The 207,075-nt window shown below is 38.6% G+C and overlaps 8 protein-coding genes across 11 annotated transcripts; 4 read left to right on the forward strand and 4 right to left on the reverse strand.

Moving 5' to 3' along the window:
• Window positions 1-26,594: 26,594 nt before the first annotated feature.
• LOC117984177 (protein croquemort-like) lies at window positions 26,595-42,014 on the forward strand. Of its 2 annotated transcripts, none has more exons than XM_034970791.2 (11): window positions 26,595-26,993; window positions 29,924-30,043; window positions 31,309-31,488; window positions 35,738-35,863; window positions 36,762-36,971; window positions 38,037-38,245; window positions 38,823-38,931; window positions 39,538-39,698; window positions 40,138-40,242; window positions 40,857-41,004; window positions 41,443-42,014. In XM_034970791.2, the coding sequence occupies exons 2-11, from the start codon at window positions 29,930-29,932 to the stop codon at window positions 41,560-41,562; spliced, it is 1,482 nt and encodes a 493-aa protein (XP_034826682.1). In that variant the 5' UTR covers window positions 26,595-26,993; window positions 29,924-29,929; the 3' UTR covers window positions 41,563-42,014. The 2 variants fall into 2 exon arrangements, with proteins under 2 accessions (XP_034826682.1, XP_069356591.1); XM_069500490.1 differs by having other exon boundaries at window positions 31,309-31,437.
• Window positions 42,015-42,814: 800 nt separating this feature from the next.
• LOC117984176 (protein croquemort-like) lies at window positions 42,815-69,108 on the reverse strand. Of its 3 annotated transcripts, none has more exons than XM_069500489.1 (12): window positions 68,882-69,108; window positions 66,029-66,196; window positions 64,649-64,781; window positions 64,136-64,315; window positions 61,450-61,575; window positions 59,668-59,877; window positions 53,306-53,514; window positions 51,580-51,688; window positions 50,822-50,982; window positions 49,758-49,862; window positions 48,083-48,230; window positions 42,815-47,104 (listed from the first exon to the last, which is right to left on the reverse strand). In XM_069500489.1, exons 3-12 carry the CDS (start codon window positions 64,763-64,765, stop codon window positions 46,970-46,972), a joined length of 1,500 nt encoding a protein of 499 aa, XP_069356590.1. In that variant the 5' UTR covers window positions 64,766-64,781; window positions 66,029-66,196; window positions 68,882-69,108; the 3' UTR covers window positions 42,815-46,969. The 3 variants fall into 3 exon arrangements, with proteins under 3 accessions (XP_069356590.1, XP_069356589.1, XP_034826681.1); XM_069500488.1 differs by having other exon boundaries at window positions 66,025-66,196; XM_034970790.2 differs by lacking the exon at window positions 66,029-66,196.
• Window positions 69,109-69,725: 617 nt separating this feature from the next.
• Window positions 69,726-79,549, reverse strand: Stip1 (Stress-induced phosphoprotein 1). Its single transcript, XM_034970789.2, has 7 exons — window positions 79,344-79,549; window positions 78,811-79,260; window positions 76,108-76,567; window positions 74,596-74,796; window positions 73,530-73,726; window positions 72,154-72,279; window positions 69,726-71,131 (listed from the first exon to the last, which is right to left on the reverse strand). The coding sequence occupies exons 1-7, from the start codon at window positions 79,350-79,352 to the stop codon at window positions 70,952-70,954; spliced, it is 1,623 nt and encodes a 540-aa protein (XP_034826680.1). The 5' UTR covers window positions 79,353-79,549; the 3' UTR covers window positions 69,726-70,951.
• Window positions 79,550-79,851: 302 nt separating this feature from the next.
• Mad (Mothers against dpp) lies at window positions 79,852-92,970 on the forward strand. Its single transcript, XM_034970792.2, has 3 exons — window positions 79,852-80,166; window positions 82,864-83,025; window positions 83,500-92,970. The coding sequence occupies exons 1-3, from the start codon at window positions 80,059-80,061 to the stop codon at window positions 84,496-84,498; spliced, it is 1,269 nt and encodes a 422-aa protein (XP_034826683.1). The 5' UTR covers window positions 79,852-80,058; the 3' UTR covers window positions 84,499-92,970.
• Window positions 92,971-104,290: 11,320 nt separating this feature from the next.
• Cpr97Eb (Cuticular protein 97Eb) lies at window positions 104,291-121,060 on the forward strand. Its single transcript, XM_034970988.2, has 3 exons — window positions 104,291-104,375; window positions 115,915-116,182; window positions 118,850-121,060. Exons 1-3 carry the CDS (start codon window positions 104,361-104,363, stop codon window positions 119,434-119,436), a joined length of 870 nt encoding a protein of 289 aa, XP_034826879.1. The 5' UTR covers window positions 104,291-104,360; the 3' UTR covers window positions 119,437-121,060.
• An 11,335-nt stretch (window positions 121,061-132,395) lies between these two features.
• On the forward strand, window positions 132,396-146,847 carry LOC117984253 (uncharacterized). The gene is made up of 6 exons (XM_034970877.2): window positions 132,396-132,437; window positions 141,625-141,749; window positions 142,468-142,591; window positions 143,499-143,621; window positions 145,226-145,459; window positions 146,448-146,847. Exons 1-6 carry the CDS (start codon window positions 132,417-132,419, stop codon window positions 146,778-146,780), a joined length of 960 nt encoding a protein of 319 aa, XP_034826768.1. The 5' UTR covers window positions 132,396-132,416; the 3' UTR covers window positions 146,781-146,847.
• A 3,650-nt stretch (window positions 146,848-150,497) lies between these two features.
• Window positions 150,498-152,474, reverse strand: LOC117984601 (uncharacterized). The gene has a single exon (XM_034971223.2). The coding sequence runs from the start codon at window positions 152,472-152,474 to the stop codon at window positions 150,498-150,500; it is 1,977 nt and encodes a 658-aa protein (XP_034827114.1).
• Window positions 152,475-158,789: 6,315 nt separating this feature from the next.
• On the reverse strand, window positions 158,790-206,270 carry LOC117984415 (uncharacterized). The gene is made up of 4 exons (XM_034971035.2): window positions 206,189-206,270; window positions 162,334-162,444; window positions 161,774-161,950; window positions 158,790-160,337 (listed from the first exon to the last, which is right to left on the reverse strand). Exons 1-4 carry the CDS (start codon window positions 206,204-206,206, stop codon window positions 159,123-159,125), a joined length of 1,521 nt encoding a protein of 506 aa, XP_034826926.1. The 5' UTR covers window positions 206,207-206,270; the 3' UTR covers window positions 158,790-159,122.
• Window positions 206,271-207,075: the final 805 nt, after the last annotated feature.

Raw genomic sequence — 207,075 nt, forward strand, 5'->3', positions numbered from 1 at the left:
TAGTTTTTGATTCATCGTGCAAAATGTTGATAAAATACGATTGTAGTACGGAACATTCAGTGCGCGAGTCTGACCCGCTTGGCCGGTTTTTTTAATAATATTTACATACCTAACTATTGAGATTTTTATCCAAATTAAGAAATACCTACGTACAAGGTTACTAAGGAACACAAAAAATATAATTAGTAAGTACATTTTTTGTGGATAGGTATAATTAATATACTTAGTGTAATATAATATTTATATTTTATATATTATATAAAATTATGTTATTATGTAAAATTATATTGTATGTATCGCTGTTGATTGCAAATAAACGAATAAAATAAAATAAAAAATAACTTTGTTTCGATAATATATTATTATATGATCGAAACTAAGTTATTTATAGTTAGTTTTAATTTTGGGACGCTGAAAATTTTAAAAAGTTCTCAGGAAAAAGAAGTTTTCTTCGGACTTTTGTGAAATTACACTTTTTTACATCTTCGAGGCTTTATTAATGTGGTGGCCCGGTTCGAATCCGGGCATTGATAAAGTATTATTTTTATAATTAATATCATAATAATTTTATAATTAAGGTAAGGTAAGGGTTTTAACTTTTTTGTTTCTAAAATGAAGCAAATTTTTTTTGAACAATTATTAGGGGACTCGTATTTAAATTCAGACAAGTTCATCTAGTGTCATCTATTGGAAACTCGTAAGTTTATTGACTCACTTTGGGTTCTTGTTAAAACATTTTCCTACGTAGTCTTATAATATTTACATAGGTGGCGCTGAGATAATAAATCAAGAAGAAAATTATTTTCGTCGTCCAACATGAAAACGAGCTGGTGGGAAAACGTTTGGCTAAAAAAAATCGGCCAAGCGCGAGTCAGTCTCGCAAACGAAGGGTTGCCTATGTATATTATGTATCTACTATTTGTGTACATGATATTACCAATGTATAATGGGTAGGTACTTACCGTGGACCAACAATGTTGGAACTGGCTGTAAACTAAATTGTTTATATTTAAACTAGCTTATGCTCGCGACTTCGTCCGCGTGGACTACACAAATTTCAAACCCCTATTTTACCCCCTTAGGGGTTGAATTTTCAAAAACCCTTTCTTAGCGGATGCCTACGCCATTATAGCTATCTGCATGCCAAATTTCAGCCCGATCCGTCCAGTAGTTTGAGCTGTGCGTTGATAGATCAGTCAGTCAGTCAGTCAGTCAATCAGTCAGTCAGTCAGTCAGTCACCTTTTACTTTTATATATTTAGATATGTTCTTATTCTTATTTTTTCTAAGAGTCTTTGTTTTACATTCGATGACATATTGGCTCACTTCAAATATATATCTCAAACAGGACGTCCAAGTTTTCCTTTTTACTGATATTTTTCCTATAAATTCTAAATATCCCAACAAACAATCATGAAATTTGGCAGGTAGGTAGGTACTTAAATAAACAGATTTTTACTTATTTTTACGCATAATACTATGTATTATTTTTGATTTAGCGTGCAAAATACGACTGTACTACGGAACCCTCGGCGCGCGAGTCTGAATCGCACTTGGCCGTTTTTTTATGAATTCAGAGAATATAATGCATCGGATCTTCCTGTTTCTTCGTAGATTTCATAATAATTTATACACACAATAATTATACGAGTGGGTACCTATGGATATATGTCAGCTTTGATAACAGACTAAAATAATGTAAATAACGATTTACATTATTGATTTATTATTACAAATTGCTTCTTCATTGTTTATTGGAATCATCAATACTTACTAATTAAAATAAGTAGGCAAGGTATAATTAATAGTTAACTCCTGCAGACAAAAACATTTAAAAAGTACCTACTTAGCTTATGTACGCGACTTCGTCCGCATTTTAAACTCCTATTTTACCCCCTTAGGGGTTGCATTTTCAAAAATCCTTGGCGGATGTCTACCTACGTCATCATAGCTATCTGCATGCCAAATTTGTCTAGTGGGAGGCCTCGGCCGTGGCTAGTTACCACCCTACCGGCAAAGCCGTGCCGCCAAGCGATTTAGCGTTCCGGTACGATGCCGTGTAGAAACCAAGGTGTATGGGTTTAATAAAAACTGCCATACTCCTTCCAGGTTAGCCCGCTCCCACCTTAGACTGCATCGTCACTTACCATCAGGTGAGATTGCAGTCAAGGGCTAACTTGTACCTGAATTAAAAAAAAAAAAAAAAAAAAAAAAAAAAGAAAGAGCCTGATCCGTCCAGTAGTTTGAGCTGTGCGTTGATAGATCCCCGCACACCCGCCCGTCACCCAGTCTCGCCCGCACTGGGTTAGCGCGGGGATTGTGCTGGTGTGCGGGGAATTTCCTCCCCGAAAACCAGCGCTGCAATCGACAAAATAGATATTTAAGCTAGATTTACGGTGTGGGTCATAAGAACCAAGGAGTATAAACTTTTTTTTTAAATAGAGATAGCGAGCAAATGAGCAGGCACCTGATGTTAAGTGATTACCGCCATCCATGAACATATGCAGCACCAGAGGAACCGCCGTTGCGTTGCCGGCCTTTTAGGAATCTATTGGTCCGCCCCTTGAATAACCCCATGTTGTAATCTAAAGGGAACACCGCCGAAGGGAGTTGGTTCCACAGTTTGGTCGGCTCCTTAATTCCCCGAGGACTAATGGTGCTTTATCCGTTTTGTATTTTTGTGTTGCTTTTGGCTGAATAAAGAAAATCTATGTAGTAGCTACTATTATTGTCAAAATCCCTACCATTATCGAATTAATGAGTAATCGTAGTTATAGTTTCCGGCAGTTAAAAAATAACCTACGATGTGAGTGTGAGCTCTCGCAGGTACTATTCCACGCGCTCGTGTACTGTGTACGGATGTAGCACTCACACTACTGCAGATGGCAAACGCGAGGTGCTACATGATCGCGGGCTGGTGTACTCCGCTCCCTTGTACGTAAGGCCCCATTGGCACCTAAAAAGTGCTATTGCGACACGTCAAAAACGACTAGGTATTTAGTTGGCGCGGACTGTAGGTACGACCTTTGACAAATTTTGACGACCTCCCTGGCGCAGTAGTGAGCGTTGTGGTCTTATTAGTGAGAGGTCCTGGGTTCAATTCCCGCCAGGAGCAATTTGAGAATTTATATTTTCTAACTTGTCTCTCGTCTGGTCTGATGGGAGACTACGGCCGTGGCTAGTTACCACCCTTCCGGCAAAGCCGTACCGCCAAAGCCGTACCGCCAAGCGATTGAGCGTTCCGGTACGATTCCGTGTGGAAACCAAAGCAGTAGGTATGGGTTTAATAAAAACTGCCATATCCCTTTCAGGTTAGGCTTCTTCCATCTTTTAACTTTCCATTCTTTTATCACCGACCGGTGAGGCTGCAGCATCGATGTACCTACATATAGTCAAGGGCTACTTGTAATCTAATTTAAAAAAAACCGGCCAAGTGCGAGTCAGGCTCGCGCAATGAGGGTTCCGTACTACAGTCGTATTTTTTCGACATTTTGCACGATAATTCAAAAACTATGTTGCATAAAAATAAATAAAAATCTGTTTTATAATGTACAGGTGAAGACCTTTCATATGATACCCCACTTGATATAGTCACTCACTTCGAAAGTTGAATATAATAATTATTAGTTCATGACCACAATTTAATTTTTTTTGTGTGATCTAACCCTAAATTCGCGGTTTTCAGATTTTTCCCCAAATGTCAGCTATAAGACCTACCTACCTGCCAAATTTCATGATTCTAGGTCAACGGGAAGTACCCTGTAGGTTTCTTGTCAGACAGACAGACAACAAAGTGATCCTATAAGGGTTCCGTTTTTCCTTTTGAGGTACGGAACCCTAAAAATACGATGCAGAGAGTCTTTTATAGAGTTTCCGCGTGATAAGGATAACTGCATAGCTAACTATAATTCTAGATACTTACCAAGTTATATGTAATTTATATTTTCTTGAATAGAATAGAATAGAATGTTTTTTTATTCATGTAAACTTTTTACAAGTGTTTATGAATAGTCAGGTAGTTTTAATTTACCGCTGGTTCGGAACGCCGTTCCCACCGAGAAGAACCAGCAAGAAACTCGGCGGTTGCTCTTTTTAATTTTTCAATTAAATTGAGCACTATATTATACTATATTAATTTCTTCTAATATCATTGATATTAATAACTTGAATTGAGCAATAACAAAATTGACCTTACTGATTAATCCTTTAATGGCGGTTGTTTAAAACTCATTAATGCTTGAAGTTTGGAGTTCGCCGAAACACGACCCTGGGAATATAAAGACTTGAACAGATCAGCAGGCAGGAACCGCAACGGTAACTAGATTTGCTAACTCAGTGGCTAGCACTGAATAATTGCCGCCGAGCTCATTTGACATAAATTTTTAAACCATTAAAGGGTTTCTACGAAAAAGTATTTTTGTATCACTCAGTGGAGCAGCAATGTAGAACCAACCAATGTCAAATGAGCTCTGTGGCTATCATTCAATGTTAAACACTGTAGGGCGATTGTCTAAAACCTGCATCAATCATTATTACAATCTCAATTGTTCTGATTGGCTGAATGTGTGCGATTCTTGTTGCAACAGTGCATAGTAGCCAATAGTGAGCGAACGTTAACCAATCAGAGATGGTTGTAGCTGTCCTCCCGCAATCGCGCAGCGATTGTTTGACGTTGGCGTTGTAATAATGATTGATGCAGGTTTTAGACAATCGGCCTACTGCGGTAGGGCCACTGACTTAGCGAATCACCCTGAGTTTGTGACGCAGGATAGCCACCGAGTTTAGTGGGTAAAAACCCCACGTATTTGACTTAACCCGATCTCTCACCAAAGAGATTGGATATATTCAAAAAAATCGTTCCCGTCGATAAAAAAACCGGCCAAGTACGAGTCAGACTCGCGCGCCGAGGGTTCTGTATTACAGTCGTATTTTTTCGTCATTTTTTACAAAATAACAAAAAAATATATACTTGGTATAAAAATAAATAAAAATCTGTTTTAGAATGGACAGGTAAAGCAAGGGCTTTATGAAAGGTCCTAATATTATGATACCCCACTTGGTATATTAATCTTACTTCGAAAGTTGAATATACTAATTATTTAACATTTTATTTTTTTAGGGTCCCGTACCAAAAAAAGGAAAAACGGAACCCTTATAGGATCACTTTGTTGTATGTGTCTGTCGGTCTGTCAAGAAACCTACAGGGTACTTCCCGTTGACCTAGAATCATGAAATTTGGCAGGTAGGTAGGTAGGTCTTATAGCAGACATGCGAGGGGAAAAATCTGAAAACAGTGTAGTATTTGTGGTTACATCACACAAAAAAAATTAAATTGTGGTCATGAACTAATAATTAGTATTTTCAACTTTCGAAGTGAGATATCACTATATCAAGTGGGGTATCATATGAAAGGCCATCACCTGTGCATTCTAAAACAGATTTTTATTTATTTTTATGCATCATAGTTTTTGAATTATCGTACAAAATGTCGAAAAAATACGACTGTAGTACCTACGGAACCCTCGGTGCGCGAGCCTGACTCGCACTTGGCCGGTTTTTGGGAGGTAACCGCAAATTCACGGTTTTCGGATTTTTCCCCTTTCGTGTGCTATAAGAACTACCTACCTGCCAAGTATCATGAAAGTATCAAGTACCCTATAGGTTTCTTGACAGACAGACAACAAAGTGATCCTATAAATAAGGGTTCCGCTGGGTGTCCTTTGAGTGTGCTGTGTGTTTTATTTTCAGTTGTGTGTTGTAAGGGTGGTAAATTGGGCGGAATAGAAATATACCCGGATACGGAATAATCTACCACCTTACAAAGATTAGAGGAAAAAAAAAATTTACTTTACTTGATCTATCTACCTAGTAAAGAATAGAAGCTAGCCGTCGACTCCCTTGTAATGTATATGAGGTGTTATAAATGAAATTTGCTAGATGTTAGGCAAAATTGTTTTTAATGTAACTTTTACCGGGGTCGCTTAATACATAGTGATGGCTAATAATGCTTAGTTATTCTAGCTTAATGCCAAGACTTAATTTAGATACATTAGAATGCCTTAGGTAGATAGTACATAAAATCTATGTGTTAAATTTAAGATGCCATTGGCATGGAATAGACAATGACACAGTAAAATTCATAAAATTGTTTCAAAATAAAAGCTCAGTAGTAAAGACAGGGTTCTTACTGTACACATACACTAAGAAGGTTCACTAAACTGTTCCAGGATACAAACATTTGCTTACTTGTAGGTGCGAAGACTGCAATGTAGCTGGACGGCATCGGCCAAGCTCCCAAAACTCGATTTAACTTGATTCTTCACAACCGAAATGCTTCATTACAAAGATTTTCACCAAGTCTTATCCATAGAATTAAGTTGCCAACGTGAATGTGCAAAAGAAATAAATACGGAAAACGGAAACTAAAAACGGAAACGCAAACGGAAACTAAAACGGAAACCCTGTAACAAAGAAAAACAAGATTATAATTTGTGCTGTGTGAAAATTTCGACACGTGGAATTTTCCCGATCAAACACAACTCACCTATTGAACTCCTGGCCACCAATGGTTTTCAGGAGTCCACCCACAACCCATTATCCTCATTTATTTGGGAAGGTAAAATAACTGGAACTGAAAGGGAAAATCATGAAATTAGGATTTTCTCTAACCAAACCGCCATTTTGTCGAATCCACATTACTTGATTTTTCACTCACCATAATTGATGAAACATTGAAATACGTTAGGATGACTAAATTTATAACTATTGTATTTTCCCAGGCGAAGCCATGGGCGAAAAGGAGTGAGATTTTCCTGGAACGAAAAAATTCGTCTTCACATGTTGACTCCAGAAAAATTCTAAATCTCACCAATCGGTGTTGCCAGACGCAACCCGAGTGTGGCCGCTCTCAGTTAGATTGATCATGAAGCCAATTCATTTTTGAATATTTGCGGAACCTAAGGATATATTATAAGAACCGTTTTGTTAATGACTTAACAATAAACAAATGATATTATGGTTTTATTTAATTATTTTGTTTTATTTTTTACAACAATTGACAACGAAGCAAACGCCATCTATTGTGGCTCGAATGAACTCTGAACATCGACCCACGCGTAGTTCTGCACCTTGATGCTAGGTGGCACCAACATACTTTGAACAAAATTGATTTTTATTAAAAGCGAAACGCTAGTTAGTAGTTCAAAATTTACAACGTCACAATACTTCCCCTCCTACGAAAAGGTTCAACAGGTTGAACCACGCTGCCCTCAGCGTCATCCAACAACTACTAACAATTTGCCTGAAACAAACAAAAAAAAACACAGAAGTTACGCGTGAACGCACATCTACTACTAACAAGGAAAATTGTCTAACAAAATAAATATACTGAAAACAGTGTAAGGTTTTATACATTATACTTAACTACACAACCCTAACTTCTAAAAAGAATATATACAAAAAAACTTCATGGTGTCTAAGACACTTGAGTGGAAACATCTTGGCATCATTCTTCAGCTGACTGATAGAATGCGTCTAGGCCTACGGTGGTTCACTCTTTTAAACTACCATCGTAATATTTGTTACTCAACAAATACGGAAAATCTGGTTGTGAACGGGTCCATCTGATATGGCAACCGTTCTCTATCCCATTCGGAAAAATAAAACCGAATCAAAATCGGAATATGAGAAAAAAAAACGAAATAACTCTCCTAGAAAATAGATCTCGGAACAGAATCGGAAAAATAACAGAAATGATCCATTATCTAGAAGGAAAACGAAAACAAAACACAAAACCCCCCCTTTTCGTTATCCCCAAAGTACGATATTTGCATTTTTACTTTCTCAACCGGTTGGTCTACCACAAGCATTCCAATCATCACATATTCATCCCTACATACATCCACTACATTCCTCCTCAACTGAACCATGGTAATGTAACTGTTAACTCAGAACATCACTACACTCATACAAATTCCTAATTGAATATTGATAACTTAAATATTCAAACAGTTTAGACCAAACTAAGTAATGGCAAATATCTACTTCTTAATATCCTTAATATGCCAAGTGCCTATTGGGTGGTTGTCAGCTACTCTAACTAGTTCGTAAACTAAAGGTGACAAAACCTTGACAACCCTGCACTTTTCATACTTAGGTGCCAGCTTAGCTGCGAAAAAATTTGTAGCGTCGCTTTGTGGATAGGTCTTTTTCCACACTATATCCCCAACAGAATAGCTTGCAGACCTACGCCTTAAGTTGTAATGCGTTGCATACTCTGCATGAGCCTGAAACAAATTTCTCCTAACCTGACCAAATATGTCCTCCAAAGATCCAAACTTTCCTGCGTATTCCTCCCTTGGAATTCCGGCCTCGTACTCCTTATCCGTGTCCTTATAGAAGGAACCATTTAAAACCGGTTCTCTAGCGTGGACAAGGAAGAACGGGGAGAATCCAGTGGATTCATTAACCGCACTGTTTATGGCGAACTGGACCTTGTACAGGTTTTCGTCCCAGGACCTGTGGTTATCTTTCACAAAAGCGGCTACAGCAGTCATAACAACCTTATTGTACCTCTCAACAAGGTTAACTTGCGGAGTGTACAGTGGTGTGTAGTGTAATTTCGGAATATTATAACGCTTAATGAGATTACGGAATTCAGATCCTGTAAATTGGGACCCATTGTCCACAATCACAGTCTCTGGAACACTATGGTTCAAAAATACAAAATTCTCTAGCGCTTTAACAACAGCGGCACCTGTGGCACGCCGTAACGGAAACAACATTGTATATTTCGAAAAACAACACGTCACCACAAAAAGAAATGTAAATCCTGATTTAGACCTAGGCAAAGGTCCGACTAAATCAGCCGAAATGACCTGAAAAGGTCTCTCGCAGACTTTAGGCTTCCCTAGCAGACCTGGAGTGGCTGATGTCGTGTGTTTATACGCAGAGCAAGTATCACAATTCTTAACGTACTCAACCACGTCCTTATACATACCACGCCAAAAATATCTGAGGGATAATCTGCGATGAGTTTTGAACACACCAAAATGACCTGCAGTTGCATCTGCATGGTTTTGTTGCATAATTCTAAGGATGTCGTTCTTGTGGACTACCTCTTTCCAGTCGAACTCACTGAGAAGCTGGTATTTACATTTACTGTAACGATATAGTTTATCGTTCAAAATACAAAAATTCGGAAAATTTGCTGGATTGATTTTACAGCCATTAAATGTTTTGTCATACCAGTCATCTACCAAAACTTGTTGACTAGAGTTATCATCACGATCACCAACTACATCTACGTGTATGAGTCTCGACAAGGTATCCGGAACTACATTATCACAACCCTTCCTATGTTCGATAACAAAATTATACTGTGATAATCTACAACCCCATCTGGCGAGTCGTCCTGAGGGATTTTCTAAATTTAAGAACCACTTTAGGGATGCATGGTCTGTGATAATTGTGACTGGCTTGGAACCAAAATAAGCCTGAAATTTCTCCACTGCAAAAATCACAGCTAGAGCCTCGCGTTCCGTCGCGCTGTAATTCCTTTCGTTTTTATTTAGGCTCCTACTGACATACGCAATGGGATGATCGCAACCATCGGTTTCTTGCGTTAGCATACCGCCAACACCATATGCAGAAGCATCACAATGTATTTTGAATGGTTTTTCAAAATTCGGTACCGCAAGAACAGGTGCGGTTACCAACGCATTCTTCAATGTATTAAATGCTACCTCTGCCTGTTCGCTCCACTCAAATTTAGGTGCGTTCTTTCCTTTACTCGTTAGTCTATTGAGTGGTGCAGCGATGGTTGAAAAATTCCTAATAAAGCGCCTGTACCAAGAACAAGTGCCTAGGAAAATCTTTACCTCCTGTGCAGTTTTTGGGGTCGGAAAGTTCAAAACTGCGGCAACTTTTCCAGGATCTGTGCGTAAACCAAATTCATCCACTATATACCCTAAATATTTCAAAGAGTTTCGAAAAAAATTACATTTATCAAAATTTATGGATAGTTGAGCCATTTTTAGTTTATCCAGAACTCTGTTTAATAAAATTAAATGGGTTTCAAAATCAGCAGAACAAATAACAATATCATCTATATAACAAAATACTATTCCATTTTCAATATCACTACAAAAATTTTGATTAAATAACTGGTCCATTAACCTCTGCTGTCGTGCTGGTGCACCGCATAGGCCAAACGGCATGACTTTAAATTTGAATAACCCTCTACCAGGAACTGTAAAACTGGTTTTTTCCTGAGAGTCGTTAGCTAACGGAATTTGCCAGAAACTTGAACTTAAATCAATCGATGATAAAAACCTTGCCTCTTTCAAGCTATCTAGAATTTGTGGAATGTACGGTATTGAGTATGAATCCCCCTTTGTCACTGAATTTAATTTCCTGCAATCTAGGCAAAATCTCCAGTCTCCATTTGCCTTTTTCACTAAAATTGCTGGGTTATTCCAAGGGCTTTCACTCGGAGTAACTACGTCCATTTCCAGCATCCTATCTAACTCTTTACTTAAAGCTTCCTTCTTTTCGGGAGAAAGTGGATATTGTTTTATTTTTATTGGCAAGGCATCACCGGTGTCAATAACATGTTCAATTAATTTTGTTCTACCCAATCCAATTTTCTCTGAAGAAATATCTAAAAATTTATTTACTACAGACTGGGCTAATTCTTTCTGTTGAGATGATAAGTTTTCAAAAGAAGTGATGGTATGAATTTGTTTATTATCAATCGCACAAATATTGTAAAATTGAGAAGGTGCCTTAATTAATTCTAAATTATCAAAAATGCCAGGGGCTAACTGAAATGTTTTCCAAAAGTCACAGCCAAAAATAACATCCGCTATTATAGAGGGTACTACAAAAAATTTTATTATGTGAGTTACGGAATTATAAGTAATCGGAATAAACATATAACCCATACAATCAAGTTTGTCTCCATTTGCCACTGAAAATGTGGTATCAATACTGCTATGCAATTTATAACCGAATCTCAAAAAAACCTTGTGCGCCTGGTTACCCAAAATTGACGCGCAAGCACCGGAATCTAGTAAACCTGTAATCTCAAAACCGTCAACAAAAACCTTTAAATGTGGCCTAAAGTCTCGTTTATCCACTGAATACAGAACTGTGTCAGGTAAAAGGGATGTTTTGTTGTTAATGACCAAGTTCTTTACTTGTGTCTCTGCACAGTTCTTACTAATTAGTTTTTTGAATTTTTGTCCGGAGCGGGTTTACTAATCGCCTTTTTACTACAACTTGGACATGTCTTTACTGTAAAGTTCTGACGTCCACACGAAAAACATCTAATAAATTTCGGAACTGTCCTGCAAAATTTAAAGGAATGGTTACCCTTGCCGCACTTGTAACATAGTTGTTTATTTGTTTTCGTAAAATCAGTGCCTTTACTTGTATCAACCTTAGGTGCAGGTGTGACTGAAAGTGTGTTTATCTGTTTTGTCACTTGTTTGTAAGCAAACTCTGAACTTAAAGTTGCCTTACTGTTAGTAGGCTCAGAAAATAAGGCGGAACGCTGCCTCGCAGCCTCTAGTTTGCGACACTTTTCCTTCAACATTGCGACAGACTTAATGTCAACAAGAGCTAATTGTTCTGAGTAAAAAGGGCGAATATTATGTAATAAAATTTGTAACTTTTGTTCTTCGGAAAGTGGTGTTGACAACCTTGAAAACATGCAAAACATTATAGCGAAATAGATAGACACAGGTTCTTCAGAGCCTTGTGTTCTTGCTCGAATTTCACCTAGCAACCTGTAGTCATAATCTACTGCATCAAATTCCTCTAAAAATAAAGTTTTCAATTCTGACCAAGACGAAACTTGACATTTGTTGCCTCTGTACCATAACAATGCTCGGCCTGTAAAAAGATGAAATGCAGAAACAAATAATTTTCCATCTGAAACGCCATAAGATCTTTTATATTCCTCAACGCGTTCGATGAAACTGCGCGGATCACCCTGTCCGTTGAAATGTAACTTCCACTTGGCAACATTTTTATCACCAGTGCAGTCAACGGCGGTACTCTCGGAATCCAGTGATTCGTCGTGAGACGACTCATTGTCAGCATCTAATCTGGAAATCAAACTCTGCAACTTTGTATGTAATTCACTCTTCCTACTTATTAAGCTGAGTTCGGAACACTGTATTCTCAAAATTCTAAAGTACAAATGTGAAGCTAAAGCTTTAGACCTACAGAGGGCATGTCTATCTTTAGTGTCAGAACACTTTTTTAATAAATCTTCTAAGTCTTGAAGTTTTTTAGTAATAACCCCTAACTCACTTTCAGAAGTGAAATCCGTCTCTAAAATTGATTCAGAAGGAATTTCCTGAATTAATTGTTTTAACTGTTTCTTTAAACCTAGCACTGTAGGTGCTGGAGTTTCGGAACGAATGGATACCTCATAACACAATTCGTCCTTCAAAAGTGAATGAAACTGGGCAAAAGTCTGTTCCATTGTGTTAAGTCAAAACACATTTAACAAAATATCGAGCTTGTGTAACTGTCTATGTTTAGCCTTATACAAATTGGTTAAACACAAACACAAAAAAAGTTATTTAAACTATTAAATATATACACAAGCAAAATACACAACAAAAACAATATTCTTAAGTCTATCCTAACCTATTTTATCAATTATGTTCCTATTCCAAAATATCGTTAATAATACAAGCACATATTATTACTAAAGTAAACAAAATATAACAAAATAAAACTTCCCAAAATTGAATAAATGATTGTAAGGTGCAGTATCACCTTTATGAGTACACAGTGTGTTACAACCTTTACAATTACAAAAGTAAACAGGCAACAAAGTTGCAATGAACTCTGAATAGCATATTATCTTTAAAAAAAACAAAGAGATTGTGCAATGGTTTGATGACTGTTACTTTACACTTTTAACACATAACCTAAAATACAACAAAATCTGTTTCTAAATGTCACTTTAAACTACCAGCATTCAATTAAACTTAACATGTTTTGTGTGTGAAGTAGCTTTTATCATAACCTTAACACAGCTCTAAACAAAATTTCAACAAAATAATGAAGTATCAAGTCACTGAAAAAAAATTGTTCATAACTTCATACTTGAACTTAATGTGATCTCTGAATATAGTTTATATATTTAGTTTCACAAGTTGTAACTCTTAGTATTTATAAATGTATGTGTGTAACTAGTTAACGGCACATAGCGTTTCAAAACTTTAATTATACTAAGTTACCGGAATTTTCAAACATAAGATGTACTTACTATTGAAAGCAATACCCAACAACAACTCAGTTAAGCAATGTTTATTACTAAACTGAAGGCAAACATTCACTTATACACCTCAAAGGTAAGTCAAATAACACAATTGAACGGCATAAGCACCATTTATAATGTGTTAATTAAATAAGAAAAAAAAAAACCAATGTTGGACTATACTCAGAAAATTACTTAAACTATCAAACAAAATTTCTAACTAATAGTTATTATTTAGTTAGTTAACCATAAAAAACAGCTTAGTGCTCTTTGCAATGTGTCACTACTTAGAAAATTGTACAATCAGCAGAGTACATTTCATAAAATTCACAAAATTTCTCAAAATATACTGAAATAACTATATAAAAAAACGTTCGGGCGCCATTTGTAAGGGTGGTAAATTGGGCGGAATAGAAATATACCCGGATACGGAATAATCTACCGCCTTACAAAGATTAGAGGAAAAAAAAAATTTACTTTACTTGATCTATCTACCTAGTAAAGAATAGAAGCTAGCCGTCGACTCCCTTGTAATGTATATGAGGTGTTATAAATGAAATTTGCTAGATGTTAGGCAAAATTGTTTTTAATGTAACTTTTACCGGGGTCGCTTAATACATAGTGATGGCTAATAATGCTTAGTTATTCTAGCTTAATGCCAAGACTTAATTTAGATACATTAGAATGCCTTAGGTAGATAGTACATAAAATCTATGTGTTAAATTTAAGATGCCATTGGCATGGAATAGACAATGACACAGTAAAATTCATAAAATTGTTTCAAAATAAAAGCTCAGTAGTAAAGACAGGGTTCTTACTGTACACATACACTAAGAAGGTTCACTAAACTGTTCCAGGATACAAACATTTGCTTACTTGTAGGTGCGAAGACTGCAATGTAGCTGGACGGCATCGGCCAAGCTCCCAAAACTCGATTTAACTTGATTCTTCACAACCGAAATGCTTCATTACAAAGATTTTCACCAAGTCTTATCCATAGAATTAAGTTGCCAACGTGAATGTGCAAAAGAAATAAATACGGAAAACGGAAACTAAAAACGGAAACGCAAACGGAAACTAAAACGGAAACCCTGTAACAAAGAAAAACAAGATTATAATTTGTGCTGTGTGAAAATTTCGACACGTGGAATTTTCCCGATCAAACACAACTCACCTATTGAACTCCTGGCCACCAATGGTTTTCAGGAGTCCACCCACAACCCATTATCCTCATTTATTTGGGAAGGTAAAATAACTGGAACTGAAAGGGAAAATCATGAAATTAGGATTTTCTCTAACCAAACCGCCATTTTGTCGAATCCACATTACTTGATTTTTCACTCACCATAATTGATGAAACATTGAAATACGTTAGGATGACTAAATTTATAACTATTGTATTTTCCCAGGCGAAGCCATGGGCGAAAAGGAGTGAGATTTTCCTGGAACGAAAAAATTCGTCTTCACATGTTGACTCCAGAAAAATTCTAAATCTCACCAATCGGTGTTGCCAGACGCAACCCGAGTGTGGCCGCTCTCAGTTAGATTGATCATGAAGCCAATTCATTTTTGAATATTTGCGGAACCTAAGGATATATTATAAGAACCGTTTTGTTAATGACTTAACAATAAACAAATGATATTATGGTTTTATTTAATTATTTTGTTTTATTTTTTACAACAATTGACAACGAAGCAAACGCCATCTATTGTGGCTCGAATGAACTCTGAACATCGACCCACGCGTAGTTCTGCACCTTGATGCTAGGTGGCACCAACATACTTTGAACAAAATTGATTTTTATTAAAAGCGAAACGCTAGTTAGTAGTTCAAAATTTACAACGTCACAGTAAGTAGGTAATTATACCAATTTCAAATGTATGTCAAGAAACAATAAGTTGAGTTTATTTTAGAGGAGTTTATTTGTAGCGCGCTCCAAACAAACGTTATTTATTTTGGTTGCCGTTTGATTACCGAGCAAACTCGATGAAATTTTGTTGACTACGACTATGAGGACCAAATTACGTTTGTATAGGAAATGCTGGGGAGCGTGCTAGGGAAACTTCTCTATGTTGTTATCAAAATTTTAATCTGATGCCACTCTCTCTATAGGTGTGCGCTGACCTTATAATACAGGGTGTAACCAGAACGCTAGCTGCTAGCAACAACTTAGCGTTATTGTTATTGTTATACTACCTAAACACAATCCAATATCAATAACCATTTGCCTCATTTTGTAGTTTCAGCGATTTAGTATTTTTCAAACCCGCAATGTATAGCGCGCAAAACTCGCGTAATGCCCCGCCTAGAACGCGGTGTTGACTCCGAGTGGCCTACTTACGCTAAGTTCGTTGACCTCTAGCGTCAATTAGATGTTTTATTTGCAAATCGTGAACTTTTACAAAATATAGGATTTTTTAAATATAGCTAAGGAGAACTGAAGCAGATTTTTTTATTCAGATACAAGTTAGCCCTGGACTGCAATCTCACCTGGTGGTAAGTGATGGTGCAATCTGAGATGGATGCGCGTTAACCTCGAAAGGGTGCGGCAGTTTTTATTAAACCCTTTGATTTCTACACGGCACCCGTACCGAAATACTAAATCGCTTGGCGCCACGGCCAAAGCCTCCCACCAGACAAAAATTACTAAGATTAAATTATAAACTACCTATAATTTTTGGACGCGTCTTACGTGTGTTCAGGTCTTAATAATTAAATTGTTAGTAGATAACCTAACCTACTTAATCAAAATAGATTAAAATCAATCGTGAGTCTTTATTCATTTTTTGCGATACGTGAATATTGAATGCCTACAGATGACAAATCGAATAAATATTTAGGGAGATATTTAAATACCTAGCTAGGGAGTTGTGTAAAAACTTTTTAATTTATTACGTAATTTTATAATGATTTAGGTTTCTTAGAAATCCCGGGGAAACTCTGATTTCCTGGGATAAAAATCCGTCCTAGCCTAGCCTAAGTGAGTTGCAAAGTTCCATGACGGAGCTTTAAAAATTAATAAAAAGTTTTTTTAAAGGTTTACAAGTTTGGATTAAATAGATAACAATTCTCTAAAATAAACTTACTTAAATCTAGATTAAAACTAAATTAAATATTAAATTGAAAACTAAAATAAATTAAATAAAATCTAGAATCTCATCGAGACAACCGCAGCGAGTTTTTAAATGGAATTTGACACCTACAGTTAAAATGGCGCGCGAGGAGTAAATTTTACCAGAAGATGACAAAATCGAACATAAAAACTGAAGTGGTGTGACATTAAATTTTTTATCAGCTTATCAAATTGACTTTAAACCATCGGCTCAGATAAAGTTTATTGGTTTTTGATTATGTTTATGTAACTAAACAGGAATGTGTCACCTCTACAGTTAGTTAACCTAGGTCAATTATTTTTTGCATGGGTATAGATAAAGACCTGGAGAGTGACATAGGCTCCTTTTTATCCCGGAAAATCAAAAGTTCCCACGGGATTTTATAAATCTAATTCCACGCGGACGAAGTCGCGGGCATCAGCTAGTAAATAATATTTTTACACAAATATAAAGACTGAAGTCGGTTGTTTAAAACTTTAAAACTTAAAACACATTTAAGTACTTAAATTATTATTGTTTGTAAACAATTGAAAACCAAAAAGGGTACAATAGTACCTAACTATATGACTTTTGACTTGACTTTCGACTTTGTTTCCAATGATGAGTAGGTATGGGTTTTATGATTTAACGGATAGGTATTTTAGGTACCTACACAAAAATTTCGGTGAACCTACACTCTACAGCAGGAGTCTCCAAACTTTGAAGCCTTAGGGCCATAATGATTTTGTCAGTATGTTCCAAGGGCCAAAAAAGTTTAAATTTTTGACGAAGTATTGGCACCGATTCCGTTGTCTTTCTCTAAACTGAGTATCTGCATCCTTTTCTTTTTAACAATACTAAAAAGGGGCAGAACATGAATTTTAACATTTAAAGACTCTAAATTTTAGTGCACGCTACAAATTTAAACAGTTGCCTTGCGACTGTGCGCTAAAATCACGGGTTTTACCATCTAAAAATTAAATTTAAAACTGTCAAACTGGGTCTGTCCTTTTCATATTACATTAGAAAGAAGAGGATGCGAATACTCTAAAATTAGGTTGTGCTCAGAATCAGTACTACTGTCGGTGGAAAATCACAATTACATAAATCTCATTAGTGTTTTACTTTGATTAGTGGGATTCATTTCGGTTATTTATTAGTTATATGTTTAAACTTAGACACTTCAGTTAAGTTTTCTGCGTCATCATTTCTGTGGTTAAATTTTACCTTGCAAGTAAATAAAACCGAGTAATTATCATTATTTCTTCTTCAACTTATCACAGCAATAATAACAATAAGAAATTGGCTGTTGCAAGCTAGATTGATGAGATTAGTTTTAAGCTGTCGCGGGCCAGATTGATGGCACTGGCGCGGGCGGGCCGAATTTGGCCCGCGGGCCGTAGTTTGGAGACCCCTGCTCTGCAGCTATGACAAGGCGCAAATATTATCTTATCAAGTTTTCAAATTCGTCATTATATTTCGGTAATATACAAAGGCGTGTTTCAATAAACAGTTTTACGGTCGGATGTAGGTATCTACATTTTAAAAAATCGGACCAGGTAGTGTACTTAGTATACCTAACTATCAGGTTAAAGAATTATTTATTTCTCTCAAAGAATTACCGATTAGGTAGTGTTAGTTATTTGAACTAACACCGAAGACCCGATAGGCAGATCTTCTAATTTTTAGGTTCGGAGAAGGAACAATGAAACAACGTACTTTTCAGCGGAGAGTGTGTGTATGTAACGGTTTATTTTGACAGTTCTTATATAGGTACAATTCTGACCATAGACTAATTTTAGGCATAATCTACATGATAGTTCCGATAGGCCGCGAACGCACTGTCAACTTAATAAGAAGCGTTGACATAAATTCCCCCCCTCTTAAACGTCGTTTAAGAGAAAACAAATTCGTCTGGAGAAGCAAGGTGCAAGCGGCATGAGATCTTCCACGCTCAGCCCTTTTCGTTTCGTGGGCCACGTAGTGTGCTGTAGAAGTTCGCTGATTCTTTGCCAGCCACGCCAGAACTGCTGGCGTATCTTCTCGAGCCCCGAGTAGCAGTCGAGGCTGCTGAAACTGAAGTCTTCGACATTCGTTGACGGCAGCGCAGCTAGAGGCCATCCAATCCGGAAGTGTCCTGGGGAACGAGGGAAAAGATAGTTAGGAGAGGAAGTCATGGGATATAAGGGGCGACTATTCAGTATAGCCTCCACTTGCGAAAAATGACTATTTAATTTCTCGAAAGCCAAATTATTATGAGCCAAATATCTTTTAATGAGAATGTTTTTGGCGGAATTGATCCCAACCTCTCCAATTTCTCTTGAATATAAAGACATAAAAGAAAATTTTATTTGTTCGTCTACTGCAAAGTCAAAAATGACGGGATTGGAATTTAAAAATTTAATTATTCCTTTAGCAGTAGCTAGGTTTCGGCCGTTATCAGATAAACATTCTGCCGGTTTCAGATTAGTAGGTACGTGACCACTAGCGGCGAGCTGCGCCGCGGACAACGCTAGTTGTGGAATCATCATAGGCTTCCCGGCCGGAGCTACCCACGACTTCGAGTACGATAAATGAACGCTCGACCTACCTAACGCGTCGATCGATTTTAAATTAATGCATTTCTCAAGGTCGCGGGTGGATCCTTGAGAAGTATATTTAACACGAAATCGACCTGATTTTAGGCGAGTAGTGTGAGTCTTAAAATTCTGCTCACATGCCTTCTCGCTATCGCTTGATAATAATTTTTGGGGCAACTCTTCTAGCTCCCAAAATTTGGCTATTTGATTAACCAAGCGATCGTCGAACGATTCGCTGGATGCAAAATTGCAATTAATTTGTTTAGGGTCACAATTTAATGAAATAGGACCGGAAATAACCCACCCAAATCGTGAGTTACACAGATATGGTTTTCCGTCACCTAATGATTTGACGGTGTTACCTATTACATCCCAGAATAGGTCGGCCTCTAAAAGCGCATCTACAGGCGCAGGGCTGCAAAAATTAGGGTCCGCGAGCTGAATGTTCTCGGGGAGACTAAATAGTTTGTAATCTATATTTATTTTTGGAATATTCGCCGTTAATTCTGGCATAATAAAACAAGACAAACTTGGATGATCGTCGCCTTGCAATGAGTTAAACCTAACCAAACACCTCTCGGTAACGTGATTATTTGAATTGTTACCTATACCTACGACGGTGAGATTAGTGGGTATCGCCTCTAAATTTAATTTTTCTTTAACGCGCTTCGTCAGAAAGCTAGACTGGCTTCCACAGTCTAGAAGCGCGCGAATGACTTCAGTCTTGGAGTTTAGAGGGTTCAGAACTTCTAACATCACGGTGGATAACATGACGTGAGAAGTTGCCTGCCTAGCTAGGTTCACACTAAGTTCATCGACTGAATTTTGAACTGTGGCCACAGCGGGCTCTTCAGTATTTTTGTACCCTGATTGAACAGCATACGAAAGATTATGTCTTGTATTTTTATTACTATTGCTCGCGATTGGCGCGGCAATAGGCGAAAAACGATTATTTTGAGTTTTATTTTGATTAAATGATTCCAAAACATCTGCACGCTCCTTTAAAAACTTATTAAATTGATTTAAAGTCGGCATATCACTTAGCGAGTTTCGATGCTCCTCCCATTTCATACTAGTATGGCTGTCTAATTTAGAACTAACCATATGTATTATTAAACTATCCCACTTATCAACGGGCTGGCCTAGACTCGCTAACGCACGTAAATTTTTATTTACATTATCTACTAATGAACGCAATGACTGTTCCGATTCGCGGGACAGTGTTTCGATATTGAATAAAGCGTTGAGGTGATTGCTAATTAGCTGCCTCTTGTTATCATAACGTTCACATAATAAACTCCAAGCCTTCTTGTAGTTCAATGCACAAACTTCGAGATTGGATATAACACGCGCGGCATCTCCCTCTAAATACGAGTTTAAATAATGAAACTTATAGATAGGTAGTATGTGCTCGTTATCATGAATGAGAGACCGGAAAGTATCTCGAAATTCTAACCATTTAAAAACTGTTCCATCAAATTTCGAGATTTGAATTAGAGGTAATTTGAACCCAATGCCTTGTGAGACGCCTCGTTCTTGCCCCGAAGAACTACTGTGCGCGTCTTCAAAGCACGGAACCTTCGAATTACGCGACAGAATGTCCTGAGCTAACGAAGTCACGCTGTCTAATTCGTTTTCGATCTCCTCGCGAATATCTAGTTCGGCATCTAATGTATCCCCGCTTAAAGATTCAATCTGACCTTGCACGTCACTAAACTCAGTAGCTAAGCACTCAATTTTACCTAATTTAAGTTTTAACTCGCCTAATTCCAATGAATCTAACACTGAAAGCTTATTAATCTTAGAAATATAGTTTTTAAATTTAGTAACGCGCCCTTTCACGCTGCTGCGTTTAATAATTAATTCTTTCAGAGACATATTGAAGCGTTATTATAACAGCTGTAGGTGAACAAAAACTGGTTTGTTATCGGTGGCCGCAAGATCGCTGCAAAATAATAAGTAAAACGTATATCTATCTATGACTAGGTACGTTACCTATGCACGTCGCTTGAAGTTGTCGTCCAACCGATGAACATGAACCGGTTTCCAGTCGTCCGCGCAGCTCCAATAAGTGCACGCGCCAGTTAAAAATCGTATGAATTATGATAATATGAAGTAATGAGTAGGTAGGTACGGCTAATGCGTAACGGATGAAGTGACGAATAACGTGCAAATTTTGAATTTTGTGATTGATTGTGCAAAGTGGTATGGCCCTTTGAATAGTGCGTGGTGTACGTGTGGTGTGCGTGTGCGTACGGATGATTATGGAGCAATGGATGTATGCATAAGGTAGCTGTGAAATGGATTTATGGATGTTTGGATGAATGTGTTGTGTTTTATGTGGGATAGGACACTTATCTGAAATATTGGTCCGGCCTCGTTGTTGCCGGCGTAGAAAAGTGCTCCCTCTGTCTGAGCCCAAATGCTGCGGGTCCGATCAGCGTCCCGGCGATGGCTTCAGACGTCTTCTTGAGTTGAGCCTGATGCTGCGGTACGATTGGCGTCCCGGCTGGCGTCAACGATGGTTGCTTGCGTTGTGCCTGATGCTGCGGTCCGATTGGCGTCCCGGCTGGCTACAACGATGGTGATTTGAGTTGAGCCTGATGCTGCGAAACGATTGGCGTCCCGGCTGGCGTCAACGACGATGATTTGCGTTGAACCTGATGCTGCGAAACGATTGGCGTCCCGGCTGGCGTCAACGACGATGATTCTCTCGCTGGATGGCTTGGCTTCTTCCTTCCCAGGTGTCCAGTTTACGGTCGCCACTATGTTAGTTATTTGAACTAACACCGAAGACCCGATAGGCAGATCTTCTAATTTTTAGGTTCGGAGAAGGAACAATGAAACAACGTACTTTTCAGCGGAGAGTGTGTGTATGTAACGGTTTATTTTGACAGTTCTTATATAGGTACAATTCTGACCATAGACTAATTTTAGGCATAATCTACATGATAGTTCCGATAGGCCGCGAACGCACTGTCAACTTAATAAGAAGCGTTGACAGGTAGTTGTAGGTATTTTAGCGTTTAAACTATCGTGAGTGATTTCCATTTCTTTTTTAGGGTTCCGTACCTCAAAAGGAAAAACGGAACCCTTATAGGATCACTTTGTTGTCTGTCTGTCTGTCTGTCAAGAAACCTACAGGGTACTTCCCGTTGACCTAGAATCATGAAATTTGGCAGGTAGGTAGATCTTATAGCTGACATTTGGGGAAAAATCTAAAAAACCGTGAATTTAGGGTTAGATCACACAAAAAAAAATTAAATTGTGGTCATGAACTTTTCGAAGTAAGATAACTATATCAAGTGGGGTATCATACATATTATGAAAGGTTTTCACCTGTACATTCTAAAACAGATTTTTATTTATTTTTATGCATCATAGTTTTTGAATTATCGTGCAAACTCGCGAAAAAATACGACTGTAGTACGGAACCCTCGTTGCGCGAGCCTGATGCGCACTTGGCCGGTTTTTATATGTTTACTTTGTGGTGTGCGCAATAAAGTAGGTATAAATAAAAATGATAATATAATAATACGTAAAACATCGCGCGACCTTCCACCTAGCCTAGCTAACATTGTCATTTACCAAGATACCTACCTAAAAATACCTTAGTGAAACAGACAGACAAACACACAGACAACAAAGTGATCCTATAAGGGTTCCGTTTCTTCCGTTCTTTTGAAGTGCGGAACCCTAAAAAACATACAAGGAACTTAATCTAATAGCTGTAGCTTGCAAAGGCGGCCTTATCGCTAAAGCGATCTCTTCCAGGCAACCGTTGACGAAAGGAATCACAAAAGCATGGGTTGGTACGGCAACCGAAAATGACCCTAGGTCCATATATTAATTAGACTACATACACAATACATACCAATAATACCGAGTCGATTGTTTTAATAAAAATAGAAAAGAGAAGAGGAGAAAAGACCCCACCCTGGGGGACACCTGCAGAGAGCGATGAGAGCGTGGAACACTTGCCATCGATATTGACACATTGTTATCGTCCGCTTAGGTACCAGTTAATAACTTCAGTGGATACATTCAGGGAACTTAATACCGCAAGAAGTAGGTCTAAGTCGACATTATTAAAAGCGTTGCTAAAATCAAGGGGAATGAAAACAGTGACTAACTTGTTATCCATATCTTTCCCTATGTTATCGCAGACTTTAATTAGCGCAGTGACTGTGTGGAATGGAGATAGGATGTTATTTTTAGTAAGAAAGAGACTCAGTTGTTTGTTGACAATGCGATCAAGGACCTTGGAGAGAAAAGGAAGGATAGAGATAGGTCGAAAATGTGTGGGAGGTGTCGGATTAGAGATTTTAAGTATTGGGATAACAAAGGCTTTCCATCACCCAGAAGGAAAAGTACACGAGGACAGATATACAATGAACAAAAACTTGATTTGCTATAATCCGCTGAAACAGTACGAATCTGTATGGTGCAACATGCAGCATGCGAAATACACCGCCCGCCCTCCCACTGCTAAAAATGTAGGAAAAAGCAGCCACCAGGCAAGCAATACGCACTCGCACCACTACGCAGCACCACACAAATTCCAAAACACACTCGACGCACGTTTCGCCCTGACACCGGAACATCCTCAGGAGATGTAGACCTTACAATGCACAATTGCAAAGAATAGGAGCAATGTTATCAAGGAGCAGTAGGATCGACATCCTCCGGCTGATTCCGTCATGCCCCATTGCATCCGACTTAATGGCCACAACGTGTTTCTTGATTTCATCCAGAGTTACGTGAGTTACCATCCGACTTAATGGCCACAACGTGTTTCTTGATTTCATCCAGAGTTACGTGAGTTACCATCCGACTTAATGGCCACAACGTGTTTCTTGATTTCATCCAGAGTTACGTGAGTTACCATCCGACTTAATGGCCACAACGTGTTTTTTCATTTCATCCAGAGTAACGTCGCTGAATTGGAAAGAAGGGTAATTAGGACGTTACTGAAATAGCGACAAAATGCATATCGCAAATTAAAAACACTACAGTTTATCTATGTATTAGAGATTGGAAATAATAATTAAGTAGACGATTGTGGTGATTGTATTGTTATGCGTGTGCGTGTGTTGTACCAGTTGATGTTGGAAGGCCACCCCCCTTTGTACAACAGTACGCGACAGGTTGAGATGACAATCGGGGTGTGAGGCGGGGCGGGGCTACCCCGCACCGGGTTAGCGCGGGTGTGCGGGGCATCCCCATCTCGATTAAGGATGTCAGTCTACCCATGTGCCCCAATTGCCATCTCGACCTGTCGCATACTATACATTTCAGTTACAGTGTCCAATCTTCATAGAGATAGTCTAAATAGTCTAAGAATGCGTTTAGTGCTTAAATGAAAAGGTTCATACCAGAACGCTAAATCGCTTATCACGCAGTTTTAATGGTCCAACCGTAACCTCCTACCAATCAAGATATTCTAAAACTTTTTGCAGTGTTGTGTACCTGAAAAGGAATAAGAAATCACTTCCTTGTCCGTCTGTCTATCTAACAGGAGCATTTCTCAGAAACTCGTGGAGATAGAACAATAAAAACCTCTCACCAAACCAACTCAAACTATTAAATTCCAAAATTGGCCCAGTCGGGAATCGAACCCGGGATCTCCTACATCAGTACCCCATATTATAATTGCGAAAGTGTGTTTGTTTGTTGGTTTGTTGGTTTGTCCTGCAATCACGTCATAACGGAGCAACCGATTGATGTGATTTTTGCATGGGTATAGGAGGCAACTTAATAAAGACGGAGAGTAACATAGGCTACTTTTTATCCCCGAAAATCAAATAGTTCCCACGGGATTTTTAAAAACCTAAATCCACGCGGACGAAGTCTCGTGCATCAGCTAGAAATAATATAAGTCCATTTTTTTATTATCCAATTAAACTTTTAGAAGTACCTACATACTTTTGAATCGTGAAATGCCTCGTACCACTAGTTTTTTTTTTTTAAGAATATTAGCCATGTTAAATGACTAATATTCCCCTTTCCCCTCCAACTAAGCGTAAAGCTTGTGCTAGGAGTAGGTACGACAATAGTGCAACGGGCGGGGTTTGAACCGTCGACCTTTCGGTTTTCAGTCCACTCCTTTACCTGTTGAGCTATTGAGGCTCGAAGGTTTGGAATGCCTTTCCTACCGAGAAGATTGAAGACCCAGCAAGAAACCAGTCAAAGCGCTTATCACTACGCAAGGGAGATCGCCAAAATGTTTCGATATAGGTACTTATAAAAACGAAAAAATCATAAAATAAGGGTTAGATACTAGATAGTAATCTTCATTATTGATATCTGATAAGCGGAGCTGTTGCCACATTAGTTCTGAAGCAGACTAACGACTGATTAATATTTTTTAATTTATAGACCGCGTGGATTTATGTTTTTTAAAAATCCCATGGGAACCAGTGGCGTGCAGGTCATAGAGGCATAAATGCACTGCTTTCCCTAGTTGTAATAGCTCAATGCATATTTTTCATTATGACCTGTCAGTAAACAGATTCCTACCTAACTAATGCTTACCCTGGCTTCAAACACTGTGCACGCCACTGATGGGAACTCTTTAATTTTCCGGGATAAAAGTAGCCTATGTCCAGTGGCGTGCAGCTCATAGAGGCATAAACGCACTGCTTACCCTCATTGTAATAAGTGAATGCTTATTTTTCATTTTAAATTGCCGTAAAATAAGTTCATACCTAAATGCATACCCTGGCTTGAACTCCTGTGCACGCCACTGCCTATGTCCTTCCCCGGGATGAGAGCTAACTCTGTACCAATTTCATCACAATCGGTTGAACTGTTGGGCCGTGAAAAGCTAGCAGACAGACAGACAGACACACTTTCGCATTTATAATATTAGTATGGAAGTATGGATAGGCGATTGGCTGCAATGAGACCTGGTGGCAAGTGATGACGCAGCCTAAGGTGTTAGCACGCTTGCCTAAACGATGCCTATTCACTCTTGACATGAAATCTACTCGTGTGTTGAAGGTTGAAAATAGCCTAGTGGTTAAGAGTTAAGACGTTCACCTCGTATTCAGCAGGTCGGCGGGTTCGATCCCAGGCACGCACCTCTAACTTTGCGGAGGTATGTGCGTTTTATTTAAGCAATCAAACGTCACTTGCTTTACTTGTGAAGGAAAACATCGTGGGGAAAACATCGTCTGAGAGTTTTCCATAATGTTCTCAAAGTTGTATGAAGTCTGCCAATCCGCACTTAGCCAGCGTGGTGGATTGTGGCCTAAAGTCTTCTCATTCTGAGGGGAGACCTATGCTCATTAATGGGCCGGCAATGGCTTAATGATGATGATGAAGCGAGGGCAAAACTGATTTAGGTATTCGTGGCGATGAAACTGTTTGAGTAGGTTAATAAATGTAGTTTTTTGAGTTAATTTTGTCAGTCATATCTTTCACGTAAATTCCTCTAGTCGCCATTCAGTATTAGGACACCAATACCTCTCTCTAAGCTGGGCAGTAGCATGATAACTATGTAGTTGTAAGTATATAAATATTCGATATAAAGTTTAATATCAAAAAGTCGTTAATGCAGTCTATCGATAACTGTCGAGTGGCGGGCGCGCCGTCATACCATATTTTTACTCGAGTAACATCATCAAAGAGAAAACAGTGAACCATCGCGCCAGTCGACTTCATGCATTTACAGTGAAATAAATCGTGAAAAAGACTGAAAAACATTTAACATTTATTTGGGCTTAATAAAGTTTATATAAAAAAAATTGCAAATCGGTCTGGAAACCACGAAAAATCGGTTTAAAGGAAAAATAAAAAAATAAGGGCCGAGTTGAGAACCACCTTCTTTGGAAGTCGGTTAAAAAGTTTAAGAGAAAATAAAAATCATAATAAAAGTTTAAGCAAAAGCTTCTGAAGCGGTCTAAAGTTTAAATTAGGTTTAAGATGTTTAAAAATAAGTTTGTATTAGATGTGAAATAGTATGAAAATGAATGTGAAACAAAACAATTAATGTGAAGTGTGAAATTAGTGAAACTTCGCAAAGGGATTATTTGCAAAAAGGTTAGTAAGTAGGTAAGTGAGTTCCTAGATAAAGTTATCTACTTCAAGTGAGTATGATATTTTTGGCAAAACAATCGGTTAAGTAGATAAATGAATGTCATCTCTCTAACGTACGTATTAAGTATTTTCATAGGCACATTTATTTATATACGACTAGGTAACTATCTCTTTTTCCGTAGTGAACAAGGAACCGTTATAGTTTCGCCATGTCCGTCCGTCGTCGGTTAATCTCAGAGACTATTAGTGCTAGAAATCTGTAATTTGGCATGGGTATAAATATTAATCACGCCAATAAACTGGTGAAATAAAATTGTGATAAATATTTTTTTTAGGGTAGCTCGGCAAGACAACAACCCGGGATCGAACCTCGGACATCCAAATAAGAGGCCAAATATCTTAACCACTAGGCTATCACCTTCCTCCGCTTAAAATAAATCTTAAAACATTATTAAGTTGGTAGGTACTAGATGATGCCCGCGATTTACTCAGGATTTAGGTTTTGCAAAAATCCCGTGGAAACTCTTTGATTTTCCGGGATTAAAAGTATCCTATGTACATCTCAAGAATGCAAGCTATCTGTAGCAACTACCAAATAATATGAAGCCCACGACTTCATCGACGTGGATTTAGGTTTTGAGAATCCCGCGGGAACTGTTTGATTTTCCGGGACAAAAAATAACCTATGTCCACTTCTGGGATGCAACTTGCAAACCTGTACCAAATTTCTGTAAAATCGGTAAAACAGCCGATGGGCCGTAAAAAGGTAGTAGACAGACAGTAAGACGTACTTTCGCATTTTATAATATTAACATTTTACAGCTTCATTGTGTAATTATTTTTTAGGGTTCCGTACCTCAATTGGAAAAACGGAACCGTTCTATGATCACTTTGTTGTCTCACTGTCTGTCTGTCCGTCTGTCTGTCAAGAAACCTACAGGGTACTTCCCGTTGAACTAGAATCATGGAATTTGGCAGGTAGGTAGATCTTAAAGCTGACATTTGAAATCACACAAAAAAAATTAAATTGTGGTCATGAACTAATAATTAGTATTTTCAATTTTCTAAGTAAGATAACTATATCAAGTGGGGTATCATATGAAAGGTCCTCACCTGTGCATTCTAAAACAGATTTTTATTTATTTTTATGTACTTATCACAGTTTTTGAATCATCCTGCAAAATGTCGAAAAAATACGACTGTAGTACGGAACCCTCATTGCGCGAGTCTGACTCGCACTTGACCGGTTTTTTTTGATAAGTAGGTAGTAAATATCGCTGGTACCTATACACCTAAGTAAAAGTATCGGCAGGCAAAACCTTGTAGAGTATTTTGAATTTTGATTTCTTAAAAATATTATGCAAGCTTATTAAAGTTTTGTGTCCATGTTCAATAATAAAATCATAATGATAATATTATGTGACCTTCGATTTTCCGGGATAAAAAGTAGCAGATGTCCGTCCCCGGGACGTAAGCTAATTGGTTAAACTGTTGGGCCGTGAAAAGCTAGCCTACAGACAGACAGACACACATCTGCAATACGGTATTTGACGACTAGTCAAATTAGTAACTTTTTATCAAACGTCAAAACGCGCGGTGCGCTTAGTATGCGAGATTCTATGAAATACCGGTGTGTGACGTCACAATCATTTGACGTGCTTTTTATATTATTGTTGTAGCCCGCGCATTACTGAAAATAATATAATGGAACGAGTTGCGACTTGCGATTCAAATCGACGCATTTTTATCATATTTTAAGTACGAATTAATTATCGATTTGTACAGATGTTTTTTCAGGAACATGCTTAATATATTATATTTAATTTTTTGTGCTTGTGTAAAGACTCGTGTATCGTTAAAATTATTGTCATCCCCACAAACTTTCAGACATTCTTAAAACGGAGCACAGAACCTACTTATTACGATTTCTAATTTGCCTATCGTGCAGATCATTATGAAAATAGATTGTCCAGTCTATTTTAGCGTTTAAACTGCCGTGACTATCGTAACTCCATTATAAAAATATAGAATCCGGCTGTACTCACGTTTTTGTCGACGTAAGCCCGACTAGTTTCGAACCCATCCGAGGTCCTTTTTCGCAGAGACTCAGCAGTTGCAACGGCGACGCGTTTGCGAGCTTATGAAAAAGGACCCCGGATGGGTTCGAAACTAGTCGACTTACGTCGACTAAACACGTGAGTACAGCCGGATTCTTTTATATCAATACTAGCACTAGCTTATGCCCGCGACTTCATCCGCGTGGACTACACAAATTTCGAACCCCTATTTTACCCCCTTGTGGGTTGAATTTTCAAAAATCCTTTCTTAGCGGATGTCTACGTCCTGAACAAATATTAAAAATTTTAAAACAATAAAACATACAGAAAAACTTATTACTAAAAAATTTATATTTACAAAAAATATACACCGTCCAAATGGTCAGTTATGGGCATTGTGCCCAAAACACTGGCGCTATTACCTCGCTGAACGGCAAGGCTCAACCGTTGAGCGAAATAAGCACCAGCTCTTGGGTCACCAGACGCGTGGATCAGCTTTTGGGAAACGACGCTAATAAAAGCTTTCGTGTCCGATGACCATGGGCCCAGAGTCTCAAACGCAAGCGCCGCAAATACATAGTCCTTACTAATGACTGAGTATTTACGGCGCTTAAGCTCTTGAGCTGACTCGGCTGCTGCAGCCGCTTTTTGGCACGTGCCCGATAAATGGGACGCTGCCAACGTGTCGACGCAGGTCGCATCCCACACCAGCGCACGCCCCATCGACCATGGTACTATAGTCATCATGTCTACGTTATATTAACTATCTGCATGCCAAATTTCAGCCCGATCCGTCTGGTAGTTTGAGCTGTGCGTTGATACATCAATCAATTAGTCAGTCACCTTTTTGTATAAAACATTTACATTGCTGTCTAGGTACAAATGGTGGTGAGCAAGAAAAGCGTGTGGCTGATAACATGCGGCCTGGCGTTCATCGCAGGCGGCGTGTTGCTCAGCGCGACGTGGCCGCGGATATTTCACGCGAAGATCCAACAAGTGAGTTAATATTGTTGTTCAGTAAAGATGGGCGTTATTGGCTATTTATGGCAACGGTTAATCAACAGTTATTTAGTTTCAATACCGATATTGATAACTGTTGCCGAATATCGGTATCAGAGTTGTGTTTCAACTAATTTAATATGCGCAACGCGCAGCGGTTTCCGTAGTAGTAACTAAGCTAGCTGCCGTATCAATACCGTCTGTATAGCTAGCGCGCGCATATTCACTAAAATAAAACCAATTTTACTTTCATGAATATCGTGAAGTAATCACAACCTTAAGTTCATAGCAGCAAAGTTTAATTTGATCATTGACATAGGTCAAACTATAGTGGACGCCTGCACGAATAGTTTGCCACAATCCAGTTAACCAAAACATTTCACGAAGATTGATAAACCAAAGAGGATCTTATCTCTATTACTCTAAGGCTAACTGTATTAAGATTGATAGATCAAAGTGTAATGGACAAGTACTTGTACAGTTAAGCCTTAGCGTAGTTCTTCGTTACTAAGCCGGTAGCCAATAACCGCTCCTTCTCAGCTTTCAGTGAAAGAAAGAAAGAGATGGCATAATTATTGTGTTTCTAGTTACCAAAAAACCAAACAATGCATTGTCAGTTGCCAGTTGGCAGTGTTGCGTTGTCAGGTGGTTCGTCATAGATGATAGATGGTAACCGTTGTAGCTACGACAATAACGCTACGGTACGCTATAGGCACGGCAGCGGTTTTCAGTAAAGTTAAGCTATAGCGGACACATGTCTATTGTTCAGTGATGGACGATGGTGAGCGACAGAGCGCGTGCCTATCTGCGCTCTCACTCTTCTCCTCTGCGCTCATTTCGTCTTCCTCCTCGTCTTCCTCTTCCACCACCGCTTCCGTACGTCTGAGCATCTCCATCTTCTATGCCACGCGCGGAACTTTCGCAGTCCTAGGTCTTCGCATCTAACGAGACCAGACGGGATGGTTAGACAGTAAGCAAGAGAGAAGAGGTGCTGATTAGGGAAGGCCTATCGTCAACAGTAGAAACCCACAGGCTGATAGAACGATGTTTATGATGAAAAAGCTGATGCCTGCGACTTCGTCCGTGTGGTTTTAGATTTTTAAAACCCCGTGGGAACTCTTAGATTAATAGTGGTCCTCCAGGTCTATATCTAAGCCCATGTAAATATCCACGTCGATCTGTTGCTCCGTTGCGACGTGATTGAAGGATGATCCAACAAACACACTTTCGCATTTATAATATGGGTAGTTATTTGTTCTCAGATGATGATCCTCAAGAACGGGTCCACATCGTTTGACATATGGAAGGCGCTGCCCATCCCCATATACATGGAATGTTTCCTGTTCAATATCACCAACGTGGACGACATCCTGGCGCGCAAGGACGTGCAGGTGGAAGTCAAGGAGATGGGGCCTTATGTGTTCCGAGAAATCAATCGGAAAGTAAATTAAACTCATCTGTTTAAAGGCATATCAGGCGGTTTATTCAGAGTGAATGTTTACTCTAGAGATTGTCTCATCTTGTTTGTCACTTTTGATTCATGTTGTGTACAAACGAGTAAATAGTGCCGAATGAAAGACAGAACAGAATAAAAATGAACCATCTGATATCACAATTAGTTTTTTTTTTTATAAAAATGGCGAGCAAACGAGCAGGCGGATCACCTTATGTTAAGTGATTACCGCCGCCCATGAACATATTATGCAGTAGGACCCAGAGGAACCACCCATGCGTTGCCGGCCTTTCAGGAATGTGTTAGTCTGCCGCTTTAATAATCATCATCATCATCAACTGATAGACGTCCACTGCTGGACTTAGGTCTCTTGTAAGGTCACACACGTCACGGTCTTGCGCCGCCTGAATTCAGCGGCTCCATGCGACTCGTCTGATGTCGTCGTCTATGATAATCAGCTTGGAAATATCCGTCATAGATTATGATAAGTGTCGTTTTACTATGATAAACAAAGAAATGCGACGTCTCGCCTGCGTCGATGATACAAGATCATCATGGCCACCCAAAAACTGTTTTTGGAGCAAATAAATAATTAATTACTTAAGTATGCCTACTTATCTTTTCAAGGTGTATCGTAATACGTTACTTGCTCTCCTCGGTGTATGGCGGTGCTCGACTGTTACTTGCATTTGGCTGGTTTTTTAGGGTTCCGTACCTCAAAAGGGTAAACGGAACCCTTATAGGATCACTTTCGTTGTCTATCTGTAAAGAGATTTGTGGTTGCATCACAAAAAAAATTTAAAATGTGTTCTTGAACAAATAATATAGTATTTTCAACTTTCAAAGTAAAATACTATACCAAGTGGGGTATCATAAAGGGCTTTACAGGGACATTCTAAAATAGATTTTTAATTATTTGTACTTATGCTAAATAGTAATTTTTGATTTATCGTACAAAATGTGGAAAAAATAAGAAACAATATAGAAATTATAAATTCCCAAATTTCCCCGGCTGCCTGTTATAAGACCACAGCGCTTGCCACTGCACCAGGGAGATCGTCAAGAACAAAATTCGGTACAATACTTATTAAGACTTACCTATTAGCAGTGGCGTGCACAAGGTTAGAAGCCAGGGTAGGCATTAGTTAGGTAGGAACCTGTTTACTGGCAGGTCATAATGAAAAATATGCATTGAGCTATTACAACTGGGGTAAGCAGTGCATTTATGCCTCTATGACCTGCACGCCTTATTAGGTACCTAATAGGCTATTAGGTACCTAATTTATACAGGATGTAACCAGAACGCTGGCAAAAACAAGGACAGGTGATAGTACTGATGATTACTGATAAACTGATACCACAAAAAACATGAAAAAATAAATAAAAACTCCTATATTTTGTAAAAAATTACGATATATTGCAAATAAAACATCTGACTGATGCCAGAGGTCATCGAACGTTACGTAAGTAGGTCACTCGTAGCCAATGACGTGTTGTAGGCGGGGCATTGACCCGAGTTTTGCACGCTATACATTGCTGGTTTGAAAAATACTAAATCACCAAAACTACAAAACGAGGCAAATGGTTATTGGTATTGGATTGTGTTTAGGTAGTACTAGCTTATGCGCGCGACTTCGTCTGCGTCGTCTACACAAATTTCAAACCCCTATTTCGTCCCCCTTAGGAACTGGTTTTTCGAAAATCCTTTCCTAGCGGATGCCTACGTCATAATAGCTATCTGCATGCAAAATTTTAGCCTGATCCATCCAGTAGTTTGAGCAGTTCGTTCATAGATCAGTCAGTCAGTCAGTCAGTCACCTTTTCCTTTTATATATTTAGACTAGCTTATGCCCGCGACTTCGTCCGCGTGGACTACACAAATTTTAAACCCCTATTTTACACCCTTAGGGTTGATCTTAAACTATGAGATTTTAACATATTATGAGCTTAATAAAATATGTATATATTGCTAATTGCAAAAATATTAACTACAAAACTTCTTTATAGACTCTTCAAAACTGAAAGAGTTTCATACAAACTTCAAACCCCTTTTACCCCTTCAGGGGCTGAATTTTGAAAAATTCTTTCTTAGCGGACGCCTACGTTATAATAGCTATCTGCATGCCGAATTTCAGCGTGATCCGTCCAGGTAGTTTGAGCTGTGCCTGTGCGTTGATAGATCAGTCAGTCAGTCAGTCAGTCAGTCACCTTTTCCTTTTATATATATACTTAGATAAAAGATAACACTAAGTTTTTGGTTTACACCCATGCAAAAAGTGAACTGAATACGAGTTCTTAGCGACATTTCATGTAAACACGTGAAACGCGTGCGCGGCGACGTGACGTGCTAAAGAGAAATATTAAAATTGACGTCTCAATTAACGGTCATCAATTAGGTATTTATTCGAAACGAAACAACTTTAATAAGATTTTAATTGTTGACCATGATTATTGAATGCCATATTCATTAATCGCTCAATAAATTGCACTATCGCAACGCCTACTCGTAATAATTAGGGTTCCGTACCCAAAGGGTGCTAACATCATCATCCGATAGACGTCCACGGCTGGACATAGGTCTCTTGTAGGGACTTCCACACGCCACGGTCAGCCATCCAGCGGCTCCCTGCGACTCGTCTGATGTCGTTCGTCTAACGTGCTGACGGGACCTTATTACTAAGCCTCCACCGTCCGTCCGTCTGTCTGTCTGGCTGTATCTCATGAACCGAATAATTAATTGGTAGGAAACTATAACAACAAATACTTATTTATATTGAAAATTTCAAAATGTTCACCATGAAATTTAAAAAATTGTGTATAAAAAGAGTATTGCACGGACCTACCGTGTAAGAGTGCGTGCCCAGGATCAATCATCAAACCCCTGTCTCCCCATTTTTGTCCGGGGGACGAAAATGTACAAAAATTAATTTATAGGTTACATCTAAATATATAAAACGAAAAGGTGACAGACTGACTGACTGACTGACTGACTGACTGACTGATTAGCTGATCTATCAACGCACAGCTCAAACTACTGGACGGATCAGGCTGTTTGGCATGCAAATAGCTATTAAGTATGACGTAAACATCCGCTGAGAAAGGATTTTTGAAAATTCAACCCCTAAGGGGGGGGGGGGGGGGGTATTTAGCTAGTACTTAATAAAAGTACCTAATTTGTATTAATTTTATAATACGCCGAGTTTCTTGCTGGTTCTTAAGACTCTGTAGGAATGGCATTTCGAATCAGTATCTAATAATTTCGCTTCACTATTCGAAAGCAGTTTGCAGAAGTTATATCGATAAAAAGCAATGCAATTACCATAAATACCTCTACATTGATTTCCCATGAAGCATGTACGTAGGTAGTCCCCATTGATGTTGGAATAGTCCCCAATGATTAATTTTCTACCTAAGTAATCATCTTCTATCGTCTATGATATTTTAAAGTAAGTAGTTTCATAAAATCAGAGCCTCAATAGCTCAACCGGTAAAGGAGTGGACTGAAAACCGAAAGGTCGACGGTTCAAACCCCGCCCGTGGCACTATTGTCGTACCTACTCCTAGCACAAGCTTGATGCTTAGTTGGAGAGGAAAGGGGAATATTAGTCAGTCAACATGGCTAATGGTCTTTTTTTTTTTTTTTAATATTATAGTCTGAAACTTTACCACACTTAGGTTGGCCTAGATAAAATCTTTAGGAATGCCAAGAGGTCAAGTGGTTAAGATCCAATCTTTTCAGAGTTAGAGCCATCTATTCAGAGGGTCCGGGGTTGAATCCCGGGCAAGCACCTCTAATTTTTTGGAACTATGTGCGTTTTGAGAAAAATGCAGATCTCAAAGGTGTGTGTGAAGTCGTCGAATCCATATTTGGCCAGCGTGGTGGACTATTGCCTAAACATTTCTTATTCGGAGAGAAGACGTTAGCGTTTTTAAATCGTCAGTGATTTCCATTATAAATATCTACTTAACATGCTTCCGGCTGTACTCACGTGGTTAATCGACGTAAACCCGACTAGTTTCGAACCCATCCGGGGTCCTTTTTCACACACGTTGCGAGTTGAGTTCCTGTAAAAAAGGTCCCCGGATGGGTTCGAAACTAGTCGGGCTTACGTCGATTATTAGCCACGTGAGTCCAGCCTGGAGATTTTATAAATAAGAGACCAATCCAATGGTCTAGCACTGGACGTCTATCGGTTGATGATGGTGATGATGATGACGATGATGTGTTTTGCCTTCAGGTGAACATAACTTGGAACGACAACAGCACGGTGACGTTCAGGAACCAGCGGTTCTGGTACTTCCAGCCGGAGATGTCGAGCGGGAGCCTCTCCGATAACATCACCACGATAAACCCTATAATTGCGGTAAGATTTTATTTTTATTAAATAAATAAATAAGCCTACCTCTAAATTTTTTTTGTTAAATATATTTTTATATATTAGGTATATACATAGGTACATTTTTTTTAAATTTTTTGCCATTATTAACTTTTTTTTAAATATTATTGCTTACTAGCTGACGCCCGCGACTTCGTACGCGTAGATTAAGGTTTTTAAAAATCCCCTGGAAACTCATCAATTATCCGGGATGAAAAGTAGCCTATGTTTAGTACTATTATATTATTCTGTGCCTATGTCCTTCCCCGGAATATAAGCTAACTCTGTACCAAATATCATCAAAATCGGTTGAACGGTTGGGCCGTGAAAAGCTAGCAGACAGACAGACAGACACACTATCGAATTTATAATATTAGTATGGATTAGGTATATCTAGCTCTAATAATTCATTTTTATTACTCAATATAAACTGCCAAAAAATTACGTGTAAACGTTTCCCTCGCGAGTTGCCCTTTTGAGACCTTATTGTTTTTTGTGTTGTGTACATTACTTAAATAATTATAACCACATTATTATCTTACAAATTCCACCAACGACAAACAAAATGTATACAATGGTACCGAATTAGAATACCTACCTATAAATGTTTTGAGTTTTACAATTTGATAAATCTAAATATATAAAAGGAAATGGTGATTGACTGATTGACTGACTGGCTGACTGATCTATCAACGTACAGCTCAAACTAATGGACGGATCGGGCTGAAATTTGGCATGCAGATAGCCATTATGACGAAGCCATCCGCTAAGAAAGGGTTTTTGAAAATTCAACCCCTAAGGGGGTGAAAAAGGGGTTTGAAATTTGAGTAGTCCACGCGGACGAAGTCGCGAGCATAAGCTAGTGAAACCTATTTTTTTCTTGTAGACCATAGCATACACTCTCCGCAACGATCGCATAATGCTCAAGATCTTCGTGGACATGGTGTTAAGGATGTACCACACTAACATGTTCGTGACAGCCAACGCGTCCTCGTGGCTGTTTGACGGCGTCCAAGACCCCGTGCTGGACCTCGTGGGCAAGATGCCTGCTCTACCCTATACCATACCTTTTGACAGATTTGGCTGGTTTTATAAGGTAAGGAAATACTTAGACAATTCTCTAAAAATATATAAACACTGGCTCACTACAAAGGACGGGGTCTCCTCTCAGAGTGAGAAGGGTTTTGGCCATAGTCTACCACGCTGGCCATGTGCGGATTGGTAGACTTCACACATCTTTGAGAACATTATGGAGAACTCTCAGGCATGCAGGTTTCCTCACGACGTTTTCCTTCACCGTTAAAGCAAGTGATATTTAATTACTTAAAACGCACATAACTCCGATAAGTTAGAAATGCGTGCCCGGGATCGAACTCCCGACCTCCGATTAGAAGGCGGACGTCCTAACCACTAGACTATCACAGCTTCGCATATGTAATTACTTACTTACATAAAATATGTAAAAGCCTGTTAATAAAAGATTTAAAAAAAAACATGTACTAGACGGTACTGTACTGGTCCTGGACCTTGGGGGCAAGATTATAAAATTTATTAATAGCCGAAGGTTCAGATTTGACGGAGTAACGGAGTGAAATCCCGAAATAAAGGTCCTACCCCTAGAGCAGAAACAAAGAGGAGTTGGCCTAAGCAACTGTGCACTGTGATTTTCAACTAGGTCCTGACGTCATCACTGTGGGCGGGGCCTTAGTTAGTATGCTGTCTGCGTTCGTCAGGTTCACATATATTGAGACTCGTATTATCGGTGTGTTTTCGCGTTTTTAAGAACAAAAGGATGAAGTGTTGTGTTTTATCGTGTCAAAGTTATTCAGACAGACGTTCTGATGCTATGAATGGTATCACATTTCATTTGTAAGTAATTTTATACGTAATTATTAAAATAGTTCTAGATTATTGACATCTAGTGTGAGATAGCTGAACTATGTAGTGACATCAATATATCGATGTTAGGTCGCTAAGCGAGTAGTTTTGCTACTAACCCGCAGATGGAAAATTGAGAAGTGGGCGGCGTTCCACAACCCCTCACCCCGCAAAATGTCACTCGATATTTCATAGGGAAATCTTAATACAACATCTCCTCTTTGTTTCTGCTCTATGGTCCTACCTAAAACAAAATCATCGAATTTTTGCTCACGTCTTCCAGAGAAATGGCTCAATAGATGCCGACGGTCTCTTCAACATCAACACGGGTGGTTCTGACTTCAGCAAGTTGGGCAAGATGGAGCGATGGCAGAACTCCAACAGGTCCATCTATCGGAAGCAGTGTGGTCACGTCCAGGGGTCAGCAGGAGAGCTGTGGCACTTGGAGACGGACCAGCAGGAGATTAGCATCTTTGCTGCTGATCTTTGCACGTGAGATTTCTTTCTTCAATCGATGTTTAACAGTTCAGCCGATTTTGTCAATCGATGTTTAAGGTGGTTTGATACATCCAGCCGCGAAAATTCAAATTTTAGTTAGTTTTTCGAAAATAGTACAATCATACATCGAAGGCTTATGGTAACGAGTTTTGCGGGAATAACATTTATGCATCTACATGTTTTTCCATAAAACTTTGGTCAAAAATACTCATTTACCTACTTCATATTTGTGCAAATCTGGGAAAATTCAGAAAATTATCTTTCAGGAACAAATATGAAGTAAATGAGTATTTTTTGACCAAATTTTTTATGGAAAAACATGTAGGTGCATAAATGTTATGCATGCAAAACTCATTACTATAAGCCTTCGATGTATGTGTAGTCTACTATTTTCGAAAAACTACCTACTTAAAATTTGAATTTTTGCGGCCGGATGTATCAAACCACCTTAACTTAACAGTTCAATGCATTATGCACTCACATAACATTGGTCGACGAATTCAGCCACCCCGACCGGATGTGAATGCGCCATAATTTGAATAGACTGTTCAGTATGATTACTTTATTGCAGGCATATGACACTACCTTACTCGGGGCCAGTTGTGAAACACGGCATAGAGGGAGTCGAGTTCACTGCCAACGATTCTCTCTTCGACAATGGACACAAATATCCTAATCAGGTTTGGCTACATTCAATAATTGTTCGATAGAAAAATATTCCTATGCATTTGACGATTCAAAAGTCCTTGTAAAAGTTTATTTGAATAAAAATTATTTCTTCTTCTTTGTCTTCAAAGGCTTTCTTACTAAGTATCGGTAGGTACGTGCTTTCTGTAGTCGACATAATTTTCCATGATTAGGTATACCTACAGGTTGTAACTAGAACGCTGGCAAAAACGAAGACAGGTGAAAGTACCTACCTACTTACTAATGATTACACATGATACCCAAAAAAAAAATATTAAAAAGTCCTATAATTTAGTAAAAGTTAACGATATATTCCAAATAAAACAGCTGATTGACGCTGGTAGTCAACAAACGTTGCGAAAGCAGGCCACTCGAAGTTTTACACGCTATACATTGCGGGTATGAAAATTACTAAATCACTAAAACTACAAAAAGAGGCAAAGGCTTATTGGTATTGGATTGTGTTTAGGTAAGTACTAGGTATAACAGTAGGTAACGCTAAGTTTTTGCTAGCGTTCTGGTTACACCCTGTATAGGTATTAGGATTTGGTTGTTGGTTTCACGTAAGCAGTCACAGCTAATTTGTTACATATATCCAGGCATGCTACTGTGACAAAAGTCAAGGGAACGACTGCATGCCAGCGGGTGCATTCAACGTATCCGCATGCAAATACGGCGCACCCGCGTTCGTCACTCTGCCGCACATGCTGGGCATGGGCCCCTACTACCCCAGCAAGATCAAAGGACTCAGACCAGTCGAGTGAGTGTTGTACTTATCTTCAGTAGCTTCAGTAAGGTCGTTAATTGGGTATTTGACTACTTATATCAAAAATAAATTATATCTCAGTGATTATTAACTAAATAAAGGGTCTTCCAAAATACGTAAAATCCACGTCCTTTGTTGTTTTAAGTGTAATAACCATTTTAATTATCGATTAAACCAAAAAAGTAAGCCATTATTTTACCAAACATCATAGTCATTTTTATTACCAAAACATTGATTTTTTGCATGGGTATACTTAGTAATACGGTATTTGACAAGTATGCGATATTCTATGAAATACTGGAATGTGACGTCACATTCCAGTATTTTATAGAATATCGCATACTTGTCAAATACCGTATTACTAAGTATACCCATGCAAAAAATCAATGTTTTGGTCCGCCCCTTGAATAACCCCATATTGCTTGTGTTCCAGGAGGCACAGGTTCAGGATGTCGATTGAGCCTGTGACCGGCATGCCGCTCGCTATCTCCGCTCAGCTGCAGGCCAATGCTCTCGTCAGGCACATACCTGGCATAAGGTATACAAACTTGAAATAGCTCAAATGATTTCCAAGGACAACCCTCCACCTCCCATGGCCCCACCAACCTCTCGGTTATATGGGCCAAATCCGTTCGGTACTTAAGCTCTTGGCGTTTTCCCGGTGCGCTTTCTTACTCCCTCTAAATTATTTTATATTTCCTCCTTGTTTGCGTGCGTGGCAGACCTTTTGAGACATTTTAGGAGGAGATCGGAGTTGATTGTGATGATGATGCAAATGAGACAAAATGTCTCAGTGACAGCTTATTTTTTATTCAGATACAAGTTTAGCCCTTGACTGCAATCTGACCTGGCGGTAAATGATGATGCGATCTAAGATGGAAGCGGGCTAGTCTGAAGGGTTCTGGCAGTTTTTATTAAAACCCATGGTACCAGAATTTCAAACTTTTCCACAGAATGCAAAAATAACGAATTTCACCCTAATTTGACTATGTATTTTATTTTAATTCACTAAACGCCGTACAAAGCACCAGAGCTTTGCTTAGAGCTCCTTCGCCCGCACATCTTTCGCTGAGAAACCAGCACCGCATACTTTTACCCACTGCGTCCTCTTACCCTGAATGACTATAATATAGGATATCGTTCTCATTCCAGTCTCAACAACCAGCTGCCGGATCCCGACACGCTGCTGCCGATGTTCTGGTTCCGCGAGGACATCGAGGTGGAGGGCGAGTACGTCGACTTCGCCAAGGCGGCGCTGGGCGTGCGCTACGGCCTGCCGTATGGACTGTATGCTTTTGTTGTGAGTTTCAACATTCATGTTATCTATAAGGTGTTAGATAATACCCTTTACATCTTCTTAATTATATATAACATCTGTCACCGGCTGTACTCACGTATTTAGTCGCTAGCCCGACTAGTTTCGAACCCATCCGGGGTCCTTTTTCAAGGGAGTGAGTTCGCGCACGCGTCGCGGTTGAGACTGCGAGCTGCGCGTGCCGCTGCCCGTAGAACCCGTTGTGAGGGTGGCAGAGGGGGGGGGGAGGGGGAGACAGCTGCAGATCGTCTCCCGACAGTTCTTGCTGATCTTCATCGCTGGAGCTGTCACCGTAACCCAGACAAGCGGAGCTAAGTGTCCTGGCCCACGAATTCTTAATTAGTACGGAACCCTCAGTATGTAAATCTGGCTCACACTTGACCGATTAATTTTATAGAAGTATTGGATTTTTGTGTGTTACAGATAATAGGCCTTGCTCTCATCGTGAGTGGAGTGTACAAAATTCGAAGATTCTCGATCATGCCACTCAAGCAGACCGACATTGATGCGTCCAAGAAGTTTTTAGGAACCCAAGCAAGATGATATGGCGCAAGTTCTTTATTTTCTACTGTGTAGCCTAAACAGCGTCCGAGACGGTCAACAACTGTACCCGGCAGAAAATATTGTACATCGACCTTTGGAAAGAGATAGTGGTTTCGTAGAGCGTTGTCTGTCGTTGAGATCGACAAAACGTCACATAGGTATGAGTAAAAGAGACAACCCTCTACAAAGCGGAAAACTCATTCTAAAGGTCTATATTTCTTGCCAACTACTTTGTTTTGGTTTGCTTGATCAAGCAAACGGCACTTTTCTCATATCTCGAAGTGTTCGAACGTCGCGTCGCGTCAAGCAAGAATAAGAATTAATCACATTAAGCAAGTAGATGCTTGTCTCAAGCATTGGTCAAAATGCTTGAGTCAAGCAAAATCTCGCTTAAAAGCTCTTAAGAGGGAGCGCGCTTGCCTTGAAGCCTGAAAGGTCTATAATGAAAAGTGGAGGGGAAAACTGAATCCGGAAAGGCATTTCATATCCGTTTCCAATTAGAAACGAGGAAGCAAATCGATTCGTGCGTATTCGTGTGTTGTAAGAGCGGTGATAGCCTAGTCGTTCAGACATCGGACTCCTTTCCAGGGGGTATAGAGGTTTTTTTTTTCGGAGTTACGTGCACTTAAAGGAGTTAGTCGATGACCTGAAGGTGGTGGGGAGCGGATGGATGAGGGAGGCGGAGGACCGTGTTTGGTGGCGCGCTCTTGGAAAGGCCTATGTCCAGCAGTGGACGCAAACAGGCTGATGGATTGGAAAGCAATTGAAGAGAAACATCGTGAGCAAACCTGCATGCCTGTAAGCCTTCAGGTTACATGCCCAAAGAGAGATCCGAATTAACTAAAATGTAAAATAAATTAAGTACAAGTCCCGCAAATTTGCTAATGTGCGTGACCGCCATTTTAGTGCCGTCAGCACTGGAATGAAGTTTCGAGCTGATGGTATATTTTTATCTCTATATTTTTATGACGTCATTTCGATGTTAATGAGACATGGTTCCAACGCAATAACAATTTGCGGGACTTATAGATAAGTAGTAAAAAAGCATATTGTGAAATATTTTTTTACAAAATCTGATAGGATTAAAATGTTTTTAATAAATACCTAATTAGAAGTTTTTTTTTATTATTTATTCAAAATAGGTAATAAATTACTCTTTTTGATGGTCAGATGTTGGATTTCTAAGATATAGTGGTGATAATTATTACTTATTTGGAAAAAATATCTTGTGTGATTAAATAAAAATGCGTACTTAAAAAAATATGATTTATTACAATGTAACAAATGTATTTGCATTTAATACTCATACAACATTATAAAAAGTTAATATCTCTGTACATGTACTACAAAATATCTTATAAATAGCTGCTCAAGCTTGAGGGTGAGTTTCCACTGAAGCGGAGCGCAGTGGAGTGGAGACATAATATGTTTCCGACCAATCCTATTATTGAGACATGATGAAATTAGGCTCCGTTTTAGTGGAAATGCACTCTTAGGCACACTGAAGGAAAGTCGGTGTCTTTTCTGAATACATAAATTGAACTTTATCTCCAATAATTTATAGGTCCGTACTTAATAAAGATATTTTGCTATTTTATTTATTTTCAGCAATAGTTTATAAAATCACACAAACTAATCAGGAGTATGGGGTTCATTAAAACTGTCACACCTTTCCAAGTTAGCCCATTTCCGTCTTTAGACTGACTTACCAGCAGTCCTGGACCCTGGTGAGATCGCAGTCAAGGGCTAGTTTGTATCGGGAAAAAAAAAATCAACGCTCGTCGACGCGCTCTTTCAATTTGCTTCACACAAATTTTTATATTACTTAGTGGAGTTAAGGTTCAATTTACGTTGAAACATTTGAGAATTGACACTGACTTTCCGCCAATGTGTCTTGAGCTTTAGAAATGCAATGCAAGCATCGAGTCTTCACACATAAAATAAGTACATAGCAATATTATAATAATATCAACATTTCATAAGATTTTCATAAAGATCTATTTTTAAATAAAATATGTTTTAAAATTACATAATGCACTTTCATCCCCATAGAATCCCCATCACATAGAATCCCGGAAAAAATATAGTATAGAAATATCGTAGGTAGGTGCATACATAGTTCACATTATATTAAAAAAAAAGAGTTCCGAAATCAGAACTTTGTAACACTGGACTAGACTTAAAAAATACTTATATGTACTTAATTGTTGATTCTAAATGCTGAACGCCTTTTGCTTGCGTTTTTGTACGAATTTAACTCGTACGGACGAATTGTTCGTACGTATCCGCACGACTCAAATTCGTGCAAAAACGCAACCAAAGTGCGCTCAGCTCATCACTACCCATATTATAAATGCGAAAGTGTGTTTGTTGGTTTGTCCTTCAATCACGCAAAATCGCAACGGAGCGTCGTGATTTTTGCAATAGACCTGGAAGATGACATAGGCTACTTTTTATTCCGCAAAATCAAACAGTTCCCTCGGGATTTTTAAAAACCAAAATGCACGCGGACGAAGTCGCGGACAAAGTTCCTTAATAAAAATAACACATAAATAAAAGGTCTGTTGGCAAGAAAAATCGCCTAAAGTTTTAGTAATCCTAAATAACGTCTTCATATATAAAACATAAAAAATGGTTTTACTTGTGACCATTATAGACGTTGAAAGCATTCAACCGAGGTGCCCCAAACCAGTTTCATTAGGAAGGTAATAATGCGAAGATCGTTTTAGACAAAAAAAAAACAATGCATAAGGCACTGTATTCTTTTTTTAGCGTAGTAGCAAACGCCGGGTATCCGCTAGTAAGTGTATATAAGACCGTATAAGTTTTAAAAAAATATGTGGGCCGTTTCGTCTCCCACATCTTGACATAGCAAGATACAAGCTACCAAATCTATCAAGTACATATAATTTTATACCTAGCTTTTATGTACTTACATAGGCATTTTGTATTATTTACAACCAACAGAAAAAACATAGCACCATTTCATTATTATTGACTTAGTTTACCTTAGTGACACGTGGTTAACACGCGTGTGTGCGTAAATCATCAAGAATAGTTAGTTGGTTGGTCGGCGATCACCAAATGACCAAACCATCGCTTGAAATTTTGTTGTACTCGACCGCTTTAAGGTTCGTACGCACCTGAGCGGCGCGGCGCGGCGCTTCAGTCCGACTGCAGAACGCGTCACCTCAGGCCGCTCGACGGTGCCTACCGCACTACAACTTTAGTACGCGGCACCTCGCGTCACTTGCGCGTCACTTTTATACCCGTTCGCGTACGAGCGCGAAGCGCCGTGCCGCGCCGCTGGGTATGTCGCACTAGCGTCACTGCACTGCGCGTCGCTTCGCTGCGCTTCAAAATATTCTCTCCAGCCGTGCCGCGCGGCAACGCGCGGTGAAGCGCTGTGCAGCGCCGCTCTAGTGCGATATGCGCCATACAAAATGAAAGAAATGATATTTTGACGCTCTGTGCCGCGACGTGCAGCTCGCTGAAGCGCCGCGCCGCGCCGCTCAGGTGCGTACGAACCTTTAACCACGACACGACAAGTCGACAATTGTGTATTTGACTCCAATTTTTTATTACTTTATTATAAACTAGCTTATGCCCGCGACTTCGTCCGCGTGGAGTAAACAAAATTTAAACCCCTATTTTAGACCCTTAGGGTTGATCTTTCACAATGAGATTTTAACATAAAATATATCATACTGCTAATTGCAAAAATATTAACTACAAAACTTCAAACTTCTAACTTCAAAACTGACTGACTTTCATACAAATTTCAAAACCCTATTTTACCCCTTTAGGGGTTGAATTTTGAAAAATTCTTTCTTAGCGGATGCCTATATCTGCATGCCGAATTTCAGCGCGATCCGTCCAGTAGTTTGAGCTGTGCGTTGATAGATCAGTTAGTCAGTCAGTCAGTCAACTTATCCTTTTATATATATAGACTAGGATAAAAATAATGACGTAAACTAAAAAACTAATTAAATCGATCAAATAATAAAAAAGTTAAAAGCATTTAAATATTTCTGATAAGACAGAGATAGTGATATAGAATTATGACGTCATTTTGACAAATGCCATAGTAGCCTCGTGCGGTTTTATACAAATTTGCGTTTTGCGGGAAAGGGATAGAAGACCCTCCCACTCCAAAATTATAATGCCTGTAACTTTGTTAATATTTGTTCGATTTTCATTTTTTTTTTCAGCGTACGTCATTATTTTTATCCTAGTTTATAATAAAGTAATATTTATCAAATTCAAAAGTAGTAAAATACCCAATTTGTGACTGTAAAACATCTCCTGTAATTCGTTAAAATGCTCCTTATATTGATTCCTAACTAAATCAAGACGTAATATCGTACATCACTGATTTTCAAAATATAACAATAATTATTAATATTATAATTAGTTCCTAACTACGGATACTGCTACTGATTCTGAGCAGAACTAAATTTTAGAGTATTCGCATCCTCTTCTTACTAATGTAATATGAAAAGGACATATTACAGTTTATACAAAAAAGCTGTGATAGCCTAGTGGTTAGGACGTCCGCCTTCTAATTGGAGGTCGGGGGTTCGATCTCGGGCGCGCACCTCTAACTTTTCGGAGTTATGTGCGTTTTGAGTAATTAAAATATCACTTGCTTTAACGGTGAAGGAAAACATCGTGAGGAAACCGGCAACCCTGAGAGTTCTCCATAATGTTCTCAAAGGTGTGTGAAGTCTACCAATCCGCACATGGCCAGCGTGGTAGACTATGGCCAAACCCCTTCTCTCAGAGGAGACCCGTGCTCTGTAGTGAGCCGGCGCGGCGATGGGTTGATCATGATGATGATATACAGTTTGACAGTTTTAAATTTAATTTAGAGCTTCGTGACTTTGGCAGCTATTAGTCGCGGGCCAGTTATTGTAGCGTGCACTAAATTTAGAGTCTATAAATGTAAAATTCATGTTCCGTCCTTTTTTAGCAGTATTAAAGAGAAAAAGATGCAGATACTGTAAATTTAGTTTAGAGAAAGACAACACAATCATTATCATTATCAGTTATAAATGCGAAAGTGTGTTTGTTCGTTGGTTTGTCCTTCAATCACGTTGCAACAGATTGACGTGATTTTTTGCATGGGTATATATAAAGACCCGGAGAGTGACATAGGCTATTTTTATCCCGGAAAATCAAAGAGTTTCCACGGGATTTTTAAAAAACCTAATTTCACGCGGACGAAGTCGCGGGCATTAGCTAGTCTCATCATATTAGTTGCTTCTTTCGTAATAGAATAGAATAGAATAGAATGTTTTTTTTATTCATGTAAACTTTTTAAAAGTGCTTATGAATAGTCAGGTTTAATTTACCACTGGTTCGTCCAATACCAATGAACTCGTCATATTAGTTGCTAACTACGTCATTATTTCGTCCTACTGTTGCTAGCTTCGTCATTTTCGTCCTGTTGGTTGGCCAGTATGGGCGGGTCTTCGGACGAGCGCAGCAGCATCCGTATCAAGATCACTATGCCTACTATGAGGAGTACCACTCCGATCACCTGTAACAAAAATCAACAATTTTAGAGCCTCATTGGAACTGATTTGAGCCTCGCGAGCCTGGAGAAGTGGTCGTCCATCATGACCTCTTGGCGGAACCAGAACATCAGCACCAGGATATCAGGGTTTGGCAGCTGGTACCAAAGATAATATATACAAGTAAGATCGCTAACGTCATACATTCATTTAAAGCTTGCGTAAAACTCCTTTAAGTCGCCGGTACCTTGTAGGTCAACTCCTTATAGTGTGATGGCATTATTGTGCAAGCTAAAATGTGAGTTATCGAATTTATTTAGTGCCATCTATCGAACAGCTGATGAAACTCAATTTTATTTAGAGCCAACTCAAATTTTACTCAAATAATAAACGAAATCCAAAATCACAGGCAATCATCAAAGGGTCCGCTATCAAGCGTAGGTCAGCAGTTTGGCATCATCAAAAATCCAGGAGCAAGCACAAGTAATCGGGTTAGCAGAATCTCGGAGTCCATATAGCAGAAACAATTCACAAACGAAATAGGGAAAAGAAATAAAAGCACTCAGAAAATTGTAACACACCGTCAAATTCAACCGTCACCAATCCAAAGGCAAAATAATAATTTTATTTTCAAGTACCAAGTCATTTTGTTACGCCATCTACTGGAATTTTGTAATACTACTTCAGCTATCCAAAGCAAAATGCTATGGATATCGTAAAGTTCAATGAGTCAATAATTAAAATTAAGAATTAACTTTTTCCGATGGTGATGTTGTGAAAATTTTGTATTTTGTTACTAATATAATAAATTTGATGAACCAGACAAGTAAAATATGATATTTCGTCAAATCCATAAAAAATATATTTCATACGAACCAAGTGACGCCATCTAGTAATAGTCTTGAACTAGTTACAATTTTAAATAGAGAGTTAGCGATCTGTACTTGTTTAATATATTATCTTTGCTGGTACATAGTCTATAGGTGTATAGTGCCGGTACATACCGTGAGCGCATAGAAGCCGTACGGCATTCCGCTCTTCAGGTTGAGCGCGAACCTCGCGAGCCTGGAGAAGTGGTCGTCCATCATGACCTCTTGGCGGAACCAGAACATCGGCACCAGGGTATCAGGGTCTGGCAGCTGGTTGTTTAGGCTGTAAGAACAAAAAATTGTTTACCACAGCGTAAATACATACAGTGAGACGACGTCCTTGACGTTTTCTGTCGTAACGATGTCCTCCTGACCGAATTTCGGCCACGGCAACCAATCTCTATAGAGATTAGTCAACTGTAAAGGAGATTCAGAACGAATTTTGCCGATGCGACTTAAAAAAAGTGGTAGTACTGTCATCATCATCAACCGATAGACGTCCACTGCTGGACTTAGGTCTAGGGACTTCCACACGCCACGGTTTTGCGCCGCCTGAATCCAGCGGCTCCCTGCGACTCGTCTGATGTCGTCCGTCTACCTAGTGGGGGGTCTTCCAACACTGCGTCTTCCGGTGCGAGGTCGCCATTCCAGCCCCTTGGGACCCCAACGTCTATCGGTTTTACGAACTATGTGCCCTGCACATTGCCACTTCAGCTTCGCAACCCGTTGAGCCACGTCGGTTACTCTAGTTCTCCTACGGATCTCCTCATGTCTGATTTGATCACGTAGAGAAACTCCGCACATAGCTCTCTCCATCGCCCGCTGAGTGACTCTGAGCTTTCTTATGAGGCCCATAGTTAGCGACCATGTCTCTAATGTATATAAACATAAAAGAAAAAAATGACTGACTGACTGACTAACTGATTGATTTATCAACGCACAGCAGAAAACTACTGGACGGATCCGGCTGAAATTTGGCATGCACAATGCAGATATTATAGTCCGTGACAGTTTGAGATAGCATATGAGGCGGGGGGGAGCCCCGTACACCCGCACGTCACCCGTGCTCGTTCGCACTGGGTTAGCGAGGCTGTGCGGGGCGTTACCTCCCCAATAGTATTTCCAACTAAGCCCTGCCGCACTGTTTTTGCGACGCACTCTTTCCTCAATCGCATCTGTCATCAATTTAATACGCTTCATCAGAAAGATCGACAGCTAAATATTTTTAATTCTACGACAACCTGCTTTCGTCGTAACGTCATTATCTCCATACGAAAGGGAGCTAATTAATCAGTTTGTAATGAGACTTAACCGATTTAACGTGCTAATTCCTTATTACATTTTGCTTTACTTTACTGCCTTTTAAAGTCATAACATCATTGTACCTAAATCTTTTGTACTAGCCAGTTGTTGGTTTATGCTATGTGTCCTTTAGTTATAAATCCTTTTGTATGTAAATACTTGTGTATGTGTAAATGTTGTTGGTTAGTCAAATAAAATAAAATAAATAAATAAATAGACATCTCGACGTGTCGCGTACTGTAGCTACTATGACGTAGACACTAGACATCCGCTAATAATAGAGAAACTCCAAGCATAGCTCTCTCCTTCGCTAGGTAGTACTGTCATCATCATCATTATCATCAGCCTGTGGACGTCCACTGTTGGACATAGGCCTTCCCTAAAGAGCGCCACCACACCCGGTCCTCAGCCTTCCTCATCCAGCCACTTCCCGCCAGCCTCTTTATATCGTCGGTCCATCGTGCTGGAGGGCGTCCCACAGGTAGTACTGTAATGTGACGTAACTCACGTAAAGGCTGTGACGTGTCTGACGAGTAGATTGATCTGCAGCTGCGCCGCCACCTGCAGCGGCATGCCGGTATACATTTCTAGAGAAAGCTTGAAGTTCATGTCCCTGGAGAAATGGTAAAGCATTAAGAACATCACAGGCAAAACTCCAACGAGGCTTAAAAATCTAATCTTAAATATATAAAAGGAAAAGGTGACTGACTGACTGACTGACTGACTGACTGACTGATCTATCAACGCACAGCTCAAACTACTGGAGCGATCGGGCTGAAATTTGACATGCAGATAGCTATTATGACGTAGGGATCCGCTAAGAAAGGATTTTTGAAAATTCAACCCCTAAGGGGGTAAAATAGGAGTTTGAAATTTGTGTAGTCCACGCGGACGAAGTCGCGAGCATAAGCTAGTATAAAAAAAATATATAAAAAATCTTTTTTATTCAAATAAACTTTTACAAGTACTTTCGAATCGTCGGATGCATCTACCACTGGTTCGGAATGCCTTTCCTACCGAGAAGAACCAGTAAGAAACTCGGCGGTTGCTCTTTTCAAATATTTGATATAGATACAAGATTATGCCATGTATAAAAAAGTATTTGCAGTCTTGTGCGTTGCTGGAACGAGCTGCAGGTCAAATACACGCTTTTTTTTTTAAAAGAATATTAGCCATGTTAAATGACTAATATTCCCCTTTCCTCTCCAACTAAGCGTCAAGCTTGTGCTAGGAGTAGGTACGTCAATAGTGCAACGGGCGGGGTTTGAACCGTCGACCTTTCGGTTTTCAGTCCACTCCTTTATCGGTTGAGCTATTGAGGCTCTAAACACATTGACATTTTGACATCAGCTCGAAACTTCAGTGTAGTGCTGACGTCACTAAAATAGCGGCCACGTACATAAGAAATTTGCGAGAGTTATACTGCAAGCTAATGATGAACTGCGCCATCTATATTTGATTTAGCAAATTTTTTTTTCGTGAACACATTTTTTTGTGATCTAATGTGATGCTTTAAGGGTTTCTTTTTTCCTTTTGAGGTACGGAATCCTGATAAATTTTAGAAAAACTCACTCAGTAGGCCTAAGTCCTTTGATCTTGTTCGCGTAATGCGGCTGCATGTTGTAAAAGTGCGGTTGCGACACGAAGGCCGGCGCGCCGAAGCGACACGCGGAAACGTTCAAAGCGCCCGCGGGCAGGCAGTTCTCGTCCCTCACTTCATCACAGTAACATGCCTGGAAAACACGTCTCAAAGTTCACTTTTAGGGTTCCGTACCTCAAAAAAAAGGAACCCTTATAGGATCACTTCGTTGTCTGTCTGTATGTCGTGTCTGTTAAGAAAACCTATAGGGTACTTCCCGTTGACCTTGAATCATGAAATTTGGCAGGTAAGTAAGACTTAGAGCATATGCAAGGGGAAAAATCCGAAAATCGTGAATTCGTTTAAATGAACACATTTTAATTATTTTTTGGGTCATGTACCAAAAAAAAAATTAAAATGTGTTCATAAACAAATATTAGTATTTTCAATTTTCAAAGTAAGATAACTATAGTAAGTGGGATATCATATGAAAGGGCTTTACCTGTACATTCTATAGTCGACGCATTTTAAACTGAGCCGTCGAGTTATCTGTGTTTCGCTCGCACTTACCTACGACCTGTAAGTGCGAGCGAAACAGACAACAGATTTTATTAATTTTTATGCATAATAGTTTTTGGTTTGTCGTGCAGAATGTCGATAAAATACGACTGTAGTACGGAACCCTTGGTACGCGAGTCTGACTTGCACTTGGCCGGTTTTTTGGAAAGTGTAAAAAAACATATATATTCACCATATGAGGGTAATTGTGTCCGTTGTCAAACAACGAGTCATTGGCTGCGTACTGCACTCCATCGATATCCTGTATCCTGACTGGTCCGCTCTTGGACAGCACCATGTATCTGTGGACGATAGCAAAATATACCTTATTCATATTATGCTAACAAGCGGGGTTTTACGTTGTGTTATAGTTCTTGCATTTCACGAGGGCGAGTGGCTCATGCTTGTGTTCAAATCGTATCGGTATAAGTAAGGTACAGTAAATGTGTGCGTTTGCGAGCGCTTGCTCGCGACTGATTGGTACGACATCCACGCACACTAACGCAATGCCCATGTAAACGACGTAAAGTTCACTCGCCTTCATGAATTGCAAGAACTGTACCAATATTATGACATTAATGCTGAGTGAAGTTAGCGGGAGATAAATGTTGTATAGAAGCAGGCGTTACTTTGCGGAAGTCCATGATATACAATGAGCCAAAAGCTTAATTTGCTATAATCCGATGAAACAGGTCGAATCTGTATGGTGCAACATGCAGCATGCGAAATGCACCGCCCGCCCTCCCACTGCTAACCATGCAGGAAAAGCAGCCACTCGGCAAGCAATACGCACCACCACCACGCAGCACCACACAAATCCCAAAACACACTCGACGCACGTTTCGCCCCGACACCAGAGCATCCTCAGGAGATGTAGACCTTACAGTGCTCAATTGTTGCACTGTCAACAATTGTGTCAACAATTGTGTCAACAACAACAACAATACAGATTCGACCTGTTTCAACTGATTACAGCAAATTAAGCTTTTGGTTCATTGTATAGCGAGAGATATGCAGCTACAGTGCGACAACGCTCTCTTGGCACTTGAATGACATTGACAGGGGGACGCTGTTGGAGAACAAAGGCTTAGAATATTCAAAAAAGAACAAATGGGACACTTGACGGCAACGTTAGATTCGATTTTCGCCACGCGCCAAGATAGCGTTGTCGCACTGTATACATCTGTGGGTCTGCTTACTTATTTACGGTTTTTGACGTTTGATACAGAGATAGCTTGGACACGCCTACTTTTTATTTCGGAAAAACTAAGCGCCCGCTATCCCACGCTATTTTTGAAAATCTTAGTCTTAACAAAAGTACCTACTAGGGAATCAAGAGTCACGTGCATCAGGAGCGAAGATCGTAACCTCGGGTTGCCCAAAGTCTGGGGCCCTTAGTTCTGCGTTAGATCCTCAAACTTCACCAAATTCGAGTCTGAAGCCTCAATTATTCAAGATAAAAGTACCAGGAAAGTATGACTCACGTGCAAATATCAGGAGCGAAGATCGTAACCTCGGGTTGCCCAAAGTCTGGGGCCCTTAGTTCTGCGTTAGATCCTCAAACTTCACCAAATTTGAGCCTGAACCCTCAATTATTCAAGATAAAAGTACCAGGAAAGTATGACTCACGTGCAAATATCAGGAGCGAAGATCGTAACCTCGGGTTGCCCAAAGTCTGGGGCCCTTAGTTCTGCGTTAGATCCTCAAACTTCACCAAATTTGAGCCTGAACCCTCAATTATTCAAGATAAAAGTACCAGGAAAGTATGACTCACGTGCAAATATCAGGAGCGAAGATCGTAACCTCGGGTTGCCCAAAGTCTGGGGCCCTTAGTTCTGCGTTAGATCCTCAAACTTCACCAAATTGGAGCCTGAACCCTCAATTATTCAAGATAAAAGTACCAGGAAAGTATGACTCACGTGCAAATATCAGGAGCGAAGATCGTGACCTCGGGTTGCCCAAGCTCTGGGGCCCACAGTTCCCCCGTAGACCCTCTCACTTCCCCGCATTCGTCCCGGAACACCGTTGTGTTGGAGTTCTTCCATTTCTCCACATTACCCAGCTGAGAGAAGTCACCTGCTCCCGTGTTCATGAGGAAAACGCCGTCGAACTCCAGGGAAAGGTTGCGCTGGAAGGAAATATCATGAATCAATGAAAAAACCGGCTAAGTGTACTTTACTGATCCGTACTTTGCGACAATACATACGGCAGAAAATAATGTACATGGACCTTAAAAATGAGATTTCGGCTTTCGGTCTAAACGACATAGACAATGCTCTACAAAACCGCTATCACTTTATAAAGGTCGATGTACATAATTTTCTGCCGCGTACTGTATCTAATCATTAAATTAATGCCTAAGCTTTTCGAATCAGTGGTAAATTGTTTTGACGATTCGAAATGCACTTGTAAAATTGTATATGAATGAAAATTTATTCTATTCTATTTTATTTTCTAAGTACCTATTTTTGATATTAATCTCAACTTGATACCTCTACGCATAATTGAGTAAAAGAGCCTCGACAAACTGGAGGGACGGACGGACCGATGAACTGACGGACCAATGAAGCGACGGACAAACGGATAGACGGACAGGGAGACAAGCTACCAAAGAAGTGATCCTTATAAGGGTTCCACTTTCCTTTTGAAGTAGGGAACCCTAAAAATAATGAAAAACAACATGACTGGGCAACATGTACTTATTAACAGTGTTTCAAGGTCGTTTAGAAAATCAAAGGTCTGTCATTTGATAATGAATCTAGCCAGGAAAACGAGTGAATCACGATAATACCTATAGCACTAGATAATGCGCGTAACTTCGTCCGTGTGGATTTACATAGGTTGTTTGAAAATTCCGGGATAAAGTTTGCTATGTCCGTTTGAGATGTTATCTCAGTAAAATTTCATTAAAATCGGTTTTTTAAATTCGCTTGACCACAATCACACCTGTGATGGAAAGTGATGATGTGGCCTAAGATGGGACGCGTTTACCTGGAAGATGCCTATTCACCCTTGTTTTAAAGATACCCGGGTTGTAATTTTTAGGAAACACATATCGTGGAAGAGCCAAACCTTAGCCATGCGTATGAGAAATGATGACGCAAAACGTTTCGTGCGTGTAGATGGGATGTCGACGACATAAGGATGGTAACTCGCCCGACGTCTTGCGTTTCGGTGATAAAATGGTGAAGGGGGGACAAGATAGAAAAGTTCCTGAGCATACTCCGAAATATATCCTATAAAATACCGATAAGCCGGTGACCTTGCGGCGTTTTAACCAACAAACCAATAAACCGACAAAGCAACAAACCAACAAACAAACACACTTTCGCATTTATAATATTTGTAGGGATTATAATATATAATTATAGATTTTTATGATATTGTTTATGATAGTGTTAAAATTTTTATGAATACCTAGTAAGTAGGTATGGGTTGAATAACATGCATCGCAACTGAGAATTATACAAGAAGCGAAAGTGATGCGTTCCGATCCAAAACGTATACAAGCTATTATATTGGTTTGGCGTAATGTCTTAGCGGTGAGCCTAGTGGTCTCCTATTCGGGGTCGGGAGTTCGATTCCGGGCACGGACCTTTATCTTTTTCTTTATTTTTAGGGTTTCGAACCTCAAAAGGAAAAAAGGAACCCTTATAGGATTACTTTGTTGTCTGTCTATCTGTCCGTCGCGTCTGTCAAGAAAACCTATAGGGTACTTCCCGTTGACCTGGCAGAAAGGTAGGTCTTATAGCAGACATTAGGGGAAAAATCTAAAAACCGTGAATTTGTGGTTACATCACAAGAAAAAAATTAAAATGTGTTTCATCAACAAATATTGCTATTTTCAACTTTCAAAGTAAGATTACTATACCAAGTGGTGTATCATATGAAAGGGCTTTCTTTCTTACCTGTACGTTCTAAACCAGATTGTTATATATATGGCATAATAATTTTTGATTTATCGTGCAAAATGTCGAACAAAATACCCGAGAACGGAACCCTCGGTGCGCGAGTCTGACTCGCACTTGGTCGTTTTTGTTTTTCGTCGGTCGGACACGACAGACGGACAGACAGTCAGATCCTATAAGGGTTCCTTTAGAGGAACAGAACCCTAAAAAATTGTGGATTTTATGTGCTTAATGTGCGGGCTGAAAAATATGCAATTGCAAACCGCAGTCGGGGGTTTTTTTTTTAAAAAAAAAATTTTTTTTCATGTACCAAAATTGTAGTTATGATAAATTAAGTTATTAAATTACTCGTCTGTTCTTAGAGAAGTAGTGGTCACTGACCTACAATAAAATTCATTTTTGTTGGATTGTAAGCAAAATTTGTTAACCAAATTACATAGTGATTGCAAACTTAATGCAATCATTATATTTACAACACACATATAGAATGTCTATGACGCGACTTCAAGGTCGCTTATTTACATAGCATGCCTATGTTTGGAGAGAAAAGTGAAGTTATTCTATAATCAGTAGGTACCCTTATTATAAATGAATCCCTGAATCCAACAGTAATCTTCGTCCACGAAAAAATAAACTTTTCGTGGTCCCACATCATCGCACTGTTGCTAGATCTATGTCACCTATACCCCGTTCATTAGCATCATTCAACGCGCTTTTGGACAATAATGCTCAATGGGACCCATTTAATGATGGGTCTATAATACTGGTTCGGGAGTTACTGAAGTACGCTGAGAGCATTGCATGAATATGTCATTCAATGTTCTCAGCGTACATATTCAAAATTCTTTGATCTTTTATCGTTTTGTATTTTATGTCTTTTTCTTGTACCTTTATTTGTATTTAAATTTATTATTAATCATCTAGTTAGTGTAAGTGGCACTGCCGTTCTAATTAGATATAAAATAAATAAAATAAATAAATAAATGCAAATGTGTGCTTCAATCACGTCGCAACGGTGCAACGGATTGACGTGATTTTTTGCATGGATATAGATAACGACCTGGAGAGTGGCATAGGCTATTTTTATCCCGGAAAATCAAAGAGTTCCCACGTTATAGAAACCGCACCGCGCGCCACCGTAAGCAACTTCACCCTCACCACCTAAGTGTCTGGTGCACTTCGGCCATCCGTTGTGCTAGATCTTTCTTTCCACGCACGTGGAAACTGTGGAATCAACTCCCATCGGCGGTGTTCCCACTAGATTACAACATGGGGTTATTCAAGGGGCGGACCAACAAATTCCTAAAAGGCCGGCAACGCATCTGCGGTTCCTCTGGTGCTGCAAATGTTCATTGGAGGCGGTAATCACTTAGCATCAGGTAACTAGCCTGCTCGTTTGCTTTAAAAAAAATTGTGACACATTTATTACGATAACTCGTCCGAGGATAAAGGTCAGAGTGCAAATAAATAAATGATAAAAATGATTCATCCGCGTTCCCAAATCATTTGTCGTTTACATTTTGCGACTTTGTACCATATCACTATCATTACGCTTTGTACCTAGGTAGTCATAGAAAGATTATAATATGTAACTACCTTATACCCGCGACTTCTTCCGCGTGGACTACACTTTCAAACCCCTATTTGTACCCCCTTAGGGGTTGTATTTTCAAAAATCCTTTCTTAGCGGATGTCTACATCATAATAGCTATCTGCATGCCAAATTTCAGATGTTTAGTAGGGCGATTGTCTAAAACCTGCATCAATCATTATTACAATCTCAATTGTTCTGATTGGCTGAATTTGTGCAATTCTTGTTGCAACAATGCATTGTAGCCACTAGTGAGCGAGCATTAACCAATCAGAGATGATTGCGATCGTGACATTGTAGCTGTCAAACAACCGCGGTAGGGCCACAGTAGTTTGAGCTGTGCGTTGATAGATCAGTCAGTCAGTCAGCTTTTCCATACACTTTTTGAATATAATGGCACCGATTCTAAGCACAACCTAATTTTAGAGTATTCGCACCCTCTTCTTACTATTGTAATATGAAAAGGACAGAAGCTGTGTGACATTTCTAAATTTAATTTTTAGATGGTAAAACCCGTGATTTTAGCACGCACTCGCGAACCTACTGTTTAAATTTGTATTGTGCAATAAAATTTAGAGTCTTTAAATGTGAAAGTCATGTTCCGTTCCTTTTTTAGCATAAGTAAAAAGAAAAGGATGCAGATACTCTAAATTTAGTTTAGAGAGAGACTAGAGAATCGGGGCCAATATCTGAATATGAATTTGTCGTTATTCATTTACCTACTTCAAAAATACAACCCTCTTAAACAATTTAGAATAGAAGATGCTCATTCACTCTTGATTTGAAATCCATTTCAAAAGTGAAGGGTAAAACTAATTGCCGGAAGAGCATTCCATATCCTAGCAGCTCGAATTAGAAACGAGGAGGCAAATCGCTTCATACGTGTCCGTGGAATTTCGACTACGTACGAATTACAAATGCGAAAGTGTGTCTGTCGGTCTGTCTGCTAGCGTTAGGCGGCCCAACAGTTTAACCGATTTTGATGAAATTTGGTACAGAGTTAGCTTACATCCCGGCAAAGGCAACTTTTTATCCCGAAAAATCAAAGAGTTCCCACGGGATTCTTAACGGCCCATCCGTCTAACCGATTTATATGAAATTTGGTTCAGAGGTAGCTTAAATCTCGAAGATTGATATAGGCAACTTTTTATCCCGGAAAATCAAAGAGTTCCCACGGGATTTATAAAACCCTGAATCCACGCGGACAAAGTCGCTGGCATCATCTAGTACAATGTAATATGTCAAGTTTTACATACGAGTAGATAGCTATGTCCGCAAGATTAGATATTTCTATATTTTGATCAATCAGTGCAAGTAGCGCAGTAGGTAACAATATAATGTAATTCTAATTAATTATGTGAATGATTGGAAATAACTTAGGATGACGTCATTTTTGTGATAAGGGAACTAAAATTGTCTGTACCTATACGAAACTTAAAATATGTAAATTATTTACGATATACAGGCAACCACTGGGCCAGGAAGGTCGTCAAAACGATTATTATATACAGGGTGTAACCAGAACGCTGGCAAAAACGAAGACAAGTGATGGTACTGATGATTACTGATATGATACCACGAAAAAAAACACGAAAAAAAACACGAAAAAAATATTTAAAAAAATCCTATATTTTTGTAAAAGTTTACGATATATTGCAAATGAAACATCTGACTGACGCTAGAGGTCAACGAAAGAGAGTCAATGCCACGTTGTAGGCGGGGCATTGACACGAGTTTTGCACGCTATACATTGCGGGTTTGAAAAATACTAAATCACTAAAACTGCAAAATAAGGCAAATGGTTATTGGTTGGATTGTGTTCAGGTAGTATAACAATGACGCTAAGTTTTTGCTAGCGTTCTATTTACACCCTGTATTAATCAGTTATAATTTGAAAAAACTGGTCAAGTGTAAGTCGGCCTTGCACACGAGGGTTCCCTACCACCCTACAAGATATCATTGAGACCGACAAAACGTCACGAGTGACGGAGACAACGCTCTACGAAGCCCTCTTTCTAAAACCGGCCAAGTGCGAATCAGACTCGCGCACTGAGGGTTCCGTACTACAATCATATTTTATCGTCATTTTGCACGATAAATCAAAAACTACTTACTAGATCTCGTTCAAACCAATTTTCGGTGGAAGTTTGCATGGTAATGTACATCAATTTTTTTTTTTGTTTTATCATTCTCTTATTTTAGAAGTTACAGGGGGGACACACAGTTTACCTCTCTCTCCCGCAAATTATTCAGTTTAGAAAAAAAATATATTAGATACCTCAATATCATTTTTGAAGACCTATCCATAGATACTCCACACGTTTGGGTTTGATGAAAAAAATACTGGGGCCAATTCTCTTGTATACAATCTCTAAACTAAACTAAATTAACAGGTCTAAATCTAGTGCTATCCTTTTCCGCAAGCAACATTATGAAAGGGATAGCAATAGATTTAGACTTATCATTTTAGTTTAGTTTAGAGATTGTGTACAAAGGAATTAGCCACATTGTTGAATTTCAGTTCTAAGTATGGGGAACTCCCAAAATTTATTGTTTTTTTTTTCTATTTTTGTGTAAAAATCTTAAATATGCGGCTCACAGAATACATCTACTTACCAAATTTCAACAGTATAGCTCTTATAGTTTGGGAAAAAAGTGGCTGTGACAGACAGACATGACGAATCTATAAGGGTTCCGTTTTTTGCCATTCGGCTACGGAACCCTAAAAATCACATCATTTATTACTACAGTCCAAGAACCTTTTATCGGTTAAGCATCTCACCGTATAGAACCATCCGAACTTGTCGAACGGTATATCGATGGGCAGGTCGGGGAAACGCTGCGCGAGGTCCAGTATGGGGTCGTCGATGCCGTCGAACAGCCACGACGACACGTTGGCCGTCAAGAACAAGTCCTCGTGGTACATTCGCATGAAGATGTCCACGGGCAGTCGGAGGTATTCGGGCTGATGACGCAAAACATAGGCCACCGTCTAAGGAACAGAAAATTGAGCTGCAATACACGATCAAATTCGCTTCATCATCATCAAACTAGAAACAAAAATAAGCTAGCTACTCCTGCGCTCCGCCTCTGGAAGGTGCGAAAGTCATTTGTGGGAATGAGTGTAATATTTTATAATAAAATTCCACAAGCAATTTTAGACTTGCCTTTACACAAGCTTAAAAAATGTGTTAAAAGTATGCTCCTAAAAAAAGCATATTATACAGTCGCAGACTATGTAAACGATAAAAAAGCTTGGATTTGACTCGCTCCAGCAATGCACGGGGCTGCAATGGCTTGTATAGTACGGTATAATAACATTGTAAATTGAAAAATTAAAAAGAGCAACCGCCGAGTTTCTTGCTGGTTCTTCTCGGTAGGAACGGCATTCCGGACCAGTGGTAAATTAAACCTGACTATTCATAAGCACTTTTAAAAAGTTTACATGAATAAAAAAACATTCTATTCTATTCTATTCTATTCTATTCATCATCATCATCATCATCAGCCTGTGGACGTCCACTGTTGGACATAGGCCTTCCCTAAAGAGCGCCACCACACCCGGTCCTCAGCCTTCCTCATCCAGCCACTTCCCGCCAGCCTCTTTATATCGTCGGTCCATCGTGCTGGAGGGCGTCCCACACTACGCAGTCTCCACTCAAGGAGTTTCCGGCTCCAACGGCCATCGCCTCTACGCCAGGCATGACCTGCCCACTGCCACGTCAGCTTGCTAATAGTTTGGGCTATGTCAGTGACCTTGGTTCTCCTGCGGATCTCCTCATTTCCAAATTCGCTTATTCAAGCGAAATTCTTGTGCCTTCAAGACCAAAGTCTTCGAACAGTGCGTGTTGCCAGTGATGACATATGGATCCGAGACATGGTCGCTAACTATGGGCCTCATCAGAAAGCTCAGTCACTCAGCGAGCGATGGAGAGAGAGCTATGATTGGAGTTATTTTACGTGATCAAATCAGAAATAAAGAGATCCGTAGGAGAGCCAGAGTTACCAACATAGCTCAGCGGGTGGCGAAGCTGAAGTGGCAATGGGTAGGGCACATAGTTCGAAAATACGATAGACGTTGGGGTCTGTCGGATCTTTTGCAATTCATAAAGTTAGCAATTCATTTGCTCGTAATTCCATACGTTTCTATAATAAGCGTCCAGAAGACATATTGGAGATGTCTCTCAACAAGTTCAAAGTTTTCATAAAACGTAAACTAATTGAAAAATCCTATTACAATGTAAAGGATTATTTAAATGATAAGCAAGCTTGGGAATGAGTTGCTTAACGACTTTGTGATAGTTCTAATAAGTTTCAATAATTTTGTAAAGTGGTGATAATAAAAAGAATACCCGGCTGAGTTTGTTGTGGGCTCTTCTCAGACCTGGGCGCGTTTGGAACCCTCGTAGCTTTAGTTTTAAGTTTGCGTCATAATTATCACCACTATATCTTACAAATCTAACACTATACCAGACAATCAATAAGAGTAATTTATTACCTATTTTGAATAAATCATTTGACTTTGACTTTGACTTTGACTTTGACTTTTGCCTATTCAGCTTACCGCGATGATGGGGTTGATGCTGGTGATGAGATCGGACAGGCTGCCGTTGGACATCTCTGGCTGGAAGATCCACGACCGCTTGTTGTAGAACGTCACTGTGTTGTTGCCGTTCCACGTTATGTTCTCCTGTGAACAAATCGGCGCTAAAAAAAGAATTCCTGCCCAAAAAAAAGTGTGGGTACCAGTGGCGTGCACAGGTTTGAAGCCAGGGTAGGCACTAGTTAGCTAGGAACCTGTTTATTGGCAGGTAAAAATGAAAAATATGCATTGAGCTATTACAACTGGGGTAAGCAGTGCATTCATGCCTCTATGGCCTGCACGCCCCTGGTGGGTACCTAATGTTTTAGGAAAGAAAGAAAGAAAAGACGTTTATTTATACAATTGTGCCCCACATCACAACTTAAAGCTAAGAGCTGGTTATTCCGGCGCTTCTTCCACCTGAGAACAAGCAAAAGAAGCTCATATAATGGTCAGATAAGGCTCATATAAGGCTCATATAAGGCTCATTTTAGGGTTCATATAATACGTGAGTTTCTACTTTCTTTATTCGACTATAACTTCTAAATACCTGAACAGATTTGGATGTATGGGGTATCGTTAAAATTCTCACATCCCCCCGAGCGTCACTGGATATATATTTTTTTGGGAAAAATCAATATGGTGGCTGGATGGTGCAATTTTCAAATGTGAAAAAAATTACATATTGGTTATTTTTTGGCAGTGTTTAAATCCTAGACTGTACAAGATTGAAATTTGGAAGTCCCTACAAAAGACCTATGTCCAACAGTGGACGTCTATCGGTTGTTGATGATGATGATGAACCCGAACGAATCTAGGACGTGGGAATCGGCTAGTAGATAATGTAAACTTGACTAGATTACCTAATTGATGTCTAATCCGAACAGGTAGGTAGCCTATAGATTATATTGTGTACGCGAAATCAATGACTAATATAAAAGGCGAATAAATAATTTCTGAAAGATAAAACGTTTTAGCCATAGCTTCTTATCTTTATAAAACTTGCTAGATTTTTCTAGCAAGATTTTTTGCTACTTAGACCCTATTTCCTTACTTAATAGTATAGAATGGTTAAGAGTAGACCAAAAGGTCATTAATAGTATGAATGGTTAAGATTAGATCAAAAGGTCATTAATAGTATGAATGGTTAAGATTAGATCAAAAGGTCATTAATAGTATAGAATTTAGAGCCTCAATAGCTCAACCGGTAAAGGAGTGGACTGAAAACCGAAAGGTCGACGGTTCAAATCCCGCCCGTTGCACTATTGTCGTACCTACTCCTAGCACAAGCCTGACGCTTAATTGGAGAGGAAAGGGGAATATTAGTCATTTAATATGGCTAATATTCTTTAAAAAAAAAAAAAAAAGAATGGTTAAGAGTAGATCAAAAGGCCATTAATAGTATAGAACATTTTATAATACGGGTAGTGATAGTGGCGTTTATTTTTGACGCCTGGTTATAGGGTTTGCTACTCTATGACAATATAATCAACTAGCTTATGCTCGCGACTTCGTCCGCGTGGACTACACAAATTTCAAATCCCTATTTCACCCCCTTAGGGGTTGGTTTTTCAAAAATCCTTTCTTAGCGGATGCCTACGTCATAATAGCTATCTGCATGCCAAATTTCAGCCCGATTCGTCCAGTAGTTTAAGCTGTGCGTTGATAGATCAGTCAGTCAGTCACCTTTTCCTTTTATATATATAGATTTATTTTGTGTGTCCTCTATTCTTTCCTCCGACATGGTGGTCGGAGACTTTTGATAGTTGACATGGCTTATTTTTTTAATTTTTTTTGCCTTGCTCTGTTGGACGAGAATGAGCCGCTATGTTTTTTTTTTAGCATTTCATTCATTATAAGAGTTTTTTATAATTATAATGTATGTATATGTATATATTATCTAATATAATAATATAGCTATACATATTTTCTTACAGCTATTTATTTTTACTTATGCATTTTATATATTATAGTGTGAATGTCCTCTGTTTGCAAAATATATACTATTTTTCTTCTTTTTATCAGTACCGGACATGTGCACAAGTACGTGTTATCTATTTGTGCAGGCGGGTTTATTGCAAACTACAATGAAATGTATAAATAACCGTTTATGTAGAGGCCTACTTTACAAGGCCTTTGAAATTTCGAGTCTATATAGACACTCCTATTGGGAGAACATCGTGAGGAAACCTGCATGCCTGAGAGTTATCACCACCCAAATTATGAATGTTGGTTTATATTGGTTTGTCCTTCAATCACGTCGCAACAGATTGACGTGATTTTTTGCATGGGTATAGTTAGATTTAAATTGCAAATAAAACATCTGACTGACGCTAGACGTCAACGAACGTTGCGTAAGTAGGCCATTCGGAGTCAATGCCGTGTCGTAGGCGGGATATTGACCCGAGTTTTGCACGCTATATGTACATCGCGGGTTTGAAAAATACTAAATCGCTAAAACTACAAAATGAGGCAAGTGGATATTAGTATTGGATTGTGTTTGGTAGTATAAGTCCCGCAAATTGCTATTGCGCTGGAACCATCTCTCATTAACATCGAAATGACGTCACTAAAATGACGGCCACGCGCATTAGCAATTTGCGGGACTTGTATAACAATAACGCTAAGTTTTTGTTAGCATTCTGGTTACACCCTGTATATAACTGACCTTTAAATGGAATTCTCTGTACACGTAGGGTCCAAATTGCTCCACCTCCAGCATCACGTCTTTCCCCGCCTTAATGTCGTCCACGTTGGTGATGTTGAACATGAAGCACTCCAGGTACATGGGGATCGGGACTTCCCGCCATATCCCGAACGATGTTGACGTCGGCGATAGAGTCATCATCTGAAAATATAAACCGGTCAAGTGCGAGTCGGAGGGAGTCACGAAGGGTTCCGCACCATCGTACAAGATATCTCAAACCAGTATGGGCAAGTTAAGGGACAGCGCCAAGACAGAGTGTGGTCCCAAGGTGCTGGAATGGCGACAAACGCAACGGAAAGCGCAGCGTTGGAAGACCCTCCACTAGGTGGACGGACGACATCAGGCAAGTGGCAGGGAGCCACTGGATAGGGGCGGCGCAAGACCGTGGGTGTAGAAGTCCCTACAAGAGAGCTAATGTCCAGCAGTGGACGTCTATCGGTTGATCATGATAATGGTAATGAATAACTGACTTACTCTTCTCAACTGTGCGAAGAATATGGACGGCCAAAAGACGGCCATGATAGCTCCTGTGACCACCATGAAGGAGCCGAAGCCCATCAGCAGCCCACTCTTCATCTGAGCCGACACCATTGTGTGTGTTTATCACCTGAAAACACGAAAACATTCAGTGGCCTGCACACAATTCGAAGCTAGGGTACTAATTAAGGTTGTGCCACACATGACATAGTTTATACCGGCACGGCGCTTCTTCTGCTTGAGGCCTTTTGGCTTTAATGTTTAAGTGTTAGGGCGCATTCAAATTTGCCTCAAATGTGTTTGATTCTGTATGATTTAAACACACAAATCAAAAGCAACAGCAAATTAAGCTTTTGGTTCATTGTATATCATAGACTTCCGCAAAGTAACGGCCTGTCGGCTGCATCTAGAGCGGATTCCGATTGGCAGAACTGCGGACACCGATGTTAAAGCATCTCATCTAGTGGGACATTTATATCGCTGGTTACCTCGGAAAATCGTTATCAGAAAATTAACTTTGACTTGCCTTTACTTTGTTATACCTAGAATGCACACCGTCACAGATAAAACACAACTTAAGTTAACTTAAGTAACCTACAGCACTGAATACATAATTGTACTAACTTATATCTGGTTTCTGAGGTACTTTTATCGACGGTTTATCTATTCAATAGCGCTTTCGGTCCGATAACTCGAGACAGTGCGTTTCTGAACAACGCAATGCAAGATAAACTCCGTTTAAACTTAAATAAGTCGGTTTGGAAACCCCCCTCTTAAAGGTGGTAAAATAGGAGATGAAAGTTTGTTAGGGAAAATTTCCTTTATTGCTAACTTAACATTTGGAAGGTAGGCTTTTTTAAGGGGTACGTATCTGCTAAAAAAAGATTTTCCGAAAATCCACTCCTAAGGTTATATGAAAATCCTAATGTTTTAAAGTTAGAGATATGAAAATTGTCATTTAGGTATTCTGGGTTCCATGCCTTAAGGTGAGTGAGTAGGTAAGTGAGACCTTTTGCAGCGGGAAAATTTCTGATCATAAGAAACCAGAAATTTTACGCGGACGAAGTCGCGGGCAACTGCTAGTCTTATACATAACTTTATTGAATTAACAGCTAATGAAACTGATGAGTTCAGAAACTGGGCATTAGATATCCACCTTAGTGCAGTGGGTAACTATTATCTACTCCGTGAGACTAGGTACTGAGCATTACATTTATCTGAAGATTAAATTATAATTAAGTAGTTACTTAATTAACAGTTATCTGAGATTTTTGTTCACTATCAACGGATTATTTTGGTTTATCGCATGCTTCCCTATTAAACCTACAGATAATTTTATTAATAGATCATAACAGATAATTAGGCAGACATACCTACTTGAACAAATTCAAATGACACTTTTTTAGGGTTCCGTACCCAAAGGGTACAACGGTACCCTATCACTATTAAGACTCCGCTGTCCGTCCGTCTGTCACCAGGCTGTATCTCATGAACCGTGACACGTAGACAATCGAAATTTTTACAGATGATGTATTTCTGTTGCCGCTATAACAACAAATAAGTACTAAAAAACAGAATAAAATAAATATTTAAGGCAATGACAATAATGGCGTCAAATTTTTTGAAATTATGGCGGCTAAGAGGGTGAAATAGGGGTTTGAAATTTGTGTAGTCCACGCGGACGAAGTCGCGAGCATAAGCTAGTTAGTATTAATTTAAAACCAGGAACAGATGGTGATGTAATAACAAACTAACAGCATCAGTAATGACTCGACTGTTGGTTATTACTCGTGCGTGTTTCCACTAAATTGTACTTTACATAACGTTAAAGGTCTGTACGCACCTGAGCTGCGCTGCGCTACACTGCAGGCCCCGTCACTTCAGACCGCTCGTCGGTACCTATCGCACTACAACTGCAGTAAGCGGCAGCTCGCGTCACTTGCGCGTCACTTCTATACCCGTTCGCGTACGAACTACAACTTTGCAACATGATAGAAATAATATTTTGACGCTCTGTGCCGCGAGGTGAAGCGCAGCTCATCAGGTGCGTACAGACCTTTAAGCTGTTTTGATTTAATGTTATAGAGAAACTCCAAGCATAGCTCTCTCTCCTCCATCTCTCTCTGGACTGTGGAGTAACTCTTTCTCTCTGGAGTAAGCTTTCTTATGAGGCCCGCGATTAGCGACCACAACTCGCATCCATATGTCATCACTGGCAACATGCACTGTTCCAAGACTTTAGTCTTCAAGCACTGAGGAATTTTTGTCAGAAATGAGGAGATTCGTATGAGAGCCAGAGTAACTGACATAGCTCAACGGGTTGCGAAGCGTGGCTAAGGGCAGGGCACATAGTGAGATAAACCGATAGCAGTTGAGATCTCAAGTATTCGACTTCCAACGCGGCGTTTTACGGTGCTAGGTCGCCATCACAGATGAGAGAAGTCGCCATTCTAGCACCTTAGAAACCAAACGTCTGTCGGTATTACATATTTCGATTTTCAACACAAATATTTCTAAAACATATTATATTTCTTTATTTTTCACTGAAAGCCCAAACGCCAATTTTCATATATATAATTCTATAAATAATAGAATAAAAAACCGGCCATGTGCGAGTCAGACTCGCGCACCGAGCGAGGGTTCCGTAAACGGTTTTCGGATTTATTCCTTTACTTGTGCTATAACCTACCTACCTATTTTCATGATTCTAGGTCAATAGGAAGTACCAGAACAGACACGACGGACAGACAGACAGACAACGAAGTGATCCTATAAACTTTATAAAGGTTCCTTTTTTCCTTTTGAGGTACAGAATCGTAAATTCAACACCTGTTTAATCCCTTTTGGGGTGGAATTTCCAAAAATCCTCTGAATTGATTGAGCCTCTAGGAATATAATTATGCATATATGTATATATGTTTATGTGCATATTATGTGCCATTATTATAGACTAGAATCTAAATGGTGCACACAACTTTGTCCAAGTGGATTTAGGTTTTCAAAATTCCAGTGGGAACCCTTTGATCTTCAAATCAAAAGTAGCCTATGTCCTAAATGTTCCAAAGTTATGGGATCATGTTACTAAATTATGTAAATTATTGTAATTAAAGTATGTGGTTCCATATAATGTACTTAATAAGTTAAGTACATAATAATAAATACTTATTCGACATTAGAAAAAAACTGTAATTTACATTTTAATCCATACTAATATTATAAATAATGCAAAAGTGTGTCTGTCTGCTAGCTTTTTACTGCCTAACAGTTCAACCGATTTTGATGAAATTTAGTACAGAGTTTGCTTACATCCCGGGGAAGGACATAGGCTACTTCTTATAAGGTTTGTTTTAATTTGGGTTTTATGATGGCAACTTTATGGAAATTCAAAATTCATTTAAGGAAAATTGTTTAAAAATGCATGAAGTAGGTACTTAGGTAGCTGTGTTAGAATGTGCTATTTTTTGCATTGTTCTGATTTTCCTTAAACAGAATATAACATAATATAATATTATAATGTACCTACAAATCCTAATTTTACATCAGTACCCTTATTATAAATGTGAAAGTGTGTTTGTTTGTTAGTTTGTTGGTTTGTCCTTCAGTCACGTCGCAACGGTGCAACGGATCGACGTGAGTTTTTGCATGGGTATAGATAAAGACCTGGAGAGTGACATAGGCTACTTCTTATCCCGGAAAATCAAAGAGTTCCCACGGGATTCTTAAAAACCCTAATTCCACGCGGATTCCACTATCCAGGTCTTTATCTATACCCATGCAAAAAATCACGTCAAACCGTTGCACAGTTGCGACGTGATTGAAGGACAAACCAACAAACAAACACACTTTCGCATTTATAAAAAGGGTACCTACTGATTACTCTAGCTGGTCTGCTCAGCTTTGTTCAGGTGAAATTTGATATACAATACCTATATATTTAAATATATAAATAAATAGGTATAAAGAGGAAATATTTTTTTGTTTGTTTGTAAACTCTGAAACTACTAACAGATTTTAATAGAAATTAGAGCCTCAAATAATAAAGTATTTAAAAGAAATAAAAATAAGTACATAGGTAAGTAGGTATATAGTCTATCGAAAACTTGTAGGTACCAAGTTATAAACTTAATATTTTAAGTATATTATATACATAGTTACTATGTTTGTATTGAATATTAAGTACAAAGAATATTTTCTCACTGTACAAGAATAGATACTTAGATAAAAACTTACGTTTGAATATTAATTTCTTGTATTTGTTTGTACTAAGTAGAGTGATAACTTTTCAGATTACGTTTATTCAAACATAATCGAAAATATTTGAATCCTCTATTGTTGTAATAAAATCATATTTTGTTCACTTTGTGCTGGAGATTACTCAGCAATCAACACTAACAAATAACAATACAATTTAATTTAAACAATTTTAACTAACTACTCGTCCTCTCACTTCCCCAAAACAAAATATTTGCGAATGTCAAAACCAATTATTACAAAAGTCAATTGACATCACATTGACATTTGGCATGACTTGTCATTGACAAATGACAAATTGGCATTAAAATCGTGTTGGCAGTTGGCAGGGTCCTTACGCGAAAGTTATTATTCCTTAGATGTTAGGGTTTATTATTGTCTGATTTGCAATGGTGCCAACATAATATCAAAACTCACGCCCACAGATATACGCCGCGCCGCACGCGTCAAGTAATTGTCAAGTACGGACAGCGTGACACTTCACAAGATGGCGGCGTTAGTTCCGATTTTCGCCACGCGCCAAAAGAGCCTTGTCGCACTGTACGATGAACCAACCATTCTACAAAGTGCGACAAGGCAAGGTGGGAACTCCTTGATTTTCCGGTATAAAAAAAGTTGCCTACGACTCTGTACCCAAAGAATTTGTATGTACTACTTGTCTGTACCCATCAAAATCCTGAAAAGCTAGTAGATAGACACCTTTTATACTAATAAAGTATGGATGTGACGTCTTCTAAGTGTCACTTGGTGATACAGGCGGTTCATTCATGGCACACGATTCATGGTCCATTAGGGTTTAAGGGTGCAAAATAAAATTCGAAAATTGGTGCCTACAATATTCGTTTATTGAATAAATTACAAAATCGCACATGCAGGCAGTAAGTATAATACGTACTCACATAGTTACATATCATTTCAAATAAAACATCGAGTAAATCCTAAAACAAACGTATAAAATAAGTTCCATATTTTACTACAGTTAGCCTTTTTAAAACATTGAAGCATACTTTGGAATGGTTTACAAGAAACTAGCGCAGGAAAAGCCTTTCGGACTTCCTTATTGTTAATTATTGTAAAAATATCAATTATAGTCCTAACAAACTAATACATCAAACATAGTACAATGGTATCTCTGATATAGGTTTTAAGTTATACCCATAATGTCCAACGTGGCTCCTAGAAATTGTTATACAAATAAGTGTGAGGGAGTTCACACTTTCACGCGCGTCTAAGAGACGTGAATCTTCAGACGTACTCTTATAGTCCTCGACTATTTAGGCTATTTATGGCCGCTTTGAGCTACGCCTCGAGTTAAACCGACCAATATAACGTCGTAGCTATGCTACATCAATAAATAATCGAGCTCGAACGTGCGTGTTATAATAAGAATCAAACTTCGTTGGTAGGGAGCGAACTCTGAAGATACTTTTCTTAGCATTGATACATTTCAGGGCGGTTTCAGACTAGCGTATTATACGCGCGTATAAACTCGTTTTTGGAAGCGCATGTAGGCGCGTATAGGCGCGCCTTTTGGCACACGCTCAACTCGTACGAGCGTTGACGCGCTTCTAAGCTCGTATAAGCGCGAGCCGCGAGAAACCACCACCCACCGGGCCACCGGTTCGAGCGTACTCGCCGTAATATGCCCGTATACGCGCGTCCGGTTTTTTGAAGCGCGTATGTAGCGCGCGTGTAAGCGCGTATGCTGAAACGACCGTATACGCGCAAAAAATACGCTAGTCTGAAACCGCCCTTACAATTTCATCAGTAAGGTACTTTATGGTATGTTTTGAGAAATTCATAATAATTGTAATATCTTGTATAGAAGCAGGTGTTGCTTTGCGGAAGTTCATGATACACAAGTAAAAATTAAAATTAAGCTTTTGGTTCCTTGAATTGTAACATCAATCTGACAACACTTTTCTTTTAATAACTAGCTATTCGGGTTTGGGTTCTAGCCCTTTCGAGCATTTGATATATTTCTTTTACTGGTCTTATGTGAGCTAAACCTAGACACGTGCCATTGCTGGGCCCGGAACTGGGAGATGGTTAATGGATGGCGATGAGGCCAGACTCCAGCAGCTTCTGTATCTTAGCAGCTATTTCAGGGTTCTTGAGATGGTCCTGTAAGGCTTGAGGGTCCTGCTGCATCTGTTCCAGGATGCAACGCATAGCGGGGTCACGCAGGATGGCCTGCACTTCTGGATCAGACATTGCGCGCTTGCGGACCTGGAATTTTGAATTACAACCTCTTTAAATATAAGTCTGAATAGAATAAGTTAAAAAACGTAAGGCTATACGCTTAAAAATCATTATCACAGTACAAAAGAAAAGAACCTGTTTCATGACAATCTAAAAAGAAAAAGGTAAAAAAATATGCTGTGTTAAGCTATACAAAGTCTCCGATAACCATGTCGGAGGATTGCCAGCGAAACATACATTAAAAAAAACCTCTTTAGGAAGTGAGAGTAATAGTGAGTAGAATCCGTGAAAGTACGTTCGGAAGTACATAGTAATAAAACTATTTGTATGGTAGTTTACGCACTAGCTCCGACTTCCGTCATCCGAGTTTTCTCCGTCACGGCGGTTACACACTCATCCGATTCGAGTCCGTGAAAATACGTTCCTTTTTGTTTTGTATGGGAGCTCATGACATATGTCGTAGATAATCGCTGGTATTCTCACGGATGACGGATAGAACTCGGATGACGGAAATGCAGTGCGTAATCGCCGTCATGCGTGAGAATATCTCGGACATCCGAGATATTCTCACGCATGACGCCTCGGATTCAATGTCGATTGCGGTAGAACAGTAGGGCGATTGTCTAAAACCTGCATCAATCATTATTACAATCTCAATTGTTCTGATTGGCTGAATTTGTGCGATTCTTGTTGCAACAATGCATTGTGGCCAATAGTAAGCGAGAATTAACCAATCAGAGATGATTGCGATCGTGACATTGTAGCTGTCAAACAACCGCGGTAGGGCCGCAGTTTAATCCCAGCTACAATGTCGATCATAATCACCTCTGATTGGTTGACGCTCACTCACTATTGGCTACAATGCATTGTTGCAATAAGAATCACACAAATTCAGCCAATCAGAACAATTGAGATTGTAATAATGATTGAAGCAGGTTTTACGAAATTGACTGGAGACTGAGAGCTACTTTTTATGCCAGAAAATCCCGTCAAATCAAATCCTAAACCCACGCAAAGTTGTAGAACAACACTAGTACTTTCATACATACCTCCTCGGGGTTGGAGTTGAGTTGTGTGGAGCATGCACGGTAGCCTTCCAGGGCTTCAGCGTTGCTGGGGTCAAGTTCTAGCGCCTTCTGGAATGCGTTCAGGGCTTTGCCTGGCTGCTGCATGCCCTGCAACAAATCATTATTAGAAGTACTTAGATACACATTCAGCTCTCTAAAAGTAAAATCTATATCTAAATATATAAAAGGAAAAGGTGATTGATTGACCGACTGACTGATCTATCAACGCACAGCTCAAAGTACTGGACGGATCGGGCTGAAATTCGGTATGCAGATAGCTATTTTGGCGTGGGCATCTGTTAAGAAAGGATTTTTGAAAATTCAATCCCTAAGGGCGTAAAACAGGGGTTTGAAATTTTTGTAAGGTCGCGAGCATAAGCTAGTAATATTATAAAATATAAAACCAAAATTTCATATTCCTAACTACATATTTTGGTTTTCGTAATAGCAACATCACAAAAATGTCCTAAAACTGGCAATTATTTCTTAGTTTTTTAAGACAAAAATAATCAGTACCCTTATTATACATGCGAAAGTGTGTTTGTTTGTTGGTTTGTCCTTCAATCGCGTCGCAACGGTGCAACGGATTGACGTGATATTTGTTATGGGTGAACTGGCGAGTGACATAGGCTACTTTTTATCCTGGAAAATCAAAGAGTTCCCACGGGATTTTTAAGAACCTAATTCCACGCGGACGAAGGCGCGGGGGCATCAGCTAGTAGAAAATATATTCGAACTCTACTCAGAGCTCTATACAATGATAGACCACATGCTAGGGTATGAATTTTTTTCTGGTGAGTATGAAAAAACCCCCTGAAAAATAATTTAATTCTAACGGCGGTTACGCACTCATCCGATCCGAGTCCGTTAAAATACATACATTTTTGTTTTGTATGGTAGCTTATGACATATGTCGTAGATAGTTTTTATATCCGTATTTTGACGGATTCGGATCGGATGAGTGTGTGATCGGTGTAATTAATTTTTTTTTTTGTTTTATAAAGAATATTAGCCATGTTAAATGACTTATATTCCCCTTTCTCCTCCAACTAAGCGTCAAGCTTGTGCTAGGAGTAGGTACGACAATAGTGCAACGGGCGGGGTTTGAACCGTCGACCTTTCGGTTTTCAGTCCACTCCTTTACCCGTTGAGCTATTGAGGCTCTTAAATATTCGGTTGTGGGTCAATGTTCTACACCAAATACCAAAATTTCAGGTTTGTATTTCGCCTACAAGCTAGAGACGCGTGGCATGCGGACAGACACAGACAGCAGAGTGACATTAATAGGGCTCCGTTTCACCCTTAGGGTACGGAACCCTAAGAATTAAAATCCAGCGCTTGGTTGGAGGTAAGGTTACCTGCAGAATCTTGCCCTTTCGGATCCAGCCCTTGATGAACTTGGGGTCGAGTTTGCAGCACTGGTCGCAGTCTCGCAGGCCCAGGTCAAAGGCCGCAAGTTTGGTGTAGCACGCCGCTCGGTTCGAGTACAGCTTGGGGTCGTCGGGGTTGCGCTTGATGGCCTCTGTGTAGTGCTTCACAGCCGTGCTGTAGTCACCTGGAAAGTTTTATACTTAAGTCAACATCTGGTGTTCCTTTGCCTGAAAACTTCAAGTTCTAGTTACATGTTATATAGTAGTAGTTAGTTGGTTTACATAGTTGTGAATAAGATAACGGGCGGTCACGATAATTTTTATTTTTTATTTTTATTTATTTGGATCAACAAACAGTAGCACGCAGTGCTTGGATAAAAAACAGTAATAATATAACATAGTATTAATATACGTGCTACCCACTACGTCAACCACATAGTTATTATTATTAATTAATATACTTACATGTATAAAAATATATAAATGTAGAATAAAATATAAAGTTACATGTATAAAATATAAATAAAGAATATATTAGTACCATACCATCTATCTAAATTCTAATTATCCTACAGGCTTAGTGTAATATAGCAATATTATTCCTAAGATAATTCATGACCAGCTTCTTGAAAGAGCCCACTCGAGAGGAAAAAATGACAATATTTCCGAAGCATGCATTGTATGACTGTGTCATTCTGTATAGTGGTGATCTCTCACCAGAATTTGTACGACATTTTGAAGTAGCAAAAAGTTTGTGTGTTAGAGTGCTGCGTACATGACTTCTGGCAGGAATTCTATAACAAAGTTTACGAGTCTGACGTTACGAGTTTACGATAATGACGGCGATGACGACAATGAAGACAATGACGGCGATGAAGACACGGAAAACGACGGCGATGACGATAATAACAGCGATGATGACAATTACGACGACGACGGCGATGACGACAATGACAACAATGATGACGACAACGACACTTAGCTCACCCTACCGCAGTACCAAGAACTATAGATTATAGCCATAGCCAGAGATTAAAAGAAGAAGAATACTCACCCTTCTTAAAGTACTCATTGCCCAACTCTTTCTCCTGCTCAGCTTTAACAGGGTCGATGTAGGCCTTGCGTTCCTCTACCGCAATGCGCTTCTCCACCTCACTAAGCAGAGTTTTGATCTCGGGCGTGCGGTGCTCAGACATCGACTTTTCGTAGTATGTCCTTGCTAGCTTCCATTGCTCCATCTTTTTGTATGCATTACCTGGTAAATTAAATTATTGTTATTATTATACATTCTTTAGTTTTATTAGACAACAGGTATTTTTCTTCATAAAAAATATTATGTGATTTCATTGTATAATCGATATTCTCACACATACATATATACAAGGTGTTAGATAATGTCCAGAGCATCCCAGCAATCTGAGTTAGGACTGATATGTACATCCACGTGACAAAAAAGTTATGAGCGTCGTAGTGTGATATCCATGAGATGAGGGCTTTTGATCTGCTTTAAATTAATTTTAAACATTAATTTAGAATCGTTATTACAAAAACGAAGCCCTGTTCATTTTCTTAATAACTATTGTGAATAGGCTACTTGACTCATATCTAATTTCATCCAATAAATGATTATTTATTATAGTATTTTGCTTAAGACAACGAAATATATCAATAACAATTATTAAAAACGCAGGATGGATATATAAATCTAATTTTAAAAAAGACAGTTTTTATTTTTATTTGAAACGCAGAAAACGCTGTCAGCCATGATGTGACGTCATTAAATATGTAAACAAAGAAATGTCATCCCTATGTCACGGAAGTTTATGCAGTAGGGCGATTGTCTAAAACCTGCATCAATCATTATTACAATCTCAATTGTTCTGATTGGCTGAATTTGTGCGATTCTTGTTGCAACAATGCGTTGTAGCCAATAGTGAGCGAGCGTCAACCAATCAGAGGTGATTGCGATCGTGACTTTGTAGCTGTCATTCTCCCGCAATCGCGCAGCTGTTGTTTACAAATGAATGACGTCAGAGCACAGATAATCAATAGGCCAAACATGGCCGACAGTGTTTTCAGCTGTCTATGAAAAATATATTTTTAAATTAAAGTTTTACGGTTTTTAGGGCGCAAAAAAATATAGTGTTAATTTTTTTGATCTAATAGGACAAATATTAACCATTTAAGACCTACTTAAAAAAAGTGTCAAGTAGCCTATTTTACGAATTTTAGAAGGAACTATTTACTTAATAATCATTTAGAAATAATTTATTTTTTATTTAAGCTTCATTGTTAAGCAAACTTGTTTTTGAGTAAAAAATATGGGTTTATTCATTTCCTGAGTTGTGTATGAGAATTTATTGAAAATCTTTACATGTGATGTGATTTTCATTTTATTAAAAAAAACAGATGCCATTTGATTTTTTACAGTAAAATATTAACTAAGCTAAAATACTTGCTTGTTTTCCCATATTCATACAAATAAGCTATTTCATTTCATAAAATGTATAATTCATCAACTACAAAACAACATCCAGCACTAAATAAAACATTTGATTGCACTCACCAATTCTCGTGAAAGCCTTTGCAATTAATTTGTAATCGGCTCTATTTTCTCTACCAATCTCAATCGCCTTCTCGCACTCCTTTATACATTTCTCATACTCTTTCTGTTCAAAGTACACGGCGGCCATATTTGTATAGAACGTGATATCCGCAGAGTCGTGTTCTATTGCCTTAGTATAATGTTTGAGAGCATTATCAAAGTCTTTCTTCTTATAACAATCATTGCCCAAATCCTTTTCTTTCAATGCTAATCTACGGTTTTCAGGTAAGTCTTCATATTGTGGTTTTTGGGGTTCTTCGGCTTTAGGTTTTGGAGCAGGTTTTGGTTCAGGGGAAGGTGGGTCTACGTCCATGGGGGATCCTAGATCTAAGCCGAGCATTACACTCAGCGTTGTGAGCATACGCTTGTCTTCCAATGTTCTGTTGGTATCTAACATCTGAATGTCGTATGGGTTGAGGTGCTGTAACAAAACACACATTAAACTATCCATTATTTCCATGATTTCCATTATACATATCTCACACCTGTGTTTACTCACTGTTTGGTCGACGTTAGCCCAACTAAACGTAGTGCGGGCAGCAGCGCGGGCGGCACGCAGTCTCAACCACGACGCGTGCGCGAATTGAGTCCCTTTGAAAAAGGACCCTGGATGGGTTCGAAACTAGTTGGGCTAACGACGACTCAACACGTGAGTAAAGCCGAGTATGCGATATGTAAAATAAACGTGTGGTCTCAAGACATTGTAGAAGTGGCTGGAAGAGATTGGATGTATGCTGCCAAAAACAGAAAAAAGTGGAAGGAAATCACCCAGACTTTGGGATCCATAAAGACTAAGACGTCACACTAACAAACTAACACTAACTTTTAATCTATTTACTAAAACGTCGTAACAAATAACTAATCACATAAAGTTTGTAAAAAAAATATATATATACAGTGTGTTTTTTTAACTTGGATAGTATGGGGAAACCCAAAACCATAGGAGGTACAGGAAAACTGTGTTAGGAACCATTTGCTCTTTTTTTGTGAAATCAATTTTGGTTTCCCCATAATGTCCTAGTTAAAAAAAAACACACTGTATACCTTCTGTTAAGGTAATTTAATGATGGAAATAAAAAGCTTAATTATTATTATTAAATAACTACCTATTTTAAATGATGAAGTAGTCATAGTTAGAACATAAGGTTAGATGAGGTAAGATGGTTAGAACATAAGGCCCCCTATTTGTTGGATCCAGGATTCAATCTCAGGCATGCAACTCAGTTGTTCAGTTTAAGCAATCACTTGCTTTAACTGAGGAGAAAAACATCTTGACAGAACCAAGTCTATAGTTAAGTTCGCAATAATGTTCAATCCATACTTGGCCAGCTAGGTGGACTTTGGCCTAAACTATTTTCACTCTGAGTGGAGACCTGTGTTCAGTAGTGGGCTGGCGATGGCTTGATCATGATTCATGTTGATGATCAAGCCATCAAAGCCATATTTTATTAAGCTTAAACTCAGATTGGTAATTTATTTATTGTTCTACTATTTTTACTTGCTGTGCTTTAGTATAAATTGTTTCTATAAAAATAAAACAGTAAGATTTTTAGGGTTCCGTACCTCAAAAGGAAAAACGGAACCCTTATAGGATCACTTTGTTGTCTGTCTGTCTGTCAAGAAACCTACAGGGTACTTCCCGTTGACCTAGAATCATGAAATTTGGCAGGTAGGTAGATCTTATAGCTGACATTTGTGGAAATATCTGAAAACCGTGAATTTAGGGTTAGATCACACAAAAAAAATTAAATTGTGGTCATGAACTAATAATTAGTATTTTCAACTTTCGAAGTGAGTGACTATATCAAGTGGGGTATCATATAAAAGGTCTTCACCTGTAGTTTCTAAAACAGATTTTTATTTATTTTTATGCATCATAGTTTTTGAATTATCCTGCTAAATGTCGAAAAAATACGACTGTAGTACGGAACCATCATTGTGCGAGCCTGACTCGCACTTGGCCGGTTTTTTTCTGGTAGTACAAGCCAGACTGATCAAGTTACTGGCTAAGAACATCAGCAAATAACTCTAAATTGCTGATACATGAAAAGCTACTAGAACTCAGATTTCAGCACATTATGACTGTTTGTACATAAAGATAAATATATGCAAAATTGTTCCTTATCATTCAATTTCTTTTTAACCGACTTCTTATCAGTTCTATTACAAATTTATTTTGACCACATTAGGATAGATAAGCTATTTTGTACACAAAAAATATTTGTGACGTGCAACAATAAGGTATGAGTCGCTGCAGCAATGTAGTGGAACATTGCAGCCTAGCTCGGAATGTAATGTCATATAAGCTTATAGAAGTTGTATGGGGACCAGTAGTGCCGCGACAGGACTGTGACAGCTGGTGACAGCACTGTGGCGACACCGCTGCTGCATGCAGCGTAGTTCCGAATCATACCTTTAGATTTCATACGAATAAATAAATGCTTTGAATGAGTAGACCTGTGTTTGCACAGACACTTTTAAACTTATCTCCCGTGTAGCTAGTTAGTCCCTGTTAAGATTAGCCACTGTGTCTGTTTTGTTAGCAGGACATAATTATTAATAAGAGATTCAATTTTGGATTCAAAAACAAAAAATTCAAGAGGTACATAGAAGAATGAACTGCATACAAAAATACTTAAATATTTGTGCATACTGAGTACTAACCTTAACCATTTCAACATATTCAGGGTCCTTTAACCACTCTCTAGTCTGTGGGTTAGCTTGCAACTTCTCAAATAATGCATCAGTTCTTAGCTTCACTTCTTCAGCTTGTTTTTTCACTTCTGCCAAGCCTGATGCCAGTTGTGCGTTACCAGGCTCGAGTTCTAAACCTTTCTCGTAGGCTGCAACGGCTTCCTCGTGCCTCCCCAAGTACGCTAGAGCACTGCCTTTTCTAGAATAACCTTTGCTCCATGTAGGGTTCAGTAGCACGGTTTTGTCAGCGTCTTCTAGCGCGGCAGTGTAGTTCCCAGCCTTTGCATGAGCGGCCGATCGGTTGCTATACAAAACGTGGTTTTTTGGATCCAATACTATCGCCATTGAATAACTTTTGATCGCTTCCCCATAGTTCCCTGAAGATAGGGCTGCGTTACCTTGCTCTTTTAACTGATTCACCTGCAAAATTAATGTGTTTTTATCTTTTTTTAGTCTAGTCATCGCACTAGTCTTCAAAACAGCTGAATTCGGCATAACCTTACCTGTTCCATGACGGAGATTAATGTTTTTATAGTAAATTGTAGCTAAATTACACTTCAATGATTATCACTTCACACTAGGAGTTCACAATGATAAAATGTGTCTCTTGCTTTGTTCAAATCGTTTCAAGAAATCTAGAAAATCACTGAATAAATTGCGAATGAATCGACACTGACACTTCGATTTCGAGAACAATTCGAGAATTTTCGGCACAGACTATAACGCGTCTACAATGGTAATTTAAAACAAATGTATTCTGTGTCTGTAGACAGAACGCTTCTGTACAGATAGAACCCAGAGCGAAAAAGACGAAAATAAATTTAAGAAGAAAGGATAATTAAGTTAAAATCTCAGAGCAGAATAATATCAGAATAACGAGAATTGCATAAAAACCTAAAAACTTCACAAGAAAATTATTTTCCAAAATAAGAAGATTTAATCAAAAAAAGCAAGAGTTCAGTGCCTTAATTTTTTTTTAAATTATCATAGATAAGAGACTGGGGAGAAATATATTTTTTTATTATCTGTTTCATGCTAATGTCACGCTAATCGCTATTTTGCATGGATTCGTGATTACAATTGGCGGACTGTGGGGAATACCAAGTGAATTAATGGTGATCGATGGCAAATTGACCGCTTCCGTGCTAGTAGCATTAACGGGTCGCGCATTCCCGTAACTCCTGGTGACTCATCGAGGCCCTACACGCACTTGTCACCATGGACACCGACGATGGTGAATCTTCGAGCAGTGGGCCTATGTCCAGCTTGAACAGCTTGTTTTCATTTACAAGCCCTGCCGTAAAGAAGCTATTAGGCTGGAAACAGGTACAACAACTTATAATTAGTGAAATGTAGCTCTAAGATCTAATTCAAAATCCTGTCGTAAAATTGCTATAGACGCCTGTTTTTAACAAAGAAGCCGCGTAGAAATAGATTTGCAGCTGATGTTAGCAATAAAACGCTTTGAATTCTCAGAAAGTAGGTGGTTATGACAACTAAAGTATAGTTTCTTCACTACCTACCTTCAGTTGGTTATCTGGTAAATTAAAATGAGCTTGGTTTTTCTAGTATAGCTTGGCTTAATCATCCAAAAGCAAAGTTATATTGTTAGAAATACAGAACTTATATAGTAACTTATGAAGGCAAGCAAGACTCACTTAATAATCTCCCAAGCCAGATCCAGAAATGCTGTGAACTATAATGCTTGGAAAAATTAATAGCACCTCCTTAATCCTTGCCCTATCCATATGCCAATTTCTTACATCTAAATATATAATAGGAAAAGTTGACTGACTGACTGACTGACTGAATCTATCAACGCACAGCTCAAACTACTGGACGGATCGGGCTGAAATTTGGCATGCAGATAGCTATTATGACGTAGGCATCCGCTAAGAAAGGATTTTTGAAAATTCAACCCCTAAGGGGGTGAAATAGGGGTTTGAAATTTTTGTAGTCCATGTGGACGAAGTCGCGAGCATAAGGTAGTCAATAATAAAGTTGTTAAAGGTACTAATTTGTTTACAAAATGCATTATTTATGTTATATAGTTCACAATCATTTTTTAGTATTTAGGGATCCGTACCCGAAGGGTGGCAATGGGACTGTATTACAGACAGATAGGCTGACAGCCTCCGCTGTCCATCTGTACATCTGTCTGTCTATGTAACTGTATTTAAATTTATTACCTACTTTTAATAAAAATAATATATTAAAAATCCAATTCCATACTAATGTTATAAATGCGAAAGTGTGTCTGTCTGTCTGCTAGCTTTTCACGGCCCAACCGTTCAATCGATTTAGATGAAATTTGGTACAGAGTTAGCTTATATCCCGTGGAAGGACATAGGCTACTTTTCATCCCGGAAAATTATGAGTACCCACGGGATTTTTAAAAACCTAAATCCACGCGTACGAAGTCGCGGGCATCAGCTAGTAGGTAATAAATTACACTTTTTGGTTGTCAGTTGTTGAATTTGTAAGATAATATAGTGGTGAAACTTAAAACTTAAGCTACGAGCTACGATTACATGCATTACTCACACACACACAGCTTGACACAGTAGGGCGATTGTCTAAAACCTGCATCAATCATTATTACAATCTCAATTGTTCTGATTGGCTGAATTTGTGCGATTCTTGTTGCAACAATGCATTGTGGCCAATAGTGAGCGAGCATTAACCAATCAGAGATGATTGCGATCGTGACATTGTAGCTGTCAAACAACCGCGGTAGGGCCACTGGTAATGGTGCTTCCAGCCGAGCTGACATTTGTTTTGTACTGTGTTTAGTCATATGCCTTGTGTTCAAATTGGATTTTAATTCAGTTTAGAAATTGGTACTGATTCAGAGCAAAACTAAATTTTAAAGTATTAGCATCCTCTTCTTACTAATGTAAAAGAAAAGGAGAGACAGTGATATAATATAGTTTGATAGTTTTATATTTAATTTAGAGCTATAAAACCTCATGACTTTATCTGCCAGTTATGAGCCTATTTTTAAATTTGTAGTATGCACCTAAAGTTTTGAGTCTCTAAATGTAAAATTCGTGTTATATCCTTTTTTAGCAATATGTATTAAAAAGAAAAAGATGCAGATGCTCTAAATTTAGTTTCAACAGAATTGGCGCCATTGTGTGCAACAGAATTAGACACATTTGACTATAAACACTTGTGTAATCTATGGTGCACCTATTTATGAGTCAGTCTTATTGACAACTGATCATTCTTAGAAAATATCTGACTCATTCTGTACTGGTTGTTATTTTATGAAGAACACAGTAATACACTATCTTTTACTCATTCTGATTTAGATACAGCTACAGTTCGCGGCAGAAAGTTACATCAGCCTTTAGAATGAAATTTTGGCTTTGTAGAGTGTTGTCTCTGTCACTCATACCTATATGTCGTTTTGTCTGTCTGAACGACAGAGACAATACTCTACATTTAAGAGCCTCAATAGCTCAACGGGTAGAGCCTCAATAGCTTAACGGGTAAAGGAGTGGACTGAAAACCAAAAGGTTGATGTCTATTGTCGTACCTACTCCTAGCACAAGCTTGACGCTTAGTTGGAGAGGAAAGGGGAATATTAGTCATTTAACTAATATTCTTTTTTGAGAAAAAAGAAATTGTAGAGAGTATGTTTGCCTTCTTAAGGTTGATGTACATTACTTCCTGCCGCATACTGTACTACATTATTTATGTTAACTCATTCATGTTTTGGTTTCACTGTTTAGGAATATTTCCTACAAGTTATTTATGCAGGTTTTACAGATTATGACTTATGCTTTTCAAAAAATCCACAGACTGCACTTTTTAGGGTTTTGTACCTCAAAAGGACCGCTTATAGGACCACTACGTTGTCTGTCTGTTGTGTCTGTCAAGAAAACTATAGGGCTCTTCCCATTGACCTAGAATCATGAAGCTTGGTAGGTAGGTAGATATTATCGCACACATAATATGGGAAAAAATGGGAAAACTGAATTTGTGGTTACAAACACTTTTTGATGGCAATGTTGTCAGGGTGATGAGGAAGAGAAATGGGCGGAGAAGGCGGTCGACAGTTTGGTGAAGAAGCTGAAGAAGCGAAAGGGTGCCATTGAAGAACTGGAGCGTGCGCTGTCCTGCCCCGGCACGCCTTCCAAGTGCGTCACCATACCACGCTCATTGGACGGACGATTACAGGTATTGTCTCGTTTACTTTTTTATTCAAATTAATTTTATTTAAAAAAACAATTCAATGAAGTATTAGCACTAGATTTGGGATTAGAGCTTAAAAACGCCCCGAAAAATGTGTTTTCCAACAGTGAAATGAAACGAAATAATTTATTTGAATGAATATGGGAAGACAAGGTGTTTACAATAGAGAGTTCAGCCAACATATCCAGTCAGGAAACCCTGACATAAATTTTTTGACAAAGTTGGTAGTATTTTCCATAAAGCTAATAGGTTAGATAGGTATATAATATTGTGTCAATGATATAAATGTCAGTCAATAATATAATAACATAATCGAATTCATTCTAATTCTTGTGCTTGAATTCTTAAAACTCGTCAACAGAATAAAATACATTTTGTGACAGCCAGACACAGTGGACGTCTATCAGTTGACGATGATGACTACCTGTTGAATCTAACATTCACAATCTCAAATTACAGGTATCCCACCGCAAAGGCTTGCCCCACGTCATCTACTGCCGAGTGTGGCGATGGCCAGACCTACAAAGTCATCACGAGCTGAAACCGCTCGAAATATGCCAGTATCCCTTCAGCGCAAAACAGAAAGAGGTATGCATCAACCCCTACCACTACAAACGAGTCGAAAGCCCCGTCTTACCCCCAGTTTTAGTGCCAAGGCATTCGGAGTTTGCACCTGGACATTCACTACTACCTTTCCAAAGGACTACAGAACCAGCGATGCCCCACAATGTATCTTACTCCGGATCAGGGTTTCCACCTTCAGCGTCATCAGAACTGCCTGATACTCCACCCCCCGCGTATTCCCCGCCCTCGGATGACTCTGAACCGCCAGGGGAAGTTGCCCCAGTTTCCTACCAAGAGCCTTTATACTGGGCATCGGTAGCATATTACGAACTAAACTGTCGGGTTGGAGAGGTATTCCACTGTAACAGCCATTCCGTTGTCGTCGATGGCTTTACTGATCCTTCAAATAATAGTGACAGATTTTGCTTGGGACAACTGAGTAATGTGAACAGAAATTCAACTATAGAGAACACGAGACGTCATATAGGCAAAGGAGTACATCTGTACTACGTAGGTGGAGAAGTGTACGCTGAGTGTTTGTCTGATGCAGCGATATTCGTTCAGAGTCGCAACTGCAACCACCACCATGGATTTCATCCGTCGACCGTGTGTAAAATTCCTCCGGGGTGTTCCTTGAAGATTTTCAATAACAGGGAGTTCGCGCAGCTTTTATCCCAAAGCGTCAATCATGGTTTCGAAGCTGTGTACGAGCTGACGAAGATGTGTACGATTCGCATGTCGTTCGTCAAGGGTTGGGGGGCGGAATACCACCGACAAGACGTCACCTCGACGCCGTGTTGGATAGAGATCCACCTCCATGGCCCGCTGCAGTGGCTGGACAAAGTGCTGACTCAAATGGGCTCCCCCCATAACGCGATATCGTCAGTCTCTTAGCCGCGTTAGTTCCCCTTCTCCCCACCGGTTCTCGTATTTTATTTCGGTTTAAATCTCACAAAATTGTATGCATTTTTATTTTTGGTTAGTAAGCTCCCATTTGTGATGGGGTTTCAAACTCTTTTTTGTGTTTTTTGTTTGACAATGAAATTCAAAAACACTGTAGTTTTTAGTATTTGTATTGTCAAATGCATTTTCCGATACAATTTCAATATTATAGAGAATTAATACTCATTTTTCTGCACTCAAATTGAAATAATTGTAATGCAGTCAATTTGAAGTTACCATCTGGAGATGCAAAAAGTAAGCACATATTCTCTCTGTGAACTATATTAGTCTATTTAAATGCTAGCAAGACTATTCAATACCTACTAATTTCACTCACAATTAACAAATAATGTAGGTTAAATGTAGGTTAACAAAGATGTTTTACAATTAAATTAAAAAAAATTGTTACCAACATTATTTTGTATTTCTGAGTGAAGTTAGTAGTAGCCAAACTGTGCATGTCAGCATTTGAATTAAGTCATCAGATTGAAATCCAATCAGAAATAAAATTATTTTCAAATTTTTAATTATTATACAATTATATTACCATTCCTATGGTATATTTTTTTAAACACATCTATGTACACTGTGTTGCCATGTAACAATTTTATATTTTCTCTAATGAATAGGTTTATGTGTTAAGGTGAATACTCACGGGTGCTATTTTGAACAATTTACCAACCATTATTATATTTTAAAAAATTGTTTTTGTTTTAATAATACACTATTTATTTAACAGTTACATTTCTCATTGTATAGATTATGAGTTCACAAATACTATCTTTTCTATACATTTAAAAAGATTGTCCTGATTGACTGAGTGATCTATCAACGCACCAAGCCTAAACCACTAGGTTTAGAAACTTAAAATATTGACAGTAAATTGCTTTTATGACGTAAGGCAATCCCTAAGAAAGGATTTGCTAATTTCGCCCTTATAGGTGTTAAATAAGTGATGAAATGTGACATTTTCCAGGATATTACCATGAAAATTAGTATTTGGGTTTTGGAAATGAAGAATTACCCAACCTATTTCACGATTTTTAGAAATTTCACCTTTAAGTGGGTTAAATAGGAGATATAAAATATTTTATTAAATAATAGTTTTTAATAAAATATGTTGCTTTTCAAGGTATATATATTAGAAAATTGGCATTCGGGATTTCGGTTATTTCAGAATTTTCGGAAATCCATCGTTGCGAAGGAGCGGGTCAGGTGTAGCATGTTATAAAAAGTTTATCGATATAATACATAAAATGAAATAAAAAATTTAACTTCTTTTTTCAAAATAGTTTCGTGTAACGATTCACCTTAACACACCTGAAAATATTGTATAAAATTGTAGCTCAAATTAATGTGTCCAAGATGAAAGGAAATGGTAAGACATAGGTATTTTTAAGTATATTTGTATTTTAATAATATAAAGACATACATAAAATGAATGAATATTAAATAATTAAATATTATACTCGCGAATGATCATTATAATGACAATTTAAAGATATTATTGGTGTAAATAGGTTTTGATTAAAATCACGCTGTCGCTTCGGATTTTATGAACTCAAGAAATAAATTAAAAATGGTATTTGGTAGAAAAGAGAAAAAAATCATTTAAATAAACTTTTAGAAGAATTTTTGAATAGTTAAAGAATCTATCACTGGACCTAACCATGCTCTTTTGTACCGAGAATAACTGAGAAGTGAAAAAAGTAGCTATATTTTTCGCGTATTTTTTAATGTTATTTTTTTCTAGAATTTCTTTTTGTCTCATATAGTATAGAAAAGAGAAAAATGGATTTTCATGTTAAAAAATTTACTGGTTTTTTTTAAATACCTTATGTTGTTTACTTCTGGGTTCTTAGAATTCTAATTGTCATAAATTTGTTGGTAGTGTCGAATACGGTATGTCAAGGTATTGTAATTATACGAATACTTACTGATAAATATTATATAAAGCTTTCTAGATAAGAAAAATGCAATTTTGATTATTTTAACTAACATTTTATATTGTTATAAATATAATTTATGTGGCCCCATTTTACTATTAAATTGTACTAGAGTCAACCTAGCAAAACATTAAAAAATATTAGGATGGCAACACTGACTGGAAAAATGGTTTTGATACTTTTTACAATTTTTTTTAGTCTTAACTTAATAAATGGTAGTTCCAACTTTCACAAGACTAGCTGTTTCTCTGACTTCGTCCAAGTGGATAAGTTTTTTTTTGTATTCTACATTATAGAGGGAACCTAAAAGTAAAACTCAAGTTTCTAGCCATTTGTGCTGTATATTTTTCCCTGCGACATAAATAAAAATCTTTGACTGCTGTCATTGGATATATTAAAATCATGTAATTCTTTAAAATATACACTTAACAATGTACAAAAAATATTTTAGCGATTCAGAATAAAAGTATTTTTTTATCATTGGGGCCACAAAACATTAGTTTTACTTTATGGTAAGGAAAAATTATGTTATAATAATTATTGCTAGTAATTAATTGGTATGTAATATTTAGTAAAACTATTGGAAAATAAGCATGTTGTATTTGTGAATTCAGTTATTTCATTTTAATTAAGGTATAGTCAAGACCAAATGTGTAAAAAATGCAGAGTGTTTTTCTTTTATTAAGACAGGCTTAGGAATGTGCCATCGAGAAAATGTATTTGTGGAAATTGGGTGAATCGCGATTAAAAAGAAATTTTGTCTATTATATTGTGGATTGTAATTACTTTTTATGTAATTTTTTTCAGTAGGTATAGATTTTTAAATGTACATTTTTGTTACTTGTATAAATGTTTTATTGGGACAAAATTAAAAAAAATTGGTTAATAATAATTAACTTTTTGACTAAGATTTTAGGAAAAAATGGAAACAAGTTAAAAATCTCACTGTTGTTTCGTCTTGACTTTTAAACCAAATTTTGGGACATCGCACAGGCAAATTTATATTTTTAATTGATCTCAAAATAATATAAGTATGCTTTAGTTCCTCTAAAGATCACTGTAGCGTGTCCCGTGCCTTAAAAAAGTGCATTCGGAAAAAATAATACCTAATAAAAAATAGTATAATACTAATGATACGCAAAGCATTGATTTAAAAATCCGGAAATATAAAAATCCTTGGCAATTAAAATTCTAAAAGCGTTTATCCATCATTTTACAAGTTTTTGTTAGACATTTGTAGCTCTTAGACCATTATAACACCACACGTTAGATTCGGTCGAAAAAAATGCGGTACACTGTAATGTGAACGGGGTCTTACCGAAAATAATAATAAGTGTGATATTTTTATCTGGCGACATTTTAATAAACCGCAACACTATTATGGGTGTATCAATGCTACGAAAACAAATTTTAATTTTTTTAAGTACATTATTATAAAATATGTTCAATAAAAATAAATACTTATCTACATATAAGTAAAATAATACACAAAGTAAAATAGTAACAATATTAAGGTGGCCTAACTTTTTTTAAGTGACTAATAGTTTATAATATATTTATATAATAATACAATATGTTCAAACTAAAAATAGTAATGACTTTCCGCCATAATATTACGATGCTGGCAATATATTTTAATCAAAAATATTGTTCCGTTTATCCTCCTCAAAATAACCACCAGGGTGTCTACTCGGAAAGGGGGTGACTTTTTATCCACCCAATTGAGTAATTTGTATAAGTATAATATTTTACTTCTCATAGTCGTAAAGTTCTTCTTTATGCTTAGTTGTAAGCGGACTAAAAGTGCGTTTCATGCTCTTGTGCATAAAGTGTTTATAGGTAAACAAGAATCTATCTAAGACACAAAAATGTCGTCCAGGCGTAAGTCCAGCGACGTAAAAGTCAGTGGTTAACAGATTCTGTGCTATTCTACCTTTGAATGCATTTTTACCAGATGTAACGCATAATTAAAAGAAAAAATATTTCATGAATATTTTTGTTGCCATTTGGCCTCTCTTATACAGCCTCAATATTGTAGTGTAGAAAACCAAAATGCAGTGCCATCACGAATTTCTATATTCAACGATCAAAGTGCCTACATTAATGTATTTTAATCTATAGTTAATTGTACACCCGTCCATGAAATGCCTACGTAAAGCTCAGTTAAGAAGCCTCGAATGTAAGTTTAGGGTCAAAAAATCTCGCTCACTAAGACTTCGGAAACCGTAAAAGGAAATTCGGACTTAAAAAATTCTCAAGCGTAGGTAAAAATATGTCCGTCGAGAACTTGCGCACGGTGTGCGATCATTTGTTCGTCAGAAGCGGACAAACTCTCGAACGCTCAATGCGGACTAAAATCCGCTGTGTGCGTTGCAATGAACATTGGAACGTTCTATTTTTGCCTTATCCCCCGTAATTGTATGTGTTCCGAGGGGTGATAACGTTAAACGTTGCAGTAGCGACAGCAACGCGACAGGAGTAGCAATGCGACAGTTCATTTGCTGTCTCTCTTCTTCTTATTTTGCTTTGTGGCTACTGTTGTCTCTCTCTAGCCGCTGTTGATACGTAATTGCCCTCGGCTATTCAGGGGCCTTTTTCTACGGGATTCTTTTAGTCGCTCATGTGCATTATTCGATGAAGTTGTAAGCGATTCGTGACGGACAAAAAGTACCGCGAGGACTGTCCCTCGTCTATTTTAATAAACTCTCTGATTGGCTATAAAAATTTAAAGATACCATGTTGAACTTATTTTTTTTTTAACTTCAATCTTACACTCGAGGCTTTGCTTGATTTTATATTTGTATAACGTTACACTATATAACATGTTATATAATATGTCGACGATGTAAGATAACATAATAAGATAGGTAGGTATATAAATAACACGATGTTATAACAGTGCTTTGTAATGAGATAATGGTACCTACTGATTCTGAACACCAAAATTTTAGAGTATTCGCATCCTCTTCTTACTAATGTAATATGAAAAGGACAGACACAGTTTGACTGTGTTAAATTTTATTTACAGCTTCAAACCTCGTAAATTTATGAATGTTGTTTAATATTATAGCGTTAACTAAAGTTTCGAGTCTTTAAATGTAAAATTCATGTTCTATCCTTTTTTAGCAATATTAAAAAGAAAATGATGCAGATACTCTAAATTTAGTTTAGAGAAAAACAACAGAATCGGCGCCATTGAACTTATTGAGATCATTATGATTTGCAATATTACAATGTTACAGTATTTGGTAATGTGAAAACTGAGCTTTTTAACTAAAAAGTAATATTATAAAATCTATTTTTATTAATTCACGTTGTGAATATTGAAATAAATATGCAATAGTGCCTTTTTAATACACTATGAAATTGTCATGCCTTATTTCTACTTTTACTGATATATTTTATTTTCATTTAAATATAACTAATTAATATAACTGTGCCTAATATAACTTTTAAAAAGGCCATTTATGAAGGATAATATTTATTAAATGTTATGTTATATGTAACATAATATACAGGGTTATTTACAATTTGACTTTTAGCTTTTAATTTTGATTTTAGGTTTTGTAAACCTAAAATTATTATTTTAATAACAGTAAAAAACACGTTAAAAATTGCCTAAAAAAATTTGCATTTGACCCTATTTGCATTGCATCAGACCATAAAGCTAAAAACCCAAGAATTCTCGATCCGATCCGAGGGGTCGTACACTAGATCTGAATTTCGGAAACGGAAACCGGAGAACTCTGATTTAGTTGCCCAACCTCTTTTCGGGATCGGATCGCATGCAGTGTGAAAAGAGTCAAGACTAACTGAGTCCAAAATCAATTACATCCAAAAAATCGGTCAAGTGCGAGTCGGACTCGCAAACGAACGGTTCCGTACAAGAAATAACACTTTAATTTTTATTTTTTTATAGCGAAAATAAAAATACACATTTTGTGAAAATTTGAACTTACCGTTCACGAGATACAGCCCGCTGACAGACAGACGGACAGCGGAGGCTTATTAAGATTATAGGCACCCTTCGGGTACCGAACCCAAAAAAGTATTTTGATGAGAAGTGTAATATAAGTTCCGCAAATTGCTAATGCGCGTGACCGCCATTTTAGCAGTTTACATCAGCACTAGACTGAAGTTTCGAGCTGACGGTATATTTTTATTTCGGCTGACGTCATTTCGATGTTAATGAGACATGGTTCCAGCGCATTAGCAATTTGCGGGACTTATACACCGTTTGGTTCGCCAGCTCATCACTTTCTGATTTTCAAATGGTTTTCATTCAGACATTATATTTTGAGTAACAAATAAAATAATGTAGCATTTAATAGCGAATAATACGATGGTTGTACTCTTTAATTAATCATGTAAGCATAAAATAACTATGTATTATTATTTTTAAGTTGGGAACACCCTTAGGGCCTGTTTTTGACTGACTGACTGATCTATCAACGCACAGCTCAAACTACTGGACGGATCGGGCAGAAAGGAGATCATTATTTTTGGGCCTTTTCTGAAAGTGATTCAGAAAAGGCCCAAAAATGTATGGAGCCAGAATGATCTCCTTTGGCATGCAGATAGCTATTGTGATTTAGACAAGAAAGGATTTTTGAAACTAACTTCAACTCCTAAAGGAGGTAAAATAGGGGTTTGAAATTGTTGTAGTCCACGTGGACGAAGTTGCGAGCATAAGTTAGTAATCAATAAAATTATTAATTTTTTTCATTTAAAAAATTGCCTCGCCTTTTTATGGTTTATCTATTCTTTATTGACAATCATTTACTAAATATTAAAAAAAAATCAGTTATCAATAATTTCGATGGAAACACGAAACTTATACGATCAAATCAAGATAAGAAAAAGTGATTATGTTTCCAACTTAAAAATGAAATAAATCAATCAAAAAAATGTAAATACCGTCAGTGTTTTAGAAATAAATTGTATAGTAAAAAGTATATTCATGTCAATAATTTTACACTGTGGCCCGACTATGTGCTGTTGAATTTTTATCGAAAGTTTGGATATGACATTTTATAAAATGTACAAAAATCTATATAGTGCATACATTTTAAGAACTCACTGGCCATAATATTTGCTCTACTATATCGTCGATTAAATGGAAAAATTACATTTGTCAAAATTTTCGGAACTATGGGTATTTATTATAAGAACGATTTTAGTCCTTTTAAGGGTGAACCCATAAGTAAATATGGCGAGTGAGTTCTCAAAATTTCTGCATTCTAATTACTTTATTTCACTTTTACACCTTTGCGAAAAATATTTTATTGCATCGCGAAAATATAAACTTTGTTTATATTTTTTGTTCTTTGTGTTCACTAAACATGTTTGTAATTTGTATAGATCAGTGTAAAGGTCTGCGCATATTGAAGTGAATGAAAAAAGAAACACTTTTAAAAATGTCAATTCCAAAATTGTGAATGTCATTGTAAATTTTTGTGTATGTGTCGATTGTATGAATTTGAAGTACGTACATCAAAGACATTTAAGTATATTATACAACAGGAGTACCCTTTCACTGAGACGGCTCGTAACGACTAAGTGCTCGGATTTTTTTTAATTTATAGACTAGCGCTTGGCTGCAATCAGACCTGCTGGTAAGTGATGATGCAGCCTAAGATGAAGCGCGCTTGCCTAGAAGATGCCTATTCGCTCTTGACTTAAAGGTGTTACTACATTTGACGCAGGTACTCAGGTAGCCCTCACATTGCTATAGGTGCTAGGCTTGCGGATTCGATTTATAAGGTCAAAAAGACTAGAGCCCAGAGCCGTAAAACCAGTGAAAAAATCGATTTAATGAATAAAAATTGAGACAAAATAATTACGGTTTTCATGGGTTTTTCGAACTATTAACATATTATTTATTTTGGTTTTACATACTTAGATTATTAATCGGATGTTTTTTTAAATAAGGGGCCCTATACACGTCCAATTACAAACAATCTGCATGATAGTTGAGACTATCAATTAAATCGGATTTACGTACTTTGTATCAAATCGAAGACACTTGCTTGAGTGTTCAAGCTTATCAAGCGTCAAGAGGAGTAGGTATCAATTAATTGAAAGTGTGCAGAACCCTTTACAGCATTAGTAACAATGTTTCAAAGCTGTTCTAAGATACTTTGTCGTATAAGGTATGTGTTTGAATGAATCGCTCAGCCTCAGTTTTATGAATGCTATATGTATACAAATTGAAGCCTTATTATATGTAAAATACGGTTCAAAGTTGTTAATACGTCGCAGTTGGCCACAATATGATTAAGCGTAAATGGTCGTAAATGTAATGATTTTGTGCAAATATTTGGACAAATGTTTGCACAAGTATTTGGTCAAATGTTTGCTCAAAACCGGACATCTGTGGCCTCCTTATTAGATGCCATTGTAAGTGTAATTTTATTATGAACATTTTCTCCGTTTAGTACATAAATAAATACTTAATAAAGTTTCTTTTATTTAGAAATTGTGTTTTGTTTTTAATTTCCTACCCACCTATTTACTCTATTCAAGTACCTATTTCAACCCCTTAAAAGAGTAGTGGTTGAACATAGTCCATCACGCTGGATTGGCAAACTTCTCACTTCACACACTTTGAGAACATTATGGAGAACTCGCATGCATGTTTCCTCACGATGTTTTCGTTCACCGTTGCTTAAACCACACATAACTCCGAAAAGTTAAAGTTAAGGTGCGTGCCCGGGATCGAACCCCTGACCTCGCGGAAAGAAGGCCGACTTCCTAACCTCTAGGCTATCACGGCTTAATATAAAAGTGCTTAAGTAGTTATAGCGAAATCGAAAGATGAAAACAAATGCGTGACAGCGTTATAAAATGATTAATTCCTAAGGTCTAGTTGCATGATAGGTGGTTAAAGTTAAATCTGGCCGTCTACTTATAAAGACAAATTGGGTTGGACAAGTCAGGGTTATTAACTTGGGTTATTCCCGTTGAGTCACACCCCCGTGTGTAACACTGTGACACAAGGTACCCAAAATTTCAAAACATTCCCGTTGAGTAACACTGTTACACAACGGGAATGTTTTGAACTTGTTGGCACCTTGTGTCACACCTACATAAATACATATTATTGCGCGTGTATCAAGGATTAACTGATTGTGCACTTTTCCGGGATGTTATTTATTTATAAATCCAAGATGGCGGACATGATTTTTTTTTCAAAAAATTGACATGGGTGTCGTTTTCAGGGTTTTCGAGGGTGCTGAATTTGATGATGACATTTATTCTGAAATCCAAGATGGCGGACATGATTTTTTTTTCAAAAAGTTGACATGGGTGTCATTTTCAGGGTTTTCGAGGGTGCTGAATTTGATGATGACATTTATTCTGAAATCCAAGATGGCGGACATGAATTTTTTTTCAAAAAATTGACATGGGTGTCGTTTTCAGGGTTTTCGAGGGTGCTGAATTTGATGATGACATTTATTCTGAAATCCAAGATGGCGGACATGATTTTTTTTTCAAAAAATTGACATGGGTGTCGTTTTCAGGGTTTTCGAGGGTGCTGAATTTGATGATGACATTTATTCTGAAATCCAAGATGGCGGACATGATTTTTTTTCAAAAAGTTGACATGGGTGTCATTTTCAGGGTTTTCGAGGGTGCTGAATTTGATGATGACATTTATTCTGAAATCCAAGATGGCGGACATGAATTTTTTTTCAAAAAATTGACATGGGTGTCGTTTTCAGGGTTTTCGAGGGTGCTGAATTTGATGATGACATTTATTCTGAAATCCAAGATGGCGGACATGATTTTTTTTTTAAAAATTGACATGGGTGTCGTTTTCAGGGTTTTCGTGGGTGCTGAATTTGATGATGACATTTATTCTGAAATCCAAGATGGCGGACATGATTTTTTTTTCAAAAAGTTGACATGGGTGTCGTTTTCAGGGTTTTCGAGGGTGCTGAATTTGATGATGACATTTATTCTGAAATCCAAGATGGCGGGCATGAATTTTTTTTCAAAAAATTGACATGGGTGTCGTTTTCAGGGTTTTCGAGGGTGCTGAATTTGATGATGACATTTATTCTGAAATCCAAGATGGCGGACTTGATTTTTTTTTCAAAAAGTTGACATGGGTGTCGTTTTCAGGGTTTTCGAGGGTGCTGAATTTGATGATGACATTTATTCTGAAATCAAAGATGGCGGACATGATTTTTTTTTCAAAAAATTGACATGGGTGTCGTTTTCAGGGTTTTCGAGGGTGCTGAATTTGATGATGACATTTATTCTGAAATCCAAGATGGCGGACATGATTTTTTTTTCAAAAAATTGACATGGGTGTCGTTTTCAGGGTTTTCGAGGGTGCTGAATTTGATGATGACATTTATTCTGAAATACAAGATGGCGGACATGATTTTTTTTCAAAAAAAAATGACATGGAAATTATGATAATCGTCTTCAAAAATATAACGTAGCTCGTAGCTTTAGTTTTAAGTTTGCGTAATAATTATCACCACTATATCTTAGAAATCCAACATCTGACCATCAAAAAGAGTTATTTATTACCTATTTTGAATAAATCATTTGACTTTGTGTTTAACATTTGCATAACAGAACGCATTAAAAATGTTTTATTTTTGAACGCATCCATAATTATTTACATTCCTAGAGAAGTCCATGCTTTTTCTAAACTTTTAATCGATTTTATTTCATAATCGAAATAGATCCAATCGCATGTTAACCGTATAAACTGATGTTAAATATTAAACTAAGACAAGCTACTAACATAACCTGGTGTTACAAAACCCTGAAAACGACACCCATGTCAATTTTTTGAAAAAAAAATCATGTCCGCCATCTTGGATTTCAGAATAAATGTCATCATCAAATTCAGCACCCTCGAAAACCCTGAAAACGACACCCATGTCAATTTTTTGAAAAAAAAAAAATCATGTCCGCCATCTTGGATTTCAGAATAAATGTCATCATCAAATTCAGCACCCTCGAAAACCCTGAAAACGACACCCATGTCAACTTTTGAAAAAAAAATCATGTCCGCCATCTTGGATTTCAGAATAAATGTCATCATCAAATTCAGCACCCTCGAAAACCCTGAAAACGACACCCATGTCAATTTTTTGAAAAAAAAATCATGTCCGCCATCTTGGATTTCAGAATAAATGTCATCATCAAATTCAGCACCCTCGAAAACCCTGAAAACGACACCCATGTCAATTTTTTGAAAAAAAAAAAAATCATGTCCGCCATCTTGGATTTCAGAATAAATGTCATCATCAAATTCAGCACCCTCGAAAACCCTGAAAACGACACCCATGTCAATTTTTGAAAAAAAAAATCATGTCCGCCATCTTGGATTTCAGAATAAATGTCATCATCAAATTCAGCACCCTCGAAAACCCTGAAAACGACACCCATGTCAATTTTTTGAAAAAAAAAAATCATGTCCGCCATCTTGGATTTCAGAATAAATGTCATCATCAAATTCAGCACCCTCGAAAACCCTGAAAACGACACCCATGTCAACTTTTTGAAAAAAAAAATCATGTCCGCCATCTTGGATTTCAGAATAAATGTCATCATCAAATTCAGCACCCTCGAAAACCCTGAAAACGACACCCATGTCAATTTTTTGAAAAAAAAAACATGTCCATTGTCCGCCATCTTGGATTTCAGAATAAATGTCATCATCAAATTCAGCACCCTCGAAAACCCTGAAAACGACACCCATGTCAATTTTTTGAAAAAAAAAAATCATGTCCGCCATCTTGGATTTCAGAATAAATGTCATCATCAAATTCAGCACCCTCGAAAACCCTGAAAACGACACCCATGTCAATTTTTGAAAAAAAAAATCATGTCCGCCATCTTGGATTTCAGAATAAATGTCATCATCAAATTCAGCACCCTCGAAAACCCTGAAAACGACATCCATGTCAACTTTTTGAAAAAAAAAAAACATGTCCGCCATCTTGGATTTCAGAATAAATGTCATCATCAAATTCAGCACCCTCGAAAACCCTGAAAACGACACCCATGTCAATTTTTTATAAAAAAAATCATGTCCGCCATCTTGGATTTCAGAATAAATGTCATCATCAAATTCAGCACCCTCGAAAACCCTGAAAACGACACCCATGTCAATTTTTTGAAAAAAAAAATCATGTCCGCCATCTTGGATTTCAGAATAAATGTCATCATAAAATTCAGCACCCTCGAAAACCCTGAAAACGACACCCATGTCAATTTTTTGAAAAAAAAAAAAAAACATGTCCGCCATCTTGGATTTCAGAATAAATGTCATCATCAAATTCAGCACCCTCGAAAACCCTGAAAACGACACCCATGTAAATTTTTTGAAAAAAAATCATGTCCGCCATCTTGGATTTCAGAATAAATGTCATCATCAAATTCAGCACCCTCGAAAACCCTGAAAACGACACCCATGTCAATTTTTTGAAAAAAAATTCATGCCCGCCATCTTGGATTTCAGAATAAATGTCATCATCAAATTCAGCACCCTCGAAAACCCTGAAAACGACACCCATGTCAACTTTTTGAAAAAAAAAATCATGTCCGCCATCTTGGATTTCAGAATAAATGTCATCATCAAATTCAGCACCCTCGAAAACCCTGAAAACGACACCCATGTCAATTTTTTGAAAAAAAAAAATCATGTCCGCCATCTTGGATTTCAGAATAAATGTCATCATCAAATTCAGCACCCTCGAAAACCCTGAAAACGACACCCATGTCAACTTTTTGAAAAAAAAAATCATGTCCGCCATCTTGGATTTCAGAATAAATGTCATCATCAAATTCAGCACCCTCGAAAACCCTGAAAACGACACCCATGTCAATTTTTTGAAAAAAAAATCATGTCCGCCATCTTGGATTTCAGAATAAATGTCATCATCAAATTCAGCACCCTCGAAAACCCTGAAAACGACACCCATGTCAATTTTTAAAAAAAAAAAATCATGTCCGCCATCTTGGATTTCAGAATAAATGTCATCATCAAATTCAGCACCCTCGAAAACCCAGAAAACGACACCCATGTCAATTTTTGAAAAAAAAAATCATGTCCGCCATCTTGGATTTCAGAATAAATGTCATCATCAAATTCAGCACCCTCGAAAACCCTGAAAACGACACCCATGTCAACTTTTTGAAAAAAAAAAACATGTCCGCCATCTTGGATTTCAGAATAAATGTCATCATCAAATTCAGCACCCTCGAAAACCCTGAAAACGACACCCATGTCAATTTTTTGTAAAAAAAATCATGTCCGCCATCTTGGATTTCAGAATAAATGTCATCATCAAATTCAGCACCCTCGAAAACCCTGAAAACGACACCCATGTCAATTTTTTGAAAAAAAAATCATGTCCGCCATCTTGGATTTCAGAATAAATGTCATCATAAAATTCAGCACCCTCGAAAACCCTGAAAACGACACCCATGTCAATTTTTTGAAAAAAAAAAAAAACATGTCCGCCATCTTGGATTTCAGAATAAATGTCATCATCAAATTCAGCACCCTCGAAAACCCTGAAAACGACACCCATGTCAATTTTTTGAAAAAAAAAAACATGTCCGCCATCTTGGATTTCAGAATAAATGTCATCATCAAATTCAGCACCCTCGAAAACCCTGAAAACGACACCCATGTCAATTTTTTGAAAAAAAAAAAATCATGTCCGCCATCTTGGATTTATAAATAAATAACATCCCGGAAAAGTGCACAATCAGTTAATACTTGATACACGCGCAATAATATGTATTTATGTAGGTGTGACACAAGGTGCCAACAAGTTCAAAAAATTCCCGTTGTGTAACAGTGTTACTCAACGGGAATGTTTTGAAATTTTTGGTACCTTGTGTCACAGTGTTACACACGGGGGTGTGACTCAACGGGAATAACCCATTAACTTTGACCAAAATTTTACCTTCCAACTTAATTACAGAGACATGATTTACATGAATAGACTTCTCCCACTGCTTTACCTTTCTTTATTCTACAACCACACTGCACGCTATCGTAAGCAGTTTCACCCTTACCACTTAAGTGCCTGATGCACTTTGACCACACGTTGTGCCAGTTCTTTTTCCACGTACATGCAAACCGTGAAACCAACTCTTTTTGGCGGTGTTCCTACTAGATTTCAACATGGGGTGGATCAAAAAATTCCTGAAAAGCCGGCAACGCGTTAACGGTTCCTCTGGTGCTGCAATTGGTGGTACCTAATCACTTAACATCAGGTGAATCACTTGATTGTTTACTCGCTATTTACCTATATTAAAAAAACCGTAACGTAAAATTAATCGCCTAGTTATCATGCAGTTGGACCTAATAGGTGCTTGCTACTTGCTCAATGAAACATTATTATATTTTATTGAACCTGCTTTTTATAGCTCAAATACATTAAAAAATAAATTATATCTATCCGGATAGGTAAGTTATTATTAGTATATTACGAAAATAATTAGGTAATTTTAACGTATGTGTCACTCGACATTTAAAATATTGATCTATTTTGGAAAATAAAGTAATTTGACGGCAGTTAAATATTAAGATCAACTATAATTAACTTTGTTTCCGGGATCGATGATAAAGGTTAAAAATTATATTCAAGATCTTGTCAACACATAAATCTAGGTAATTAGATGTCATGATCAACTCATAGCTGGCTCACTACAGAGAACAGGTCTCCTCTGAGTATGAGAAGGGCTTTGCATAGTCCACCACGCTGGTCAAGTGCGGATTGGCAGACTTCACACACTCCACATCTCCGAAAGCTGATTTATGTGCGTTTGAAACAATTAAATAATCATTTGCTTTAACGGCGAAGAAAAACATCGTAAAGAAAAGAAACCAGCATCCCTGAGAGTTCTCCATAATGTTCTCAAAGGTGTGTGAAGTCTGCCAATTCGCACTGAGCAAACGTGGCAGACTATGGCTAAAACTTTCTCATTCTAAAAGGAGACCCGTCTCAGTAGTGGGCCGGTGATGGGTTGATCATGATGAGGAGACGTCCAGCTCTTGTAGGGACTTCCACGCGCCACGATCTTGCGCCGCCGTCAACCAGCAGTTCCCTGCGACTCGTTCGATGTCGTCTGCCCACCATCGCTTATGGCTAAAACTTTCTCATTTTGAAAGGAGACCCGTTCTCAGTACTGGGCCCGCGATGGGTTGATCATGATGATGATTTACCTTCACACTTTAAAGCGGTAGGTACAATGATATCGATAGGCACCGTGAAATGCGTTTAGCACGGTGAACAGTTGTGGGAGGAGACGAGCTTGTTGGAATGTCTTTCTATGACCTTTCTATTGTCACCAGTACTGGAACTAATGGCTAAAGGTTGACCTTACACTATAGAAACCCTGTCTCAAGCTGTAATGTTCTCAGGGTCCCGTACCCGAAGGGCGCCAACGCGGGACCCTATTTTACTAAGGCTCCGCTGTCATTCCGTATTGCCGTCCATCTGTCCGTTCGACGGTCTCTCAGCGGGCTGTATCTCATGAACCGTAATAGGTAGAGAGTTGAAATTTTCAGAGAGTGTGTATACCCTACTTATTTATATTGTCGCTATAACAACAAATAATTCAGAGAGTTTGGTACTACTTATATATTTATACTGTCGCTAAAAAAAATGAAAAAAAATTAAAATTTCAATTTTTTTAAAGAATAGGTACTAGCCGTGTTTATCATGACTAATATTCCACTTTCCCCTCCAACTAAGCGTAATGCTTGTGCTTAGGAGTAGTTACGACAATTAGTGCAACGGGTAGGGTTTGAATGTTTATAAAATATGGCCAAGAAGCAAATATAAAAAAATGGCACAGAATCCTTCGGCAGCGAGTCCAATTCACACTTGACCGGTTTTTCATCCTATAGCGTAAAAAATCCATCCTTTTTAAGGTAGATAAGTACCTACTAGGTGTACATACCTAATGAGTAACGAAAGTGTATCCGACGTGTGAGTGTTCGCAGCTCAATCAAGCATGTAAATTTGTCGGCTAGTCTAAGAGATAAGGACAAACCTTGTTTGACAATGGAGTCTTGGCCTGTAGTCATAAAATGATGTGATTTTTGTATAGTTTATAGTTTATGGCGCTAGAATTCATTATAATTAAAGAGGATAATAAAAAATCATGATTTTTATTTACTTTTAACATAATTAATTATTAACTTCACCGCTGTAGAGAAAGCGAATAATCACGTCACACAGTGCTTAACGACAAATATTTTTTCGATTTTTTAACATAAAAATAGAGTAATTTCCGCTGGAAAATATTTCTTATGTTAAAAAAATTGAAAAGTATTTGTCGTAATAATAATGTAACTATGTGTTTGTTACGTACATTTTCATGGCACATCCGTTTGACCGATTTTGGCAAAAGATACAGCGATAGCTTGAATCCGGGACACGAAAATAGAGTAGGAACCTACTTACTTTTTATTTCGGAAAATTAAAGAATACCTACCCACAGAATTTTTAAAACCATCCATGCGCATGAAGTCTTGGATCGTCCAAACGATATCTACAGATATTTTTAAAATCTTGGCATTTAAAAAAATATCCACTTTTGATCCGTAATTATCATAACTCCAGTAGGTATTTAGTTCCATTTACTTAGTGTTAAATTTTGTAATACTTTGTCGTTTGCCAAACATGTAGCACCTATTTATTTAAGTGCCAAGTTTCCTTGAAATCGATTCCATCTTACTTACAATCTGATAAGATTGCTCCAGTGTTCAGTTTGAATGTTTTGTTTATAACAAGGTTTCGGAATTAAAATTACTAAGTAGGTACTTAATTGTTTCTGATAATCTTATTGATATTTAAAAAAAGTTTACTAAGTATTTCATACTCTGATGCCCGTGACTTTATCCGCGTGGATTTAGGTTTTTAATAGTCCTGTGGGAACTGTTTGATTTTCCGGCATAAAAATTCTGTCCTTTGATGTGATGCAAGCTGTTTGAAAGAAAGAAGAAAGATAATGCATTTATTTGTAGTTGGTGTCACAGATGAAAACAAAGTACAAATGTAACATTTTCATGTGTGACACAACCCCAAATGGGTTCATTACCAAATTTCGTCAAAATCCGTTCATACAAAGATAGCTTGCATCCCGGAGCCAGATATAGACTCCTTTTTACCCGTGGAAAATCGAAGAGTTTCCACGGGATTTTTAAAAACCTAAATTCAGGCGGCTTGGATGAAGTCGCGAGCATCATCTAAGTAGTATTTGATTATTTTGTTTTGTAATCTCAAAAAAAAGGTTGACAAGTAACCCGCTGGCCGAATTAGAGATCCGTCAGAAGCTATGTAAGATCCTATTTACGACTGTGCAGCCGTTGAAACTCGATAGCTAAGTATTATGACGCAAGCTCCTTGTCTACGAATAGCTGGGACCGGTTGCTCTTGGCCTTGTGCAGAGCATCTAAATCTAATCTAGTTCTAGATCATTCGGTTTTGTTAAAGTAAGCGTTTAAGGGCTGGAGCACGGAATCCTGATCCATTCATCATCATGATCCACCCATCTCCGCCATTACTGAGCACAGGTCTCATCTCAGAATGGTCCGCCACGCTGGCCAAGTGCTGATTCACACACCTTTGAGAACGTCTTGGATAACTCTTTCGGCATGCAGGTTTCCTCTCGATTTTTTCCTTTATACCTACTTCACCGTTAAATAGAAAGATGCCATAGATAGCTCTGAAGAGTTGTTTAGTCTCATTCCAAGGTCCAACACCGGCTTTCTACAACCGCACCGCACGCCACCGCAAACAATTTCACCCTTCACCACCTGGGTGCCTGGTGCACTTCGACCGCCCGTTGTGGCAGATGATTTTTTCCACTCACATGCAAACTCTGGAATTATTATTTTAATGGGGTTATTCAAGGGGCGGACCAACAAATTCCTGAAAGGCCGGCAATGCATTGGTGATTCCTCTGGTATTGCAAATGTTCATGGGCGGCGGTAGTCACTTAACATCAGGTAACCCACCTGCTCGTTTGCTCTCCATTTTTACAAAAAAAAAAACTCCGATAAGTTAGAGTTGCACGCCCAGGATTGAGCCGCGGTCCCCTCGAATAGGAAGCCTACGTTTTAATGAGGCTATCACCACTTGTCACTTCTATAATGACTGTTCTAAATTCTGTGAGCTGGAGCTATGTGGAGTGGCATTCCGTCTGCATGCCAGCCGAAGTAATGACAAAGCAAGGTAGGTACGTGATCGAGATTGCGCAATGCAATTGCAATCGACGTAGGTTTGATTTTGACACTTGAAAGCGATGGTCGGAATAAAAATGAGGACCTAGCTACCAAACCTAAATTATTCTAAGGTACTGCCTTATGTCGACGCTAAAATCTCAATGCTCACTCGTAAAGTGAAGTAACCTAGGTTTACTTTACCCCTTTAGTGTTCCGCACCCGAAGTAAAAAATCCCGTGGAAACTCTTTGATTTTCCGAGATAAAAAATGTCAATTTCCAGGATGCATGCTATCTCTGTAGCAAATTTCGTCAAAATCGGTTAAGCAGATGGGTCTTGAAAAGCTAACAGACGGATGATACAGTTTCACATCTATACAGTATGTAGTGGCAGAAAATAATGTACATCGATCTTTAGCAAGAGGTTTCGAGGGTTTCAAAAGTCAAAACGTTTATTCAAAGTAGGTAAAAAAATACGCTTTTTGATAGTCGGTTTGCATTTGTAAGATAATAGTGGTGATAATTTTACAATTTCGGCTCTGTAGTGTCACTCATACCTATGTGACGTTTTGACGGTTTCAACGACAGACACAATGCTTTACAAAACCGCTCTTTCTATAGGTCGACGTACATTATTTTCTGCCTGTGGGTGTATGGATTATGTGCCGATAGTAAATAGATCGCTAAAGCCTTAACCCAGTATGAGCTAATAATAAGAGCCAATGTCACTGGGCATCGCTAGCTGTGTCGACTGCGGCACAGCCGTGCAGGGATCTGTTACAAAACCACAAGGGCTCCCCGACCACACCACAGCATTACTAGTGTGACGGTGTAAGAGTTCGTGGGAGTTTTGAAGAAACTCACCCCTGAATAAATCCGCGTGGATATAGGTTTTTAACCTCGCGGGAACTCTTTGATTTACGTACGTGTTAAGTCAGGATGTAAGTTATCTTCATTGCCCGAATCCGTCTAGTAGTTTTTGCGTGAAAGAGTAACATACACACACACACACAAAACTTTTGCCTAGTAAAATACTGACTAGAATGGCGACTGTGATTTTGGTTTTAGGATTTAAAAATTCCGTGGGTACTCTATGATTTTTCGGGATAAAAAGTGGTCCATGTTCGTCTTCAGAATGCAATCTCTCTGTGTACCAAATAGATGATGACCGAAACTTCGTGCGGATTTAAGTTTTTAAAAATCCCGCGGGAACTCTTGGAATTTCCGGAACAAGAAGTAGCCTATGTCACTCTCCAGGTCTTCAACTATATCCACGTAAAAAAACGTACAAAGGTGTTTCCGGGATGCAAGCTATCTCTGAGGTATGGAAATCGGTTAAACATTTATTATGAGCCGTCATAAGGTAACAGGCAGACAGATGGACACACTTTTGCATTTATAATATTAAGTATGGACAAAGTGAATTATGGATTAGGGGCAGGTAGAGGAAAGGGCAAAGGCGTGTGCAAGGACAAAACCGGGGTAAAATAATTACCCCCTCGAATTTTCCCGCTAGCTCTTGAGCCGGCACTGTTGTAACGAACGACATTATAAATACAGGTGCCGCCCGCCTGCCTCTCGAGTGTGTGAACGGACGCCATAGACGCAAAGCGCGGGAAAATTGACATTCGACAGGAAATACTGAGGTGCCATGTTTGTTATCAAGGTCGGTATTTATTTGTTTTTGTTTTTTTTAAATTGTGAGAGTGATTTGTTGAAATTACGTGATCAAAAGCTCATCAATTTGAGCGAATGATAGAGGCTTCTTGCCTTATACTTAGTTCCTTTGACTTATGTTTTTATATTCAAAATATTTCAGTCTTTTATATTAAAAACCAGCGACCCACGTCCTCGCACAGGGGCAATTTTTTTTTAAGATTGTCCAAAAAAAATGTCCTTTCATAAACCTAAGTCCCGCAAATTGCTAATGCGCGTGGTCGTACGACATTTTAATGACGTCAGCACTAGGCTGAAGTTTCGAGCTGATGGTATATTTTTATTTCGGCTGACGTCAAAATGACGTCATTTCGATGTTAATGAGACATGGTTCCAGCGCAATAGCAATTTAACTTATACAAACCTTGTCCTGAAAATAACGCACACTTGTCGATTGTCAATTGTTGAATTTGACCAATAAATAATTAGGGTGATAATAATCAATTACGTAAAATTAAAGTTACGAGGGCTGCTAACGCGCCCCGGTCTGGGAAGAAACCTACAACAAACTCAGCTGTGTGTTCATTTCATTATCAATATTTCACAATATCACTTAACATAAACAAAATTTCGAATTTTCTTTATTTAAGTTTTGAAAAGTTCCTTATTTCCGAAAAGTTGTAAAGATCTTTATACCGAGTTTTAACTAGCAATGTGTATGTTTTACTTATTGACGTCAAGTAATTTTAACTTTATTTTTAACTAGCTAATCTGCCCTGGTTTCGCTCGGGTAACTCGTAACTCCGAAAAGTTAGAGGTCGGGATCGACCGATCGAAGATCGATTGATCATCCCGGGATCGAACCCCCGCCTTCGATTAGAAGGCGGACGTCCTAACCACTAGGCTATCACAGCTTACACCACTAGTGAACTACTTATCACGTAATAGTATACATCTAAGTTAATCACAATATAAGTTCATATTATTACATAAGGCACCTTCAAGTTAAACAACAGAACAAAGGCTTGCAATAGATGTGATAATGTTGTCTATGTTTCTCTACAACACCCACAATTTGTACAGATAATCATCTTAAATTGAACACCGTTTTAACATGGTTACTTTGTTATGGAATTGGTTAAGCTTCCCATGCTTTATTTTTATATTTATTTGAATACTTATAACGCGTAAAGGTCAAAGGAGTAAGTACACTATACATATAACTCTAATGAGTGAAATGGGACCCCGACCTAAACTAAACCTTTGATGCTAGGACCAATATATGCCTATATTTGTGTCATGAATCTAGGTAAGCACCTAATATAATTTTTTAAAACCTGCCATACCATAAACCTAATATTTCGAACTTTTAACGGAGAAATATTTCGGTCAAACAAAATATTGCGAATAATTCTCATAATTTTATACTTAAACAAAAAGTTCGTTAGAGTCGTTAATATTAGTTATTACATACAACAATCCGTGTAGAGTACTATGCCCATGTAATAACGAATTGGTATTACATAAAAAACAGAAGGTATGTAGGTGTCAGTCTATAAAACATATTATAATGAACTTAATTACAATTTAGGAATGTTAAAGTTACTAGCTAAGATTTTTTTTATTAAGTATGCTAATACAAAACGTAATGAGACCCCTGCTAAGTTAATAAGAATCAATCACGTACTTCGGCTATTTTTTCAAAACAACAATATCTACCTAATTACATGTAGGTATACAATAAAATGTACCTACTATTTAAATTTGCAAGCAATGTACTTAAACCTTACATTTACAAAATTTATGGTGGTGGTGGGTTTTTGTAATGTTTTATAACTTTACTGTGGTATTTTGTATCAAGTGTATTTGTTTGTTGATTTGTTCGTTTGTTCGTGTTTTTGCATGGGTATAGTCAAAGACATTTAGTGACAGGCTAATTTTAACCCGAAAAATCAAAGAGTTAAGTAAGTACCACGGAATTTTTACAAAATCTAAATACACGCGGTCGTAGTCGCGGGTTAGTGTTAGTGGGCGATAAATATTTCGCTATCAGTAGAGATATTATCACTTAATTAAGATCGGCTGTTATGGAAAAACATGCATATTAGCCTCAATATTAAATACTACCTATCTATAAGCTAAACATCATTCTGTCATAGGAATGCTAAACCATTGACTGAGTGGGCGTGGCGTAAGGCATTACACAACCTAGCCTAAATAATTTCTAGTCGCCTAGTATAATCTGGTATTACTAGGAAGAGAATTATTGAGTCTACCTATAATTTAGCCTAGTTACTACTGTATTGCTCACTGTTTCATCATTTATTTATTAAAGTAATAATACTTACTTTAATAAATAATAATGCTTTCTTTTTTACTTTACTTCGTTCGTTTTAATACCGTAGGAACTCTTTGATTTTCCGGGATAAATAGTAGCCTATGTCACACGGTGCAATACGCGGCAGATAGTAATGTACATCCCCCTTTAGAATGACGTTTCGGCTTTGTAGAGCGTTGTCTCTGCCACTCATACCGATGTGACGTTTTGTCGGTCTCAACGACAGAAACAATGCTCTACAAAACCGCTACCTCTTTCTAAAGGTCGATGTAAGTACATTACTTTCTGCCGCGTACTCTATCTTTGTACTACATGAATGTTGCCCGACACTTCATCTACGTGGGCTTAGGTTTTTTAAGAACTTTACGGCACATAAAGTAGCCTATGTCTTTCCCTGGCATGCATGTTATTTCTGTCCCCGTCAAAACAGTTAAACAGATGGGCCGTGAAAAGTTAGATGGATACTTACTGATAATCTATAAATATAAATGTTTAAACTGACCTTAGTAAAATAATGAGTCATTCTATTGGAAATTCGTTATTTTAATTTTAGTAATTTAATTTAGTTCTTACAAATGTTTCCTGTGATATTTATCATAATAAAAACTAGTCAAGGACGTATTAGAACATTTAGAACACACATAGGGTAGGATTACAGTTTATTTTTAAGATGACTGTGACATGCAGACAGACAGACAGACGAACTGAACGAAGATATAAGGAAGGTTCCTTATTGCAGCACGGAATCCTAATAGATGACATTAAAATCAATGAAAAATGTTTCAATAGTACACCACATTACATAAGGCCCATCTTCATTTCGTAGCCCGTATTATTTTGTCGTAGCAAGGTCGTTACGAAGATGCGTAGACTCTATCATCTTCAGCTACTACGGATCCGTAGCAAAAACGTTCTAATAACTTAATAAATGTCTCTCTGTGCGTGATATTTTTGCTCATTACTAAGACTCGCACTTGACCGATTTTTTTTGTGATAATAATGCGGTACATATAACTTTATATATTATAATGGCATACTTTTCGGAAAAACGTAGCGCTGTCGTAGCTATGTTGTGGTGTAATTTAAGTGTAAAATTTAACGGTAACCATAACGTAAATAACAGTCTGTAGTGCAAGTGGACCTAAATAATAGATTAACTGACAGTTAACGTTAACTTGAATAATGACACTAGATTCTCGGAACACAGCTTGACACATAAGCGGCGACCTTGAGAAAGCACGCAATTCGAACCTCAGAGTACGTGTAACAATTAAATGCAACTAGGCCAGCCGCCCGGCGTTGCTCAAACCTATACACTGAGCATACTAAACGTTAAACGTTTCTATTGATAATGTAATAGGTATAGTTATGCGTCAGTCACGAAAATTTCGTAAGATTCAATTTAATTTGGGGCTAACTATAGGCCTCATAAGAAAACTCATAGATGGAGAGATCTATGCTTGGAATTTCTCTACGTCATCAAATCAGGAATGAAGAGATCCCTACGAATCGTATCGAGCCTCAATAGCTCAACGGTTAAAGGAGCGGACTGAAATCCGAATGGTCGCCGGTTCAAATCCCACCCGTTGCACTATTGTCGTACCTACTCCTAGCACAAGTTGGAGAGGAAAGGGGAATATTAGTCATCATTGGATAATATTCTTTAAAAAACCGGCCAAGTGCGAGTCAGGCTCGCGCAATGAGGGTTCCATACTACAGTCATATTTTTTCGACATTTTGCACGATAATTCAAAAACTATGATGTATAAAAATAAATAAAACTCTGTTTTAAAATGTACAGGGGAAGACCTTTCATTTGATACCCCACTTGATATAGTTATCTCACTTCAAAAGTTGAAAATACTAATTATTAGTTCATGTCCACAATTTACCTTTTTTTGTGTGATCTAACCCTAAATTCACAGTTTTCAGATTTTTCCCCAAATGTCAGCCATAAGATGTACCTACCTGCAAAATTTCATGATTCTAGGTCAACAGGAAGTACCTTGTAGGTTTCTTGACAGACAGACAGACAACAAAGTGATCCTATAAGGGTTCCGTTTCTCCTTTTGAGGTACGGAACCCTAAAAAGAAAAAACTCCTGTATTCCTGATTTCAATCAATCGATAGACGTCCTCTGCTGGACATAGGGACTTCCATACGCCACGGTCTTGCACCGCCTGAATCCAGTGGGTCCCTGCGACTCGTTTGACATCAGAGGCAGATTATCCCTAAGGCAAACTAAGCACGTGTCTAGAAGCGAGGTTACGAAGGGGCGCGCGCGATCATGTAGAGTTCCATTACCTGGCCTACCTAATTATCCCTACTAAGTAATATCATCTTTGAGTGACCGAAACTGCCTCTTCTTTGATATAGCAAAGTATCAACACACACACGCACACACTCACACACAAACACACACAAATACACACATACATATATCTATCCATACACTTACTAACTCACACACGTTTGCTTGATATCGCTAATGATAACATTGTTAAGGAAGAGCGGTGTCTTCTGACACAGGAGTAGTTCGTCTACTCCTAAAAGAAGGCTCCAACCTCCTACAGCTACTGTAAACTTAAGTTATTTGAAATAAACTATTAAACTATCATGACGTGATATTCTTCACTCGTTCACATAAATAGCATAATCACGAACAACCAGCTGTGAGACGATTCCTTGTTTTTTTTTAAATAGTTAGTAAAAAAATTTATATGGCTGTTAGAGGGGCGCCTATGAGATGCTTGCCTCGGACGCTCTCGACATTTAATCCGCCTCTGTTTGACATCGTCTGTCCACCTAGTGGGGAGCCTTCCAACTCTGCGCTTGAGGTCGCCATAGCATTTTAGGACCTCAACGTCTATCGGTTTTTCGAACTGGGTATGTGCCCTGCCCATTGGCACTTCAGCTTCGCAACCCGTTGAGATACGTATTACGTAACTACCTACTTATATAAAGTCGATAACGTGCGACGAAACAGTAATTGAGTTATTTGTAACACTGATATTTGATGCAACGACTTATGGTTGGAATTTAAATTATAGTATTGGCAGTATGTGGGACGCACTATGTTGTTATATGTAATAGTCAACATATCGAAATCATCACGGGCCAACGTTAACGTAAAGTTTTAATTGACATAATATGTTAATTATATTGCACTTGAAAGAAAAACAAAAATCTGAATTAAGAAATGCAATTTAATCTATGTTAATATTATAAAGAGGTAAAGTTTGTAAGTTTGTTTGCAGGGGGGTAATTTTTGGAACAACTAAACTGATGTTTAAAACTCTTTCACCAGTAGAAAGCTACATTATTCCTGAGTTAAGATAGGCTATATTTTATTTAAAAAAATAGAGATCGTATTTTTCTAAATCCTAAAAGTTGTAATTAGCTACCCGTGCGAAGCCGGGGCGGGTCGCTAGCATAATATAAATCGTGATAGCCTAGTAGTTAAGACTTCAGCCTCCTATTTATAATTTCAGGGGTTCTGTCTCGGCCATTGCTTCTCTAACTTTCACTAGGTAGGTACTAGGTAGGTGCCTACATAAAATTCAAAGTTACACAGTTACACATTCAAAGTTCTACAAGTTCAAAGTTTTCATAAAACGTAAACTAATTGAAAAATCCTATTACAATGTAAAGGATTATTTAAATAATAAGCAAGCTTGGGAATGAGTTGCTTAACGGCTTTGTGATAGTTCTAATAAGTTTCAATAATTTTGTAAAGTGGTGATAATAAAAAGAATATCCGACTGAGTTTGTTGTGGGCTCTTCTCAGACCTGAGCGCGTTTGGAACCCTCGTAGCTTTAGTTTTAAGTTTGCGTAATAATTATCACCACTATATCTTACAAATCTAACACCATACCAGACCATCAATAAGAGTAATTTATTACCTATTTTGAATAAATCATTTGACTTTTGACTTTTGAATTCTAATCGAAATGGTGCGTTTTAATGTGCGGGCTGAAAAAGATGCAGTGCAAACCACAGTCGGAGTTTTGTGACTTTTTCATGTTTTTTTCTTTCTTTATTTATTTAGGAGCTTTTATATCTATACCTCCTTGTTTTTTTAAAATAGCGGCTCTGTAGCTCACGAGTATGTGTCTGTAAGTACTAATTTAGCTCAACGACAAATGACTCATGATAAGAATTTGAATTTATAAAATGGTGTTTGAATTATTGCGACGTGGTACGTTGCAGGAATGTGAGTGGTTCCTTTTTGATATAATTATGGTGACAGCTGTTTTCCTCTCTTTGTGACGTCACGTTCAACCTTTAAATAACTTTGAGTTAAGATAAGTTGACGTTAACATAAGTATAATGTAATTATAATGCAGTTGCTTAAATTGTACTTAGCAGTGTTTATAAGTTGTAATATATATACGAGAGTATGAGAATTACCTATTGCATTTGAATAATTTACAATGCTTAATGGTCGTAGCTCGTTTTTAGGGTTCCGTAACAAAATGGTGAAAAAGGAGGATGGTGTACCAAATGTCATATGAAAGGGCTTTACCTGTACCTACATTCTAAAACAGATTTTTATTTATTTTTATGCATTATAGTTTTTGATTTATCGTGTAAAATGTCGAAAAAATATGACTGTTACTACAGTCATATTTTTTCGACGGGACCTTCGGTGCGCGAGTCTGACTCGCACTTGGCCGGTTTTTACAAACATATCAGAAATTTGCTTTGCAAACATTTAAATAATATCAAAGAGTTATTTTATCGCTCTTGCAAATAATTATGAAGGCATATAAACAAACAGTCGTCGGTCTGTGTATCAGAAACCTTCGTAAGACGTCGGCCTTGTTTCTAGTTCACTTCAAATCATTCAACGCAATGTGGTAACGTAGTTGTATTGAAAGCTTGTTGGTAATTACGCGCTATCAGAAGCTTAGGAATGTTTGATCAACATAACGACAACGAACAACCCGATTACCGACTCACTACAGTACCCGTAGTATAAGATTTTACGTCTCACCAAACGTTGCTAGAATTCGAGAATCGAAACACAATAACATCAAAGTAAAATGGACCTAAAAACCCTTGAACTGAAGTCAAAAATTCAATGCCACTGATTTTAATTTCGCAAGTTCCGCTTGGAGCGCTGGCTGTAGATTTGTAGACAAACTTGAGCTTTAAAACAAGGAAATTAAGATCCAGTTTACTATAACGCAGAAGTGTTTCGACTCTCGAATTCTAGCAACGTTTGGTGTGACGTAAAATCTTATACTACGGGTACAGAGCACGCGTCTCCTCTCAGAGTGAGATGGGTTTTTTGGCCATAATCTACCACACTGGCCAAGTGCAACTCTCCTAATCTATTATCTAGGTACCTACAGGAAATCAGGTTAGTGCATATGTGCACAATTTCATAGTTAAATTATCTACTGAACGTACCTAACCTATACCTTAATTCCACCTAAGATAAGCAAACAAGTTTAGGCTACAAATTTTGCTGAAACATTATTAATTATCAATGACCTATATTCTTCATTTATTTCCGCAATAGACATTCACTTTTAATTAATTTAAACAATAATCTTTGCTACCTAGTTTATAAGGTAGTCGCTGTAGATATGTAGCTCCTGAACGATATCGAGTCACGGAACTAAAGGCCATTGGTAAATAAACCAGTTACCTGTGCTGGCGATATGTGGACGAATCAAAGTCAAGTTCACTCATGTTGATTATTTTTACTACCTAACATAGTTACATGACAACAAGACTGCAACTTCATCATGATCATCACCATCAACAACCGATAGACGTCCACTGCTGGACATAGGTCCCTTGTAGGGAATTCCACACACCACGCTCTTGCGCCGCCTGAATGGAAATGGAGACATGGGTCGCTGAGGGTGCGTTTCCACCGACGTGGCGCTGGGCGGCTTGGAGTGGAGCGGATTGTGAATTGAGAACGCTAAGAGCGCGTTTCCACTCATGCTGAGCGGAGTGGAGTCGTGTATTTTTGACCAATCTGAATATTGGAAGATGACATGACAAAATTATCACATTATTAACAATAAAATGATTGGTCTATTAAACACGTATCCGCACTGCTCTGCTTCAGTGGAAATGTACCCTAAGCCTCATAAGAAAGCTTAGAATTATTCAGCGGGTGGTGGAGAGAGCTATGCTTGGGGTTTCTCTACGTGATCAAATCAGAAATGAGGAGATTCGTAGGAAACGAGAGCAGATATGTCTTTTCCATCTAAATTTTCCATGGGGTTATTCAAGGGACGGCCCAACAAATTCTTAAAAGGCCGGCAACGCATCGGCTGTTCCTCTGGTGCTGCAAATATTCATGGGCGGCGGTAATCACTTAACATCAGGTGACCCGACCCGCCTGCGCGTTCGCTCGCTATCTCTATAAAAAACATATAAAAGGAAAAGGTGATTGACTGACTGACTGATCTATCAACGCACACCTAAAACTACTGGACGGATCGGGCTGAAATTTGGCATGCAGATAGGTACTCGTAGCTAGTGTGACGTAGACATCCGTTAGAAAGGATTTTTGAAAATTTAACCCCTAAGGGGCTTAGCTTAGGAGCTTTGCCCCCCCCCCCCCCCCCCCCAAATATAATTGTTATGTCACCATGGTTTTAATTTAATTTTGTAGACAAACAATTAACTCTTTATATTCTGCAAACGTCTATTTAACACCCTGGTTATAAAGAAATCTTATTTTTTATATTGCTGATATTGAGGTTAAATAATAAATGCATGTTTACGATTCTAACTGTAATTGTGGATATTTTCAATAATAGAGTGAAAAAAAGTCGTTATAAAACATAATCGTAAAAAAATAACACTTAAAAAAAAATTTTAGTTTTGACACGACGCCACAAAAGAGGGCCCGTTCTCGGGCGATCTCCTTTGTGTAGTCCACGCGGACGAAGTCGCGAGCATAAGTTAGTTATTTTATAATTCTGTGGTTCAACTATATGTATGTATATCACACAGAATAAAAACAGTTCCGCGATTGACCAAGGCTAAAGAACATTCACTGAGTAAGTATCTTAAGTCTTTGTGTCTTATTAACCAACGCCTTGTAGGGATCTACTCGCTCATAATTCAGTTGATACCTACATTTTCCGCGTGAACTGTTTTGGAAAGGTTGAATTCCGAAAAGCCGTAGTCAGAATTTCGAGAAATATGGGTTAGGCCCCTCTGTTCTCACGGTGACCGCACATTTTATTTTATTTTATTGGTTTTCTAACAGATTAAAAAAAATTAAAGCAAAAAATACAATGCGAGAAAATATTTGAACGTAATAACCAAAAGTACTAACAAACCAACATGCATTCATATAGATAAACCTGCAAGTACCAGGTTACATTGGTATCAAAAAATAGGTTTAAAAACATCTCTGTACCGTCAAAATCGGTTTAGCGAATGAGCCGTGAAAATGTACCTAACAGACAGACAGACTGACGGTGAAAGCTATAGAGCATACTCTTTTAGCTCAAACTTAAGTCTGAGCAAAGTCAAAGTGCGCTCTATATATCCTGAGACAATTTCGCATTTATAATATAAGTAAGTAGGTATGGATTTATTTCATTAAAAAATTCCATAGTACAACACGCGGCCATTTCATTGCCTGAATTTCTTCTCTTATTTATGTAGGTACCCGGTAAGCAGGAAGATTCATATTAAAAGTAGATACCTATTTAGCAGTGGCGTGCACAGGGTTTGAAGCCAGGGTAGGCATTAGTTAGGTAGTAACCTGTTTACTGGCAGGTCTTAATGAAAAATATGCATTGAGCTTACAACTGGGGTAAGCAGTGCATTTATGCCTCTATGACCTGCACGCTACTGCTATTTAGGTACCACGTACAACTTTACCATATCCTGTGAAAATTCTTACTCAAAACAAATGAATGATGAAAATTTTACAAAAGTATTCTAGAAATTATCGTTCCAAATGGTCGAACAGAGAATCGAATCTAATACTAACGCTTTCTATACGCACTGCACTCTCTCGCAATGCACCATTGCACCAGAGAAAAGATCAAAGTTATTACTACCTACCTAGTACCTACAGCGATGTATTTACTAGGTCATTGACTACTCATAACATTTTCCCTACGCATTTGCATTCAAAAAGTCTCTCTGGGGATTGGACGTTTTCACTTTTCACATATAAGTCTCGCAAATTGCTATTGCGCTGGAACCATGTCTCAGTAACATCGAAATGACGTCCTTTTGACGTCAGCCGAAATGAAAACATACGATCAGCTGGAAACTTCAGTCTAGTGCTGACGTCACTAAAATGGCGGCCACCCGCATTAGCAATTTGCGGGACGTATAAATAGTAACCGTTACCAAACAAGACTGCACGGCGAAAATGATGGTAAAAGTGTATGAAATATTCGCGACAGGTCGAGATGGCAATCGGGATATGAGGCGGATAGACGCCCCGCACCATTTAACATATAATTTGTACTAGCTTATTCTCGCGACTTCGTCCGCGTGGACTACACACATTTCAAAGCCCTATTTCACCCCCGGGGTTGAATTTTCAAGAATCCTTTCTTACCGGATGCCTATGTCATAATAGCTATCTGCACGCCATCAATTTCAGCCCGATCCGTCCAGTAGTTTGAGCTGTGCGTTGATAAATCAGTCAGTCAGTCACCTTAGTTTCCTTTTATACACGCTGAAATTTTAGTAGTTGTCTTCCCGCGGCTGAACGATTTGCCCTCAGTAATACCATCGAAGTTTTGAACTGAACTTAAAAAATAAAAATGTTTTTGTTTTGGAATAATTAAAAAAATAATCATAAACTCGAAAGTGTGAGAAACCATAGTAACTCACTAGACGTTACGTGATTAGTAGGTAGGCACATCCACTCGAACCGCACTGCCAATAAAGTGAAAAAGTTTAGAGCAAAATTTACTCTCGCGCGTAGTGATACGGCATAAACTAGCCTGCACGCACGCGGTACTACTCTTGGTCCGAGGTCTCATTCGAGTTTTGTTTTCTCGATTGAGAATTTGCTGTTTTTGACCCTAACATTTTTTATATTTATAAATCGATTGTAATACCATGAAGTAAATCATTTCGCTTCGGGAAAACAACCATTACAATTTCAGCGTGTATATTTAAATTTCTATTACATAGTTGGATATATGTTTTTGAATCTTATCTTGTTTTCCCTGATTTAATAAGGACCTTTATACATTCCAGGCGCTGTTGTTCTGCGCGGTGTGCGCGTGCGCGTATGCACAGAACTACGGACCCACCACGACCCCCGTGCCGATCCTGAAGCAGATCAACAAGCAGAACGACGACGGCTCGTACAGCTACGGGTACGAAGCCGCCGACGGCTCCTTCAAGATCGAGACCAAGTACCCCAGTGGGGACGTGGCCGGGAAGTACGGCTATGTGGACGAGAACGGCAAAGTTAGGGAGGTTTCCTATGGCGCGAGCAGTCAGCGAGGATTCGAACCCGAAGGTAAATATCAGTACCCATATCAGTACCCATATTATAAACAAGCTTATGCTCGCGACTTCGTCCGCGTGGCCTACAAAATTTCAAACCCCTATTTAACCCCCTTAGGAGTTGAATTTTCAAAAATCCTTTCTTAGCGGATGCCTACGTCATAATAGCTATCTGCATGCCAAATTTCAGCCCGATCCGTCCAGTAGTTTGAGCTGTGCGTTGATAGATCAGTCAGTCAGTCAGTCAGTCAGTCAGTCAGTCAGTCAGTCAGTCAGTCACCTTCTCCTTTTATATATATAGAAGATGTGAAAGTGTGTTTGTTTGTTGGTTTGTCCTTCAATCACGTCGCAACGGAGCAACGGATAGACGTTATTTTTTTGCATGGGTATAGTTAAAAGCAGTGGCGTGCACAGTGTTTGAAGCCAGGGTAAGCATTAGTTAGGTAGGAACCTATTTACTGGCAGGTCATAATGAAAAATATGCGTTGAGCCCAATGAGCCATTACAACTAGGGTAAGCAGTGCATTTATGCCTCTATGACCTGCACGCCACTGGTTAAAAGACCTGGAGAGTGACATAGGCTACTTTTCTCCCGCGAAATCAAAGTGTTCCCACGGGATTTTTAAATACGTAAATCCACGCGTACGAAGCGCGCATCAGCTAGTACTCTTTATAGTCTTTTTGCCCTCTCATTTATCTGCAATCAGTCAGGGAACTATAAGCAGGTGAGTTGAGATTTAATTCGTTGTTGAGAACGAGGGAGCTACTGCTCCAACGTCCATCAGATATCGAGCACGTCAGCTCGTTTCAATCTTCTTTAGGTCTGAGGAAAGTTCTGAGGAAAGTTGCAGGGAAGTTCTTTCCTGCTCTCATACTAAAATGCAGACTGCCTGCAGCGATCGTATTAGTAAATCTGATCATTTCTACCTATATGACGTTTTGTCGGTCTCAACGACAGAGACAACGCTCTACAAATTTGCTATCTCCTTCTAAAGGACGATGTACATTATTTTCTGCTGCGTACTGTAATAATGTAACCTAACCGCGAATGTGTGCAGCAGAGGGCAGATATGCGTACCTAGTGTGACGCGTAATTTTGGAAGAAAGAAAAACAGAAATGCTTCAAAGCAGTCGAGCCACTAATTTAGTATAAGAATCACATTATAATTAGTTAAGGAATACAAAAAGCGACGTGTAAATCGAATGGCGGCCAGAGACAAGAGAGAGTCCAAAACAAAAGTCAAATGTCATTTGTATTAAGCTTGTCTATGGCAAGAGTGCGTTCAAAATAAGAATGGATACATTCATTTTCCAACAGAATGAAATAGGAAAATCTACGCTGCTGCGCCAGAGTTGTATCTTAGATAAAAAAGTTTTAATTACTCACATGTAAAACCTTGATTGTAAGGAAAATACAAAGTCTGGAGAATGTGACGGACAAGAAAACATGCCCTTGTTTAGATATGGATCTCACGAGATGATAAGGTCTCAACTAGTTCTGCATATCTACATATAACCAAAATAAGTAATACTGCGTAACTAGATGACACTGAAAATTAATTATATTAGAAAAATGTGCACTTAGATAGAGAACTTTAGGTCAGTGCCTATAGTTGTTTTTATTTAATACATTAACAAGATATACCAGTGTCCTTATTCCAAAACGCATGTTTTGGTTTGGATTTTATTGACCTTTGCCCCCATTAACGTCCGTGCCCCTATAATCTAGTTTCGCTCTGTAAGCATGTGGGTTTTTGTGCAATTCTCTAGTTCTGCCTGCTGGTCAGTGGTCACCCTCTGGTGGCGACCTTCACGGCCTGCTTCTCAATTGAGTGATAATTTCCAAAATCGGGCGCGAACTTAATTATATAAGTGCCTTTATTCACACCCAATTAAAGATAAATATAGTCTTTAACTAAGTTTTAACGGTAAAGGAAAACATCGTGAGGAAACCTGTAGAACTGGGAGTTCTCCATAATGTCACAAAGGTGTGAGAATTCTGTCAATCCACACTTGGCCAGCGTGGTAGACAATAGCCAAACTCTTCTCATTTTGGGAGGAGACCCGTGCTCTGTAGTGAGCTGGTCATGGGTTGATCATGATGATGATGACGATTAACAAGGTTATGTTATGAGCAGTGGCTAATTTTGAAAGTAAAACAATGAATGTAAAATAGTAACATCCATACTCTTAAATTCTAAAAATTTCAACTCTTTACCCTTTTACAGTCCGCTGACAGACAGACGGACGGACGGACAGTGGAGGCTTTAGTAGGGTCTTGTTGGTACCCTTCGGGTACGGAACCCTAAAAAGGTGTTTTATAAGTGTAATTTACTTAATTGAACCTTTTATTGTAATTTATTAATAAACTTAAATCTAAAAAAAAACAACATTAAATTAAAACTAAAATAAATTAAATTAAATCTAAAACCTCATCGAGACCACCGCAGCGAGGCATTGTACCCAAGATGCTGGCAGCATTACCCCTTTGGATGGCCAAACTAATTCTTTGACCAAGGTAGCTGCCAGCTCTCGGGTCCCCGGTTGACTCGATAACTCTTTTCGCAATTTCTTCAAAAAGAGCTCGAGCCCCCGGGCCCCACGGCCCCAAGGTCTCCACACCAAAAGGCACGAATACGAAGCTCCCATCGAGGTTTTATTGAACCTTTTTACTTTCCAGGCACTGGAATTATGGTTCCTCCACCAACACTCCACGATCCTTCATCAACCAACGCCCTGACCGACGGCCAAGAGGACGACGGACAGTACCGAGAAGACCCGAGGATATACGAAGACCCGAAATACAACGGTCGTAAAGCCAGACCTAGTTCGTTCAGCTACGAACAGCCAGAACCACAACAGCAGCGGTTCAGCTTCTCGTCCAAACCGAAGAAATACCAACAACCGCAAACGTACCAACCGCAATCACAGCTACAGTACCAACCTGAACCACAGTATCAACCACAGCCACGGTATCAACCACAACCACGGTATCAACCTCAGCCTGCCTACCAACAACAAACAAGCCTCTTCAACCAAGCACCCCAACAGTTCTCCCAAGAGCCCAGACCACAAAGTCAAGTGTACCACCAGCAACCACAGTTCTCTTACCAGTCGTTCCAACCGCAACCCCAGCAAAACAACCACTACCAAAATTACCAAAGTCAAAACTACCCACACCAAAATTTCAACCCTTTCTCAGGCCATCCAGCTCAGAATTTCGACCCTAGCACGGGATCTTACTCTATTGATTTTACTGGTAAATAAGTTTGTTGATTGTTTCAGCATTTACTGTAAATTTATAGTTTAAGTTTCGTAATTTCCAAAGCGCTACAAATAGTAATGAGGTATAAATAAATTGACATCAAAATTTAAATAATATAATTTATTATGACGAATGGACAAAAATTGCGATTTTTTAACAACAAATCAATTAATATGATATTTCAAAATCCTATGATTATGTACCTACCTACTCATTGATGAAACTTCATCTATGCATTTTCAGAGCTTTAAATATTTTGTTTTTATCTTATATGCATTATATTATTTATTTATTTATTTCTACTAAAAGTCTTGTTTATATAAACTGCCATGGAAATTAATCTAATACATAATATTTAGGTAGGTATCTAAATTAGCTTATTAACTTCTTCTTTGTTTTCCTTTTTTCTTACAATCTTTTTTTATATTCAAACGTCTTACCTATCTACCTAAAAAATAACGATTTCATAATCACAATTTTTTCCATAATAACTATATTATTTACCATTATTGCGTACAAAGTTTAAGTCAACAATCAGCATATAAAATTACTCAGTAACTTTTGTAATAATACTCAACTGTACAATTTGCAGCATTTCAAATATTTTAAACCAAGTGTATAATAAAATGCGATGTTTTATACTCTTGTACAATATACATAATATTATTAGTACTAGTCATACATTTCGAAGTAATCTAAAAGTATTGTACCCATCGGTACGATAAGCTTTTTTTAAATTATTTTTATGGTATACCTAATATTATATAAATATTAAACGATTATATTTTACCTATGTACCTACTTTAATTATTATTATGTAATATTATATCTATCTATATATTAATTCATGTATAGCTTACTAGCTTGGTATATTTAATTTTTTGTCCTTTAGAATTTTCATATATTAAGCTCTTTATAAAATAGAAACAGTATACAATGTTTTTGTATAAAGCATTTATTAATTCATTTTTTTAATTTTAATTTTATATTATGTGAATAATTAATAATTGAATTTATATTGTTTTATAGTATAAATAATCTTGTATTAGCCTATGCATAAAAAACATTTTTTATTTTTTATCTATTACTTTTCTTTTTTTTTATAAATCATAACATGATATATATAATATATTTTATTATATTATAATAAATTATATCACATAACTATTTAGGTATATGTATGTAATTATTTATTTATTAGTTAGCTTATGTATATGACATACCAAATATGTAGGTATGTATTCAATTATTATGTATATTTTATACGTTTTAAGTTATTCTTTGTAAATAGTTATCTGTAGAAAATATAAATCTAAATTATTTGTATATAAAGTTTATTAAACATTTCGTTTCCCACAAATGTTGTTATTGTATATCTTCAAATTATTTAGATATCGTACGTAATTATTATTATTATATTTATTATTTATATTTATATATTATAATATGATTGTATACTTATATAATTACAGTATGTTAAAATTAGTAGCTAATAAAATCAATCCATAATTCAGCGTGTACGGTGGTTGCGCAGGCGCGGTTGGTTTCAATATGGCGTCTGTGGCACATAGACAAAATCTACGTGTGCAGGGTACAAACTGTGTTGAATAAAGACTTACGTAAATATCCTTATTGTTTTCTTTCCTAATAAGTGAAAGCTGTTATGTTGTCCTTAAAATAATTCATTTCATTTTTTGCACAAATGATATATCATATTGACAAAGGTCCAAAAAACAAATAGGTACCTAAGTATTGTTCCCGGTTCCAGCCATCCACATCTGTAATGCTCCGTATAACTACTTACTTATTATTTTGAAATATTTAATATACCTACACTACAATTTACAATGTACAAAAATTACTTACTGTGAAAACTAATCATACCAGATAAGGATATAATTTTTTCGGGATAAAAGTATCCTGACGGTACACTTTCGAATAATTTTATGTTAGTATAAACTTTTTTTTTAAATAGAGATACTGAGCAAACGAGCAGGCGGGTCACCTGATGTTAAGTGATTACCGCCGCCCATAAATATTTGCAGCACCAGAGGAACCGCCGATGCGTTGCCGGCCTTTAAGGAATTTGTTGGTCCGCCCCTTGAATAACCCCATGTTGTAATCTAATCTAACTGTAAACTGTAAACAAAATGGATTTAGGGCCCTATCTCTCTCTCTCAAGTCTCACTAGGATACCAGTCGGTGTAATGAGTTGCGTTACCAACAAAATGTATACAGCTTTATGGAGAGTACCACAGCCGGTGCCCGCTTGGTTGCGCAAACTATTTGGTTGGGCAACCAAGTAGACACCAGGACAACCATTCGGTCGGGATTGCCCGCTGGTAGCGCAACCAATTATGTATGCTCTACACATAATTGGTTGCGCATGTCACTCTCTTGACCACAAGTGACGCTGTACGTCGTACGTATTCGTATAGCAAAAGCAATGGCTCTTCGACGTCAATTTGAAACTGACGATCGTAGTAGCAGTGGCCCTACCGCGGTTGTTTGACAGCTACAATGTCACGATCGCAATCGCCTCTGATTGGTTAATGCTCGCTCACTATTCGCCACAATGCATTGTTGCCACAAGATTCGTACAAATTCAGCCAATCAGAACAATTGAGATTGTAATAATGATTGAAGCAGGTTTTAGACAATCGCCCCGATTGTGTAGTGTATTATCTATGGATCGTAGTTTCTGCTCTGATGTTTCACGTTTGGTAGCTCAAGACAATGATGCGCGGTGACGCAACCTGTAGCGCCCCCATGGTGTCCTAGTGTGATATTGGCCTTAGTGTTGTGCCCTGCGGCAACCTATAAAAGATCTTCACGACATTAACTTTAAATAAGAAGCAATTGAACTTTACATCTCATTCAGGAAGAAATTCCAGTCCAGTTAATCTCCATTAAAAAACATAATCACACCCAAGTATGCACGTATGTATGTATCTATAGGTATTGTATTATTCATATAAGTGATCAACATTTCGAATCGTTAAGCCTTAAACATCCGACCATGGGACACTTCCGATCGATGGCGATCGTAAACATAACCTTTAATTTGAATTTAATTATAGTTGTACGGAAGATGTATGTAGGTAGCTGGTATACTAGGTATAAGAAATGAGGAGATACTATGTGAGTGACCTTATGGAGATAGCCATTGATGTTGGAATAGTATTTATTATTCTAGGGAGATAGCTATAATAATAATAATTTGCTACTACTTTTATGGATAAGAATGTATAGGAATATTTCACTGAGTGACTCGTGAGGTAGGGCGCGGTTAGTGAAAGGATTCAAATTCAAATTAAAATTAATTTTTTTTTTATTGCGAATAGGGGTAAACAGTGCAGATATTACAAAACAAAAAGGTACAGCCAAATTCTGCCTATTAGCATGCAATATGTTATGACTTATGATATACCTAACAACGTGTACCTACATAGTTTTGATAAAATTAGTCAAATTAAATACTTAGTCACAAAAAAATACAAATTTAAATAATAGTTTTACAAATGTCAAAAATTAAAATAAAACTAAAATTTCTCTACAAGGTAATCATTAATCGAGTAATATGTCTTTTCTAAAAATAGTTTTTTCAATTTTATCTTAAATATAGGAAGTTCTCGCGTCTCAATTATATATTTGGGCAAGCGATTATACAAGAGTGGCCCAGTGGCAAAAAAACTTTTGATTTCATGATCATCATTATTAACAACCGATAGATGTCCACTGCTGGGCATAGATCTCTTATAGGGACTTCCACACGCCACGGTCTTCTTCTTTCTGCGTCGTTCTCTTAATTTTGAGGGTCGTAGCTCCCCTTAGATACAATCTTTCTTATTTTTTTCCGTTTCCCTCTGTTTCTTGTCGCGTGGATTGCATCGCAGATATGTGTGTCGATAGCTTCTTTTATTTGGTCTGACCAATGTCTCGGGCTACGTCCACAGACAGACCGTCCGAATCCAAGATAAATTATTTTCAGCCTAAGCTACGTTCGATACTTATTGATACTTACCTATAGATATGTCGTAGAAATACTTGTCTCTACCTTCTTTTTAATGAAAGTTCTTTTCATTGCATATCGAATAGGTTAGATACCTACCTAAATGTTTTTGCAAGCAAGCATTTTCAAATATCAAACTATATTAATTAGACAAGGAGAACTCGAACATTAAAACTAAATGTGACTTGCTACAATTTACAATATATACATAGATATATTTTGTAGTACATAAGAAACCTCACGGCGCCGGTTACGCACTGATCCGATCCGAGTCCGTGAAAATACATTCCTTTTTGTTTTGTATGGGAGCTTATGGTCATATTATGTCGTAGATAATCGCTGGTATTCTCACGGATGACGGATAGAACTCAGATGACGGAAATGCAGTGCGTAATCGCCGTCAGAGTCGCTCAGCAGTAGAATTACCTATGTTCGAAGTTTCTCTACATAATCAAATCAGAAATGAGGAGATCTGTAGATATCCAAACAGCCGACATAGCTCTACGGGTTGCGAAGAACTAATAGTCATTGGGGTCTCGAGGTGCTGGAATCACGACCTCACAGGGACCTCATAGGAAAGCGCAGCGTCGGCAGACCCTCCACTATCGGTTGCTGAGGATGGCAACGAATCAGTTTCTATGCGGCAATGGAATATTTGTCTATTCTATTTCATATGTTAAGGTCAGAGTCGTAAGCTGTAGACCTCCAAAAGGCTCATTACCTGATCATTCGTCTCGCCTCTACGCCACGCCCGTACATTGCTCTGTGTAGAGCACTTTTATACAGAGATATCCATACAAATAAATGCGAAATCTAAATTTATCAAACGAAAAGGTGACTGACTGACTGACTGATCTAACAACGCACAGCTCAAACTACTGGACGGATCGGGCTGAAATTTGGCATGCAGATAGCTATTATGACGTAAGCATCCGCTAAGAAAGGATTTTTGAAAATCAACCCCTAAGAGAGTGAAATAGAGGTTTGAAATTTGTTCAGTCCCGGACGAGTCGCGAGCTAGTAAAAAATATGTCTGTCTGTTACCTTTTCACGGCTTAGCCTCGATGAATTGTATCATAGCGATATCTTCCATCCTACAGACGGATATAAGACGTACCACCATTACCAACGAAATACTTGCCGAAGCAGTCACGGGTGTTTGATTTTTCTCTGACCAGAGCACGTTAGCAACTCTCATAGCTTTGGTTTTAAGAGTAGATATGTACGTAATTAAGTAATTATTATCCTTTACAAGTCTACCTTATGACTAAGTACATATTATAATACAATAAAAATATTTATCGAATCTCTACCATACCATACAACACTAGTTTTTAATTAGATAAGTAACATAAAAAAGAATTTGATACATTTTCTGCTGTTTAAAAAATTTAAATCGCGTTTCTTAAAATATTCATAAAAAATAGGTCCAAAATATTGAGCTAAAGTACCTACTTACATGACATATCGCGCTGCGTTGTCACGCGTGAGGTGTTTTCAAAACAAACTTTGTTACATTGTTTTTTTATTCACTTCAATCAAATATCACTCTCCATATTTTAACACTACTTAAATACAAAACAAAAGTATATAAGTATATTTACATGTAGAAAAAACTTAGCTATCACTAAAAAAAAATATTTACAAAAATATACGCCGTCTAAATGGTCATTTATAGCCATTGTGCCCAAATACCTTGCTGAATGGCAAGGCTTAAACTTTATTAACTTTGTTAGATTAAATAAAAAAGTCCGATTGCACATTTAAAACATCAAAATATTTCCTGTCCCTCGTTGCCCTTAATTTTTTTATGGTGACTGAAAGTAGTCGTGTACTTATCTAATTATTATTTTAATACGCTCTTGGTTTTCTTACTCTATATTAACCACAAAATTTAAGAGTCGCAAAGCTCGCCGGAGTTGTACAGAAATATCACTTCCTGTACATAAACAAACTTGAGCTATATTGATGCCAATATAAACCACGATAAGTTTTATTTTTTGAGATATTTTATACATTACCTATTGATACTAAAATCAAACTTAAAGCTAGCCTTATCTAATTACTATACAAATCATGCCCGCGTGGGATGGTGCCAAGAATACTGGCTGCATTTTCGCGCTGGACAGTCAGGCTGATCCGTTGCCCAAAAAATGAGCCAGCTCTTTTGTCACCAGATGAGGCATCGCGGTGAAATATCTCGTAATTTTTTTTAGGACTAAGACTCGATGGCCCACGGTCTCCACGGCAAACGAAACAAAAATGTAACTCTCGATAAGAGAGGCATATATGCGCCGCTTGCCGTTTTCAGCTGTTTCTGCTGCGGCTGTCGGTGTTGATGCTGCCTCTGTAATATGAAACGGGGCCAATGTGTCAACGCAAGTTGCGTCCCACATTAGCGCCCGTCCCCGTTCCCAGGGAACCAGCGTCAATCCATCAGGTCTCTTGCCATCATCTCGATTAATCCCTGTGGGCTCAATGAGCGAAGAAATGTCTATGGTGGCAAGAGCCCTATTGATACTTATATTATCGTAATTCGTAAATAAGTAGTAAAGGTAAGCATTATCTATAAGAAAACGCGGCTGAGTTTGTTGTGGGCTTCTTTTCAGATGGCGCGCTTAGAATCCTCGTATTCTTTAGTTTTAACTACTCTAGGTACATCATTATACAAATTCAATACTTGGCAATCAAACCTATTATTAGAATCAAAATCATACCTATTGCTTTTTATAATAGTTAAAAGCTTTCAATTATGAGGTATGACCTTTCGGAATTTGGACCCATATTATAAATGCGAAAGTGTCTTTGTTTGTTGGTATATTGGTTTGTTGGCTTGTGGCAGACTATGACTTAACTGAATTACCTACCATCTGAGAAGAGCCCCGTGCTTAGTAGTGGCTGGCGACGCGACGCGACGGGCTGATCATGCTGATTTTGAATAAGTAGAGTAAAAATGAATAATGAGCGCATAGGAAAGATCTAACTGGTCCACCTCGGATCAACATTCTTGATAGTTAAGGTCGCCGCAGTAGGTACCTACCGAGAGCCCCTCTCATTTACTGCTACATTGTAATCATTGAAACCGCGAATTTAGGGTTACATCACACACAAAAAAAAAATTGTGGTCATGAACTAATAATTAGTATTTTCAATTTTCGAAGTAAGATAACTATATCAAGTGGGATATCATATGAAAGGGCTTTACCTGAGCATTCTAAAACAGATTTTATTTCTTTTATGCATAATAGTTTTTTAATTTATCGTGCAAAACGTCGAAAAAATACGACTGTAGTAGGTACGAAACCCTCTCGGTACGCGAGTCTGTCTCGCACTGGACCGGTTTTTTTTTATTCGAGCAAATTATGATCAGCCTGACTGTCCAGTGCGGTAACGCAGCCAGTATTCTTGGCACCATTCCAAGCGGGTGTGATTTGTAGGTATAAATTAGATAAAGCTAGTTAGGCTATAAGTTTTACTGCAACAATTTCAATAAAGTTAAAAAGTTTTAGGTAAATAACACATTTATATCGGCTACTTAGAAGTAAATCACATATGCTGGATATCGGTCGTACTTATTTTGCAATTTCCCAAAAACCGCAATAAATATTCTCAAATGTCAAATCGCGTCTGTCCTAATAACACACCGAAGGCTGCATTTTACGCGTCTTTTTATAATTTGTATGAAAATGTTAATTGCTAGATGAAGAAAAGCTAATATAATTTTATATTTACTTTAAAACTACCTACATATTTGCATAATATGTAGGTAGTTTTAATATCATATGATTCGTCCAAAGAATTTCTAAGTACTACTTCGTAGATTCGTCTTGATGCTGCGAGTGTCACTGGGTCCACTAAAATCAAAAACAAAGAGTAGCAACTAGCAAATGTGCAATTAATCAGAATGTCAACTGCATTCGACCGAGTGTTATGTCACCCGGGTCAAGCTACCAGTAGGGACACCTCCCGTTCTGATTTCTTTGGGATCTTTCCATGTACAACTAAATAATATTTTTATTTACAACTAGATGATGGTTGAGATTTTTAAAAATCCCGTAGGAACTCTTTAATTTTCAGGTATAAAAGGGATCCGTTCTCCGGGATGTAAGCTAACTTTGTACCAAATTTCATCAAAATCGGTTAAACTATTGGGCAGTGAAAGGCTAGCAGGTAGACAGACACACTTTTGCATTTATAATCCATACTTCCATACTAATATTACTTAAATACTTTTTATACCGGATAATCAAAGAGTTCTCACGGGATTTTTAAAAACTTAAACCCACGCAGATCACTTAAAGTCGCGGGCATCATCTAGTAAATAATAAATTCACTGAATATCGAAAAACACAGCAAAATTATTCGCTATACTAGAAGGATCCGAATTTCCTTTTATCAGCCATTTCTTCATTCTACACATCATTCTATTTTTTAAAACAGTAAGAAAAAATCGTTTTACCTTAGGTTATTCATAAATTATTATCATTAAACTATAAAGAGGTACCCACAATAAACGTAAGAAAAAAAGGGTTTAGGTAAGGTTTGTAAGTTTTTTCATCCCATTTTAAAGCATTAAAACTTACTAACCCAACGTAAGAGTTTATAAAGCACTGACCTCGAAAGTCACGCTAACAACCAAAAGTAAAAAAAGTCTAAGTAGTGGTTTCATAGTTACCTATACATATCGCTTCAGGATAATAATATAACCTCAGTCCTTTTTATTGTTACGGAGTAATGACTGCCTAAGTTTGTAATGGTTTTCTTCTCAGACTAGGGCGCGTGTGACACCCTCGTAGCTTTAAGTTATTTAGCCACTTGGTTGTTAAAAAAACTTCGATTACGGACTATACAAAACCGTAAAATTTATATCCAAAAAACAATCTTATTAAAAGACTAACTTATTCTCGTGACTTCGTCCGCGTGGACTACACAAATTTCAAACCCCTATTTCACCCCCTTAGGGGTTGAATTTTCAAAAATTCTTTCTTAGTGGATGCCAACGTCATAATAGCTATATGCATGCCGAATTTCAGCCCGATCCGTCCAGTAGTTTGAGCTGTGCATTAATAGATCAGTCAGTCAGTCACCTTTTCCTTTTATATATTTAGATTACAGATAGGATCTATAGGATCTATGAGTAGGTAGGTATTATTATTTTCAGCCGTTAGTAACAAACCGACCTAGGTTAAAAGACAATAAAAATATTTAGGCATTTCAATTTAGGTTGTGTTGTTCGATGTACTTAGTTTAGCGGTCTAGACCAGTGTCCTTGCTATCATTCCTAACGCACTTTTAGATCTTTCTGTAGATACATGACATTTATTGGATTTAATATCAAGGGTATCTTTCTCAACTAATTTGTATACAGGGTGTTATTTTTATACCAGAAGCCTTACAAAAACAATTAGCATTATTGTTATACTACCTAAATACAATCCAATACCAATAACCATTTGCCTCATTTTGTAGTTTTGGTGATTTAGTATCTTTCAAACCCGCAATGCGCGTGCAAAACACGGATCAACCTCTACGACGCGGCATTGACTCCGAGTGGTCTACTTACGCAACGTTCGTAGACCTCTAGCGTCAGTCAGGTGTTTTATTTGCTATCGTAATCTTTTACAAAATTAAAGATTTTTTTATGGTATCATATAAGTAATCATCAGTAAAAGTAAAGTTAAAAGTATGCTCCTAAAAAAAGCATATTATACAGTCGCAGACTATGTAAACGATAAAAAAGCTTGGATTTGACTCGCTCCAGCAATGCACGGGGCTGCAATGGCTTGTATAGTTCGGTATAATAACATTGTAAATTGAAAAATTAAAAAGAGCAACCGCCGAGTTTCTTGCTGGTTCTTCTCGGTGGGAACGGCGTTCCGAACCAGTGGTAAATTAAAACTACCTGACTATTCATAAACACTTGTAAAAAGTTTACATGAATAAATTTTTTTTTTATTTATTTATTATTTATAGTATATCACCTGTTACCTTTTTTGCCAGCGTTCTTGTTACACCCTCTATACCTAGTATGTTGTGAAGTGCTTGTAAGAAATTTTTAAGGATGATGTTTTTTGAATTAGTAAACCAGTTCAATTACATCACTCCCCACTACTGAAAGCTGATGTGGGATCATCATCATCATCATCATCATTGTTAACCGATAGACGTTCCACTGCGGGACCGAGGTCTCTTGTAGGGGTTTCCCTTGACTTCCACTCGCGACGGTCTTGCGCCGCCTGGATGCAGCGGCTCCTTACAACTCGTTTGATGTCGTCTGTCCACCTAGTAGGGGGGTCTTCCAACGCACGTGCTTTCCGATGCGAGGGCACCATTCTAGCACTTTGGTTTACCGGTTTTTCGAACTATGTGCCCTGCCCATTGTCACTTAAACTTGGTAACCCGTTGAGCTACGGCCTTCACTCTGGTTCCGCTACGACAGATACAACAATATAACGTGGTTAGGGAATCGCCCTCCCCGCGAGCTCAGTGGCCCTACCGCGGTTGTTTGACAGCTACAATGTCACGATCGCAATCATCTCTGATTGGTTAATGCTCGCTCACTATTGGCTACAATGCATTGTTGCAACAAGAATCGCACAAATTCAGCCAATCAGAACAATTGAGATTGAAATAATGATTGATGCAGGGTTTAGACAATCGCCCTGCTGGTTTCCAAGAGGAACTATGGATGATGGACAAGAGGCGGTCCGTTGCTCACAGTTTGGTCCTTAAGTTGGTTGGCATACTGTGATTCCTGCATACCTCTAACAGTGTTTAGGGGCACGTAATGTCCCATAGCAAAGTCAAATTATTTATTCAGAATAGGTAACATGTTACGCTTACTGATGCTGATAATGCTTCGGCGGACCAAGGCCGAGTAACGAGCAGTTACCGAACCATCGTGCTCTTTCGTCAGCAGTGAGGAACTTCGTGAGGATTTTGGATGGTAGGTAGGTATTCGACATAACCATCGTGCTCCCCCGTGGCCAGGGGTATCCATAATGGATTTTCCTCACGGAAAAAAAAGGCTTCAAAGGAAAAAATTGAGTTTTTCTAAATTAGAAAAGGTCGCACTGTTATGCTACGGAATTCTATGACTATAATAACTTTATTAGCATCAATTCTAATACGATAAGCGTCGTCGGTGGTCTCCTAATCACGTTACTCTATGATTTGAATGCACTTGCAATGTTGATTGATGCGTCCGATTTACCTATTTTAAAGCCGGTCGCGCATCAGCTAGTACGTAATATACATATAAACATCCTACTTCTTATCATGCAAGATCAAGAACTCGTTCAAACACTATGTATTTAACAAGCACTTCAGCAAGTGATTATATATTATGTGCGATTTCTAAGAGAAAAGTAGAAATTTAATTTAATTTTATCCGTTATACGTTTTTGTGAATATTAATAATAATGATTAGTGAATATTTTTTTCAAACTGTTGGAGCTAGGGGCTTCGACTTTTGCGCATAAGTACTTAGGTTCTTTCTATAACGTAAGAAATAAGAAGAAATTTTTAGAAATGTCACCAATTAGATGATGCTCGCGACTTCGTGCGCGTTGATTTAGGTTCTTGAAAATCCTGTGGGAACACCCATCTTCATCCCTATTGTATATCTCCTTCCCGAAGTTGGTATTTAAAATAAGCATTAAAAGATTTATTATTAACACAATAAGTAATCTTATACTATTCCAAAAGTTCGCATTGACATTTACGAAATCAGAGTTTAAAGAGAACAAAAAACAAACCTGTAATGTTGTTACTCTAGTTGTTTTCGTTTTTAATCAAAAGTAAAGAGTAAATATTTTTCAGCTGTTCTTCGAGGGAGACGGTCATTTACTGTTCATCAGTATTTAGTTAAGCAGGCAAGTCACTACAACTTTTTACTAGGATTGAAAATCCTTTCCTTATGTTACAAATTTGAGTCCGAAATTACTTTGAAGGAACTGGCTTAGGTCGCGGTTATAGTAACCACCACTAAAGCTGTATTACTAGGTGGTTTAGCGTTCTGGTACGTAGCAATCGTACCATAGCGATCAGGGATTCAGTAGCTCTAATAAACTGACGAAAACAACTTCCATTTTTTTTGTTTATTGTTATTCTTACCTTATCCGTTCCAGGTTACTATTGCGGAGATACTGTCACAAAAAGCAGTCTGGTGCCACACATAGAAGCTGAACAGTGAAAAGGGATGGAAAAAGTGTACAAAAACACTGCAGTCAATAATAAGCCGTGTGAACAATGAATGGTCCAGGTAAAAAGGCGAAAGAAGACTGATTGGACAGCCCCTTTCCTGGTGGTTTGCGCATTGCTGTACCGGGCAGGACGGCCAGAGAAGGCAGGATGTTTTAGTCCGTATGTCACCGAGGGAACATCAGTGAAGTCGAGCAATTACATCCATGGGGATTTTCTACTACCCAAGAAAAAAATTACAAATTCGTTCAAGTGCGAGTTAGGCTCGCACACGAAGGAATTCGTTCCATCGTACAAGATATACTCTTTTTTTTAATTTTCATGGTGACCATATTGAAAATTTTTAGTATTAGTTGTAGCGGCAATAGAAAATTTCAGGTCTCTAGCTATTGTGGTTCATGAGATACAGCCCGCTGACAGACAGACGGATGGAAGGACGGACGAATGGACAGAGGAAGCTTAGTAATAGGGTCCCGTTGGCTCCATTCGAATACGGAACCCTAAAAACATTGCGAGTATGAATCATACTTATCATCATCGGTTGCGTCAGTTACCTACCATCTTTGAGTTTACAGCATGTTTACAGTCAAGCGCTTATTTGGCAACCAATAAACACCCCCTAGGTTAACCCGCAAGGATAACCCGGGATAAAAGGATCCGCATGGAGACAGCATCCCCTGTAAAATAAATAAAACTAAAATCAGTGAAAGGCGAGACCGAAAGGTATAAAAGGGGCCTGCGCCTGCGCCGCGCCTCCGACTTGTCGACATGACGGTGATAACGCGATTGGTACGTTGCAATTTGTCCTAAATTTTACTTTTTTTTTTAATTTTTTCCGTTCAGGAACCAGGAAGTGATAGGAATCTTGAAGAATCGGCCATTTAAATAATAAATTGAGTAGTTTACTTAATTTTATTTCGATAATTAATTTGAATATTATTATTTTTTAATTTAATCAAAAAAAATACGAAAATTTTACCAAAAATTTTAAGAACTCCAGCTGAAACCACATGTACGGCTTTTTTGCTGGAAGTCATATTACTATTACTATACATAGGTACTATATCGACCTACTATTTTTGCAGCTCTTATTGCTTTTTTTTTAGGTACCTATCTATATTTTTTTTAATATTTGAATAATAGGTAATACTAAACTAATATTTCAAATAATATATTTTTTTGAGATTTTATTTATTTTACTGAAAAAATTTCGATTAAGTACGAATGAAAAAATAATAAGGCCATCTATTTGAATTTTGGATTCGAAATAAGTACCTTTCATTTCCTAATTTTCAGTTGAAAAATTGTTTATTTTTCAGGAATAGATATTATGTTTATTAAATTAGATATTAATTTATATTATCAATTAACGTGTTACATAATGAGTGCTTTATGGTTCGTGTTTTTAAACTATAACAAGTGAACTTTCGCTAAGCAACGATTGTGTGTGATGTGATAACATCGTAATAGCATGATAAGTGATAGTGAGCGTGTTCTTTGTCTGTGATAATGGAAGTGTACCAAGGTGCGGTGGCAATGTCTTTTTTAATTAGATCCATTATCTGATACAGGTTGTTATTAAAACATAACTACGACTTTGACATTTCGTATGACCGTCCGCCATATTGGATTTTTTTGGATTGCAAGGTGGTACTTACTTGGTGTCACGAAAACCAAAATGGGTAGTGATTGATGTAGAATATTATCATATCGCTGCTGGTAGTTGCTTTTTTTTTTCAAGGAATCATTTTGAGATGTAGAGACGTGCCTTGAAATCTAGTTTCCTATTAGGGTGAGATCTATAGAGCGCACTCTGACTTTGCTTAGACTTAAGACAGAGTTAAAACAAGACAGATCTCTCACATAAACCTGTCTCGTTTTAACTCAATCTTGTCTGAGCAAAGTCAAAGTGCGCTCTATAGATCTCAGCCTTAGGCCATCTAAGTTTATAACTTTTGTGACGCGAGCTTTGATAATTATGTGAAAAACCAGTCAAGTGCGAGTCGAACTCATACACGAAGTGTTCCGTACCGACGTAGGTACAAGAAATAACACTTTTTAGTTTTTTTTGTGATGTAGGGTAACCACAAATGCTAGGCTTCGAATAACAATTTCTAGATTCTGGGTCAACGCGAAGTAAGTAGGTTTTGATTTCCTTGCGGGTCTTGACAGACATGACAGTCAGACAAACATCAAGGCTTCTATAGCTATTCTGAATTCTGTGGTTTCGCTCAAGTTCCAATGAAACTATTTCAATTACTGCTTTGATAGCTAGAAGGTCTAGTTACGTGGCCTTATTACAAGTAATAAATATTTAATATTTTCGATAAAGCCGCGCGATATCGAATGGGTGGACTGGAATTTCATTCTGAGGTCGTTTTCAGGGTTCCGTACCAAAGTTGTCAAAAAGGAACCGTTATCGTGCGACTAGATCCATTCGTCCATCACACCTGTTTATTTTAGTAACCCATCGCCGGCTCACTACAGAGCACGGGTCTCCTCTCAGAGTGAGAAGGGTTTTGGCCATAGTCTAACACGCTGGCCATGTGCGGATTGGTAATCTTCACACACCTTTGAGAACATTATGGAGAACTCTCAGACATGCAAGTTTCCTCACGTTTTCCTTCACCGTTAAAGCAAGTGATATTTAATTACTTAAAACGCACTTTAATCCGAAAAGTTAGAGGTGCGTGCTCGGGATTGAAACCCCGACCTCCGATTAGAAGGCGGACGTCCTAACCACTAGGCTATCACAGCTTATGCCACCCATATACAGTCTGCCAATCCGCACTGGCCGAGCGTGACAGACTAAAGCCACTGAGCACGAATTTCCTCTAAGAATGAGAAGGGTTAAGCCCTTCGATTCGTACTCAGTAGTGGGCCGGAGATAGGTTGATCATGATGAAGATGACAGTCTATACCTAACTATTTGTGGATCCTGATCTACTCTTCTTCCAATTTTCTTCCATTTCTCGAGGTCCTTCTTCTGCTTTCTCTAGTTTCCCATTCTCATCAGATCTTTTTCTACGCATTTAAGCCTCAATAACTCAACCGGTAAAGGAGTGGACTGAAAACCGAAAGGTCGACGGTTCAAACCCCGCCCGTTGCACTATTGTCGTACCTACTCCTAGCACAAGCCTGACGCTTAGTTGGAGAGGAAAGGGGAATATTAGTCATTTAACATGGCTAATATTCTATATAAAAAATATAAAAAAAATTAAGATCTAAGATGAGCTGATTCATAAAAACAAATAGTAGGTACTTAATCAAAATCAGGCTTGATAATACTTATACCAGAAAAGATAGAATCTTGGATAAAAAAATTCAATTCAATTAATTAAAGATACAATACAACTCGCTGAAACAACATTTTCATATTTTAGACAAAAGATTTTTTAGTTTATTTGAAGCACTTACAGAAAACTAAAAAAATTGAAAAAAAATTGAATAGTGCAATGGGCGTTTTGAACCTTTCGGTTTTCAGTCCACTCCTTTATCGGTTGAGCTATTGAGGCTTCAAAATTCAAATTAAATTGATCCTATAGGGTAGGCTTGATAACCTACTTATACCAGAAAAGGTATACTTAAAAAATCCATCGTTAGATTGAATCAAAAAGTATACGGAATTAAAGCTAATTTCATGTCCAAGAAGTCAAATTCATGTCAGACAAATATTAAGGAAAAAAGAACTACTTAAGTGGTAGCCTTCAATGAAACCATGTTTACGAATTATTTATAGGGCAGGTTCTACCTGACTCGGACCACGTGCCACGTAATCTTGTAATCGTGCAAACTAGGTTTAAAAGTAGGTACCTACTTGAATTTACAACTAAACATTAAATCAAATCCATACTAATATTATAAATGCGAAAGTGTGTCTGTCTGTCTGTCTGCTAGCTTTTTACGGCTTAACCGTTCAACCGATTTTGACGAAATTTGGTACAGAGGTAGCTTGCAACCCGGGGAAGGACATAGGGTACTTTTTATCCCGGAAAATTTAAGAGTTCCCACAGGATTTTTAAAAACCTAAATCCACGCGTACGAAGTCGCGGGCATCAGCTAGTGTAAATATATAAAAGAAAAAGGTGACTGACTGACTGACTGATCTATCAACGCACAGCGCAAACCAAACTATTGGACGAATCGGGCTGAAATTTGGCATGCAGATAGCTATTATGACGTAGGCATCCGCTAAGAAAGGATTTTTGAAAATTCAACCCCTAAGGGGGTGAAATAGGGGTTTGAAATTTGTGTAGTCCACGCGGACGAAGTCGCGAGCATAAGCTAGTATTTTATAAATGCGAAAGTGTGTTTGTTTGTTGGTTTATTAGTTTGTTGGTTTGTCCTTCAATCACGTCGCAACGGAGCAACCGATCAACATGATTTTTTGCATGAGTATAATTAAAGACCTGGAGAGTGACATAGGCTATTTTTTATTCCGGAAAATCAAAGAGTTCTCATATTATAATTTTTAAAAACCTAAAGCGGGCAACAGCTAGTGTGTAATATGTAAATGAGTAAGTAGGTAATGTGCATTCGTGATGTAGGGTGTAGACGCATTACAGCTGGAAGGATGTAATTTCACACCCGCCTGCACCTACCGCACTACCGCACTACCGCACTACCGGGAACGTGATACTGTGTCGCCATCCGTGCTTTATCTGTAGCACCTTCGATATTTGACTTCATTGATATCGACTCTACCATTTGGAATAATGGTATTCCCAAGTCCAAGACACTTGCTTATATTTGTAACTAGCTTATGCTCGCGACTTCGTCCGCGTGGACTACACAAATTTCAAACCCCTATTTCACCCCCTTAGGGGTCGAATTTTCAAAAATCCTTTCTTAGCGGATGCCTACGTCATAAAAGCTATCTGCATGCCAAATTTCAGCCCGATCCGTCCAGTAGTTTGAGCTGTGCGTTGATAGATCAGTCAGTCAGTCAGTCAGTCAGTCACCTTTTCCTTTTATATATTTAGATTAAGATTATAAAGGAACTAGCTGATGCCCGCGACTTCGTCCGGGTGGATTTACGCTTTCCAAAGTCCTGCGGGAACTCTTTGATTTTCCGGCATAAAAAGTAGACTATGTGTTAATTCAGGGTGTAATCTATCTCCATTCCAAATTTCATCTTAATCCGTTCTGCCGTTTTTGCGTGATTGAGTAACAAACATCCACACTTTCACATTAATAATATTAGTAGGATTAGGAATTAGGATAAGGGTTAGGATTAGGATAATATAGAACTCAACTCATTGCGATGATCAACTCAACCAATTACCTACATATCAAATCACACATTGCGGTCATTATTGCGGTGATAGCCTAGTGGTTAAGACATCGGTCTTTTCGTCAGGAGTTCGATCTCGGGCACGAATCAGTAGACGCATTACAGTTGGACAGGTGTAATTCCACTCCGCCCTGCACTACCGAGTACCGTACAGCATACTACGTGAAGCATAATGTCGCCATCCGTTCTTTATTTGTAGGACGTTCCCTTCAAATTTCTACTTCATTGGTACCGACTCAACCATTTGTAATACTGGTACTCCCTAGTCTAAGGGCACTATCTCACTAGGACACCAGTTGTGGCACAACCAGGTCGCGCTACCAACTAAATGTATGTACTGGTATATGTAAGCTAAGTAACTAAGCGGACACCAGCAGGGCGATTGTCTAAAACCTGCATCAATCATTATTACAATCTCAATTGTTCTGATTGGCTGAATTTGTGCGATTCTTGTTGCAACAATGCATTGTGGCCAATAGTGAGCGAGCAGATGATTGCGATCGTGACATTGTAGCTGTCAAACAACCGCGGTAGGGCCACAGGTGAGACACCTTCCATAGAGATAGGGCACTAAGACACTTGCTTGTATTTACAGTAGAATAATGTAGATTTCAAATAAAAACCACTTACCAAGTCAAGTTTATCTAGAATTAAAATCAAAAGCTTTGTTGCCATACGTTACAGAGTTTTGAATGCCACGATGACTTTTGGTTAAGTATCTACTCCTTCAGAAACGAACAATCGAACCTATAAAATTGAGGCACAAATTTCTACGCCCCTTAAACTTAGCTTTCAAACACACAAAGTTGACTGCACCCCAACTCATCAGCTGTGCGTTGTGCCTGAGTTCCTATAATTTCACGCAGAGGCATCTCTAGCCCTTGTGGCGCCCGTGTGCAACCAGTACCCTGGCGCCCTCTAGTCTAGTAGGAGCAGAGTCAAAATGGAATACTAACAGTTATATTTTCAAACGGAAATTCGGATGCAAATGGTGCAATTTTAAATGATGATTCTAAATGATGACGGCATCGGCCATAACACGAGCGCAGGATTTTTGAGAGCGCCGGCATCGCCGCATCTTTGGAGGTGTCTCATTAGAGGGCGCTCGGCGCCCCCTTAGACCCGGCGCGCCTCTGATTTCACGAACGGTCGATACTTTACTGACGATTATACATCATCATTCATTTACATCAGACGTAATTGTAGCCAAACGCAATGTTAAAAACTATCACGTGCAAGCAGGCTGTTTTGTTCACGTGTCTTGAGACATGTCCTGTACATGACGTGCATGTGGCCACCAGCAACCGGGCGGACCGGGCCGTGGCCTCTAACCAGTCTACTTTCCGATTTGCCGCCCTTTGTGCAAATTACACACACCGACAGACAAAGGCCTGTAATTGATTCGATTTCGACGCATATCAACCGGAACACGGAATCGGCAAAAAATACATTTATAAATTCGCAAAGTGGCCGCTTTATCCATACTAAGTACGAAAGTTCTTGTCCAAAATTCCTCAGTGCTTGAAGACCAAAGTCTTCGAACAGTGCGTGTTGCCAGTGATGACATATGGATCCGAGACATGGTCGCTAACTATGGGCCTCATAAGAAAGCTCAGAGTCACTCAGCGGGCGATGACTCTCCATCTATGATTGGAGCATCAGCTCTCAGCTCTCAGCGATGCTTGAAGTTTCTCTACGTGATCAAATCAGAAATGAGGAGATCCGTAGAGAACTAGAGTAACCGACATAGCTCAACGGGTTGCGAAGCTGAAGTGGCAATGGGCAGGGCACATAGTTCGTACAACCGATAGACGTTGGGGTCCCAAGGTGCTGGAATGGCGACCTCGCACCGGAAGACGCAGCGTTGGAAGACCCCCACTAGGTGGACGGACGACATCAGACGAGTCGCAGGGAGCCGCTGGATCCAGGCGGCGCAAGACCGTGGCGTGTGGAAGTCCCTACAAGAAACCTATGTCCAGCAGTGGACGTCTATTGGTTGATGATGAGATGATGATGATGAAGTACGAAAGTTAGCTACGAAATATCTTTTCACGGCCTATCTGTATCAATAGACGAACGAAGCTTCCGTGGTTGTCCCATAAAATTTTCTGAATCAAACTCCTTAATCCTGATGCTGCAGGGTCACTGTCCACCTAATTTGTCAAGATTTAGGAAGTGTTCATAGTGAGTTAATATTGTAGGTACCAAACAACGACTACATCACTGAACTTCGGATCCCAACTTCTCAATCCTGATGCTGCAAGGCACTGAACTCCTAAGCCGACCGACTTCCAAAATCAATACAAAGTAAAAAATATCTTTTGGTTCTACACATGTGTGTACCTATGTATGAAGTCGGGCGAGCATGATAAAAAAAACTAAAGGAAGGAAGGAAGGAAGGAAGGAAAATATTTAATTTTCCTTATAAAATATTACTTACTTACCTAAAAAGTTGTAAGTGGTTATTGAACCCATATTATGATATGTCGACTTGTCGAGTGCTTGATTTGTTCACGATATCATAACGAAATAGAACAGAAAACGGTTTGACACGTAAATGCATCAATGCGTAACATCTAAAACGAATGGTGTAAGATGTAAGCGGAATACACAGACAGATATTCTATTATCCTCTATTGCCTTTTTCGAGCAACATTCGTTTGAATTTTTTGTCCTTATAAAGAACCAATGATCATCGTACGTAATATAGAAATAAACTAGAGTAAACTAATAAGACTTTATACGACATATTACAAAATATAATCAAATGACAGCCAGCAGGCTATTTCGATGATGCTATGTGAACCACTTCTGAATGATTTAACCTGATTTAGAAACAAAATATAATCCGTCAAAAAGACATCTCACGCGCCATTTTAACTCAATAGTCCAACTGACATGTCAAAAGTACGGTTCTAAAATCATCCTTTTGACGTGAAATTTGACACAAAAAGTTAAATCGCGCGTGAGTATTTAAATTTTACGCGTTGGTAACAATTCAGCTAATGTTTATTAACTCTTTTGATCTTGTTGTAGTACTATTATAATAATGTTGGTATTTATTAATTTCCATTTAAAATCTTTACGAGCATCTATAGATTTGTATTTCTGATTTAGTTACGCTAAGCCATTTTATTCCTCATCGAATAGGATTGTTTAAGTTCCTTCTTCTCATTTTCATTTTTTAATGTTAAAAAAACTACCTACTTAATTTTGAATCAAAACCAAGTAAATCGCCACCTCCTAAGCATTGAGCCCACGTCTCCACCACGTGCCAAAGCGGCATTTTTCTAAACAAAAATTATTATTTTCGTAATTCTCTACCAAGAATGTACCAAGGTCATTTCTCGTTGTGTAATTGAACATGCTCTAAAAGGCGTTTATGTTATTATTACGATATTATTTACGTGGATTTGTCGTAAACATAAAGTAATAGTCCATTTTTAGGGTTCCGTACCTCTTAAAGAAATAAAGGAAACTTTATAGGATCACTCGTTATCTGTCTGTATATCAAGAGTCAACGGAATCAAAACGGAATATAGAATCGTGAAATTGGGCAGATAGCAATATCTTATAGCACAAGTAGATAAAGGGACCAATCGGAAACCGTGAATTTGTGTTTACATCACAATTTTTTTATTAACTAGCTTATGCCCACGACTTGATCCTCGTGGACTACACAAATTTCGACCACCTATTTTACCCCCTTGGGGATGAATTTTCAAAAATCCTTTCAGATGTAGACATCCGCTAAGGAATGGATTTTTCCGTCATTATAGCTATCTATATGTATATAAATTTCAGCTCGATTCGCCCAGTAGTTTGAGATGTGGGTTGATAGATCAGTCAGTCAGTCAGTCACCTTTTCGTTTAATATATTTAGATTGTACGAACGGAACCCTTCGTGTGCGAGTCCGACTCGCACTTTTTTGTAGCTCTGTACGACGCCGAGTGTTCATAATGCGTGCAATGTTACTAAACATTTCTTGTTACCAGACTTTTATGAACGAAATAGTCTATTTAAACCTATTATGTTGGCAAATCAGTCAAAAGTACGGAAATTATGAAAAACTGCGTTTCTGCTTTTCACTATAAATTGTTTATCCTCCATGCTAACGCAAAACTGCGATACAAAATATTATAAATGTGAAAATGTGTCTATCTGTCTGTCTGCTAGCTTTTACGGCCCAAGAGTTTTACCGATTTTGATGAAATTTGGTACAGTGTTAAGTTGCTTAGGCCTTCTAGCAACAGATCGTATTAACAACGAATGAATCAAATATCGATTTTATTAAATTAAGTACCTTCAATAAATCATTTCTGACAGATCAAATAAATTTTTTAAATCATCCAAAGAATTGTCACTACTCACTACCTACCTAGTAACTTGCAGGTAAGACGCAGTCAAGGGCTGAGAATATTATAATCGAATCAATAAAAATCCTACTAATACTTATTATAAATGTGAAAGTGTGGATGTTTGTTACTCAATCACGCAAAAACGGCAGAACGGATTTGGATGAATTTTGGAATGGAGATAGATTATACCCTGGATTAACACATATGCTACTTTTTATGATCCCAGAAAATCAAAGAGTTCTTGTAAATGGAAATCCACGCGGACGAAGTTGCGGGCATCAGCTAGTAATATTATACTTAATCTTTTTTGTGATGTGGTTGCAGGCAATTCTGGCACTGTGCGCGTGCGCACACGCGCAATACCAAGAAGAGCGCGCGCCGCGTTACATCCCGTCCGAGCCGAAGAGCACATACGCCCCTCCTGTGGCCATTCTTAAACAGATCAACAGGTGAGACCACTCTTATACAATCATTGGTGACAAAGCGCTGGTCAATTCAAAGTTGGAACATCGATGTAAAGTTTCCCGTCTATTTGTTTTGTATTCTACACGATATATTTCGGAAAGTGTGCCCAAGAATTTTTTGCCTTGGTTCCTCCTTCACCTTTCTACTATCATACCGCAAGGCATCGCCAAGGTCTGCACCCGTACCCGTACGTAGTCGAAATTCTATGGACACCGTGTACGAAGCGATTTGCTTCCTCATGTCCGCCCTCCCACCATCAGTTTTTCCTATATTTTTAATATGGGTAGGTACTATGGGTAAGTCAAGATTTAATAGACATCTTCTAGGCAATGCGTTCCATCTTAGGCTGCATCATCACCTTCCAGCAAGTCTGATTACAGCCAAGCGCTAGTCTATAAATTAAAATCCCGGCCAAGTGCGAGTCAGTAGGGCGATTGTCTAAAACCTGCATCAATCATTATAACAATCTCAATTGTTCTGATTGGCTGAATTTGTGCGATTCTTGTTGCAACAATGCATTGTGGCCAATAGTGAGCGAGCATTAACCAATCAGAGATGATTGCGATCGTGACATTGTAGCTGTCAAACAACCGCGGTAGAGCCACAGGTCTCGCGCACGGAGGGTTCCGTGCTACAGTCGTATTTTTTCGACATTTTGCACGATAAATATTTTATTTAGAAATATTTTGTCCATGGTTCCAGGCACAACGAAGACGGCTCATATACATACGGCTATGAGTCGGGTGACGGCTCCTTCAAGATCGAGACCAAGTCGCCCACCGGAGAGGTCAAGGGCAAGTACGGGTACAAAGATGACACCGGCAAGGTCAGTCAACCCCACATCTACTCTGTCTATAGCTATGCTCCATCTATCTTCTTCTTTCATCTATGGTCAATGTTGAGTCCATGTTATATAATAAAAAGACTTATCCGTCCGTCGACCGTCCGCTGCGCCAGATCCTTCTTTCCACGCACGTGCAAACTGTGGAACCAACTCCCATCGGCGGTGTTCCCACTAGATTATAACATGGGGTTATTCAAGGGGCGGACCAACAAATTCCTAAAAGGCCGGCAACGCATCGGCGGCTTCTCTGGTGCTGCAAATGTTCATGGGCGGCGGTAATTACTTAACATCAGGTGACCCGCCTGCTCGTTTGCTCGCTATATCTATAAAAAAAAAACTATACAGGGTGTTATTATAACGCTAGCAAAAACGAAGACAGGTGACAGTACTGATGATCACCACAAAAAACGCGAAAATAAAATATAAAATCCTGTATTTTTCAAAAGTGTGCAATGTATTGCTAATGAAACATCTGACTGACGCTAGAGGTCAACGAATGTTGCGCAGATAGGTGGCGCGGGCCGCGTCGCAGGCGTGGCATTGATCCCGAGTTTTGCACGCTATACATTGCGGATTTGAAAAATACTAAATCACTAAAAAACTACAAGTAGGCTAATGTTTATTGGTATTGGATTGTCTTTGAGTCATTGACTTATTATATAGCGCTAAGTTTTCGCTAGTGTTCTAATTACACCCTGTTTAAAAAAAATTGTCTAACTTGTTAAATACCCTGTCCATCGAAAAGAGCTAATAGGAAAGTAAGAAGCCGCGCGAGTGGTGTGCGGTGTCTTACTACATCCGTACATAGAGCACATTTATGTTGCAAGTTGTGACCAAAATGTTAGTCTTTGCTTCACTTATCTGATGAAGAACTGGTGTTTTATTCCAGGTCCGCGTGATCGAGTACGGAGCCAACAAGTACGGCTTCCAGCCCGCGGGAGAGGGCATCACCGTCGCTCCCCCCACCCTCGTCGATGAGTCCACACGCGAGGAGGGACTCAGGCCGAGCAAGGTAAACAGGCTTATACTGTGAACAAGTACGGCTTCCAGGCCACTGGAGAGGGCATCACCGTCGCTCCCCCCACCCTCGTCGATGAGTCCACACGCGAGGAGGGACTCAGGCCGAGCAAGGTAAACAGGCTTATACTGTGAACAAGGACGGCTTCCAGGCCACTGGAGAGGGCATCACCGTCGCTCCCCCACCCTCGTCGATGAATCCACACGCGAGGAGGGACTCAGGCCGAGCAAGGTAAACAGCAGGGCGATTGTCTAAAACCTGCATCAATCATTATTACAATCTCAATTGTTCTGATTGGCTGAATTTGTGCGATTCTTGTTGCAACAATGCATTGTAGCCAATAGTGAGCGAGCATTAACCAATCAGAGATGATTGCGATCGTGACATTGTAGCTGTCAAACAACCGCGGTAGGGCCGCAGGCTTATACTGTGAACAAGTACGGCTTCCAGTACCCGTAGTACAAGATTTTACGTCTCACCAAACGAAACCAAATTCGAGAGTCGAAATATTTCCGCGTTACAGTAAAATGGACCTAAACAGCCTTGAATTGAAGTCAAATATTCAATGCCACTGATTTTAATTTCGCAATGTTTCCGCTTGGAGCGCTGGCTGTAGAAGTGTAGACAAACTTGAGCTTTAAAACAAGGCATTTAAGATCCAGTTTACTGTAACGCGGAAGTATTTCGACTCTCGAATTTGGTTTCGTTTGGTGAGACGTAAAATCTTGTACTACGGGTACAGGCCACTGGAGAGGGCATCGCCGTCGCTTCCCCCAAACTCATCGACGCGTCCACACGTGAGACAGATAGGTAGGTATGTATCTAGCTATTTAAGCATACGAAGATTTTGATGTTATTGTCTCGCGAGGTGTGAAAAGTATTGTGGTAAATTAAAACTACCTGACTATTCATAAGCACTTTTAAAAAGTTTACATGAATAAAAAAACATTCTATTCTATTCTATTCTATTCTATTGACCGCGGGTAATGCTGTCCGAACCCCGCGCGTTACTTTGGATTTTAGATGCAACACCTCGCTACTGCACTCGGGAGTTACTCTAAAATCCCCCGTTACGCTTGGGATTTATCCCAGCTGCCGTAACGTAGGACATTGTATTATATATAATACTAGCTTATGCTCGCGACTTTGTCCGCGTAGACTACACAAATTTCAAAGCCCTATTTCACCCCCTTGGGGGTTGAATTTTCAAAGATCCTTTCTTAGCGGATGCCTACGTCATAATAGCTATCTGCATGCCGAATTTCAGCGTGATCCGTCCAGTAGTTTGAGCTGTGCGTTGATAGATCAGTCAGTCAGTCAGTCAGTCAGTCAGTCAGTCAGTCAGTCACCTTTTCCTTTAATATATTTATAAGATTTGTCAACGGCTTTACTCACGTATTTAGTCGACGTTAGCCTGACTAGTTTCGAACCCATCCGGGGTCCTTTTTCAAGGGAATCAGTTCGCGCACGCGACGCGGTTGTGACTGCGAGCTGCGCGTGCCGCTGCCCGTAGAGCCCGTTGTATTACGCCCATGTTGAATAATTTACTATGTTTTACATTATTACTGAATTTATCATTTATTCATTCTTCATTACAGAACCAAGGCGGCCGCTCCCAATACCGGGAGCCTGCGCCCGTAGACTACGACTACGAAGATCCCGCCCCCACACCCCGACCCGCGCCCCGTCCCACCCCGCAACCCTACCGCGCCCCACAACCCCAGCAACAGCACAGGCCAGCGCCTCAACCTCAACAGCAGTACAGGCCAAACCCTCAACCACAACAACAATACAGGCCCCCACCTCAACAGTCTGCTCCTACACCACCTAGGGTAAGCTATTTTTATATCATCATCATCATTATGACCAACCCATTACCGGCTCACTACAGAGCACAGGTCTCCTATCAGAGTGAGAAGGGTTTTGGCCACAGTCTACCACGCTGGCCAAGTGCGGATTGGCAGTCTTCACACACCCTTGAGAACATTATGGAAAACTCTCAGGCATGCAGGTTTCCGCACGATGTTTTCCTTCACCGTTAAAGCAAGTGATATTTTAATTACTTAAAAACGCACATAGCTCCGAAAAGTTACAGGTGCGTGCCCGGGATCGAACCCCCGACCTCGGCGGAAGGCGGACGTCCTAACCACTAGGCTACCACAGCTTGTTATTTTTATATAACGTTTGGTTATTTACTGACATTGTGTAGCCTAGACCCTAGTAGTTAGGATGTCCGATGTATAAGCTGTGATAGCCTAGTGGTTAGGACGTCCGCCTTCTAATCGGAGCTCAGGAGTTCAATCCCGGGTACGCACCTCTAACTTTTCGAAGTTATGTGCGTTTTAAAAATTAAATATCACTTGCTTGAACGATGAAGGAAAACATCGTGAGGAAACCTGCATGCCTGAGAGTTCTCCATAATGTTCTCAAACGTGTGTGAAGTCTACCAATCCGCACATGGCCAGCGTGGTAGACTATGGCCAAACCCTTCTCACTGTGAGAGGAGACCCGTTGGGTTGATCATGATGATGACTTGACATTGAGTACAGAGTGAACTAGTACAGTCAACAACAGTAGGTACAATCCACATTCTCAACCACAATAGCAGTGCCAGTCCTGGTTCCGTACCTAATTCACTTAATGTACCTACATTATTTCCTATAGGCTTTGTTTATGAAGAAATATTGTCAAATTTAATTATTTGCGCTTATCCTTCTGGAGAAAATAATTACCACTTATTTAAAGGAAATCACGTAAAATTTACACAAATTAAAAAAATCGGGTCCACATATTTTACAAAAATGTCTTCATCTTCCTCAGCCCGCCTTCTTCGCCGGAGCCGCCCCCGCCCCTGCAGCTGAACCCTCCCGGGAGAGCTTCTTCAACCCTGAGCCTCAACAACCCAGACAACAGAACAGGCCTACACAGGACTTCAGGCCAGCACCTCGACCACAACATTTCTCTCCGAAACAGACCCTAGCGGACTTCGGCCAAGATTACAACACTAGTCCTCAACGATTCCCCTCAGCAAACCAATTCCAACAGCAACCTCGCCAACAGCCTTTCTCCATGCTCGACGAGCTCTTGAAGGAATACTCCTTACCACAGGGAGGTTCCGCAGCCACCCACGATATTACATTCGGCTCCTTCTAGTTCGATATCGATTATTCGATTGTAAATATGTAGTGTATGTTAATTAAACAAATTTCTTAAATTAATATATCCGTTTTTCATTGCATTTTTATTGCTATAGATAGTTCTATCATGTTAAGAGAATAGTCATCAAAATATTTAGTTCACTTCTAATCTCTCTCTCTTCATGCTCTGACCAAAAAGCTAACCAACGCAACGGGCTGACAAAAAGTCATACTAACCTACAGTGTTACTGACCAATGACCTTTGAGATGAATGTTAAATTCACTAAATATATAGATTTCCGTGGTTTAAGTAATGAAAAATCTATCGAGGCCGACTGACCTTAAATAGATTTTTGGTTAGCTGATTTTTCAAAAGCTATTTCTGACGATAAACTATTTTCTTAACGTGGAAAACTTAATAATATATTGAATATACATTTATACCTAGATTTTACAGTTACTCTTTTGTTCAAATGGCTGTCGTACAGAAAAATTGCTTCAAAATTGTGTTAGCTTGCTTGTAATGATCTCCAAGTTTATCAAAACTTTTACTCATACCTTTTTAATATATTTAGATTTAGACCAAACATGTTTAAAAAAAAATATAAATGCCATTTTAGTACTTAAAATATAAATAAGTGTGATTTTATTTCATTACGAGGTAATGGCCGCAATCTTCCAACATCGTCAAAAAAAACGCCCCTGGTTGCCCCTGAGCCAAAGGTGCCCATTAAGCTGGCACCATTGCCGCGCTGAATGGCGATGGACAACCTTTGGAGCACGTAGGCCCCAGAGCGCGGATCGCAACCTCTATATCCCCTAGGGGACGGCCGATGTCGCGTACGAAACCCTTCGCTTCCTTGCCCCAACAGCCCATCGTCTCCAGCACCAGTGGGACAAAGAGATAGTTCCCCAGAAGAGGGAAATCTTCCAAATACTTTTAATTAATTTTGAAAAAATAAGTATCAGATTTTAAACTTATTCAATTTAAGCTAGGTAAGTAAAATTAAGGCAGTTGTCATTTTCTAGGAGACACGCTGAAATTTTACGTTTCAAAACTTCAGTGCTCTTTATGGAATCACAAAAATTTTGAACTGAATTTCAGCTACGCGTGAATATATTCTGAATGAAACCTCTTTGACAGGTCCCCCGGTGTTACATCGGAAACCACATTGTTAGCATATGCACCACTAGGTGGATAGATGATATCAAAACAAACAACGGCGCAAGTCCGCATAGAAGTCCCTACAAGAGCCTTATGACGGCGTCTATCGGTTGACCATGATGATGATGATGATGATGATGATAATGATGATGATGATGATGATGATGATGATGATGATGATGATGATGATGATGATGATGATGATGATGATGATGATGATAATGATGATGATGATGATGATGATGATGACAAACATCAAATTTTACATAGTGTCCAGTCACCGAGTGAGATAGTATGTCACTACCTACCAGAGGTTCGACGAAGTTCGGACACTCAGACAGAGGACAGACAGACAGACAACAAAGCCTACCTATAAGAGTTCCGTTTTTCCTTTTGAGGTACGGAACCCTAAAAAAATGAGATCAAAGGCGTCGGAGTACTGTCTTTCCTTATACTGTGGTCCAGTGATATACTTTCGAGACAACACAAAAATATTCAAGGTTGCGTTACCCGAGTACTATACACTTATACGGTCTACATAAATATGTAATACACCATGTACGTTACACAATGGCTCCACACTACACCTGCATTGTTACGAACGAAGCCCAGAGGCCGTGGGTAAAGCTCCCATGGACCACAAACTAGGAACAATCGCCTGTTACCCGACTGCAGTAGATATGTAGGTTCACATGAGATTGTGTAACGTGCAATACAATTATTGTATTCGCAAACAGACAATATGATTTATCATTAGTTTAGCTGTTAGTTTACCCAAAGGATCTATTAGCTTTTCAGGTTTCCACAGAGAAACAAGGAACCCTTATATAAGTAGTTTCGTCCAATCCGTCTCGCCGTCTATCCGTCTGGTATATTGAAATTTAGATTAAGAAAAAAAGATTTTTCAGCGTAGGTACTTCCTGAACATGAAAAGTGAGAGTCAAAAAATGAAGGAGTAACACCTCGCTAAATAGGTATTTTAAGATCATTATAAGGTTTCTAAGACAGTTTTTGAAAAAACGACAGGCCCGAGCGAATACGCTGATTTCTTAAAAGTTCTGCAAATCGAGCGAAGCGAGCGCGAAAAATCTCTAACAGAAACTAGTGCGCGAGCGCGAATGACGTGCGGGTATGCGGGGCGCCCCCCGCCTCATACCCCGATTGACATCTCAACCTGTCGCGGACTGTATGTACTAATTGTACACTTTTTGATCGTCAATTCTTGGATTTGTAAGAGGATATAGTCAGACACACAGAGATATAGAAAGAGAAAAAAAGCTGTGATAGCCTAGTGGTTAGGTCCGCCTTCTAATCAGGGTTCTATCCCGGGCACGCACCTCTAACTTTTCGGAGCCATGTGCGTTTTAAGTAATTAAATATCACTTGCTTTAACGGTGAAGGAAAACATCGTGAGGAAACCTGCAATCTGCATGCCTGAGAATTCTCCATAATGTTCTCAAAAGTGTGTGAAGTCTACCAATCCGCACATGGCCAGCGTGGTAGACTATGGCCAAAACCCTTCTTACTCTGAGAAGAGACCCGTGCTCTGTAGTGAGCCGGCGATGGGTTGATCATGATGATAGTCAGAGAGAACTGATATGATAATGTACTAAAACTAAACTACTGAACTGTTGTGTAATGAAACTAAAGCTACGAGGGTTCTACAAGAAACTTGTCTACTAGACGTCTATCGGTTGACGAGGACGACTGAATTTTTGCTCCAATTAGATGGATGTAATAATGTGCGTATTGCGTCATTAGCGACGCGACAGGGGTGAGACTGCGTGGATGGAGGCGACGCGTTCCAAACAATGCTTCTATAGCAAACATTGCATGCGCTCATTTGTCATTCATATTGTTTTACTTTTAACTGCTTGCAAAATTACGGGGCTACTGCTCATAACCTTGTTTATCATCATCATCATCATGATCAACCCATGACCAGCTCACTACAGAGCACGGGTCTCCTCTCGAAATGAGATGGGTTTTGGCCATAGTCTACCACGCTGGCCAAGTGCGGATTGGTAGCCTTTACACACCTTTGAGAATATTATGGAGAACTCTCAGGGATCCAGGTTTCCTAGCGATGTTTTCCTTCATCGTTAAAGCAAATGATATCATAACTCTGAAAAGTTAGAGGTGCGTGCCCAGGATCGAACCCCCGACCTCCGACTAGGGAGCTGACTTTTATAATAACATGGTTATTAATGTGATAGCATGATTATAACAGAAAATTGCTATTTTATTCAAGTATTTGGTATTTTGAGAATGTAGTAGTTAAGTACTTGTTCATCGAAGCATAGATACATATTAGTATTATTTCAAATTATTGAACATAATTAGTATTATGTATTGTAATTTTATTTATGTAAAAAGGGTTTATTGAATCGAAAAAAAATAAAAGGCTTTTCTAAAATGAAATCTTTTATCTAAATCACTAAAACAATTCTACAAACTATGTATCAAAAAAGTTATATACATTAGCGTAAAAATATTAATACCATCGAGTATTTTCGCCTTAATTCACCTAATCGATAATAAATAGATATACTTAAAAACCTAGGGGCCCTAGGGCCTAGTCTGCGTCGCTTTTGTATTTGTAGAACCTTCTTCTCCGAGTATTTGAACATTTCTCACCTGTTTCCTCGGCGGCGCTGCGGTCGTGAGCTCAGTAGCTGGTGCTGGAGTGGGCACAAAGTCAGGGCTGATGGCTAGCAGAAGCATCTTCAGGAGCAAAGCTTCCCTCACCTCAACGGGAAGATATTCTGGTATATTTTCCTCGATGTGGTTGGAAGCGGAACTCTGCGAGTCGTAAGGTCGGGTATATCTTCGCCGAGGGACATACCTCTGACTCTCATACTGGTCGTCATATTGCACTTGGTTCGAATAAACGTCCTGCCTATACTGTGGTTCGTATCTGTAATCGTAACGGTCATCGTCTTGATAATGGCGGGGCTGGTAAGGATCGCGACGGTACGACACCGGCTGATACGGCGGCCCGGGCATCAGCTGATCCATCAAATTTTGCAAACGATTCTGTCTTAGTATCAAAATATGAAGCAAGCGCTTAAAATCTCTTGTACTTACAGGAGCTGAGATAGATTGCATGTCGTTGACTGGTTCGTATCTCTGGAACAGAGTCTGACTTCGGTAGGGGTTGACGTATCTCGCTTCGTAACCTTGAATCGGTACACCTCTCTCGTCTACTGGTATCTGAACGATTCTCGTAACCGGTCTCAACTCGTACGGAACCGCTGACGCTTCAGAAGCTTTCGGTTGAGAATGTTCTTTTACGTACTGAGGGTCCAGTACTTTGTCTTGGTATTCGTAGTGGAGAAAGGGCCGCTGGTTACCTATAGGAATGGCTGATCCAGGGTTGTCTCTCAAGTATTCTTGCGTTCGGAACTGAATAGTCGAAGGTCGGCGGTACACTGGCGGATCATATACCCTTTCTTCCACGGGTCTGTGAGCTGGTATATGAATTACTGGCACTGGATTGGTCGTCACTACATTTTCATGCTCAAAAACACGTCCTGTACTAGCTTCTATTGTCGTTTCCTGATCTTCCAGTTGGGCATCTTGGTATTGCTGTTGTATTTTCTGTCTCGCTGCTAGTAAAGAGTGTAAGGGTATAAGCCTCGGTCGTGAAGTTGTCGTAGTAAACAAAGGACGCAACGTTCCATGCGACAGATGGCTTCCATACACATCAGTTGAATCATCTCCCATAGACTGCTGAAGACTTACCATATGGTGATTAGAACTAGTTCCGGCTAGTTGACGTCGAATACCATTAGATTTATTAATATCAGGTTCTTTTTCATTGTTATGTTCATACACAGGTTTTAACGTTTGTGGTGTTGCGGTAGTCGTCTGCTTTGTAACTAGATCGTCTTTCACTGTCACCGGCACTGATTTTGTTGATTGCACTCGGATTTTCATTATGTCTTCTTTTCGATAAAGGTTTTGGGAACTTGATGTGGTTTCTTCGAGCTTTTCGGTTGACGTTTCGATCGACGACCGGATAGAACTTGGTCTGCGCCGTGGTATCGCTTGTATCACTGTTCCCCTGGTAGTAACACTGCCTCTCGTTGGATACACTACAGTTGCAAGAGGTCTCCTGGTCGTTGACGATACAGTTTTATTGACTCTCACAACCATAGTCGGCGTAGTTGGCGTGGTATTCGTTGTGACTGGAACAGGTGTACTGTCACCAGAGGACGTGTAAGTAACGCGTTTGATTTCTCCATCATCATCGAGGTATCCAAAAGTTCCTTTGACATTTCCTAAAACATCTCGGCTCTCTATTTTAAACGTTCCATCATTGGCTTCGTAGCCAATGGTGTACGATCCATCTTCGTTCAGTCGGCGGATCTGTTTAACTATCTCAGTTTTGGTTGGGTCTCCTGTTTCACTGGCCTTGAGGATCTCTTTGGTTGAGTTGGTGGAATCAGCTGGTGGTTCAGTGGTCGTGGCATTGTTAGTCGAGCTGGTGAGTTCTGCAGTCGCCGCGATGGTGATGCAAGCGAGGAGTATGAGCAGGTTCATCTCGGTAGGAGGCCGGCAGCCGCATGACGGAGCTAAGGCGTGGGCCTCACTCACCACTCCTCTATATAAAATATCGCCCCACTTGCGTCCCAGCGTGCGAACGCCTTACGCAAACAACGCTATTGTTGTCACTTCATTATCTGAAACGGAAAATCTTTTTTCTATGCATCCACTTGCGTGTAAGATCCCAATTGTTTAATTGTCCATTCATATAACATGCGAGCGGCGTGCGTTCTGGTCACACATTGGTTACAGCTAAACGTCTGAGTTCGGTAGTTGCTCCGGGAATCTTTGCCACCTTACAGTCTTCCTCTCACCACTATAAGAATTGTATTAACAAGTAGATCAAGGTAAGGGCAATTAGTTTTCATATGGGTTAACGTTAATAGTCAAATGTTAGGGATAATTATTTAAAAACCTACGAAAAAACCTTGTTTGACAATTTTGATTTTTGGTAAATCACAGTTAACGTTTGAAAAATAAATGTATGTAGGTAATATAGTTTTGTCATGTCATGTATGGCATTTCCGGACTCTACTATCAGTTCGGAGAGCACATATTCTACTGAGAAAAGCCTGCGAAAAAAAGCCTCTTTATAAAACCGAAATATTACAATAGGTACCTATGTTCATAATAATATACAATAAGTAAATTAGTAATGTACCTAACTGGTTAATTACTGGACCAGTTCAGATTGTTAAAGTTTCCAACAACACCTTTTCTGAAGGATTTTAACAGTGAACCGTTAAATCAAGTGATATTTAATTGCTTAAAAAACACATAACTCTGAAAAGTTAGAATTGTGTGTTCGGGATCGAACCCCCGGCCTCACGTATAAAAGACGTCTTAACCACTGGGCTATAATAAATAAATAATAAATAATCTTTATTTCACAGACATCAAGGCCCACAATATTATGTTAGTAACCATCTTAATCTATGTTAGTAACTATATTATAATATAATGTATGTTAGTAAGAAACTTATTCTATGTTAGTTAATATAATTAATAAACTTATTAACTAATGCAGACATCCAGTGCGCCTTGAGAGCGCTGTCCTGTCTGTCTGCTATCACCTTCAGGATAATGTTAGGACTTCTCTCCAACCTACTTTTAATTGAGGCGATCCTTTTCCGTATGATTGCGAAGAAGCCGTCTACACAGTTATCCGCAAACATACCGGACGCGCTACAGTACCGAGGCAGTCCCAACATTATTCTGAAGATGTTATTATACTGGACTCGGAGGGCGTTTATAGATTTTTGGGTATAGTCAACCCACAGACTGCACGTGTAGAAGCTCTGACAAAAGGATTTGAACAAAGTGACCTTAACTTCTTTTGTGCAACGAGCAAATCTGCGAGCTATCATATTCCCTCTAACCGCCAACGCCCTCCGTTCCCTATCAATGTCACAATTATCTTTCATGTCTGCTGTAACCACATGACCCAGGTATGTGAACTTGGGCACCCTAACCAGCTCTGCACCGTTATGACGTTCCTTATATCAATATTTCATCATCATGATCAACCCATTGCCGGCTCACTACAGAGCACGGGTCTTCTCTCAGAGTGAGAAGGGTTTTAGCCATAGTCTACCACGCTGACCATGTGCGGATTGGTAGACTTCACACACCTTTGAGAACATTTTGGAGAACTCTCAGGCATGCAGGTTTCCTCGCGATGTTTTCCTTCACCGTTAAAGCAAGTGATATTCAATCAATCAAAACGCACATAACTCCGAAAAATTAGAGGTGCGTGCCCGGTCTCGAACCCCCCCACCTCCAATTAGAAGGCGGACGTCCTAACCACTAGGCTATCACAGCTTATATCAATATTTCATAAGTTGTCCATTTTATCTATTTACACAATGGTTAAGAGCATGCTCTGCTATTAAATATTTTTCACACGGTTTACCATTCAATGTCGGCGTTAATTACGATAAAGAGTGGAAGTCAAAGTGGATTTGGTTTCCAAGGTTCCGATACCTAAAATGGGCTTAGATTGTAGGGGGATTGCGACTTGCAACCACTAACTACGTTTAGGGTTTTAACTTAATTAGATTATCCATATCTGTACATTTAATCGCTTAGTTTTATACAAAAATTGCTCATAATTTTGATGTATTTACAAAACTTAATTATCAAACAAGAGTGTATAGGCATCTTCTAGGTAAACGTCCCATCTTAGGCCACATCATCACTTTCCATCAGGTGTGAGTGTGGTCAAGCGTTTTTATTTTTTTTTAATTTAGATACAAGTTAGCCCTTGACTGCAATCTCACCTGATGGTAAGTGATGATGCAGTCTAAGATGATAGCGGGCTAACCTGGAAGGGATATGGCAGTTTTTATTAAACCCGTACCCCTTTGGTTTCTACACGGCATCGTACCGGAACGCTAAATCGCTTGGCGGCACGGCTTTGCCGGTAGGGTGGTAACTAGCCACGGCCGAAGCCTCCCACCAGACCAGACCAGAAATTTAGAAATTATAAAATTCCAAACCCCTGCCAGGAATCGAACCCGGGACCTCCCACTAATAAGACCACAGCGCTCACGACTGCGCCAGGGAGGTCGTCAATTTGCCTATAATGAATAAAAAAAACCTAAACCAGACTTAAATTATTACTACCCTCACTACCCATAATATGTTTGTTGGTTTGTCCTTCAATCACGTCGCAACGATGCAACGGATAGACGTGATTTTTGTATGGGTATAGTTAAAGACTTAGCAAGTGACATAGGCTACTGTTTATCCCGGGAAATCAAAGAGTTCCCACGGGATTTTGAAAACCTAAATCTACGCGGATAAGTCGTGGACATCTGCGGTAGAATGACAGCTACAATGTCACTATCCCAATCACCTCTGATTGGTTGACGCTCGCTCACTATTGGCTACAATGCATTGTTGCAACAAGAATACCATAAATTCAGCCAATCTTAACAATTGCGATTGTAATGATGATTGATGCAGGTTTTACAAAATCGCCCAGATGGCGTTGCTTTGAAAATACTGCCCCGCCGAGCTGAATTCTTCTGGCAGTCTCCTTGTCTAAGTTGTTTCTACCGAATTTCCGGGTACTTATAGTACGATCGAGATGGCAATCGGGGTGGGAACGCCCCGCACACCCACACACCCCCCGCACACCCCCCGCACTAACCCGGTGCAGGATAGCGCGGGTGTGCAGTGTGCACGGCGTTCCCCCGCCTCATACCCCGACTGCCATCTCGAGTCTCGACCTGTCATGCACTATAGTATTAGGTGAGGTATAATATTAGGTTAGTTTTTAGGAAACTTGTAACTGCCTTTCTGCAACACAGGTTTTTTCTTAGTGCAGAGGGTAGGAAACTCGTTCTCTTACCTATAATTTTAGTATAATAGTGGGGCCGATTCTCTTGTGCACAATCTCTAAACTAAACTAGGATTAAGACGTCTAAATCTAGTGCTATCCTTTTCGGCAAGCAACATTTTGACAGGGATAGCAATAGATTTAGACGTGTCATTTTAGTTTAGTTTAGAGATTGTGTACAAGAGAATCGGCCCCATTAGATATTATATATTAAGTCCTTAGTTTTTAAAAAACTTGTAACTGCCTTCTGCAATACAGGGTTTTCCTAGTGCAGAGGGCAGAAAACTTGTTTCTTGTGTCTAAATTCTAAATTCTAAATTCAAAATAAATTATTCTTATTCTTATTATTCTTATTCTTATAGTTATTTTCTTAAAAGACAACAAGTAAGCTTGATTGCCACCTGGCGTTAGTAACTGGAACTATTTAACTAACAAGGCAACAATATGAAAGTTTTACCTCAGGTATTATGATCGTGAGTATGTTGTGCACGCCACTACGGTACAGTATATAATTAGCTTCAAGTTTAACGATACGTCCGATAGTCTGCGCCACTGTACATACAATCTGTGTAGATACGCCAGGCGTCACGAATGTTGGCACAGTGTACAGAGGTCAGTTATTGTGCAGGTACGTGTATCCTAAATAGTACGCGGCAGGTCGAGATGGCAATAGAGGTGGGGACGCCCCGCAGACCCGTACAGGCCCCTCTACCTAATACCCCAATTGCCATCTCGACTTGTCGCGTACTTTACCTTCAAAAGCATTTAGGCTAGGTATAGGAGTCTTCTAGGCAAGCGCCTCCAACCTAGACCTCATCATTGCTTTTTAGAATCAAGAAAGCTGTTTCTAGAAAGTTTCTAGCTAAGTTAGATCATCATCATCATTATCATTATCAACCGATAGACGTCCACAGCTGGACATAGGTTTCTTATAAGATCAACACGCCTCGGTCTTACGCCGCGCCGCCTGTATCCAGCGGCTGTCCACCTACGGGACTTTTTTTTTTAATTTATAGACTAGCGCTTGGCTGCAATCAGACCTGTAGATCAATTTCGTAAAACCTGTATCAATCATTACTACAATCTCGATTGTTGTGATTGGCTGAATTTGTGGTAGGTATTCTTGTTGCAACAATGCATTGTAGTCAATAGTGAGCAAGCATCAACCAATCGGAGGTGATTGCGATCTTGGCATTGTAGCTGTCATTCTACCGCTATCGAGGAGCTGGTCTCAAGTGATGATGCAGCCTAGATGGAGCTCCATCTAGGCTGCCTAGAAGATGCCTATTCACTCTTATATTATACTAGCTTATGCTCGCGACTTCATCCGCGTGGACTACACAAATTTCAAACCCCTATTTCACCCCCTTAGAGGTTGAATTTTCCAAAATCCTTTCTTAGCGGACGCCTACGTCATAATAGCCATATGCATGCCAAATTTCAGCCCGATCCGTCCAGTAGTTTGAGCTGTGCGTTGATAGATCAGCCAGTCAGTCAGTCAGTCAGTCAGTCAGTCACCTTTTCCTTTTATATATTTTTTTCCAAAATCCTTTCTTAGCGGACGCCTATGTAATAATAGCTATCTGCATGCCAAATTTCAGCCCGATCCGTCCAGTAGTTTGAGCTGTGCGTTGATAGATCAGTCAGTCAGTCAGTCAGTCACCTTTTCCTTTTATATATTTAGATTATAATTGGTGGGGAAAACTGACTTTTTCCAATACTGCGCTTTCCGGCGCGAGGTCGCCATTCTAGCACATTGGGACCCCAATGTCTATCAGTTTCTCGACTTGTGCTCTACTTATTGCCCCTTCAGCTTCGTAACCCGTTGAGCTAAGTAGACATTTTTATGTAACTACTATACTACACATTATTTAATCGGTCACGGCCTAGAAATTACAATTAGCTTGAGCACCTTCCGCATTCCACGATAGTTTACGGGCTGATGATAATCACCTACTTGGCTAATTAATACATAACTTAGCGTAATAATATGTAATCGCTGCATAATCATTAAAAGAACTCGTCCATATTTACCTATCCCTAAAGAAACGTGAGCTTCTTTTCAGACTCAGTGTGTAACACTGAATAATAGCTCCGAGGTTGGTTGGTTCTACATTGCTGCTTCACTGGGTGGTATTAAAATATTTTTCGAAGAAACCCTTCAATGGATTATAAAATGAGCTCGGTGGCTATCGTTCAGTGTTAGACACTGAGTTAGCAAATCCTACGAGTGTCCCAAACGTGCACTTTAGTTTTAAGTTCACAACTATTATCTTTCAAATTCTACAATTGCCAGTCAAAAAGTCACTGATTTCTACTAATACAAGTACGCTAGTAGACCTGCGATTGCCGATTGAAGAGGGTTTTATTTTTGCCATTTTGGCGCTGATAGCAGCAGGAAACGTCAAGTGAGCGTACTCGGAACTAAATGTTAGTGGCATCTAACAACAACGCCGTCAAAATCAGTTAAACGGATAAGCCGTGAAAAGTTGACTGACTGACAAACTTTCACATTTATAATATTAACTAGCTGATGCCCGCGACTTCGTCCGCGGAAAAAATTAAGTTTTCTAAAACTCCCATGGGAACTCTCTTTGATTTTCCGCGATAAAAAGTAGCATATGTCACTCTCCAGATCTTTATCTATATGCATAAAATCACGTCAATCCGTTGCACCGTTGCGACGTGATTGAAGGACAAACCAACAAATAAACACATTTTCGCATTTATAATAAGCGTACCTACTACTTCCAGGATGGATTTTTGTTAGAGTGTTCGTTCGTTCGTTACCTTATACGTTTGCACAACGTTCACTCGATTGATTTGAAACTTTTTACTTTTGAATATTTTTAAAGACCTTAATTAAATCCACACGGATGAAGTCGCAGGCATCATTAAAAAAAAATTCAGGCAGAGGCTTTTTAATCATTTTTAAGAATGACTAAATAAGTTACAAAAACACATTTTTTTAATAAAAATATAATTTATTACAAACAAAATATTACAAAAAGTTGGTATTGCATTTTACAAAAAAAAAACGTCCAACCCCAGAACGTCGTGGACTTCGTACAAAGATGGTTCGCAATCAATAATAAAATTAAGTCTTATGCTAAGTATTACTTTAAGGTACTGAGACACAGCTATGTACACTCGCGGCCACCACCACCGCCGCCGCAGTCCATGGAACTAGATCACTCCACTTCACTCCTCGACCGATATTTTACACTTGTACATTAACTATGGCTATACGGACTCAGTCGATCGATAGTTCTTTATCTAGCTCAGGTATTACACTAAACTCCTCAAAGCTGGATGCCGTGCCCTCTCAGGAACGCGTCAATTTGACCCGACGAGGGGTTCTCCCCTCGAGGCACGTAGTAGTACTGCTGCGCCTGCGCTGGAGCGACCGCTCGTTGCGGGGTCTGCGCCTGAGCAAGCGCCAGTCTTTGGGCCTGAGCTCTCGCCGCCGCCCTGTCTCTCTGCAGTTGACTCTGCTGAAGTTGCTGCTGTTGAGCGAACAACTGCGCAGAGCTTTGGAACTGCGACTCAGCCTGCTGCCTTTGGTAAACCTCCTGAGGATTGTTCTGCTGTCTGTATGCAGGAGCATTGGCAGGAATCTGCGGGGAGGGGATGAAGGGTCTCTGTTGTTGCTGGGGCTGAGCGACATATGGCTGAAGTCTTTGGTTGAGATTGAGTTCACCCTTAGTTTGAGGTAGAGATTGGAATAGCTGAGTATCGTATGCACCGCTTGAAGGATCATAGACTAGTTCAGTCGAGTATAGAGGATTGCTAGAAGGAGCGGGGGCGTTCGTGCTCTTAGAGGCAGTGTTGTACGAGGCGGGTGTAGTAGGACCTTGATTGTCGCGATGGAATTTCGCGAATTCTGCGGCGAAATCAATTTGTCCAGGTCTGTTCGAGGGAAGTGCAGGGGCTGGAGAGGGATTGTATTGGGGTTCAGGGCTGTATTGGGGTTCAGGGCTGTATTGAATTTGGGGTTTGGGAGTGACTTGGATGATTTGTTGTGGCCGGAAGGTAGTCGCTGGGGGCAGAGCTCGGGCGGTAGTGAGAGGGACAGGGCGTGGAGTGATGGCTATTTGTTGAGGTTGGTAGGCCGGTCTCGGGGCAGGCCTGACGGGCTGTGGTCGTTGCACGACGCGCTGTCTGATGTGCTGCAGGGGTTCTTCTTCGGGTTCTTCATCAGCGTCCCTAAAATCGTTTTGGAAGTAGGTAGTCGCTGGTCGTGCTGTGGTGGGTCTGATCACTGGTCTCGTTGGGTAGTTAGGTTCAGGGTCGTCTCTCTCCGCTGAGTCTATCGCTGGGGAGTCTGGTTCCTCGTCTTCGTTGGGTCTGTTGGGGTCGCAAGGGTTGCCGGACACGTAAGTGAATTCTCGTTTGTTGCCGTCGGGGTCGACGTAGCCGTATTTACCGCGCACTACGCAGTCGGTGCCTCGGGTTTCTTCTTTAAAAGAGCCGTCCGCTGCTTCGTAGCCAAAAGTAAAGCTGCCGTCATCATTTACCTGAAATGAGATTAAAATTATATGAATACGATTTGTTATATTCTGATGAAACTTAATGTACCTATCCATAATGCTTCAAGAGTATTTTCATTGGGACCATGAAATACACTTGTCTTCAGCTTACACAAGAATCTCTGGAACTTTTCCTAAACAAACTTAGCGGCTTACATTGCTTTCCAAGTCTGGAGTATAGGAATTAAGTGAACGAAGTCAAGAGTTAGTGTATCAGAAAATCACTCCAAATAGCGCATGTCCGCTGCAGAAACGGGTTGTGTTCTGAGGAGGCTGAAGACCGTTTGGTGGTACGCTCTTGGAAAGGGCTGTATAAGGTCACTAGATGCACCCGTAGCGCCTTCGACCGCTAGTCTACGGTCCACTTACCGTCAAGTGCCAATCTACAATTTTGGGTGAGCTGGTAAAAGAACTCACCTTGTTGTAGTTTCTGATGGTCTGCACGGGCGGCTGCTTGGGGCCCTCCTGCGTGGGCTGGTGCTGCTTGAGGCGGGGCTGCGGGGCGCGATGGATCGCTCGCGGCTGGTACTCCTCATCACTCACCTTGTTGTAGTTTCTGATGGTCTGCACGGACGGCTGCTTGGGGCCCTCCTGCGTGGGCTGGTGCTGCTTGAGGCGGGGCTGCGGGGCGCGATGGATCGCTCGCAGCTGGTACTCCTCATCACTCACCTTGTTGTAGTTTCTGATGGTTTGCACGGGCGGCTGCTTGGGGCCCTCCTGCGTGGGCTGGTGGTGCTTGAGGCGGGGCTGCGGGGCGCGATGGATCGCTCGCAGCTGGTACTCCTCATCACTCACCTTGTTGTAGTTTCTGATGGTCTGCACGGGCGGCTGCTTGGGGCCCTCCTGCGTGGGCTGGTGCTGCTTGAGGCGGGGCTGCGGGGCGCGATGGATCGCTCGCAGCTGGTACTCCTCATCACTCACCTTGTTGTAGTTTCTGATGGTTTGCACGGGCGGCTGCTTGGGGCCCTCCTGCGTGGGCTGGTGGTGCTTGAGGCGGGGCTGCGGGGCGCGATGGATCGCTCGCAGCTGGTACTCCTCATCACTCACCTTGTTGTAGTTTCTGATGGTCTGCACGGGCGGCTGCTTGGGGCCCTCCTGCGTGGGCTGGTGCTGCTTGAGGCGGGGCTGCGGGGCGCGATGGATCGCTCGCAGCTGGTACTCCTCATCACTCACCTTGTTGTAGTTTCTGATGGTTTGCACGGGCGGCTGCTTGGGGCCCTCCTGCGTGGGCTGGTGGTGCTTGAGGCGGGGCTGCGGGGCGCGATGGATCGCTCGCAGCTGGTACTCCTCATCACTCACCTTGTTGTAGTTTCTGATGGTCTGCACGGGCGGCTGCTTGGGGCCCTCCTGCGTGGGCTGGTGCTGCTTGAGGCGGGGCTGCGGGGCGCGATGGATCGCTCGCGGCTGGTACTCCTCATACTCACCTTGTTGTAGTTTCTGATGGTCTGCACGGGCGGCTGCTTGGGGCCCTCCTGCGTGGGCTGGTGCTGCTTGAGGCGGGGCTGCGGGGCGCGATGGATCGCTCGCGGCTGGTACTCCTCATCGGCGCGGTCTTGCGCTTGGTAGATGCCCCCATACGCGTCTGGCGCGACTAGTACCACCTGAAATTTATACGAAAACTTTGTAAGATTATTGTTTCACTATTTCAAATTGGGCGCAGCTTTGTAAGCTTGGAGTTTCTACTGAAATAGTATTTTGGAATTATGCTTTTGTTCTAAATTCATTGATATGGGCAACATTGCATATGGTAATGAGTTTCATACCGAATCCAATTTCTCGTAAACTGAATTAAAATTAAAATAAATCCCCACTTCAGTAGGTATTAGGTAAGTTGCCCAAAAAATCTTTATTTTAGTACATTTCAAACAGGTTTAAATTAACCCAGATTCGCTACCAGTTTTACATTAGCCATTTGACATGGACATGGACAGGCCACTAGTTTTTTCTCTGTCTGACCTTTAGGGAATGAATTCATTAAGTTTACCTGTCCCCCTCTCTCCTGCGCCTGTGGTTCGTAGTCGTAATCGTCCACGGGCTGCTGGACGCGAGGCCGATGCCTCGCAGCCATCCCTGTCGCTAGCACCAGACATAGCACCTGAAAGACAGAGATAAGACTATTAACTAAGTGAAACTGAAGAGGCCTGAATACCTGAATGAGGTAATTAGTGATGCAGAATACCTATCCACTAAAACTTCTCACCCTCAAATATGCTGGATCTTCTAAAAATGGGATCTCTTGACGGAGTAAGATAAGCTGGTCCCGGGGAAAAGTAATGACCTAGTGCGATTTACTCCAACTCCAAGCATATCTCTGTGACTGATGACAAAACTTTTTAGAAAAACACGTTTTGCTCTTTAAAAAAATATTTTTAAAGAACCAAACGCTTTAATTGCTGACATTGCATGAAGGTTCACCACTAATACAGCTGACTCTTAAGTTTCCGCTTCCGCTTAGCCCAAATTGATGAAATTTGGTGCAGACATAGCTCGCGTTCTGGAGACGGACATGGGCTTCCCGGAATATTAAGAATTCCCATGGGATCAAAAGGATAAGTAAAAAAACTGTTATGGCTAAAAAAAAAAAATTGCTTTAGAATGTACAGGTAAAGCCCTTTCATATGATACTTGGTATAGTAATGGTACGTTGAAAGTTGAAAATCAGTAACCTTATGATAAATGCGAAAGTGTGTTTGTCTGTTGGTTTGTTGGTTTGTCCTTCAATCACGTCGCAACGAATCAATGGGTATAGTTAAAGACCTGGAGGGTAACATAGGCTACTTTGTATCCCGGAGTTCCCGCAGAATTTTTAAAAACCTAATTCCACGCGAACGGAGTCGCGGGCATCAGCTAGTAAATACATAAGTACCAGTCTTCTACCAGTATAATATGTTGACATTTTGTCCACAAAATGTACAAGGCTTAGGTATCAGTATCTATCTACCCTTATTATAAATGCGAAAGTGTATTTGTTTATTGGTTTATTGGTTTGTTGGTTTGTCCTTCAATCACGTCGCAACGGTGCAACGGTTTGACGTGATTTTTTGCATGGGTATAGATAAAGACCTGCAGAGTGACATAGGAAAATCGAAGAGTTCCCACGGGATTTTTAACAAACCTAATTCCACGCGGACGAAGTCGCAGGCAGCAGCTAGTATAACATAATTATTTACTTACTAAAACAGATATTACAAAGGCTACACCTGTTAGCTGTTGTTGACGGCCATCGCCCTGAACTTTACAGCTCTACATTGTAAATGAGACCCACTTGAGGTCATTGTAGACTTAAATAATAAACCAGTAGATGTCCTCCATTTTATCAGCATAATAAAGCATTGCCTGCATTGCATAGCCTAGCCGTGATAGCCTAGCGCATAGGGGTGCAACTCTAGAACATTAAAAAATCGCAAATTGAAAATCGCTTGTGGTGCCATCTAAGCGCGAGCACGGCTAAACAAATAGAGAACAGTTTACAAAAGACGTCAATAGATGGCGGGCACATTGGTGTAATTTTAATGACATTAATAAATTATAACCAAGTTTTCATCCAGTTTTCATGTTTTCGTGTGCTGTAGTAAATATTTATATTTCTGTTAAATTTATCTGACCCTGCTTTAATAACAGGACTCTGTAGTCTGTATTTCCTTTCACCACCTCGATAACTATATTCTAAGGATTGATTTAGTGACTCGATTCATGCCTGAACGATTGACCACGGCTACGGATTCCGGACTTGTTTTTGCTTTGTGAAATGATTTTTCTGTGAATATATTTGTGCAGAAAAATGCCACGGAGATCTCGATGTGTGTCTGGATGTGACTAATTCGGTAAGTATAAAATCAGCTTACTCGTAATCTAACTCAAAATTACTTCAATGAGTCAAACTCTATGCACCATTAAGGCACCATTAGCACATTAGGTATTTTATCATGATACTAGGTATATAGTTCCTACGATTTCGTCCGCTCGAAAAAACTATTTTAGAAATCCCGCGAGAAGTCCAATTTTCCGGGATAAATGTGGCCTACAAGTTACAACCGTCTGATGCAAGCTATCTCTGTACCAAACAGATGATGACCACCACTTTGTCTACGTGGATTTAGGGTTTTTGGGAATCCCATGGGAACTGTTTGAGTTTTCCGTGACAAAAGAAGCCTATGTCCTTACCTGGATGCAAGTTATCTCTGTACTAACTTTCATCATAAACGGTTACACAAATTTACTGTAAAAAGCTAGCATACAGACAGGTTGACACACTTTTGCATTTATCATATTGCTATGGATTATTAACTACTAATTCTGTAATTTTTTTGTTTTGTAATTAAGTGTACTTACAACATTTGTTTTGAACTTTATTGACTAAGTTATTTTTATATTATAGGTATCAGCTATCAACTAATTAAGTACAATAAGTAAGTATAGACTAATGCATATTTTATGTTATTACTTTTTCAGATGTTTGCATGGCTTTCCAAAACCTGGCTGGCTCTTTGAAACCATTTAAACAATGAAAAGAGATAGTAGGACAACATTTAGAAAGCAAGACTGATAATGAAATAATATATAGTTACGAATTATCAAATTTGCAATCACCAGTTTGAAGATCGTTGAAATACACCAGTTGTGGTAGTAATATGAAAGTTATGAAAAGTAAATAACCAAAAATTTTGGATTTGAGCGTTACCTATTTCACAATCTCGTGGGTCTTGAATTTGGGTATGTATTTTATGTACCTAGTTACGAATTTATGAAAATAAAATATTTTACAAAACCTTAAAACCTTTTTATTTCTATAGTGTTTTATAATTTAGTATCTTAAAGAGTCAGTCTTGTAATATATATTTTTAAACATGTTTTAAACAAACGTTAATGGAATTATTGATATTTTTTTAAAACATGTTCAAAAATATAAAATATTCTAGTAAAGTACATTTAAATAGCATTTAAATTTTCGCGCTCTCGCACGCCTAGCGCGCTTTTAGTGCCCTCTAGATGTGAGCACACGCGTAACTTTGAAAAAGAAATCTAGAGTCGCACATCTATCTCTAGTATATAGTAGATAATCTATGGCCTAGCGGCTACCTACATAGACAAACGACAAACTAACATACTACTCCGCCTGGACAGAGGTAAACTTAGGAAGGTGGTGGGACTCATAACAGGGCATAGCCCACTAAACAAACACCTTTTCGTTATAGGTGTCACCGACAGTCCTCTGTGCAGGGCCTGCATGGAGGTCGATGAAACACCGACGCACGTGGTCCTGGAGTGCACGGGCGTAGCAGATCAACGCGAGCGCCATTTAGGATCCCCGACCTCACTCCATGAAGCCCTCGGCAACCTGGGCGGTCTATTTGGCTTCTGGAGCGAGCTTGGATGGCTGGAGTGAAGACTTCGGCGGGGAGGGGCGATGCACGCACAACAGACGGAAACGTTTAAGTGCGGAAACCAGCCCAGAGCGAAGAAGAAGAAGAAGAAGAAGCCTAGCGGTTAAGGCGTCAGCCTCCTAATCAGCCCCCGATTGTATAAGAAAAACGTATTCGTTGTCGGGGTCGTGACACTAGGGCTCTGCCTGACAATCAGCGCTGCAGTAGTCAAATACTGCAGCATCATGCTGAGGCAGGAGCCTTTTCAGCTCAAACAAGACATCATCTTTCTTTTTAGTACTGTCGAGCTCGTAGTTCTAAGTTTACCTACGTAGTTTTAATTTTTTTTAATTTGACACATTTGATTTTCTTTATTTTTCGTTTTTTTCTTGTTTTGTGAGCTGAATAAACTTTTATTTATTTATTTTATTTATTTATTTATCCATCGTTATCGGAATCGTCAAAAAATTCTGCCTCTTAATTGGTTGATTCGGTGTTTTCATTTTTTCACAGCTAATCAAAGGGCAAAATTTGTTGACGATTACGATAATGATGAAAACGTAATTCTTACACAATTGGGGGGCAGGAGGCCGGGGGAGTGAGAGTTCTCCAAAGGTATATGAAATCTGCCAATTGGCACTTGACCAGCGTGGTAGACTATGGTCAAAACCCTTCTCTGAGAGGAGACCCGTGCTCTGTAGTGAGCCGGCGATTAGTTGATTTTACCCGACTGTAGCAAAAGGAAGGTTATGTTACTTGACTGCCAGTTGAACCCTAGAATCTTGGAAAATTGATTAAATATTTACTTAGGTACTAGCTGATGCCTGCGACTTCGTCCGCGTGGGATTAGGTTTTTAAAAATCCCGTGGAACTCTTAGATTTTCCGGGATAAAAAGTAGCCTATGTCACTCTTCAGGTCTTTATCTATACCCATGCGAAAAATCACGTCAATCCATTGCACGGTTGCGACGTGATTGAAGGACAAGCAAACACACTGTCGCATTTATAATAAGTATAAGGGGACTGAATTACGCCCAAGCCACAATAATTTTCTTGAGAAAGAGTCCAATTTCAAAGTAACTAGGTTATACAGTAGGTACCTACCTATAATATAAGATTTCAAGACATGAAATACAATATTATGATTGTGTTCATTGGAACTGAAACGCGAGTTCTACGCCCTTTCTACTGTCAACCGGTTCCAGTCAAGGTTATTTTTACTGAATGGATTTACACATTCATTTTCTTAACTAAATAATACAAAAGAACTTAGCCTGCCTCTTTTCGGTAGATTTGTTACGTATAGGTAGTGCATAAAGGAGCCTATCAAAAAATTTACATGAATAAAACCGACTCAACTACGCAGCACAAAATTGATCGATATTGCAAGCATGCAAGCTAAATAATTGATTATGACGACGACGAACGAAGTCAAAATTTTTGCTCAAAATATAACCCGTATAGTAAAAATAATTGCAATCGATTTTGTTACTGGTTCTGAACAAATTTCAGGTTTTAAAAGTTAAAATCAATTCATTTTAATTATATACTATTATTAGGTAGGACTCATTTTCTATTCTGTTCTCTAACAAGAATATGTTCTGCTCATCTAAAACAGATAAAAAGATGAAGTACATCTGAACAAACAATCTCATCTCATCTCATGATCATGAATTGTTAATGAGGCAAAGTTGAAGGCTAAGGTCATGGTGACATCATGGTGGTGTCACCTCAGTTCAATAACCTGTCCACTGCAACTGACTTTCAATCAAGTTCAATGTAAGTAAATTAGCTATATTTAACTAAGTTTATATAACTTAATTTAAATATATAATAGGAAGAGGTGACTGACTGACTGACTGATCTATCAACGCACAGCTCAAAACTACTGGACGGATCGGGCTGAAATTTTGCATGCAGCTCTATTATAACGTAGGCATCCGCTAAGAAAGGATTTTTGAAAATTCAAAAACTATGATTCATAAAAATAAATAAAAATCTGTTTTAGAATCTACAGGTGAAGTTCTTTCATATGATACCCCACTTCATATAGTTATCTTACTTTGAAAATTGAAAATACTAATTATTAGTTGATGACCACAATTTAAATATTTTTGTGTGATGAACCACAAATTCACGGTTTTCAGATAACTCCCCTTATGTCTGCTTTAAGACCTACTTACCTGCCAAATTTCATTAACAGACAGACAACAAACAGACAGAGAACAAAGTGATCCTATAAGGGTTCCGTTTTTCCTTTTGGAACCCTAAAAATCATACCCTCGCAAGGTTGCCGACTGCTAATTCCGTGTGAATTTCGCACTATAACATAATGTAAAAAGTATTTGCCAATATAAACTAGGTACGTACGTCGTATATAAAAACCTAATTAGCCAGTTGGGTAATTCAATAGACGCGAGCGCAACATGTCTACACATTACCACACGTGAACCGTTTGGTCTTCGTGTCATCTCATGTGAATGGTGCAAATTATGAGCGGGTTAATTATAATTATGACACAATTAATGCTTAATTCGCGCCACTTTGCGGGTGAGATCTATAGAACGCACTCTGACTTAGCATAGACTTAAGAATGAGTTAAAACAAGACATAGCTATATTTCTCACATAAATCTGCCTCGTTTTAACTCAATCTTAAGTCTGAGCAAAGTCAAAGTTCGCTCCATAGATCTCAGCCTGAAACTGATCACACATTTGTTAGAACACGCGTAGGTTCCGCACGTACCACACCACATACTAAAATTACCAATAATAAAAATCGCTACCCCTATTATAAATCATGTAGTCCCGTTGTCCCCGTTAGCCGTATCCCCGTTAACGGGGACATCGGGATTTGAATAAAATTATTAAAAATTTATCCCGTTGCCCCCGTTGTCTATTCCGTTTAACGGGGACATCGGGATTTGAATAAAATTAAATACTTTCGCATTTATAATAGGGGTATTTATAATAGTGTGTTTGTTTGTTTGTTGGTATGTCCTTCAGTCACGTCGCGTCGTAACGGAGCAACGGATCGACGAGATTTTTGCATGAGTATTGTTTGAGACCTGGAAAGTGACATAGGCTACTTTTTATCTCGGAAATCAAAGAGTTCCCACGTGATTTTTTTTAACCTAAATCCACGCGTACGAAGTCACGGTGTAAGTAAGTAATAATTATTTAGTGTTATCACTTTCGAAATAAAGATTAAGCTAACCAAGGCATTGTATAAAAGATTAAAGTCGTATAAAATATAATAATAGAAAAGAAAATCCGGTTGCTATACTTAAAATGTAATTACAAAATACGCTCGCATACCGACCCAGATACTGTATAAGCTCTATTACTTCATACGACTACGATATGAACGATCTATTTACTTCTCTCTTTATATATTTTTTAGTGTTTTACCTACACTTCAAAGAAATTTCTAAATAATTTTAAATACATATCAAAAAGTGCGGACCGGCAGGAATCGATTCCGCGTCTCCTGGGATCGCACCCGACGCTCTGACCACTAAGCTACGGCTCGCTCGCTGCCAGTGACGAAATTTGTGATATGAATGTTCACTCTTTTTTTTTTTTTATTCAGATACAAGTTAGCCCGTGACTGCAATCTCACCTGATGGTAAGGGATGATGCAGTCTAAGATGATAGCGGGCTAACCTGGAAGGGATATGGCAGTTTTTATTAAACCCGTACCCCTTTGGTTTCTACACGGCATCGTACCGGAACGCTAAATCGCTTGGCGGCACGGCTTTGCCGGTACTGAACTACTTACTCGGTACTGAAGCGACTGTTTATACCATCTAGTTAGCGACACTTTTGCAGTTATCGAAACTGTTTTCTACTGTACTTAGTAGTGAGTGAACATACATTTCACAAATTTTGTCACTGGCAGCAAGCGAGCCGTAGCTTAGTGGTCAGAGCGTCGAGCGCGATCCCAGGAGACGCGGGATCGATTCCTCATCATCATCATGTTACTATATGTTTTCGAATTGAATGTCAAACGTTTTTGAATTTCGAATGTTATTTGAAAACATTTTCGAATTAAATTTCAAATGTTTTTTGAAAACATGTTTTTGATTAGTTGGTGCCTCAAAATAATTAATGTCCATTGAGATTTTGTCTGTTATTTGTATGGGATTACGTAACAGAGAGAGCCCTGTACTAACTTCTTTCCGTGGATGGAGTTTATCTATCGACAATAGTACTCGTTCGGGATCAAACCCCTGACCCCCCGACTAGGAAGTCGATGTCTTAACCACTGAGTAGCACCGCTTTTTACTGGTATGCACTAGGATAGCTGATACAATTAAATCGTGTCGTATCAACATAGTGTCTTAATCGTATCATGTAAAAGCATGAAATGATATAACATTAGGGCGACTAGGCCTCGGGGAAAAGTGAGACAAGTAGCGCAAAAAAATTACCCTTACGTAACAAGATCGGCAGGCGGCTTTCATTGCGCTGCAGGTAGGTGCGGACAGACAAACTGATTTAATCGTTTTATTAGGGTTCCGTACCTCAAAAGGAAAAACGGATTGGATCGGATTATAGGATCACTTTGTTGTCTGTCTGTCTGTCAAGAAACCTACAGGAAGTGAGTGACTATATCAAGTGGGGTATCATATGAGAGGTCTTCACCTGTACATTCTAAAATTTTTATTTATTTTTATGCAACATAGTTTTTGAAATATTGTGCAAAATGTCGAAAAAATACGACTGTAGTACGGAACCCTCATTGCGCGAGCCTGACTCGCACTTGGCCGGTTTTTTGTTCTACTGTAGATAAAATAAAGTTCAAGCGACACTTTCTTCTGTCGGATTTCATACGTAGGTAATCAAAATATCGTATGCGGTCTACGTATCTTATCACAAACGTCTTTTGCGCAGCTATGCGGTATTGGCCTCACGCGTCTTTTTGTGATTGACAAGCGGGGTGATTCGCTAACTCAGTTTCTAACAATGATGACTGAATGATTGGCACGGAGCTCATTTTTTAATCCGTTGAAGGTTTTCTACGAAAAAATTTTTTGATATCACCCAGTGAAGCAGCAATGTAGAACTTAATCAACCTCGGTGTCTATCATTTAGTGTTAGACACTGAGTTAGAGAATCACCTAGAGGTCTCTACTACTAAGTACTTTTAAGTTTTACAAATTCACTCTAATCGCTAACTTTGCAGTCGTAAGTAACGTTACAAATGGAATTATGCAATAATACTTAATTAAATTGTTACTTGATTTGTGTAAGTACTCAATTGATTTCAATCAGGCATTGATTGTAAAACTAGTCTTTCACAATTTTATGGATTTAATAATTTAATCACACACGTTATGTAGTTATATTTTTTAAGTCGGTATGTGCTTTTTTTTTTTTATTCAAATACAAGTTAGCCCCTGACTGCAATCTCACCTGATGGTAAGTGATGATGCAGTCCAAGATGATAGCGGGCTAACCTGGAAGGGATATGGCAGTTTTTATTAAACCCATACACCTTTGGTTTCTACACGGCATCGTACCGGAACGCTAAATCGCTTGGCGGCACGGCTTTGCCGGTGGTAACTAGCCACGGCCGAGGCCTCCCACCAGACCAGACAAATGCTTGTCATACTAATATAATAAAGCAAATATAATTACATTGCAATTTGACTTTGCAATTGTGGATTGTAAGGTCTACATCTCCTGAGGATGCTCTGGTGTCGGGGCGAAACGTGCGTCGACTGTGTTTGCGTGGTGGTGGTGCGTATTGCTTGTTTAGTGGCTGCTTTTTCCTGCATGGTTAGCAGTGGGAGGGCGGACGGTGCATGTCGCATGTGCACCATTCAGATTTTATCTGTTTCAGCGGATTATAGCAAATTAACCTTTTTTTTGTGCCGTTTGCCGTGGAGACCCTGGGGCCATGGAGTCTTAGTGCTAAAAATTTTTTTACGAGACATTTCACCGCGATTAATAGCCTCAACTGGTGACAGAAGGGCTGGCTCATTTTTTGCGGAACGGATCAGCCTGGCTGTCCAGCGCGGAAATGCAGCCAGTATTCTTGGCACCATTCCACGCGGTCATGATTTATATAGTAATTAGATAAGGCTAGCTTTAAGTTTTATTGTATTAAAAAAAAAAAAAAAAAAAAAAAATTAAGCTTTTAGTTTATTGTATATCATGGATTTCCGCAAGGTAACGCCTGCTTCTATACAACGAGTAGAACTTAAACATGAGGTTATTCAAGGGGTGGGCCAACAAATTCCTGAAAGGCCAACAACGCATTGGCGGTTCCTCTGGTGCTGCAAATGTTCATGGGCGGCGGTAATCATTTGCTATCATTTTATCATTTATTATTCATGCATTCCAATATTGATTTTATAAATTATTAACAATAATTATAATTACAATATTTAAACCCCGTTTAGGCACAGCAATTTTAGTAGGGAGACGGCGTTTATTAATCGTCAAGTAGATACCTAGTCATTAATTTTGTAATATGCTTCTTTGGTTAGGAATGCTATATTATTCTCAATTTTTTTGATATGGTCTGGAATTTTATTTATTATCAATTTTCGAACACATGGAGTTGGGACCCGTACGGTGTATTTTTAGTTTAGAGCTTGGCACGATCATATATTAAGTTTACGTGCAGGACGAAGTTCATAATGACGCGACACGTCTTCCAGCTAAGAATTTTTATTAAAAAAAACACAAACAACATTTAAAGCAATTCAAGCAATATAGTGAAAGTTAGGCTTTATATCGCTCTGTTGAGCGTTTGGACACAAATTTTGTGAACGACAATACAGAATTTCACATTTTATAACGCCTTTCGGAAAAATTCTCACATATTATGCGGGTACCTACTGCGATTGTTATACAACTCTATGTAAATATTACTGTACTTCGTGAAGATGTGTCAGTAAATATCATCATCATCATCATCATCATCATTCATCATCATGATCAACCCATTGCCAGTCTACTACTGAGCATGGGGCGCCTCTCAGAATAAGAAGGGGTTTGGCCATGGCCACGCTGGCTAAGTGGGGATTGGCAGACTTCACATATCTTTGAGAACATTATGGAGAGATTTAAGGTATACAGGTTTCCTCACCGTGTTTTCCTTCACCGTCAAAGTAAGTGATGTTTACTTTCTTGAAGCTCACAATATAACTCCGAATAGTTAAAGGTGCGTGCTCAGGACCGAACCCTCTGTCCCCAGACCACCCGTTTGGAAGGCCAAAACTTAACCACTGGGTCCACTAGGCGATTCCGTTTCTACAGTAATACCTAACTGCTATTTTAGAAATAGACTAGCTAATGCTCGCGACTTCGTCCGCGTGGACAACACAAATTTCAAACCCACATTTCACCCCTTTAGGGGTTGAATTTGCAAAAATCCTTTGTTAGCGGATGCGTACGTCATAATATCCATGCCAAATTTCAGCCCGATCTGTCCAGTAGTTTGAGCTGTACGTTGATAGATCAGTCAGTCAGTCACCTTTTCCTTTTATATATTTAAGAATATTGTCCTTTCTAAATTGGCTGGTTCTATTAATGGTTGAAGGCTACGACCTAATGACTAAGAAAGGTAAAAATGAATATACACAGACTTAGTAAGAAGTATCTTAAATTTGAAAAATTTGAAGATCATTACTCCTAATCGTTAATTAGCACTTAAAACGCGAATTGAAGATTCTCGACCCATAAATAGCAGATAACTGTTTTTCCGTAGAATTTTAACCAAAACTTTAATTAACTAAAAGAAATAGGTATTTCTAGAATCCTACGAATCACTAGAAAGGTATTCGTCCTTAGCTCCGTTTCAGTAATGTCGCTGGACGACATTTCACAGGCTGCCTAACTCCTAAGTTGGTTCAAACCTAATTTATTCGTCACGATCACTATCATTAAAAGTACTTTTTGGTGTAATATACCTACAGAATTTACAAGTAACACCTACGTGCATGTTAAAGTCAGTCAGATTTCAATAAAATATGAATACTTTCCGAACGAATTCCTAAAGTAGTCAACATAATATTATTAGGTTACGCTTCTTAGGCTCTTCATTATTATCTACAAAACGTATTATGCCGATTATTCTATTTTGTAATATTCTAACTTTAAGTCTTAGTCCGATATCGATTTTTATCTCCATTATATACCTGGTAATAATAAATATTTAATATTGTAATAACATTAAATGTATTTTCCTGTTTTAGGCCAAATTTTTAGGCAAAATGCATAAATAGTGAAAAATAATTTCAAGTAGGTAAGTATGTTCACCCAGTTCACCACTATAATATATATACGATATTAGATGATGCCCGCGACTTCGTACGCGTGGATTTAGGCTTTTAAAAATCCAGTGGGAACTCTTTGATTTCCGGGATAAAAACTATGTTCTTCCCCGGGATGCAAGCTATCTCGACTGTACCAAATTAAAATCGGTTGAATGGATGGGCCGTGAAAGGCTAGCAGACAGACAGACAGACAGACAGATAGACAGACTGACAGACAGACAGACACACTTTCGCATTTATAATATTAGTATGGAGTATGGATATCTTCTTATTATGCTTTATGGCTTTCAGTAGTGCCACACAGAGGGGGATTCCAACATCAATGTGCCACACCGATGGAGTATGGATATATACCAATAATAATTAATAATCTATGACAGATTTATGAGAAAGTCAAATCACCGTTATTATTTTCTCAAACGCAATTCGCTCAGAAGTCGACCATCTAAAGTAGAGCGTTCGCATAGCTGTTACATAAAATCTGATCGATTATACAATAAATAATCGATATATGAACTATGTCAAGATCAAGCAGGTGTGTATGTATCATAAACATTGATGTCATTGCCTAAACTATGGGTTTGTGAAATTATGTACCTAAGTAGTTTTGCTCTTGGGCACGCTCGCCGTATATTTTTTCCATTAATTACTCTACAGAACCACAAAATTCAGAGTACCTCATATTCTTCATTCTTCATTTTCTGATCCTTGGCTCCTCAACTCATTATCAACCGATAGACTTCCACTGATTGATCTTGTTCAATTTTGAACGAGAAGACATCTCAAGCTTCCCGAACGTTCCATCCATCGTCCATGTTTCTGTTTGTTGTTGGGTCAATAAGAACTAATAAATAAGAGCTAGAAAACAGTATTTCGAAATTTATTGGTGAATAATACGCCAGCAATATTTCAAGTGCTATTTAACCAAAAACCGACTAACAATCATAATAATTCATACATTCCGAGACAAATTGACCTATACACACATTATTTCGTAACAAAACACCACTTATACCGAATTCACGGCCAAATACAAGCAATAAAACTAGATAAGATTGTATCGATGCAGGCAAAATGAGTTTTTGAGAGTAAGATACAGTCAAGTTATCCGGTCTAATAAGTTTTTGAGAAGATACAGTCAAGTTATCCGGTCGGATTAGTTTTTTAGGAAGGTTAATGTGATGTTGTTACTAGCATAAATATCGACTTAAATTGGACTAAGAAGTTTTAATGGCATCAGAGTTTTTTTTTAAATTTAGTATGATTTACCGGTGAAGGAAAAAAACATCGTCTGGAAGCCTGCATGCTTGAGAGTTTTACATTATGTTCTTATAGTATAGGATCCCGCTATAGAACGACCTTCACCGAGCTGGTTATTGGATGAAACGTATTTTATATTCAATTTAATATGTCAACAAATATATTGCATATGGGTTGCCTAAAAAATTTCAGTCCAGGATGATTAATTAATAATTATTATTTTTTTTAAATCATTTCACAAATTCCATACCAATCGAAAGTATGAAGCCCATAGAATATGCAAAGGTTAGGTTAATGAAATAATGTTTATTTTCATTTAACTTTTTATTCATTAACGCGGTGCAAGTTACTAGTATCGATTTACCTGTTTATAACTGCCTACCCGGAAAAAATAACGAAAAAATAACGTTTGCATATTGTATGGGCTTCTTACTTTCCATTGGTATGGAATTTGTCAATTAAACAAACCGGTGAAATGATTAAAAAAAAGTTTTTTTAATTATTAATTACTCATATACTGGACTGAAATTTTTTAGGCAACCCATATTATGCAATATATTTATTGACATATTAAATTGAATATAAAATACGTTTCATCCATTAACCAGCTCGGTGAAGGTCGTTCTATAGCGGGATCTTAGACCATTAAAGGTGTGTGAAATCTGCCAATCCGCACTTTGTCTGCGTGGCTATGGTTAAACCCTGATCATTCTGAAAGACCAGTGCTCAGTAGCGAGCCGACGATGGGTTGATCAGGATGATAGAAGTTTTTTGGTGTCTAAATCTAATATTTTATTTAACCCACGCCACGAATTACGGAGATCCGTATAGCAGAGTAACCGACATAATTCAACGGGTTGCGACGCTGAATATACGTAACGGGCAGGGCATAAAGCTCGTAAAACCGATAGACGTTGGGGTCCCAAGGTGGTAGAATGGTTTCATACGAAATTGTAGTAATATGTAGGTAAAATACAATGCAAAATATAACGCGTATGGTGTTGTATTTTGCAAGTAGGTAGCCAGTGTCGAAAGTGCTAAATTGGAGGACGGCCGAAGAAAAGCCTGCGCTCGCGCAAACGACAAATAAATAGCTATAATCAAATGACAATCTTGTGAGCTCTTTCTTTCGAAACATGTTGATATTTTGAGCGGATGCTGGACAAATTTTGTAAGTGGCGGTTTAATGACTCTATCTTTTGTACAGAGCTGTTGGCATATATAAAGTCTAGACCAGTCTGTAATAAAAAAATACTCGTCGTATAGGTTTAAGATGCTCGCCATGGTCGCTTCAAGGCGAGCATGAGCATCAACGTTTATGGGCGGGATAGTGACTCTCAAGAGCGAAATGCATAATGTGTCAACAACCTGAATCAACGAATGGTTTTTTGCGAATTTATTAAGGGTTTTCAACAAACTGAAGGAAATCATTAAGTAAAGTTGCCTTTACTTTAATATTAAGTAGTATGTTAGCTATTTGTTTAGTTTCTATCCTGACAAGTATGTAAATCTAATCTTATCTAAATAATATATAAAATGAAAAGGTGATTGACTGAATGACTGACTGACTGACTGATCTATCAATGCACAGATCAAACTACTGGACGGATCGAGCTAAAATTTGGCATGCAGATAGGTATTATGACGTAGGCATCCGCTAAGAAAGGATTTATGAAAATTCTACGCCTAAGGGGTTGGAATAGGGGTTTAAAATTCGTGTAGTCCACGCGGACGAAGTTGCGAGCATAAGTTACTTCTATATAATTAAACCAAAATTAATAAAATTAATTTTACAGATCAGTGCTTTACTGTGGGAGAAATAAGAACAGTTCTAGTTTGACAACTAACAATCCTTTAACTTTTCCGTTGTGGTTATAAATACAAAATTACTATGTAGATAAAATTTATCGCTAGTAGCATGTTTTTTTTTAATGTTTAAAAAGAATATTAGCCGTGTTAATTATGACCAATACTCCCCTTTCCCCTCTAATTAAGCGTAAAGCTTGTGCTAGGAGTAGGTACGACAATAGTGCAACGGATGGGGTTTGAACGGCCGACCTTTCGGAATTCCAATTCGGAATTGGGTACCATAACACAATGTTATAATTGATTGATCTATGGTAAATAAATATTTTTTCATTTTTCATTTTCATTCACTCCGCTCCTTTACCGTTGAGCTATTAAGGCTCTATCATTCATAAATCGGTATTACAGGCAGTTCGTGAGTCAAATTACTTCATCGTAGCCAATTTGCCCCTTCTCGGTCAAATGACTGCTAGTTTACCAATCTGATAGGTACTTTTTCTTTGTTTTGCTTGAGGCGGTCCCATTAATTGTGGGTGATATTCTGTAACTTTGTTCCTAAACCTGTAATTATTTCAAAATTGTTCTTTCAACATGAAGCCAATTCGTTGGTTATCTGTCTGAATGATCTAAAAGAAAAAAACTCGCGATAGGTTTCAAGTTCACAAAACACGGAAGAAAATAATTTCAAAACAATTATAAATAATATAATAAGTATTAAATATTTTTGATACAAGTCATGTTTAGAAACATACAAAAATCTATATAATAATATAAAATTCAGTCCTTAATGACTGACTGACTTATACCTATATCAACGCACAGTCTAAACCGCTGGTCCTAGAGACATGCATTTTGGAGGATGTGTTTGTTATTTGTATATAGAAATTTGTATCCACTAAGAAAGGATTTTTCGAATTTCCACCCCTAAGTGGGTCAATGGGGGTTTGAAAATGTAGTCCATGCGGACGAAGTCGCGAGCATAAGCTAGTTTATTAATAAAAATTGCACGCTCACTGAAAATAAGAACTTAAAATAAAAAGTTTTTAGTGCCCAAGCAGCATTCAAAATTATAAAGAGTATAATTCTTTCTTATATTCGTACTATTCGAGAACCAATAAGCTTCTATTAATATCTAGTAACTAATGAAACATATCTCGATAGCACGTCTTTCCTCACGGCCGATAACATCTGAAAGTAGTTTAAATCAATACCTAGTTGCTACGTCAGATCGCAGATAGAGCAAATCCAATAGCAAATCGTTGAAACTTTATATCATTAGTTTCAACACGTTCAAGTGAGCTAGTATCTAGTATGTTTAGCAATTTCGTTACAAGCCTGGGGTCGAACGGATGTTCCTTTGACCTCATATTTATAAATAGTTTATGCCCGCGGCTTCGTCCGCGTAGACTATACAAATTTCAAACCCCTATTTCACCATCTTAGGCAATGAATTTTCAAAAATCCTTTCTTAGCGCATGCCTACGTCATAATAGCTACTTGCATGTCAAATTTCAGCCCGATTCATCGCATAATTTGAGCTGTGCGTTGATGGATCAGTCAGTCAACCTTTTCCTTTTATAAAAGGAAAAGGTATTACCATACCATATTGTATACAAGTTAATTAGTCGACTAGTAAAGTGATATAATCATGAATCACCATATAAGTTGCAGTTCAACGCAATGTCGACGGTATGGTCCGGGCGGCGCAGGCGCATGGAAGCAGAGGCAGTGAAACCATCTAACGGCTTTCTAAGGCGTCCCGCGCATGCGTAATGCGGAACTCCGGACACGGGGGAAAGTGATTCCGTCAACACACAGCCCATAGCTCTTTATAAGCATATTAAACTATGCTACAACTATATTTTACTGTGTGTTGAATATAAATCGAAATATCTGGTAAGTAGGTACTTTTCTATGATGCAGCTTAGTTAGAATATTTAATTTATTTAATATTTATTATGAAATACACAAAGTTTTTATACGAACTAGTTTGAAAGAGCCTTCATAGTTCAGACATCATACTTTATACAGGGTGTAACCAGAACGCTAAAAACTTAGCGTTATTGTTATACTACCTAAATACAATCCAATACCAATAACCATTTGCCTCATTTTGTAGTTTTAGTATTTTTCAAACCCGCAATGTATATCGTGCAAAACTCGGGTCAATGCCCCGCCTACGACGCGAAACTACGAAACTTTCGTTGACGTCTAGCGTCAGTCAGATGTTTTATTTGCAATATATCGTAAACTTTTACAAAATTATAGGATTTATTTTTTTCGCGTTTTTTTTGTGGTATCATATCAGTAATCATCAGTACTATCACCTGTCTTCGTTTTTGCCAGCGTTCCTGGGGACACCCTGTAGTGACTATAGTAGTTCATTATAATTTTTACCAAAATTATCTGATGATAGCCATTGTTTATAATTTTTATGATAATAATTATTGATAGTGGCTTTACCTACAGATCTAGATTTCTAAATAATTTTTAAATAAGTACGTATACGAACCAAAAAATTGCGGAATCGGCAGGATTCGAACCTGCGTCTCCTTTTTTCCGGCGCGATACCCAGGGAGACGCAGGTTCGACTCCTGCCAGTTCTGCAATTTTTGATATTTGTATTTAAAAATTATTTAGATACAACCTTCTCACTCATATACCTACTAATGTGACAAAATATATGATGAGAAAAAAGACGTGCGGCGTAGCATTTACTACAATAATTACAGCTACAAGGCTGCGGGTTAGCCTGTGAATTTTGAATGTCGAAATCTTATAAAGCAATCGTATAAACAAACACAATAAAATACTTAATAATATGGTAAGTACTCTATAGTGCCAATATTAATAATAACCAGTGGTAAATTAAAACTACCTGACTATTCATAAGCACTTTTAAAAAGTTTACATGAATAAAAAAACATTCTATTCTATTATATTCTAAAATATTATATACTTGTAGGCGTTGCGCGTATGATATGCGCTTTCGATAACATAATAATATACCTACCCAAATACCTATAATTTCTGATACAATTATTTTTTTAAACACTGTTATTTTATAGTTTTAACTTTTCACTTCAGTCGGCAGTCTCCACGGACTGCTAATTATTTTAATGAATAAACTTTGTAAAGAACGGTTAGCAAGTGTCGATTTTCACCAACACTGCACCCAAGTGTAACTTTATTGTATGCAAACCTGTATTGTCTATTGAATATGTTAATGCCAATGGTCACAGTGCCAGTGTGCACAGGTCTTTAGTCCCTCGAACGTGGATAATTGTCAAGGCCGTCTCTCAAGTGAAAGTGCAACTGGGTCTCTTCACATGCTCTTCAGTTACGCACATTCGACTCTGATCGCATTACATCGCTGAACATGTCCTTTTAATATTATTATTTACTAGCCGATGTCCGGGACTTCGTCTGCGTGGATTTAGATTTTCAAGTATTCCGTGGGAACTCTTTGATTTTCCGGGACAAAAAGTAAAAAGCAACTTCAACTAAAAGGTCTTCAACTATATTCATGTGAAAATCAGGTCAATCCGTTGTTCCGTTGCGTCATGATTGAAGGACAAACCAACAAACCAACAAATAAAAAGATATTTAACGCAGATATACTACGTTAAAATACTTTTTATCCTAAAAAATCTTCCCACGGGATTTTTAAAAATCTAAATCAAAGTTGCGGGCATCATGTAGTTTCTGATAAAACGGTCGGGAGGCGTAAGAGTGAGTAGATATAGATTTAATTAAAGATAATTATTTGCAATTTAATTCTTCATGATTCAAATTTAAAGTAGACGGATACTTGTGTATAGACCCCCTGGACATAATCTCCGAAAGATTGACAAAGTTCGAGGGCAATCTTGCTTTATTTTGAATCGTGATTAATTCGAACGTTTTGTGACTGATATATTTTATAGTAGGCGGATACTTGTGTACAGACCCCCTGGACACAACCTCCGAGAGATGGATGATAGTCAAAGGTCGAGGTCAATCTTGCTTTATATCCAATCATGATTGATTCTATCGCCGCGTGATTTATATTTCTCGTTTTAATGGCGTTAAGAAATTCTCTAGACAAGGTTATTAATCATGAGCCTCAATAGCTCAACTGGTAAAGAAGTGGACTGAAACCGAAAGGTCGACGGTTCAAACCCCGCCCGTTGCACTATTGTCGTACCTACTCCTAGCACAAGCTTCACGCTTAGTTGGAGAGGAAAGGGGAATATTAGTCATTTAACATGGCTAATATTCTTTTTAAAAAAAAAAAAAATCTTCGTTTTCAATAGTTGTTGTATTTATGTTTTCTCTTTTGTTTTTGAATCTTTTGTAAAAGTCTAGATATAAATTTAAAACATTGAACCTTTCGTAAGGTCTGTATCAATTTACCAGCACATTATTTATTTTTGAGTGGGTTTGTTTTTTGATTGAGAGTCAAAAATGGATTAAGTTGTAGGTACTATTATTTCCAGAGTTTAAAAAAGAACAAAATATCCTGTTTACACCAAACCAAATATAAAACATGTTTGAGATAAAAAATACTGTAACATAGGTTACATATTACCTATAGTAAATTGAAATATATTTTATTAGTAAATTTACAAAGATTATTTTATTAAATAAACTTAAATCTAAATTAAAAGTAAAAAAAACAACATAATAAATTATTATTTTCTGTTAACTAAAATTTAATTTAGGGCTGATTTTTCATCCGTACCAGCTGTCGAAACCTCAAAGCGATAACAGTTATATAACTGTTATCGCTTTTATGAGGTTTTGACAGCTTTTGTATAGGAAATCTGTCAAAAATCTCCTCAGACAAAAGTTATTTGACGATTGAAAAATCCTAACGTGGAATGAACGTTGCCTGAAAACATTGTAAATAACTAGGTAATTGAATAAATAATTAATATTATCATGTCGGTAATGTGCCCTTTCTAGTTTTTACTTTTCCCAAAAACGCCCAAAAATTACTTAAAAAAGTAAAATTATTTTAAAGCATTGGTACACTGTGGGGTACTTATTTTCCGTATATTATGATACGATATTTAACTTAATTAGTACTAATAGGAAAGCTATTTCAAACAAGTGGTCCGCATTTTTTTTGTTTGGCATGACGACGCGACGGTAAGAACCATCTTGACAGGACTGCGTAGCTAGTCTACAGAGATGTAGATGAACGATGCAAAACTTACGAACAAAAGAGTTCAACGCGCTACCATTTGTGAACAACAAATTAAGTTTTTTATAAATATCTATATCATTTAAAGTACCGTGAGTGTTTCGAACCCATCCGGGGTCCTTTTTCAAGGGAGTCCGTTCGCGCACGCGCCGCGGTTTTCACTGACCCGGATGGGTTAGAAACTAGTCGGGCTAACGTCGACTAAACACGTGAGTTCAGCCGGGACAGATATTATTTAGAATACCTATATCATTATAATTATCCCATTGCCGGCTCACTACAGAGCACGGGTCTCCTCTCAGAGTGAGTAGGGTTTGGCCATAGTCTACCACGCTGGCCATGTGCGGATTGGTAGACTTCACAAACGCCGGACAAACTTACATATACACAAGTAGAAATATACAAGATTTAGCCGCGGTCGTGCGGTCAGCACTTGAGATTAGAGAAAGTAGTAATAAAATACAGTTGACCTCTCGTCAACTTGTTAACACTAATGATAAATAGCAGTTTCTTCTTCATATTTTTTTTCAAAATCTTGGGTTTCATATACACTTGACTGATCATTTTTTATGTTTTGGTGTTTTGGTGCTAAATAACTAGTATAATTACAGTCTGTGACTTGTGTTAGTATAGTCAGTAATAAGTATAGTTGTTAGTTAGTGTTTTTTTTTTTAAATGTTTCCGTGTGTTTTATTAGTTATGTTTAGTTATCATTAGTTTAGTTATCATTAGTTTATGATTCCGTGGCGTCACCCGGTTCAGGGTACCAGCTGAAAATCAGCGCTGTATGTTCTTGTGCAACAAGGCATACAGCATAATGCTGAGCTGGGACCCTTTTTTCGGGTTGTGCCACACAATATGACAGTTTGTTCCGGCGCTTCTTTAGCTTGTTCTCAGGTGGAAGAAGCGCCGGAATAACCAGCTCTTAGCTTTAAGTTGTGATGTGTGGCACAATTTGTATAAATAAACGTCTTTTCTTTCTTTTCTTTCTTTTACGGTGCCGATGGATCCACACATGCTGCCGGGTTCAATCCGCGGGTTGATCCCGGCATTAAATTATCATAAAATATATTGATGATACTACCCCCTCCCTTTGACGACCTCCCTGGCGCAGTGGTGAGCGCTGTGGTCTTAATAGTGGGAGGTCCCGGGTTCGATTCCTGGCAGGGGTTTGGAATTTTATAATTTCTAAATCTCTGGTCTGGTCTGGTGGGAGGCTTCGGCCGTGGCTAGTTACCACCCTACCGGCAAAGCCATGCCGCCAAGCGATTTAGCGTTCCTGTACGATGCCGTGTAGAAACCAAAGGGGTATGGGTGGGTTTAATAAAAACTGCCATACCACTTCCAGGTTAGCCCGCTATCATCTTAGACTGCATCATCACTTACCACCAGGTGAGATTGCAGTCAAGGGCTAACTTGTATCTGAATAAATAAATAAATAAAAATACTATAAAGGAATCCAATTTAATAATGCCCGTATGTTAATCCTTATTTGAGTGACCAATAAACCGATCATAAATCAAGACTTTCCGCCTGCTCATTTCCGGAAATATTCATTTTCAAGGTTAATGTATAGAGATATCTCGAATTTCAATATGTTGACACACATTTTTTCGCACACAACTTTATAGAGATTGAGTGGTGATAGCGTAGTGGTTAAGACGTCGGCCTTCTATTCGGGAGGTCAGGGATACGATCCCGGGCACCTCTAACTTTTTGGAACTATGTGCGTTTGAAGCAATTAAAATATCACTTGCTTTAACGGTGAAGGAAAACGTAGGGAGCCTGCATGCCTGAGAGTTCTTCATAATGTTCTCAAAGGTGTGTGGAGTCTGCCAATCCGGTATTGGCCATCATCGTGGACAGTGACCAAACCATTACCATTCTGAGGATATGTTGAGTCTTCGATGGGTTATATGGCATTTATGCTGAGTAGGGACCTTTTTTTTCGGGTTGTGCTACACATGACATACTTTATTCCGGCGCTTCTTCTACTTGAGGTCTTTTGACTTTAATACTCAAGTATTAGAGGCGCCGGGATAACCTAACCAGGTCTAGCTGGTAATGTGTGGTACAGCCTTAAAAAATAAACGTTTTTCTTTCTTTCTTTCTTTCTTTATTTATGACGATGATCATTCCTACTCATATCTCAAAATGCGAAAGTGTGTTCGTTTGTTGGTTGCGATCATGCGGTCGCGCCGTAACGGAGCAACGACCAACGGATCGAAGTGATTTTTTGCATTGATATAGGTAGTTAAAGCATGCTGATTTGTATCGGGAAATTAAAAAATAATTTTTTTGAAACCTAAATTTATGCGGAACAGTCGCGGGGACCAGCTACTTAGTTTTGAACAAAAACTTTTCACACATGCTTCTTTTAGAACTTTAATTTAATTTAATTTAAAGATTAATAATTTAAATCTATGTGTTATATTTATAATTTAAGTCTGTAACTGTATCGTCACCCGAGTCACAGCTGAAAATCAGCGTCCTGCATCTTATTTGTGTTAACGCATATGATGCAAGACATTATGCTGAGCTGTACACCTATTTGGGGTGGTGTTACAGGTGAAAATGTTACATTTGCACTTTGTTTTTATCTGTGACACCAACAACAACAAAAAAGCATTTTCTTTCTTCTTCTTTCCATTCTTATTATAGTCGGCATTTGCATGTATTACGATGAATATTATATAATTTAGGTACAAACAATTTTAAATCTTCTTTGCGTGTATAAATCAACCAACGGACAGACGAACCAGACATCCGTGACTGTAGAGCACGCGATATGTGTAATAATATATTACATAATATGACGCAGATAATGTTATGATAGTTAGTAGTTATTAGTTCAATAATAAGTTTATTTTATGAAAACTAATTCACATTTCACGGCTGAAGTATTATTTATTACACGAGCGCTCAAAATAAGAAATGTAAGTTATAATGTTTCTTCAGGCTTCATGTATGTACACTGTACAGTACGCGGCAGAAAATAAAGCACATCGGCCTTTGAATGAAATTTCGGCTTTGTAGAGCGCTGAGTCCATATGACGCTTTGTCGGTCTCAACGACCGAGACAGTGCTCTACAAATCCGCTATCTCCTTCTAAAGCTCGATGTACATTATTTTCTGCCGCGTATTGTATGTGTTTCTTTATTCCACTATAACTTCTAAATGCCTGAACAGATTTGGGTGTATGGGGTATCGTTAGAATTCTTATATCCTCCCACTGGCTGTAAATTTTTTAAAAAAAACAATATGGCGTCTGTATCCCGCCATTTTTAAATGTGATTTTTCTACTTGTAGTTCGATTTGAGGTTTTTGACAGGGCAGTTCGTGTTTTTAATTATTTTGACTTTAAGAATTTCTCTGTTCAGTAGAATCTGCTTTCCTCCGGTGAATCACCGGGTTTGGTCATAGAGTTTTGACCAAACCTGTCAGCCGGCCGAGAGAGGTCAGCCTATCAGTACCCTTATTATAAATGCGAAAGTGTGTTTGTTTGTTTGTTGCTTTGTTGATTTGTCCTTTAATCGTCGCAACGAAGCAACGGATTTACGTGATTTTTTGCATGGGTATAGCCAAAGAGTGACATAGGCTACTTTTTATCCCAGAAAATCAACGAGAAATCCCGTGGGATTTTTAAAAACCTAAATCCACGCGAACGAAGTCGTGGGCAACAGCTAGTAAGAAATAAATCTTAGAAATAAATATTTTCCATCCCATTGTTATTTTAAGTCATTTCTTATGTAGGTTAACTTCTCAGCAAGTGTTTTCTTCTCAGCATGAGTTTAAGTTACTCTACATTGTTCAAAAGGTTAGAATCAGAGTGGCAAAGCTTTAGAAAGGATCTCGAGAAGGCCACGCGCTGTCCGCTACCTACATGCATATGCTCTGTCGACTTAGAAATATCCAAACTATAATATAAAAATATTATAGCGAGGGTTTATATATTTTGGAGAACTTTTTGACCTGTCCCCGAGATTTTTTTGACCTGGTTCCTCCTTCACATTTCTACTATCGCACTGCAGTCCGCAAGGCATCACCAAGGTCTGCACGAGTTTGGTAGTCGAATTCCACGGTGAGTACGACGATTTGCCACTTCGTTTCTAATTCGAACAGCTGGGATATGGAACTCCCTTTCGTCATTTCGTCAAGTTTTTCGCTCCAATCTTAATATAGGTTTAAGTCATGAGTCAAGTCGCGCTATATCTTAGACTGCATCATCACTTGCCAGCAGATTTAATTGCAGCCAAGCGCTAGTTCAACGTAAGTCCTAACACGGCTATCTTGCCTTAGGTTTCCAGAGACTAATAAGAGATAAGACAGACCACTTCCCTCTCATTAGAGTCTTGTCATTGTAGGTACTAGTTCTTAAAAAATCAAGGAAATGGATCCAAATTCAACAGTCCATTCCAATCAAGGCGTAAAATTGAATATGCATAGAGTAAAAAACATTATTTAAGAATCCGCTTAAATATCATCTCCTAATAAATAACCTAATAATAGGTTAAAATGCTTATAAAATGGGTAATTTCCAAGAGAATAGACTGTAGGTATAATGTGACACGCTATTGAACCACATTGTTTAGAACTTAGTAGTTTTGAAATGCAAATACATGCGAGTTCCTATGAGTCATTAGCATACACCGCATATCAAATTATTTTGCCGGTTAAACCACGTTAGCCCTAGTTGATAACTGGATGCAAAACTGGTGCCTATGAATGATAATACGAACTCTTTGGAAGTCAATCTAGTTCCTCAAATTTATGCAAGTAAGTATTTCTTGTAGGTCACCCTAGGCCGTATAAAGCAAACCACAATAGGCATGATCGTAATGGTCTGAATCAGTACCATATGACTATAATAATGACTCAATGAGTGATTTTGCTCTAAAGTGACATTGGAAAATTATTATTTTCACTTCTCATGCGTAAAGTTATGGTAGGTGGGGTTTGAAACGCCGACCTTTTGATTTTCAGTCCGCTCCTTAACCATTGAGCTATTGAGGCTACATTTATGAAAGGTTACTTACTATTCATAATTATTTCTAAAATTAAATACAGTCGACGACCTCCCTGGCGCAGTGGTGAGCGCTGTGGTCTTAATAGTGGGAGGTCCCGGGTTCGATTCCTGGCAGGGGTTTGGAATTTTATAATTCCTAAATTTCTAGTCTGGTCTGGTGGGAGGCTTCGGCTGAGGCTAGTTACCACCCTACCGGCAAAGCCGTGCCGCCAAGCGATTTAGCGTTCCGGTACGATGCCGTGTAGAAACCAAAGGGGTATGGGTTTAATAAAAACTGCCATACCCCTTCCAGGTTAGCCCGCTATCATCTTAGACTGCATCATCACTTACCACCAGGTGAGATTGCAGTCAAGGGCTAACTTGTATCTGAATAAAAATAAAAAAAAAGTGACATTGGAAAATTATTATTTTCACTTCTCATGCGTAAAGTTATGGTAAGTGGGGTTTGAAACGCCGACCTTTTGATTTTCAGTCCGCTCCTTAACCATTGAGCTATTGAGGCTACATTCATGAAAGGCTACTTACTATTCATAATTATTTCTACAATTAAATACATAGATGTAAGTATTGTACTTGAATTGAACTTAACATGGGTATCGCTATTTGCGAACATAAATATTATTATTTCTAAGAACCGCATTCTTTTAATTTTTTCATTAGCAAATTGCAAGAAACCTTATAAAATGGAATTCGAAAGCATTAAATGTACGATGGTATTTTTGTAAATAGGTATAGTTTATCGGTTGGGTAAAGGTTCGTGGGAAAACGAAACGAACTTATGACAAACTAGTGATGGCCACGTTATAATAGCTATCTGCAATCTGCACGCAAAAAAGCCCGATCTGTCCAGTAGTTTGAGCTGTGCGTTGATAAATAAGTCAGTGAGTCAGTCACCTTTTTCTTTTATATATTTAGAAGATATGGACGACATATCGTTAAACCATGAAATAACTGTTTAAACCATGTTTTGATCGAAATCAATTTTTTATATTTAGCGTGGACAGTAAACGTACCTAAGTTTCTAGATTCTATTTAAACATTAGCCAATAAGGAAATGCTAGACCTGTTGTGATTATGTAAAAATCGTATCGCTTGTCGCGGTTTACGATTGAGTTAGTAGTTTTTTGCTACCACGCTGTTGCTATTTACATAATAAAAATAAAGCGTTTATTTACCTGACAAAGTCTAGCGTTTTTAATACTTTATTTTAATATAATTAGGTAGATAATGCAGGTTCATCATCATCATTATCATCATGATCAACCCATCGCTGGCTCACTAATAGAGCACGGGTCTCCTCTCAGTATGAAAAGGGCTTGGCCATAGTCCACCACGCTGGCCATGTGCGGATTGGCAGACTTCACACGCCTTTGAGAACATTGTGTAGAACTCTCAGGCTGCAGAGATCTATAGAGCGCACTTCGACTTTGCTCAGACTTAAGATCGAGTTAAAACGAGACAGATTTATGTGAGAAATAGTTCTGTCTCGTTTTAAGTCTCTGTGTCTTAAGTCTAAGCTAAGTCAGAGTGCGATCTATAGATTTCACCCTTAGACTGAAGGTTTCCTTACGATGTTTTCCCTTACAGTTAAAGCGAGTGATATTTAATTTTTTACGCACAGTTCTGCGAAAAGTTAGAGGTGCGTGCCCGGGACCGACCCCAACCTCCCGAATAGGAGGCCAACGTCCTAACCACTAGGCTATCACGGCTCGGCTAGTATAGTGATGGGTAGGTATAGGTATATACACACATAATCACAATGATTAAGACTTCCTAAATATTAAGTGCCAATTTTGGGTTTCTGTTCTAAATCAATGAACTCTTATAGTTTTGCCTAGTCCGTTTATCCATCTCTCCGTCTGTCTGTGTGTCACAACAATAAACTTTAATGGGTATAAAGTTCATGGTAGTTACAAAAATCCTATTCTATACATAGACATATTTAAATTTTGATAAAATAGTTTTTTTTTCCTGTAGCATTTTTACCCCTTCGAGAGAAATGTTTTAAAATAAATATGACCAGGCTAAGGCTAGCTTTAAGTTTTATTGTAATATTCTCACATTAAAAAAAACCATATTGCAAAAAAAAATATGACCACAAAAGTTTTTAGCAACTATAGCATAGCTATGAAACCGTACCAATTTGCGTGTCTTTTGACCTAACTTTGACTTTTTGACGTTTCTGTACGAATAAAAACATACGTACCAAGTTAAGAACCTCCTCCTTTTTTGGAATTCAGTAAAAATTAATAAAACATTAAATTCTTCAAGATCCTATTTAGTAGGTCCTATTCAGGGTATACTGTAGACTGGTAGTGGAAGATTTGAATAACTTACCTGAAACAAAAAGAAAATAAGTAGGTAAATTAGATTGAATGACAAACAAACAAACCAACAAACAAATAAACCAATAAAGCAATATTTTCGCATTCGCATTTTAAATATGGGTATACTGATTGATAGTATTTATATGATTTTTCTTTTAATTAACAACAATAAACAAAATAAATCTTACTATAGGTCTATTTTGCAAACTTTTTCATAAGCATCAAATCCGCCTAACAATCTATTCTTTTTCAGGTTTTTTTAAAAAAAATTCTCTCCGTAAGAACCATCCTCGTACTTCAAGGAATATTATAAAAAAAAATTAGCGAAATCAGTTCTGCTGTTCTCGAGATTTGCGATCAGCAACACATTCAGCGATTCATTTTTATATATAGAGATTTAAGTACTATAAAACCTACTTAAATACATTAAAATTAATTATTAAATATTTTCGATTTGTAATTTTTATGTTCTAGAATAAGTTTGGTATTTTGGTTTTTTTGTATTTTATATTAGAATAGAATAGAATATGTTTTTATTAAATAAATTGAATTGAAATAAAATAAATTACATAATTAAAAAAAAAAAAATTAATTAATGCATTATTATTAAGTAACGCAACCATTGAAGTGCTTAACATAGGTAATATCTAGACTAGCTCTAGTCTATGATGAATGCTGTAATTTAAATAAGTCTAAGCCAAGACATACTTATGCAACTTTGTTCACAATAAATTAGACCAAATAAATTGTTAGTGCAACATATTTTTAGCACATTCTCATACTCATACGAATACGTGGAAAAATAAATCTGGTTGTGTTGAAATCAAAATAATAAAGTCAAACATGAGCTGGAAATTTTTGGGCCAATTTGCATCAACTGTTTTGTTCGCTAACTCTTTCAGTACTATAGTTAAATATTTAAATTACTTAAATCACTTGATTCCTGAGTAGGAATTAGAAATTAGATTTATATCCGCATAACAATATTTGTTGAGCTTAAGAACATTTTCGCACTCGCTTCGCTCGCGCTTTTAGTGTTCAGTGTTCAATGTGTTCGATCTCGAATACAAAATACGTAGGTACGAGTATTTTCACAAAACTGACTGAAACTTGACGTGAACATAGTATTATGAAATATTACGCATAGACACAAACTGTACGCAGCAGGTTATGGTTGCATGTAGTTATAAGCGGTTACGCAACCAAGTAACAAGTTGTAAGTTATAACTTTGTAGTAGGTGGGTGTAACCGGTCTGAAGGGCAGAATGTAGAGCGCATAACTTGTACATACGGACGATGTTATTCATAATTTATTATTATATAATATGACACACATTTTTGGAGCGTTTACGAAGTCGGTTAATGAATTTGGATCTTTAGGGACCTATCATGTTTAAGATAAAATTAATAAATAACCGTATATTTTGAAATCTATCTTTGAATAAATGATTTGACTTTGACCTTTTGACCCTTCTTGTTCTGTAAGGAGACCCAGCGATGAGTGGAGATAGTGATGATGATGATCATCATCACTATCTCCACTCTTCGCTGACCCACTAAAGACTTCGTAAACCTTTGAGAGCATTACGGAGGGTTGCATGCATGGTTCGTCACGATGGTTTCCTTCACCGTTAAAGCGAGTGATATTTATTGCTTAAAACGCACATGACTTCTAAAAAGTGCCGGCCCGGGATCGAGCACCAGCCCCCCCCACCTAGTGACCCTAACCCTGCGCTTTCCGGTCCAAGGTCGCCATTCTATCACCTTGGGACCCCAACGTCTATCAGTTTTTCGAACTATGCGCCCTGTCCCTTGCCACTTGCGAAGCTCGCAACCCATTGAGTTTATACCGTTCTGGTTCTCTTACTGATCTCGTCATTTCTGATTTGATCACGTAAACTCTACGTACGAGAGCTATCATGCTTGGAATTTCTCTATGAATTAGCTACAATAGCTCTCTCCATCGCCCAGAGAGTGACTCTGAAGTTTCTTATGAGGCCCATGGTTAGGTCAGTTAGTTAGTACCTATTAAAGTTTCGGCGTGTGAAAATCTCCCACACACCTCGCTATTAACTTCCATTCAGTTTGCGTAAACGTTCACACTAAACACAATATACTAACTTATTGTTATAGAAAGCTCATAACTTTCATTTCGCACTCAAAACTAAGAAGATTAGAAAAAACTAGTACTTTCACTTGGACACTGTTTCGCTTTGATATAATTCACTGATTAGGTAAGTAGGTAAATGTTATGAAATATTGCATTACCATTACCAGCCATTGTCATGACTTGATAATAGAAATTTTAAACAAACAAAACTTAAAAAAAACCCGGCAAGTGCGAGTCGGACTCGCGTACCGAGGGTTCCGCAATACAATCATATTCTATCAACATTTTGCATGATAAATCAAAAACTATTACGAATAAAAATAAATAAAAATCTGTTTTAGAATGTAGGTACATGTAAAGCCCTTTCATAAAATACCCCACTTGGTATTGTTATGTTGCTTTGAAATGGAAATACAAATTCTTTGTTCATGAACACATTTTAATCGTGGGTTTGTGGTTACATCAACAAAATAAAGTTTTCGGATTAATTCCTTCACTTGTGCTATAAGACCTACCTACCTACCAATTTTCGTGATTAGAGTTTTAGACAGACAGACAGGCAGGCAGGCAACGAAGTGATCCTATAAGGGTTCCTTTTTTCCTTTTTAGTTACGGAACCTCAAAAAGACGCTTTCGAATTCATAATGTGTTTGCGTGTGAAAGTGCGTTTGTGTTTTGGTTTGTCCTTTAATCAAGCTGCAAAAAAGAGCTACGAATCAACAAGACTTTTGCATGGAAGTTTTTTGGTTTGTCCTTTAATCACGCTGCAATGGAGGGACAGATCGACGTGACGACGACGACGTTGCATGAATTTTTACTAAAGAGTCGCATAGGCTATTTTTTATCCCGGATAATCAAAGTATTACCATGGGATATTTAATAACCTAAAGCCACGCGGATGGACGCGGTTTATTAGCCAGAAATATGTAATGTGTATGTATAAAACACTAATGACATACTTAATTAATAAATGTGTGAAAATGTTGAAGTAATTGATAGTCGCAGGCATTTATTATCCTTTGAATCCATCTCGCTTACAATGAAACCGCAAGGTTGCGAGATAAACCCAACAATACGGACTGACAAGACCTTATCGTTTTTCATTAGTGTGTGCTTTGTGTTCTCTAGGACATAACTCAAGTGTCTAGAACATGGAAACCGTGATGGTTGAGTGGTTAGAACGCGATGATCCTTGCCATGATGTCGTGGGTTTGATTTTGATTCAAATGATCATGATTAACTTATCATTACTGAGCGCGGGTCTTCTCTCAGAATGAGAATAGTTTAGGCCATAGTCCGCCACGCTGGACCAGTGTGGATTGACAGACTTCACACCCCTTTGAGAATATTATGGAGAACTCTCAGGCATGCAGGTTTCCTCACGATGTTTCCCTTCACCGTAAAAGCAAGTGATATTTAATTAAAACTCGTAAAAGTTAGAGGTGCTTGCCCGGGATCGAAAGCCCAACTATGTAAAAACCTCTCTCATTCAGAGTAGATCCGTGCTCAGTAAATTCACACGAACGAAGCCACTGGCATTGTCTAGTGTTAGGTAGAGAAGTAAAGAAGGAGATGTTAATTAATTTATAAAGGTTTTTTTAAATAATTCACAAGTTTTTCAAACCTTAACAGCTATTAATAATTAGATTCCGACGAATTGAGAACCTACTCCTTTTCTAAAGTCGGTTAAAAATAGGTTAGTGAAGTGGAAATACGTTCTATGTCGATGTGGCCTACAGTGTTTTTGCATCCTTAAAAACTAGATCTTTTCCTAATCTTTGTGAATCATCGCGTATAATAACATCGGACGGAAAAGGTATAAAAAAAGATTTTACAAAAAATGTAATTGAAATAGGTAGGTACGTTTTTTTTATTTTTTTATTTATTTATTAAGATACAAGTTAGACCTTGACTGCAATCTCACCTGATGGTAAGTGACGATGCAGTCTAAGGTTACGTTTTATGAAATAAAGCTGCACTTGTTGGTAAGTATTTTTATAGAGTTCTCGGTAGTAAAACACGATTTAATTTTTATAATATTATATTTAAATATAATATTTGATAGATGTTGGGTTCCCGTGTGCTGGAATGGCACCAAAGCTTGCAAAGCTGCGCTTTCCGGTTCACCCCGGAAAGCGCAGCTTTGGAAGACACACTACTAGGACTTACTAGATGGGTAGACGGCATCAAACGACATATTATTATTATATTACAATGAAAATAACGGTTACATACCACAATAAAAAATGGTGATTTTGAGTTATCGATTTTTCGACCCAGTACTAATTGCATTAGTCGTAGTCACGACGGGACCTCAACGACACGTCACGACGACACCATTCGCAGGGAGCCGCTGAATTCAGGCCGTAGCATGTGGAAGTCCCTACAAGAGATCTATGTCCAATAGTGGTTCTACTGGACATATACATCTTGTTAGTTATTAGAACTGACACCGAAGACCCGATAGGCAGATCTTCTTATTTTCAGGTACGGAGAAGGAACAATTAAAACAACGTACTTTTCAGCGGAGAGTGTGTGTAACGGTTTTTATTTTTGACAGTTCTTAATGTAAGTACAATTTCTGACCATCAGTACCCTTATTATAAATGCGAAAGTGTGTTTGTTTGTTTGTTTGTTGGTTTATTGGTTTGTTGGTTTGTTGGTTTATTGGTTTGTTGGTTTGTCCTTCAATCACGTCGCGACGGTGCAACGGATTGACGTGATTTTTTGCATGGGTATAAAGACCTGGAGAGTGACATAGGCTACTTTTTATCCCGAAAAAACAAAGAGTTCCCACGGGATTTTTAAAAACCTAATTCCACGCGGACGAAGTCGCGGGCATCAGCTAGTAGATCATATTTAGGCACGATCTACACTAATGTCATAATATGCTACGTGTGCACTTGACACATCTCTTCTAAAGGTTCCAGTAGTGGTAGTCTATTGCTTGATAGGTACTGATGATGATGAAATGACACGGGCACCTAATCGTAAATTCTGTCAGATACTGATTACGTTCTGTTGCCAGTAGGAGCTAATAGATTAATTTGATAACAATAGGCGGTTGCTTTCGTATTAATCACAATATAAACTGTGGGGAAAGCGAGCAGCGCAGCGTGTGCGGCCGGGGCTATGGTCGTGTTGAAACGCTGTTATTGTTATTATCATTCATTACACTCGTAGCTCGCACTCGTAAAAATGAGTCAAGAGTGAGTCGGAATAGTACTAGCCTAGGAAGACGTACTTTGAGTACGCTACGTTCAATCCCTCACTTCACTCTGGATTCAAAAAAGCGCCCTCGCCGTAAAAATATTATTTTGCTCCCTTATGATATAATCTACTATTATTTCTACACGTGTATGTAATGTATGTATGAAGTCTGGCGAGCATAATAAACGAAACTAGAAATCAAAACGTGAAGCTCGCCCGACTTCAACATACTCGTACATACACGTGTAGAAATAAAAATTATTTATTACTTTGTAGTGGTTTTGGAAGTTGGTTTTTTAAATATTTTTTTTCATTCCTCCCTTCTCATTCTGAGAGGAGACTTGTGCTAGTGGGACGTTGATGGGTTGATCATGTCTTGGGAAAGCGGGGGCGTGTGCGGCCGCGATTTGGTCGTTTTGAAACGGTTTTATTGTTATTATACTCGTCGCTCGATGATGTATAACTAGACTCGTGAACATAATTGTATTAGAATAATGGGTATAGAATGGCCGTTGGCAATACTTTCTGTTTAGTGAAATACAAAGTGCTTTGTGTATTTTTATTAGTCAAGAATATCTTGCCTTGAATGTTTGCCTCGGACCTGAATAAAATAGTCTTTCGGTAATGCAAAAGAGTAGTTTTTGAGAGTAAAGGTATTAGACAGTTTTTAGCTTTGACCTACGTAGTAGATACGTAGCATTGATTTTAGGGTTCCGCAATCCGTTCCCGAAGAAAGAGTTTTCACGAGATTTTCCAAGCCCAAATCTATGCGGGTGAAGTAATTCATATAGGTATTTTTTTTTTCGTTATTTTAATTTACATATTTTACATATTTTTTCGGTATTTTAATTTTTTTTTTCGGTACTTCATAGTGCCGAAAAAGAAATCTGACCGTTCACGACTCTCATCATCAGTTAATCACGGTAAGCAAGCAATTTCCGAGATTCCGTAAATCCGGGGTCTAGAGGTCACGAATTTCTCGTGTTTCAACCGTGACGAACAAGCGCGACCCCTTTGTTAATAGTTAATACCTACTTGCCTAATTGTTTTCACGTACACATACAATTAAAACATTACGTACTTCATTGGCCTCTAAATAATTGCTGTTTCACACTATAGGTGTATCTTGTTTACGTCCTCATTTCTTGGAAATATTGTTTTTAGCACACGGTTTTTATTATAAATAGTTTTTGTTGGTTGGTTATCCTTGTTAGGAATCTCTTGTATTGTAACGTGTGGTGATCAAAAAATACAAACAAAACGATGATCCGATCAAAACCTCGGAGCCTCGATAGCTCAACGGTTAAAGGAGCGGACTGAAATCCGAAAGGTCGCCAATCCAGCACCTTGAGACCTCAACGTCTATCGGTTGTACGAACTATGTGCCCTGCCCATTGCCACTTCAGCTTCGCAACCCGTTGAGCTATGTCGGTTACTCTTCTCCTAATACTACTATTCTATTTCTGATTTGATCACGTAGAGAAACTCCAAGCATATAACTCTATCCATCGCCCACTGAGTGACTCTGAGCTTTCTTACTAAAAAATATAATAAAATAAATACTTATTTAAGGGGGCTCCCATACACCAGACATGATTTTTTTTGCCGTTTTTCGAGTCGCACTTGGCCGGTTTTTTCTACATAATTCATAGTACATTTCCAATTTTTAAGATAAGATGCAAGAATAGCCCAACTTTCATACGAAATTCGGCATTGCCCTTTCGTGCACGCCTTGCGGTGTCTAGATATTTCAAGTCCGTCGTACAAAACGTCGTAAAGTGGTAGACAATCAAGAGATAATTTTCTCAACGTCATCAAGTCGTGGGAACAACTTAAAACACTTTCAATGTGAATATTATGTGTGAGCTAATTATGTTTCTCTGCCACTTTAGTGCGAGAAAAGGGGAAAACAATGACGACTTTTGCTTTCGATATTAGTTATTAAAAAAAAATACAACGCACTAGGTTCGGTTTATCTGCATACGCTATTATGTATTTACTAGCAATGAACTATGAACTCTTTTTTATCCGACTACGGCAGAGACAAAATCAAGGATTATGTTTTAGCACTCTGTTTACGTGTACCTTTGCTCATTGCTATTAATATTAAAAAAATCTCCGGGTTTGTACTGAGATTGTTCGCAGAAAACCCGTTTTTAACTCAGCTTTAAGCCCGACCCGGGACTCGAATCGTGGACTTTATCTCCTTTCTTCTTTCTGGGCAGGTTTCCGCACTTAAACGTTTCCGTCTGTTGTGCGTATCCTAGGCCTTTGATCCGCAGCCTAAAAGCTAGGCCATTAGACCAACGAGACATAATATTAGTGACCTAATGACAATAAAGATGTAAATCTCTACGGGTTGGAAATTGAGTAATTTCTGAGTCACTTGGCCGACGTTTGGCCACTTGCCTGCAGGGGCAAACTTTTGACCTATGAAAGCATTTGTCTTGCAAATGGTTACAACGCCATGATTCTATCTCCTTTGACGAAATGCTGTGACTTTTATAACAAAATAGGTAAAGTCGCCAATTATCCCGCCCATATAATATAAAACCAGCGGAGCAGCTGTTTAATATTTCGCACTGCTATGACTCACTATTTTGCGAAGTCGTTCGTGAAAAATGCTTTGACAAAATAAACTATTACATGATGCCCGCGACTTCGACCGCGTGGATTTAGGTTTTCAAAAATCCCGTGGGAACTCTTCAATTTTCTGGGATAAAAAGTAGCCCATGTCTTTCCCCGGGATGCAAGCTACCATCTAATCTCTGTACCAAATTTCGTCAAACTCGGTTGAACGGATGGGCCGTGAAAGGCTAGCAGGCAGACATACAGACAGACACTCTTTAGCATTTATAATATATATGGATAATAGTATGTATGGATTCGAAAGTTGAAGTGTCAGGGGAAAAGCCATACTTGTCATAGGAGCGGTGGTCATTATACCTAGAAGTTCTAGAGACTGTACTTAGTCTGTATTTTTTTTTGTTTTTTTTAAAGATAATTAGCCATGTTAAATGACTAATATTCCCCTTTTTCCTCTCCAACTAAGCGTGAAGCTTGTGCTAGGAGTAGGTACGACAATAGTGCAACGGGCGGGGTTTGAACCGTCGACCTTTCGGTTTTCAGTCCACTCCTTTACCAGTTGAGCTATTGAGGCTCTGAAATTGAAATTATGTTCAGCTGAAAGTTTTAGAGTGCAAACCACTTGTAGGAGGTAAGCGTCGTGTCTGCTCTCCAGCAAACTTCAGATTCAGATTCAGATTTATTTATTTACTTTCATGTATATTTACATAAATTGATGGTGGGTGCCGAAAGCTAAATATAAGTACATGAGATGGGCCGACGATATAAACAGGGTAGCGGGAAGTAGGTAGTTGAATTTTCGGAAAAGCAAAGAGTTCCCACGGGATGCTTAAAGATCTAAATCCATTTGGATGAAGCTGTGGTCATCATATATTTGATACAAAGATATAGCTTGCTTGGTTCTCAGAATACATTATAGTACCTACAGGCAATCTTACATGCCTATAGGATACTTTTTATGCCGAAAAATTAAAGCTTTCCCACGAAATTATTAAAATGTATAAATCCACGCGAATATTATCTAGTCTAGTCTAGATACATATATGAGGAAAAGGTGACTGACTGACTGACTGATCTATCAACGGACGGCTCAAACTACTGGACGGATCGGGCTGGACTTGCAGGTAGCTGTTATGACGTAGACATCCGCTAAGAAAGGATTTTTGAAAATTCAATGTGGGTTTGAAATTTGTGCGGTCCGCGCGGGCGAAGTTGCAGGCATAAGCTAGTAATCCATATGAAAATGGCACACAGAATACGACATAGAAACGACACAGGTAAAGTCTGAACGTCGTACGCTAGTCGCACGCAATATTGACTCAATTTAATAAATCCAAGACAAACAATACGATTACGATCCACGCAATTTACTATTGTTCACCTCGTGACCGACTCCACTTGCGATCAGATAATATTCAATCTGACAGAGAATACCTACGGCTCTTATGATTGTTATCGCTAAAATTCGCACTTGATTTGTGTTCAGATTAATTTAGCTAGATAAACAATTAAATTGTTTTTTATTGTACAATCTTCTTCACTGTGGCCTTGGAAATAGTTCGTAACCTTGAAGGTCTATTCTCTCATGTTTCATCAAATTAGTAGGTAGGCAATTTATGAAGCCATGTTGACTACGATCTCAATTCCCACCTAAATTGACATTTTCTATGGAAATTATGATATTATAGTCCAATTAGCCTCAATAGCTCAACTGGTAAAGGAGTGGACTGAAAACCGAAAGGTCGACGGTTCAAACCCCGCCCGTTGCACTATTGTCGTACCTACTCCTAGCACAAGCTTGACGCTTAGTTGGAGAGGAAAAAGGGGAATATTAGTCATTTAACATGGCTAATGTACTTTAAAAAAAAAAAAAAAAAAAAAAAAAAAAAAAAAAAAAAAAAAAAAAAAAAAAAAAAAAAAAAAAAAATTAGCTTATGCTCGCGACTTCATAACGCGTGGACTACGCAAATTTCAAACCCCTATTTCACCCCTTTAGATGTTGAATTTTCAAAAACCCTTTCTTAGCAGATGCACAATTATAGCTATCTGCATGCAAAATTTCAACCCGATCTGTCCAGTAGTTTGAGCTGTGCGTTGATAGATCAGTCAGTCAGTCAGTTAGTCAGCCACCTTTTCCTTTTATACCTATATTTAGATTATGTAAAAAGTCCTGACTCACTGACTTACTTATAAACGCCCAGAAGGTACAAACCTACATAGCTACATAGTTGTTGCCTTTATAATAATATTATTTAAAATTCCCACGGGATAAAGAGGATTTATATGTTTGTTAAACAAATGGGCGGTCAGCGACCGCTGATTTGAAGTTTTGTGTATTGTTGTGTATTGGTGCTGTGTATTGCTTGCTTGTGTGTGTATCTCAGGGAGCCGGGTGTGTGGAAATCCCTACAAGAGACCTATGTCCAGCAGTAGACATCCATCGGTTGTTGTTGATGATGATGATAATGATGGTTGCTTGGGAGTGGATTGAACCCCCGACCTCCCGAATAGAAGAAACGTTTTAACCACAGGCTATCACGACTCAAGCGTGTATACGTCCTAACAACTTATTCTGACCTGGTTCTCAGGAAAACGGAAGCGTATGACAGACGCATCATGCTCTTCGTGACAAGGGAAAACACGATTTTGACTTTGCAACAAGTAATATTGCATCATAACCAAACTAAATGATAATAGAAAAACAGCTGTGATAGCCCACATCGACCTTAAATAAGTATTACTTGCTTTATTGTTGAAGGAAAACATCGTGAGGAAACCTACATGCCTCAGAGTTCTTCATAATATTCTCAAAGGTGTGTGAAGTCTGCCAATCCGCACTTGGCCTGCAGTGTGGCGGACTAAGGCCTTCTCATTCTGAGAGGAGACTCGTGCTCTATAGTGGGTCGGCGATAGATTGATCATGATAACGATGAATAGAAAAAGGAAAAACAGAATTCTACAGCGAAATAGTTATTACTATTGTACTTGCAACAACTTAGTACAGTACGCGGCCGAAAGTAATGTACATCGACCTTTAGAAGGAGATAGCAGATTTGTAGAGCGTTGTCTCTGTCGTTGAGACCGACAAAACGTCATATAGGTATGAGTGACAGAGACAACGCTCGCTCAACAAAATAAAATTTTCCTCTATCCAAGTAAGTCAAAGCCACAAAGCTCTGATGAAACAAATCACCAGTCATTGCAGGGAAAGTTAATTTCAAGTGTACAATCCGGTAACTGTGGAGTTCACCTATGTTTAACATATTGCAGAGTGGTAAGTAATAACTGTTAACACTGAGATCAGCTAGTTATAAGCATAAGCTACTTACTTATTTGTTTCTCGTCTGTAAAATACAAAAGAAACCGCTTGATTAGAAATCATTTAAGGTATACTATGTATAAACGTTTAGATGGTTGAAAAAAAACATCTAAGTAAAAAATTTAAGACAAAATATTCTACTCAATTATTTTTTGCAGTCAATTCTAACTTTAAGAATTTGGGTATATTTTCTTAGGTTACCAGGCTTAGGCAGGAGTTGGGCTTTACCAACCCCATTTCATTCTGAGGTCAGCTATAAGCATAAGCTACTTACTTATTATTTCTCGTCTATAAATTATAAAAGAAACTGCTTTATTAGAATCCATTTAAATAGCTATACGTACTATATGTTTGAACGTTTAGATGGTCGAAAAAACATCTAAAAGTTGGAGACAAAATATTCGACTCAATTCTTTTTTGCAGTAAATTTTTCTAGAAATCAAGAATAATAGTACACCTTCAAGAGTTTGTGTATATTATAGCTAGGTTTTACCAACCCCATTTCATAAACTTACACCTATCTAATTTACAAGAACGTAGGTAGGTGCAATATGTAGGGATCCAACATTTATAGTAAGTATCTAACGTATTTCCTCTCTCGCCTTAGATTCAATATAGAGACGTTCACATTATATACGCAATGCCTCGTCAAGATGCCTTGAGACAAGTATCTTAGCCATTGAATGAAGATTGAATGCGTAGACGAGTGATATGATATCTTATAGACCGATCTAAAGTTTAAAGGAGCCCTTACATGCCAACTACTGACAGTCTGATAATGACAAGAGATTAATAGCCAACGTCTAAGGCAGTGGTCCGACCGCCGACGATGAACGAGAAATGAGTACAACTAGAAACTATAAACGAGTTGGCGATCAGCGGGACGCGAGTGTGTAGTTTCGATAGTTTTGTCGCCAGGCGAGTGTGCAAGTGCGTCGAGCAATTAATCGCGCCAATCGCCCGCGCCCCGCGGTCGCTCAATCCTGTGCAAACCTGCGCGCGCGGTACACGTGTTCAAGCGAGCGAGTTTATTTTTTACAGCTCGTCGCTCAGCGACAAAATTAGTAAAGCGAGTCGTCGCCGGCAGTGTGAACAGTCAGAGAGCAACTTTTGATATATGCATCTCTTTCGTTAACACGGAATGTACATGTATTGAGCGTTTCTTGAGAGAGAAAATCGGCGATAATTATTAGTCGTTTTCTCGCCGGCGGTCGGACCACTGGCTTTAGAAGCCCCATGCCAACTACTGGCAGTCTGATAATGACCAGAGATTAATAGTCAACGTCTAAACTCGGAAATGTACGTAGCGATCTCACGCCCACACTGATTTGGAAATATTGTAAGGTACGCCCAACCAACGCTTACTCGTGATGGGCGATAGATAAAGCGAGAAGTTGTCCAAATGTAGCTAAAGTAGGCAAGGCACGGACGTTTTTGTAACCTTTCAAAATATAGTAATTACCAGGTAGAGAGGGTCGTCTCGTTGTTCAATTTTTAGGCTATATGGAAACGTAAAATCAAAGAAAAATAGAGCTACTCATGGATATAGAAAGAATTAGTACTCAAAAGAGTATGTAATCACTTTAGTACTTAAAATTTCTTTGGAGCTACTTTAGAACTACCTGCGTCAAATGTACTAACATTTGACGCCTGCCATTGACGTCGAAGCCTTGACGTTTTGTTAGAAGTTCAAAAAGTTTTCACAGTGTACAATATACCTACTACATAATATTATGTATCTATATCTTTAGGAATCTCTTCTTCTAAATATATAAAACGAAAAGGTGACTGACTGACTGACTGACTGACTGACTGACTGACTGACTGACTGACTGACTGATCGATCAACGCACAGCTCAAACTACTGGACGGATCGGGCTGAAATTTGGCATGCAGATAGCTATTATGACGTAGGCATCCGCTAAGAAAGGATTTTTGAAAATTCGACCCCTAAGGGGGTGAAATAGGGGTTTGAAATTTGTGTAGTCCACGTGGACGAAGTCGCGAGCATAAGCTAGTCTGATATAAAACAGGTAGGTAGTCTACATCTTATATATTCGTAAATCATTGTGTCTGTCTGTCTCCCTTATTCTGAAGGCGCGCGGCGTAGTCATCTAGGTACCTATATAAATCACGGACGAAATGTACCGGAAAATATTATAATTCTAATTGCACAATAATAACAATGATCTTCCAAAACAAAGCTATAGGAAGTGGACAGTGATAGTTACTATTAGCTGTGGCATAATATTTGGTTTACTCTAACATAACTCTAACGGTCACTTCCTGCGGGTGAGTTAGTGGGTTTTCACTTTCGTTGAATATCGAAAGTGAAACGCGGTGTGAAGCAAAATGTATCAACAGTCGTATCGCAATGCAAATCGAGTTTACTGAGTAGGTCTAGATAGCCACAATAAACGAATAATAACGGTGTTTGTGAACGTTTAGAAACTCTTAATAATAATTTCATTTTCACCGGTTTCGATTTATTGTGCTGTTATTGAAAGTTATATTTTTACGACGTGGATGGATCACGTGGATTTGGGTTTTAAGGCACTTTTAATCCAAAGGGATTAATAGATCCAAATAGATTCAAAGATAAGACGGATTAAAAAAAGACTCGCTCACCGAGGGTTCCGTACTCGGGTATTTTTTCGACATTTTGCACGATAAATCAAAATCTATTATGGATAAAAGTAAATTAAAATCTATTTTAGAATATGCAGGTAAAGCCCTTTCATATGATACCCCACTTGGTTTGGTAGATATAGTTATCTTATTTTGAAAATTGAAAATACATTTTAATATTTTTTTTGTGATGTAACCACAAAACGGTTTTCGGATTTATTCCTTTACTTGTGCTAAGACCTACCTACCAAATTTCATGATTCTAGGTCAACGGGAGGTACCCTATAGGTTTTCTTGACAGACACGACGGACAGACAGTTATTTATTTTTATGCATAATAAGTAGTTTCACATGCAAAATGTCGAAAAAATACGACTGTAATACGGAACCCTCGGTGCGCGAGTCTGCTCGCACTTGGCCGGTTTTTATCCCACGTTGAGTCTACTGAGGATTTAGATTGTTGCTCCTTCCATACACGGACAAACATGTTAGATGTTAATTATTCTTTTGCAATTTGGCACAAAGTTACGTACTCTACCTCCTACTGTTGAGCAATATTCTAATACATATCCATACTAATATTATAAAAGCGAAAGTGTGTCTGACTGTCTGTCTGTCTGCTAGCCTTTCACGGCCCATCCGTTTAACCGATTTTGACGAAATTCGGTACAGAGATAGCTTGCATCCCGAGGAAGGACATTTCCAGTTCATAGCCATACTGCATGGTTTTTTTCAAAATGCGGCTAAACCCAAAAAGTTTTTTACTCATCGCAAAAAATATTTTTGATAGGTACGAATAAAAAAATTAGAGATTTTTCCGAAAAATTATTCTAAAAGGTTCTAATTAAAAACCTTGGCCTAAATTCCCACGTTTTAGGCGCTAATTCTGCGTAAAAACCATTTTTTGGGGTTAGCCGCTCTCACCTTTAGCAAAATGGCGGCAGTAGTGTACCTAATTAATATCTCACTGATGCTATATTGAGTAACCTGAAAAGTTAACTCAGAGGTTGGGGTGAACGACCTAAACGCATTATTTGTCCTTTTAAAGTGTACAGTTCAAATTGTTCAGCGATATAGGTATTCTAGCTTAGACTAGACGTCATAGACTAGACCTAAATATCTAGCTTTTCTGTAGGTAAACTTGTAGACTTGTACCTATGTGCTATAATAAATATTATGTGTAAAACTAACGATTTCCACCTAATTTTAAATTAAAACTTAAATAATAGGCAGTTTGTTTCCTTTAGTGAACTTAAAACTACCCATTAAGATGGAGGAAAAACTGTTTTAAAAAAACCGGCCAAGTGCGAGTCAGACTCGCGCACCGAGGGTTCTGTACTCGTGTATTTTTTAAACATTTTGCACGATAAATCAAAAACTATGGTATACCTCTTTGGTTTCTACGCGGCATCGTACCGGAACGCATAATCGCTTTGCGGCAGGTAAGGTGGTAGCTAGCCTAGACCGAAGCCTCCCACCAGACCAGACCAGAGATTTGAAATGACCAGAAATGATACAATTCCAAACCCCTGCCGGGAACGAACTCGGGACCTCCCACTAATAAGACCACAGCCCTTACCACTGTGTCAGGGAGGTCATCAAAATAGCCAGGGAGGTCGTCAAAATATTGTAAAAGTAAAGGTTGTCAATGGATTTTGACTGCATCGAATACTACGTTCCCACCGTTTCAATATCACAGAGTGGCTTCTCTTGACCCGCAGATCACATCCAAAGGTCTAACAAGTAACAAGATGCCGCCGACGACGCACGCACGGCCATAATCATTTCACTCAATATCATTAAGTAGCAGGACAATTATTATATCAACCTGTGCCTGAACTTTAAAAAAATCGAAAAAAAAGAAAAACCTCAAAAAAATCGTACACGGTATCAAAATTAGGAAATACTAGATGAAGCCCGAAACTTCGTTCGCGTGGATTAAGGTTTTTGAATTTCCGTGGGAACTCTGATTTTCCGGGATAAAAAGTAGCCTATGTCCTTCCCCGGGATGCAAGTTATCTCTGTACCAAATTTGTTTTAAATCGGTTGAACAGTTGGGCCGTGAAAGGCTAGCAGACAGACAGACAGACAGACAGACACACTCTCGCATTTATAATATTAGTACCTACGGATTTTAGCACGACTGCCTGACTTCTAAATGCCTGAATAAAGGATGTATCGGGTATCGATAGAATCATTCTGAGGGACACTGGTTATAATTTTTTTGTAAAAAATAATTAAGGCGACTGTTATTATGTCGCAATATTTTCAAACCTGAAAAAAACGTTTTAGTTCGGCTTTTGGTAGCGTGGTCGAGTTGCTAATTTTTTATTTACGACTTGTATTTAAATTTACTTAAAACAATTCCATTAATCTTCAAAATGCTCAATAAATAAAATTATCACTTAATTGTTTAATTTTGGATGTTCGTTTGTTGCTATTAAAGTTTCACCAAAGGTCAAAGCTCAGAATAAGCTAGAACTTAGAAATCCAAACATCAGTTTAAAAATCTTAATTGGCATTTAACGCTAATTAGAGATTATAACATATCAAAAGCTTGAGAATATTTACAAGGCCCTACGTTACGTACTAAAATAACAATAGGCATAGAAATGTGGCATAGAACCACCAAACACTGAAAACCACCATTCCATTGAAAAAAAACACTGAAAAATCCACGGTGCGTTCTGAAACCACAATCCTATACGCGTAATTTTGACACTTACGTAAATTTTGGCGGACATTTTGTAGGTCACTTGTCAACTGTCACTTGTCACTCGCGGGCGGACGCATGCGCGGACAAACGCGCGGCGAATGGCGGCGGGCGCCGGCCGCGCGTTATATACCCGCCCCCCCAAACCTTTATTATATTAATTACGATTGAATTTTCACTGTACAGGCTTGATCGATCTGGATTAAACGTTTCCTAGTTCGATAATCCCGAAACGAGAATGAATTTGAATAGAGAAAGTGAAAAAGTTGTGGACGTTTAAGGGACCTCGTCGCGATGCGTAGGCGCACGGAAGATAAACCAACCTTACCAGCAATGCCTCATCGATACGATGCTGTAGAACAGAAGCCAATATATATACATTTTTATAGCTATCTCAGCGTTTAAACTATCGTGATAGCTGTCATTATTAATTTCAGGATTAGATGTACCTATTTATTAACAGGTCTGAATGCAGTCAAGAGCTAGTTTATAAATAAATAAAATTATCATCATAATCAACCCCTCGCCACTACGCACGGATCTCTTAGAATGAGAACAGTCTCTATTAATAACTAGGTGTAGTGTAGGTACAACGTATACCTAGTTTTTAAGATTGCTGAAAATATTGTAATATTTACATTTGCAGTGGGTTTTGCTTCGTGAAGCCCCCTGATATTTATATTTCAGGGTCCTTGAATATAATTCTTTTTTATATCATACAAGTTAGTCCTTTACTGCGATCTCACCTGGTGGTATGTGGTGATGCAGTCTAAGGTGGAAGTGGGCTAATTTTGAAGAGATATGAGAGTTTTTATCGGTTTCTACACGGCATTGTACTGAAATGCTAAATCGCTACTACACGTGAAGTGGTGTTACAATATTTTTTGGACGCAGTGTATT

The sequence above is a fragment of the Maniola hyperantus genome, chromosome 8, assembly GCF_902806685.2.
Source record: "Maniola hyperantus chromosome 8, iAphHyp1.2, whole genome shotgun sequence".
Classification (NCBI taxonomy): domain Eukaryota; kingdom Metazoa; phylum Arthropoda; class Insecta; order Lepidoptera; family Nymphalidae; genus Maniola; species Maniola hyperantus.

Excerpts from the sequence above, each read along its gene's own strand:
- LOC117984177 (XM_034970791.2), top strand. The coding sequence starts at position 29,930 with ATGGTGGTGAGCAAGAAAAGCGTGTGGCTGATAACATGCGGCCTGGCG. Across the intron at positions 36,972-38,036 it reads GATTTGGCTGGTTTTATAAG|AGAAATGGCTCAATAGATGC; the intron begins GTAAGGAAATAC and ends CACGTCTTCCAG. Across the intron at positions 41,005-41,442 it reads ATGGACTGTATGCTTTTGTT|ATAATAGGCCTTGCTCTCAT; the intron begins GTGAGTTTCAAC and ends TGTGTGTTACAG.
- LOC117984601 (XM_034971223.2), bottom strand. The coding sequence starts at position 152,474 with ATGAACCTGCTCATACTCCTCGCTTGCATCACCATCGCGGCGACTGCA.
- LOC117984176 (XM_034970790.2), bottom strand. The coding sequence starts at position 64,765 with ATGGTGTCGGCTCAGATGAAGAGTGGGCTGCTGATGGGCTTCGGCTCC. Across the intron at positions 61,576-64,135 it reads ACAGAGAATTCCATTTAAAG|GAGAACATAACGTGGAACGG; the intron begins GTCAGTTATATA and ends ATTTGTTCACAG. Across the intron at positions 53,515-59,667 it reads AGTTCGGATGGTTCTATACG|CGCAACCTTTCCCTGGAGTT; the intron begins GTGAGATGCTTA and ends ATTTCCTTCCAG.
- Stip1 (XM_034970789.2), bottom strand. Across the intron at positions 74,797-76,107 it reads AAAGGCTTTCACGAGAATTG|GTAATGCATACAAAAAGATG; the intron begins GTGAGTGCAATC and ends TTAATTTACCAG. Across the intron at positions 71,132-72,153 it reads TCAACTCCAACCCCGAGGAG|GTCCGCAAGCGCGCAATGTC; the intron begins GTATGTATGAAA and ends TCAAAATTCCAG.
- Cpr97Eb (XM_034970988.2), top strand. Across the intron at positions 116,183-118,849 it reads GCGAGGATTCGAACCCGAAG|GCACTGGAATTATGGTTCCT; the intron begins GTAAATATCAGT and ends TTTACTTTCCAG.
- LOC117984253 (XM_034970877.2), top strand. The coding sequence starts at position 132,417 with ATGACGGTGATAACGCGATTG. Across the intron at positions 142,592-143,498 it reads ACAAAGATGACACCGGCAAG|GTCCGCGTGATCGAGTACGG; the intron begins GTCAGTCAACCC and ends GTTTTATTCCAG. Across the intron at positions 145,460-146,447 it reads CTGCTCCTACACCACCTAGG|CCCGCCTTCTTCGCCGGAGC; the intron begins GTAAGCTATTTT and ends CATCTTCCTCAG.
- LOC117984415 (XM_034971035.2), bottom strand. Across the intron at positions 161,951-162,333 it reads CGCAGGAGAGAGGGGGACAG|GTGGTACTAGTCGCGCCAGA; the intron begins GTAAACTTAATG and ends TATAAATTTCAG. Across the intron at positions 160,338-161,773 it reads CCATCAGAAACTACAACAAG|GTAAATGATGACGGCAGCTT; the intron begins GTGAGTATGAGG and ends ATCTCATTTCAG.
- Mad (XM_034970792.2), top strand. The coding sequence starts at position 80,059 with ATGGACACCGACGATGGTGAATCTTCGAGCAGTGGGCCTATGTCCAGC. Across the intron at positions 80,167-82,863 it reads AGCTATTAGGCTGGAAACAG|GGTGATGAGGAAGAGAAATG; the intron begins GTACAACAACTT and ends CAATGTTGTCAG. Across the intron at positions 83,026-83,499 it reads CATTGGACGGACGATTACAG|GTATCCCACCGCAAAGGCTT; the intron begins GTATTGTCTCGT and ends CTCAAATTACAG.